This window comes from Rhineura floridana, chromosome 3 (assembly GCF_030035675.1).
Source record: "Rhineura floridana isolate rRhiFlo1 chromosome 3, rRhiFlo1.hap2, whole genome shotgun sequence".
Taxonomy (NCBI): Eukaryota; Metazoa; Chordata; class Lepidosauria; order Squamata; family Rhineuridae; genus Rhineura; species Rhineura floridana.
In genome coordinates, this window is record NC_084482.1 from 22,746,622 (window position 1) to 23,034,979 (window position 288,358).

Here is a 288,358-nt window from a genome sequence, read left to right on the forward strand (position 1 = left end):
TTAATTTTTTTAATTAAAATTGTATTTTTGCTTTGTTCTTTGATTTTAAACATTTAAGACTAGCTGTATTTAGGTTTTTGCTGTTTTGCGTTTGACTATGAAGCTCCAACCCCTTTGTAATCTTAGGCACGCACACATATACCCAGTTGCAAAATTTCTGGCTATGAGCGTGCATACATGCCTAAAACATACTTTGTATGCTCAATGTTGGGTGCTGCATTTCCCTTCTTCAACAAAGATAGGCACTGAATTTCGAAACAGGGAAAGAAAGAAGGGAAGAAAAGAAGTATGATGAATGCATTAGCAGAATAAATGGCCATGGTGTTCTAAGCAAAAAGATCTGGGAGCCCTATTCACATCTTGGTGTGTGTGTGTATATATATATATATATATACCTCAGAAGGTTCGTCATAGCAGCTGTAGCACACTGCCTAGCACATTTATTCAGTGACTGCCAGAAATAGGGCTGTCAGACCTGAAATATCACTGAATTTCATTAATCCTGAAAATGTATTACCATCCGTGCTCAGATATGGACTTCTAGGCTACGTTCATTGCTTTGAAAATACTGGAAACATACCATGTGGTCCCTCAAAGAGAGGCAGCAGGGAGGGGCTTAACATGCATGTGAAACAAGTCTGCAGTGGTCTCATCTGCTGAAGGAGAGGTTTGCATTGTCTTATTGTACCAGGGAGGGAGAGGATTAACGGACCGAGGGTCAGAAACACAGTGACTAGACTGAGGTGATTTTTCAAGGGCAGGAAGAGGTCACGTAGAGTTTGAGGCTTTTCAGGCACTATGAGCAGATGCTGAATATAAAAACAATGGGCTAAGGCCAATGAATTCAAGGTGCTAGACATTGAAAAGAATACCAGTATGACTCAGGATGGATCAAGTTGCTAAACAGGCTACTTAAAAACAGGTGGATTTTGAATAAATTTAAGATACAGGAAGCAAATAAAAAAAATTATTAAAAGCGGAGGGAAAACGGGAGATTTCACTGTTGATCTTTACTTCTGCTAAGAAAAGTAAGCTAACCATTATCTGCGTGTTTATAATATAATAAACCTGACACACAGTGCCTCCCTGAATTATTCAGTAGGAGCTGTGATCTCAATTACAGGGCATGTCCCAGAGGTACAAAGAGAGAAGAATATTTGGGACCATTCAAACTCTTTGATGCAGTATTTGAAAAGGTTGTGACAGATGGGGACTTGCAACACATGTAATCAACCCAGTTCTTAACAGAGGAGCAGAGCGGATGAACAAGTCCAGCATGCGGCTTGCTGTTCTAACCTGGCTGGTATCACTGCAGTCTGCGTGGCACTTCAGTATGAATGAAGATCTGGAAAGAGGGTGTAGAAAGAAAGGAGTGAGTAACTGTTGGAAGCGGGGCAAGAGCAACTCCTGTTTTGTTCTTTTGTTTGTGCTCCAGAAGGGAGATAGAGCTAGGGTCCTCCAGATGGATAGGCTTGTTTACTTTTACCTGTGATGCTCTGACTGACTTCCTTCTGCTGCTAGACTGTGACGTCTTTAGGGAAGCTTACCTGCCCCTCCTCCTTCCGCCCTTTCCTCTCCTTCCTTCTCCAACTGTCCAGGAGAGAGGAGACATCCTTTGTCTCTGCTCTCTCTCCTAGCATGGGGCTAACTCCCGCACCTGGGCGTTATGCCTCCAACTTAGTTAGTTAGTTAGAACTAGGTATGCCTTTCTATCTACTATGTATTTCTATAAATAAAGTAGCTTTTCTTATTTTACTAAGTCTCAAGTCTCAGTGATCCTGATGCAGGGTAAAAGCCTGCTTTCTTAGGTAAACGCACACACACGCTGGCACACTCACATTTCAACATCTGCTGTTACTCTCTGCTTGCTGTTGTGCTGCTTTAAACGAAATTAAGCACACAATTACACACAGCCAGCAGTAACACCACTCCATATGCTCAACCTGTTTACTTGCCACAATACTGGACTGAACAAGAAAAATAAATATTCTGCCTTTTTCTTGTCTTGACACATCTCCTACATTCCTTTGCCAACTCAAGTCAGATGTATCTATATATTTCAAGAAAGACATATCCAGACTGGCATAGAGTGATCTGTTAGAGAATAACCTTACAGAGGAGTGGCACAATGATCTGCACTGCATTCTGTGATGTGTGATTACAGCCCCAGCTGCATTGCATACATGTGTATAGAGTAGGAATGGGGAACCTGTGGCCCTCCAGATGTTGGACTGCAGCTCTCATAACCCTGACCATTGGCCTGGCTGGCTGGCTGGGGCCGAAGGGAGTTGTAGTCCAACAACTGGAAAGGCACGTCCCCAATAACGGATGACTAGAGTACTGGATTAGGCCTTCTTGTTCATCACTGAAGCTCTCTGAGTGACCTTAGGCTGGGGGCGTCACCAACCCAGTGCCTACAGGCACCCACAAAGGCTGTCATTGGTGCCCCTGGCAGAGGCCCCAGGCTGAGCTTTCATTTTTTAAAAATAGTAAGTCTCTAGCCCTCCTGGAAAGAAAGGTACAAAGCAATATGTGCAGGTATACTTCTAAATGATTTCTGAGCCAGACTTGCTGCTCCTGACTGTCAGTGTTATTAGTCAATGAATGAAGTCAGAGCTGTGATTGGTAAGTGAGTTGTTTGAATGCTAGGCAGTAGGAATCCCTGGGGCCCTAAAAAGCTGCTCTTTGCTCCTCCCTTTTAGTGCACTTTTCCTGCTTCTGTCTTATTTTGTAATAGTCCTTGGAATCTCCAGTTTGCCCTTCCTTGTCACCTAGCAACCAGGATATATCTTTCCTGTGGTAGATTCATCTGAGATAAGGTACCTAGAAGTTGTTTTCTGCAAATGCTACTACATCGTGGATGTTAAAGAATCCCCTCTCCAAATGCAAAATGTTAAATTTTGCCAAGAGGCTTAGACATATCTCCTGCAGTGCAAGAGCTGATGTCCAGATGCTCATTAAGAATTCCGTGTATAACTAATTTACAGAGCAATGGCATTCGAGTCTACTTCAGCAGTAAGTCTCTGTGTTTAATGGGGCTCACTCCCAGGCAAGTGGGTACAGGATGGCAGCCTAGCCTTTGATTTAGGACTGGAACTGGGGAAAGCAGGGCTCTTGTGCCTTTAACAGCTGCATCTCCACAATCAGGACCAGCAGGACATAGCTGACTTCCAATGGAAAACATGAGGTTGGGCAGGGGCAGTGGAGGCCAGTCTACTGGGGCACAGTTCTTTCAAGGAGAATGCCAAGCATTTTTTAAGCCCCCTCATCTCAAAGCCACACACTCTTTCCTGTCCCACAGACATTTTATACTTCTGTGAACTTCCAGAGGTTTGAGGAAGCATTTCTGTCAATCTCCTGTTCTCTGGCTAATCAGGTGTCTGCACCACCCAGCCAGCTCAAATCCAAAAGTATAGCTGTGGCAAACATGTCCCTCCCATGTATCTCTAAGCAGAAAAAACACATGACTTGGCAAGGAATGCCTGTGCTCCAGACCCTGTTCTGAAGGCTTCCACTCCATCTGTTGTTATGAAGGCTATTCAGCAACCTAAATAAAGAACTTAGTAGGGTTGTCTTGAAGTCCACTCTGAGCATGCTCAGAGCTATTTCCTTGAAAGCCACATCCACACAACCTTAACTAGGTCCAAGGACTGTGTTTGCCTTCCCTGTTCATCTGTTTGCTTATCTTTATTTGCTGAAATTTTAATTCACTAAACTGCCTGTTCATATGAATGAGCACCCTTGGACACATTGTAAGTTCAATAAATGTACTTTGTACCTTTTTTTTTTTACTTACACCATTTTTATTTATTGGATGGAAAGGGGGGAATAAATTATTATTTTTAAAAATATGTTTTCTAACCCTGTAGCAGTCCACCCTCATTAAAAGCTGATGGAATAAATAGAATAATTAATTATGCTTGAGAGAGAAGGGGGGAATAGTTTCATTCAAAGGCAGGATGGGATGTGTATTTCTTTTTGGATCCTGTGAGACTGGCAACTTGTTGATGATGGAATCGGTGTTTGTAGCTCCATTTAACCTGAGATTATTTATTATGAAGGTGTGCTGATTGCTGTTGTCAGTTTGGTGTGGGAAGAGTGACTGCAGAACAATAATGTTGTGGTGATTGTGAGATGTGCTCTTTATGTATTTATTTATTTATTTATTCGATTTCTTAGTTGCTCATCTGGCTGGCTACCCAGCCACTCTGAGCGACGTACAAAGCAAAAAACATATAAAACATCAAAAACACAAAGGATGGTGACCAAACCATTGTGTTTAGAACAAACTGGAACATACATTAGGTATGAGAAAAGCCCACCAGAAATCTAATTCTTCAACTGCCTCAGGGCCGACCTGTGAATAATTTGAGTCTGCCTTTTAATTAAGTAAAACTCTGGGGAAAGAGAAAGAAGGAAGTATGGGCTTTGGGGGGCATAACTGCTGAGTCCTGGTTTAGGCCTCTGTTAAACTACAAGAATGGTTCTTTAAGAAAATAAAGTTAATTTGTTCACATCTTCCCTGCGTCGAGTGTGGTATTGGCTCCTGGTTAAAACCAGGCCTGAAGCTGCTCTAGGCTCAAACTGGATTCCCTTAACATTACGGTGATTAGTTTCTGTTGGTGCTATGTAGGGTTGCCAGGTCAGAAGCATCCCAAACCCTAAGATTGCAGGGGCAGGCCTAGTGATGTCATTAAGCATGATACATTAGGCATCAACCACAGTTACTTGGAGCATACAATTCAAACAAAAACATTTCTCTGATTGAAAACTAAGATAGAAAACTTAGCTAAAAGGTGGAGTCTGGGTAGGGAACATTTAATCTAGCCTACTTGCTTCTGGCAAGAACGGTTTAAGTGCCCTCAGGCCAGGCCTGTAATATTTGCAAGATTTTAAATAAACAGCAAATACTGCATAGAAGGAACAAACTTTATTTAACAGTGTGTTGCAGCAGAAGAGCTGTATTCTTTAACACAGACAGAGAGCTCTCAACTCCCTTTCCCTGCTGGTCCACCCCCAACTGATTCCCGCATACAACTATTATATATTTCTAATTCACTTGAGTTCCTATTCACATTACAAGGCCAGTCACCAGAAGGCCATTGTAGGAAGAAAGGAGCCTAGTGTTGTGGAGATGTTAGATGGGAGCACTCAGGAGTAAAGATGGATGCCCTGAAGGCTGCAATTCTAAATATACTTACTAAGGGACTAAGCCCCGTAGAACTCAATAGGACTTACTTCAGAGTAGATATGGTTTGGATTGTGCTTGACTAGGGATCCTCTGCAAAGATATCCATATCCAAGCAGGGTTGGAAACGCCCTGCTTGAAATGCCCTGCTCCTACCTTTTAACATGGCTGCCCCAAACTTATTTACAGATTTGACCCTTCACTTCAGAAAGAGGTCTGAGAAATGAGTAAGAGTATGAAAATGCTCTACTGTTTTCTGCCTAACCTGTGGGCTGCTATAAACTCACTTTGACAGCCAACACAATTCCAGTGAGTAATAATTGACAGAGAGAAAACTCACGTGGTTTGGTGTACCTTCACAGGCAGCAGCTTGGGAACGACAGTTGCAGCCACACTCCCCAGTGTGTGAATGCTTTTTTACCACTATTGGCCAAGAAACAAACCACCACAGCTGTGGTGTTGGAGGAGCCCAGAACAATAGTGCTGGGTGATTTCAATGTCCATGCGGAGGCTGCCTCTAGTGTTCCAGCTTGGGACTTCATGGCCTCCATGACGACCATGGGGCTGTCTCAAGTTGTCAATGGCCCAACACATAGGGCAGGGCACACCCTCAATTTGGTTTTTACTCCAGATGGAGGAAGGGGTGGCCTGGGGATAAGGGGGGGTGGTGGATGTCACCCCATTGTCATGGTCAGATCACTTCTTGGTGAAGTTTAGACTTATGGCTCTGATCCTTTCCTGCAGGGGTGATGGACAGATTAAGATGGTCCGCCCCCGGAGACTAATGGAATCCACAGGATTCCTGAATGCCCTGGTGGAGTTCCCAGTAGATAAAGCAGGTGACCTTATTGAAGCCCTTGTCACGCTGTGGAACAGCAAGGGGCATCGGGGTCTTGACATGGTTGCCCCGAGCACCCTCTCCGGCATTGTGAAGCCCAGTTTGCACCTTGGTACACCAGTGAGCTAACAGCAATGAAACAGGCTGGACGATGGCTAGAGCGCAAGTGGCGAAAGACGTGCTGTGAGGCTGATCGGGCACTAGTAAAACATCATAACCATGCCTACAGTGTGGCAGTGAGGGCAGCGAAGAAGACCCACTTCTCTGCATCACATCCTCAAGTAGCCGCCAGTGGAGCCTTTCCGTATTGTCAGGCGTCTGTTGACATCAACTCCAGGAAATGGAGTTTTAGACCCTTCGGAGGCCCACTGTGAATTGTCGGCAAGGCACTTTAAGAGTAAAGCTGTTCGCCTCCATGGCAGTCTTGATGCCCCATCCACATCTACTGTAGTCCCCAATGAGGTGTCCAATGCAACGTCTGCTGCAACTTCTTGGGAACAGTTTCAGTTGATGCGGCCTGATGATGTAGACAAGGTGCTTGCGATGATGCGGCCAGCAACGTGTCCTCTTGACCGTTGCCCTTCTAGGCTTATTAAAGCTTGCCGAGGGGGGTTGACCAAGTGGATCCAGGGTGTGGTCAATGCATCATTGTGGGAGGGAGTGGTTCCAGCTGCCTTGAAGGAGGCGGTGATCTGACCATTCCTGAAAAAGCCCATCCTGGACCCATTGGTTTGTGACAACTACCAACCGGTTGCAAAAACTCCCTTTTTAGGGAAGATGATTGAGAGGGTTGTGGCGCAGCAGTTGCAAGTACTCTTGGATGAAACAGATTATCTTGACCCATCCCAGTCTGTGTTCAGGCCTGGTTATGGTACTGAATTGGCCTTGGTCGCCCTGATGGACGATCTTTATCGGGAGAAGGACAGGGGGAGTTCAACCCTGTTATTATTACTTGATCTCTCAGTGGCTTTTGATACCATTGACCATGGTATCCTTCTAGGCCAGCTTGGTGAGTTGGGTATTGGAGGCACTGTTTTACAGTGGTTCCGATACTATCTCCAGGGTCACTCTCAGAGAAAAGTGTTGGGTAACTGTCTTTCGGCCCCCTGGCAGTTGTGCTGTGGGGTGCTGCAGGGTACCATCTTGTCCCCCATGTTTTTTAACATCTATATGAAGCCCTTGGAAGTGGTCATCAGGAGATTTGGGGTGAGGTGTCAGCAGTATGCTGATGATACTCAGCTCTATTTCTCTGTAACATCTGAATCAGGAGATGCCATGCAAGCCCTGGACCGCTGCCTGGACTCGGTGGTGTGCTGGATGAGGGCCAATAAACTGAGCCTGAATCCTAGCAAGACGGAGGCGCTGTGGGTTGGTGGTTCCCAAGTTCGGGGGTGCTCCTGGATCCATCTTTGTCGCTAGAGGCCCAGGTGACCTCAGTGGCTAGGAGTGCCTTTTACCAGCTTCAGCAGGTAAGATAGCTGCAGCTGTTTCTGGACCGGGATAGCCTGACCACTGTTGTCCATGCACTGGTAACCTCCAGGTTTGATTACTGTAATGCGCTCTATGTGGGGCTGCCCTTGAGGTTGGTCTGGAAGCTGCAGCTGGTGCAAAATGCAGCGGTGAGACTGGGCCAGGGTATCGCCAACATGTCACCCAGCTACTGAAAGAATTGCACTGGCTGCCATTTGCTATTGGGCCAAGTTCAAGGTTCTAGTTTTGGTGTACAAAGCCCTATATAGCTCGGGACCAGGATACCTGAAAGACCGTCTTACCCCTTATATGTCCAGCCGATCACTGCACTCTGCAGGTGAGGGCCTCCTGCAGATACCATCTTATCAGGAGGTCCGTTCTGCACAACAGGGGAAATTGACCTTTAGTGTGGTGGCACCTGCCCTGTGGAATTCCCTCCCCTTAAATATTAGAGAGGCATCATCTCTGTTATCTTTTCAGCGACTTTTGAAGACTTTCCTCTTTCAACAAGCCTTTTAAGTTGAGACCTATCCCAGTCTGCGTCTGTGCTTTTTAATATGTTTTTTTAAACAATGTGTTTTTAACCCTTTTAAAAAGATGTTTTAAAAGCTTTAAAAAATGTTTTTAAAGTTGTTTTGTTTTGATGTATTTTAGGGTCTGTTTTTATGACGTTTTGATGTGTTTTTAGTCTTCTGTTTGCCCCCCTGGGCTCCTGCTGGGAGGAAGAGCGGGATATAAATCAAATCATAAATAAATAAATAGATAGATAGATAAATAATGCAACCAACAAGGTGCATCATCAGCGGGTTTAAGGGGGTTGAGCTGAGTGCATGGAACCACTGTTGTTGCGTCTATGAATGTAAGGGAGTAAGGTCAGAGGTAAATGCAATGCAAATAGAAAAAGAAAAAGAAAAGACAGTGATGATTTCCTAAGTGCAATACTATACCAACCATGACAAGATTCCTGAGTAAGACAGAAAACTCAGCATCCCACAACCAATCAGGATGCCTAACCAAAAACCAAAACTAAAAAAATCCTGACAGCCTGTCAGCCAAGGTTACAGAATCCCAGTGCAGCACAACCTGACCCGGGGGCTGCAGTTAGTGCAGAATGCTGTGGTGTGATTGCTGACATGAGTGAAACCCTATCAGCACATAATACTTCTGCTCTGAAATCTGCACTGGTTGCTGATCTGCTACCAGGCCAAGTTCAAGGTGTACTTTCCATGTTACTGGTGCCACATAGTACTTGTTCTGCTGTTGTAAGAAATCAGTCCTTCAGTGTGGCAGCACCTACGCTTTGGAACTCCCTGCCTATTGACATTAGGCAGACACCTTCATTGTACTCTTTTCAGCACCTGCTAAAAACATTTTTGTTTAGGCAAGCCTACCCAGGCATGTAGAAGCTATTATCTGTTTTTAGTTGTTTTATTAGTTTGAATGTTTTTAAATACCTGTCTTTAACTTTTTTTTGCCAATAATTTTATTGTTTTAATTCCTAGCATAAACCCCTTTTCAGTTTTTTTTACAATAAAGCGGTATATAAATGTTGTAAATAAAATACGTAAATAAATGTTGGAGTCATTGTGGCCCTTGGGTCTCTTCCCACTTTTAGGAACAAAGGAATCTGCATTATACCAACTCAGGCCATTTGTTACCATCCAGCTCAGTACTGTTGACATGGACTAGCATTGGCTCTCCAGGATTCTAGGCAATAGTCTTTTCCAGAAGTTGAATTTTGGACCTTTGCATGCAAATGATATGCCCTACCACTAAGCTTCAACCTTTTCCCTGTTTTAAAAAAAGTATCTTTTAAAATTGTTATTTTCAATTCTTTTTTTAAAAAGATGTCTTGAAAGCTTTTTAAAAAAATATTTTTAAAGATGTTTTGTTTTAATGTATTAAAGTCTGTTTTTAGGACGTTTTAAAGTATTTTTAGTGCTATTGTTTGCTGCCCTGGGCTTCTACTGGGAGGAAGGGTGGGATATAAATCAAATAATAAAGTAAATAAATAAATTCACTAATGAATGCACATCACACCTAGGGCAGATCCACTCCATTCATTTAAAGCACATTCAACACACATTTGAAGCACACTAATCACACCACAAAATTATGAGAACTGTAGTTTGTTAAGGGTGGTGGGAACTATAACTGTGAGGGGGAAACTACACTTCCCAGTATTCTTTAGGGGAAGTCATGTATTTTAAATGTATTGTGTGGATCTACTTAATAAGTTGCCTGCTTGTAAATCATTTTAATTATATTTTTTAAATGGAAATGAGCTATAAAGTTTACTGGGTGACCATGAGCTACTCACCATCTCTCAGCATAATCTGCCCCTCAAGATGAAAACAACAGAGGGGAATCATGACCATCCCAAGGAAGAAGGGCATGCTTAAAATATAGAGGAAATAATAATGTACAACCATAGTGTGAAATCAGATACTTATCAGGACATGGTATGAAGAAATATTTAGATAAACATGACTGTCAAAGATGTTTATTACTTACACAGTCTGTAAAGATATTTATAGTGCAATCCTATGTTTGTTTACTCAGAAGCCCCAATGTATTCAATGGGGCTTACTCAAACAGGAAAGTGTGCACAGAAGTGCAACCTCAAGTGATAAGGAACTTCACTCACCCAATCCAAAATTCAGAATCGTGACACTTTAAGCTCTTTTGCAACTTATACTTGTTTTGATAGTTATTGGATTTTAAAGGAATTTATTTCTTGTGAGCTGCCTTGGTTTCCAGTTGGCAACCCTACCTCACAGGGTTGGTGGGAAGACTCCACATACACACACACACAGGAGATGTAAAAATACATAGACCCCATATAATAGTTTATTGTCAAAACCAATTGGTCATTGCAGAACATTTTTTTTAAATCAGCATTAGTTTCCTACATAATAAAGCAGTGATATCTATGAGAGCCAGTGTGGTGTAGTGGTTAAGGCAGCCTTTCCCAACCAGTGTGCCTCCAGATGTTGTTGGACCACAATTCCCATCTTTCCTGACCATTGGCAATGCTAGCTGAGGCTGATGGGAGTTGTGGTCCAACAACATCTGGAGGCACACTGGTTGGGAACAGCTGGGTTAAGGTGTTGGACTACGACCTGGGAGACCAGGGTTCGAATCCCCACACAGCCATGAAGCTCACTGGGTGACCTTGGGCCAGTCAATGCCTCTCAGCCTCAGAGGAAGGCAATGGTAAAACTACCTCTGAATACCGCTTACCATGAAAACCCTATTCATCGGGTCGCCCATAAGTCGGAATCTACTTGAAGGCAGTCCATTTCATTTTTTCACCTATGTAAGCCCTGCCTAATTGCTTTAAAAATAGGATTGGAAGGGGAGAGAAAGATTTACAACACAAACAGAATCCTTTGCTATGCTCATTCAAAAGACCCATTAATTTACAGCACAATCCTAACATGTCTACTCAAAAGTAAATCCTATTGAATTAAATGTGGTTTACTCCAGGTATATGGGATTAGCATTGCAGCTTTACTTCCAGAAAAGCAAGTACTGAATTAAAGTTTCATATTGAGAAGGTTTTCAAAACACTGACCTCTTCAACAGCTCAGGAAATTTAAACTTGTTTGACTCCTGAGACAAAGGAGAGAAAAAGAATTTTGCTACTGCTGAAAGCTATATACTTACTCAATTTATGAGATTTTCAGATAAGCAGAAAAAAACAATAGTTTTCTGGCCTTGCAATGGGGTCTAGCTGCTGCCTGGAGGTCAACAAATCCCTTGTCAATCACAAGCCTGACTTCACTAATGGCTACAAACCTGAAAGGGTGGGGTTAGAGTAGCCACCTATGAGCTCATTTAACAGAAGTTGCCAGGGGAGCTGACGTCCTGGTGTGTATCTTGTGAACCAGACCACCTGGAAACTTAATTTCTTTTTTAAATGAAAGCTGAGAGTCCAAAGATTAAGGTGACTCACCTGGAGAGGACCCCAAAAATCCAGAGTATCCAGGTGAAAACCGGAGACCTGGCAACCCTATGCTAGAGCCAGTTGCTTCTGGGTGGGTTTCTTGGCATTTAGTAAAACAATAGCTGTGATTCCATGTATCATGTGGCTGACTAGCAATGAAGAGTTTATATTTCAGGCTAAAGTAACTGTTGTGGACTGACGTTATTGAATACAAATAGAGATTCCACATTGAGAAGGCAGGTGCCAATTAGCCATGTCTAGGGATAGCCATCTAGCCAAGGCTTACAGCAAAAACAATAGTCCAGCAGCACTTTAAAAGTTAGCAAAAGTGTATTGCATACACTTTCATTGATTACCAAGAATCAGAGCTTGGAAAAGTTACTTTTTTAAACTACAACTCCCATCAGCCCCAGCCAGCATGGGCACTGGATTAGGCTGATGGGAGTTGTAGCTCAAAAAAGTAACTTTTCTGAGCTCTGCCAAGAATGGTACATCTGGTGAAGTGGACTCTAGCCCAAGACAGCTTATGCCAGAATAAATTTGTTAATCTTGAAGGTGCTAGTACTATTTTTTCTCATTTTTCTAAAATTACATTATGATCTAGTTTACAGGGTGATTATGAGAATAAAAGACTAAAAAACACTTTGGCCAACCTAAAATGCTATTACAAAAAGTAGGCTGGTGTGCAGAGCCTATATATAGTATAGGAGCATGGATTGCACCCTGCTTGCACACCCCACCCAGGCAAGCCTGTCCCAGTACACAGCTACACACTGGATTTACTGAGGACCTACATGCAAAGTCCAGTGTCCATAGACATGAATATCCTGATTGTGTCCAATATTATTTTTTCTTTGGTTTTTAAGTCTTTTTTCATTATTCCAAACCTGTCCCCTCTCACAGTTCAAAATTGGGGTCAGGCAGGATGGAGAGAGACTTTTTATTTTGATATGGTAAACCCTCTCTGAATACCGCTTACCATGAAAACCCTATTCATAGGGTTGCCATAAGTCAGGATCAACTTGAAGGCAGTCCATTTCCATTTCCATTCCTTATTGATCAGTATTTCATTTATATCTATTCCACCTTTCCTCCAAGGAGACTGAGGTGGGAGTTGTAGTTTAAGCATGCTGAGAGCTGTTAGGAGACCCTCCTCACAAAACTACAATTCCCAGCAACCTTAACAAACTACAGTCCCAGAATTCTTTGGTTGAAATCATGAGTGTTACAGTGGTATAAGAGTACTTTAAATGTATGGTGTGGATGTGATCTAAGGACTTGGGATAGCACTGCCTAATGGCTGGATGTGTAGCTTACATAGTCATTGCATAATCATGCCTTTGTAATAATGTTATTCCCAAGAGGAAGAAAGGAGCCACTCCTACACCAGGAGGAAGATATCCCCCAGAAAGGAGCTTGCACCCCTCAGATCTCCTATACATTTATCTGCTGGGCACTTGCCCCACTCATGCTGGTGAATCACCTATTCAGGAAACATCCAGATTAATTAAAAAACATTAAACACAACCAAAAGTCTTGTAGCACCTTAAAGACTTACTAAATTAATTATGGCATATGTTTCGTGGATCACAGTCCACATCATCAAATACATGGTGTATTCCTAAACTGGCAAATGTAAATACACATGGTTGGGGGTTGGTCTTTAAGGTGTCACAAGAGGTTCTACTTTAATAATAACATTGACATTATTTTTGTCAAATACCATGACTCATTCACAGTGATCAAATCAGTCAAATTCACAATTTGATTTGTGGTGTATTACCAAAAGGTGTTTCAAATAGTCCACCATGAGTTTTACAGGACATAGATGGGGAAGCCAACTTTTTGAATACTAGCTCTAATCCAAAAGTATGTACCGCTGCTTTTTCATATTGCCAATAAACTTGGCTGTTTATATTGTCTTTGGCAGATGGCATGGTCTGCCACTTGGATGGTCATATGGCATCTGTAACTCTTCATCCAGTGATCTGGCAAGTAATGGCAAGTTCCCCGACACACACATTGGGCACGTACACATTAGCAGCTTCAAACACAGCAAGGTCATTTCCCCCCCACACACACTGCATTTCAAGTTGCATTCCTACATTGCTGTACACATCAGAGAGGAGGTGGGGATGTCTTCACCTGGTGCACATTACCTGTTTGGTTTCCCCAGCCCTGCAACCCCTCCAACTCCTATTCCTGAAACAGTCATTTGTGCATGCACATTAATCTGTGCATGCTCAATGGGTAACTCAAATGTACACACCTGGCTTAACTGCAGAGTGAGTGTGGCTCAGGTTTTCCAGTCAGATTGAAGCTGGTTTGAGGAAAAATGCAACAGAAAGGAGTGTTTCTCTTGAACCTGCAGGATCAATACAGATTGTGGCTAAGTGTTGTGTGTATGTGGCTTCAAAAACTAGCAGTAGGAGTGCACTAGCTGCTGAACAAATGGTAATGTGTACACAACTATTGTCACAATTTTTAGCAATATCTGCATTTTAGTCACACAGATCTGTTCTGGCAACCAAGGCCAGCCCTAACATTAGGCAGAGTGAAGCAGTTGCCTCAGGTAGACACTTGGGGGCAGCAGCAGCAAGTGTCCCCCCCGCTGTTCTTCCTGAGCCCCCATCCATTCCCCCCATCCTGCTGAAGATCAGAGCTATGTATGCCATAGTCCCTGTTTTGTACCCCTGGTTTTGTAAACCAGTCTGCTGGTTTTAGGAGCACTTGGAAGATGCTGCCTTTCTGCCAGTGTCAAAGGAAGAGTCAACTGCCAGTCTGGTTGGCTCTGTTGTGCATGGGATGGGGGTGGGAGAGAAATCTTTGTCTCACGCATCAAAATGACTTGTGCTGATCCTGAAAGCAACTTCACACTTACCAACCTTTTCCTGGGTGACAGAAAGTAGCATTCTCGCACATCACCATTGTGAATTTAATTGCCAGGTTTGAGGACTTCTAATCTTCAAGACTTTCATGTAATACTCTTTTAAAATTGCGATTTAAAATTTTTAATTGGGTATTTTTAAAATATTGTAACAGAATTAAGTAAGAGAATGGGTTTGTTATTCAACATAAGCAGTGCAGCATGTTTAAACAAGTAAATCCCTCATTGTTACATGCTCTGATAGTATAGACTGTGTATTATGATTGGATTGTGAATTTCTTAACAGAAAAATATGCTTCTTTAAAGTGGATTGCTTGCCTCACACTGGATAAAGAGATCAGAGAGAAAGGAGAGAGGGAAAAAGCTGAAAAAGTCATGAAAGGGTACTACATGTGAAGGAAAGATTAACAAGTTCCGCTCCCATCATCCTTGACCATTGGGGCCATGCTAGCTGGGGCTGGTGGGAGTTGGGAGTCCCAACAACATCTGGAGGGTCATAGGTTCCCTACTCCTGATTTAAATGCATAAGCCACGTGGAACCTTCACACATGTCCTCCAAACGTGTTTTATTACTACTTCTCATGCAGTACTATTGTCAGCAGAAGACCAAATCTCAGTTAATATCCAGTCCTGCTGAACCACCAGTGCTTTCCCTGCTCCTCAGTAAAGTAGGAACCTCTCTGGTAAAAAAGGGAAGGTGTCTTTATAGGACTGTATTCAACATAACAAAAAGGCTAAGATTCCCTCACCACAAGGATTTCTCCTTGCGTGATGGAACTATCTTTCCCTCTCCTCCCCTGCACACCCCTAAATCTGTTCTGGTCTTTCCCCCAACCCTCCCAGACAGATTTGGGAAAGGTGCAGGACATGCACCGGGGTAGGAGGCGGGGAATCCTGTTTCACTGGCATGAAAAAAACCCATTTTCCCCCACAATCCATCTCCCCCACCCACTCCCCCACAAGTTCTGCTACACTCTTCCATCACACTGTACTGCAGCATCAAGAAATGAAACCCAAGATAAGGATATATAGATGAAGGGGAGGAGCTATGAAAAGGGACCTATTAATTTATTTATTTATTACATTTATATACAGCCCCGTAGCCAAAGCTCTCTGGGCAGTTTACAGCAATTAAAAACAATAAAAACAAATATACAAATTTTAAAAAACAAAAAACCATTTAAAAACACAATTTAAAAAAAATTAAAAACAATTTAAAAGCACATGCTAAAATGCCTGGGAGAAAAGGAAAGTCTTGACCTGGTGCCAAAAAGGTAACACTATTGGCGCCAGGTGCACCTCGTCATTCCATAATTTGGGGGTCACCACTGAAAAGGCTCTCTCCCTTGTTGCCAGACTCCCAGCTTCCCTCGGAGTAGGCACCCGGAGGAAGGCCTTAGATGTTGAGCGTAGTGTACAGGTAGGTTCATGTCGGGAGAGGTGGTCCATCAGGTATTGTGGTCCTAAGCTGTGTAAGGCTTTATAGGTTAAAGCCAGCACCTTGAATCGAGCTCGGAAACATACAGGCAGCCAATGCAAGCAGGCCAGAATCGGTTTTATGTGTTTAAACTGTCTGGTACCTGTTACCAGTCTGACTGCTGCATTTTGCACAAGCTGCAGTTTCCAAACTGTCTTCAAAGGCAGCCCCACGTAGAGCACATTACAGTAATCTACCCTGGAGGTTACCAGAGCATGGACAACTGAAGCCAGGTTATCCTTGTCCAGATAGGGGCGCAGCTGGGCCACCAACCGAAGTTGGTAGAAGGCACTCCGTGTTACCGAGGCTACCTGAGCCTCAAGTGACAGAGATGGTTCTAGGAGAACTCCCAAGCTATGAACCTGCTCCTTCAGGGGAAGTGCAACCCCATCCAGGACAAGTTGGACATCCACCATCCAGTCAGAAGAACCACCCACTAGCAGCATCTCAGTCTTGTCTGGATTGAGCCTCAGTTTATTAGCCCTCATCCAGTCCATCGTGGCAACCAGGCACCGGTTCAGCACATTGACAGCCTCACCTGAAGAAGATGAAGGAGAAATAGAGCTGTGTATCATCAGCATACTGATGGCAACACACTCCAAAGCTCCAGATGACCACACCAAACGGTTTCATGTAGATGTTGAACAGCATGGGGGACAGAACTGACCCCTGCGGAACCCCATACTGGAGAGTCCAGGGTGCCAAGCAATGTTCCCCAAGCACCACCTTCTGGAGGCGACCTGCCAAGTAGGAGCGGAACCACTGCCATGCAGTACCTCCCACTCCCAACTCAGCCAGTCTTCCCAGAAGGATACCATGGTCGATGGTATCAAAAGCCACTGAGAGATTAAGGAGAATCAACAGTGTCACACTCCCCTGTCTCTCTCCTGACGGAGGTCATCATACAGGGCGACCAAGGCTGTTTCTGTGCCAAAACCAGGCCTGAAACCTGACTGAAATGGATCCAGATAATCGGTCTCATCCAACAGTGTCTGGAGCTGGCCTGCCACCACTAGTTCAAGGACCTTGCCCAGGAATGGAACATTTGCTACCAGCCTATAGTTATTAAGGTTTTCTGGGTCCAGGGAGGGCCTCTTCAGGAGTGGTCCTACTACTGCCTCTTTCAGGCAGCCAGGGACCACCCCCTCTCGCAGAGAAGCATTAATCACTTCCCTGGCCCAGCCGGCTGTTCCATCCCTGCTAGCTTTTATTAGCCAAGAAGGGCAAGAATCCAGCACAGAAGTGGTTGCACGAACCTGTCCAAGCACCTTGTCAACATCCTCAGGCTGTACCAACTGAAACTCATCCAAGAAATCGGGACAAGGCTCTGCTCTGGATACCTCGTTTGATTCACCTGCTATAACACTGGAGTCTAAGTCCTGGCACATGCTAAAGATTTTATCCTGGAAGCGCCTAGCAAATTCATTACAGTGGGCCTTAGCTGTTTCTACCATGTCCCTGGGGCCAGAGTGTAATAGCCCCCGGACAATTCTGAAGAGCTCCGCTGGGCAGCAGATTGATGATCTGATAGTGGCAGCAAAATATTGTTGTTTTTGCTGCCCTCACTGCCCCTTAACACAGCTTACCATAGGCACTTATTAGTGTGTAACTGCATCCTCCAGGAGTTTGTCTACATCTGCACTCAAGCAGTGTCCTGTATTGTTTCATCGCTCTCAGCTCTGGGGCATACCATAGAGCCATGGGTTTCAACAGGAGCACCAGCCCTATCAGCCGGAAAACTCCCCAGAGCCTTTTGGAAACCACCCGGATCCATTAGTCTCTGGGGGCAGACCAGCTTAGTTGGTCCCCCACCCTTGCAGAGGGGAAAAGCCGCTGTAAGTCTAAACTTCAGCAAGCAGTGATCTGTCCATGACAGAGGGACTGATGTAAGGCCCCCCACATTCAGATCACCATCTCCATGTCCAGTTGCAAAAACCAGGTCTAGAGTATGACCTGCTACATGTGTTGGGCCAATGGCATGTTGGGACAGTCACATGGTTCTCATGGAGACCATGAAATCCTGAGCCGCCCCACATAAGGTGGCCTCGGCATGGATGTTGACATCCCCCAGAACCAACAGTCTGGGGGATCTCAACAGTACACCCGAGACCACCTCTGTCAGCTCAGCTAGGGAGTCTGTTGGGCAGCGAGGTGGGCGGTACACCAACAGAATCCCCAGTCTGTCCCACTGACCCAGCATAAGGTGCAAACACTCCAGACCAGTAGTCACATGAACAGGGTGCTTGCAGAGGGAGATGGAGCTCCTACAGACCACAGCAAACCCCCCTCCCTGACCCTCAGGTCTACCCTGATGCTGAACCAGGTACCCTGGCAGACATAGCTGGGATAGACTGACTCCCCCCTGCTCACCCACCCAGGTCTCAGTTATACATGCTAGATCGGCTGCCTCATCCACAATTAAATCATGAATGAGGGAGATCTTATTGTGCACCGATCTGGCATTTAGGAGCAGCATCCGGAGGTCTGAGAGCTGGCTGATAGGGCAACCAATGAACTGTTATAGGTGAAAATAACCATAACAGGTTATTCTGCGGGTGTGGGGAGTCATTAACTGCCTGGGCCGTGTTCCCCTTACCTGGCAAGCCCTCCTCACAATACCATATCTCCCTCTACCCATCACTACACTAATTGGGACCCCCCTCAAGTCTCCCCGCTTGGCTCTGAGTCCTCTCTCCCAGGCACATAACTCAAGACCTGCCAGTCCCACAAAAAGCCAGGAAATCTACAGAGCAGGAGCCACCTCAGCCAGCCAGCTTATGTATCCCCTCCAGGGAAGGGACAGGTGGAGGAAATCAGCAACAGCTGGCTGAGTGCCTGGGGGCCTGGTCCTGCAAGGTGTGGCAACCTGCAGCACAGAAGTCCAACAGGGAGAGGACGGTGTTGGTAGCCAAGCAGCAGCAGCAGCAGCAAGCAGGCAGGCAGGCAGGCAGGCAGGCAGACAGCAGCAGCAGCTTGCTCTCCCTCTTCCCTGGGCGATGGTAGTCCTCTTCTTCCTGCAGGCACCGGGTCTCCCAAGCCACCTCAGCCAGCTAGCTTATGTATCCCCTCCAGGGAAGGGGGATACATAAACGTGGCTCAGTTCTATGAGTTCTATGGAAGCGTGCTACAATATGCAGCCTGAAAGTGGGCAAAATCTGACTCTCACCCAAAACACCAGAATCACTAGGGGCAAGAGACAAATCCTATGGTGCCAACCTTATGGTGTCCCCCAATACTAAATCCCTTATATTTCTCCCATATGGCTATTCCATAAGAGAACATAAGAACAGCCTGCTGCGTCAGGCCAATGGCCTGTCTAGTGCAGCATCCTGTTCTCACACTGGCCAACCAGGTGACCATGGGAAACCCACATGTAGAATTTGGGTGCAAAGAGCACTCTCCCCTCCTGCAGTTTCCAGCAACTTGCATTCAGAAAGATACTTCTGCCTAAGGAGGCAGAGCATAGCCATAATAGCTAGTAGCCATGAATAGCCTTTTCCTCCATAAATTTGTCTAATCTTTTAAAGTCATCCAAGTTGGTGGCCATCACTGCCTCCTTTGGGGGCAAATTCCATAGCTTAACTGATTGCTGCGTTTAGAAGTACTTTCTTTTGTCTGTCCTGAATCTTCCAACATTCAGCTTCATTGGATCTCTGCAAGTTCTAGAGTTATGAGGGAGGGGAAAAAATTCTCTATTCACTTTCTCCATGCCATGCAGAATTATATACACTTCTATCATGTCTTACTCGCCTTTTCTCTAAACTAAAAAACCCCAAATGCTGCAAGCATTCCTCATAGGGAAGTCGATCCACCCCTTGATCATTTTGGTTGCCCTTTTCTGAACTTTTTCCAACTCTACAATATCCTTTTTGAGGTAAGGCAACCAGAACTGTACACACTATTCCAAATGTAGCTCACCTTAGATTTATGTAATGGCATTATGATATTGACAGTTTTATTTTCAATACCTTTCCTAATTATCCCTAGTGTGGAATTTGCTTTTTTCACAGCTGCCGCACACTGGGTCGACATCTTCATCAAGCTATCCACTACAACCCCAGGGTCTCATTCCTGGTCAGTCACCACCAGTTCAGACCCCATAAGCGTATATGTGGAATTTTGCTCCAATATGCATAATCACTTGTTCACATTCAACTGCGTTTGCCATTTTACTGCCCATTCACTCAGAGGTTCTTTTGGAACGCTTCACAATCCCTTTTTGTTTTAACAACCCTGAACAATTTACTATCATCAGCAAACTTGGCCACCTCACTGCTCACCCCTAAATGTAGATCAGTTATGAACAAGTTAAAAAACACAGGTCCCAATACCTATCCTTGGAGGACTCCACTTTCCACATCCCTCCATTGGGAGAACTATCCATTTACTGTGTTCCTCCTCTCTGCTTCCTGCTACTTAACCAATTCCTGATCAACAAGAGGACCTCCCCCCTTATTCTATGAGGAGTCTTTGGTGAGGTACCTTGTTGAAAACATTTGGAAAGTCCAAGTACACTATGTCAACCAGATCACCTCTATCTATATGCTTGTTGACATTCTCAAAGAACTGTAATAGGTCAGTGAGACAGAACTTACCCTTGCAGAAGCCATGCTGGTTTTGCTTCAGCAAGGCTTGCTTTTTTATTTGCTAGGGGTGGGAGGAGAATGCTGTACTTGGGAGCAAAAACTGCCCACTAATTATGATAGTTAATGGCTCAGTGTCCACAACAGGGACCCCATGGTGGTAGTGGGGAGTGCAACATGTCTCTGTGCACAGAGAAGCGTTGTGTATATACACACACACACACACATATATATATATATATATATATACACACACACACACACATTCCAGAGTTCCCTGCAGTATACAGGTTACTCCATATAAACACCACCCACCCTAACAATGGACAATTTGCTACTTTGTAGTAATATAGATGTATGTCTATATTACTTGCCACTTACAGCAGCTAGACTCATCTGTGTATCCAGGACCCTGCTCACATAACATCTGTTTCATGGACAGCTGATTCAGAGCCAATTGCTGGGAATGCTTTACAATCCTGTCCCTCCATACACACAGGTTGCCTCCTCTGAGAGTTTATTCACCAGCTGGGTAGCACTCCTGCATCCTAGAGTGGAACTCCGTGTTCCTAGAAATTCACAGAGGAGAGATCCATTTTTTGCAGCTCCCTCTCTGTTCATTGCAAGCAGAAGCATTGCCATGGATTTAGTGTGTTTCACAGCTGATACAACACAGTGGGGAGGAGAGCCTGCCTGGGAGTCCAGAGTCTGTGAGTCCAAATCCCCGCTTGTGTCTCCTGGGTGTAAAGGGCCAGCTAAAGATCACCCCCACAGTGAGTGGCTCAGGGTTTACGTGCCCTGCCACCTGTGCAGCTGTGGGCAAGCTGCATAGTCCCCAGGAGCCCAGTTGCTCCCCAGCTGGCAGTTGCGGACAAGGAAGGGGCTGGCTTGTGCAGCTGTGGCAAGCTGAGCAGGCTCTAGCCAGCTGGGGAGGACTAGCCTCAGAGGGAGGCAATGGTAAACCCTCTCTGAATACCGCTTACCATGAAAACCCTATTCATAGGGTAGCCATAAGTCGGGATCGACTTGAAGGCAGTCCCTTTCCATTTTTAGATATTGCCTACAAGTAGGGCCGTAACTCAGTGATAGAGAATCTGCCTTGCATGCAGAAGGTGCTGGTTCAATCCCCGACATCTCCAGGTAGGAGCCAGGAGAGACTCCTGTCTGAAATCCTGGAGAGCTCCTGCCAGTCAGTGTAGACAGTGCTGAGCTAGATGGACCAATGGTCTGAATCGGCATAAGGCGGCTTCCTTTGTTCGGTACTAAGTCACAGCATGACTATGAAGATGTTGACGTGTGTGCGTTGTTGCGTGAAACAGCATACATTACATTGGAGTTAAGTTGAGCAAGAAACTTCTTCAGAGCATTAGAGCATGTTAAGAGTCTTTATTAAGACATTATGGCCAAAGGCTTAAGAGTAAATACATGTAGAGTTTCTTCAGTCACCCCCCCTCTGGTACATCTCTCTCCAAAGGTAATCACAGAAGAGAACCTCTCAGTTCAGAGGCAATATACAGAAGACCAGCCTCACAGTTCAGAGGCAATATTCAGAAGACACAACTTACAGACTCTGTTAGAACTTTCCCAGTTGCTATCTCACGTTACCATGACAACCGCTGGCCTTGGATGTCTGCTCACTCTCAGGCCAGGAGATAACAGTTACTTCTCCAAACTTGCAGGCTTTATGGAAAACAACTAGAGACAGTAATGCCTATGGGTCACAGCCCAACAGAAGAGTGGTGCCTGATAGTTTACTTTCAGAGCAGTGTTAGTCCTTCCATCAGATTCTTGAGATAGCCCATTTAATTTAAAAAGAGGAACAGATTTAGAACCCCCTGAGTTGTGGAAATAAGCTTATAAAAATGCAGGCGGTGATACAGTGGTCAGGCAGAGAGACTTCATTCTTCAGAAATGCCGTTCCTCCCCATATAAGCTCCTTGTCTCAAATCCTCTGCTTGTACCTACTTGCCTTCCAGTTTCATGTGCAGTAATGTAGTGGCAAATTCAGAAATGTGGGGTCCCTTCATACTAATCACAGCCATGCCCCCTTCTGAGGTTATGCAACGTTTTATGATTATAAAATGCTCTACCCAGGCTTGAATACTGCTTTCTGCTCCTCTATCATTGTCACCATTTCACTGTTGTTTCTCATTGTCAGAGATATTGCTTGAATTACTGCATTAATTGTCTACATGTTTATCTCATAGGATGCTGGAGACACAGGGACCGTGCTGGGACCTGGCTCCTAAAAAAGTAAGGGGTCTAAGACCCCCTGAGACCCTGGACAATTACACCCCTGGTCATATGTTCCATTCTTCTTCCTCTTCCATTATTGTATCGGTTTGCAATTAAAGTAGGTTTTATAATCCCTTCACACAGGAAAGCAGGCGAATCAGTACTCAGCAGAACCTTTCTTGATGCCTTGCCTACTTGCTTCTTGCACAATTGTACAAATTCACAAAAACACAAGCAGAGCCCTGCTGGATCGTACTGAAGACCTGTCTAGTCCGGGACTGTTTCTCACAGTGGTCAGCCAGATGCCTCTCTGGGAAGTTAAGTAATTTTAGACTCTGGACATAATGGTGTTCCACGGGACCCCCTCTCTAGATAATAACGTGTATTGTTTCTTCACAATGTGGTAAGCAATCCCTGCTGTGCTTGGGGGGCCCCCTGTTCATTCTGCTGAGTGGAGCCCTGGACATCTGCCTCAAAGTTCTCCCCTGATGGCACCACTGATGGGAAACCCACAAGCAGGGCATGAACACAATAGCTGTCTCCCAGTCAAGATCCCCAGAAACTGGCATTCAGAGGCATGTTGCTTATGATACTGGAAGCAGTACAGTATACAGCCATGAAGATGAGAATGATTTATTACCCAGCCTTCACCCTAAGATTGCCACCCTGGGTTCCTGCTGGGAAGAAGGGCAGTATAAACAAACAAACAAATAAGATCCCTGAGTGGATCACAACAATTTAAAATGCAACATTAAAAACAAACAAATTACAACCACAAGAGGAGGGTAGGTCCTAAAAATATACTTCTCAAGTGTCAAAAGCAAGGGTAAAGAGGTGCGCCTTCCGCATACGACAAAAACTGTATAGTGACGGTGCCAGGCACATGACTAGTAGCCAGTGGTAGCCTTGTCCTCCATGAATCTATCTAATTTTCTTTAAGGCCTTCCCTAAGTTGGTGGCCATCACTACATCTTGTGGTAAAGGAGACCATTATGAAGTTACTGATCTAATTTACAGTTCTTGTAGGAATTATTGAATCAGTGTGTGTGGTGTGTTTTAACCCTATAAACACGATAAGGGGCAACCATCTGTTACACTACAGGGATTGGTGTGTCCCTTTTCCCTTGCAAAGTGTCCTGGAGAAGAGACATATGTATCATGCCACCATGTACACAATCATTGTGAAGACAGGCATCTCATTACTTCATATAATGGAAAAGGTAAAAATGGCTATTGTGAGTAAGGTGATTTTATGACCTCACCCTTAGAATGGGATCCGTTCAGTAGGGGGAAGGAGGCTGCTGGTCAGAAAGGATCCTAAGGATTTTTGTAGAATAATATCCCCAGGGGGAATAATGTTTTAATATGGCAGCAATTACTGGCAATGGGGAGATGTTAATCTCCAAGCCAGTTGTAAAAAGACCAGTATGTATTGCTCCAAGCCAGGAGTGAAGAAACTTTAAGAAGCATTTTCTGCTTCTTAAAATCAGGAGATCACATATACATCATCCATAGAACATGCTTAGTTGTCCTTGTCCACTTATGCATAATCCAGGACTTGTTTTGTAAGTGTGCAGTTTCTAATAGATCCTCCCCCCACCCTCTGAAGTAACTGAAATGTCTGTATATTTCACACGGCTCACTTTGTGACCGAATAGCGCAAGTCATTTGCATGGCCCATGCAGCTGTCCTGTGCAGCTGTGAGCTCTTTGTGATAGTGTGTGTGTCCGACACGCTTGCAAATCAATAAGGGGGCGGCAGTTCAATAAGTGAAAAGGAAGAAAGAGGGTGGGACTGGCAGTTTCTGTAGGATACTGATATTTTTTTTTAAAGTAGTTTTTAAAGTTCTGCAACATTGGTTTGCCATTGAGAAACCCTGCACACAGAGGAAGATTCTGGGGTGCATTTTAGGCTGCTCACTCAAGTTCACATTCTGATCTGTTGGGTCTCCTGACCTTTGTCCTGTACAAACTATGGGTGACTCCTACAGCAGATCTACACCACAAATTCATATGCGTCTCTTAAGAGCTCCTTCACTTTTTCCTTCCTGCATGCTTGGTGGGAAGTTGATCCAGATTTAGCACTATCAGGTTTAAGTTCCTTTGGATGAGATTGCAGTGGAGACTTATAGTGGGGTCTATCTGTAATATTTATTTACAATTGTATAAGCAGAGCATAAGTGGAGGCAAAGAAGCATTCTAGCAAGGCAGCACCCTCACATGATCAGATGGCAGAAAGAGGCACTGTACACAAGCTGCCTTCAATCAACACACATCTCTCTCTTCCCCCCCGCCCCCTCATGCTTTCCAAACTCCCAATTGCTGTCTTTCACACTCATAATCTGCAAACACTAAACCACCCAGGCCGTTGCTTATTAAACAAGACCTTAATGGGAATTTAAATTGCTAATTCAAGTAGGGTTGCCATATTCCAGTTCTATAAATCCAGGCAGACTAATTTGCATGTTATGCAAATTATTTGCTAATTATGCAAATTAAGTATATTAATGGTTGTGTTGTCCAGTTATTTTGCTTTTGTGCCTAGTCATTACCATCAAAAACTGGGGGGGATGTGAGGAATTAAAAAAACAACTTACATTTTCAGTCTTAAATGGCCAGACGCTAGTTTCCAACACTGTGGAATATTCATTTATTTATGTAAAGAGGATTTATATCCTCAGTGGGAGAGAACTAAACTGTTGGAGTAGAGGAGTGCACAGCTATGCCTATGACATATCATGTACAGTTCTTTGGGCGTGCTAGAATCAGCATATCAACAATTTTCAGTCCCTTTGTGTTTTTTCTATTATCTTTAAATTTTATATGTCATTTCAATAAAAATAATTTCCACAAGCTTTGAATTTGTTTGAATATAATGTTCTCTCTGATGAGGTGCGCCTGGCGCCGACGCTACTATCTTTTCGGCGCCAGGTGAAAACCTTTTTATACTCCCAGGCATTTTAAAGTGTATTTTAAACAGCATTTCCGTATTTTGGATGTTGTTTGGTTTGTTATTGTTTGTTTGTTTTTTTATTATTATTTATTGTATTTATTGTATTTATATATTGTGCTTGTTTTTATCTTTTTGTACACCGCCCAGAGAGCCTTCGGGCTTAGGGCGGTATATAAATTAAACTAAATTAAATAAATAAATAAATAAAGTCCACTTGATTTAATTTTTTCCTAATGAAATATTTCAGTTCAAATACTTCTGGCTATTGGGACAAACCTCCTCTAGGATGCACGCCTTAACATGGTGAGGGGGTTTGAGAGTATCAAAGAAGCTCAGAGCAAAGACCAAGAGGCTGGACTCCTAGCAGGGTCACCCAAGGCGGAATGGTCAAAGCTGAGACACCAGACTAAGATGCATCCACACTCAGAGGAAGGAAATGGTAAACCACCTCTGAATACCTCTTACCACGAAAACCCTATTAACAGAGTATCCAAAATGCAACACGAGATAGTGCTGGAAGATGAGACCCCAGGAACATGGAATGTGAGAAGCATGAACCAGGGAAAGTTAGAAATTGTCAAGAAAGAAATGGAATGTATCAATATTACAATACTTGGCATGAGTGAATAAAAATGGATGGGAATGGGACACTTTCAATCAGGCAACTACAAAATCTTTTATGCAGCAAATAATAAATTAAGAAGAAATGGCATTGCTCTAACAGTGAGAAGTGATGTAGCAAATGCAATTAGGAGCTATAACGCAAGGTCTGAGTGAGTGATATCAGTGAGACTCAACGGGAAACCTATCAACATAACCATCATCCAAGTCTATGCTCCAACAGCAAATACAGAAGAAGAGGAAACTGAGAGATTTTACACAGAAGTACAGGAAGAAATTGATTACACACCAAAACAGGATGCTTTGATAATCACAGGGGATTGGAATGCAACAGTAAGGAACAGAAAAGAACTAGAAATTGTGGGGAAACGGGGCTTAGGAGATAGAAATGAAACATGAGAGAGACTTACTGAATTTTGTGAAGCCAATGATTTGTTTCTTGCAAACACATTTTTGAGCAACCGAAAAGACGACTGTACACGTGGACATCACCAAATGGTCAATATAAGAATCAAATTGATTATATAATTGGAAGCAGAAGATGGAGAAGTTCCATACTGTCTGTGAAGACCAGGAGCAGACTGCGATACAGATTTTGAACTGGTAATATAAAAAATCAGAGTAAAGCTAAAGAAGAACAACAAAGCAATCGTAATGCCAAAATACCATTTAAATTCAAATGCAAAGATGAACACCATAGTCAGGATCATTCAGACCATGGTATTCCCGATCTCTATGTATGAATGTGAAAGTTGGACAGTGAAAAAAGCTGATAAGAGAAAAATCAACTCATTTGAAATCTGGTGGTGGAGGAGAGCTTTGCACATACCATGGACTGCGAAAAAGACAAATAATTGGGTTTTAGAACAAATTAAACCAGAACTATCACTAGAAGCTAAAATGATGAAACTGAGGTTATCATACTTTGGACACATCATGAGAAAACATGATTCACTAGAAAAGACAATAATGCTGGGAAAAACAGTAGAAAAAGAGGAAGGCCAAACAAGAGATGGATTGATTCCATAAAGGAAGCCACAGACCTGAACTTACAAGATTTGAACAGGGTAGTTCATGACAGATGCTATTGGAGGTCACTGATTCATAGCGTCACCATAAGTCATAATCAACTTGAAGGCACATAACAACAACAATTTAAATACCATCCCAGAAGAATTTAAAGATGAAATAAGGAACAGATTTGAGCAGTGGCATCACTAGCGGGAGTGCGGGGGGATGCGGACCTCTGGGGTGCGCCCCCCCAGGTGCATGGACGGGGGTGGCTGGTCTTGTGTGCCTGCGCGCCCCCACGCACTCCAGGCTGGCAGTGGAAGGCCAGTCCTGGCTTCACCACCAGCGAGTGGGCGCCTGCTTTCGGTCTCACCCGCCCGCCTCCGAGGAGGAGTTGGCTGCACTGACCTGGAGCGCTTCTCAGCTCCTTTGCCAGGCAATGGCGTGGGGCGGGGCAGCTCTGGGTGTCACCCCCCTCAGGGTGTCACCTGGGTGCAGTCCGCACCCACCGCACCCCGGTAGTGACGCCCCTGGATTTGAGTCTTTAAAACTAGCTGATAGAGTACCAGAAGAACCATGGAGTGATGTCAGAGACATTATCAGGGAAGAATGCAGAAAGACAATACCTCTAATAAAAAAGAAAGACCTCAATGGATAACTGACGAAACTCTTAAAATGGTTAAAGATTGCAGTAAAGCAAAAGCAAAAGCAGAGAGAAAAACAGAACCCTAAATGCAACAATAGAGCGAGTAGTACACAGGGACAAAGAGAACTACTGCAATAATTGTTGTACAGAAATAGAAGAGGATAATAAAGAAGATAGAATAAGAGTCCTATTTCAAAAGATTAGAGAAAGGAAAGGGAAATTCAAACCAAGAATAGGGATGTTAAATAATCAACAGGAGAACACACTGACTGACCGAGAGGAAATAAAAGGAAGAAGCAATACACTGAAGAATTATATAAAAGAGATGCAAGGCGGACAGATTCATTCACGGAGGAACCATATGAAGAACCAGAAATTTTAGAATGTGAGCTGCTCTTAGAATACTTGGAAGAAACAAATCACCAGGGATAGATGGCATACCAATAGGGTTGCTACAAGTTACTGAGACGGAATCTGTCCAAATTTTGACAAAAATTTGTCAGCAAATATGGAAAACTAAACAATGGCCCACAGACTGGAGATGTTCAATATACACCCCAATTCCAAAGAAAGGGGATCCCAGGGAATGCAGTAATTATTGAACTATTGCCTTAATATCCCATGCAAGTAAAGTAATGCTCAAGATTCTAAAACAAAGGCTCTTGCCATATATGGAGCAAGAAATGCCAGACGCCCAAGCTGGGTTTAGAAAGGGAAGAGGCACCAGAGATCATATTGCAAACATACGTTGGATAATGGAACGGACCAAGGAATTTCAGAAGAAAATCACCCTGTGTTTTATAGATTACAGCAAAGCCTTTGATTGTGCAGATCACGAAAAACTATGGAATGCATTAAAAGAAATGGGGGTGCCACAGCATCTGATTGTCCTGATGCGCAACCTATACCCTGGACAAGAAGCTACGGTAAGGACAGAATATGGAGAAACTGATTGGTTCCCAATTGGAAAGGGTGTGACAGGGGTGTATTTTATCACCCTGTTTTTTTAATCTATATGGAGAACATCATATGGAAAGTGGGATTGGACCAAGATTAAAGAGGTGTGAAAATTGGAGAAAAATCAATAATTTAAGATATGCAGATGTTACCATACTACTAGCAGAAACCAGTAATGATCTGAAAGAAATGCTGGTAAAAGTTAAAGAGGAAAGCACAAAAGCAGGACTACAGCTGAACGTCAAGAAGACTAAAGTAATGGACTTCCCAGGAGAATCCCTCCGCCTGTGCAGCCTCTGAGATGGGCTTCCGTCTTGGATGAAACTTTTTCAGTTTTAAATCCAGTCAGAAGGGTCTTTTTTGACTGGGGATAATTTCTTCTGGATAAGGAAGAAACGTGAGATTTCCCACACAGCTTTGTTGTGATTGTTGGAGACTGGAAATCGTCAGAATTGTCTGTGAAAGAAGGTCTTCCAGCAGCTCGGACGGAGCGAGGATTTCTAGCTAGCTCAGCTGAATAAGTGACCCATTTTTTTTTTCTTTAAAGAAAAACGGACTAACAGGCAAGCATTCTCCTGTCTACGCTTATTACTTTCTTATCTATACAGCTAAAGAGATTTGTCAAAGAACCAGCAATTAAGAAAACCTGGGTGAGTCAAAACTTTCCTTCTCTTTTACTCACGGAACTAAGGGGGAAGAAAATAAAAATAGCCTATCTTTTTTTTATTGCAAAAAGCTGACATGGAAAATAGCATTATAAAGATTACAACGGATGAGGGGTTTCTGATTGGAAGAGAAAAGAAAAATCTTTTTGATTTATAAGACTTTTGTGTAATATATGTCTGGGACTATTTTTTCTGATCTACTTTTTTTTTTTGACGAATCTGCTCATTCTTTCTGCTACTAGTTATTTGGACGCTGTGAACTAAAGCTGTTTTTGCACTTCTGGGCATATAAGAGATAAGGGCTGTCTAGAGTGTGACGCCAGTTGGTTTGAAAGATTAACTCCTTTGTAACTGGATAAAGAAATAAACTGCTCTTTGCTTGGGACATTGAAAATTGAAGGAGTTTTGTTCCTTTGGCTTTAAGAATGACAATTAAGAAGATCATGGATGTACAAGAAGGGACTTTATCTTTAGACATGTTTCAGAAAATAATGAATGGGATTAAGTCAATAAAACAAGAACTGAGAAATAATAGTCAAGCGTTGAGAATTGAATTTGACGAAATGAGACAGGAGCTGAAAGAAATTCAGGATTCTATGAGAAAGGAGAATAAAGATAGATCTGGAAAACCAAAAAAGGATGAAAGAGAAATTAAAGGCAAGGTTCAAACTATGGAGATTGGATTAAATATGGACATGGAAAAAGATTTGGATTTCCTGGCTGTGATGGATCCTGGAGACAAATATTACGGTTTGGAATTCAGCGCTGTCCCTGAAGGAATTGAAGAGATTGGAGATAAAGATATTATCGGTTCAAAAAAATTCCTGGACTGGAAGGATTTGATGGAACTTGAAATGGAGAAAGTTAACAGAATTAATCCCGGTTTTGTGTCAATGGAAAAATCTTCAAGAGATTTGCTAGTGTATCATGTAAAAAAGAGGAACAGAGATGTGGCTTTGCAACAATACTTCAGTGATACGTTCGGAATTGATGGCAAGAAAATATCTGTGATAAAGGAAATTCCTATCAGACTCTTATTATATGACTATGACAGCAAGATTATTGGGTGCGTAAAGATGGAAGATGGAAGATGGAACCAATACGGATAATGGAAGAAGAGCGATTTGAAATTACTGGACTTAGTAGACTTGATGAGTTGGATTAATTGACATGTTTATCTAGAAAAAAAATTGATGGACATATATCTCAAGGATTGGAAACTTCTCTTTGACTTTTTGTGGAAGAATAAAATGATATGATGTTAATGAGATTTGAAACCAATTAAGATAACCACTGGAGGAAGGTGATTTTATAATCTATTAAGAGACAGGCTTGTTATATATTATAGATTTATAGCTGAACTACGACAAATCGGAAGTCAATATTTTATATATATTTTTCTTTTTTTATTGTATTAGTTATTGATTTGTGTTTTTTCTTTTTGTATTGTTTTGGTTTTGAAAATTTGAATAAAAATTAATTGGAAAAAAAAGAAGAAGACTAAAGTAATGACAGTAATGTAACTTCAACGTTGATAATGAGGACATTGAACTTGCCAAGGTTTATCAATATCTTGGCACAGTTGTTAACCAAAATGGAGACATTAGTCAAGAAATCAGAAGAAAGCTAGGACTGGGGAGGGCAGCTATGAGAGAACTAGAAAAGGTCCTCAAATGCAAAGATGTATCACTGAACACCAAAGTCAGGATCATTCAGACCATGGTATTCCCGATCTCTATGTATGGATGTGAAAGTTGGGCAGTGAAAAAAGCGGATAAGAGAAAAATCAACTCATTTGAAATGTGGTGTTGGAGGAGAGTTTTGCACATACCATGGACTGCGAAAAAGACAGAGAGCTTCGGCTATGGGGTGGTCTATAAGTTTAATGAAATAAATAAATAAATAAATTGGGTGTTAGAACAAATTAAACCAGAACTATCACTAGAAGCTAAAATGATGAAACTGAGGTTATCATACTTTGGATACATAATGAGAAGACATGATTCACTAGAAAAGACAATAATGCTGGGAAAAACAGAAGGGAGTAGAAAAAGAGGAAGACCAAACAAGAGATAGATGGATTGATTCCATAAAGGAAGCCACAAACCTGAACTTACAAGATCTGGGTAGTTTTCAACAGATGCTACTGGAGGTCGCTGATTCATAGGGTCACCATAAGTCATAACTGACTTGAAGACACATAACACACATGTAGTGTATTGGGTCGGTGTTTTTATGACTGTGATTGTTTGAGTATGTCTTTAATCTACTATTCTGCCAGTGATTATTTAGGGCTGCCTGGAAAACACATGCATGCCCTCTGTGGGTTTTTCTTCCTGTCCTTTCTTCTTGTTCTAGAATATTCAGTAAAGAAAATGCTGGCAGAAGAAAACTCTGACTCCGGTTTTTTTTTTGGCTAAAGGGCAGCAGGAGGACTTAACATTGACAATGAGGATAAAAACATTAAAGCTCTAGGCCTAACTTCATCTCTGGGGAGAGAGAGAGAGAGAGAGAGAGAGAGAAAGAGACTTGGTCACAGTGAGTAAAGAAGAAGAAGAAAAACCAAGGCCACAACAGGATGGATGGCTGTATTGGAATGATTGATATCTTTGCTTGTGCAATAGATGACTGGACACTATACACAGAGAGGATTGAACAGTATTTTGAAGCAATTGAGATTGCTTCCGAAAAAAGAGTGCCTGTTTTACTGAGCTTTCTGGGAGGCAAAGCATACTGAGAAGTTTGACTGCTCCACAAAAACTGTGGCTATTCAGCTTTGCAGAATTAGTGAAAATAATGCAGAAGAATTTGGCACCAAAACCATTACTGATTGCAGAGTGTTTCAGATTCCATAAACAAAACCAGAAAGAGGGAGAGTCCATTGCAGCATATTAACTTTATTTATTTATTTATTTATTTATTATTTGATTTATATCCCTCCCTTCCAGCAGGAGCCCAGGGCGGCAAAACAAAAGCACTAAAAACACTTTAAAACATCATAAAAACAGACTTTAAAATACATTAAAACAAAACATCTTTAAAAACATTTTAAAAAAGCTTTCAAGGCATCTTTTTTAAAAAAGGTTAAAAGCATTTTTAAAAAAACAGCTTTAAAAACATCTTAAAAAGCAATTCCAACACAGACCCAGACTGGGATAACATCTCAACTTAAAAGGCTTGTTGAAAGAGGAAGGTCTTCAATAGGTGCTGAAAAGATAACAGATGGCGCCTGTCTAATATTAAAGGGGAGGGGATTCCACAGGGTAGGTGCTGCCACACTAAAGGTCCGTTTCCTATGCATATGCATCTGAATTTAAAAGATTGTCTGAGTATTGCCTATTTGGTGAGGGGCTAAATGATGCATTGAGAGACCGGCTGGTCTGTGGAATTCTGAAAGAAAGCATCCAGAAAAGACTCTTAACAGGGCAGATTTAACATTTAAGAGAGCAATTGAAATTGCTATATCAATGGAAACTGCTGCCAAAGATGCAATAGAGTTGCAGTCAGGAGTGAAAGTAAACGTGAACAAGCTTGCAATAACGTGTAAACAGAGGACAGCAAGTTCAAATGAACTGTGCTATCATTGTGGCAAGGGTTCACACACACCAGCTCAATGCAGATTTAGAAGTGAAATGTGCAGCAACTGCAATAAAATGGGACATATTCAGAGAGTCTATCACTCAGGTAAAAAGCAACCATTTGCTAATGACAGAGACAAAGATAATTGATCGAGCCACCACTTTAAAAAAGGTTAAGAAGTGCATGCTGTAGAGGAAAAACCTGATAAAGGAGGTGAAACAGGGCTAGCTAGCCTGGAAATCTACAAAATAAGGGATGGAATAAGACAAGCAACATGGCTTACACTAGAAGTGAATGGCAAAACAATATCAATGCAGCTGGACACTGGTTCGGCTGTATCAGTTATATCATAGCATGAATTTGAGCAACATTTCAGACATACTAAATTAAAGGCTTCAGAACTACAGTTGCAAACATATACTGGAGAAAAGATAATTCCCATTGGAATGACACCTGTAACCGAGATGTAATAACCAACAAAAGATATTGGACTTATATGTTCTGAAAACAGGTGGACCAGCACTCTGGGGTCATGATTGGCTCAGGAAACTGCAGCTGGATTGGAGTGTCATCAACAGTCTGCACACCACGCTCCCTATGTTGGAGTTGACTGAAAGTTAGCTGAAAAAGGTGTTGGATGCTGCTGCACCTGTGTTCCAAGCTGGCATCGGCACACTAAGGCACATCAAAGGTAAAATAGTGTTATAGGAGGATGCCACACCCAAATTTCACGAGGCCCGTCCAGTTCCATATGCCATACACCAAAAGATGGAAACTGAGCTGACTCGCATGGAAGCCGAGTGAATTCTTTCAAAAGTTGATTGGAGCCCATGGGCTACACCAATGGTTCCTGTAGCAAAGAAGACTGGCACTGTCAGAATTTGAGGTGATTTTAAAGTTACCATTAATCCAGTATTATGCACTGAGCAGTATCCATTGCCCAGAATTGAGGACATTTTAGCTAACCTAGTTGGGGGACAGTGTTTCAGCAACATAGACCTAGCAGAGGCTTATTTACCAATGGAAATGGAAGATGATTCTAAGATGTTTCTCACCATAAATACACACAAATGGCTATATCATTTTAACAGACTTGTTTTTGGAAAAGCATCAGCACCAGCGCTTTGGCATAGAGCCATGGATCAGGTGCTACAAGACTATCCAGGCACTCAGTGCTATTTAGATGACATCATTGTCAACAGAGAGAATGATGAGATGCATCTACAAAACCTCAAGACAGCTCTACAGAGATTGACACTACGAACTCAGAGCACGATGTGACAAATGTGAGTTTTTTAAACCTAGCATTACATATTGTGGTCACACTATTGATGCACACTTGTGTAGGCAAAATCCAAGCAGTTGCAAATGCTCCAAGGCCAAAAAATGTGTCCCAGCTACAATCCTTCTTAGGATTCTTTAATTATTATAACAGATACCTGCCAAACTTAGCTTCCATGCTACACCCCTTGAATACCTTGTTACAAGTGGGGAGAACATGGCAGTGGATGAAACAGTGTGAACAAGCTTTCAAGGAAGTGAATGGTGACATCAGATACTGTGCTCACACACTATAACCGACACCTACCATTGAAACTAGCTTGTGATGCTTCACCATATGGCATTGCTGCAGTTATATCACATGTCATGGAAGATGGCAGTGGACACCCAATAGCTTTTGCATCACGTTCACTCACAGCTTCAGAGATAAATTATGCACAGATAGACAGGGAAGCACTGAGTTTGGTTTGGGAGATGAAATGTTTCAATCAGTACCTATATATGAGAGAGTTTACCCTCATCACTTCAATCCATAAAAAGGGATTCCGCTGACAGCAGCTGCCCAAATACAGCAATGGGCATTGTTTCTGGGAGGACACCAATACAGAATAGAATTTAAGAGGACGCACAGTCATTCAAATGCAGATGGATTGTCTTGTTTACCTCTAGAGGATGAAAAATCTGAGAAATACGCATCAGATGGAGATTCTTTTGACATGTTTTCTTTCACGGAGATTGAGAGTCTTCCCATCACAACTGAGATGATACAAACAGAAACTAGGAGAGACCCTACACTGTCACAAGTCTACACAGCAACCCAAAATGGATGGAATGAGCAGCAGAAATCTCAGTTCATGGATTTCTGTCACCACTGTGAGGAACTTACACTTGACAGTGGTTGTATTCTGTGGGGTCTAAAGGTCATCATTCCATCCAAGCTAAGAGCTCAAGTGTTGGAGGAGTTACATGTTGGACATATAGGAGTAGTAAAGATGAAGGCATTAGCTCGTAGTTTTGTTTGGTGGCCAGGAATAGACCAACAAATCGCACAGCTTGCAATGAATTGTTTGGGTTGTCAGCATGTCCAAAAGATGCCAAAAATAGCCCCACTTCACCCATGGGAATGGCTTGCCTTGCCCTGGCAGAGAATTCACATAGACTTGAAGGACCATTTCTGGGCATAACCTTTTTAATTGTGGTGGATGCATGTTCCAAGTGGCTGGAGGCGTTTCCAATGACTTCAACAATGGCCATGCATAACATAGAGCAGCCTTTCCCAACCGGTGTGCCTCCAGATGTTGTTGGACAACAACTCCCATCAGCCTCAGCCATTGGCAATGCTGGCTGAGGCTGATGGGAGTTGTGGTCCAACAACATCTGGAGGCACACTGGTTGGGAAAGGCTGCCATAGAGGTATTGTGAGACCTCTTTGCAAGAACAGGTGTTCCTGAACATCTGGTGAGTGACAATGGTCCACAATTTGTAGCCGAACAGTTTCAGGCATTCCTGAAAAAGAATGATATTAGACACATAACATCAGCACATAACATCCAGCTACAAACGGATTGGCTGAAGGTTTTGTTCAAAGCTGTAAAAAATGCTTTGCGAGCAATGTCGGGGGGAAACATCACACTAAACCAAAAGCCTGCGAATTTTCTATTTGCATACCGCAATGCTGTACATGCAACAACAAAAAGCACCTGCAGTGTTGTTCTTGGGTTGTACTTTGCGTTCAAGGTTGGATCTTCTCAAGCCCAATTTGAGAAGAAGCGTTCAGGACAAACAACTGAAACAAGTTGAGGAATCTTCTCATAAAGAAGCATGACACTTCTCAATAGGACAACCTGTTCTAGCAAGGGACTACAGAGGAGAACAAAAATGGGTATCTGGGATAATCAAAGAAAGGACTGGACCACTCTCTTATACTGTAGAGATTGCTCCCAACAACATTTGGAGATGACACATTGACCAGTTGAGGAAATTGGGTACAGAACGAAGAGGTAGCACCAGACATGACTGGAGTTCCAACTGCAATTTCTGAGCCACCACCATCAACACTTGCCCTCGAAGAAGACACTCCACCAGTGATTGCTCCACAGTCACTAGTACCACCAGAAACATCAAACGTTTCTCCCTGTGATGACAGGCACTATCCCATTTGAATAACAAAGGCACCACAGCACCTAAATTTGTAGAGATGATATGGGTTAATATTCAGCGGGGAGGAGTGTAGTGTCTTAATCTATTGTTCTGCCAGTGATTATTTAGGGCTGCCTGAAAAACACATTCAGGCATGCCCTCTGTTGTTTTTTCTTCCTGCTTATTTCTTGTTCTAGAATGTTCTAGAATGGTCAGTAAAGAAAAAGCTAGCAGCAGAAAACTCTGACTCCTGTGTCTTTTTAGGCTAAAGGGCAGCAGTAGAACTTAACAACACACACATTGGGACATAAAATTAACCTGGGGTACTTTTTAAGGGTGCAATCCAATTGCTATTTACGCCAGGCTGAGAGGAGTTGGATATGACAGACCCCCGACTGAGCTGGCAGAAGCCCTTCATCCTGAGTCATCTTGGCTGACCCCAGAGAATCCTGAGAATTGTAGTTTGGTGAGGGTACTGAGAATTCTGCTTTCTTTGCTCCATACCACCACCAGCACCAAACTACACTTCCTGGGGTTCTTTGGGAAAGATATCAAACCAGTTTTAAGTTGGTGGTGTAGTAGATGTGCCATTATATTTGTGCACATTGCACATTTGCAGCTGTATATTTCAGAGGACGATTTGTCATGCTGGTCAAACCATATTTTTAAAAGTGTGTTCACCATTGCTGATGTTTTTAATGTAGAAACTGAAGGGTCCCTAGGTGAAGTTTGAAAGCCACTTACTCAGATGATGTTGTATGAAAATAGTAAAACAAATACACTCCATTTAAACAATCCAATGTGATTATGATGCTAGTCTACACTGCAATGGTAAGAATTTTTTTTTTAAATCATGCTATGAAAATAAATTATTCCACTAAGGTGTTGCCAAGTTTGAAATGGGCCTGGTTGAGAGGGTACTGGAATTCGTTTATTTATTTACAAATAGACAGGCTGAGCTGGTAGCAAGCGAGCAAACACACATGCAGTATTACTTAATTGCCCTAAAGCAGCATCTTCTCAGATCCTGAAATGATGCTTTCATCAGCCAGAAATCTCTTGGCAATCGTTCCCAGCCAGATTCAGCGTTCAAACAGTTTTCTGTTTCTCTGACAGTGCAGTCCTCTGCATTGTTTGTTCAGAAGTCTCACTGGGTTCAGTGGAGCTTCTCCCATTGTTTAGGATTGCAGTCTAAATTCAAAAGTGTTGTGTAAATTTGTAATATATATTAGCAGAGAACATCAATGGTCTGAAATGTGTGCGTGCATTTAGCTAAGAAAGCAGGCTTTTACCCAGCACTGAGATCACTGAGACTTAAGACTTAGTAAAATAAGAAAAGCTACTTTATTTATAGAAATACATAGTAGATAGGAAGGCATATCTACTTCTAACTAACTAAGTTGGAGATGCAACGCCCAGGCGTGGGGGTTGCCCTCACGGCTCAGAAGAGAGAGAGCAGAGACAAAGGTGTCTCCTCTCTCTCAGACAGTCAAAGAAGAGAAGAGAGGAAAGGGCGGAAGGAGGAGGAGCAGATAAGCTTCCCTAAGCATATCAGTCTAAGGACGGAAGGAAGTCTGTTAGAGCATCATAGGTAAAGGTAGTCAAGCCTAGCCATCTAGGGAACCCTAACTCTATCTCCCTTCTGGAACACAAACAAAAGAACAAAACAGGAGTTGCTCTTGCCCCACTTCCAACAAAAAGTGCATAAATCATTCCTTTCACCTCCCACTGCCAACTTGGCGGGTGGATGTTACACATTTAAAGAGCTTGGAATAGACATTGGATACTGAAGTCCACTAATCAGGGTCCAACATCCAGTGCTGAGCTAGAGCAGATGGTCTGCAACAGCATCCAGCCAAAACAGTAATCAACAGACACACCCTGGCTTTTGACACCTGAGATGTATATATTTAGCACCCACACATTTTTGTGATTTTTTTTGTGATTGTAAGTTGTTTTAAATTGTTTTTAGAGATATATTTAAAATTGTTGTAACCCGTCCTGGGATCTCATGCTGAGGTGCAGGTAATAAATTAAAATCATCATCTGAGATACACTGTTTTCTTATGGGTAGGCTGTCATTTTGTCCATTACAACTAAGGATGCTTCCAGATTTGTTGGGGGGGGGGACTATGTTGCAAATCGGTCATTCAGATCTGATTCTTCGAGAGGGTTAGCACATTAACTTCCGCACATTCCCATTTTTCTTCAGTCCCAGATATTAGTTGCTATTCCTCTCCTTGCCATCCAGTAGGTGGAGCTTGACAGAATGTATCTGGAAGTGGGGGTTGTCAATCCCCTCAGTCACTCCTCCCCACCCTCTGCTGTCTTTTTCTGTTCTGGTTATACATGCAGGTGTTTCTGTGCCTGTTTTCTCCCCCCAGGAAGAGTGCAAGAACCAGCCTTATCATGTTTAATAATGATCAAAATGGAGGCTCATGGGGTTTTGGGGGGTGATGATGGGGGGGGCAATATCTATTTCCATTTGTATTTGTAAAACTTATTTAATACTTAGGTTTTGTGTAAAATAAATATTTACCTGACTAAGGCTTGCACAACAGTGATAAAGAGGTTTTCTTATGCCAATGCCTCCACATGAAAAAAATAACCAGATTTCTGTGCCGTGATTCTAATCTCTGAGGTAATTCCCAAATGCGGTGTGTGGAGATCTTGAGAGAACAGCATCTCCTAAACAGGTTGTTGAAATTTAAAAGTGTGATTCAAGCCTCGTGCTCAGGTGAGGACCAAACAGGAGTAGAGGCCATTCACCAAAACATAACACAAATGTGACAAACTATCCACTTTAAAAAGAAGACATTTGGTAGTGAGCTTCCACACTATCAGTGACAGCAGGTGTGTAATGGGTTGCTTTTACTTGTTTTTTAAAATCATATATTCAATGTTTTAACAATATTAATATAAAAGAGAAGGGGGGCAATTCAGATTACCATTTGGCACATAGCGGCGGAGCAGGAAGTGCTTGGAAATTCTGTGTAGGCCAGGTCCCTGCCCAAAGCTAACCAGTTTATATAAGACCGTGTGTGTGTGTGTTATTTATTTATTTATTGTACTTATATACCGCCCCATAGCCGAAGCTCTCTGGGCAGTTTACAGTAACTAAAAACATTAAAACAAATATACAAATTTAAAAACACATCTTTTTAAAAACAATTTAAAACACAATTAAAAAATTTAAAACAATTTAAAACACATGCTAAAATGCCTGGGAGAAGAGGAAAGTCTTGACCTAGCGCCGAAAAGATAACAGTGTTGCTTTGGATGATGTATTTGGGTACCTCCCAGCCTATAATTCTGTGTTTGTAGAGATGGAGTTTGTAGTAAACAAATCTGCTGAACTGGTCAGACCTGTTCCTTTGTTAATGAATTTGTCAAGTACCCAATCTACAAGCCTAAAGACTTGGTCAAGAGGAGATGTGTTGCCATAGGAACAACTGGCTGATGATGGTCTTCCAAAGAGGGTAGCCCCACATACCCAATCCTGGGGTCAAGACGCAGCCTGCATATATTATTATGAGTCTGATGTGGGGCTGGGAGATGGAAAGACACAAAGAGGCTTGCTCTCTGTGCTGAATCCAAGGCTGTGGCTTTGGGGTGCCTCCCTGGAAGCCTAATGGGGAAGCAAGATCTGTTGGACTGTTAATGCTGTGAGCCCTTCCATAAAACCATATACAGTAGGGCCCCACTCATACGGCGGGTTACGTTCCGGACCCCCACTGTAAAGCGGAACTCATTGAGTAGAATGGTGCGCGATGCCTGAAAACCACCGTAAAAGCAGAACAAGCGCCGTATGAGTGGGGCTTTAGTCTAATTGCGTCTAATTGAGACCACTGTATTAGCGAATCGCTGTAAAGCGAAGCACCGTAAAGCAAGGCCCTGTTGTATGCTAAAGACAACCCAGTCTCTGCTGTCCTTCGTTCCAAGGAAACTGAACCCTGGGTAAGCACTGGAACCCCTCGAGTGTCTTACCGCTTGGAGATTGGGGTGTGCGCAACCAGGGGTGTGGTCGTCCAGGGTCTCGGGGGGGTCTTAGACCCCTTACATTTTTGGGAGCAGGGTCCCAGCAGGGTCCAGCATCCTACGAGCCAATCAGCATGAAAGGGGAGTGTGTTAGCCACTGAGAAGTGTATTTTAACATGCTTCCTTGTCCTTTCCTGCTGATTGCAGCCAATCAGAATGAAAGGAGGTGAGTCAGCCACTGAGAAGACTCTTTTCAGTAGCCAACACACTCATGCTGATTGGGATCCTAGGGACATTGTGGGAGAAGGCATTAACAAGGATCTCATTCTCAACCCAGCAGCAAAAAAAAGGGGGGTATGGGTGTAACTATCATGAATGGACCCTGAGCTTCTGAATTTGCTACTACAGTACTGCAGGCAACAATATATTTGCAACCAGATTACTCCAGCACATGGTGGCAGCTGCCCAGGACTAGCTATTGCTAGCAAGTGACAAATGTGTGTTAAGTTCGTCAAGTGATTTTCCGTTGGCTACCCCATGCCCCAGTGGGTGTGTGAGTTGCCTTAGTTATGAGTAGGCTACACTCCAAGGGCTACTTCACATATTCACATGATTGTACACCTAAAACGTTTTACATGTATCAACAGGAAGCTACGAATGCCTGTCCTGCCCTATTGAGCATGCCCAGATTTTCCTTTGCATAACACGGGAAACAGATTTGGTAGACTAATAAAGTCAGATTCCTAACAATATCCCTGCCTTGTGGATTATACAGCCACGAGAGTGGCTGTATACCATAGCCAGCGGGGATTTTTCACATTCCGCAATGTTAAATTGAAAATACCCCCCATGCCATTCTGAGGCTTCCTATAAGCTCATTTCAAAACAAAACCTTACAAAACTTATAGTCCTGAACTCAGAAACACTTGCTTAACAACGCTGTCAATTTTCATGGTGATACACAAAACAGTCAGAGAGAATCGAGAGTTCAAAGTGTAAAAAGAGAGAAAAAAACCACAGAGCCCTTTTGGACTTTTTTCTCTGAGAGTTCTCATAATCTGTTGAAATTCATTAAAAATCAGCCATGTTCACAGAGTACCTGTAATCCTAATACTGACGTTGCCCCATACTCTGACCTTCATCTACTGCAGTTTAAAAGTTGAAAAAATGCCTGGCTGATTTTTAATTAATTTAATAAATTTTGGCTGGGGCCCTATGATAACGCGGATCATGCTCAGTAAGGACCAACTGTCAGAATTCTAAAAGCCTTCCAGCTGCTGGGCTTGCCTAATCAGGGGGCTACCAGACTTTGATTTCACTTGAGACAGTTATGGCTTCCCTCAGAGAACCCTGGGAAGTGTAGTTTATGAATGGTGCTGAGAGGAGACTCCTGTTCCACTGAGAGAGCTCCACAGGCCAGACTGGTTTAACAGTCAGCCACTCTGATTGAAGTCTGTGAGGGGAACAGAGCGTCTCCTAGCAACTCCTAGCAGCTCAGAGGCACATGTTACCAAATTCTTCCAAGCTACACAGGAAGTGGATTGGACTGTGAAAGACCAACCCAAATGGTGTTTGCATTTTGACCAATTTGTAGGGCAATACAATATCTCAGAGAGGAGTTCAGGTCTCCTGCTCCCCTGGTGCATTTACTATAGCTGCCCAATTTCCCTGCTTTTTAAAGTTTGATAGAAATAGCTGTGGGCTATAGGTACATTCTGAAACCGCAAGGTTTTTTGCCTATGAGTGAATATAATTTATGGTCACATCCAAGACACAACCATTTAGGCTAGCATTTACCCTGAACTTGAACTTCCTGATTGTTTAAGTTCTTTTTAATCCTTTTGTTATGCTTTGTAAATGGTTTGTAACTATTGTAACTGTGACCTGAGCTGCGCCATTCATGTTGTAAAGCGTCACTCCCATGGACTGCGGTGGTGTACCATTTTCAGAGCAATTTCCGCCTTATTACTACCCCTGATTCTCTAGCTCTAATCCTGATTTAGTAGTTGGCTAACAAGACTAATGTAATGAGAGGGGAAAGGAGTGTTGCTGTGGAGGGTGGGGAGCCTGTTTAAAAATATTTTAAACCCCAAGAGAGTTAACTCTACTGCTGGAACACTCTCTTCTCAGTGGATTTTAGAAAAAGAAAAGAAATATTTTTTAGAATTCTTATTTTTTACATTTTTTACACTGCTTTGATGGCCTAGGCTGTGAAGCAGTTTATAAATCTGTAAAATAAACAAATAATAAATGCTATCCTCATATATTCTCTGGCACTATTACAGGAGCCAATAATGTCAGCCACAAAATCAACTGTTAATTCACTTACTCATCTTTCATCATCTCCCAGCAAAACTCTTCTGGATTCTACATTGGCCTATTTGTCCTCTCCCTATGCAAAACCATTAGTGGCCTCAAATCAGAAATGGCAATAGTCATAAACCAGTAGGAGATTTAAGTCTGCCAGGATGGTCTGCCACATATCTTAAGATGGCTATACCTGAACAAAGGCATTTCAAAGGAAAGCTCCAGCTTGAAACTGGTGAATTACAATTAATCAAGAAATTCCACTCTATTCATATGGGTATGAATACAGACAAGGGTTTCCTTTCTCAGTACAGATGTTAATTAACTCTCATTGCCACATTGATTGTTTTATCACCTATTACTGCTGTTGTAAAAAGAGTCACTGTGATTATTTTGCAGACAGCTGTAATTGAATCGTCACTACCCATACTGGCATTTCTATTCTTTGTGATCCTTTCCATTCTGCTTACAACTCTCCCCTCTCATCCCCACCCCCAATTCAACTGATTACATTACACTTCACAAGCATATAAGAGCCCTGCTGGATATGGCCAGTGGCCCATCTAGTCCACCATCCTGTTCCCACAGTGGCCAACCAGTTGCCCATGGGAAGCCTGCAAGCAGGACCTGAGCACAAGAGCAATCTCCTCCCCTGCAATTTCCAGCAACTGATGTTTAGAAGCATCTGCCTCCAATGGTAGAGGTAGAGCATAGTCATCATAGCTAGTAGCCATTAATAGCCTTGTCCTCCATGAATTTGACTAATCTTTTAAAGCCATTCAAGCTGGTGGCCATTACTCTGGAAGCAAGCTCCATAGCTTAACTATGTACTGTGTGGGAAAGTACTTTCTTTTATCTGCCCTGAATCTTCTAGCATTCACTTTCATTTGATGTCCACTTTGTTGTTGTTATGTGCCTCCAAGTCGACCACAACTAGTTCTAGTCTTATGAGAGAGGGAGAAAAACTTTCTGTCAACTCTCTCCATGTCATGCATAATTTTGTACTCTTCTGTCATGTCGCCTCTTAACTCGCCTTTTTAGTTTAAAAGCCTCAAATGCTACAACCTTTCCTCATAGGAGAGTCACTCCATCCTCTTGGTTGTCCTTTTTTTTATTAATTAACCTTTTAAAACTCTACAGTATCCTTTTGGAGGTGAGGCAACCAGAACTGTACACAGCATTCCAAAATGCATCTGATGAAGCACACTCTAGAACATGAAAGCTTATGCCATAATAAAATGTGTTCGTTTATTTTTAACTAGCCAATAGGAACCCTCAACAGCTGAATACTCACCTATGGGATCAGCATTCTTGAAGAGGGAAACAGGTTTGCCCTGGTTCAATTTCAAGTGCACCCAAAACCAGTTTGACCAGAGCAAACAGGAGACAAGAATTTTAAATATATGTATGTGTGTGCAGTAATAATAGTGCCATCAAAGAGCCCCTCACCATGAAAATGTTACAGCCACAAGCAAGTAGGAAACAGTTCTTAGGCTATAATTCAGTGGATGTTCCTACCTATAATAAGGACTGCTATCGTGCTGTGTCACGAGGGATTCATTTTGTTCATAACTAAAGATGCTACCTCAGTGGGCACTGATGGCTAGAAGCCCACTTGCTTGAATGAGCATTGATTATTTATTTATTTATTTATTTTTAAAACATATACCGCCCGACTAGCAATAGCTCTCTGGGCGGTGAACATAGATACAATAAAATACAATATAATACAAAAACATCAGTCTAAAATCAAATCTCACAATCTAAAAACAGCAAAGGCTAAAATCAAATTACAAACATTACAATCATTAACAAAAAATTAAAATGCCTCAGAGTAGAGAAAGGTTTTAACCTGGCGCCGAAAGGATGATAGTGTCGGTGCCAGGCGAACCTCCTCGGGGAGACTATTCCATAGTTCGGGGGCCACCACTGAGAAGGCCCTTGATCTTGTCACTGCCCACCGGGCCTCCCTATGAGTCGGGACCCAGAGGAGGGCCTTCGTAGCAGACCGTAGTGTACGAGCCGGTTCATAGCGGGAGAGGCATTCCGACAGATATTGAGGTCCCGCGCCATATAAGGCTTTATAGGTTAATACCAACACTTTGAATTTGGCCCGGAAGCGTATTGGAAGCCAGTGCAAGCGGGCCAAAACAGGTGTTATATGGTCAGACCGCTTCGTTCTTGTTAGCAGTCTGGCCGCCGCATTTTGCACCAGCTGTAGCTTCCGAACCGTCTTCAGAGGTAGCCCTACGTAGAGCGCATTACAGTAATCCAAACGTGAGGTTACCAGAGCATGTACTACTGATGTAAGATCCTCCTTACTCAGGTAGGGACGTAGCTGGGCTACCAATTGAAGTTGGTAGAACGCATTCCGTGCCACCGAGGCTACATGAGCCTCAAGTGACAGGGAAGAGTCTAGAACGACTCCCAGACTACGAACCTGTTCCTTTAGGGGGAGTGTAACCCCATCCAGGACAGGATATGTATCCACCATCTGATTGGAAAAACCATCCACCAACAGCATCTCAGTCTTATCAGGATTGAGTCTCAGTTTGTTAGTTCTCATCCAGTCCATTGTCGCGTCCAGGCAACGGTTCAGCACATTGACCGCCTCGCCTGAGGAAGATGAAAAGGAGAAGTAGAGCTGCGTGTCATCAGCGTACTGGTGACAACGCACTCCAAAACTCCTGATGACCGCACCCAACGGCTTCATATAGATGTTAAAAAGCATGGAAGACAAAACCGAACCCTGCGGGACCCCACATTGGAGTACCCACGGTGTCGAGCAATGTTCCCCAAGCACTATCTTCTGGAGACGGCCTGCCAAGTAGGAGCGGAACCACTGCCACGCAGTGCCTCCAACTCCCAACTCCGCAAGCCTCTCCAGAAGGATACCATGGTCGATGGTATCAAAAGCCGCTGAGAGATCAAGGAGAATCAACAGAGTTACACTCCCTCTGTCTCTCTCCCGACATAGATCATCAAACAGGGTGACCAAGTCCGTCTCAGTGCCGAAACCGGGCCTCAAACCCGATTGAAATGGATCTAGATAATCGGTTTCATCCAATAGCGCCTGGAGCTGGTCAGCAACCACTCGTTCCAAGATCTTGCCGAGATATGGAACATTTGCCACTGGTCTGTAGCTGCTGAAATCCTCTGGGTCCAGGGAAGGCTTTTTCAGGAGTGGTCTCACTGCTGCCTCCTTCAGACAGCCAGGGACCACTCCCTCTCGCAAGGAGGCATTTATCACTTCCCTGGCCCAGCCAACTGTTCCCTCCTTGCCAGTTTTTATTAGCCAAGAGGGGCAAGGATCTAGTACCGAAGTGGTTGCACGTACCTGTCCAAGCACCTTGTCCACGTCCTCGAACTGAACCGACTGAAACTCATCCAACAAAACATGATGGCTTTTGATGGTTCCTTATTACTAGCTAACACAACACAGCTGTTTAGGAGAGGGCTGAGCAAAACAGTTTAGTAACTTGGGGCAGAAGTCTTGAGTTTTTGCAGCAGCTGGCAAGAGAAAGCATAGAAGTGGGGCTTTAAGAGTACACTCTTTGCTTTTGGGGGACTGATGGTGCTTTAAAGACTAGCACTATCTGCCTGAATGCTTGCCTGCTTCTTTTGCTCAGTGTGTACATTTGTAATAATTGGAGAAACTCTTCTTCTCCGCCTCTATTGCATCCGCTGAATCTCGCCCGGCGGAATTGTTTCGAGTTGTCAAGGGTCTTTTAAATTCTGACCCTCATGAATATGTTGACCACTCTATAACCTGTTGTCATGAGTTTGCATGTTATTTTGCAAACACTCAGATTCGTTCTGACTTAGACGCCAAGATTAATACAGTCTCTATGGATGTAACTTCGGCTCCTGCTTGCTTAATTAGAATGGATTCTTTTCAGCTTGTTCAACCTGAGGATGTGGACAGAATCCTTGGAGAAGTACGTCCCACCACGTGCATGTTAGATCCTTGCCCTTCCTGGCTTATAAAAACTGCCAGAGAGGGACTGGTTAAGTGGGTCATGGAAGTGATTAATGCCTCTTTGGGACAGGGCAGCATACCGTCCTGTCTAAAGGAGGCAGTAATAAGACCTTTACTGAAAAAACCTTCCTTGGACCCCCTATTATTAGGTAATTACCGCCCAGTATCTAATATTCCTTTTCTTGGCAAGATAATAGAGCGGGTGGTGACTGCTCAGCTCCAGGGATTTTTGGATGAGACGGACTATCTAGATCCAGCTCAGTCTGGTTTCAGGCCAGGTTGTGGAACTGAGACGGCCTTGGTCGCCTTGGTGGATGACCTTCGCAGAGAGCTGGACAGGGGGAGTGTGTCCCTGTTGGTTTTACTGGATCTCTCAGCTGCTTTCGATACCATCGACCATGGTATCCTTCTGGGCCGCCTCGCTGGGATGGGACTTGGAGGCACGGTAATACGGTGGCTCCGGTCCTTCCTGGAGGAACGAACCCAGAAGGTGGTTATGGGGGACTCCTGTTCGGCCACCTGGCCATTGACCTATGGGGTCCCACAGGGTTCAGTTTTGTCCCCCATGTTATTTAATATCTACATGAAACCGCTGGGAGAGGTTATCCGGAGTTTTGGGGTTCGGTGCCACCAATATGCAGATGACACCCAACTCTATCTCTCCTTTCCACCTGATGAAACCAAGGAAGCCGTCCAGGTTCTCAACCGATGCCTGGTATCAGTGATGGACTGGATGGGAGCGAACAAGCTGAAATTAAATCCTGACAAGACAGAGGTGGTCCTCGTCAGTCGGAAGGCGGAGCAGGGAATAGGGATTCAACTTGTGCTGGATGGGGTTACACTCCCCCTGAAATCACAGGTTCGCAGTTTGGGAGTGCTCCTGGACTCGGCTCTGACTCTGGAGGCACAGGTCACCGCTGTGGCTAGGAGTGCTTTCACTCAATTAAGATTGGTGCGCCAACTGCGCCCGTTCCTTGACCAGTCAGACTTGACCACGGTGACACATGCCTTAGTTACATCCCGATTAGACTACTGTAACGCGCTCTATGTGGGGCTGCCCCTGAAGACTGCTCGGAAACTGAAATTGGTACAAAGAGCTGCAGCCAGGATGTTAACTGGGGCGGGATATAGAGAACATACAACCCCGCTGTTGTATCAGCTCCACTGGTTGCCCATTTGTTTCTGGGCACAATTCAAGGTGCTGGTTTTGACCTATAAAGCCTTATACGGCTTAGGTCCAGGCTATCTGTCAGAGCGCCACTCCCTCTATGAACCTGCTCGGACTTTAAGATCCTCCAGCGAGACTCTACTTATTACCCCTTCCTTCCTGCAAGTTCATCTTGCAGAGACACAGAATAGGGCTTTTTCGGTGGCCGCCCCTAGACTGTGGAACTCTCTCCCTATTGAGGTCCGGTTGGCTTCCTCATTATCAAATTTTCGTGCACAGGTGAAGACTGTTCTATTTAGATGGGCTTTTAACCAATGTAGTTAGTTTTAACCTATGTTTATTTAATTCCATTTTAAATTGCTTAAACTGAATATCATATTTATTAATTATTGCTGTTTTAATGTTTTAATGTAAGCCGCCCTGAGTTCCTCGGAAAAAGGGCGGGGTATAAATATTTTAAATAAATAAATAAATAAATATTACAAAAAGCACCAAAGATTTTCAGACCTCTTTGAGCAAAAAGGAACTGACTGTGTAGAAGGCTCCTGGGAGATCCAGCCACTTGCAGAAATGGCAAACGCCTCAGTCATTGTCCCCCAAAGTCTGATAGCCAAAATACACCTTTTTGCCTGGATAAATGTTCACTTTTACACCCTCAAAAAATTATTTTTAGATTGTGTAGGAATGACTCAACTTCAAAAGTGGTCCTCCCTTGTGTATATGAGTCACTGATCTGGACAGACCTTTTCATTGCAAGAAAGGAAGCACAGAGCAGTGACTCATGCAGGCATACTCTTCTGGGGGGGGATGCGCTTCCAAGAGCAGGTAATTCTGTTGCACCTCTGCACTGGGAGTAATTGAGTGATCCATTCATATGGCGATGGAGGCTGATCCATTAGGCATTGCCCCACCAACCTGCTGGCCTTCTTACTCCCATCCACTCCGGGGTGGCACTGCCCCTCAGTTTCTTCCTCAGTCTCAGTATTGCCCTTGCAGAACTGAGCAGGGAGGAGGATGGGGCACAGTTAGAATTAGTTGGCTCTGCCTATCATCATTCCCTCTGGCTCCACCTACTATTGGTCTCTCTTCCTTCTGCCCTACCAGCCCAAAGGGGCACTTATACAAAGGTGCAGCAGACTGACCTGCTCCCAGCAGAGCCTGGCTGGAAGCATTGTGAATCATGCAGAGTAGCAATGGGCACTGCGTTTTGTGGAGAGAGGTTCGTTGGGCTCATGGGATCCTTTCATTATTCATGATATTTCTTGCAACACACTAAAACCCATTTCCTCATAATCCCCCATGTGTTCAGTGAAAGCGTGAGGTGGGACCAATGCATGCTGGCCTCCCATCTTCACCCCCAAACACTGAACATTGAGTGACGTGGCCAGAAGCACACTGGCATTGGGAGGGCATGACCAGCAGGTGAGGTCCTGCTTCGCTCTCATGTGTTCACTGAACATGTGAAGAGGTTACAAGTGAACAGGCCTTAATTAGATCTCTCATGGCCCCCGGCACATCATTGAGGGGCTTGTTCACACCAGAATTTACTGTGTGTTTGCAGCTGTTTGCATTCCCATTTAATTTCAAGCAACACCAGTCTCAATGCTTTCCCCCTGTTAATTCAATAACTTGGGGGAAATCAGGCTGCAAGCCACTCGACTCAGGGCTGCAGATTTGTCTGGGTGTCTTTGGGTGGGTGGATCAATAATCACTTTCTGCTGTTCCTTTTTCCATGCCCATTGCCTGCTCCATGCTTACATTTATTTTCTGGTGCTACTCTTAACTATTTCTAGAGTGCTCCCAAACAGTTTTGTTTTTTTGTCTCTCAGATTTCCACAAAACCAGAAAACTGCACAATACAAATGTCTACACCGCATATATTGGGCTGCAATCTGAAAAGTGTGAGCTGAGATTTTAAAATTGCTTTAATTTCTTTTCCAGCATTGCCTGACTGTGCGCTTTTGTACACTTCTAGGGCGGGGAATTTTTTAAAATAATGGTGGGCAGGTGCAGCTATCTAATGCACTTACCCTGTCAGTACATAATTGGCATAATAGAATCAACAAATTAGAAGCTGGGGTCAAACACGACAGGGATCGCCTGCTAGTATGAAGGGGAAGGATCGAAGTCGCCTTTCATATACAAATCTAAACACATGCAGGTGTGGACTGGTCTGGTCTAATTTGGATAGGGAAAATGTAGATTAACAGCTAAATAATGCTCAAATGTGGACAAGCCCCCTAGTTGCTTGAAATGCACCCCCCATTTCCATTAACTTTCTTATATAAACCTTCTGTAGCAGAAATAAACTGTTATAACTATGATACTTTAACAGCTTCTTCATATACTTTCTGCCCCTCCCCAATACACACATAATTTGTTTGCTTTCTAAATGTGTGTTAGCTGGACAACAGTGGGGGTGGGCGAGTAGCCATTCTAGAGCAGGCAGTTCAGAATAATCAATGAAGCTGTTTCAAGCTTAAGGTACAATCTTAAGTGTAATGGTATTTTTCCACCCTAAACTGAGAAATGTGCTTCAGGCCTGCACACTTAGCAGTCTGCTGCGGCTTCATAACATCTGCCTATGGAGGAAAGTTATTGCTCAACACTCAGGAATGCATAGCCAATGTGACAGCAATAGGAAATAACCTCAGAGATTATAGTGGGGGCCACGAAGGGGCAGTGGATTCAAAACACAGACTGAATGTAAACAACATCTTTAGGCTGCAGGACTCCTTCCTTGAGAGATGTCAGAGCAGCCAGAGCTATGGTTATGAAAGAAACACATCAGGAAAATGCAGCAGCTATTCTGTTAATTTGTTTTTAAAAACATTAAGACTGAATACAAATGTACGGCAACACTGATTAATCAGGCAACACTTTAAGAAAAGTTAATTATTTCAAATATAAAAACAGTGGGCGGTAGGTATTCCTTCTTCTCTCACACGATGGGACAGAGTGGCTGCCTCTTGAGATGATGTCTGGCAGGCCCGGCTCTACCAATAGGCAGTGTGAGGTGGCTGCCTCCGGCATCTGATTTTTGGTGTGAAGAAAGGATTAGCAATTTTTTTATTAAATTCACTTATTATTATTGTGTTTTTACTGCCAGGCAGGGGTGCTGTAGTGGGATTTTCTGCCTCAGGTCACAAAATAACTTGAGCAGCCTTGTGTGTTTTCATTTGGTGGTCGTGGGGCACCATTTAGTACTCCACCTCAGGCAGTAAAATGAGTGGTATTCAGCTAACTCATCCTGTCAGTGCAAAGATTACCGCTAGCACAACACGACTCCCCCCCCCTTGCATGCCCTTTGCCCTTCCCAAGTCTGCTCTGGGGGGTTAAGAAAACCCCTAGAATAGGTTTAGAGGGCTTGCAGGGGGTGGGAAAAGTCCCATTGCACTAGTGGTAATCCTTGTGCTGACAGGCCCCTGACTTAGCCCTATGTTGAATACAGCCCGATGTCTTTGGCCAGCCCTGACACAGACACAACTTAAAACACAAAAGAAACATTATTTTTTTCAAAACTATTTTTTATTCATATGCAGATGTATCAATTGATTAAACCTCCTATGATTAATAAACTAAAATGTCTTTAATCATCAGACAGCACTAATAAATTCAGTGATTGCCCACCACTTCCACTTCCTTTTTCTGAACCATGAAAGATAAGCATTTACAAATAAGCTGCTAATGGGCAATGGCAAAATGTAGATACAGAAGAAAGGTATAGTAACGGGAGTGTGTGTTTCATATGTGCCACCTCATGCATTCAGGAATGTGCAAGGAGGGAGCAGAATCACACCCTCAAGGCAATAGGAGGGCAACCCTGGTTGTCCCTGGATTCCCTTGCATAGAAGAACCCCACAAGTATAGGTCTGCATGTGCATACAGCCTCTTCACAATTGGCCCCATTTGTTAGGGCTTAAGAGTCAATGGGAGGGCGATTGGTCAATCAGGCTTGATGAGGGAGAATGGAGTCAACTTTGGAATAAACAATTGGTGCCCACTTCCTCTCATCAAGTCCGTGAAACCAAGCTGAAGGTGGCGCATAGGTGGTATGCCACCCCTGTGCAAATTTCCAAAGTTACCCACGCAATGTCTCCCAAACATTGGAGGGGTTGTGAGGAATTAGGTACGTACCATCATATGTGGTGGTCATGCACTCCAGCGTAGATGTTCTGGACCCTAATATTTGATGAGATTCAACGAATTACAGGACAAAATATAGAAAAAATGCCACAGTTAGCCATATTAATTTTTTTTACAGATTTAAATAAAGATTTAAATTGTAAGCCATTAATAGGCCACCTTTTGATGGCAGCCCGGCTGCCAAACATTGGCGAGATTTAAAAGGGGCCACCCTGAAATACTGGAGCCAAAAAGTATGGCACATAGCTATTATGGAGAAATTGACCTCCGAATTACGGCAAGCTCAGGACCTCGCACAAGCAAATACCTTTGTAGATATCTGGTATCCATTCATAGTTTATGTTAACTAAGTTCAAGGGGATGTAGCCCCACCGATATATTATACCAATATATGGAATGCCTAAGATTAAACACAGCTATGCCTGGAGGGTGAGTGATAAGGGGGTAATTTTGGGGGGACAGTTTTAATGTTTCGTTGTTTGTTTAATGTAAGGTTTTATCAGGTTAGCCATATGATGTTAGAATATGGACCTGAGTTATTTATAGTCATTTATTGTTTTTTAATTACGACTGATTTACCATAATGGTTTTTGTTTTAAAATTCATATATAACAAAATATGTAAAGAATATTCTGGTTTGGTTTTGTTCGTAAAAAGTTTAAAGTTTCAATGAAAAGTATTAAAAAAACAACCAGTTGGCCCCATTTGAGGAAAAGGACAAAATGACTTTAGCCGTAGGAATTCACAAACTAAGTTGAGATGTGTGTTAATGAGCTGGGGGGGGGAGTCCAAAGAGTAGGCAGCGTAATTGCACTGGGTGATGAACGTGTCCAATCTGCCAGTTCCTCTGGGCGCTGTCAGTGTGCTTGCTCAGCATCTCCAAATCATGTATGGCAATCAATTGCATCACTCCTTTCCAAAACCTGAAGAGCTTTCGCAACAGCTAGTACATGAGTGGGACACTTCTCTGCCCCAGTCCTGTTTGAGCTCCCATTTGGAAAAGCACCCGCCTGTATTTGGGTTTACTGTCAATTGCTCAGACCCAGTTTCATTTACCACTCATTCAGGATGCTCCTGGGCAAGCTTTTTCACGCTCTTTGTTGATGGGCTATTAGAAAGAAATTGAGTTTCTGAGTTCATAGAGGCCTGAGAGGTACTGTATGCAGAAATTCACAGTGGCATCAAGGTATGCCCCCCACTTCCTTGTGGTATTCCATTTCAGTTTGATTTGTCTCTCGGTGTCCCTCATTTGCCCATGTTTGTTCCTGTGTAGCTCTTTTGTGCGTTTGCATACATGCATGCCAGCATCCACACAGGAATGTAAAAGGATAAGGGATGCAACAAGGGACAAATTGTATGCATTCACAAGTGACTTTGCTCCTAGGTCCACACTCCAGCTGGCAAGTGGCCAGCATGAAAGGGACACCTGGGAAAAGTAGTGACTCTTTAAATGTGGTACAGATTTTCCTGAGGCAAAGCCCCAACAGGGAGCTTAATTCAGGGACACTGGCTAGGACTAGGTACATGCTGCCCCAGCTAATCTTGGTATACCCTGGAATGTATCTAGGGGAGGGGGAGACTGGTATGGTCCTAGGAAATGACTGTAGCTCAGTAGCAGAGGATCTGCTTTACATGCAAAAGGTCCCAAATTCAGTCCCCAGCATCTCCAGATACTGTATGGCTGGGGCAAGACTCTTGCCCGAAACAATGAAGAGCTGTTGCCAATCACTGAAGATAATACTGAGCCAGATGGGCCAATGATCCAGCTTGGTAGAAGGCAGTTTGTTTGGTATACCCATAGACAGTATAATCAAATTCTTTCTGCCTAGAAGGTTAAATCAATGCATAGTTCTCACCTTCACTTGCCTGGCTGCTTCCTAGTTTCCTTTATGCTTTGTCACTAGGGCTGGAACACGTTGTCAGCTAGGGCTCCCCCTTGCTCCTAGAGGGGCCACCACTCAGTGACAGAGTGTACTGACCCAGGTTCAATCTCTGGCATCGCCAGTTATAACAGGGATGAGCAGCCTTTTTTCTATCAAGGGTCATGTTCCCTCAGAGGAAATCTGTCAAGGGTGTGGATATGTGCATGTTGACTACCGATGGGCCCAAAGCCCATGGCAGGCAGGACCAGTGCCAAAAAATTAGTGGGGGCACCCCATTTTCTCTCTCCATTTTTCTCCCTGTGCTATAAGCAGCTGGGAGAGGGAACAGATCGCTCCTGCCAGCAGTCTGAACCACTGGTTTGCAGAGGGCTTTTGGAGTTTGGCTGGAGGCTGCATAATATTAAGATTTGGGTCACAAGTTGCCCACCCCAGAGTTAAAAGGATCAGGCAGCAATTGATGTGAATATCAAAACATATGACCATATGATATTGTATTTCATGAGTTGTTTTTGTATATACTGGTTATATTGACTTTATAGCTCATTCAGCTCATTCAGCTATGACAGATGCGTACAAGTTATCCACATGTTTTTAATTTTTTATAAAGCATCCACATCCATATCATAGGCAGTTCTGAGTCAGATTTTGTGGTTCCCAATTCCTTGTTTTTCCAAATTTCAGTTTGTTGGGATATACTTTTTGGTTTGCCTTGGGTTGACTGAATACACATAGTTACCTTGACAGGCATTTGTGATCACACAGAGTCTGGAAATAGGAGAGCATATCTGGCCTAATACCACTTGGGGTGGCAACATTTTAGGGGCAGCAGAGATGCATCAGCATGGTGTGTGAGGTGTGTGTCCCTAGAGCCACATCGCACACCCCATGTTTCATGTGAACACCAAAGATTTTCTAACTGTACACATACAAATGCCATATGGAAATGAGGTAAGTTTATGTTTGGAAACATGTGTATCAAATGGTTGCAGTCGTCCAGAGTGCCAGAATTGACTGCAACTTCCTTTTGAGTACACACACCCAGTGGCATATCCAGATCTTCCACCACACAAGAGGATTGTGCACGTTTCATGTATATACTGTCAACATGTGTAGAGGGTTGAGTGGGATTGTATCCACTCATGTTTGCTCATCCCTGTTCCACTGCTACTGAGTGCATTCAGCATAACTTGCAAAAGAGCTTCCTCCATTTACAAACTGTGCATAAAATTCTGTCCATGCAATCAGGAATAGGGCCAACAGCAGGGTTTGCATGTACTGACCATTCTTGTACAAGTCAAGTTACCTGCGCTACTGGCTTCGTGTTGCCAGCCTGGATGATTCTTCCTTGGTTAAACAGTCCTGGTTGGAGCAACTACGAGCTGGCGGGTGGGCTCAAGAATGCCAGGGGATTCTCGATAAATATAATCTTCCCCATAGTAAATTCCTTGAATTAAGTAAGGTTGCACTACGAAATTGGATTTTCGACCAAGATGCCAATCAAGACCGCGCTACTATAGCGACGGCCCCATTTTCAATCTGGTTTCCACGTATAAAGCCTAACCACTTTCTCTCGGATTATCTGGGTGTTCTATCAAATGCTCCCATTAGGAGAGCGTACTCTGCCCTCAGATTTCAAACAATCCCCTCGGCCTACCTTGAAGGCCGATATTGCGGCATTCCAACTCCTCAACGTCTTTGCATCTATGGCTGTAAGGTTATGGAGGAGATTTTACACTACCTTCTCCACTGTCCATTATATGAAGACCCCAGGCGTAAATTTTTACTCCCTGTTCTAGTCCCCTTTGCATCTCGTCCAACAGATGAACTGGTACTTGAGCTTTTGGCTGATAATTCCAAAGCAGTAACACTAGCGGTTACTAACTTTGCTTTAGCGGCACAAAAATTGAGAGTGAAATTTACCAATGAAATATCCCAGTAGGGCTGTTCCCCTTAGTCTCTTCTAGATCCTCAGATTTTAATGAATTTTTAATGGTATATGTTCGCTTATGTTTGCTGTATTTATTTTGTTTGCACATGGCCTATGGCTAAGATTGCAATAAAATTTATTACTTACTTACAAGTCAGCAAGTGTGATCCTGCTCCCGTCTGTATGAACTGAGTGTGCACACATGAAATGTACAATTGGCTGTACAGACTTGAAAGGTATGTGGAATGGCCCTAGAAAGTTCCCCGTGAAGTGGCAGAAGATGCTGCAACAAGCCTTGTTTCATGAATTGTTGTGCATAATCTGAGATGTGCAGCTCAGAATCCTCTACCACATTGCAAGGGATCTTGAACAGGGGTGTAGTTGTCCAGGGACCCAGGGGAGCTTAGACCCCTTACGTTTTTGAAAGCAGGGTCCCTATGTCTCCAGCTTCCTTTCCAGCAGATTGAAGCCAATCAGAGTGAAAGGAGGCAAGTCAGCCACTCACTACCTAACACTCCCCTCTCATACTGATTGGCTCCTAGGGACATCTGTTGTTGTGGGAGAAGGCATGCGCAGAAAGGACTGAGGAGGGTTGAGATGATGATGGGGAGCAAGCAACGGAAACTCAGCTAAGGAAATTTCTTTGGTTATGGCATCTTAGTACATTTGCCCATGTATGTAAACAGAAAATAATAGACCTAGCTGAAAGGCAACACATGGAGATCTGCACTGACTGTTGCAGTGCATTATTAAAGGAAAGTATTCCAAAGTAAGAGACTAAAAGCTGATTGTATTATTGTAAAAGGTTGTATAATCTTAGGAGAGGTGTGTCGTGACTATCAAGAAAGGATCCTACACTTCCGAATTTGCCACCATGTTACTGTATTGAAGTGGATCTTGTTGGACATCCATGTGGGACTAGCAAACTGCTATGGTTGGCATATTCCATGTATGAGAACATTTTACATTGCTTCTGTATACTTCAACTATTAAGATGCCAGTCTCCCAGAGCTATTGATGCTCACCTAAGAATCATCATAAAGTGTACTCTTTCAGGCATCTGAATGAGATTTGCCCTTCCTTGTATCAAGCATATTCATATTTAGTTATGAACGACAGCATCCCATCAAAAGTGAATTGGCATGATGGAATGCCACTTTGTTCAACCACAGTCTTGTCAGAACATTTGAAAGCACTGACCTTGCCAGGTGTCTTTCCTTTTCCTTCCCTTTAAACCTATTCTTAGGATCATAACAGGTCATCAAGGTTTGCATATGAGGCAGAGCTGCTGGTCTAGACGTTGTTTACAACCAATCAGCTATAAAAAGGCAGTGTCCTTGGATAGATTACTTTGTTAGGGATATACAACAGAGGACTAACAATCATGAAAAGGCAAAGAATTAACAAAAACATGTCAAACCAAGCAATTACTGTATTTATCTAATTGTTTATTAAATGTTACAAATTCCAGATCCCTCCCAACACATTTAATTAATTTAGCTTTCATTTAGGACAGTGGTTCTCAAACTTTTTTGGTTTGCGGCGCACTGTAAAACATATAAAAATTTTCTGGCGCACTTCGTGTACAAAATTAAAAATATATTAATATATTTTAAACTATGAATAAAAATAACATAAACTATAGAAAACTATTACTTACCCTATACAAATGGGTTTCTTCTCATTTTAAAAATATACTTTCATAATATTTGAGGCACACCTAGCCACCTCTTAGGGCGCACCAGTGTGCCTGGGCACACCGTTTGAGAAACACTGATTTAGGAGAATACATAGGCTGATTAAAAACGTGTTGATGGAGAGAGCTTTTAATATATTTTGTTTTATATGTTTTGGTTTGGCTTTTGTGATTTTTTTTTAAAGCTCAAATAGTTTTACTATTGCACGTGTTAGCTGTCCAAAAATAGCATATTCAAGGTGAGTTCTAATACTAATATACAAAAATACAATAAAACCAGTGAAATATACACAACGGGTGATATTAAATTATAGTCCTACCCATTGAAGTTAATAGAGTAACTTAGGTTCATTAATTTTAATGAGTCTACTCAGAGTAGGACTTGGTTGAATATAAACCTGCGGTGTAAGTTCTAGTTGCAGGTTGCTACAACAGAAAAGGTACTATCCTAGGTCATCCCCACCTCACCACAGACAGGGCAGAGACCTGCAGAAGGGCATTTCAGGATCTTAATATATAGGCAGGTTCTCTCTTTTTTAAAACAAAATTTATATTCTGCTTAATTGTAAATAGAACTTCTAAGCCAGATGTGGGGAACCTTTGGCACTCCACTTTCGCCCTCCAGATGTTGCTGTACTACAGCTCCCATCATCCCTGGCCACTGGTCATGCTTACTGGGTCTAATGGGAGTTGCAGTTCCATCTGATAGGAGTTGTAGTTCCATTAGAGCTGGTATGGGACCAAAGGTTCCCCATATCTCCTCTAACCAGTTCATGAAGAAAGAGGCCGTCCTTCACCAGCACCTTGAATTGGGCCTGGAAATGGACCCGGAGTGACCGAAGCTGCTTCAAGTTTGGCAAGCTATATTCAGTTTACTCAGTCCCAATTGGTAACCTAACTGCTGTATTCTGTATTAACCAGACTTTCTAGACCATCTGCAAGGGCAGCACCATATACAATGCATTGCAATAATCTACATCAGTCGTTTTTGCATGCCCACCATCTTGGCAGCCAGTTATACCACTGAATAAATATGGTTTGTTTATATAAGACAGTTTTGTAATTATCTGATCCAGAAACACATACAAAATTCAAAATCCTTTGTACAATTACTTTTTTTTGTAGGGCTACATAGAGGATCCTAGACTAGATGGAGGAAAAGCTGGGAGAAAACAGGAGGGTGTTTACCTATTGGCAGAAGGGAAGTAGAGAAGTTTCTTCAGGGATCTCCTTGGGCAAGACATGAATGGCTCTGCTCCAGCTCTACTGTGCTACATTCTACATCTGCCAGTACTGAAAATGTGAACCAAATGAAACAGCAGAGTCAATCCATAGCAAACAGACCATCACACTATATTTAACACAATTCAAAAATATGAAATCAAAACATTATACATAGGAAGAATGTATGAAAAAGCTGCAAGCTTCCAGGAGTGCAATAACGGCATAAAGAGGCAAATGCAGTGGCACTCCAAGACCTGAATGAAATTGTGAGAAAATGGTCCAGTCAAATATCCTTCCTAATTCTAGCAGGTGGCTGGCTGACTGACAGGTTTAAAAGCAAATTCATCCTCGTGAAGACTATATTTTATATGCAGTAACTGAATGTCCACATTATATGGCCCCACGTAAGTTCATGATATAAACTTTTTAATACTAAAGAAAAGCCTTTTCATCAGATTTGAGTTTCTTTAAAGGCTCTGTCAGGCGTGTACACCTTTCTGTTTCTTTGGTCCACACTGTCACAAGAGTCACAAATAGCACAAAATAACAAATAGCAAAATGTTGGGTGGGGAAAGACAAATCCAGTTTCTTGAAATTTATTTATTTATTTATATATCTCGCCCTTCCTGCCAGTAGGAGCCCAGGACATCCTTAGTGTACAGAAGGAAGATGTACAAGCTGCTTGCTGAATAATGACCTGGCTGTATTGTAAACTACTCAAAGAAGGCAAGACAAGCAGTATATGGAAAAATAATAATAGATACTGAACAGATGAATAATATTTGGGATTTAGGTGGGGCTGTGTGTGTCCTGCAGTTGTAAGGTACACAGGTGGAACTTGGTACTGGGCTCAGAACTCAGCATCCTATAAATTCCCATCAAATTCTAGTTAAAACAGATGGGATCAGATTCTTAAGCATCAGATTTGTATGCAACCAGCCCCCTTGGATTTCTCCAGCTGTGTATATGTATCATAGTCACAGACAGACAGACACACCTGCAATCTGAGGCAGGCCTATCCTACCAATGTGGGAAAGATCTACCTACCTTCAAATGTTAAGTATCTATCTCAAGAGCAAAGAGCAGATTCTTTCTTAGTTAAAATTCATGCACAGCAGTTTGGTTGTTATAATTTCATGCATTTTCAGGCACAAATGTGACTCCTAAGGGGAACACCTGTAGCTTTCGAAATTAGAAGTATCCTGTGGGGTGTGTTTGACAATGGAGCCTTGTTTTTATGTCATTAACTCGACGCAATAGTGACTCACTAAAGAGTTGAAAAACAATGCTTCCCCAACCTGGTGCCTGCCAGATGTTGTTGGACTCCAACTTCCATCATCCCCAGTCAGAGTCAATGGGAGTTGTAGTTCAACAACATCTCATGGGCACCAGATTAGGGAAGGATGCCTTAGAAGGCTTAGAACAACATGGGATGTCTGTGGCATCAGCAAGTGAAGTACAGTGAGAAAGCTTCAGGATTGCATGGGAACATAGGAAGCTGCCTTATACTGAGTCAGACCATTGGTCCATCTAGCTCAGTATTGTCTACACTGACTGGCAGCAATTCTCCAGGGTTCCAGACTGGGTTCTCTCCCAGCCCTGCCTGGAGATGCTGAGGATTGAACCTGGGACCTTCTGCATGCAAGGCAGATATTCTACCACTGAGCTATGGCCCTTCCCCAAACGGTTGCTCCCTGAGGTCCTACACTGACCAACTGATGGGGAAACAGATGGCACACAGCCTGTACAAAAGCTGCACAGGTTGAGCTGGCAAGTTGTTGGGACTGCTATACTGGTGTCAGATGCTGTTAGGGTGAGGACCAGGCACCTCCAGTTCTGAGTGAGGCTGCCCCATGTGGTGAGCTGTCAGAACTGCATCTTGGAATATCTTGCAGTCATTCTCCCAGGGTCTGAAAAGGTCCTGCCTATCCAGGTTGGCCTTTGAGCCTTCCAAAAGAGAAAATGTAAATGTACTGCCTTCAAGTTGATTCCGACTTATGGCAACCCTATGAATAGGGTTTTCATGAGGCTGAGAGGCAGTGACTGGCCCAAGGTCACCCAGTGAGCTTCATGGCTATGTGGGGTTTCAAACCCTGGTCTCCCAGGTCGTAGTCCAGCACCTTAACCGCTACACCACACTGGCTCTCAAAAAGCTTCCTGTTTGGGCAGAGATCTTGTCTGAGTAAAAAAGCCTTCCTGGCTCATTTTCTGTCCTTGTCTGGCCACTAAAGCAGTATCTTCTGTCTGTACCTGGTGCACTTCAACTATCCACCCAGGAATCTAGCTCCAAAAATTACCAACAGGTGCCCTGGGTTGGACAACACTCCCTCCCATGGGTCAGGCAGCAGGCTGGTAAGGAAAATATTAGATGCAATATAAAAAGAACATTCACAGGGGTTGCCACAATGCTCTGCAAGCGTGGCTTCCTCCTAGCTTTGCAGTTAAATGATAGATGTTCATACCAGATTGTTGAATGATGATTTGCCCACAAGTCCTGTGAATGCCCTTCTCCCCAGTCCCCTCCATGATTCAGGTAGTCTTGGATGTGGCGTGGTGATCTCACAAGATGCGCCTGCCAGTCCGTACTTCCTCAGCCAGCTTTAAGCATGCTGGGGTGTTTTTAGATCCTGGTTCTAAATAGGAAAGTCACTTTTGTATTGAGGCATTTCCAAGTCAGCCATATTGCCGTAACCCCCCCCCCAAAAAAAAAGTTATAGCATCTGTCTTCACCCTACAGTTCTGTTTTCCTGGCAGTCCTAGTTGGGGCAGGAAACACGCAAAACGTATTAATGGAAGTCATGACTGGAAGATAGCCTGGATGTGTGGCCTGGGGCTGACGTGCAAGCAAGTCTTCTGTGCCTCCTTGAGACCAGCTGTGGTGAAAAGGCTACTGGAGAAAGAGGATTAATCATGGGGAATGCTGTCAGAATCAAAATAATTTATATACTGTATGTGGGGCATATGTAATAGTAGTGGACACAGTTAAATCCCAGTGGTGGAAAAAGGTGCATGTCCAATTTAAAGTGCTGGTTTTTACTCTTTAAAGCCTTAAACAATATGAACTTAAGCTATTTGAAGGCCCACTTGCATCCATATCAACCTGCCTGTTTGTTAAGACCGTCAACAGTGACCCTCATTTTCCCAGCATTTAGATAGCTGAGGTTGGTGGGCATAAGGAAAGGGGTTTCTCTGTGATGGCCCCTTGGCTCTGGAATTCTTTGCCAATGAATCTCCTGAAGGCTACCTATCTGTTTTAGGTGGTCTATACAGGAACAACTTTTTTGGGCTGGGATGTTAACTTTTGTTTTTAATTGCTGGTACTGCAGTAACTATGCATTATGAGTGGATTGTGTTTTACTGCTGATTTATTAATTCACGGGGGAGATTGTAGTAGTTTTATTGCTGATGTCTTAATTGTATTACATAAGCAGCCCTGAAAGAGTCATACTCAGAAGGGTGGCCTATAATTAATTAAAAATAAATTAAAAATTAGAAAGTGCTGCTTCCTCATTTTCTCCTTTCACCAAGCTGCAAGAATATAATGGTTTAACAAAATAATAACAACAAAATTGCAAAACCAGTTCTCAGTCTCTAGCAGTTAATATGGAGAGGAAGTGTGAGACAAAACAAATATTTTGCCTTGTCCTAAGGGCGGAATCTTTTCCAAATGGTGCTTGGGACAGAAACAGCAGCAACATCCTTCTTCTACTTCCCAGTGGTTATGACAGGACATTTGCCATTTGCTTCTTGAACAAAGGCAGAAGCCATACTCAGTCCCCATCATCAGATGTGCTAATGGCTAACTCACTGAATTCTATGATAATTCACATGCAGTCCATAAAGACCAGCTGCCCAGGCATTTGACATGGAAGCCAAAGTTTTGAATGGCTTGTGTGTGAGAATGAGAGTGAGAATGCTTGCCAACATTCTATTCAGCCCTAGTCATTTTCATTCACAAGAGAGAAAGGCTCCGGGTCAACCCAGGAGAGGCCCAGTGCAAAAGGCTATGCAGTTCTGCTAATACCTTGCGTATTGTTGCAGACTGTAAATGCATGTCTTATACATATAAAACAGGGATAGGGAAGCTGTAGCCCTGCAGCTATTGTTGGACTACAGCTTCCATCATCCCTAACCATTGGCTGTGTTGGCAGGGACTGATGGGAGCTGGAGTCTTAACAACATGGGGGGGGTCAAGTTCCCCATTCCTTATATATATAAAAAACAGTTGTTAAATCCAGAGGCAACTCTTGTATTGCTCCTGGATTCCTTTTTACAGAAATCAGGCAGTATTCTAAGGCTGCAGTCCCATGCTGTTGCTTGGGAGTAAATCCACTGAAAGTTGAACTTACTTCTGAGTAAACATGCTTAGAGATCGCACTACACATATGTAAGGAAGCTTTGCACTTCAGGGAAAAGCACATAAGTTGATCAAACATAAGTGAATGTTTATGTTTTGCAGATAATAGCTCATCTCTTCCTGATTGCCAGTGCTCCCAACCTGGTAGTCATGTAATCTAACACAATAGCTGTACTGTATTTTCCTTTGGTTCTGTGAATCCATCCTGCAGTTTAGTGGCTCATTAGCCTTTGTCTACTTCTCCAATGCAGAAGTGGGAACGATGTTAGCAAGCTTCTTTCTCTTTCTTTTCTAGGAAAAATTATAAAAGACAGCAGATCTGGGAAGCGATCATCCAGTTTTTGGAGTGCCAGAACAAGTTCAGCGCAGACAGTTGCCTTGCTTGTGGGAGTCAATCAGTTGATTTCTTGATTACTGGATGCTTAATGATTGGCAGCCAATTGTTCAAACCTACTTCGTTACAAAGCATTTTGTTTAGCAAAATGCAAGATACTACCAAAGTTGTATCTTTTAGGTTAGGTCTGTTCACACATGCAAGTAATTAAGTGAAGTAGGCATGTGTGAACCGTTCAGTCTTGGGCACCTTTCAGAATTCTTTCTGTGTTTCCCCATGTGCAAACCAAAGAACACTACTCACTTGCCAGAAACATCAGCACTGCCTAATAAACAGTAACATTGTGATGAGAAAAATGGGAGTGAGTAGCCAGGTTTTCTTCTTCAGATTGCTGCACTTTGAATGCAGCTCAGTCAGTCTCCTGAATGTATTGGAGATGTGCAAATCTGATCCTACAGGGGATGTGTAGAGTCCTCCTGCATCCCATGGGGTGTGGGGTGGGGAACTTGCATATCAAAGCAGCTGTTTTTAGGGAATGCAGAGATCTGTAGGGCTGACAGCTGTACTTCTTGGGAACAGCCGGGAACAGTTCTGCTGACAGAACTATTTTGAGTTGATTGCAGATCTTGTGTTCTGATGTGCTGAAACGTCCAACTTTTGTTTCCTTGCCTCATCCTCCAAGACATGTCAAACACTCTTCTTTCTAGCCATGAGCATCACTTGACATGAAATGGTGTACATCTGCCAGCTACTGTCAGGGAATAAATTTGCTCCCCCACTCCACCCTCCCACCCGAGGCAGGGACAGTTCAAAGTCTAGCCCAGCCTATGAAGATGGTGGGGTGGTGGGGTTCAGATGACTTCTCCCCTGTGTTCAAGAAACATGGAATGGGGACGGGCATAGAGTTGCACAGGCTAGTGAATAAATGAAGAATGCAATTATGGTGTCTGATATTAATCATTTCTTACCCTTGTCAAACAGCCAGGGCCCAGGGTACCCTAAAAAACTGTGGACGCTTCTATCCATATGAGTTTCCCCGTGCATTAAGACTTCCTGGTGTTGTTCCACTTTGGGAGCCTCCTTTATCTACACTAGGACCAAACACTAGGACCAAAGCCTTACCAATTGTGGCCCCTTACTTATGCTCTCCCTTACAAGGTCTATTGGGGCTAGCTCACTTTCAGCGTTCAGGCACAAACTTAAAAAAAAAATCCATCTAGTCTTCAGAGGGTAGATTTCTGCCACTGTACAGATTCTTCAGAAACTATGTTTTAGCATATTTATCCTGGGATCTGTTTTTTTGTTGTTGTTGTTGTTATTGTATTGTGTTTAGAGATGTCATTGTGAGAAGCTCCCTTTGTGGGCCTAACACATAAATCAATTAAAAACTACACTTCCTCTACCTTTCTCCCTCTCCACTACTTTTATTACCATATTTCAGACTGTAATAACTTCCACAGGGCAGGGAGTGGGTATGTATGCTACCTCTCTAAGGCACCATGCAATCTGTAATAATACAAAGTAAAACGACCTTCGCTGGCAAAGTCGACTGATGGGAGTTGGAGTCCAGCAACACCTGGGGACCCTCAGCTTCTCTTCCCCAATCTCCCCCTTTGAACCAATATCTTTTTTTTCTTTTTGCAAGAAATCCAATGTCTCTGGAGGTCGATGGTGCAGTCGTCATTTGGTTTGACTCAAACTGAAAAAAGGGAAAATAAAAACCCAAACAACGTCAAACATGCATTTTATTATTATTATTTTTATTATTATTAATAGTTTGCCCCCCTTTGGTTGAACTGTATTCCCCTCCCCACATCTCGAAAATTCAGTCTCATTAATAACAAAGTGGTTTTAAAAAGAAAAACCAGGACAGGCAGATTAAAAAAAAAATTATAGGGTTTAGACACATCAGAACCTAGGCTAGAACGAGAGCGTGGTGCATAACTGAAAGCCGCATCCAGCGCAGGCCTCTCGGATAAGGATCCATTCTCCTGAGAAAGCAAGTTGCATAACAATGATGCTGAACTGGAAGCCTATGCAAACAAGTCCTTTGGTGAACCGAGGGGGGGGGATAACGAGCAACAGCTGCTTCATCCTGCCTCCCCCACACCACCTACCTCCCACTCTCTGTCTCCACCAAAATCCTTATTTTGACGCAGATTCAAAACAAAAGATGGAGTCCAAGATGCTTCATGACATCTCCAAATAGACATACACTTTTTTTTTTTTTTGGATCCGCAAACTCTGGGGAAGGAAAAGGAGGCAGAAGGGAGGGGAGGGGCCGCAATTCTTTCTGAGTCCTGGCGCTTTCTCTCCAGGCTCCAGGGACAAAAAGAAAAAGATGCTGGCCTTAAATGACCCTTTGAATTTCATAATGGTGGCAAAAATAACGATTTTGCACAAAGCAAAGCCAAAGTGTACAAGGAACGAGATTCGAGTGAGATTGGCAGTTGTTCTCACCCCAGCGTTGTATGCTGAAAACACACACAGAGGAATGTTTTCTGCTGTTCTAAATGTGGCCTTTACCACAGGAATCAGTTGAACCACACTAACCCACAGGTCAAGTTGGCTGCGACTCCTCCAGAACAAAGAACTCCTCTGTTGAGGAGGAATTAAACTGCACTCTGGAGCAAATTCCACCGGAAAAGAAACTGCCCACACGGACAGGCTTCTCTGGAACAGCCAGCCCTCACAGCCTTAGGCACCCAGGTACCCATGCAAGAGCTGCCTACATTACAGTGCTGCTCCAGAGACCAAATGCTGGGTAGATTATTTCCCCTGTGACATACCTGAGGGCTATTGTGGCATGGTGGCTGAGATTCAGTTACAAACCAGGAAGCCCCTGGTGCTAATTTAACCTCAGCTATGAAGTTGCTCAGTGATCTCAGGCAAGCCCCTCCCCCCCCAGCTTCAACCTTCCATCTGCAATGTTGGGATAATAACAGTGGCATACTTTAAAGAGTTGTTGTAAGGACTGCTGAGTGAAACAATGTACATGAAGCATTTTGTATATACTTGAAAAGCACTATATAACTCCTAATGCTCACCCAGATTGTCATCACCCCAGAAAAATGCTGTGGTTCCTAGTAAAAACATTGCTTCCGACTTGAAGTCTGGTTGTTAACTGGGAACTCTTAGAGGTAAAACACATGATCAGCTAGTATTTCCTGGGCTGCACCATGTGGACTGCAGGTGAGGGAATCACGTTTGAATCCTACTCTATATCAAAAGAGTTCGACATGTACAAAGTAAATATGCCTGGAGAAAAGGTACCCTGGAACTCTTCCCCGTTACATGGTATTTTTGAATGTTCCAGGAGCATCTCAAAAAGGATATTATAGAGTTGGAAAAGGTTCAGAAGAGGGCAACCAGAATGATCAAGGGGATGGAGAGACTCCCGTATGAGGAAAGGTTGCACCATTTGGGGCTTTTTAGTTTAGAGAAAAGGCGGGTCAGAGGAGACATGATAGAAGTGTATCAAATTATGCATGGCATTGAGAAAGTGGACAGAGAAACGTTTTTCTCCCTCTCTCATAATACTAGAACTCATGGACATTCAAAGAAGCTGAATGTTGGAAGATTCAGGACAGACAAAAGGAAGGACTTCTTTACTCAGCGCATAGTTAAACTATGGAATTTGCTCCCACAAGATGCAGTAATGGCCACCAGCTTGGATGGCTTTAAAAGAAGATTAGACAAATTCATGGAGGACAGGGCTATCAATGACTACTAGCCATGATGGCTGTGCTCTGCCACCCTAGTCAGAGGCAGTATGCTTCTGAAAACCAGTTGCCGGAAGCCTCAGGAGGGGAGAGTGTTCTTGCACTCAGGTCCTGCTTGCGGGCTTCCCCCAGGCACCTGGTTGGCCACTGTGAGAACAGGATGCTGGACTAGATGGGCCACTGGCCTGATCCAGCAGGCTCTTCTTGTGTTCTTATGTTCTTAGCACAAGATCAGCAGAAGAAAGAGGGGCTTGTATATTTCAAATTGGCAAATTAGTTCACTTCCAGATGACCTGTTTAATGGAACATTCATCCTGATTTGTTTGCAGGGAAGTTAAACGCTATCAGCTATTTATTGAGCACCCATTTGGATTTGTTTGTAGGACAGTTAAGATGATGCTGCATCAAGCAAATGTTATCCTTCACTTTCCATTTTTCCATCACTTTCCTTATTGGAAAAAGGGGGGGTAGGGCGGAAGTGGGTTTGTTATACAAGAACTCCAAATCAACTTTAATTGTGCAACCAGAATTTGCTGATATGTGATTGAATCCCACCCAAATATAGCAACAGTCTGGAAGTGCCCTTCATTTTCTCAGTGGGCCACTTTGAGTGGGTGGTGGAAGATTCACAAGCATCCTCTCTCCCAAGTGGCCTGGCTTCCTGGCAAATCTGACCAGGATTCCCCCATTCTCCTTCACTCTCATCGAGGGAGGACACCAACAGGGCTCTGGTGCCTTTAAGAGCTGTGCAACATACAGAATGCAACAGGTACCACTTTCCTCAGCAGTGAGATGCAGTGATTGGGGAAAAGTGTCCTCTGTTCATTCACCTTTTCCCTGTCACATAGTTGTTACAAATACAGGACTGTGTGGTTGTGTACACAGCACACAACATTTTATTCTAGAATCAATGGAGACTGAATACTCCCCCCCCCTCCACACACAATCTAGATCTATGGCATATTTTCCCCCCTGAAAAGTGCTTCTTGAGAAAGCTCAGTGTAGATTGATTCTGTGTTACCCTGCAGTGTGTCCATTTCAAAATGGATGAAAACAGATGTAGGCTGTCCAGGAAATGGGGGGGGGTGTATCCACACCTGCCCAATGTCATTGTGGATGGGCATTTACCTTGATCGCAATCACCACTTCCTTCTTCATTCACCTGGAGCATATGCAGGGAGGAAAATGTGTGAATGACAGTGAAAAAAGCTGATAAGAGAAAAATCAACTCATTTGAAATGTGGTGTTGGAGGAGAGCTTTGCGCATACCATGGACTGCGAAAAAGACAAATAATTGGGTGTTAGAACAAATTAAACCAGAACTATCACTAGAAGCTAAAATGATGAAACTGAGGTTATCATACTTTGGACACATAATGAGAAGACATGATTCACTAGAAAAGACAATAATGCTGGGGAAAACAGAAGGGAGTAGAGAAAGAGGAAGACGAAACAAGAGATGGATTGATTCCATAAAGGAAGCCACAGACCTGAACTTACAAGATCTGAACAGGGTGGTTCATGACAGATGCTCTTGGAGGTCGCTGATTCATGGGGTCACCATAAGTCGTAGTCGACTTGAAGGCACATAACAACAACAACAAACTTAATCCAGGGGAGGGTTTTCAAATGTATATCAAATAACCACACCAACCCTTGTGGATAGCAGGATGTAGCATCAGTCTAGATCTAGATTGAAAGCAACATGTTGAGGATGAGCGCAGGGGTGTAGCCATCACAGGTCATGGGGGCTTATAGGAGGGGGCACCTTTGCAGCTGACAAAAACTTTGACTAGAAGGAGCCTCCCCCCTCCTTTCAGCTTGTCACAAATAAAAAATGAAATGCTATCCACTACACCCTTAATACAACTCAAAGAAGAGAGACACTCTGTGAAACGAACAGACAGAAATGAAAGTTCCTCACTCACGCACACACCACAGGGTTACGTTCTGGGACTCATTTTGCTCTGTGATATTGTGAAGACCAATAGCCAGCTCTGTTCAAAGAATATTAGGCAAATTTCTGGAAGTCAGGAGCATCTGTGGCTGTTAGTCAAGGTTTTATCAGGGGATGGAGCCTGATGGAGGGGATGCCAAAAATAGATGGAACAAGGAAGTCAGCGAACCATCATGTCTCTGCTTCCTGTTCACTTCCTTTCTGAGCATCTGGTACTGACCACCGATTAGGAAGGACACTTTTAGGTTTGACTGATTCCAGAAGTCTGACTTATTTTGAAGTTCCTATGTTTGAGGTTAATGCCCAAACTGCTGGATAACCTTTCTTCCTCATGGGCCTTGAAAACAGCGTAATTAAAGGCCATCCTGCCAAGAGATAACAGTTTCACAATCCTAAATCTCTCTCTTAGTAACTGATTAAACTGCCTGTTTAATCAGCACTAAAGCAATGCTGGCGGATCAGGTTGCCAGGTTGCAACCTGGAGATGGATGTTATTTTTCCAAATTCCCCCATGAAATGGGAAACTGAGTGGCCACATTTTCTGCCCTCTCCTCGGAGCCCTTCCATCTGCCTCCTCCTCTGCTTCTGCTGCTGTGTGGCCCACCTGGAATCCTGCTAGCAGGGGACAAACAAAAGGACAGAGGGGCAAGAAGAACAGACAGAGTCTGCGATAGTTGGGTCTCTTCCTGCCTTATCTGTCATTATAAAGCAGAGGTGGCTAACCTGTGGCTCTCCAGATGTAGCTGGACTCCCATCTCCCATCAGCCCCAGTCAGCATAGCTAATAGTCGAGGATGATGGGAGCTGTAGTCAAGCATCACCTGGAAGGCCAATCAAGTTAGCCACCTCTGCTTTAAAGGGGCAGAATGAATCTGTGGGTTGCAGCCCAGCAATCTTATTGGTAAGAGTAATACAATATGTCTCAGAAGCAGAGCTTGGAAAAGTTACTTTTTTGAACTACAACTCCCATCAGCCCCAGCCAGCATGTCCACTGGATTGGGCTGATGGGAGTTGTAGTTCAAAAAAGTAACTTTTCTAAGCTCTGCTCAGAAGTTGCCACCTCTTACCATAGTCAGGTACCTTTTAAATCTCCCCAATACAGCAGCAGATCAGGCAAGCATGCCCATCTGTTCACTCACACCCATTCACTCCTTTCCCTCTTGGTGGAAATTTATAACTTGCCCCTTGAGTTGTAACCTCTTCCCTTCTCCTCTCCCAATCAAGTTTCTTTAAATCTCCAAATACAGTGTTTGGGGGTAGGAAGAGAAGGCATCTGGGGCTCCTCATCTGACTTGGGCCCTTTGGGTCCTGATCCTTAACCCTACACCCAATGGATCACAAGGTAAGAGGAGTTAAATGGGTGTCTGCTTGCCCAGCTTCACTGCTGGGACTAAGCCTACTCTGCTGAATAGCCCCATGAATCATAAGCTACCATCACCTATTGCAGGGATGGGAAACATGTGGTCCTCCGGATGTTGTTGGACTCCAGCTCCCATCAGCCCCAGCCAACACAGCTAACGGCCAGAAATGATGGGAGGTGTAGTCCAACAATGTTTATTTATTCCACAGTATTTATATACCACTTGATTGTAATAAAACCTCTCAGCGTTTAAAAACAAAATGAAATCATCAATTAAAAGATAGTTAAAAACACTCAAAAGATTATTAAAGTCAATAAGCAAAAAGTTATTAAAATGCATGTCAGCATTCTACATGCCTGGATAAGCTTGCCTAAAGAAAATTGTTTTCAGCAGGTGCCAGGAAGAGCACAGAAAAGGCACCAGCTTCATGTCAATAGGCAGGGAGTTCCAAAGTATACGTCCCACTACACTAAGGGAACAAGTATTATGTGGCACCTGTAACAGTGCCAGTTCTGCAGATCAAAGTGCTTGAGTGGACATATATTGGGTAAGGCAACAGCTGGAGCGCCACAGGTTCACTGACGGGACAATTCTATTTGGGATACTGAGTTACAACTCTGTTAGCCAGGGTCCAGTCTCTGCCCACCCAGGTCCTCTAGAATTAAATCTTTATAGAACTTTGCCTGTGCAATTGGTGTAATGTCACAACCAGTTTTAGGTTATTGAGTGGGGCAAAATGAATGTTACCCACTCAAATGTATCATCATGTACTTTTGTTGCTTAGGAAGGAAAGGGTATAAACGTGAAACAAAGATTCAAAAATATCTAAACAGTTTTACAATTTAACCTGCTGCATCTCAGCACTTGATGAGACAAAGATGGGGAGACTAGAGCCCAGTCATTTTCTGGTGTGTGTGTGTCTGGGAACAGAGTCCAACAGAAAAGCTGTATAGTCTTCAAAACTGGGAGGAAAGAGGGGTATTCCCCTTCCTTTTCTGGCCCCTGGCCCAAAAGCAAACATACCAGACAGACCAGGATTTTTCTGAGCAATTGGTAACACTTATTGCAGCCTGGCGGTTTGTTCTTGTCCATTTAAGTGAGAGATGCAACAGCTATGGCTTCTCCTGTCAGTCTTCCCCTGACCCTTTATGTCTTTCCCCCACTGCTGTGCCACACATCTGGGGGCCTGCTTGCTACAGCAGCTGTGGGAGGACCAGGTTCCAGGAAAGGACCTGGATAAAAACCAGATGAGGGAAGCCACACTTGCTACATCTGCTCTGTAACTAGTAGTTGTAAAGAACAAAGTAAATCACGAGGTCATGACCTGAAAAAATCACTTTGGCTGAAGCATCATGGGGCTATTGTGTAAGGACTATGCAAGTTTTAACCCTCCTCTTGGGGCCAAACTAGATGGGGAGATGGCAGAGATCTGTCATCAACTCTCTTTAAAGCAGGAATGCCCCCCCCCAGGTGTTGTTTGACTCCAACTCCTATCATCCAGTATGGCACAATGGCCAGGGATGATAGGAGTTGTCGCACAACTCTTCGTAGAGCAGCACACTGGCTATTCCCACTTTAAAGAGATGAGAGATCCGATTTCGGCAAACGCCAGCTGAGGATGGGGATCCGGGATTGGGACTGCCACATTGGGGCAGAGAAAGTTTAACCCTTTTCCCCAGTATCATTTTTCCTGATAAATATTTCACTCTCCCACCCTAGCTGCCATTTTCCCTGTGAGCAAAAAGTTGCATGTTCAGCCTGTGTACACACAGGAGTGCCCTAATGGGTAAAAACACACACACAAACACATACACCCCAGCTTCAGGAAAGCAATCTTAATGAGAAATGATGCTGGGGGAAAGTGTCAACCTTGGTCCCAGCACTTTGGTCCCAATCTAAATCCTCCCCTCTGGCAGCCAGCATTTTAAGGTCACATCCACAGTGTAAATTTAATTTATACCACTTAAGCGGCATCTCTAGGTAGAGCTGGGGAAACATTTCTTGACACTAATAGTCAGTGTACAGAGTTAGGTCACATCCACACTACACATTTAAAGCACTCTTATACCACTTTAACAGTCATGGATTCCCCCAAATAATCATGGGAACTGTAGTCTGTTAAGGGTGCTGGGAACAGTAGTTCTGTAAGGGGTCGCTTAACATCTCTCAGCACCTTTAACACACGACCGTTTCTAGGATTCTTTGGGAGAAGCCATGACTGTTAGTGGCATAAGAGTACTTTAAATGCATGATGTGTAAATCTTAAAAGAGTTAGAACCATTTTACAGAGATCTCAGTCTTGATGACAATCTTGCCTAGTTGGATCCAGTCACAGAGATCTCTGTCATCTTGTCTAGTTAGGCCCTCAATCAACAAAACAGAACTCAAGTTAAGTAGCCATCTATTCCCCCGTTCATAAGAAGTGAGTTTATAAAATGACTTGCATAAAGCCACATAACGAGGTCAAACCTTGGAGTGAGGAATATTCAGGAGCACTTGCCAACCTCTTTCCTAGCCAATAGCCTACTGTGACTATCAAAGCGGAGCATAAACACCAGGGGGCTGTCAGTCCAGGGCCACTGCTCATTTCTTGCATTTTCTGGTTCATGCTGGCCTTGTCAGGGCAAAGACATTTTTTGGAATCTCATGTTTCCAGAAAAGGAAAGGGAAAGAAAGAAATGAAGCAGTTCCTAGAAAAAGTTTTGTTTTTTAGATCTTCCTTTTTGCAATAAGAAAAGTGATGGACTGGAAAATGTCTCAATTGTCCCATCAAATTGGGATCAAATGAGATGATGCAGCAGCATCTAACCAACCTGCAAACAAATCAGAATGAATGCTCAATAAATAGGCCGTCTTGAAGCACCCTAAATTACATTCTTATGAGCAGTGTTATGGTACATTGGTTCTGGCACCAATGCTAGAGCTGGGCAAGGAAAATTCCTAGTCCTCTTGATGTTGTTGGCCTCCAACTACCATGAGCCCCAGCCAGCACAGCCATTGATCAGGGACTATGGGAGCTGTAGTCCAGCAATGTTGGATGACAGAGGTATGTGTGCCACACACTGCCTGCCCTGCACTCCCTAAGATAGCCTGCTGCCCCATCACTGGGGGGGGGGGATCATCTGGTCAGATTTTTACATAGAATGGAGGATGCCATCTTGTCCTTCACCTCTGCTCACCTCTAGACTGTCAGTATTTTGTGGGACAGAATGCATACCAGGTTCTGCAAATAAAATGGATTAAAGTGCTTTGTTGCCGTAATGCAACAATTCATATATATGGCTAGGAAAGTGAGGTGGGGGTGGGGGGAGAGATGCACTGAAAAGTGTGGGATGAATGAATGATTACCAGGAAGACAGATAAACACCCTATAAGCAAATCAGGATTAATGCTCACTGTCATATAACTTCCCCATGAACAAATCAGACTAGACAATGAAGGCTGGATATAGGCTAACCTCCGCATAAGTTTTGTGCAAGCAAATAAGGATGAACGCTCAATTTGCAGGTCATCTGGAAGAGCTCTCAAGCACCAAAATGTCTTGGACCAGCTCTAGTGGAGGGCTTACTTGTGAGCAGCCCTAGGGTGGCAGGAGACAGTACTCCAAGGCAGCTGCCTTCAGGCTTGTAGCCTATTGCCTGATTAGTATAGCAGCAGTAAGGGCCGGTGGTGTAGTGATAGATTCTGATATGCTGGCACTCTTCAGGACAACTCTTATAGCCACACCCCTTCAAAATTTATACACCAAAAAAATGACCAATGCAATACCAACTCAGCATTTGTCTTGCCCATCCCTCCTGCTTGCTTAATATCCAGCGTGATGAAGAATTCTGTTAGACACAAAAGCTTGCTTGCTAGTTTGCGACATTTTGGTTGATCACAATAAAAGGACTTGGGAATTTTTCAAAAACCAAAGCGCCTGCTTAACCCTTAGCCATGCATGCTAATGTAACCTCCCTCTTCCTCTGCTTAGCTTCCTTGATGGCTCTCTCTTGAGAAAGATTATTTAATTGGCATGCATTTGGCAAATAGCACCCCAGGAGATGCCATCATTGCCCCAGCTGTGAAATAAGTGGCGACACTTTGTCCCTGCCCATCCCTGCCTGACTTCACCACTGGTAAGGACCCAGTTGCAGCTGCAATGTATGGCAAAAATCTTTCTTACAATTTGATGGGACAACGGAGACAACAGTTACGTGCATAGTGAAAAGATGCTGCTTAAGAAATGGCTGCTTATCTCTATACAGTTGTCTGTTCCAGATTGCACAATATGTTCTATGTACATGGGAACAGTCCCAGAGATTTTCAGTCCTGTCTAGCAGCATTGTCTATGGTAACAACAGAACTTTTCTCAATCAGTGTAGCCATAGCTCATTGGAAAATCCCCTGCTTTGCATGCAGAAGGTCCCTAGTTCAGTCCCTGGTGACTCCAGGAAGGGCTTGGAATGTCCCCTGCCTGAAACCCTGGACAGCTACTGCCAGTCAGTGTAGACAGTACTGAACTAGATGAACTAATGGTGTGAGGCAGTATAAGGCAGCTTGCTGTGTTCCTCTGGGAATCAAGATAGACTGTATATGTGACCTCCATATTACATTTCTAGACATGAATAGAGGGGTCAGAGTGGCTCTTAGAGATATGAAGGCTTTGAAAAAAATTTGGAAAAATGGGGAGAGAGGTGGGTTTTTCCTTCAAATTTCCCCCAAATTTTCCTGTTGTTTTTTTAACATTGGGGAAAAAACAAAAGGAAAAAATGGGTTTTTCACAGATTTTTCTGGGGTTTTTTCTAGGCCTTCACATCTCTAACGGCTCATGTATGCAAGAAAGCTGTGAAGGGCCAAATGTCTCTTTCCAAATACAGTTGCACCCAATAGGAGGCATGGCCAGTCCAAGCTCCCGACACACATACTTGTGTTTGCCAAAGTTACGTTTGTCACGCATGTAAAACATTTTATTCTGTTATAAATTAGGAATCGTTACAACCTTACACACTTCAGATTTTTTTTCATGTGTGTATGTAAAGTGTTTCATGGGCACACTTCAAAAACTTCACATGTTAAGCTGCTGCAATAATATAATCTAGAGACGCTCCCTTTTACAGCCTTGTGCTAGGGGAAACAGAGATAGCAACATGAGCCATTACTGGAATCTGAAAGCAGCTGAGCCAGCCATAGTGGCGGAAATTCTCTTTTTGTTAAAGTTATGCATTCTTATGAACTTATAGTGGTTCTTATCTAAACCCACAATTGCGACAAGGGAGGCTGTTGGGAAACAGGAAAAGGGGAATGCCTATAATAAGGATGGGGTGCCTTTTTGCCCTCAAGGGCCACATGCAGTGGTTACTGGGTGTATGAGGGACGCATGCCGCTGGGCATGACTGGAGCCAGCAGTGAGTGGCGCCAATCACACAATTGCTCATTCACACACACACACACATATTCTCTCTCTCTCTCTCTCTCTCTCTCTGTCTCACACACACCACACTCATCATTCACACATACAGATTAAGGATATATAATCTGGTTGATACAACAGGCAGACACAGTGAGGCATTTCTGAGAAAGGGAAACTGTTCCCTCCCTGTCTCTCCCTCTGTCCTCCTTAACAGCTGGATTCAGAGTCCCCAGACTCTGCTGTGTCAGTTATCACGATGAAAAGCCTGCTCATCAAGCTGACTTGGCAAAGGTGAGAGCAAAGCGGCCACTCCACGGGAGAAGCCTGATGAGAGTTTAGTGCTGCTTAATGCCCTGCTGAAGTGCCCCATAAACACAGTGCAGGATGAAACACAATCTGCCCGCGCACTGCTTCCCTATTTAGGAGAATACGCTGGTGTTTGCTGCTAAATTAACTCTTGACTCCTGGGGTATGATGTCACATGACCTTTATGGTATAAGGTTACCATTCATTCCAGAAATGTGTCCAATGGGAAGGCAGGCATCTGATCTCATTCCTGCCTACCTTTCCTTATTTATTTCTGTTTATGCTGATCTCTAAATAACAGCCAAGCTATAATTTCCCACATGACATTCTACTGTAAATCGGGGGGGGGGGGGAGAGAGAGAGACCCACACTGGTTCCCTTCCCCACTTCACTCCCTTTTGCTGCTTTGCTTGTGATGCACATGAATGCAGGTGCATATAAATGACTATAGGAGGATGTTCAGAACCTTGATGTGCATGGCCCTGTACAATGCATTACATATTCAAACTGTATTCTTTGGGTGATCCTGGGGCTTCTTGGATGCTTATCAAGGGTTCCTCAATTAGAAGATCAGACTTATTTATTCACTACATTCTTATATATCTTACCCTTCCTCCAGGGAGCACAGGATGGCATATGTGTTTTCCCCTCACAACAACTCTGTGAGGTAGGTTAGTCTGACAAGTAGTGACTCACCCACACAGTAAGTTTCATGTCAGGATAATGGTTTGAACCTGGGTTTCCCAGTCCAAGTCCAACATTCTAATCACCACATCACACTGGCTCATTAAAGATAGAAATGCTTCCCTCTAAGACAGCTTGTCTAGTCTACTTCTGCAGATTCTCACCTGCACTGAACTGGCACAGAAGTGGATTAAGTGTGTTCTTGAAGGGATGCTGAAGGTCTGTCCTGATCTATCCTGAAGGTCTGTCCCAGTCTGCATATTGCTTTTGGCATTGCCAGGTCCTCTTACAAAACTGAAAATCATCCCAAAATCCCCTGTAAATTGCAGGGGGAGGGGCAGGTTCCAAGGTGCATCCTCAGTCTGTGTGGCAACACATTTGCCTTCCTGCTGCCCCAGTGACATTCAGCATCCATTTGCACATGAGCAGCACTTTTGGATGCAATCACACATGCACACACAAAGCTGCTGTGGAGGGGATCCAGCACTTAAGGATGCACATGCAATGCACCATTTTTGCATGCACGCACTGTGCAGATACTACTGCCAAACAGATGGTCAGTGCTGTGAAATGGCAGTACCAACAGGGAATAACTTATCTGACAGTGGAAAGATTGATTCCAGTCACTCCTGCCTCCCACCCCTTTCATCGAGTGATCAGCATTGTCAAAAGCTGACAGAATCAGCTATCTGTTCAGTGAGGAAGATGCGTGTAACACAATTGATGCATATGTGGCCCTTTAGATGATCATCTGAGCCTTTGTACATATTTTCAAGTTGCCAGTTTCTCCCAGTCTTAGTTATAGCCTTTCAAGATGATTTAAACATGGTTTCTGAAAGGTAACTCACATGAAACCACTGGAATCCTGCCTTTCTTTTCTTTTCTGAAAAAGTAGTTTCCTAGTCCTCATGATTTCACTCTGAACTTGAAACTGAAATGTATTTAAAGATCAAAGCAGACAAGAAAATACATTTAAAACATAAAATTATATTACTCATAACTCACTTAAAGAACAACACACCCCAGTCTTATCATTTGAGGTTGATGCTTGACTTTTTACATGTAAATTTGGCACCTCAGTCGTAATATAGAAATGTCATAATTCCATCTGTCTAAAAACTACACACTTCATTACATCCTTTTCTGCTCTTCTCTCTCTCTCTCTCTCTCTCCCACCCCTTGTATTGGAAGTGTTTAATCCTTCTCTGGATGACTTTTAGCCCATCTGATGTACTCTGTTGGGTTCTTTGCTGCCTGTAGAGTACACAAAGTCCCTGTAATGAGTAGGTGCTGTGAAATAATAGAGCACAGTTGCTGAGGGAAAGTGGCTGATATGTTGAAACAGTTGTCCTTGAGCAGAGGATTACTGAAGTGCCTGTGTGCATAATATTGCTTAAGGGTGCTCAAGCCTTCTAAAAGATACTTTGAATTATAGGGGGTCCAGTGATTTCCAGATGACCCATATGCCCTGCCTGTGAGTTGCCCAGAAGGATCTGGCTGGCGTTCTATTGGAACCAGAATGCTGGGCTGGAAGGATTTTCAAGTCACATCCGCAGTCCACACCATACGTTTAAAGAGCATTTAAAGCACAGGGCTTCCCCCAAAGAATCCTGGAAACCGTAACATGTTAAGGATGCTGGGAAATGTAGTTCTGTGAGGAGAAACTACAGTTCCCATGATTCTTTGGGGAAAGCCCTGTGCTTTAAATGTATGGTGTATATATAACAAGAGTGTGACCCAGGACTGACCCTACCATTTGGCAGAGTGAGGTAGCTTCTTCAGGTGCAAGACGTTGGAGGGTAGAGAGGAGCAGTGAGATATTGGAGGGCAAAGCTGTATGTGCCACATAGCCTGCCCTGAGCCTCCTGAGCTAGCCTGCTGCCAGCAGGTATGGAAGAGGATGCTGTCCCGTCACCACTAGCATAGTGCAGTCAGCTTCAATACATGGAAAGAGGTGAGTGGAGGAGCGCACCATCTTGCCTTTCTCCTCAGGCAGAAAAACGTTTTGGGCTGGGCCTGTCTGACACTGAGACCCTTGCATTCATTATTCCTCGTTTCCCCAGAACGAGTCTTGTAGCACAAAAATAAGTTTTTGATTTGTTTGTTTGTTTTGCTGCAACAGACTAACACGGCTATTCTTCTTCCAGACAGTGAAAAAACAAAAAGCATGCTTGAATAACACATACTTTTTCACACTTCTGCTATAACGGAAGATGGGGAGGAAGAGATGCATTAGCAACCCTCTCATGTAGCATGCACACACAGAGACACAGAGGAAGCTGCCTTATACTGTGTCAGACCATTGGTACATCTAGCTCAGTATTGTCTACACTGACTGGCAGGGGCTCTCCAGGGTTTCAGACAAAGGTCTCTCCTAGCCCTACTGGGAAATGCTGGGGATTGAACCTAGGGTCTTCTGCATGTAAAGAGAATGCTCTACCACTGAGCCACGGCCCTTCTCCACGAGGGTGACACATGTATCCCCCCTTTGACATAATAGCAGAAGTGCATAAAAGCACAACCTATGATTGTTTCACATGTGAAGGTGCTTTGTTTGATTTTTTCTTTTTGCTTGATGCCTTTGGCTGAATGTGTGAAGTACTCAGATAAAAGGGAAAGTGTTTAGTAGTGCAAGTCCTCACTTGATGGTGAAGTCGGTGGAGGCTGGTCCATTAAGGCAAATGGGGCACTGCCCCACCAGACTCAGACTGCTCTCAGTTAGGCCCCATCTCCCTGCCTTCTTACTTACATCCAGTCCAGAAGGTAGCCCTGGCAATCAGCTTACTCTCCCTTAGTCTGCCCTTGTAGAATTCAACACTGAAGTAGATGGCGACAAAACTAAAAGTTAGTTGGCACTGCCTATAATTGGCTGTGGTTGTGCCTGTCATTGGCTCTAGCTCCATGTGCTGCTGGCCTCCTGCCTTACGCCCTGCTAGTTCCAATGGGAGTCAGCCACCACTGGGTGCAGTTACCAGATAATGAATGTGTATATGAACCAACCCTCCCTGGCACTTTCTGTTTCGGTTCTTGTAACGCTTGGCTAAAGCAGCTGTGGCTCTGAATCTCTCTTGTTCACACACACATACACACACACACATATATGTGCATTATTCTTTATTCCCTATAATGCAGGCATTGCTTATATATTTGCTGTATCTTTCATCAGATGAATTGTGAGAAGCTGATTTAGGCTGCTATTTCTGGAGGCTTAAAAAAAGGATTATTGCTGGAGCCCACCAACACTGAAGAGAGAGAGACTCATATACTCACAAGAATGAGCTACAGACATTTCTCCTACCAGTACTAGCAAGGAAATGCTTCTATGGAAGGGGGAAGGTTGAAAAATCTGTAGCAGAGGAACCTTCCAAACATCTCTTTCCCATCTTCAAGGAGCTAAAAGTGGGAGCTCAAGGTGGTGGCATGGTTCTCCAACCCTATTTTATTCTCACAACAATGCTGTGAGGTAGATTAAGCTAAAGGAGATGCTGACCAGCCCACGGTCACCCAATGAGCTTTGTAACTAAATGGGGATTTGAGCCTAGGTTGCCCCACTTCCAGTGTGTCTCCACAGGGCCGGTTCCAGGCATGCAGGGGCCCTTGGGCATCAGCTTGCCCTGGCCCCCCAGTGTGTGTGTGTGTGTGCGCACGTCCGTGGCCCCCCACAGCCCCCATGGCCCCCCTACCAGTCTAGTCTTTACCATTGCCCTTAATGAAGATGGTGGGCTCAGTTTCCCTAAGGGGAATGAAGCCTCTGCCACCATCTTTGTTGATGGTACACATGCGTGCTATGTGTGCACATCTCTGCCATCAACTAAGATGGCGGCAGCGGCTTCAGTACCTTAGGGAAGCTGCAGCCGACATCTTCTTTAAGGGTAATGCTAAAAAGCCAGCTGACAGGTAAGTGGGGGACATGGAGGGGGTGCGGATCGTGGAAGGGTAGTGGAGGGCCCCTCAGGGGCTCCTGTAGCTCCGGGGCCCTTGGGCCAGTGCCCAACCTGGCCACCCTTTAGAACCAGCCCTGTGTCTCCACCTCTCTTCTCTGAAAATGGGGGCACACAATGGTAGTCAAACCCTACCCCTTTTTACTGTAAAAGCTGGTCGGATCAGCTCGAGTAGTTTGTATTTTTAATTCGCTTCTGACAGATTTTGCAGCTGATTGGCAGATCAACCCATTGCCCCACCAGTTGTGGCTAATGGAAACATTTTGTTGTAGGCTCCGGCAGAGACAGTGATTGGCCTAATGCTTTGCTATGGATGGTCCTGAAAGGCCTGAAGTGAGCAGTTCAGAAGCCAGAAAAACCATTCTCACTGCTCCTAAAGCGACTAGCGTGCCCACAGCCTAATAAATAACTGCACTCTCCTACCATATTCCAGGCCATTGAGAGCAGTACTCCCTACAGAGTATAGACAAACTAGATTTAGATCAGAGCTGCAAAACAGATCAAGGGGCCCAAGGTTTGAGGCAAGACTTGGCCTGTACTAATTGGAGATGAACAAGGAGTGGGAAGAGATAAAAGATTTCTGCTTCCATACTATCCTCTGGGGATGCTAGGACTGCACTAACCAGGTTGCATCATCTGCCCTAACTTCTCACAATCATAGCGGAAAGGTTTTCTAAGGTTTCACTTTGTATTAAGTATCAATCAGTTCAAGCATTAGAGCACCTGAGCTGGCCTGTGTTGCAGTGCAACTTGTGTTCCCTCTGCATCCCCAGGGCATCCTGGTTTATTAGGCCCTTGGAATTCAGGAGCATTTGTCAAAGTTTTGCAAGAGCCAAGTGAGAGCAGAGAATGCAATAGTGAGAAAAGAGCATCAGGCAGTATATCTCAAATGGGGTGGGCAGACATACACACACACCCCCTCCCAGGAGGATATGGGGCACAGGCCCCATTTGCACTATAAATTTAAAGCACTATCATACACTTTAAACAGTCAGGCTTCCCCCAAAGAATCCTGGGAACTGTAATTTGTAAAGGGTGCTGAGAGTTGTTAGGAGACCCCTATTCACCTTCACAGAGTGATAGAGCTGCAATTGCCAGAGTTCTCTGGAAAAAGGTATTGATGGTTAAGTAATTCTGAGACTTGCAGCTGTGTGAGGGGAACAACTCTTAGCACCCTTAACCGCTACAGTTCCCAGGATTCTTTGGGGAAAGCCATGGCTGTTGAAAGTGGTATGCTACTGCTTTAAATATATAGTGCAGATGGGACCACAATAGAGGAGGCTCATGGATACCATCATGAGAACAAATCATTATGAATGAACAATAAAAAGGATGTTTGGAAGGGCCATAACTGTTCCAAAGACATCCTAACCTCGAAAGAAATATTCCATCTATCAGCACAGCTGGCAGCCTTAATAGGATATTAACTTCTTGATCCCCACCACCACATACCCTAAATATTTGTCTCTTACTGCTGCTTCACCTCAGGGACACAAGTAAAGTTTCCTTCTTCGAGAGGTACTGATTAAGTCTCCCTGGCCCACCCAAGCTGGTCTGTGGAAGTAGTGCTCTGATGCTTGCCCAGGAGAGCTTGCTGTAATTCACACATTAGAAGTAGGTGTGACATCAAAGGGTCGCTGCCGATCCCAATTAGTTAAGTGTACAGTATGATAGCCGTTGGGCATGGATGCGCCTGGATTCTGGAACTAAGTTTACACATTTAAGTGTTGTTTTGTTAATTCCAAAGCAACAGCTAATTGACCCTTGCACTGTATTCCCACATCATTATTTTGGTATGTGAAGCCCTGTGTTGAGACGATTTTATAATGTGTGAAATGAATAATCGTCTTCCCAACATTCCACCCCACTCTCCCAATGTTTCATAACTCTCTAGTATAACTAAGAGATGAACAGGGACAGCTCAAGACATTTGGCTGCCTGAGTCGAAGACAAATGGCACATACTCCACATATAGAAGCTGGACAGACTGGCAGTTAAATCCTACTTCAACACTGGTGGCAGCAGGACAGGGTCCTCCCTGGCACATGAGAGAGCAGCAGGCTGGCTTAGAGAATGTAGGCCAGGCAACAGGACAAACAAAGCTCTGTCCTACAGCATCTCACCACTGTTTTGCATCCCTCAGCATCTGCCGACTAAAACAGCTGCCTCACTATGCCCAAGGGTAGGGCGGGCCCTGGAGACAGAATCCAATAAGTGGTCTGCAGTCCGGGACACAGTCAAGAGGGGACAAAATGCACCTCTGACTCCAGCCACTTGGACAACACTAGAGCAGGGGTGGGAAACTGTGGCCCTCCAGATGTTGCTACTACAACTCTCATTAGCTCTGGCAAGCATGGACAATGACCAGAGATTATGGGAGTTGTAGTTTAGCAACATCTGGAGGGCCAAAGGTTCCTCACACCTGCACTAAAGTCAGGGAAAGCCCTCACCCAGAGAGTTTTCTTAAGTGCATGTTTTTCCTTACAATAAAGTGCTACACTTGCCCACAACCCTTGACCGTCACCTTGACCCGTAATGGTGCTGAAGTTCATATGGGTTCTAAGCTTAAGGCCTGCATGCACCATTGTCCATTGCCACTGACAAGCATGGGAACTGTATTTTCCATGCTTCCTGGCATCCATGGGTATTGCTGCAAGTATTGATCCTAGATACATCTTCTCATGCTTGCCTGTGCCAATGATGCTGCTGTGCATACTCATGGAAGCAACCAGATCTTAATTCTGAGGCCTAGAGTCGACCAGAGGCCGAAAGTCTGCCTTGGTTCCTAAGCAACCCCTTTGCCAAGTTAAGTTTGGTGAAGGGGGGCACAGCAGGGAAGGCTGGGTTGGTGGCAGGTATATGACAGAGTTTGATTCACACTAGGCCCAAGCTTAATTGAAAAATGGAAAGGGACTGCCTTCAAATTGATCCCGACTTATGGCGACCCTATGAATAGGGTGTTCATGGTAAGCAGTATTCAGAGGGGGTTTAACATTGCCTCCCTCTGAGGCTAGTCCTCCCCAGCTGGCTAGGGCCTGCTCAGCTGCACAAGCCAGCCCCTTCCTTGTCAGCAACTGCCAGCTGGGGGGCAACTGGGCTCCTTGGGACTATGCAGCTTGCCCACGGCTGCACAGGTGGCAGGGCACGTAACCCCTGAGCCACTCACTGTGGGAGTGATCTTTAGCTGGCCCTTTACGCCAAGGAGACACGAGTGGGGATTTGAACTCACAGACTATGGACTCTCAGCCAGACTCTCCTCCCCACTGTGCTATACCAGCTTGCAAGCTTAATTAGGGCCTGGTTAAAATTGAACCCAGTTAATTCATATGAGCTATGCTAATTCTGAATTGGGTGGAGGTGATCTTGCCTGTCTCTGTCCTGCCACAGTAGGTGACCTGGACTCCCTGACAGAGGATACAATGGGCATTTTGCTAGTTGATAATGCTAAAATGCTTACGGGACTTGTGGAGAGTCATTTATCACACAAGTTTTCCTTATGTTAACTCCCAAGGAGCTGAGCCTGTTCATCAGAAGCTCCCTTAGTTCCACCAACAAGAAAAAGTTATGGAAAGGGGAAAGATCCTGCTTCTTTTTAAAAAGAGCATGTCAAAAAGAAGAGATAAGGAGAAAGAAAGCTGCACCATAACAGACATGTTTACAAGACACAGTGCATCATCATCATCATCATCATCATCATCATCATCATCATCATTATTATTCATAGTAGGCTTAAATAAGTGTTTAAATGGCAGTAGCAATATCTCCTCCCATGTCTCAACTGAACAGAAGGGGAGATTATGCTTTTCCAAGCCAGATGCAACATGTCCCACCGTACAGCTGCAGCCTATGGCAAATGACTAACCCCATGGGGACCATGATTGTATTTGAGCTTAAACGATATGTTCTCAGCACTGTTCAAGATTATACGACTCACAAAAGGGTAATTAATTCAACCTAATTTATCATCTGCAATTACAAGTTCATTATTTACCCTTCATTTCTCAATTGCCATTTACAATCCAGTGTTTATTATGCATTGTTTGCATTAGAACTTTCTCCAGTCAGTCTAATTGGCGTATAATGATGAATATTCCTGGTTTGCATTAAGACATTTGAACAACCCAATAAAACTAATAAGAGAAATGAAATTTTAAACAATTATTTTGGCTTTCCCCAAATTCTTTATTTTACAATTTGTAAAATGGAAGTATTTTCATTGTTTGAAAAAAGTCAACTCTTTTCAAACAATTAAAAAATATCTATCACAGAAAAGAACTCTTGGGCTGCAATTCTATACTCACTTATCTAGGAATAAATCCCACTGAATTGCACTCTGAGGAGACATACAGGAGACTGCTGTTAGTCCATGTTAATTGTTTGCCAACAACAGGATTTGGCTTAGGAAATATGTCTGGACGGGACCTCCGCCAGAGACGGCCTACGCTGCAGAGAGCTCTATTAAGTGTGCCTGAGGGGTTGGGTGTGCCAATCAGAACGTTTGACTTAATTTTTATAAACATACAAAAATACAAAAGAGATAGAAAAAGCAATATACCAATGTTAAAAATATATAAATATGTGAAACCCAGATTGGACATAAAACCTGGGGTTGGGAACCATTTGATTTAAACAAACCCCACACACCAGGAACATTGGCTCCCTCCTCATCCATGTCACATCAACAATGGCTTTTGAAATTCCCCTAAGGATGTGTATGGGCATAAATAACTTAAGTGCTAAGCCCTTTGGGAAAGAAGAGCCACCACATTTTGTACAGCCATGCAGGCTTTTCTCTATAATAAACTGATTCTTCTCTTACCATTTCTTCTTGTTTTCTGCAGAATCCAGCCATGCACAGCTCTGAGTGATGTCACACCAAGGTCACTTCCCCCTTCTTTCCCATAATAGTTTCCCTATATTTTTAAAAAATAAAAATGAGCCAAAGCAACGTTCAAGTGAAAATATGTAGGGTTATTATTATTATTATTATTATTATTTATTGCTTGCTTGCTTGTTTGTTTGTTTGTTTGTTTATTTTGCATCCCACCCTTCCTCCCAGCAGGAGCCCAGGGTGGCAAACAAGGCACTAAAAACACTTTAAAACGTCATAAAAACAAATCTTAAAATACATTAAGACAAAACAGCATTAAAAACATTTTTAAAACTTTTTAAAAGGGTTAAAAACATTATTAAAAAACATATTAAGCAATTCTGACACAGACACAGACTGGGATAGCTGTCCACTTAAAAGGCTTGTTGAAAAAGAAAAGTCTTCAAAAGGCGCCGAAAAGATAGCAGAGATGGCACCTGCCTAGGGTCGTGTCCAACACTGTACAAGCGGAGCTTCAATTGCACAACAGAACTTCTGTGTCCTCTTCTCCCCCTGTGTGACCTCCAAATCTGTTCCGGAGGGTTCCTCAAGCTGAGCTGATTTTGAGGGTGCACCGGGAAGGGGGTTGGAGTGGAAGAGGAAGTTCCATTGCATGCACAGAAGTCTGTTGCCTCAGTGGCTCTGCAGTGTTGGATACAATTAAGTGTTTTATAAATTTCATTTTTGTACACTTCAGGGTGGAATTCAAAGCTAGTCTTACTCAGAGTAGACCCATTGAAGTTAATAGAGGTGACTAACTTGGGGTCATGAATTTCAATGTGAGAGAGACTTTACTGAATACAACTCTTCCATTCCACCTTTCTTCAGTTTTATAATATTGTTTGTATCATTAAACACTTTTTATTGAAGGCTTTTGGCTGAAATATAAATATATTTATGTAAAGTATACTGTAAATAAAACAACATGGGAAGTTGCCTTATACTGAGTCAAACCATCTGTCTATCTAGTTCAGTATTGTCTACACTGACAGGCAGCACCTCTCCAGGGTTTCAGGCAGGGGTCTCTCCCAGCCCTACCTGGAGATGCCATTGGGTACTGAACCTGGGACCTTCTGCACACCAGGCAGGTGCTCTACCACTGAGCTACATGAGAAGGGGCTATAGATATATCCTCATGCTGCATACTCCATCATCTGACTTATGGGGTTGTTGTCAGACTCAGGAATCTATATAATGGAGTGAGTTTGCTGTGATTGGGTAAGGAAAGAAGCTGTCTTCACTTAATCCAATGAAGGAGCTCAATGCAATTAAAGGGGTAGGGAAGCTGCTAGCCTGACCCCTGGGGTTATGTGGCTCCCCAGCCCCCCCCCGATGTCCAGGCATTGCAAGTGAAAGTCTATATGTTAAGAGTCTTCCATGGATCTGGAATCAATATAGGGGTTTCAGTAGCAGGCGGCACAGCGCCATCCAACCTCAGGTGCGGGGCCAACAGTGTGACCCTGCTACCCCTTAAATTTTACAGAGTATCTTCACACAATTAAATGTATGGTGTGCATGTGGCCTTAGACAAGTTAAACAGACTTACTTTAAATTAGACCTAAAATTGTACTGTTCATCAATCAATTAAAAAGTAGAGGATCCGTCGAGTAAATATTCCTTAATCAGTTATCAGCCCCTACAGACAAATATTTGTTCTTTGAACCCAGTGAAGATTTATTAGGTAAAATGATACAATTATTTAATTTATTATTACATTTCTGTAACAACAAATAGATATGTGGCATTTCACAATATATGATTTACAAGCTGACTTTTAAGGTTGTTTATTTCAGAACACTCAGGCTTCACAAATCAATACTGTAGAGCTGTTTAGACATTTAACAATAGCTGCGTGTTGAGGATTGTGCTTCTATGTGTGTGTATTACCTACCCCTCAAATCACTCATAATTGTGAGTTTGAGTAGAAAACGGGCCTGATTCCCTCAGGCATAGTGATGATGAGTTCCTGTTAGTGATCAAAGTTCAACTGACCCCCTCTATTATCTTGCTAAAATATTTTATTTTTCTGCCATTTCTTACTCCCCACAACCTGAGCAAATGAAATGCGGTTTTCAGATTTCTCCTATTCATGAGGGAGTGGATGTTTGTTGTGGTGAAAGGCTTTTCAGCTGTCAAAAGTGACAGGTCTCCTGATGAAGCCAGTTCTAAATCCAGAGTCTTCTTCACATCTTGAACTTTCTCTCCTTATTCCTTCAGATGCCACTGGAGACCAGAGCTCCTGAGGCTGAAGATATCACTACTTGTCATTCATCTCCTTCTAGCAGTCTCTGCATTCCACTAGCAACAAAAACAAGCCAATCCTCCCAGTTCCTTTGGCTACATTCCCCAAGGCTTCCTGCAAGAATCCTGGGAGAGAACTCCAAATGATTAATGAGTGTGCCATTACCTAAAGGCATTTTGCAGGTCCCAGTCACCTCTGAGCTCACCTGCCCTTGTGCCATAAAGAAGCCGGCAGAGTAATAATGGTAAGGTAAGAGTCTACAGCTGCTGGAGGATTAGTGGGTGGGATGGGCTCCTGAGGCGGCTCAATTTTATAGCCTATGTGCTTGGAAAAGACAATATGTCAGTTGAACATAATGCCATGGGTAGGTCTGTATATTCCCTTTACTGTATGTGCTCCAAAGTTCTGCACCATATTTTGCAGCAGAATTTCAAGCAATTTTATACAGATCTGCTGATTCTGATTCTGCTAATTGGAAGGACAAAGAACTGTACATGGCATTGAAGCCACTAGGAATACTGCTCAGCCCCACCACCACTGTTGCTGCCACCTTTGACTCCTGAAATTTCATCAGGCATTGCATTCAGAGACTCCAGCTCCCATCAGCTCCAGCCAGCAAGGATAGTGGTCAGGGATGATGGAAACTGGAGTGCAGCAACCTCTGGAGGCACAGGTTCCCCATCCCTGATGTATCTGAAACACTTAGGCTGCGTACACACCATACATTTAAAGCAGATTACTTCCTCCTGGGAACTGTAGTTTGTAAAGGGTGCTGGGAACTGTAGTTGTGTGAGGGGCCTCCTAACAATTCTCAGCCACCTTAATAAACTACATGTGCTTTAAATATATCATTCATCATTTCATCATTGGTGATCACTCATGGCCGAGTAAGATTGTCTTCCAAGATAAGGTCTTTAACAGTGGGTCCATAAGTGACTGTGGAGGCCAATTCTGGATCTACACAGCCTCCCACAGTGAGGACATAGGTTTCCAGGTGGAAGATGGTCGCGATGAGGATTTGTTTGACATGCCTTCCGCTTAGCTCGTTTGTCCCGTTCACCCTGTATTCATGCTTCTTCAAAGTCCACAGCACCTTTGATAATAACCGACCTCCATTTGGGACGTTCATGGGCCAAGACTTCCCAGTTGTCAATGTTCATGTTACATTTTTTTAGATTCGCTTTGAGAACATCTTTAAACCTCTTTTGCTGTCCACCAATATTCCGTTTTCCATCCTTAAGTTGGGAGTAAAGTAGCTGCTTTGGAAGACGGTGATCAGGCATTCAAACAACACGGCTGGTCCAGCAATGTTGATGTTGAAAGATAATTGTTTCAACACTGGTAGTCTTTGCTTCTTCCAAAACGCTAGCATTAGTCCATCTGTCTTCCCAAGTAATTTGCAGAATTTTCCGGAGGCAGCGTTGGTGGAATCTTTCAAGAAGTTGGGAGTGGCGTTTATAAATGGTCCATGTTTCACAGGCATACAGTAAGGTCGGTAGTACAATGGCTTTGTAAATAAGGATTTTGGTCTCCCTGCGAATATCCCGATCCTTGAACGCTCTACTCTTCATTCGGAAGAATGCGGCACTCGCAGAGCTCAGACGATGTTGAATTTCAGCATCGATGTCAGCTTTTACAGAGAGATGGCTGCCGAGATAGGGGAAGTGATCAACGTTCTCCAATGTCACACCATTATGCTGGATTGATGGTGCTACAGAGGGACTAGTTCGCACCTGTTGATGAAGCACTTCGGGTTTTTTAATATTGAGAGCCCAAGCTTTCCATATGCTTCTGTGAATATATTTAGGATAGTTTGAAGATCTTTCTCTGAATGTGCAGAGTACATTATCATCGGGATATTTAAGTTCTACGACAGAGGTTGACATTACCTTACTTTTTGCTTTCAGCCTACTGAGATTAAAAAGCTTTCCATCTGTTCGATATATGATTTCCACACCAGTAGGAAGTTTCCTCTCAATAAGGTGTAGAATCATAGCAATGAAGATAGCAAATAAGGTAAGAGCAATGACGCATCCCTGTTTTACGCCTGATCCAACTCTGAATGGATCGCTCTGAAAGCCATTGTTGTCCAAAATTGTTGCTGTCATGTTGTCATGAAGAAGTCACAAAATATTCACAAATTTATCAGGGCATCCAATTTTCAGAAGGATGGTCCAGAGAGCGGTTTGATTCACAGTGTCAAAGGCCTTAGTCAGATCAATAAATGCCATATATAAAGGTCGATTCTGCTCCCAACATTTTTCTTGAAGCTGTCGTGCAGTGAAAATCACGTCCACTGTCCCCCTGGAAGGGTGGAAACCATTTTGAGATTCGGGGAGGACATCCTCTGAGATTGGCAGGAGGCGATTTGTGAGGATCCTTGCAAGGATTTTACCTGTGGTAGCAAGAAGAGAGATACCTCGATAGTTCTCGCAATCTGTTCTATCACCCTTCTTAAAAAGGGTGATAATTATGGTGTCCCTAAAGGCTTCCAGGATCTCCTCCCTCATCCAGATTTTTTCGATGAGCTTATGAAGTTGTTGTGTAAGTTCGGGCCCACCTTCTTTAAAGACTTCAGCAGGAATCCCATCAGGTCCACTAGCTTTATTGTTCTTCATTTGATTGAAGGCTTTACTGACTTCATCCAAATTAAGGGATACTGCAAGCTCATCTCTAATTTGTTGTTGTGGGATTTGCAAGAAGACCTCATCAGCCACAATAGAGTTATGATTAAGGAGGTCGTGGTAATGCTCTTTCCAGCACAGTGCAATGAACTCTTTATCCTTAAGAAGTTTGCTACCATCCATTGAACATAAGGGATTTGTACTGTAATTTGTTGGTCCATAGATGGCCTTTGTGGCATTAAAAAAGCCCCGTGCATCATGAGCATCTACAAAGTGCTGGATTTCTTGAGCTTTCTTTATCCACCAGGCGTTCTTAAGTTCTCTAGTTCTCCTTTGGACCCCAGCCTTTGCACTGGCATAGATTTTTTTTTCTTAGCAGCACAGTTAATGTCTTTCTGCCATATCTGGAAGGCTTTCCTTTTCTTGTCAATGATATGTTCAATCTCACTATCATTCTCATCAAACCAATCCTGATGTTTCTTAGTTTGGTATCCAATAGTTTATTCACATGCTGCAATCATGGATGTCTTCAGTTTAATCCAGTGTTCCTTGACATTTTCAGTGAGTTCCGTCGGTAGATGTTTCTTGAGAGTTGTTTAAAAGCAGGTTTGCTTAATAGGATCTTGAAGGCATGGATGTTCATTTTTCTTCCTTGGAGCCTATGTTGAGGAACAATATTAATGGCCATAGTGGATCAAATTAATCGGTGATCTGTCCAGCAGTCATCAGCACTTGTCATGGCCCTAGTGAGGAGTACATCATGATGATCTCTGGCACGGACAATGACATAATCCAGGAGATGCCAGTGTTTTGACTGAGGGTGCTTCCATTATGTTTTAAATTTATTTTTCTGACGAAAGAGTGTGTTTGTAATAACAAGATTATGCTCTGCACATTTAGTCAGAAGTAGAATGCCATTCTGGTTGCTATTGCCAACTCCTTCTTTCCCAATGGTTTCTGGCCATAAATCGAAATCACACCCAACTCTTGCATTGAAATCACCCAGGAGGATAATTTTATCCTCCTTAGGTATCTCTGATAAGATGGTGTCCAGCTGGTTATAAACAATTTCCTTGATGTCTTCATCAGCATCTAATGTTGGTGCATAAGCACTTAGAATAGTTGCCTGCTGGTTTTTGGCAAGTTTTAACTGGTGAGTTGAGAGTTGTTCATTAATGCCAAAAGGAACTTCTGACAAGAGCCTCACAAGATTATTTTTAATAGCAAAGCCTACTCCATGTATTTGTCGTTCTTGTTCAGGCAGTCCTTTCCAGAAGAAGGTATAAACCTCCTTTTTTTCCGTTCAGTTGTCCTTCTCCTGCTCTTCGAGTTTCTTGGAGTGCTGCTATGTCAATGTTAAAACGTCTCAACTCTCTCGCAATGATGGCAGTCCTGCGTTCAGGACGTTCACTATCTGTATTGTCCAGCAATGTCCATATATTCCACGTTCCAAAATTCAATTGTCTTCTGCAACCGCTAAATGGTGACCCCACTGGATGCGGTAATCGAGTCAGGGAGAGAGATGAGGCAGACTATGTTTAGGGCACCTTTTCTAGCCCCCTCCCCATACAGGGTGAGCAGAGTGGATCCTGAATAGGACTGCTCAGTCGTGGAGATAGCTGCCGAACTACTCAAGTGCCTCGGTCCTTGAGCCAGGACGACTGAGTCTGTATCCACTGCCTATGTGCCAGTCCACGATTAGGGGCTTCCGGGTTTCACAGTCCTGCCCCCGTCGCCATTCGCTGATTGCCATGGGACTTTTGGTTTGGTTTGGTTTGCTTGGAAGATGCCTGTGCGTGAATTTGTTTTATGTGGGGAGATCAGCGCACAACGATCAACAGACAATCTTGACAGAAAATATATGGTACATATACAGCACAAGTATGTGCAATCTAGATTCACATTCCTGATGATGATGATAATGATGTTGTCTTCCTCCTTTGTGGTAATACTATGAATACATCATCCTTTTTTTCTTTTCTTAATTCACTCACTAAACTTGATGGAAAGAAAGGGTTTCTGTAAAAGGAATACGCACACTACGTTCAAAATTCTGGCCACAGAGCCACATGGTGGATTTTGATGGATCCTAGTGGATCCCCACAAGTAGCAATGAATCCAAGTAGGGTGATGGTGAAGTGAGAGGATGCTAATGCAATGAGACCATGTTATATACATGTGTGTTTTTCAACTGCATGTTACCAGGGAGAAGCAGATTGGTGGCATCCACATATCTCCCTGTAACTTGTAGTTTGGGCCTCCTGGTTCTAAAGTTCACAGCTCATTAGTCACAGCTCATTATTGGCCTCAGGGATTGCTGCTGATTGATGGGAGACATTTCGACCCCCTGCCCCAAGGGAGGAGAAGCATTACAGCCTCCACCCGGCTGCTTGAAGGAAAGAAGGACGGATGGATGGAAAATCTCTCTTTCCCCTCAAAAGAGAGTCCCAACATAAGGAGTGCATTCCTGTGTTGTCCAGCAATTACTCTTTGCTTGTGCTTTCTACATTGAACTGCTTGAGACCCTGGGCATTCAGGGTGAAAAAGTGGAGGCCTTCTGCATATGATCCTCCGTGGCGCAGAATGGTAAGCGGTGGTAACGCAGCCAAAAGCTCTGCTCACAGCCGGAGTTCGATTCCAACAGAAGGAGGAAAGTCGAATCTCCGGTAAAAGGGGTCAAGGTCCACTCAGCCTTCCATCCATCCGTGGTCGATAAAATGTGTACCCGGCATATGCTGGGGGGTAAAGAAAGGCCGGGGAGGGAACTGGCAATCCCACCCCATATATACGGTCTGCCTAGTAAACATCGCAAGATGTCACCCTAAGAGTCGGAAACAACTCGCACTACAAGTGCAGGGACACCTTTACCTTTACTCTGCATATGAGGAAAAATGGAACAAAGGCTGTATGAGAGGATGATGACGTGAGGATGATACACAATGCTGTCACAGAGCCCAGGTTTTGGAGGGCCCGTGGGCAAGTTGCCCTACTAATGGGCTTCCTCCTCCTCTCCTAGGCACTGCAGCCTGCTCACTTGTCCTCTCCCTCTGGGCCCAGGTCACACCCATACCATACATTTAAAGCACTCTTATACCACTGTAACAGTTATGGCTTTCCCTCAAAGAATCCTGGGAATGGTCATTTGTTAAGGGTGCTGGGAATTGTAGCTCTGTGAAGGGCCTCCTAAGCAGCCTTAATAAGCTACAAATCCTAGGGGGGGGGGAGTGAGCAATGGTATGAGTGATATAAACATATGGTGTGGATGTGACCCCAGACCACACAACAAGGGAATGGAGGATACTGCTTCATCTCCTTGCTATTGTCTTTGCTTGGAGAGGGCAGATAATGCCAAGGAGGAAGGACCAGGAAAGTCAAGAGGGTTGGTATTGGCCCATTTCAGGGTATGGGTTTGGGCCTACCCTTGTCATTGGTGCATGCAGTGCCTATTATTTGAGAAGCAGAGTCTGGCTATTTGGATGCCTTAAATGGGTCCTGCTTATCCTCCATCTGGGATCCAGCTTTTCCTCCAACTCATGCCAGTCCCCTCATATTATTTATACCCATTTTTCAACTGGGGTGAGGATTAGGCTCTGAAATATAAACTTGCCAAAGGCCACCTAGTGAGTTCAGGGCAGAGACAAAGCTTGTACTGGAGATTTTCTGGTGTATTACAACTTAAGACCGGACGTGACAGATACGTTGGGTATGTTACTGAAGGCAGCAGCAATCCCAGTGTCTTTTCCTCATCTATCTCCAATAACATCTAAAACTAAAAATGGTATGGAACATAAGAACATCAAAAAATCCATGCTGGATCAGACAAAATAACTATTTATTCCAGCATTTTGCTCTCACAGCGGCCACCCGGATGCCTATAGGAAGCCCACAAGTAGGACATGAGCACGAAAGCACCCTCCTGCACATTGTCCCTGGCATTCAGAGGCATGCTGCCTCCTATGCTGTCGGTAATACTGGAGAGGCGACATGATGCCAGTGTGTTGCAAGCTTCCGTTTCCTGCACAAGCAGCAGCTAGTTGCATGGAGTTACATGGCAATACGATGGTGTCACACACAAGCAAAAATAGTACTGGTTGTTATGGGAGCAAGAAGACATGGGGCTTCTGCTTTTGGCAGCAAACACACGGCCTCCATAATGTCTACATAAGAACATAAGCGCCTAAGAAGTTCCTTGCTGGACCAAACCTAAGGCCCACCATAGTCCAGCATCCTATTCTCACAGTCACCATTCAGATGCCCATGGGAAACTCTGGAGCAGGACATAAGCACAACATCGTGGCCACTTTGGGTCTCTGTCTTTGAGCTACCACACTACAGAATCTCTCCATTGTGATACATAGGTTTATACATTCTTTTGTATTTGCTTAAGAAGGTTACAGATGAATTGGAACAGGTTTAGAGGAGGACAATTGTCAGAAGGAATGGAAAGGTTGAAGAACTGGGTACATTTAGCCTGAATGAGAGAAGACTTGGGTGGGGAATACTAGCATTCTTCAAATGCCTGAAAGGCTATTACAGAGAAGACAGCAAAGACTTGGGCTGCATACACATCATACATTTAAAGCACATGGCTTCCCCCAAAGAATCCTGGGAACTGTTGTTTATCCCTCACTGAGCTACCATTTCCAGCACCCTTAACAAATTACAGTTCCCAGGATTCCTAGGGAGAAGCCATGTACTTTAAATGTATGGCATGGCATTGGTCTCTGTAGTGCTGCCCCAGAGGGCAGGACTAGATCTATAATTAGGTGGGACTTTAAGAGGAACTTCTGAAACCAATTAGGGGTGAGGAGTAAGCTTTTCAAGGCAGCCATCTTTTTGGGGAGCTCTAGCTCTGTATTTCCTGTACTAAGTAGAGAGTTGGACTACAAGACAAGCTCCAACTCTATGATTCTGTGGGCCACAGCTCAGTGGTGAGCACATGCTTTACATGCTGAATGTCCCAAGTTCAATCCTGGCATCTCTACTGAAAAGTTCAGGTAGCAGCTAGCAGGTGATGGGCAAGATGTTTGCTCTAGTGCTTGGAAAACCAATTAAGAAGACCAGTGCTGGGCTGTTTGGCCCCAGTAATCTTGGCCTTTCAGGTTATTTGTTGTCTGTAAATGTCAAATTCTTTCACTTCTCTCATGGCTGGGGCAAGATATTTCACTACAAATCAGAGGCTTTAATTCTCACTCTTGCCATAAGCTCACTAAATCAAGGTTGGGCAGAAAATTGATTGGGATTTACTTACTGGTAGTTCTGGGTGATTTGCAGGATTTGCAGGTATTGTTTCCACAGTTCAAGAGGTGGATTGAAGTAATGTGCACACAGCAGAACTTGCTCTTGTCAGTCTTCTGGCAGACTGCCCTCTTCTTTATTTTCTAAAATCCATGCTGTGGTAACTTCCCAGCTGGATTAATGTAATGCATTATATGTGGGGCTGCCCTTAAACGCACACCAGAAACTTCAGTTAGTACAAAACTTGGCTGCCAGAATGTTGAAAGGTGCAGGCAGAGTTGCTCATGTTGGACCTGTTTTTCAAATCACCCCATTAGCTTCCTTGTTGAGAGGGGAATTTGAACTCAGGTCTCCTGAGTCCTATCTACACAACTCTGGCTCTCAAATAAATAGTCGGGAGAATGGGAACATGGGGGAGTGTTCCCTCTACCAGTCTGAGGGCTCCAGCAAATACAGTACTTAACTGTGCTACCCTGTGGAGCTTGACCTTAACCCCCCATCCTGAGCCTGGACTCAATGCACAGAAAAGGAAATGTTGCACTCTTAAATGGCTTAACTAACACACCTCTTCAAATTAAGCCACTTTTGTTTGTTTGGTCTGGTTAAGTAGTGAGAATCTCTCTGTGTGTGTGGTGTGTGTGTGTGTGTGTGTATGTGTGTGTGTGAGAGAGAGAGAGAGAGACAGAGAGAGAGAACTCCCTTAGCTGTGCCACTAAACAACTGTAATACTGTAATATTTGTCTTTTTTGACCCTGCAACATTACCCAGGAGTTGGAGAACTGTAAGCTCCAAGATATAGATATAAATATCTACAAAAACAGTTTTTTCTCTAGGAGATAGGTGAATAGAATCAGATGTCCTCTACAATTGGTTTCACTTTTGTTTTAAGTGCTTATTTAGTCATTACTAACATCCTGCCCATCATTAGATGTGTGAGTGCATGGGGAGGGCAGGCTTGCATTTGCAAGGGTCTAATGTGTGTACTCACAAAAACATTGCATGCTCACATGATGCATGCACATACACACACACCAATTATGGTTGTCATTGGTGGCCAAGCTAGCTAATGTCAGGGCTGGAGGGAAAGATTTTCCTTCGCCACTTACAGCACTTTTCCTTGGTGCAGCACATTACTTCTTCCCCGTAGGAGTGAACAGCAGCCACTCACTTTTATGCAAGAAAGTGTACTCAAGAGATACCACAGGAATGGAGACTAAACTTGCTTCCTGTACCTGCTGACCCCACCCCCTGGCTCCTTCATCTACACAGGCCCATTTCTGATTCTGTTTCTTGGTCACATTAGATTGTGATGGAATGTTGGGAGAGAAGGATGGAATTTTTGGAACTGGCTTTTATATGTATAGTTCTGTAAAGCTATATCTTTGAGAACATACCAGTCAGGAAGCTAGACAAGAACTTTATTGTCTCTCTCCCAAAAAGAACAGAACAGACACAGGAAATGTCTAAATTAATCAAGATACAACTAAATCCAGTGCCACCAAGTGAGCACATGCAACAAACAATCAATATAAGGATTATACTTTCAACATCTCAGAGAGTGATGTTGTTTAAAGGGATTTTGTTTAAAGGGAAATGATTTTAAAAAATCAGTAGTGTTGAAACATTTGGCTATTCTGGTGTTTAGTCACTCATCTCTGTATCTCAAAGGGTTTCCCAGAGTGAGTGATAATCTGAGTAGTAACATTGCTGCCAGTCTTACAAGAGGGCTTTAGTAGAAGAACTTGGGTGTTTGGGCATTACTTGGGAATTGGTGGTCGCAACTTCTCAGAAACAGGAAGATGTTGTTGGTTTCTGTCAAATGTTCCACAGGATATGACCTCTATATTTATTTATTTTTCTTTATTCAGTAGCTCTGCCTTTCGCAACCTGATGGCTATGCTAGCTAGAATTGATGCAAACTGTAGTTCAAAGCACCTGGAGGGCACCAGGTTGGGGAAAGCTACAATAGTTGGATTGTCTTTTCTCCATCTCCGGGCTCTAAATATGGGTAGTTCTTGCACTGAATCACACTGGTGACAGAATCATTCACAACCTCTTTTATCTTGGTAGTCTGAAGAGGCAACTGTTTCTAGGCTAGACCACTTTGGAGGGAGATTTTTTTTTTCTTGATTTGGAATGGATATCTTCCCATTTTGCTGGTCCAGATCCAGTAGCTTCCTGTGGTGTTAACCTGTACCTTAGAAAAGCAATATGTGGGTTATGCTGTCACAAGATTTCCTTTCTAGTCTGTACCGTTCTCTCTGCCTCCCTATTTGTTTGAGGTGGCAACATTCTAAAAAGTGAATAAAATGGCATGGTTATAGAGGGGACCAATTCTCTTTTCTTCTCTACTTGTGATGTCACAGGCTCTGTCCAATTAGTGCCTGTGATTAGGAACAAAGGAAGCTGCCTTATAAGGTGCCAGACCATTGGTCTTTCTAGCTCAGTACTGTCTTCACCGACTGGCAGCAGTTCTCCAGGGTTTTGGGCAGACAATATTCACAACCCTACCTGGGGATGGTGTGGAGTGAAACTGGGACCTTCTGCATGCAAAGAGATGCTCTCTCCCTCAACTACAGCTGATTCTCATGCAAGTATGATGTTTCCACACAACACACACTATCAAAAATAGGAGCACTAGGCTGGGGCAGGAACAGATTTTTCCAGTGACAAACCATTGCAAATTCCAGCACTGGGAAAATCTCATTGTCCCTGCAAGAGAATCAGTGCCTTAAGAAATATCCTCCACAACATATGAATCACAACAGTGTTGTGATTGTTGATCTAAACAAGGTGTAAGGTGGGGCTCAGGCTGTGCTATAGGTACTGATGTTGCTCCAGCAACCATCAAATTGAGACTGACCCCTATATGGTAGTAGCAGCAGCTGCACCTTACCCACACTGGAAGATAGTTAAAGGGCCCCAGCCCACTGTACTTCAACAAAGCAAGGGAGATTTTGGTCTCATTGACGCCTCTGCATCACAGTCCTCCGAGTCCAGGGACAGCAACGCTACCTCCTCAGGCCAGAGAGGCATCGGCACTGAAGGCTCATCTGGTGGAAGCACTTCTGGGGCTGGCCTTGTGGGCCCTTCCCATTCTGCTTGTGTCCTTGCCCTCATCCCTCAAAGAAGAGGACTCCTGACTCCAGGATCATGACAAATAATGCATTAATAGTGTTAATAGAGATCAGGTTGCTCCCCATGTTATGTTAAGACCTATGTGTTCCAGCAACAACTGTTTTGAACATAACAGCAGTGGCATCATATGTACACTGTAATGCTGACTGTAACATTGTATCGTTGTATATAGTATTTTGCATCTAATTTTGTTTTAATGGTGCATTTTTATTGTTAGCCACCCTGGGCTCTCATGAGAGGAAAGGCAAAACAGGATGATGATGGTGATTACAATTCAGTGGAATGACATGATGAAACATACAAATATATTTACAGGGTGCTAGATCTTGTCAGTACAAGTGTAGCAGAAGTGTACCACTAGGTCTATTTCTCTGTGATCTTGGGGGATGAAAGAGTGGATAATGAGAAGACATGATTCACTAGAAAAGACAATAATGCTGGGAAAATCAGAAGGGAGTAGAAGAGGAAGGCCAAACAAGAGATGGACTGATTCCATAAAGGAACCCACAGACCAGAACTTACAAGAACTGAAGAGGGTGGTTCATGACAGATGCTCTTGCAGGTCACAGATTCATAGGGTCGCCATAAGTCAAAATCAACTTGAAGGCACATAACAAGAAGAAATGACTTTTCAAGAGTCCACAGAAAAGAGCATCTGAGCAGCTATCAGGAACGATGTGCAGTTCCGCTCTACTTCAGTTTCTGCTTTGGTATCTAAACCAATTTTTCACTTATCATACAAGATTTTACAATTCATTATCCCACCAAACGTTCTGTGAAACTTTCCCAATCCCATAAAAGAAGCAAAGAGGGGTTACAGGAAGAACTGTTGATGTAAACTTCACAGTTCATGCTAAAGTTCAGTGGGGAGAAAGTGAACATTTAGAAGGAAGGAGGATGCCAAGTCTTCAATGAAATCAGAAGTGCATTTGCAAGTTCCTTGTTTTTCTCTAGATGAATGAACCTGGAACATAATCCCTATTTTTTTGTATCTGCAGATGCGGCTTAGAATCACCTCTTTGTGTGAAAATAAGCACTGTTTTGTGAAAACAAAGCAGTGGTTGCAAAGTATGTCTAAGGGGTTCGGTTCCTATTGTGCCCCTTTTCACGTCAATGAAGAAAATATATACACATATACACACGTTAGCTGCTAGCCAGCTAAAACCCTTCTATGGACCCCTGGGGAGAAAAAACTATGTCAGTTGTTGCTCTCTGGACAAAAGTGCAAGGGTAAACCGTACTCTTTTGCAACTGGATAAAGTGGGACAGAAGGATCTAGGCAGAAAGAGGAGTGGGAGTACTTCAGGGGTCAAGGAGGCAGAGGAGAGGGGGAGGGGGAGGAGGTACAGAAATGATCCCTTTGGCTCCATACTGTGCTTCATTCTTCTCCAGATGGCTGGGACAAGCCCATCTGTGTCCCTAGGGGTCAGGCAAGCCAGTTCCTTCGCTCTAGCTATGTAACTGTTATTGACAAAAGGGTCAAAGGGCATAGGGAAATAGGAGCTGTTGCCAAACTGGAAAAGCCCATTGTGTAATTTAGCCTAGTGGCAGATCTCAAACAATAGCAGCACCAGATGCACTAGCTAGAGAAAGGTGCAAAAATGACAGGTAAAGATGATAATCTACTTTCATACCCTCCCCCCAACAAAAGATTGAGTTTCATTTCAGAACAAATGGGAGGTGCTTTTTAAAAAAGCAATATTGTCATAATTGATCTTTAAAAAACCCAACCTAATAATGAATTCATAGAACTACATAGCATTATAATCTTTGGTACCTCAGTTTCAATATTTTTATTTTTTCACCCTCTTTATTTTCTGCTTCTAACAACACACTTCCTTCACAGAAACATTTAACAGATTTGATTGGCAATACAAGCCTAAGTATGTATGCTTAGAAGTAAATCTCACTGACTTCAATGTAATTTCCTCCCAGTAAGTGTGTATAGGAGCTCATCCTTAAGGTTATTTCCTTTCCTATTTTTTTCATAGTTGTACCCTGGGATTCTGGCCCTTAGCAACAGTAGTTTGTTAAGGATTATGGGAATTGTAGTTCTCTGAACAATGAACTACAGTTCCCAGGATTCTTTTCTGGGGGTATGTGCTTTAAATATATGGTGTGTACACAGCCTCAGACCTCATTATGGGCCTCTTTTGATGTAAAGATCCCAGCTTATGAAACCCACGTGTCTCCCTTTGCTTCTTCCCTTAATATACTAGCTTTGGTGCACTGATGGATTGACTTGGTATTCCTATGTCTATAACAACATTCAAACAATGGTTTAAGATGAGTAAACTGCCATGTAAACCATAGTTCCCTAGTTCAGATGTAGAGATTTTTGAAATATTAAGTGGTATATACAAGCTTTAAAATAAACAAAAAATAAATCATGATCTGGATCTATAGTTTAAACTGACTAGGTTCAGCACATAAAATCCAGCACACACAAAGAGAGGAGATTGTGGGGGGGGGGGTATGGGCCTGGCACTCATTTCCACTTTGCTGAATTACTATTTAGCAAGTCAGGAAAAGCTACCATGTGTGAACAGGCCATAGACGGCTGCTACATTCTCCTTATCCCAGGTCCTGTTGTTTCCAGGATCCAGTAGGACATCCTTATTTACTCTATGGGTTGGGAGAACTCATGACTAGAGGAGCACATGTCTTCTATGTGGGTTCAATCCCTGGCATCTCCAGATTAATAAGATTATTAGGTAGCCAAAGTGGCCAAGATCCTGGAGTCACTGCAAAAATAGGCAAATAGCTGCTCTGTTATAAGGCATTTTCCTATGTTCCCTATCCAGTACCAACAAGGCCTCCCACCAATATTGTTCCCATATCATCTGGGACCCACCTCCCAAGCCAAAAGAGTTATGAGCCCTGAGAAAATATTTATCTGGCAATTTCTCACCCACTGCCATTCCCTGAAACAGAGAAATATGCAAGATGCACCCAGTGGAAGAGCCAGTCTTGCCGCAGTTTAAGACCTGATTAGCACAGAATGTTCCAAGGCTGGTGCTTCTGGAAGAAGCAGATGGAAGGCAAGCATTGGCTGAGTAGGTGGTGTTTGTGGAAGGGTCTTCAGTTATAACTGGCATGATGGGCCTAAGGTAAATCAGTGAGAGAGACTTCAGCTATGAAGGTCCATGAAGCAGCTGGTGGATGTTGTCCATTCTAGGAAAGGTTGCTAGGTTTGCAACCCAGAGGTAGCCATTTTACTCTTAGCAATGCAAAAGTGGCAGGAGAGGTTGTAGCAGTGGCTGTTCCTCAGACCCTGTTCCTTACTCTTCTTTCCTGTCTGCTGATGCAAGCAGAACTTCCCTCCATAGCTCATGGGGGAGGCAGATCAGATATGGGACTCAGGAAAGAGTGGAAGTTGTAATAGAGATAACATTCTGCATTGCAAACAACATAGTGGCAGATCTGAAATAACTGGAATGATCAGACAGCAAACTGAGTCATAATCTTTGCAAAGACACTCCTTTGTATACCTGTGTAACAGGGCCTGCAAGAATGTACAGGAGTAATTTTTGGAAAACATTAGCATTTCAATTGGTGGATGCAATTCAGTTTTGCAGCACAATCCTTTACATGTCTGCTCAGAAGTAAATTCCACTGATGTCTCAATATGTCTTATTCCTAGGTAAGGGTGTATAGAATTAGGAATAAGGGTGTATAGAATTGCAGCCACAACTGAATTTCTTGGTACAAATATCAATTTGGGTATTTGCTGGGAACCCATGTTTTAATATCCAAGTCATAAGGTTTCATCTCACTGGTGACTAAATGCTAAAATCCATGCTGGCTGTTGGTGGTTGTGGTGGTGATTTTTGCAATTATGTAAACAGGTGTCAGAGGAAGGAGGAGATTAGTCTGATTGACTGCTGGATTCCAAACATGCATATACAGGGGACCTTGCTATGCTTTTCCCCAGTGGGTTTCCAAGGGGAAAGGAGGCTTGGTTTCTTGCTTCCCCATCTTTTGCAGTTTTCCCAGTGATGTATTTTCCATTTGGTCTGGGGAAAGAATTTCAGAGAAGCCTGAAGCAGAGACAGATGGCTACAAATTTACATACATAGGTGATGATGTCATGTTGGCAATGCAGAAAGAAGCACCAGGGAAATATTTAGAATTGGAATTGAAAGACTGTAAGAACTAGACTCCATTGAAAATAACGAGATCTGTAACTAGAGCTGGATCTAGGTTCTTACCTGAGGGCATCCATTGGAAGTCGCAGGCCTTGCTTGGAAATAAATGTACTTCCTCTGGGCCCCTCCAAACAAAATCCTTTCCTAGGAAAGTTCTGCTTGTTATGCCAGGTCTAAATTGATCTTAGTAAGGGATTTTCATTTGGACTGAGGAGGGAGCTTAATGGTACAGAAAGACTTCCCATTTATTTAATAGTCTCCTATTTACTTACCGGACGGAGCCACTTTTCCCTATTCATTTTATAGAAGATTAGTTTTTCAACTTTTATTATTGTTATTTAAACTTTGGGTAGGGTCACGATCATTCAGCTTTCAGAACTACTTGGAGGGCAGTCATCAAAGGCGACGTTTGCTTGTTTGCTTATTTCTTTTTAAAAACCCATCACTTACTGACGACAGGAAAGAATTTGGTTACCTTTCATTGGTTTTACGACCGATTAATATATGCATTGATTTCCTATCTCCCTAGAGCTCCGTAGGCTTCTTGCTCTAATGTTTATTTTGTTTTATTTGGGGTTGGGGGCGGCCCGAGGTTATGAACGGCAGGCTCCTCTCTGTCTTGGCCAGCGATGCCGCCTAGCCGGGAGAAGGCAGCCGCCCTTGCGAGTAAGCCAGCCCCTAGAAAAGGCGTGGCTGCTCCTGCCCTTCTCTTCCCTTCGGCAGCTGGAATGTTGGTTAGGTAAACACCGCATAGTAGAGTTTTTAACCACGCCCATCCCCCTCGCGCCGGGCCAATCAGAACGCCGGAGCGGTTTCAAGGCTCCTCTCTGTGTGAAGAGCCCCTGGACTGGCAACAAAATAACAAAAGCATCGAACGTTGCAACTGTGACGGGGCTCCCCCCACCTCTGCCTCTCTCTCTGTGTTGCCCGCTGCACTCTCGAGCGCCCATTTTACCCGATTCCGGGGAACTGTCAGGCGGGAGCAGGGTGCAGAAGGGATCCGAGGCCGGTGGTTTATCTGGAGGAAGGAGGAGGCGGGGGGACTGGAAACCGCCTGTGTCCCATTTCCTCTCGTGTGTGAGTGAGTGAGTGTGGTGTCTTCCCCCCCCTCCCTCGCTCCAGCTCTGGATTCTCCATGTTGGACCCGATCTGAGGAGCATCTACGTTGCTGCCTTTGCATGCAGCTTACTCTAGGCCGGGCTTTGCAACTGAAGGAGGGAGTGGACGACGTCTTTCTCCATTGCACTCTCTTTCCCCCACCCCGTTCCTCCTCCTCCCTGGACATTTCCCTCCCCCCTTCCTCCTCCTCCTCCCAACCAAAGGATCTCCAGGGTCTGTGGGATTGTTAGATGGAAAGCCGGTCCATCATCACCCAAGTGCAGAGGGACGAAGCCTTGGTGCTTTCAAAACAAGGTAAGGGGACAGTAGAAGTTGGAAACTTTGTTGATTTTTTTCTTTTCTTTCTGAAGTAAGACAAAAACAGCCGGCGAGTATGTGTGTGCGCGCGCGCGCTTGTGTATTTGCTCGCGCGCGTGCTTCCCCGTCTTACTCTCGATCTGTGCAGACAAGAAGAGAAGGGGATCCCTTGAACCCCGGCACTGAGGATGAGGAAAAAGAGAAGGGGAAGTGTGCATGCGCTTAAAACACTCCCCACCACCACCTCGCCCCAATTCCTGGGGTAGCTTCGCTTCTTGTTCAACGCTATCCGGGTTCTTCGCTCACTGTCATCTTCCCATTTTTTTATATATCTATATATATCTATATATATATATATCTATATATATAGGCAGTAACGTCGTTTTTTCGAAATTAGATATCTTTAGATTAGATATTAGATAAATTAGATATCTTTTTCTCCCCCAGCCCGCCCTTCCTCTCTAAGTCTTAAAAAAAATTGGATGGGTGTGTATTTTTCTTCTGGCGCTGAGTCGCCCCCTGCCCGTCTCACCCAACTCCCTTTCCCCCGGCCTGCTCTCGAGATGCTGGGATTTGGGGAATTTTTCATAAGCATCTCAGTTATGTGGTAAGAAAGGAGGCCGTCCAGCGTTGGTTTTTCAGGCGACCTCCTCCAGCTCCCCTCCCCCTCCCGTCACTGCCAGTCGTTTTTGCGCGCCTGCGTGAAGACACCAACGCACGCACCGATTCCCTCATTTTGCTCCTGAAGCGATCAGGACGTGCAGCGTGTCTTATTTCTCTCTCTCCTCCTGAAGTCCGAAATGTTAAATGTCACGTCTATACAGAATTCTTGACGACCTGTCGGACATTATTATCGTAACTACTTTTTGGATTTGTTAGTCGCTTGTTACCCGCCCTTTTAGTCTGAAATGAAAGCAAATACTTAACCAACCAACCCTCCTCTCCTCCCCCCCCCACTTTAAAAAAAAATCCTGGCGATGTCGATGATGGACGCAGTTCTGCTGACGGATATTCCGCGCACTTTTTCCCAACCAGGCTTCGAGTTGCCGTGTTTAGCATAAGGGCGTTTGAGGTTGGCAGTTGTGGGTTTTTCTGTGTCAAGGAAATTGGGCTGCTGTTTGCAGTTTTTCCCCAGAGTAGTTTAACTCCACCTTTTGATCAAGTTCGCCTTGGTATTTTCCTCAGTGGTGAAGAAAATCTTCTTGTTTTAATGATGGCTTGTTTGGTGTATGTGTGTGTTTTAAAACCACTTTCCTCCTTGGAGGTACTTCCCAAGACTTGACTGGAATCGCTGGGCATTTTTCCTTTGCCACCAACCTCCCTCTTCTCTCCCCCCCCTTTATTTGTCCCTGTGTTTATTCAGCTGATGTTTGCTCTCCAGTCTTTCCTTCTTCGCTATTGGCCAGGAACTTCCCCTCCCCTTTATGTTCTTGACAGAGAGGGTCTCTAGAATCCAGATGCAAAGGCTAAGTAAGCATCACAGGGTGCAGTGGGAGGGAGTGCTGTAGGCAACATCTTTGTTGGGTAACCCTGATTGCCCTGTTGATGGTGGGCAGCCCAGATCTTACACATAGTTACTTGGAAGCAAATCCCATTGAGTTAAATGGGACTTATTCCCAAGGCAGTGTGTATATAGGATTAACAGTCTTACTGCTGGACTGAGTCAGTTCCCCTGCCTCTTCATAGTCTTAGGCTGCAGGTTTGTTTGTAGCTAAATAGGAAAGAGTTGTCCTGAATGCTCTCAGAAAGTGGGTATGTCTGCTTTCAAAATAATAATAATGGTGTCTCCAATGAACAGCTGCTGTGAGACCAGATTCTCCCCCCCCCTTTGAGTCTTGATAATGCAGGGATACAGACATGCACACACATGATTTTCTGCAAGAGACTGTGGAATGCCATTGCCATGATATTTGGTCATTTACTGCTTTTTTTAAAAAAAATTGTGCTGGTCATTGGTGTGTGTGTGAAAACCCTGTAAAGTGCCAGGCACATAGATGCATAGATGCCACTATATTTTCAATACTAATAAAGAAAAGTGCTCTCTTATTATGCCCCTGGTAGCAACAGAGATTTGGTAGATCAAAATTTCAGCAACCTGGAATGTTGCAGAGGTTGCTGCATGCCTGTTTTGTAATGTATTGTAGAGTTAATGAGGGGCATCCATGAAGTTTGGTGGAGTGTGCTGATAAGGAATGAAGGGATCGGGCATGTTTGGTAAGCTTTATGTCCTCCTCTCAACCACTTCAGAGTTTAGCATTCAGCTTGTGAATTATTCTACTCACCACCTGTTTGGAGAAGCGAAAGTGGCTGGTTTTGAGGATTGAAGCTGCTATAATCCTGTGGCTGTATATTTGGGAGCAAATCCCACTAAACTCAGTACGTCTTGAGTAAACATCTCTAGGGTGTGTAAGAGAGGTGACAGCAGCCGTTGTTTTGAAAAGCTTTCCCCCCCCTCCCTTGCAGCGTGTCTTTGCTGTTTGTATTATCCAGCTTTAATTGATGCTCAGCGTGGTTTGCCTGAAAAGCAACATATAAATATCCCAAATAAAAATATGTATGTATGTGTGATATAGTGCATAATGTTGAACTGTCAAGTAAAGAAAAATGTTGAGAAAAATCTAAGTTTTTGGTTCTCTCTTTCTCTGTCTACCTTTCCCTTTTGCGCTTACTTGTTGGTGCCTGGAAAGGGTTCACTTGCGCTTCCACCATATAGTATGGCCCCCTTTCCTAAGCTTTCTGACTTGTCCCTTTTCAGGAAAATGGAGGCTGTGGTGGCAGCCGCCCAGCGGAAGACTAACTTGGATACGGACTCCTCTTGCGGACAAACAAGAGGCAAAACAAGCAAGGGCCCAGCCGGGTCTGTGCATTAGGCGCACAAGTGAGCCAGCTGGTGAAAAGATTCCTAGTGACTCCCACTTTCGCACTGTGCCAAAGGTTACTGTTGTAAAATTAATAACCCAAACTAGAGGCATTTAGTGGCCCTGGTTTCTGTTCTTTTTATAGTCAAGGCATTTAAATGGAGGCTATGGATTATGAGGTGCCCAGGGTTCTGTGTGTGTGTGTAGTCTTTGTGGGTGGCACAACAGAGAGAATGTAACTTTTACTGGCTTGATCAGCAAACAGACAAGGATTTCGAGTGGTTCACTGTAATCTCCTGCCTCTGGAATGTGCCCCTGTTTGGTTTTGGCTCATCACCAACACTGTTCAGAAAAACCAGGAGCTGCTCTTCTCAGTGCTGCCTTGGATTTAATGGCTACAGAAAGGCCCAACAGAAAGCTGAGTTTGGTATTCCTAGAGCAGGGGAATAATTCAGAAAAAATCACTTTCTAAGAGGTGGCAGTATCTAGTAGCTATCCTGAATGACCTGGGGGTGGGGGATGATAAAGGAAGGGTAATGTTGACAGTTCTCAGCTATTTTAAAAAGGATGTCCAGGGAGATAAGAGGGGGAAGGAATTCATAGATCATTGTTCTGCAGTCCCTGCAGCTCAATTGAGGAACTCCCTTCCCTTGGAGGTCTAGCAAAGGTCAGCCCAGAATGCTTTCTTGGCTCGACTTAGTTTAAAATGGCTGGGTTAGAGATCAAACAGGTTTAACTTCTATATTACATTCAGAAATTGGGTAAGCTGGTTCCCTCCTGAAATTCCTTTTTAGAAACGGATTATGTTGTAAACTGCCTTGAATTTTAGGAAGAGGCAGGGTGGAAGGAGGGGCAGAATTAAAATACATACATGATTTTGAGTGTGAGAAGCACATGGGTGCAAAAAGCAGATACAGCATAGGCAGTATGAAAGACCTTCCCCCTGTATCCTTAAGAGTTCAGCAATGGCAGTCAGGTTTATTAATACGCAGGCCAGTGGTCCATGGAGTTTCAAAAAGGGGAGGGCAGAACATACAACATGTATGTAATAAAATACCTAGACCAGGGATGGGGAGCCTGCACCCCCACACACACACACACATGTTGCTGGACTGCATTTCCCATCATCCCTGATCATTGGCCATACTGGCTGTGGCTGGTGGGAGTTGGGGAAGGTTGCCTGAGAGTGGGGGGTGATATTGAACTGAGCGTCCTCAGCAAGATCTATTCTAGCTCTTCTGTTTGTCAAGGCAAACCTGACTCTTCCTTTCCTCTGCTGAGCCTACACTATGGAGCAGTACCCTGATCTCTCATTCTCTCCCCTTATCAAACCCAGACACTGGAGATGAAGCTCTCCAAATCACAAATTTCTAATGATCGCTGTTATTGGAGCAAAGCAAGCTTTATAGCTTGTGTTTCTGGCTTCGTATGGCGGAATGAATTCCCATTGGCTAAAGTGGATCTTTCTTTGCCTCCCCATATCCTTGATAAAATATAGGTAACACAATCTTGTAGTATTTATTTTTTAATGAGCAGGGTCTGCTGTTGGGGCCTTTGCAGTTTGTTACTGGCTCTTTGGACAGGCCTTTAGGATTTCCGGGGAGGGCTAACTTTTTTGGGATACTTATTATCTATTGATTGCCCTAACTGATCTCATGCTGCTGTGATTAATGACTTCATTGTATTTTATCTGCATTGTATTGTATTTTACTGAATTTTAGTTTGTACGTCGCCTAGAGTGGCTTCGGCCAGATAGGCGACACAAAAATCAAATTTTATTATTATTATTATTATTACTGAGCATAGGATCTGAGTGTGAGATTCCCCACCACCTCCAGTATTTTGTCCTTTCTGTTGTACTGTTTAGGGAAAAAAATAAGTTTAATCTGGTGGTTCTCAAGCTCTAGGGTACAAGGCATGGGGGTGGGGAGGAGCAGAGTATGAAGTTGCAGCAAGGCAGATGATCCTGCAGCAGATGGTGCCAAAGAGGTTTTCCTCCCAAGAGCAGAGGATTAGCTTTGCAGCCACCCACACTGTGATGCTTTCCTGAACCTGGTGCCCTCTGTATCGTGTTGAACTCCCTAATTCCATCAGCATCAGCCAGCATGACCAATGGTCAGGGATGGTAAGAGTTGTAGTTCAACAAACAAGCAGATGGCATCAGGTTGGGGAAGTGTGTTATGTTAACCATGGGAGTTGTGGAGGGGCAGGGAACATAAAGGTCAGGGGGAGCTCTGCTCACAGCATCTCTTACCTCTCCCCCTAGTTAGCTGGTTTTAAGTGAGAGTTTCAAGATGCCTTGTTTTAGTACTTTTGCAATACTGGGGTTGGATTAGTGTCCCATTCTAAAGATCCATAACAAATACTGCAGAACAGTTTAAACATGTAGATAGGATTCTGTGTGCTCACCTGTTAAAGAGATGGATGCTGTTGGGCTGCAAGGGGTGTGTCTGTCTGGCCCAAAAAGGTAGAGTAAGCTTGATTTCGGTGGGGTGGGGGAGGCATTCAACAAGTTTAAAAAACACTGGTTTAATTCATATAGCAATGTTTGGATGAAATTCTATTTAAGACATGCCATATAGCTTGTAAAAAAAAGCACAGATGTTTGGATTTATACGAGTATAAACAAGGATTTTAACCTTGAACATAGATGCACTTCTTGCAACTTCTCTCAAAATCCAAGGGAGTGTGCTCTTGCATAACTGAATGCAAGAGTCCAGCTGCGTTTATTTTTGAGGAAGAAACAAAATCCTCCTCCATAGTTTCCTACATTGTGTGATAGATTGAGGCTGCTGATCTGAATATAGTTACAGATCTCATGAAGTTTAAGCATAAAGGCAGGTTAAGGGATAAGGTTGAATATCTATATTATACAGCCACAAGAGTGGCTGTATACTATAGTCAGCATGGATTTTTTGCATTCCGCAATGTTAAATTGAAAATACCCCCCATGCCATTCTGATGCTTCCCATAAGCTCATTTCAAAACAAAACCTTGCCAGACTTATAGTCCTGAACTCTGAAACTCTTGCTTAACAACCCTTTAAATTTTCATGGTGATACACAAAACAGTCAGAGAGAATCGGGAGTTCAAAGTGTAAAAAGAGAGAAAAGAACCAGACCCCTTTTGGACTTTTTTTCTGTCAGAGTTCTCATAATCTGTTGAAATTAATTACAGTACAAATCAGCCATGTTCACAGAGTACCTGTAATCCTCTTACTGACCTTGCCCCATACTCTGACCATCTTCTACACTTTAAAAGTTAAAAAAAATGCCTGGCTGATTTTTTAATTAATTTAAGAAATTTTGCCTTGAACTCAATGATAATGTCGGGCATGCTCAGTAAGGATCAACTGTCAGTGTTCTAAAAGCCAGACTCACAGCTGCCTGGCTTGCCTAATCAGGGGGCCACGGCCACACCAGACTTTGATTTCACTTGAGACAGTCATGGCTTCCCTCAGAGAATCCTGGGAAGTGTAGTTTGTGAAGGGTGCTGAGAGGAGACTTCTATTCCCCGACAGAGCTCCAGTGGCCAGACTGGTTTAACAGTCAGCTGCTCTGACTGAATTGTGAGGGGAACAGGGCATCTCCCAGCAACTCTTAGCACCCTTCACTAACTACACTTCCTGGGATTTTTTGGGAGAAGCTATGACTGTCCAAAGTGAAATAAAGGCCTGGTGTGGATGTGGCCAGGGACAGCTTTGGTTTAAATTCGGTTGGGAGGCTACATGTCCCTGCTGTTGAATAACAAGGTGTGGGAAACCCTGAAAAAGAATGATAGTGTTCACAATGTTTTCCTTTTGGAAAGGAAAGGGGCTTCCCCTCTGCCCTGTGCCCACCCACCCAATCTCCTCCCCTCTCCCTTCCCCTCTCTGTCCTCTTCCTTCCCCCCTCCCCTCCCCCAGGTCAGTTTTACCTATCCTAAGCATGATTGCACAGGAGTAAATCCCACTGAAGTGAAAAAGCATGCAAATGATCAAACCTGCCCTCCTCCCTCCCTCCTATCCCCTCCTTCCCCCTCCTCCTCCTTCCCCTCCCCTGCGCCCTCGCCCTCCTCCCCCATGGTCAGTTTTACCTATCCTAGGACTATGACCTGAGAAACCAGGGTTCAAATCCCCACACAGCCCTGAATCTCACTGGGTGACCTTGGGCCAGTCACTGCCTCTCAGCCTCAGAGGAAGGCAATGGTAAAACCACCTCTGAATACCACTTACCATGAAAACCCTATTCATAGAATCACCATAAATCGGAATCTACTTGAAGGCAGTCCATTTCATTTTCAAGCATGATTGCACAGGAGTAAATTCCATTGAACTGAATAAGCATGCAAATGGTCAAACCTGCCCTTCTCCTCCCTCCCATGACTTCTCTTTTGCCCCTTCCCTCCCCCTTCCTTCACCGCTCCCCTTTCAATCCCCTCCTTCCCCTTCTTCCTTCCCTCTCCTCTCCCCCTCCTCCCCTATGGTCAGTTTTACCTATCCTAGCCATGATTGCACAGGAGTAGATCCCATTGAACTCAATAAGCATGCAAATGATCAGACCTGCGTTTTCCCCTCTCCCTTCCTCCTCTCCTCTTCCTCTCCTCCCCTCTTCCTTCTTCCTCCTCCCCTGCCCACTCCAGGCTTCTCTCCCCATGGTCAGTTTTATCTCTCTCAAGCATGATTGCAGGGGAGTAAATCCCACTGAACTCAATAAACATGCTAATGATCAAACCTGCTGTCTGCTCCCATCCCCCTTCTCCCCTCTGCCCTTCCTCCCCTCCCTCTTCTTCCTCCCCCCATCCCCATCTCCTGTGGTCAGTTTTACCTATCCTAAGCATGATTTCAGGGGAGTTAATCCCACTGAACTCATTAAGCATGCAAATACTCAATCCATTCTCAGCAAACTTGCACAGGATCCCATTTCTTATCTCCCAGATTAAAAAGCAGAGAAATTCACTAGTAGGCAAAAAACCTTGCGGTTTAAGAATGTACCTATAGCCAACAGACATTTCTAGCAAACTTTAAAAAGCAGAGAAATTGGGCAGCTATAGTGAATGCACCAGGGGAGCAGGAGACCTGACCTCCTCTGTGAGATATTGTACTGCCCTACAAATTTGTCAAAATGCAAACACAATTTGGGTTTTTCATTCACAATCGAATCCACTTGCTGTGTAGCTTGGAAGAATTTGGTAACATGTGCCTCTGAGCATATGGTGAGTGGTGGCAACACCTGCAATCAGCCCAAATAACAGAAAGAAGACCGTGCTGTGCTGATCTTGTTTTAGCAGGGAGGAAGCAACTATATTAAAACAATTGATATCGTTCAGATAATCACTTTAAGTTTGATTTACTTTGCAATATTAGTGAAGTTTCCTATAGTAAATCATTCTAATAAACTAATCATTCAAATAAACTAATAATAATAATAATATGTGAAGTACAGCAACACTTTGCAACGCTAAAAAAAAAGCTCCAAAAACAATTGTGGAATAATGGCACTGACTGTTCTGCAGAATAGTTTCCAGTGGACATGAGGAGTGTCTCAGTTTGCACAAGATAAAACAGTGGGAGGTGAAATATATTCTAGCAAAATTCTAGGTGTGCTCTATGTTTTTAATTGACCATGCCCACCTTTCCTTATGTGGAGTAGTTTAAGCACCGCAGGCTGAAAACATGCATCTTGGGCAGGCCAAGTTTCTTTTTTCCAAGAGCTAGAGTCATTGCTTAAGTAGCAACACATTGTAATCTGCTTGGGTGGGAATGTCAAGAAAGACCTTCCCTAAAATCTGCCTACGGTCCTTAGAGAGAGGGAGCCCAGGGATTGGGCTCATGGGAGTTGTAGTTCAAAAAAGTAACATTTCCAAGCTCTGGATTCACGTGGTGGTGATGAAATGCCTTGTGCTACCATTTTACTACAGTAAATTTGTTATTACTAGTTAACATACATTTGCCATTTATGAAGGAGTCGAAGTCGGAGTCGGACAGTAGAAAAATAGAGGAGTCAGAGTTGAAGGTCTGGCGTACCGACTCCACAGCCCTGGGTGCCAGGTTCTTGTAAATTTATTTTATTTATTTCATTTCTAGACCGCCCATAGCTAATAAATCATCCCAGTGCCTTTGTACTCTTTGGCTAAAGCACTTGGAGGCAGGAATAGGGTTCATTTCTTACTGAGCAACTCGGTAAACACTTTCTGCACGCTTTTTTCTTGCATTCCCATGAGTAAAGAGGCTAGAACAGGTGTGGGGAAGCCTAGGCCCCCGTATATGGCCCTCAGAACTTTCCCCAGGTTGCACCCTGAGTGGTTTTGCCTGGCTGGAATGTGGAAGGGAATTTATTTATTTTGAAATATATACCTACTTTTCACCATCTAGGTCTTACATCAGCTTACAACGATAAAAATAACCAATATATAAAAATTTAAAGCATAAACCAAACCTCAAAAATTTAAAACCGTAGACATTTAAAATCTCAACAAAGCAAAACAAGAACATTAGGAAATATAAAACATCAGAGAAGCATTCATGGTGCAAACTCATCTCATGAATGCAAGTAAAACTGTTTGAAGCAAGGTGTCTGTTTTAACCAGGGGTGGTGCCTGTCTAACTTCTCGTGGGAGGGAGTTCCACAGCGCTGGACGCACAACACTGAAGGCATGACTCCTCATTGACATGAGTCATGCTTCTGGCCCATAGGAACCACTAATTGTGCTCTCCCAAACGGTCTCTGTGAATGGCTTGGAAATGTGGCCCTTGCCTGAAAAAACTTCCCCATCCTTGGGCTTGAGGATTTATTTCAAACGAATGCACCACAAATGCCCCTGAAGAGGTCAACCTGTCACATGTGACACCCCATCCCCACCACAGTGGTTGCAGCTCTAATTTAGAATTACACTTGTGTTGTGTGTTACACAGTAGTGAGCGTGCCCTGCACCTAGGATGTCTTCTCTAGCATTAAACTCCGAATACCAAGAAGGCCACACCATATCTCGTATTCATTTAAGCTTTATGTAGAATTGTCACATACTGTATGTCTTGCAGTTTATGGCCATTTGGGATACCTGTGGGTGTATATCTATATGCTGTGGAACACTCTTCCGGCAAAGATTCAGCAGGCACCCTTGGTTTTGATTTTCAGGCGTCTCTTCAAAACTTTTTAGATAGACAGGCTGATGTGACTGTCTAAGTTTTGATCAGCCAGTATGATAATTTTGTCTTTTTTAAAAATGGTGTTTTATATTTTATTGTATATATTGCTGTACACTGCTTTGTTCTATTGTGTGAATTGGTAGTATACTTTTTATAAATATAACATACACACCTGCTAAATGAGGGTAGTGCTTCATGCACTGAATGAGGAGGACTCTAGTCCATCATGAAAGCTTATGCCATACTCTGTTAGCCTTTAAGGTGCCACTAGATTTATTTATTTATTTATTTCTCTAACAGACTGACGCAGCGAACCCTTGGGAAGTTATTACTGTAGGTCAGTGCTCTGTAGAAGCTTGGATGTCACTATTTGCATTTTAAAGGTTTCCACTAATTCATCTGCAGAGTCAAGTTTCGCTATAATAGATTTTTCTAGAAAAGAATGAAAATTCTGATCTTCCAGTAGGGCTTCTGCCTTATGCTGCTATAGTGTGTGTGTGTGTATGTGTGTGTGTGTTCCTTAATGTGCAAGCAGATCTGTATTCTCGTAATTTAATGCAACATTAGTGGACAAATGGGAACCATGGTCTGAAGCTTGCAAAATAGGTGCACAATAGTTTGATTCCCTAAAAATATCTTGCTGTGCCTAAGCATTTGAAAAATGTGTGCATCTTTGATGGGTGGGCTTCTACACATTTGCTGCTGGCTTGTTTGCTCCCCCCCCCCAGCTCTGCTTATGGTGACGTAAGTAGTCATTTCTGTGCCTATAGCAAATTCCCAGTGTGCACAGAAATCCAATAGTACATTCAGAATGGTGGTGAGCTTTTAAAGCTAGTCTTGCTAAAATTCTACATTCTCACTGCTCAGAAGCTGTTGCACCAAGGCATAAAAAAGCCCTCCTGCTGTCTAGTCTTGCATGTCCATGATACTAAAAGTATTCACTAGCCTAATGTGCTGTGTTGTGTTAGGGTGCAGGTGCAAGGCAAATGAGACGCTGCGAGGGTGCCACTCTGGCTATCCCCACTAAGCCTCTGAATGATCCAACTTCTGGTTTTTCATTCACTATCCTGAAAATGTGCCTAATTATTTTATACTGAAAGGAAACCCATTATGAAGTTAGCATTATTTTAATGGCTACTAATATACTGCATAAGAACAGAAGAGGTTCAAAGCAAAGGCCCATCTAGTCCAGCACCCTGTTCTTATAGCAGCCAACCAGATGCTTATGGGAAGTCCACAAGCGCAATAGCACTCTCCTCACTTGTGATTCCCAAGCATGAACATTTGATTTGGCACGGTAAAAGAATAGCATATATTTCATTTAAAGAATCCGTACATTCAAGGCTAAGATAGTTTAAGAATGCAATCATACTAAAAATATACTACAGAAATATCCCCATATCCATCCCTTACAACTAAAAGCATGTCTAACGTTAAAAAAAAAAAAGTCTTGCATGGCTTCTGAAATATGCCCAGGTTCTGACTTTGGCAGACCTCCAAGTTCTCTTCCTAGGAAACTAGCAATGGGTGTTAGGCTGAGATGACTGAAGGAAAAAGATTGATGGCTTGCCAGAGATTGGGGGAGGCTGCATATGGTCCAAGGAGAACCAGTTGGACCTTTAAAAAGATTAGCAGGATCCACCTGACAACCTTGCTGGTTTTCAGCCAGCGAAACAAAGCCAATCATTTTCTGCCACCTCAACAGAGTGATGCCCTGTTTAGAGCTTTGGCACTGGGACTGGAATAAAATCACCCAGTGAAGCATTAAGAAAACGGTAACAATCCCTTGAAAGGCTGCTTGTTAACGCTGCAGCTGTCTGTTGCTTAATAAAGCACAGCCGGGTGGTTGTGAAAAGATTATGGAGAATTTCCCTTTTCCATTATTACGAAATATGGAGGTTATAAAGAATTTGCTTCCCTAAAGCGTGTAGAAAAAAACTTGGAGCTGCCTTAGTAGCTTAGAGTGACCATAATTAGCCACTTTTGGCTGTTTTTAAGACAATAAATATATGGGCAATAAATTTTTTTTAAAGGAAGTGAGGTGTTGGATGCATTTCTGAATGCTGCCTGTCTTGGTTAGTTCTGTCTCTGTTTTCTGCCTTTGCTGTGATGTTGGAAAGATTCAGATGTCCTGATTCAGACGATTATATCTTGGCTTACAAACAAGCCTGTGGCCTGTGCACACGGCCCTTTGGCTTCCTCCATTTGCAGCATGCCTGAATGCAGCACAGAAACCTGTAATTAACCATCGCTTCATGTTTCGGGATGCTAGCCTGTTCCAAAGCGGTAACCATGGTTTCCCAGTTCAGATGAAACAGGAAACTAGAGATAATTAGAGGCATCCTGGGTTAAGTACAGCTCACACAGAGGGGCTACTCACAGGGGCAGAAGACTCATTCGTATCTCATTATTAAGCTGATATTTGATTGTCCAAACACAGCCATTCTGTAATATACTTACCATTATAATCACAGGCAAGGCTGCTATTCCTTTGAATGAATGGGCAACTGAAGGGCTCTGCCTCCGAAGTCAGTTAATTCTTCTTGAGGCAGTGGAACATGCATGCATGGATCTGGCAACCACTCCCATCAGCCCCAGCCAGCGTGCCCAGTGCTCAGGAATGATGGGAGCTGTAGTCCATCGACATCTGGAGGGCCACAGGTTCTCAATTTCTGCTTAGTTCTCCTAATAGGGATGCTGATTTGGGGAGGGGAATATAGGGTGAGTGTTGGGGAAATGTGGAATTCCTGCAACAGAACTGCTTCCTTGACTTTGTATCCCATGCAACACATGATGATTTTACAGGGGTTAAGAATACGTTACAAAGTTTAGATCTCTGAGGTCTGGTGACCAAGCTTATGCCAGTATGGACTAATGTAGTGTTATGTGAAATACTGTTATGCAGCCTGAGGCCCTCTGGGTTGGTGCACCCAGTGATCAGGAAGAATACAAAGAAGACCTATTCTTGCAACATTCACGTGCACAAACAGAAGTTAGGGCCAGGGTCACACATACATGTTCATCTGTTGATGGCAGCAGCAGCATCAAATTATGGCTTGTACATGTGAAATGAATAGGCCAGGAGTAGCCTGATGCCCTTCAGATGTTGTTGGGCTCCAGCTCCCATGAACCCCAGTCAGCATGGCCAGTGTTCAAGGATCCTGGGAGTTGTAGTCCAACAACATCTGGAGGGCACCCACATTGGCTATCCCTTCAATAAGTCATCACAGATGCACAGTTTTCATTTCCCATTGCACTGGCCAAACCCAGACCTGATGAGCTTCAGTAGCAGGGCTGTGGAGTCGGAGTCGGAAGCAATTTTGGGTGGTCAGAGTTGGTAGAAATGTACCGACTCCGGCTTCAAAATAAATTTTGATTGACAAATTTTTAAAAATATAAATTCAAAATGTCAAAGAAGCTTCCCATGAAGTCAGCTGTAGTTGAGCATTTCACCATAACTCAAGATGGAAAACATTTTGTGTGTCAGTGTATGACACAGGACCCAGATGAAGACAAATGCTGTGATGCCAAGATCAGTGCATATTCAGGCAGCGATAAAAATGCTCCTATGAGAGCTTCCAATTTAAAAAGACATTTACAGCCCTTTTCCAGGGCTGTGGAATCGGAAGCAATTTTGGGTGGAGTCGGAGATGGAGTGGGAGTCAGACAGTAGAAAAATAGAGGATTCAGAGTCGGAGTGGAAGGTTTGGTGTACCGACTCCACAGCCCTGTTCAGTAGGGTGGTGACTCAGTGTGCCATACCCTGGGACATGCACAGACTTTAATTCACTGCCTGCAGAATGCTTTACAGAAGAGAGTTGTGTTGCAGCTGCATGTACAACTGGAGTTACATAATCTGTTTTAAGGGATCTGGCGTTATTTATTTATTTATTTATTTATACATACCTCGCCTTCCGGACCAAGGCCCTCAAGGCCGCTTACAAAAAACACAAATATAAAAATACAATATAAAATACATCAATAAAATAATACAATTTACAAAAGTTGAATAACTGCCCTTAGGCTAACAATGTAAGATGCACGACACATAAGGGAAAAGGGACAGGGAAGAACAAGGAGAAAAGCATGCTCAGGCACCTGTTCTTAAATTACAGTTCTTATCATGACCATCTGGAATGGAAGTAAGTAGCCTGATAATATGGTGGCTACTGGGGAGGGCAAGGACAGCTAGTCGCTCAGCAGAGGCAATGAAACAGCTCACGGATGGATCAGCTTTGGCATGGAAACAAACACATCTTTGCTGCTGAAGCCACTAGACATCCTGGCGAGCACATTGCACGGTGCCCCCCATCCCTGTGCTCTGCCCCTCTCGTTCGCCTCTCGCTTGGGTTCCTTATGGAGACGCTGGATATGCTCGGGGTCAGTGGGGGGCCGGCCGGCTCGACTCCGGGTACATGTCCTGGAAGAGTGGTTCTGTGCCCAGGGGTCCCTCGCTGATGGCCCAGCTTTGTGAGACCTGGGAGTAGGCCCTCTGCTGAATGAGACTGAAATGGAAATGGACTGCCTTCAAGTTGATTCTGACTTATAGCGACCCTATGAGTAGGGTTTTCATGGTAAGCGGTATTCAGAGGTGGTTTGCCATGCCAGGCTGAGAGGCAGTGACTGGCCCAAGGTCACCCAGTGAGCTTCATGGTTGCGTGGGGATTCGAACCCTAGTCTCCCAGGTCATAGTCCAGCACCTTAACCTATACTGCTCTTAATTCACTTTGTCATCTCCTGGGACTGTTTTCACCAGTGTGGGTGTGATATTTCACACATCTGCTAGATGACATGTGAATGGATCCATGTTCAAATAGTAACATTCTTGCAAAGTCTCCCAATTGCAGTTCATTTTGATTGGCACTTCCTCCTTCCAGCTGAATGCAGCCATTTGGGATCACCAAGGCTCACCCTCTTAGTGACACAGCAGTAGTGATCCTTCCTGCTTTTCTCCGTTACATTCCTGGCCCCCACATGTGGTGACTTTCAAATATGATGGGAGATGTGGGGCACATGACCTTATAACCTTTTCCCCCTTATCTGGGTTCTCGCCCCGTAGTATCTTTTCTTGTGTGTATTAAAGGTTCAAAAATGCTCTGTGTGCCTGTGTGCTGTATTTAAGTTTGGAACTGCAGATATAAATATGTGTGTGTGTCTTTTACATCTGAGAGAAGTACGGAGGTTTTGCATTCCTGGTGTTTTTAGGTTTAAAAGGTTCTCTCTCTCTCTCTCTCTTTCTCTCTCTGTGGGGGGGTGGGGGTGGGGGTGGTTGGCTACTGTGAGAATAGGATGCTGGATTAATGGGCCTTTGACCTGATCCAGCAGCCTCTTCCTGTGATGATTATAAGATACACTGTTTATATACAAAGTAAACCTGTTGTGGAATCACCTTATCAAATACAAACAGAGGTTCCTTGTTATTGAGGCAGGTGCACTCTGTGCATGCTCATGGCATTTATTTCTGAGGCTTATGGTTCCTAACATCATGTCTCTTCTGCTCTGCACATTTTTCTTCTCAGTAAGCCAATTGGAAAGAACCTCCTTGTCTTTAAGCCTTTAAAAAACAAGCACACCAGACGATCTGGAGACTTAACATAATAATCTGCCTATCTGTCATTGGCATTGAGTACATTACTCTGGTATCCTTTCAACCAAAGGGGTAGGCAACTAGCCATCACAGGTACTAGCCATGGCTTACAGAAACAAAAATGCGAACAATGAAAAATACAATAAAATGTCCAACAGTATTGTTTTTTAAAAGGCTAGATTTTGACTACAGTTTCCTGAAATATGTAATAAGAGAAAAAATGAAATGAAATAATTTGTAAAAAAAAAAAACCCACCAAATTCTGACCATGTTTGACATCCACTAGATTTCCCAATGGCCACTGGCCAGGAAAATTTGCCACCAGATGCACCCCTAAAACACTAGATCTAGAGGGAAAAATCACTAAATTGGGAATAGTGGTTAAAAGAGAGGGTTCCTTTTCAGCAGGAATGGGAAATCTATGGCCCTCCCAGGTGTTGCTGGTATTTAGCTCCCTTTGTCCCTGGCAACTGGCCATGTTGGCTGCGACTGATCAGAACTGGAGTCCAACAACATCTAGAAGACTGCAGTTTCCCCACTCTTGCTTTACAGGTGTAGGCCATTATGCTAAATACAGTGACTGCGATTTAGACCCTGTTGAGCCCAGCAGTGCGTAAGTGTACATAACCGCATAGGACTGTGTCCGAAGCCCTTTGTGACACGTTGGTCTGGATTGTCTGGACTGATTTGGGGCGTGGTGTCCTGCATTCTGTCCCAGAGCCAGTAATTGTATGACACTTGTGGGACCTGGGGGTGCATTGAGGGAGGAGAAGAAATCATCAGTCAGTGCAGAAGAATAAAAGCTTAAAACACAATGCTTCTATAATGCATTGAAAGTCATGGTATGCAATCTATTAAATAACTGTTAATAAATTGCCAGGTGCTTGTAAATCTCGGCTCAGTCTGACCATGAAGCTCACTGGGGGAACTTGGGTCAATCACTATCTGTCACCTTGCCCCTAGGGGTGGGGAACCTTCAGCCTCTAGGCCAATCATGCCCCCTGTCTAATTTGGCCCCTGAGGCCACTCATCCACCAGCTGATGTCACTACTGAGGGTATGTATTTGAAGACACATTCCCAGCATGGGCAGATCAGAAATACATTTAGGTCCGGGGCTTCGAAGGAATGTATCCCCTGACATCACTATGACCCTCCCACCTGTCAGCTTTGGCTCGCCATGGGTTCCTCACCTCTGCCCTAACCTCTAGTTTGGAGGACAAAATCGTGGTGCAAATGGTGGTGAAAAGAACCCCCCAGTTTCTTCTTGTCTTCTTGGAGATGTTATTGGGATAGGAATATAATAAATCTTAAATCATCATAGTGCCTTTGCACTGTTTGACAAGAACACCCAGAACAGGTTTACCTTGCTAGGCAATTAAGTTGAATAGGGCCTGCCTGCCTGTTTTCCCTCCTGTCTGGTAAAGAGTCTGGAAAATTTGGCTGAAACTAACTACAAATGTAGACTTAATTATTCTTTCCTTTGATATGCTCTTTTTAAAAAAAACAAACTAAAAATCAAAATCCAAAAGCTGCCTGGGGCAGGAGGTATGTCAGTTGTAGGAAGGATGTAGGGAAAGAGGTTGATTAATCCTTTCTTAGATTTTCAGCTCAAAAACACAAGCTCCTCCCCACCACCACCAGTAGGGCTAAAGATACAGGATTCCCAATACCTTTCTCAACCCCCACTACGACCACCAATCCCTGCAGGTGAAAATTCAGCTGGAGGGGGGATTATTTTTATTTTATTTTGTTCTTAGCTGGGAAACTGCAGCAGGGGAAAGAGACCCACCATGATGGTGGTGCTCGATCCATTTGTTCCAACCCAGATTTGTCCCAATCCCATATAAAGCGGGACACGTGGGGGACATTTTTAAGAGTTAAATGGAAGTAAGGGGAAGGGGAACTTCCACTGCCCATGTTCCAGTCAAGCAGATATATGAATATATAATTAAGCCAGAGCTTGGAAAAGTTACTTTTTTGAACTACAACTCCCATCAGCCCAATCCAGTGGCCAATGCTGGCTGGGGCTGATGGGAGTTGTAGTTCAAAAAAGTAACTTTTACAAGCTCTGAATTAAGCAATACATAGGCTGCAAAGGAAAGCCTTAAAAATAAAACTATATACCTATAATAAAGCCAAGTAATTTCAGTCCCTGACTTTGGCTTTGTAGTTTCACTTTAATTACCATTAAAGTTATTTAGAGCCATATAGGGTTATTTAATGTTGGTTCACAGCTTTCTTGACATTTTGCTTCAGCAGGCAGTGGTTGCTGATGGCTCCATGTCAGCGTGGCACCTTGGACAACTGCTTGAAAGTTCGGACCCAAACCCAGAGCTGATTCTACTGCCCCACTGACATAGAGCCACCAGCTGCCACTGTCTGAATGGTGGTTGTGTTTGTATGTGTGCGTGTTTGTGTGTTGTGTGTTTTTTGCTGCTACTCTTTTACTGGGCCTGTTCTATGAATTTTTGTATAGTTTCATTGTAATATATTGGGGGGGGTTCTTCTGATATTATGCTTTATGTTTTTAAAGTTTTGTAAGTCAGTTAGAGACTTTTATGTAGGAAGTATTTCATCAAAGTATTTCCATTTGGCCATGTCATAAAATATCAAGGTGGTGTACAAAGCTGAAACATAAAACACCATTTAAAAATACAAACACAGATAATGATTAATTAAGATGACTGGATCATCAAAAATAAAAATTAAACAGCTGCAAAGGCCTTTTGGCATAAAAAGTTCTGCAAGATGTGCCTGGAAGTCAAAAGCGAGGGTGCTTGGCAAGACAAATCTCTGCTCGAAAAGTGTTCCACAGCATGAGACTGGCGACACTAAATGTCTAATTTCTAGTTGAGGCCGATCAGACCTCTGTAACATAGTGAATAACAGCACTCCTCCAGATGATCTCACTGACTGAGCTGTGATATAAGGGCTCAGGTAGTCCTAAATAATAAATAATAGGTTTGGGTTTACTAGATGCTGACTTTGAATTTATCTGTGTGTGCGCGCGTGTGGTGCATGGAGACAGTGAATGGACCTGGCCATAACTCAGTGGTAGAGGATTAGTTTTGCAGGTAAAGAATACCAGGTCCAGTCTCTTGGCTTCACTGATTAAATGATCAATGGAAAGAACCTTAAGAAAGGTTTCTAAAGACCTGGAAGCCGATTTTAAGAATAATAGGCCAAGTATTTATTTAAAACTATAATGCTTTTCTTTTGGAAATATCCAAAGTAGCTTATAGTAACATATAATTGAGTTAACAGAATAAGAATGCACAAATAAAATCTATGTAAGCAGCCTCCACAATTAGGAAATAATTAGGAATGAAATAAAAGCAATGGATGCACAAACCACTTATTTTAAACCCTAAGAGAATTTAAAAGGCCTTAACGTTCTCTGAGGGGTATTCCAATATTAGTGCCTTCACAAAACTGACTTGTGTGAGGAAGCATTCAGTAAGCAGGGACACATCCTCTGAAAAGGCTCTACTCAGTTGCCACAGATCTAGTGGGTAGGCTGGGAATTCCTAAAGTTTTCAGAGTGGCACTCTGAGAGAACTAAATAGGGGAATGCAATTAAAGGCTCCTGTGAGCCCCAAACACCTATCCACGCTAGGTGGATTGTTGTACGGGTGAGCGATTCTGGTATATCCCTCTGTGTTGAGGGTGATTCAACTTTACTGTACAACAGAATTGCCTGCCCTACAAGAGGTTTCCTGTTGTGTCCCTGCATGAGTCACTGTGCTGAGTCAGTACTGAGGCAGGCTTTGAAAATCAACTCATCCAGAACATAGCAGTAGGGTTACTCTGAGGGCAGCCAATTTATTTATTATTTATTTATTTGTTACATTTATATACCGCCCCATAGCTGAAGCTCTCTGGGACGTTTACAACAATTAAAAACATTAAAAACAAATATACAAATTTAAAAACACATTTTTAAAAAAACAATTTAAAATTGTTTTTACTCATTTACCCTGTGAACCTTCTCAGGCATAAGAAGGTGTCCAGTAATAGTTTGGGGTTGGGCAGCAGAGGGGAACAGTGTCTGCTATCAGAAGTTTGGGGAACACTGAGCTTGGACATTGGTCTCCATGCCTGCATAAAGGAACTGCTTATGAACTTGAGTAACTTCTCTTTTTGATATCTGTCAGGCACCTCTGCTAACCTTAGGGAGAGCGATGCTAGCAGCCTTACTCTTGGGATGCAGTTTAGGAGCAATTATTCCTTGTTAAGGGCACTGTTGCCTGGCGTCACCATGTATTTTCCTTTGCTCTTGTTAAAAATAGGCTCCAAAGGAAACAATCAGTTTGGACACAGTTTGAATGGCCAAGAAGGAAACGTATGGAATGTTTGCAGCTGCTATTTCTTTCTTTCATATTTTTTTTCTCTGAGGAAGGCTGGGACAATATCTAATGACATCATCCAACAGGATTTTTGCTTTTTTCAAAAGGTAGCATTCCTTTGGCTGGGATGGTAGATTCAATTTTAGCACTTTCCCCCCCCTAATACAGCAAAATGCTATAATGCAGTTATGGCATAGTTAGTAACAATTCTCTATAATACAAAGCACACATTCTGTAAGGTCTTTGGAGAAAATTCTGTAGTTCATGCTGAGTTTTTGCCCATCTCTTTGTTTCCTTAGGGAGATGATTTTTATAATTATGAAAGTTAAAGAGGAAAGCACAAAAGCAGGACTACAGCTGAACGTCAAAAAGACTAAAGTAATGACAACAGAAGATTTATGTAACTTTACAGTTGACAATGAGGCCATAGGACTTGTCAAGGAATATCAATACCTTGGCACAGTCATTAACCAAAATGGAGACAATAGTGAAGAAATCAGAAGAAGGCTAGGACTGGGGGGGGGCTGCTATGAGAGAACTAGAAAAGGTCCTCAAATGCAAAGATGTATCACTGAACACTAAAGTCAGGATCATTCAGACCATGGTATTCCCGATCTCTATGTATGGATGTGAAAGTTGGACAGTGAAAAAAGCAGACAAGAGAAAAATCAACTCATTTGAAATGTGGTGTTGGAGGAGAGCTTTGTGGATACCATGGACTGCGAAAAAGACAAATAATTGGGTTTTAAAACAAATTAAACCAGAACTATCACTAGAAGCTAAAATGATGAAACTGATGTTATCATACTTTGGACACATCATGAGAAGACATGATTCATTAGAAAATAAAATAATGCTGGGGAAAACAGAAGGGAGTAGAAAAGGAGGAAGACCAAACAAGAGATGGATTGATTCCATAAAGGAAGCCAGAGCTGAACTTACAAGATCTGAACAGGGTGGTTCATGACAAATGCTACTGGAGGTCGCTGATTCACAGGGTCACCATAAGTCATAGTCAACTTGGAGGCACATAACAACAACAATGGAAAGCAGTAAGCTTCAGCTTAAACTTGGATTTGGAGGCAGAACTCTTGTGTATTCTGCAATTTCACTGTGTGGAGGCTGGTATTCAGTGTTAAATTCAGAATCTTTGAATGCATTTCAAAAGCAAACCAAACAAGCTGGTAGTCACTAAGATTGTAAAGATAGGATTGAAAACAGTTGGGTGATGTCTGGCGAAACTTCAGCAGCCACTGTAGGAGCTTAATAGTATTTCAAGATTCATGCCGCCTTGCTCTGGCAGGCAACAAAAAAAACCTAGGAGGCTTAACCTCCTGGCCAGGTTAATATATTCAGCTTGTGGCCTGTGTTTAACTTAGTGGGTCACAACTTGTTCAGGCCTGATCGGTCTAGTGTTTTCACACTTAGAGCTGCATGCAGGCTCAGTAATGCATATTGGCATGCTGAAATCCTTACTCGGATACTGGATCTTTCAGGTACAGTGTACCCAACACATGCCTGGATGTTGCACTGAAAACGTATACTGACTTTCATTCCCCTAGGTATACGATCCATCAGTCCACTGCTTCCCCTGACATGCTTCAGACACTTCAGGGGGAACATTCCTGTAAACGTGCTGTCATTTAATGTGTCACAGAAGCATGGTAATAAATAAAGAACTGCAAATTAACGATGCCTGAACTTGCTGATCCTGGAATAGGAAAGCAGCCCTTCAAAACAGTGAAAGTTCAAAAGGATGCAGAGCCCCCCCCCTTTTAAAGAATAGCTATAGCTTAGCTCACAATGCGCACATAAAGTCTTACCTATTCAGTTGAGGGTAAAGTAGCTGTTGTGCCTCTTGATGTATTGGCTGCTGGCATGTACCCTATTGATATTTTGCTACTATAGTTCAAGATCTGAAAGGCCTCCTGTTTTTAAAATGTGTGGTTTTGGGGAACGGCATTTAATTTTATTCCACCTATACTAGTGATCCAATGATGTAAATTCTACCCATTTCTGCCTGCTCAAGAACTTCAGAGCCATCCAGAGGTCTCACGGTGGAGTTTGCCATTAATATTCACAATGTCACTAAAAACTGGAATATCTAGCCATGATGCACTGCTTCCCCACTGGCACACTGTGACCCAGGTGAAACATTACAGCAGCTGTGGACAAAGTATTTCCCCATGTAAGTGTTTCAGGTAGCTTGCATCTCATTTTCTTGGAAGACCTTTTTTTTCCTGAGAAAATATGAGATGTTTCTTTTCCTCAGCAGCTGTGGACAAAGTATTTCCCCATGTAAGTGTTTCAGGTAGCTTGCATCTCATTTTCTTGGAAGACCTTTTTTTTCCTGAGAAAATATGAGATGTTTCTTTTCCTCAGCCTCTTACAAAAAGGAAGCCACTTTGGAGAATTTTTGTTGAATTTTCTCCATTTTTTGACAGTCACCATTCCCCCTCCCTCCACAATACCCCAGTGACCAACACTAGGTCTGGGAAGTTGTAGAGAATGCAAAATGGGGGCCAGGCTGCCAACATAGTTACTGCTGCCACCACTTGCGATAGCACCACCAAAAAAACCCACCCAAAAACAACCAACCTTAGGGGGAGGGGAAGAAGCTGTGCTACTTCCACTGTTAAGGTTTGTCTATAACTTTGTTATCAGGGGTGTAGTTGTCCAGGGACTCCGGGGGGTCTTAGACCCCTTACTTTTTTGGGAGCAGGGTCCCAACATGTCCCTGTATGTTGCAGTATGTCTCCACCATCCTATGAGCCAATCATCATGAAAGGGGAGTGTGGTAGCCACTGGGAAGTATCTTCTCACATGCGTCCTTGTCCTTTCCTGCTGATTAGAGCAAATCAGAGTGAAAGGAAGTGAGTCAGCCACTGAGAAGACTCTTCTTAGTAGCTAACACTCTTCCCTTTCATGCTGATTGCCTCCTAGGTATGTCTGTTGTTGTGGGGAAAGAATTACAAGGATCTAATTTTCAACCCAGCAGCAAAAAAAGAGGGGTGATGGGAGGGTGTGTGGCAGCAGCAAAAAAAGGGGGGTGATGGGAGGGTGTGTGGCTGTAACTATTATTAAGGGCCCCTGCACTTCTGAATTGCCACTACACTACTGTTTGTTATAAAGCCTCACTCTTGCTATCTCATACCCGCTGTCCCTGAGAGAAGGTGCATGCACACCCTTAATTGTTATGCTTGATGGTTGTATGAGAGTCAGCCAGAGCTCTTCTGAAAAATGGTATACGTTGATAGAGATGGTGGGAGAGTTGGGAGGGAGGCTGCCAGTGGGGACAGAATTTCGCCTTCTGCAACTCATGGCCCAGTTTAGCAAATCTGTTTACGTGGATGTGTGAGGAGGAATGGAGATGAAGGTTCATAAATATGGGCTTGATTTACTAGCCAGCTATTATCCATAGCATGCAGAGTGGGTTTGAGAGGAGAGGCGGGTAGTCTTCTCTCATTTGCACTAGCGCAGGGGTTCCCACTGGTTTGTGGATCCACAAGCTTCATTCAGGTGGTCCACGGCATGTTCACACTGAATAGACATTCTTTTTAATCGTATTGTTATGGCACTTTTAATCTCTTATGTTGTATTTTATTGTATTGCAGTTTGAATTCTGTGGAATGCAAACTGCAATACATTAAAATACCATAGAAGAAATGAGAGGAGCAATAAAAATGAAGTTAAAAATCATACAGCATCTAGCATTACAACTGCCACAACTAATTAAGTGGTCCACCAAGATCCTGAGCAGTTTTCAAGTGATCTGTGGGAAAAGAGGTGTGGGAACCACCACACTAGTGCACGGAGAAGGTAAGGGGCAACAACTTCGTTGCTGTTCTTGGGTGTATATATGAGTAGATAGTAGTTCTTGGGCTCAGCATATTTTCCCAAACATTTTGAAAAGGGAATACCATCCATAAAGTGCTTACATTTCATTGGATATGAATATACTTCCAGAGGAAAGGAAATCGGAGTGTGCAGGAATTCAACTTGATAAACAGGAATGCAATCACAACGGGCTGTATGCTGCCAATGAAAATCAGAGATGGTGGTGGACACAAGTTAATGCCAACAATAGCATAGTATTTGGATGTATGCACAATGGAACTCGTCCCTCACCAAGAGTTGGCATGTAATGGTCCCACCAGGTGCTAGGCTGTAAAGCAAACAAAAGACAATTGCATTACATGGTTGTGCTGGGCACACACTCCAAGCTGGGACTAATGCTTGCAGGATTCTAACCAGGGAGGTGCATATGATGGAAGTGCAGCATCGTGTACAAAATGTGATACTTGGGAAGAACGCAGCATCCTCAAAAATGCAGCTTTCCAACATCAAACAAGTTTCTACCCTTCAGGGCTGTAAAGGGCTATGCGGTACCCTGCATAGCTCTTTGATCCTTCCATGACTGACAGAAGCAGAAAACAAGCGTGCATATATATATTGTGGAATGTGGCTACAGTGGAGGAAATATTCAAGCACATGAGGTTCTAAGCAGACAATGGGCTGGCGGGGTTCCAAGAGCAGAGGTTCCAATCCCTCAGCTCTGTACAGCTGGCAGTTCTGTAGGTACAGCAATACTGTATTAATCAGAACACCTGGGATAGTAAAAGTGTAATATAAGGTTGTGGAAGATGTGGGGTTTGTGGTGGGTTTTTGGTTTTGTTTTGGTAAGGGAGTGTCTATACCTGCAGGAAGTGGCCTAGTTGGATTGCTTGCCTTTTGTTCTGCTTGCATTTCTCTGAAGAGAGCCTGCTGGCTGCTTCTGGTGAAGGTTGATGTGCGAGAGGGTGGCACAGGCAGCCTGTCCATCGTTTGAGGAGGAAGTTAAGCTCAATTATTATTGTTTTGTATCCTTCAACTCCGTCTTTCTACAAAGCAAGTGACTGGATCGTCCCACTTTTCAGACTTCTTTAAGAAACAAAGTATCTTAGACTGAAAGTGCAACAAGTATCAGCTTTGTGGGTGGTATGAAAGTATTTTATTTATTTATTTATTTATTTATTTATTATTTATTAAATTTATATACCGCCCGACTTGCAATAGCTCTCTGGGCGGTGAACATAAAATAGCATAAAAATACAATGAATAACAAAATAATACTAAAATACAATCATCAATCCAATACAATAAACATTTTAAAAAGTAAATCAGTGTAACTTAAAATGCTTCAGAGAATAGGAAGGTTTTGACCTGGCGCCGGAAGGAGAGCAGAGTCGGCGCCAGGCGTACTTCCTCGGGGAGACTGTTCCATAGTTCGGGGGCCACCACTGAGAAGGCCCTAGATCTTGTCCATCACCCTCCGGGCCTCCCTGTGAGTTGGAACCCGGAGGAGGGCCTTCGTAGCAGAACGTAGTGCACGGGCCGGTTCATATCGGAAGAGGCGTTCCGCAAGGTATCGTGGTCCCGCACCGTATAAGGCTTTATAGGTTAATACCAACACTTTGAATCTAGCCCGGAAACATATTGGCAACCAGTGCAAGCTGGCCAGAACAGGTGTTATATGCTCGGACCGCTTGGTCCTTGTCAGCAATCTGGCCACCGCATTTTGCACTAGTTGTAGCTTCCGAACTGTCTTCAAAGGTAGCCCTACGTAAAGCGCATTACAGTAATCCAATTTTACCAGTTGGGGGGATATTTCATGTCCCATTTTTCTGAGGGATGCATGCCCTCCTTTTCAGAGAGAATAATATTATATATATATAAAAATCAGAGCATCTTGTGCTATGATTGCACCAAATTTTAGCTTTCCAAGCCATTTGGAAGTATTTATTTATTGTTACATTCATATCCCACTTTTCCTCCGAAGTGCTTCCATCCTCCCACTTTATCCTCTTAACAACCTTTTGAGGGAGGTTAGACTGACAGAAGGTGTGACTAGCACAAGGTCACCCAGTGAGCTTCATTTATTTATTTATTTCATATATAAACCGCCCATAGCTAGTAGCTCTCTAGGCAGTGTACAAAACAGAATTAAAATACAATATTACAATAAAATCAGTAACAAATAGCAGCAAGTTAAACTAAAAACGTTAAACATGAAACATTGAACATTAAAATGCCTGGGAGTATAGCCAGGTCTTAACCTGGCGCCTAAAAGAAAGTACTGTAGGCGTCAGGCGTATCTCCTCAGGTAGGCTGTTCCACAGTTCGGGGGCCACCACAGAAAAGGCCCTAGATCTAATAACAATCCTCCGGGCATCTTGATAAGTTGGTACCCGGAGGAGGGCCTTAGATACTGAACGAAGTGAACGGGTAGGTTCATAGCGGGAGAGGCGTTCCACAAGGTATTGTGATCCCACACCGTGTAAGGCTTTATAGGTCAAAACCAGCACCTTGAATCTGGCTCGGAAACAAATAGGTAGCCAGTGCAAACGGGCCAGGACAGGTGTTATATGCGCGGACCGATGGGTCCTCGTCAACAACCTGGCTGCCGCGTTTTGCACTAGCTGAAGTTTCAGAACAGTCTTCAAGGGCAGCCCTACGTAGAGCGCATTACAGTAATCCAATCTAGAAGTTACCAGAGCGTGAACAACTGAGGCGAGATCGTCATTGTCCAGATAGGGGCGTAATGGGCTACTAGGCGAAGATGGTAAAACGCATTCCGTGCCACCGAGGCCACTTGAGCCTCAAGCGACAAGGAAGGGTCAAAAAGGACCCCCAAACTACGAACCTGTTCCTTCAAGGGGAGTGTAACCCCATCTAGAACAGGATTAATATCCACCATCTGGGCAGGTAAAGAGCTCACCAACAGTGCCTCAGTCTTGTCTGGATTGAGTTTCAGTTTATTAGCTCTCATCCAGTCCATTATCGCGGTCAGGCAACGGTTCAGCACATCAACAGCCTCACCTGAAGAAGGTGAAAAGGAGAAGTAGAGCTGCGTGTCATCAGCGTACTGATGGCAATGCACTCCAAAACTCCTGATGACCACACCCAGAGGCTGCGTGTAGATGTTAAAGAGCATGGGGGACAGAACCGACCCCTGAGGGACTCCACAATGGAGAGTCCAGGGTGTCGACCAATGTTCCCCAAGCACTACCTTCTGGCAACGATCCGCTAAGTAGGAGCAGAGCCACTGCCAAGCAGTGCCCCCAACTCCCAACTCCGCAAGCCTCCCCAGAAGGATACCATGGTCGATGGTACCAAACGCCGCTGAGAGATCAAGGAGAATCAACAGAGTCACACTCCCCCTGTCCCTCTCCCGACAGAGGTCATCATATAGGGTGACCAAGGCTGTTTCAGTGCCAAAACCAGACCTAAAACCGGATTGAAACGGATCCAGATAATCGGTTTCATCCAAGGCCAGCGACCACCCGCTCCAAGACGTTGCCCAAAAAAGGGACATTCGCCACCGGTCTATAGTTGTTCAAAACATCTGGGTTCATGACTGAGTGGAGATTCAAACCTGAGTACTTCCCAGTCCTAGGCTGTGAAGCGTTTCCATTAGCCACACCTAGAGGGGCAATGGGTTGATCTGTCGATCAGTTGCGAAATCTGTCTGAAGCAAATTTTAAAAAATGCACTCAAGCTGATCCAACCAGGTTTTAAGTAAAAAGGGGCGGAGTTAGTCCAGAAATCTGAGCACTTCATTACACTGGCTATCTAGATAACAAATACCCTAACAACTTTGATATGGACTCATTCATTCGTAGGGGGTAATGCCCAACTGTGTGTGTGTTATATATAGAAATACAAACCAATTAGGACTGTCTACTCTGACTAGGCAGATGTTTTCCCAAACGTTACTACCAGAGTCCTTAAAAAAAAAAAAAGAGAGATCATGATTATATTTAGCAATTTATGCCACTGAGTTGTGGCCTCACCCTACTGAGGTCATGTCTGCACTTGAGCGAGGGCTGTGAAAACACCTCTGGTTTCCCTGGTCTGCACATGCTCACCCGACCCATGTGTCCTAGGTGACGAACATGTGAGAACTGATGCCAGCAGATTGTAAAAGTGATACCAGTTTCAAGATTAAAGTGATACCAATTTCCTTTCCAGCTAGGGTTGGGCCTGCATCCCTGCATTGGCACTGCAGGCAGCAGAGTGAGCAGCTGAGATATATAAATGGTTGCCATTAAAATCAGTGGTGGCCATGGAATGACCCAGCATTGACACACCGCTCGGAAACCACAACAATGATGGAAGATGGATCAAGCCAGTCTGCTATGTGAATCTCTGTCTGGAGCGTCTGTTCTAAACAGATCCAGGCTCTGTGTTCAAATAGCATTCATGGCTTTAACTGCTAGTGATTTTTGTTTGGCATGTTATTTTAATGCTGTCTTTCTTCATAGTGTTACATTGTTCCACATGTTTATTTTGCAAGCTGCCTTAAGAAGTTTTTTTTTTAACTCTTTTAAAGGTGGTATAAAAATAACTTTAAATAAACAAATTATCGGGCATCCTACTACAAAGGCTATTGCTGCTGCTCTCTACACAAAAATTCCATCTGGAATTTAGTCACATTCACACTGTAGATTTATTCCACAATTATTCTACTTTAAACCATCAGAACTTCCCCCAAAGAATACTGGGAAGTGTAGTTTGAAATAGTTAACTATTCAAAAATCCATGTTTTGTTAATGTTGTTATTAGTTGAAGAAGAAGATTAACCAGAAGAATAAACAAACTTATTAATACAATTTAAAAGCCTATTTCGTGGTGGTGATTCTGGCACAACATGACAAAAATATGATTAATTGTTGGAGCTGGTTCAGCTCCTGAATGACTTCACAAGTTCATTCTGCCTTAGTACTGCCTTATCATCCCAATTTTTTTTCATGAAAATTAATCTGAAAACAATTCAGAATTGCTTAGTGTGTACCTACCTTCTAATGAAACTTACAACTCTGAATATGTACTACGTTTATATTAAACAATAATGTTCTACTAAAAATGATGATTAAATGGAATCTTCCTCACTAGTGATTTACACTGTGATTTAAATCATTAACCCTGGTCTTGTATGTTCACTGCTTGAAGAAGTTATGCTCTGCATGTATGAATGAGCAATCACAGATCCTAGACTGACCTTTCATATCATCTGCTCAGACCCCATGCGTTTCACTGGCATCAACCTACACATTCAGCTGCAAGAAACGAAGCAATGTGCATGCGTGTGGGGTGAAACTGCCCTCTGACATGAAAGATTCCAACCTTCATAGTTGGGTTGAATACATTTGACAAATAAGCAGCTCTGCAAAGTGATGGGGGAATTCTGTATTCTGCATGTGTATCTCTCTCCCCCTCACTCATAGCCATCTGCCTATCCTGTTATCCATACCTTTCCTGTCACCTCTCTTCCCATTTTTCTTCTTTCAGATTCTATAACAACGAAAATATATGTTCAGAATAAAGTATGAAAAAGGAACAGTGTTGTACAAAATCCAGTTAGCACACTGTATATTTTTACTTAGCTTATTTTGAGCACAGAACCTGGATTTTATAGAACAGACCTGCCAAAGACATTCTGCCCCCTCCAGTGCCCCAGTTCACAAGTCATGGTAAACTATAGGTAATAGATCACAGTGAGCACACCTTTCTGGGGTGTTTGTCTCCTTCGTGGTAGTACATGGATGAAGCAAACCATGATTCCTTGCGTAGGGTGGCATCCAAACTAGGGCCCATGGTTTGATTCAGTACCAGTCAAACTACAATCAGTAAGCCAAGAACAAGCTTTGGCTGTAGATCCTGATTTGTCAGGTGTGAAAGAAACCACAATCTCTTGTTGGGATGTAATGCTTTGCAAGGCATTGTGGTTGCATTGGAGGAAACAAAGTGGCCAAGATTGGCACATTCACTGTAAACCATGGTTTTGGTAAACCATAAGCCGTGGTTTACTGTGACATGAGAGCAAAGTCTAGTTTTTTATTTGTCCCATGCTCTGAAAACTCAGTTGCCATGATGAAAATGTTGCTATATTTGGAACTTTCCTATCTCTTGCCCAGTATCTCGCTTAGTGCTTATGTGAACATGTGTGCACACTTGTGCGTGTGTTCTGCCAGCTGCTGAACTTCGTGAATGAGCCCTTTACCTTTGCTTTAGTGTTCACAGAAAGATCTGAAACACTCCAAATCACCCCCTTCCAGCAGTGAGAGAGGTCCTTTTATAGGTAGGAACCATTTTGCAATTAGTCCCTGAGTTGCCCCTGGCTTTGCTTTGATGATACCTGATGGCATTTGCATCAGGGAGGCAACTCAGCCTCCCATCCCTGAAGGCAGGGAAGATTGTGTGTATGAGTTTGCAAAATGTTCTGCTTTTCGCTCTCACATGCATAAACAGTAAGCTTGTGGTGAAGTCTTACTTGAACAGGAAAAAAAAAACCCTGCAGATAAACAATGCCCCGGCGCCTTGGCAGAAGGCAGATTCCTATAGGACTAAACTAAGACTGTGGCTTCCTATCTGTACAACCGGAGGGAAGTGAGCATGATGAAAATCTGGTTTGGGACTTGGGCTTCACATTTACATGTACATAACTGGATGCCCGGCAGCAATCAGGTCATGGGAGGCACGGCAGGAAGAGAGTGAAAGCTAAGGGTAGGGAACAGTCAAACAGACCAGGCAGGTTTTGCAGAAAACCAGTGCAGTTTGCCAAGGAGCTTCTGACCATAAGCTGTTGACCAGCTGGCCAGCAGCCTCTTCCAGATTCCTTGTACAGCCAGGGGGTAGCCAGTGTAGTGCCTTTCTGATGTTGTTGGACTACAACTCCCATCACCCCTGACTATTTGCAGGCAGGGGATGATAGACGTTGTAGTCCAGCAACATCTGGGTGGAAGCATGTTGGCCGCCCCAGTTTTTATAGGGTCTGCTAAGAAGATGGAGGCAAAGAAAGCAGGGAGGTGGCATCCGGTGAGCTTGCATTCATTCCAAGGTAGGGCAAGCTGGAGGAACGATTCCTCTCAACTGGCATTACCCTAGTTGCAAGCAGCTCGGCTATGGAATTAACGCCACTGAAAAGCATTGTGCCTGTATGGTGAAATGAAGTTATCTGCTGTATTAACCCATTCATAAGTGTAACTATTTTAAACCAAATCAGTGCATGCAGGCCCTCACTGGATGTTCTAGTCCACTAAGTGAAGAAATGCACTTGTGAACCTGCCCTTTGAACAGCAGTTCTGCAAGTGCTAGCCAGGATGGAGCAGCTGTGTCTTGGCCAGTCCTTTTAGACAAGTAAAGACGCTGCCTTTGTAACATGAACCCGTTATCCCAGCCAGTCCTGAGCCTGTTGGAAAGGCTAATCCACAGGAGGGTGATGTGGTGATCTTGGTGGCATCTCATGGATTATTTTCTTTGGATGGGAGTCACTTTGCATGCTACCATATCCCCACATGAATTACTGTTATTATGCATGTCACAGGGGGTGTGGTGGTGGAGAAAATTGAAGGGAAGCAACTTCATTGTAGTCTTCCAGCTAAAAAACAGTATTTGGAATCAACACACACACACACCCCAAATTATGAGATCCGCAACATCCAGATAGACTAAGTCCTCGTGGGTACAAGAATATTCACTGAACGGAAGGATGGAAAACATGCTGCAGGTTAGGGCAATATCTGTTTTCAAGAGCTGATGCAAGATGAGACCACACACATACTGGTCAGTCATCATTTGAAAACAATAAGAGTCTTAAAAAAGACAAGATGCCTGCCGTCACCAGCTTGGTCATCTTCCAAGTTCATTAAAATATGTTAATTACACGCAAGTAAAAACCCGAAGTCTGGCCCTTCATCCCCTTTACTGTCTTTTCAAGGCGGCTACCAGCACTGAACAGATTGCTCGCCCCAAAGCAACATTTAAACACAATTTATGACTGCTCCATCTCACAGTTGCAACTGCTGTCTTTTCTTAAGCCAGTTGCTAGCCATTCATGAATTGAGCTAGGCACCTCACCCCCACTCCACCCCCAGCTGCCTTACTGAGCGCCTTTATCCTGCTTGGCTTCCGAGCAATGCAAATTCAGAATTTCATGGACAGATTCTAGATGTGCTTTGAGCTGCTTCTGCTGTGAGCTGGCTTTTGTGAAGAAGCCTCCATCTCTGAAAATAGAAACGGACCACCGTGTAAGGCGCTCTGTGTCTGTGTGTCTGTCTGTGTACATACATGTATATGTCTGTAGTGTGTGTGTGTGTGTGCATGCACGTGACACACACAAAAATACATATATTAAAATATTTTTTTCCCTGGGAACTGTTCTCTGGCTGTTAAATGTTTCCTGCTTTCATATACTTGATTTTAGATCCCCTGTTTTGATTTCATTCCTAATTATGCCATCTTTTATTATTGATGTGTTGCGAGCTGCCCAAAGGGCTCTGTGGATTCATATGGCAGCGTAAATATCCCCCAAGCAAGCAATTTAGATAAAATAAATAACGCAATAAAATAGCATACTATTTGTGTTCTGTCTTTGGATCTAAAGCTGTCTCCCTCCCTGAGGTAACTCAGGATGTCAAAAAAAATTAAAAATGAAAGGTGATTTAGAGGTATGCAAAGCAACTCTATTGAGTCTAGTAAGAAGGCCCATTGAGCTCAATGGAACTTAACTACCAGGTAAGAGAGTATAGGGACCAGAGAGTGACAGCTAAAATCTAGAAGCAATAAAAAGACCAAAGCTTTTCTTTAAAAGAAATATTCTTACCTAAAAAATAAAAAAGCTATCAGGGAGGAAGCTTGGCAGATTTTCCTGGAGAGGAAATTTCCATGACGAAGGTGCCACCATGCTGCTGGAAAGACATTTAGTGGTTTTTCTAACCCCAGTGACCTAAGGCAGAGATGGGGGGGAACCTGCTGGGCAGCTACTCCCATTGGCCACACTGGCTGGGGCTGATGGGAGTCCAACAGCATCTGGAAGGTCAAAGGCTCCTCGTCCCTGACCCTGAATCCAAGCCTCCTTTGAAGGACAAAGTGAATTGGGCTTTACAAATGGGCAAAGACGCTCTCTTAACCCCAGAATTCACTCTGAGAGTAGTACAGTGCAGGACTCGTCCCTAGGAAAAATAGGTTCCTCCTTTATTTCTGCAGCCCCAGCCGCTAGAATCCCAACTTCTACTCTGCATACAGTTGCCCCATCCATGCAGACAGACAGTGGACCAGCTCTGGCACTAGAGGAATGTGTAGTGGGAGCACACCTTTGGTAGCCTTGCAAATACTTGCCCCTTCCCTCCCTCTTCTCTTCACCACCTGTATCCCTCCTATTCCCTATTTTCTCTGCTCCCCCCCACCTCCTACTGCTGTGAACTCTAATCTGTCTGGAAGCAGCAGAAGCAGTGCCTGACTCAAAGGCCTGGTTATTCAACCATGGTTTAGCATCATGTGAACCCTGCCCAGAAGCTTGACTATGGTTTGTTTATAGCCACCAAACCACGATCTGAAGGAATGGTTTGCTGTTGGTGTACAAATCTTGGTTTATTTTAACTATGGCTTGTCACTGTGTGTGAACCCAGAATTTTTAATTAACCATGGTTGGTTTGACCATCCCACTTCAGCCACTCGTCAAACCACAAAGACATGAGATAAGAGCAGTTGAAAAACAAAGCAAGCTTTGGAGAAACAAGTTGTGGTTTCTTTGATCATCTGTGGGACAACTTGTGGGTTTGTTAAACAAACCCTGGCTTAGTGTTACAGTAGGGCCCCGCTTTACGGCGCTTCGCTAATGCGGTGGTCTCAGTTAGACACAATTAGACTAAAGCCCCACTCATACGGCGCTTGTTCCACTTTTACGGCTGTTTTGGGGCATCGAGCACCATTCTATTCAATGAGTTCTGCTTTTCAGCGGGGGTCCGGAACGTAACCTGCCGTATGAGAGGGGCCCTGCTGTATATGCAAACCAGGCCAAAGGTTCCCAGTTCAGGCTGACTGGCGCTTCCTGTTGCCCGCTGGAACACAGCCATTTGGGTGGTGACCAATGCAAGAAGCTCTTCTTCCACAAAAAAACTTCTCTGTCTGTGGCACGTCCCTCCTATGAGGCCAGGCATCCAGGATAGTTTTGTGCAGCTCTTTCTGTAAGGGCTCAGGAAACATTACTGTTTGGTATTTACCCCAGGTTGAGTGGCAAATTGCCTCTCTGTTCTCTGGATCCCCTTGGACTGAGTTCTAGGTGTAGGGTTGTAAATCCGCTGAAGCATCTTTCAGGCCGAAGATTCTCAGAGTGCAGCATTATTACGAGGCATTTTTTAGGGGGTGTTTTTGGCGTGGGTGTTTTGACCCTGTTTCTTTTTGGGCTTGCTGAAATTATTTTTTGAAGCTTTTTAAACTTGGGGGTGATTTAAACTTCCCTTTCCTCCTCCCCTGCCCTTTTCCAAAAGTCAACGTTGCTCAGGGCCTTTCTAAGTGAACCTTCTTACGATGCAGTAAAAACACACTGTTCTCAGTTGAGATGGGGAAAATGCAGACACCTTTCCCTGGTTTGTGGATCTAAGCCGCCTCGGTGTGTGTGCTGAACGTGGAAGCAATGCAATGGCGTTGCAACAAACCCTGGAATTTGATTGCTGAGGGTGGGATGTAATTCTCCTCTTTCCCCCAAGCAAGTGTCCTTGTTGTGCTAAGGAGTGCTGTGTCAAATGTGTCTGCACAGATGTCTTGGGCACTTGTTGGCTGGCAGTCCTGAAATCCTGAACCCTGATGACTGAGAAAACTGGTGGCTGTGTATATAAGCGCAAAAATGGGTGGGCAGTACAAAATCTCAGAAGCAATGCAGCATTCCCAGCAGGAGAGTGGGGTTTATAGTTCAAAACAAACTAATCTTTGAAGACATGGAGAATTTGTATTCTTTTTTTGCGGTGGGGGGGAGCAAAACCTGGGTTGCCTTAATGCAGAATTTTTGTTTGTTTTTCTAAGCTCACGCAGATCCCAACTTTTGATCATTTTGAAGCAGCTTCAGGGAAGGGGAAGGGGTCTGGAGTTTGTGGAGCAGCAGCTCTGGTGGAAATGGGTGTTTAACTGTCCCCCGTGCAGTTTCCCCTATCTAAATTGCTTCCTGAAGCTGCTACTTAATCCTGCAAGGTTTGGGGGGTGAGTGGGGACGGGATCGTGCATATGCTTCTTCCTCTCCCCTGCCCTGAATCTAATAGCAGCTTCTGAGAAAGGGGGCAGTGGTTGATTTAGACTGAGAAAAAAGAATGGGATGGGGGGCAGCACATGGTTAAACCTTCCGCTTTCTTCATGCTGCTGATCAATGTATTTTTTTTTTAAGTGAGTGTTTGTTAGCGGCTTGGAAATAAAACTCAGGAAAAAGTGAGTAGATGGACCAGAGGCTCACGATAGCCCCTATTTATGACTTACTTGTGTGCAGAACATAATCCATGTTGGTAGTGGGGAGCAAGGCCACACTTTTAGGCCTACCCCTGCTTTTGAGTTCGGCCTACCCCTGCTTTTGAGTGGTCTTCCTGCAACAGTAGTGTGTTGAGCATGGTTGTTTGTGGATAAGTTCAAATGCACAAGCACCTCCCTGCAGGCAGTGGGCTCCACATGATCGGGACACTCAGGTTTTGCAGGTTGTGTGATTTGTTGCAGAAAGAAGACCTGGGGTAGGGTGAAAAGCACGGACCTGCTCCGCTGTCAGTGTGGATATGCACAAGTAATGTGTGAATGAGGGGAGTGCAATTTGGGGGTCTTGGTGATGGAAGCTAGCAAACCAGGGTTGTCCTCATGTATTTGATCTAGACGTTTGCTAGATGACAACAGCCATAGTCCCTGACCATTCACTGGCCGTGCTGTTTGGGGCTGATGGGAGTCAGAGTCCAACAATATCTGGAGGGCCCACAGGTTCCCCATTGCTGATCTAATATCAGTACCGACATTAACTGCAAGGGAGAAATGCATGCCATTCTCTTCTGACAGGATGGGGATATGGAGCTGTGTACTTCCTGAGTCAGTGGAGATGGAAACGTGGGAATGGTTAAGAAGGCTGGTCTCCCCGGCAACTTTCTGCTCCTTTTAGAGAGGTTTCTTATTCTCCCGTTGAGAACTAATGTTCTGCTGCCTCAGGTTGGTGCCACAGGAGTAGCAGGGAGGAGTCTCTCTGCCTTGAATACTTATCATGGAACAGCCAGTGAGAAAAACTACCGACCTTATATTTTCACTGAAAACACTATAGATGTAGAGGCAAAGTGTCTTCTGCAAGGTCTTTGTAAATGTCAAAGAAAGCACAGATAAAATGTCCTGCGTTAGACATAGCATTAAGCTTCCTGAGAATCTTTCTTTTCTTTTTAAAAAAGAGGCAAGTTTCTAGCTCTTATGGATAAATAGCCCTTATTCCTTGTTAAGTCTCAGATGTAGCTGGCCAATTAACATTATTTATTTACTTATTTTAAATTCCTTCATGAGATTGTGGCTGTGCATATCATCATTCCCCGACCTGGTGTCTGAGATGATGCTGGATTCCCAGCTCCCAACAATCCCAGCCAGCATGGCCAATGCTCAGGGATGATGGGAGGTGTAGTCCAGGAGCATCTCGAGAAGTACCCACGTAATGGATGTGCACTGTTCTCTTCCCCCCCGCTTGCAACCACCTGCTTTGTCCTCCAACAACCCTCTGAGGTGGGTTACATTTATTATATTTATTATTATTATTTATTAATTAAGCTTATAAACCGCCCGACTAGCAATAGCTCTCTGGGTGGTGAACAAAGTACAGTAAAATCATAATACAATACCACAGGACATAAAAACAATCAAAAATCAATTACAACAATTTGTATAAATTTAAGTTAAACTAAATTAAAATGCTTCGGTGAAAAGAAAGGTTTTCACTTGGCGCCGAAAAGAAAACAGCGTCGGTGCCAAGCGCACCTCCACGGGGAGACTGTTCCACAATTTGGGGGCCACCACCGAGAAGGCCCTAGATCTTGTCACCCTCCCCAAGCACTACCCTCTGGAGACAGTCCGCCAAGTGGGAGTGAAACCACTGCCAAGCAGTACCTCCGACTCCCAGCTCCGCGAGCCTCCCCAGAAGGATACCATGGTCGATGGTATCAAAAGCCGCTGAGAGATCAAGGAGAATCAACAGAGTCACACTCCCTCTGTCTCTCTCCCGACATAGGTCATCATACAGGGCGACCAAGGCTGTCTCAGTACCAAAACCGGGCCTGAAACCCGACTGAAATGGATCTAGATAATCGGTTTCATCCAATAACGCCTGGAGCTGGTCAGCAACCACTCGTTCCAGGATCTTGCCCAGGAATGGGACATTCGCCACTGGCCTATAGCTGTTAAAATTTTCTGGGTCCAAGGAGGGCTTTTTCAGAAGTGGTCTCACCACTGCCTCTTTTAGACAGCTAGGGACCACTCCCTCTCGTAAGGAGGCATTTATCACTTCCTTGGCCCAACCAGCTGTTCCGTTCCTGCTAGAGATGGCGATAAGGCTAAGGTCATCCAGTGAGCTGCATAGATGAGTGGGAATTTGAACCAGTGTCTCCCTGGCCCCAGTATGACACTCTGTAAGTGCTGCACCACACTAATTTCAGAGTGATCTGTATCATGCATAACTCTTTGCCTTGCCCTATGGCAGATTGAAGATGAACAACTGCAAAAATGGCCCACCTATGTCCTTGATCTATACAGATTTCGGTATTCGGATATTTTTTGCAGAGTACATATGCACCAGATCCCTGGTCGGGTATGGTTACAGACGCTGAGCGCCCTTGCTCGAGTAAGGTTCTGAGCAAATTTTTGCCAGTGATGAATGGCCTGTTGCCATGTGTGCCAAGTGTGGCTTCCCATTCTGCTCTGATTGTACAGTGATCCCAACAGCAGGCGCTGGGTTTCCTTCCTCCACCCACTTCCAAATACAGCAAGAGCCTGTCTCAAGCAGAGCGGTGGGGGGGGGGGTTCTGCGTGGGGCCAGCCTGTCTGGGCACCCTCACCTTCAGCTCTGAGCTTGGCTTGGAGGTTACTCATTGCTGCTAGCTGTGATATCTCCAGCAGATGTGTCTCAGCTGTTCCTGACAACTGGCAGAGAGATGCAGGGGTATGGAGTGGGGTAACTGAGCAGGAAACGGGTGAAGGGAGCAAAGGCATTCTTTCCATACTTCCAGCTCTAATTCGGCTCCAGCTGTTGTGAAACCAAGCCTTTCCTTTTAAACTCTAGGGAGAAGAATTACTGAAAGGAAGAAAAATTAAGATGAAATTGTGGCGAGGAAAAAGCTTCATTTTTTTCACAAATCTCAGTATACCTCTGCCTCCATTTCATTTTCAATTTGTATGCTGCCTTTCTACATTAGGAAGATGGGAATCTGCCTTGTACAGAATCAGACCATTGGGTCCATCCAGCTTAGTACCGGCTACACTGACCGGCAGCAGCTGTCCCGGATTTCATGCAGGAATCTCTCCAAGCCGTACCTGGAGATGCCATCAGAGCTTGAACCAGGGACCTTCTGCATACAAGGCATGTGCTCTACCGCTAAGGCCTAGGGTCCTCAGATGTTGTTGGATTACAACTCCCCTCATCCTTGACCATTGGCTAAGCTGGTTGGGGTTGATGGGAATTGTAGTCCAACAACATTTGAGGACCCTAGGTTGAAGAACAGTGAGCTACGGCTCTTCCCCAATTACTGTAGTCTAGGCAATTTACAACCCACAGAAATGTCAAAACATACCATTTAAATGATAACTAAAAACAATAAAATTCAAGAGTCCCATTTCCCACATAGTGTTACAAAATGATAACAAAATATCAGCAAACAGTAAAACAGAATTTAAACCATTACAGACAGCCAAGATAACATCAGCAAAAATGTGATAACACAAAATGCCAGAGACCATGGTTGTCTGAAGCCTTGTATGAATATAATAAGCTAACTAAAACTAAGGGAAGCTGTGGGGAGGATTTGGCCTGCGAGGTCGTTTCAGCGAAGCCATTCCCACCTGATGCGGCTCAGGTAAAGATGCAGTTCCCTGCAGGGCAAAGGAAAATAGGTCACCTCATGTCATTGTGATGTCGGGTGATTGACTGCCCACGTGTCAGCGTTGACCTGCAGGGGGTGAGGGTCCAGTCCAGTTTCTCACATCTCAACTAAATGATCAGGAATCAGAGCAAAGTTCATTTCCATTCTTGGCAAAAATCCCAACTAGCCAATAGTGGTCCTGTTGCTTTCTTAAGTTCTTTAACGCCAGTGGTATTTTTTTGAAGAAAGCAAGTTTCTAGTGCTCATGATTCTACAGGTTGGCTTTTCCAGTTCTTCTTTACCATGCTCTGGACTTTTGTTTCTACAGCCAACCCCCCAACCCCCAATCAGAATCCAGAATCTCATCTCTCATCTCTCCTGCTTCTCCCCCTCCCCTGGGGGGCTTCTTCTCCCTCAGTGCAAGGATCTTTGGATTCTTGACAGAGCAAACGAAAGGTTTATCATTAACAAAACTCAGAGCTGGAGGGGCAGCATTTCCCCTTAAATGGCCAGGATGAGGTCCAGTTGCTGCTGCTGCTGCTGTATATGTATATTGTCTGTGTGCCTGAATATTGCACAATGACCTTGTGAAGCTGGGGCATGGACCTATGCATAAGGTGTTCTGGTTCTGAGTAAGTGTAGTGCTGGGGTGCATATGAGCGGGTGTAAGAGAGCAAGACGATTCTGGGGGAGATTTCTTTTTTTTAATCTCAATAGTAAGGAGCCTTGCACACAATTATGGTGCACCAGTTTGACATCTCCAGTTAACTCATTTGAGGTCTACTGCAACCTTTCTGGGACTGTGAATATCTGTTACAAGTCAGGGGTCACAGTATTGGGCCAGTTTGGATCATAGACTTAAGGAAAGGCGATATGAGGTAAGCACGTGGATCCTTGACCTTCACTCCTAGACTCTTCACTTTCCCCCCTCCCTGCCCCTGTTGGTGTTGGCCGATGCACAGATGGGTCTTGTTACTTGCCTCCAAACGACCATTCCGTGTTTTGCAAAATAAGTATGATCAGGTCCTGTTGCTTTCTCAAAAAACATTGAGAATCCCGCCTTTAATTTTCTGAAAAGACAGGAAGTTTCCAGTGCTCATGGTGGTAGAGAATTGTGCTATTGTTTAACATCGCTTTCACCAACGTGGTGCCCTCCAGGTATTTTGGACTACACTTCCCATCAGCCCCAGCCTACATGGCCAGAGCTCAAGGATGATGGGAGCTACAGTCTAAAGCATCTGGTGGGCACCATGCTGGGGAAGGACTGAGCATTCCTCTAGCTGTTCAGAGTGCTCAAAGCTCTTCACGCATTGCAGATTAAGAGGGATTACGGCAAAGATAATGTGGCTTGCCTAAAGCCACCAATTTAAGGTTGGGTTTACTCATGCAGCCAAATTAGGTGGGAATAAAGTAATGCTGAGGTGACAGAAAAGACTGCACCATGTCAGGCGGCAAGTAGGAAACATCGCTTTTGATTGTGTTCCCACCTTAAGCAACAACAGCCTTCCCCCATAGGAAACAAGCAAACCAGAGAAAAAAGTTCAAACTCACTCTTTTGCCTGGCGTGCTTCTCCTCTCGCCCTCCCCCACATTTGCAGGGAGTTATTCAACATGCTAGAGCATTCAAACTGTGATAATATCTGTCAGGGGTTGCCAACCTTTTTGGACCCATGGACATATTCGCAAACTGGAGAAACTGTTGTGGGCATACACACACAAGCCTAGTCTATCGGCTCCCTCAAGTTTACACAGATTATTTGTTCTGACGAAACATGTCTGCATGTGGGCGCACACTGCAAGTCTCATTGGATTGAGGGAACAGATATAACCAAGGTTGGCCTGTGGAAATGCAGATGCTGCAGGGTGCAGCATGCAGCTGTTGGGGCCTGGGGCACATCTTGCTGCATTGCAATCCCTTGTTTTTTAATGGTTCATAAATCTCAGTTCTTGAGCAGCAGATAATTGGGGGGGAAATCCAAGTTCTACAGATCTACCCAGGGAGCTGGGGTGGAGGGTGAATGGGAAGTTTGGCCACGATTCATTTTTAAAAGATTGCAAACTAACCCCATTGGAGAAATCTAACTCTGGTGGCTGACTTCCGGATATCTGATGCAGAATTTTAGAACCCTTTTGAAAGGATTCCTTTCCATCGTGCTGCTAGCAAAGGCAAACAAGAAAGAGACCCATAGCAACAACACAGAGGAATGTGACTGGTGAAGCCAATGTTGTTGCATTCCCTTTCCGTACTCCATTTCAGGAGGGACTGAGTCTCCAAGCTTGACTAAGACGTTAGAAGAGAATGCAAATCTGTGTCCATTTTAAGCTGCTATATAGTTTCTCCCCAAATATATTTCAAAACTTGTTGAGAATCTGCTATATTTTCACCTACTCGGCTTTACCTATTGCAGTTCTCAATCATTCCTCAAACAAGTAGAGGGGGCCGGGTACAGTGTATTGGCTAGGAGGATCCCTGGCTTAAATCTAATTTCATAGAACAGTAAAATCAGAAGGGACCTATAAGGCCATCAAATCCAACCCCCTGCTCAATGTAGGAATCCAGCTTCAAGCATACCCGACAGGTGGCTGTCCAGCTGCCTTTTGAGTGCTGGGGAGCCCACCACTGCATTTAATTGGTTCCACTATAGTACAACTCTAAAAGTTAGGAAGTTTTTGTTCAGCTGAAATCTGGCTTTCTGCAACTTGAGCCCATTATTCCGTGTCCTGCACTCTGGAAAGATCGAGAAGAGATCCTGGCCCTCCTCTGTGTGGCAACTTTTGAAGTACTTGAAGTGTGCTTGCCATGAAATTGCTAAGTGGCATTTGGCAAGCTGATTTTTTTCTTCTGCAACCTTCAGCTTTGTACCTGCAATCTGAGGGCACTCATATAGGCCCATTTTACAAAGCAGTTGTAAAGGTTCCTTACAGAATGAGTGTAAAACACTTTTAAAAAAAGCTGTGTAAGTGCCATATACTATCATTCACTTGTCTTTGTGTTGGGTAGGAAGGTGGATGCCTTCTTTTCTCAGAATAGGTGATAGCAGATATAAGCATATTTCTGGCATGGTTAACTTTGCAAGAGAGCCAGTGTGATGTAGTGGTTAGAGTGTTGGACTACGACCTGGGAGACCAGGGTTTGAATCCCCACACAGTCATGAAACTCACTGGGTGACCTTGGGCCAGTCACTGCCTGTCAGCCTCAGAAGGAGGCAATGGTAAACCCCCTCTGAATACCACTTACCATGAAAACCTTATTCATAGGGTCGCCGTAAGTCGGAATTGACTTGAAGGCAGTCCGTTTCCATTTTAACTTTGCAAACCACTTTGTTTGTAACTTACAGTTAAGTTTGTAACTTATTTGTGAAATAAATAAACTGTCTTGTTTCTGGGCCCCATATTTAGCACCAGAAAGGCCATTAGGCTTATGACAAGGCTTCTCATGAATTAATCTAATTAATTTCTGTAATGTGGAGAGGACCCATCATGGTAGGACACACACAAAAGTTACTAGCCTGCAAAATGTTCCCTGCTTCGCAACCAGCATGGAAGTGCAGAGCTAGTAAAAAACTGCCTTCTGTCAAGTGGACTAGTTGAGAAGGGACAGAGGGAGCCATTACCTCCGCTCGCCTGCTTGGTTTCCAAGCTGGTTACCCACAATTCGCATGGAAGCCGAATGGACTGGCAGAGCAGGGCCAGACTGCAGGAGTAGCCAGTGTGGTGGGGCTCTGCTGCGCCACTGCCCTCCCAAAAGAGACATTGCTGCTGCTGATCTGCAAGGGCAGGGAGGTGAAGAGATCAGGGCTGTGAGGGCACATCGGCAGAGCCAGTCGGGCGCTTCTGCACCCACAGGGTCATGATCTTTCTGCCATCCTGCATCATCCTGGCAACACCGCAGCACCCCATTGTGCTGGCCACTCCTGGGAGAGAGACAACCTTCCCTTGTCCATCAGCCCCACTCACTCATGGAATTCCCTCTCTCTTTTTTAAAAAAGGAAGAAATTAAAAGTGGGGTAGAACAGTGATAAGATGACCCCTCACGGCACCCATGCACATACCCTCTTGACCTCCTCCTAGAGGATGAGGAATTTTGTGTTTTGGGGCCATTTTACTGTGGAGGCCGGGCCTGGCAACCAAGAGGTCTTCTGTATCTTTAAAAGTTGTGCAGGGGGGAAGGGAGAATTCCACCTTGTGGTTTTTCCCATTACAGTGTTCCAAGAACACCTGCACTTGGCTGACTTTCTCTTCTCCTAAAGATACAGGATCAGTCTCAGGCCCTGAGCCTGGCAACCCTAATTGACAATACAGAGAGCTACTCTCTCTCTTCCCCCCCTCTTCTCTTTGCATTTCTCATCTCTAGCCATCCTTGGTCCATCCTTGAGGGCAACAGCATACCCACGGGAGAAGTTCCAGCCTGTCACTTCACTTGCATTCCCAGTCCTCTGTCTGAGTTTGCCACCATCTCTTGGCTTGTTCCCTGATTTGTGTAATGTTGTACCCCTTTGACTGTTGTCATTCCAGAGTTTCCCTTTAGAGCTAGGGGTCTCCATTTCCAGAAGGGCAGCCATATCGGTCTGTAAGAGTCTTGTGGCACGTTAAAAGATTTAACAATTTTATTATGGCACAAGCTAATCTGAGGCCTTCCAAAGGTTTGGACTACAACTCCCATCATCCCTGGGTGGATGGGAGCTGGGAGTGTCTGATGGGTGCCGTGTTGATCTCCCCTGGCATAAGCTGTCATCAGATGCATGAAGTGCAACCCTGACTTGGCAGGCATAGATTGATATTGTGGGGTGAGGAGAAATGTAGAGTTCAGAGAGAAATGAAATGCAAAAAGAAGAGACAGCCTTCTTGTTTGTGAGCAGTGCCCTGGAATAAACTTTTTTGAGGGGTGGGAGGGCTTCCAAACCACATTTACCTGCCTGCCAAGGACTTCCTGCATGATTGTTGAGGATCCTCTGTTTGCTGCAGAGGATTCTGGGAGGGAGGGATTCTGTCCTAAGAGGATTCTGTCCTCAGAGGAAGTACAGTACACGGTTAAAGCAGGCTGCTGCCCCAGGCCAGTTTGGGTTTCACCTTCACCCCAGGATGACCTCATTATAGAACACACTTGACAGCCCCCTGCACAATGTGTGTGTCAGGAGATGTTTGGTCACACAATATTTATTTTATTTATTCAAAGTGGCGGGCAGGGAAGCTTGCCCACTATTACTAATATTTTCATTTAGGACCCCCAATAAGCTCTCGAGGAATGCAGACTTCCCTGTAAAACGGTTGTTCTTAACAAAAAAAATCAAAAGGGGAGTGCTCTTGTGAAATGCTGTGGACAGATGGCAAAATTCCTTTTGAGTAAATGCTGCAAAACTGTAGCATGTGCTAAGCCCTGTTGGGAAGGTTAGGGAACCTCTGTTTTTTGGGTGGGCTTCATATTGGCCCCTTGAAATTCTCCAGCTTCCTCCCCATTAAGCCCTTGCAGTTTCCTGCCTCCTGTTTCTTGTTTATCCTATCTGGGTATTCTGGCTGCAGTGAAATTAAATAGGTTGCAGCGGCTGCAGCCCAAATGCATGTCAAATCTGTGCACCCCCTTTCTTGGCACCCCTCACCCCAATCTTCCTCACTTACACTTAGAAGGGGTGTGTGTGTGTGTATATATAAGGTACTTCTTGGGTCCTTCTGACCTTTCCTTGTAATGATGGTAGTAGCAGCACAGCAATGGCACTAGTATAATTTGTGGGTCTGCAGTGCCATCTGCTGTTGACTCCTCAGCATTGTGGCACATGGACACAGAATTTTCCCCAATCGCTTGTTATCTGAACAGGCTGCTGGTTTCACACTAACAAAAGGAGGTGCTTTCCACACACGGTGCATGGTTAACTTATGGAATGCATTGCAATAATAAAGCAAAAAAAGGATTAGACACATTTCACAGATGATGGATCTGTTGATGGAGGGAGGGTAGAGTGTGTTATTATCCCAGGGCTATTCTATGCACTTATGTGCAGAGTACGATACAGAACCTGAAAAAGATGATTTTCTGGATACCAAAGCTTTCATTAAAAATAAATAAACAACATGGTTGCAGAAGTTGTGTTTCTTTTTTAAGTGCAAGCCGAGGTTGCTTGAAGTTTCAGAAACTAAAGCAGGCCTTGAGTAAAGTTGCCTGTTGCAAAGATATAATTGGACGTCTACACTTGCATGATCATACACGACTCCAGATTGTTCCCAACCTGGGGCTTCCACAACCCTAATTGTAGGAGTCAGGGCTTGTTCCTTGAAGTAAACAGAGAGGGGACATGCAAAAGCAGCTCAGGCTGGGGCACCAGGCCAGAATAGTTAGATTTATAGCACCAGGTAGAGTTCTCATGGCCACTTTATGTCACCTGATCCCTGCCGAGTGGGTAGGTGCAGTGCCATCATCTGTCCATCCCATCTGTAGTGGTGGCCCGAAATCTCAACAGTTAACAGGCTGGCAGCTCTCCTCTTCTAGCCAAGTACCCTGGTAGGTTGAAGAGGAAGGTCCCTGCTTCCTGTTCTTAGAGCAGCACATGCTTTGAGTCAACTGGTGCCTCACAAAAACACAGGCTGTATACAGTTTTTTTTACTGATTGTTAGTAATGGTTTGCTTTTGTCAATGTCAAGGCTGCCTTGGTTTTTAAAGAAATCTTATTAAACAGCTTTTAACTTGGTGATGAAGTGCTTTTCCAATACCCTATTTTAATTTTTGTTTTTGTTTTTGTACCTTGCCTCTCTACCAAATCTAGATCTTGAGCAGAGCGGTCTAAAAGAGGATAGAGGAAGGAGCAACCATTTACTCTTCCCAGAGCTTGGAAAAGTTACTTTTTTGAACTACAACTCCCATCAGCCTGATCCAGTGGCCATGCTGGCTGGGGCTGATGGGAGTTGTAGTTTAAAAAAAGTAACTTTTCCAAGCTCTGCTCTTTCCCCCCTTCCGGTCTGGTTTGTATGTGAAATGTATACAGTAGGGCCCTGCTTCTCAGTGCCCCGCTTTTTGGCGTTCCGCTAATATGGCGCCAGCAGGGCAATCAGCTGGAGGGGAGGCTGGAGCTCCCCAGGCTCCTGCTGATCTTGCCGGAGGAGGGGAAGATTAGCTGTAGAGAGCTACAACTGTTCTCCTCCTCCGGCGAGATCAGACTCTCACGCTCGAGCTGCCAGAGGAGGGGGAGATCAGCTGTAGATCTCCTCCTCCAGTGCGATCAGCCAGTTAGGTTCCAGACCCCCGAGCTATAGCTGATCTGCTTTTCAGTGGGGGTCTGGAACCTAACCTGCCATATGAGTGGGTCCCTACTGTACTGTAGCTCTGTTATGGAGGAATGGGAAGGCCTTGGATGCTTCTGATTCAAGGCTTTCCCTGGTCTGCCCCTTGCAGTGCCCTGTTTTAGTCTCTACTGCTGTTGGAGCTCTAATATCAGTAAAGTAAGGGTCATGGAGGTTTCTGCTGTGGCTGGGAAGGGGCCATTCGAGGTTGAGCGTTTCTCTGTACCCTTGGAGGAGGCAATCCAAAACCTCCTATGGCCCCTGGGACGCTCTCCCAGAACGCAGAGGATGGCAGCCTGAGGCAGCCAACAAAACATAATAATAAAATTGTGTATTACAATAAAATGAGAAACTAATAATAAAGATCCAGCAGCCACTGACAACAAAAACAAGCAACATAATTACAAAAAAAACCCAAATTGGGCAAAGACCGAATGATTTAATTTGGCACTGTTGAATGTAGCTGAAGGGGGGATTCCAAAGTTTGGGGATGCCATAGCAGGAAGTGTTCCCAGCAGCCACCCAGCTCATCTCTTAAGGCGGGAACAGCTGGAGCAAGGTCCTTGGCAATGGAATTTAAGATGATTTGCCTTTAAACAAGCAATTGCTGCTTTTATATATAAATCCTTGACTAGTGAAACCTTTTGTCAATGGTCTCTCAGGATGGATGCACCAGTCAGGGCAAGCAGAGAGGTGAAACTGACAAGGCCTTTGAAACCAGTTCCCTTGAGGCTTGATATGTGTCTCACATTTGGAGCCATCTGTGTTAATATTCTCTCTTCCTCCTCCCTCCTCACCTCCCATTTTAGCAATTTCTCTTGCTATCCTGCAGTAAACATTCTCTGCAACCTTTGGCCCTGTGACACTTAGTATTGCTTATTGCCAGGTGTCATACTGAACCTGGTCTCCTTAGTATAATTCGCAGCCTGATAGTAAAATAGGTGTTAATGGGAGTTCATGCCCCTGTTCTCTGATGGCTACCCTAATCAGAATAAATTATGTGAATTAGCCATCATTGACCAATAAACTATGCAAAATAAGAGCAAGCACGTTAGCTGCATCTACAACACACACACACACACTATCCAGAATTTGACTCTTTATCTTGGCACTGGATTTTAATATTTTTTTAGCATGGAGAACATACATCTCTGGGTTGCACTGATGCAACAGTAGCCTTTTGTAGGCACCAACAGGGAAAGACAAAGATGGTTCAGCTGGGGCCACTTCATTCAGAGCAAGCAGAACAAAAGATAACAAGGCCCCATAAAATATGATAAGTTGCTCTGGAGGGAGATTCCCCCAGGAAAGCAAAAAAGATGGGGGGGGAGAGCCCCATAGGTTGGTAGCGCAACACATAGGTTGCATGTACTAGAAGCAATCTTTGGGATCTTTGCTTAAAATGATCACTAGCTATGGGGTTTTGGAAGTGGCAGGGTCAGATGGACACATTTTCACAAATATGTAGTTAAACTATGGAATTAAGATGTAGTGAAGGCCTCCAACTTAAATGGCTTTAGAAGAGGATTAGACAAATTCATGGAAGAAAGGACTATCAACAACTACTTAGCCTCAATGGCTGTGTTTTACCTCCTCTGAATACCAGTTGCTGGGAATCACAAGTGGGGAGGACACTTCTTGCACTCCGGTCTTGCTAGTGGGGCATGTGGTTGTCCACTGTGAGAACAGAATGCTGGATTAGATGGGCTCTTGGCCTGATCCAGCAGGGTGCTTCTTATATTCTTATGATGGCTATGCCCAAAGGCTGGCAGATGATATTCTCCAGCTCAGGGTTCCCGAGGGCAGTTGCTAGAACAATTCTAGAGGCTTCATGTTGCCTGCCAATTGCTTGGGGGCAATCCTGAGCATCCTGTTTTGTACCGCGGCCAGACTGTAATGAAGTGTTCTGTGAGAATGGGTTCTGGGAGAATTACAGCAATGAACTAGGGCAGCAGCCATTTTGAGTTCAGCCATTGTAGCAAGAGTAGCAGAGTGTTAAATAAAGGCTATTGGTTTTGTTCTGCAGCTCCTCTTTCGGAGCTGCAATTGTTTTATTGCAGTAGCAAATGTCGCCCTCACAGCTCTGGAGCGGTGACTTGGATAGGTTCCATTTGTAAGCCATGAGATTCCCAGTTCAGTCCCCCAGCATGCTGACAGGGAAAGACGCTGACTAGCAGCCCTCCACTGTTTCAGGCAGAGTAAATGGTATTTCTAGGCCCAATGTACTGACTTGGTATAAGGCAGCTCCTTATAAAACTCTGGGATTGCCAACCCGATCGTACTTTTAAAATCAGGGTTTTTAGTGTAGTCAGGGGTTAACACTGGGAGCGGGTTATGAATGGATAGGGTGGGACTTGATGGGTTTTGGCAAGTTGAAAGGCAAACACTGGTGAGATCATGGTGAGAGGACCAGGAGGGGGGAAATATAACCTCCCTGGCTCAAAATGTCTTTGCCAGCTTAGAACACATTTATTCACTCAGGCATTTATAGGATGCTAGTTGTTAATTTATTCTGAAGGATGAAGCTGCTCTGTAGTTTTAAGACTGCTGTTATCTGTTGTTTTCCCTGCTGGTATTTATAAACTGGACTGGAATTTTGTGGTTTTTTAAAAATGTTGAGTAGTGCGACATTGCGTGTACCCTGATTGTGATGAAGGATTGATCAGAAATAGTTTAAGTAAAAATGAAATAAAATATCTGTTTTATTCAACAAAATACCTAATACCAAACCGGAGGCAAAAATACCACATGGGTAAGTAAAATACCCAACGGCTTAGCAGCTGTACTTAGGAACATAGAATTTGAATTGTACTTCCATAGGGTCATAGGAAGCTGCCTTATAATGGAATCAGACCGTTGGTCCATCTAGCTCAGTACTGTCTATGCTGACTGGCTGCAGCTCTCCAAGGGCTCAGGCAGGAAGGCTCTCTCAGTTGTACTTGATACCAAGGATTGAACGTGGGACCTTTTGTATGCAAGACAGGTGCTCTGCCACTGAGCTATGGCCCTTTCCCTAACTAATTCTTGTTCACTGACAGTTGGAACTCAAGCAGCTCTGGTTTGGAGAACTTGCATGCTGCTCCCAGGGTCAATCAAAATATGCCCCAGCAGGGATCACTGAAGAAGCTTGCCTCCTCCATAGACAACCATCTGAGGAAAGCCTGACTGAGTCCACTGAGAATCCCTACCTTAACCAAACCTGCCAGAGACCTAGCTCACAATCCCATACTCAGGCTGAAAATTTGCCCGCTCTTATGATTTGGTCCAGTGCTAGTGTCATGAGATCTTACTAAATTCTTGTTGCCATTGCCTTTTCAGTCTTGGTGTCCAAATCCTCCCCAAAGAAGCCTCGTGGCCGGAACATCTTCAAGGCTCTCTTCTGTTGCCTTCGTGCACAGAATGTCGGGCAGTCAGGCTGTGGTGGAGAGCATGGCCCACAGAAGGAGGAGACCAGCACCATTGCCAAGGTAAGCAAAGGCTGATGCAGTGATCACTGAGTACACCCAGAGACTTTAACAGGCAGAACTAGTGGAATCAGAGCTGCTTTTCTGCAGCTCCGTTCTCTGTTCTGGCTATCCAGATTTAGGGTGTGCCCCACAGGATATAAACCCTGTCCTAGTTCTCCAGCCACCAAAATCCTGAAATTATCTCTATCTGTATGCCTGTATGTGTGTAAATTATTCTCTTACTTGTGCCCTTTCCTGTCCCCCCCACCTACCTCTTTAACATGAAGCAAGCACTCTGCTGACTGACCAGAGTTGACAATAAACCTTTGTTAGTCTCTGTTTACATCTAGCTGGCTCTCTCACAATCAATTAAAAATTGCTTTCAGCAGGGAGAAGTTGCTTTGGATTGGAAGTAACTGCTTCTACGGCCGCTTGACACACTACAGCACTACCATGTAGGAATTGCTTCAAAACCCATGTGTAGTACATTAACCCATGATGATTGTGCATATAGGTATTTCACTGCTTGCTAATGAGCTGGGAAGCTATGGCAAATCATGGTGTGAAGGCATATGGTGAAATGTAGGCATGTACGATCTGTAAGTGGGCTTCAGCCTATTTTTTATCCAGTTGTGTAAGTAGTGGGGGGGACTCTTGTACATAGTGTTGGTCCATCCCTCCTTTCAACATATACGTCTGGCCACATTGCTTCCCATCTGTGGACATGACCCTCCCCCTTTTAAAAAAATAAATATAAAGACTATAATAAAGAAAAGTACTTCTGATCATGGACAGAGCATTGTTCCCCTCATCACTGAATTTCTACAGCCTGTCTCCACACACTTAGAATTAAGGAGCAAGACTTCCTTCTAGGGCAAATAGCAGGGCTTCCACTCAGAGCTCAGTCAGGGGAACCTCTCTTTTTAAGACTCCAGCACTGTCTCCATCTCCCACAACAGTATTCTAAACCATAGCTTGTTGGGACTCCAACTCCCATCATCCTTGACCATTGGCATTGCTGACTGGGCTTGATGGGAGTTGGAGTCTCCCAACAGTATTCTAAACCGTAGCTTTTGAAGTACATAGTACCACCTGCACCAACCTGCACCTTATGCAGCCACTCTGTACCTGGCCATACTCGTTTGCTCCCACCTCTGTTCCTGTGCTGAAGACTCTCCTGGGTAGGAAATGCAGTAATGCGTGAAGCAGCCTTTAAAGTTCTGCTCTTTAACACTTAGTGGTAAATCCAGAGGCTGGCTGAGATCCCTGATGGTAGTGTTTTCACTGTCTCATTTTTTTCATGATACCTACATCTCTACTCTCCTCTCTTTTCCCCCCCTTTTAGTCTGATCTGTTGCAGTGTCTTCAATACCAATTTTACCAGGTACGTTTTAGTTCAAAAGCGAGGGAGATCTGTTGTCTCCTCTTCAGCCAGGACTGTGTTTACCTTGTGTGTAAGCATGTGTAAAGTTAAGTTCCAATTCTGCCATCAGAATAAATGCAAGCAAATTTGCTCATTATTTGGTCACTTTGCATATCTTTTCCAGCTAGCTATGGAAAATGAACAAGAGATTCAAAACCCCACATTCTGGTTGCTGGAAGTTCTGCCCTTCATACTCTGACCCTTGTCTGTGGTTTCTGAGACTTTAGAGCAGGCACTGTTGCCTGGGGGCCACTGGGGCTGGTACGGTGGATGGCAGGGAGACTTAACAGTAGGTGGAGCTATAGCCAATGATGGGTAAAGCCCCACCCCCTGATTGGCTATAATAAGTAAGGGCAGTCTGACTTTGGTAGGGCAGTGTCCCATTTGCCCTCATGGACCAAGCTCCACTGAGAACAGACATTGTTGGACTCCCAACTACCTCCTGCCCCAGTCAGATGGGCAATGTTCAGAGATGGTGGGAGCTGTAGACCAGCAACATCTGAAGGACCACAGACTCCCCCACCCCCTGCTGTTAGTAGCCTTTGTCCATGTTCACTCTGATCCACATTAGTTTTGTCCATGTTCGATCCACATTAGTTGTGATAAAGTCCTGTTGAAACCAATGGAACAAGTTTTGTCACAACTAATTCACATCCCACTGCTTTTGATCTTCCAGTGTTGTTAGTGAGACTTAATCACAGCTAACTTAATCTCAGTGGTGCCAGTCCAGATAATTTCTGCAGTAACAAGGGCTAGAAATGTTGTTAGGTGAAAGAAGGAAAGAGAAAGAGACCTGACATTCTCAGTATGCCAAATTGTGCACTAGATACCAAATTCCATGCTTGCATGGCATAATGATGGGCACACAGCGTGTGCACAGTCCTGCCTACATAGATGTATGTGCATGTGTGTGCCCGTGTGTATTTGTGTTTGTAAGTGTGAGCATAAGAGAAAACAAACCTTCACTTGCTAAGCAAATTTCTCCTCCTGCCCTGCTGAAATGAGATTCTCCTTTGCTCTGCTGTGTAGAGTGAGTGAGTGAGAGAGGGAGATCAGTCGCTAGCCTCATTCATACAGCAGGTGATTTGGTAAAATTGTTCCTGGGCTGCTTCACTTCCAAGTGCGGGTGAATGATCACATGGTTGAATGTTTTGCCATGTGTGGGGGTGGGGATTTCTTCACATTCAAAACTAGCATATCTGGGAGAAGGCTAGCCTGCAACCCTTCTGGATGTCTGCTTTTCACTTGCAATTGGAAATGACACAATCCAGGAACAGCTCATCTGCTACACAGAGGCGAGCTAAGTTGGGCTACTGCAGGCTCAATGGCAGTGCCATTTCCCACAAACAAACAGTTTTGGGAGTTGCAGTACCTGCTCCTGAATACGAACTCCTGCCGCCTCCTCACTGTGACGTTTTTCTCAGGGCGGGTGCCTGCCAAACATCAGCCATGTGGAGACTGCTGTAAATAGTTTCCTCTGGTGGATGCCTCTACATGGAAAGATCTTCACACATGGCAATCTGCCATACAGACTAGACCATTTTCCTCATGGCATCAATAACGTCCCAAGGGCAATTTAAAAAAAATGCAGCAGGGTAGAGAATATCTGCCTGGTGCGCTTTTGCAAGTGAAAATCAACCCTAGCCTCCTGGTAGTAATTTTTATTTATTTGTTTGTTTTTAGAATTTGTAACATATCTTTCTGTCCTTCAGAGTGGTTTTCCTGTGACTATAGACCCGATGCCTGCATTTCCAAGATGCTAAAGTCCTTACGTTAGTGGGGTTGTTTTTAAATCACTCTTCCCTATCAGAAAAGGCTGTTCAGAAGAAAAGATTGTCCTGCAGTGTTAATGTACAGCAGGGAGAGGAAACATGTGGCCCTCTAGAGGTTGGTGGGACTCCAACTCCCATAACCCTTGACCATTGGCCATGCTGGCTGGGCCTGATGGAAGTTGGAGTCCCACAACATCTGGAGGGCTACAGGTTCATGACCACTGAAAAATGCTTCCCGGTCAGAAATTGAGGCGATGAAGCCACAGCATGAGGACTTTGCTACCTCAGTGAGAACAAAAGAGGAGACTGTGTTGAGGTTTTTGTTAAATTGCGCAATGAAAGTGCAAACTTTCCAGACAACAAGAACGCACACACACCACTTTTTAATATGTAGACTCAGTGCTGGATTTAGGAACAAACCAAGTAAGCCATGGTTTAGGGCCTCACATTAGGAGGGGCCTCTACAAACGTTGGAGATAATGAAGAAGATTTATTATCACTGAAATAACTTTGGCTTAAATAACCATTCATATAAAATCCACCACCACAATTCTGAACCCTGACCTCCCCATCCCAATCCACGCTCAGTCCCATCAGCTTCCCTTCCATGGCTGCTGGGCTATTTGCATCATCCACAGGTTATCCAACCTCCACTCATACCTCGAGAGGAGCTAGCCTACCAACACATTCTAAAGTTCCGTTCCACACCAGGCATCATTTCCGCTAATCCCCTCCTCGCCACTCTCCCACCACTTTTTTTCTCTTTATATTTTATGGTATGGGGCCTCTGAATTTTGACATGGCTTAAGGCCTCAGCATGTCTTAATCTGGCCCTGTGTGGGCTAATGGGCCTTAAACTGGATGTAGCTACTCTGGAAAGAAATATTTGGATCACTGTTCAAAGATTGTTAAATTTGTCAGCTGGTTGCGCTTCCACGTGGATATTTATTGTAGGATTGGTTCTCTTTATGCATGTAATGTTTTTACATAACCCACATAACATCATTGGCATCAGAATGCCAGTCCATACACCTCCGCCCCCAATTTAATACAGATTTACCCTTTGTAGGGAAAATTCAGTAAGTTTAAAAAAACAAAACTGTTGCCAACGACCCATTTGCAATATATCTGTGACCTGTTTGTAAATTAAGTCTTCATCTGGAAGCACCTTCAGTGTGCCAGTTCATTGATTAGGAATGGGAACTATCATAATGTTGTTTTGTGAATCTGAGGTGCATCTTTATTTATAAAGACATATGGTGCCGTTTGACCTACATTTTAAAAAGGTCACATAATGGTCTGAAGAGAATATAGAAAGCAGAAGGTAAACATACTAGGATAATTGTGCAAATACTATTTCTAAATATGGTGCAAGCATGGGGGAAAATACAGGTTATCTTTTTCTAATTAAACTGCTAGTTTTTGATATCATAAAGCTGATAGACTGTTTAGAAAAAGTCTTGAGAATTTCCTGCCACCAGGATCTTGTAGTGGCTACTAGCCCAAGTGACTTTTAATAACAACCTTCTTCACTTGGGATCACAGCTGATCAGTTCCATTAGAGCAGCCTTTCCCAACCAGTGTGCCTCCAGATGTTGTTGGACCACAACTCCCATCTTTCCTGACCATTGGCAATGCTGACTGAGGCTGATGGGAGTTGTGGTCCAACAACATCTGGAGGCACACTGGGTGGGAAAGGCTGTGTTAGAGCATAAGCCGCTTGTGTCTTTAATTGTTGCATAGAAAGTGAAATATTCTGAAATCCCCTCGGTTAAAGAGGCACAAAAGCCTAATTCTCTATTACATCTGGTCAGCCTAAAAGGGGTGCGCAACACACACACACACACACACACACAAATAACACTTCCCTTCTCTTGACTTGGAAAGGGGAATATAAGAGTAAGATATCTGGGATCTATGCTTTAAAGCCCTGGAATCATTGCAGTCTTAAAATATCATCTCTATATAGTTGTAGCTCTGCTCGGTAAACAGTCGTGCTTTAGGTTGGAATCCTGCATTCAGCAGGGGGCTGGACTTAGTGGCCTTATAGGACCCTTCCAACACTACTATTCTATGACTCTGTGATTATTGGTAATAAAAATGGGTATTTCACAGTCACTTTAATAAAAAAAACCCTACATTGTGGCTAATTGGGGTCTGACACCAACTTTGGATTAATAAAAGGTAGCTTTCCCTGTGAAAGGTGAACAACTGTTGTGCAACTTTTAAAGGTACAGGAAGCCTCTCAAGATCCAGCTCAGTGAGCCCCACTGCAAAGGGAAAGATTTACGAGGACCAGAGCCTTAGTTTATTTTCAAGTTTTTTTGTACAGTTTCTAATCCTAGTCATTATGCCTATGGCATCCTTTGCACACAAGATGGGATACGTTGCTAAAACTAAGCAGTTTCAAAGGACTTATATCATGTTTCGCCAGTATTTGAAGCTTATTAAATACACCTCTAACAAGGTGGTTCGCAGTGCCAATGGTGGCTAAATTTGCCTCTCTTTTTCTAGATTCCTGGGGCATGTCTTCTCCCTGAGGTGACTCAGCAAGACCAGGGCCGAATCTGTGTGGTGATTGATCTGGACGAGACCTTAGTGCACAGCTCTTTCAAGGTGAAGTTCTAGAGAGGCTCCTTCCTTTCTGGGATGGTGGATGGTGGAGGCAAAAAGCACACTAACAGTGAGAGCACAGAGGGCCATGACAGGAAAGGCAATGCTGTGCTTCAAAGGAATGGCCTAGTGGCCCCTCCAGATGTTATTACAACGCCCACAGTCCCTAACCATTGGCCGTGCTAGTTGCAGATGGAGTCCAACAACCCAGGCCTTTGAAACAAAAGAACTGAGAATCTTTGCTCTGGCCTTTGAAAACTGAACAATTCAATTCTGGTTTCTTCCCTGTAGGGTGTAGTATGAATTATTGATTTTGGGGTTATGGATAGAATTTTTTCCCTCCACCCAGACCTTCTGGGGAAGGGTGGGTAAAAATACAATAAATCGTAATAACACAACATCTGGAGAGCTGCAGCTTCCCTATCTTTGGTCTAGTGCAGCCTTTTCCAACCTTTGGGTTCCCAGATGTTGCTGCACCACAGCTCCCATCAGCTCCAGCAAGCATGGCTAATAGTCGGGATTTATAGGAACTGTAGTCTGGGGATCCAAAGGTTGGGAAAGGCTGGTCTAGTGCCATGGAACAAACTTTCCATTACAACAATTCTAGGCTGTGTGACAGGTCCTCACTGTTGTTGGAAATGGAGCCTTAAATGGTGTCAGATGCTGGATCAGAACTTTTGAGATGATAAGAGCAGGCCACCTTCCCAGGGACCCTCCCTGCCTCCCCCTTTATCTCAGCAAGGATAGAAGGCAAGGATGGGGAAAACCTGTGGCCATCCAGATGTTGCTGGACAGCAACTCTCACCACCCCTGAACATTGGGGATCTGATTGGGGCTGATGGGAGGTGTCGTTCAGCAACGTCTGGAGGGCCACAGGTTCTCCATGTCTGATATAAAGACTGCAGGAAAGGACTGGCTTGATGTATGTCGACTTTCTGATTATGAAGGGGTAAGAGCTTTCTGGGGAATAACTATGTTGAAGGGTAGGATTGGAGCTTTGAGAGTTAAAGAGAAGGGCCTCAACTACATTGTTTCCCCAGTTAGAAGTTTTCTAAACTCAGAGGATTGTATTCAATGCTGTCCGTGCATGAACAGAGTGAACTTCTGCGCATGCAACAGAACTTCACCTCCCTCTATGCTGCAGCAGCCTCCCCACCGCCCATCCCAGCACCCTCAAAATCTGTTCCAGATGGCTGGGGAATTCTCTGGTGCAGATTGGGGGGGATGGCTGCAAGGGGAAAGAGAGCAAAGTTAAATCCTGTTGCAGGAGGGGAAATCCACTGACACAGTGCTGGAGCCAGCATTTAGATTCCGGTGTATTGGTTTAGTTGGAGAATGACTATTAGAAGCTGGGGTGCTTTGAAAAATCTCTCATTATTTGAATAAACTACCTCAGCATTGATAACCAGCTACTACATACCAGACACACGATGCTATTTTTCCTGGGAATAGAGAGGGAGGCCAGTTTGTTTGTGGCTGTTTCTGTTTCTGTTCTCACATCTGATTTCTGTACTTGGGAGATGGCTTTGAGCCCTTCACAGCCCCATCTCTGGAGGAAGAAATTGTGTGTATAAATGGATTTTTGTCATTGAATCTGATCAGCAAATTCTGATAGCTATAAGAGGGCTGAATGTGAAATGGGAGTAGGAATGACTAAATGATTACTTCCCTGACCCATCAGTGGCTAAGGGCCACATTTCACATTGATAGGAGTGGGCAACTCTCCAAGGGCCAACTGTCAGTGGTGGGCAGGGCCAAAGGGGGTGGGAGGAGCAATGGACGTGACTCTTACCTTCTGTATAGTAGACGACATGCCAGGCACACAAACAAAAGTCAAGCATCCTTACATCGTCCCTCAGACAAACAAGACACATGATCACAGTTCAGGGACACATTACAGCCACAAAAAAGCACTTGAGGAGGGCACAGAGCAGGACCAGTAAGTGGTGTGGTCTGGGGAGAGGCCTGAGGGCTGGATTAAAGGGCTTGGGGGACTGCATTTGGCACATGGGCCTGATGTTCCCCATTACTGGCTTAAGTGGACATGACTGCCATTTTAAAAGTGTGTGGTCCTGCACTAGTACCAGAAGCAAAACCCAACAAATCACAGCAATGTCATTTTTTAAAACAACAACACAGATTTGGGAAGCAAGTTTTGTAATTAGCGTGCAGAGAGTGGGGTGGCAAATGGACAGAGTGAGGGAGAATTGTAGAGAGCTGGCTTCCGAAATTAACATGCACTTTTAAAAACCTTTCTCAGCCAATCAACAATGCTGACTTCATAGTGCCTGTTGAAATAGAGGGGACAACCCATCAGGTAAGCCAGCTGCTTTCACTGGGGGAGGGTTTTTCCCCCCTCCGCACAACAGCTTTGGGGTCTTATTGGCATCTGTTCTATACTGGGGTGTATGTATCAAATCTTGTGAGCCAAGAAGAAGACCCTCTTCCACTCAGGTGCTGTCAAGAAGAAGAGGAAGACTGTTCTATGAAGGCTTTGGCCTGGTTCAAGTAATCCAGGATAGGCTGTTACCAGGCAGCACGGCCTATTCTTGATTACTTGTTTCAGGAGGCAGCCACTTGTGACGTAGGTGTCAGAAGGAGTGGCGTGGATCGACTGCATGGCACCAGGAGCTCTTGGGAGAAAGAAGTGCGACCAGCTGAAAGATGGTGGGGATTCCCTGAGAACTGTTGATGTGCTTTGTAGCATTTATGTTTCTTTCTGTGTTTTGTTCACTACAATGCCTATGGCAGCTCACATTTACTTAAAATGCATTCAGATTAGTTGAACCATGCTGAAGGGCCATCGACAAGGGGAGGCATTCTTTTACTTGGTCAAGGTTAAAACAAAATGACAGGCATGGTGGAATGTCATGTGAAAAAGCAGAGCAATAGGAGTGGGGTTGTGTTCCACACTTAATGATAAAGTGTTCATGATGAAGGGGATAAAACATGCAAGCTAGTTCTCAGAGTGGGCACCTACTGGGAATGGGAAATTGAAGACTGACTGCAGTACCTGTTATACCGGCATTTTGTGCAACGGTCTTTCACACAGGTCTTCACCTACCGGTTTGAGGCCTGTTCTTTCGGTGCTTGGGGGGTTTTTGAAGGAGGCGCGATCGCGATCAGCTGAGAGGCGCAGCAGTGCAGCCTCAGAGGCTCTGGTTAAGCAGCAGCAGCATAGGCTGCTCTCCAGGAGCAGCTGGGATCGGCTGGAAGGCGCGGCGGTGGCAGTTGGTAAGGGCGGGAATGCACTGCATGCTGGGATGGCTGTCACGTGAGCAGCGGCAGTAGCGCAAAACTCCCGCAATCTTCCAGGTTCCCAGCCTGCTATCGGAATTTTTCAGGTATCATTTATTGCAGAATTTAGCGCTAACCTTCCACTACATTCCACCAGAATTCCGGAGCTACCCATTATGTCGTGTGAAAGCTCAAATTTTATGCGCAAATTAACAGGAAATAAATCGTCAGAATAACGGAATAAAGTGCAGTGTGAAAGCACCCACAGTCCAACAAGACCAAGGTTCAAGGAGGCCTGGTGACTTATCTCTCCTTTGCCCCTTTTTAAGAGTCTTCTTCTTAGATCATATACATCAGATTATGAAGTAATTCTTTGTGATCCCTATAGTGCAGGTGTGGGGAAACTTCAGCCCTAATTAGGCCTGGTATGGGTCTCATTTTGGCCTGCAAGGCCCTTTTCCCCAAACCACACCCACCTGCTCCTCACCTGATTTCATATATGTGTTGTCAGTTGTGGAGCAGGTAAGGGCATGGCTACAAAGGAACAATCAGAGGCTGAAAGTGAGCTCCTGATTGTCCCTTTGCTCATGGAACTTGCTGACAGCGAGGCCTCCTGGGATTGTCTGCACTGAGAAGTTCCCCATTGGGAACTCCCTAGTGCAGCCAAGGGGATTTGCTGTCAGTGCCAGTCATCAGTTTAGCACTGTCAGCATACCCTCCTTTGTCCATTTACAGTTACAGTTTGAATTCAAACCACACCTGCAAAGGGACTTCAAAGGGGTGTGCTGAAAGTTGGCCCATGGGGCAAGCTCCGGTTCCCCACAAAGTTGGCCTGCCGGATTCAGTTCCCCATCTCTGCTGTAGCACCAAGTCTGCTCAGCGAATAGAGTAGTATTTTCCCAAGTTTACATATTTCTGTCTGTATTAGAATGTATTTATTATATTGATACCCTGCGTTTCCTCAGAGTGGGGATGGGTGAGGGAAGAAGGTGGCTGTTGGTAGGGGAAAAGGTTGTGGGAGAAAAGCAGTGGGCGGGGGAAGGGTTAAGCATCCTCTTCCCATCCACCCCACTTCTTCCCTACAAATGTTCTCTGTAGTTGCTGAACTAAAATCATGTTTCACTCCAGCCGTCAAGTAGGTTATAGGTATAAGTAAGTAATCTCTCTGTGCCAGTTCCTCACCTCTGCCTGCTAACCTCTAGGTGTATGTGCTGAAGAGGCCCTTTGTAGATGAATTCCTGAGGCGGATGGGAGAGCTGTTTGAGTGTGTGCTCTTCACTGCCAGCCTGGCTAAGGTGAGAGGGATGAGGAGGGCCTACCCTGAACTTGGGTTTGGAGAGTTGTCTGATGCTTTCAGTTAGCTGAAGCAAAGATAAAAAAAAAAGGGAGGGTCATGTCACTTCTAACCCCTAAGATGAACAGGGTTGATATATTTTAGTTTTGCTTGGTGGCGGCTTTGACCTGGGTTAAAGGTGAGGTATTGCTGGATCTTCCTGCAGCAACACTCCAGGGTTTCAGGCAGGAATCTTTTCCAGCCCTAAATGGACACACTGGGAATTGAACCTGGGACCTTTTGTACACAAAGCAGATGCTCTAACATTGAGCTATGGCCCTTCCGCACTAACTATTGCTACTTGATTAAATTATGCAAAGTGGCATGTTTACAGAGTTATTTTTTGCTCCTCCTAGCCATGGAAAAGGGTGAGGAACCATGCAGAGTTCTAAGTCCCCACCACCAAGTAACCTCTGGAAGTTCTGCTCAGACCCTTGCTGGCTTCTCAGATTGTATTGGGCATCATTGACAAGTTTTCAACTTGATCTCCAAATCCGTGAAGACTTGCAATTTAAAAAAAACAAAATCCATGCCCAATTACACATTTGCATGATGTGGTCAAAGAGGGATGGAATTCACAGGGCCCTGCGTGGTCTCCTGATTCCTACTGTGGATTCATTGCTTCTATATGCTGATTCCTAGCCTAACGCACTCCCATTATCACTCTGTGCAGTATGCTGATCCAGTAACTGACCTGCTAGACAAGTGTGGAGTCTTCAGAGCCCGCCTCTTCCGAGAATCATGTGTGTTCCACCAGGGCTGCTATGTTAAGGACCTCAGCCGGCTGGGTCGTGATCTACGCAAAACCCTGATCTTGGACAATTCTCCTGCCTCCTACATCTTCCATCCAGAGAATGCGGTGAGCGTTCCTTTGGGGGTCTCCCATAAGTGGTTGTTGGTATGAGAATGGAGATGAAGTAGTATTTGGGCTTATCTTTTCACTTACCCTGACAGGAAAGTGGCAAAGGCTGTAACTCATAGGTAGGACGTCAGCCTTTGATAGGTTGATTGGTTAGAAGCCTGCTATAGTTAAAAAGAAAAAAAATGCCCACAGGAGGTGGCAGAAGCCCTCTTAAAAGAGGCATTTCCCTTTTGTTTCTCACCCTTGTCTTTGAAGGTGGTGCTCACTGGGATACTTGGTGTGCATCATCATGCAGCACATGACGAGTCACTTCAGAAAGAGACTCTTCCTCCCACGTGGCAGAGAAGTGGGAGTGCTTCTTCCAAGATGGCACTTGCTGGGAGTGTGTAACAATGCAGAGCCAGGTGTCTGCATCTTCCTTGCTTTGTTGTCATTGCAAGGGTTGACTCTGGTGGAATCCAAGCCCCACACAGGTGTCCTGCTCAATATCTCCTCCGCCACTCTCCCGAGCTAGATCCCTACTTCCTGATGTGCTAGTTTACCACAATGCCAGAGTGGTAAATGTGATGTTTGATTCAAACATGTGCTGACACCCCTCCTTCATTCTGAAGTGGTATAGTCCCAGGAAGACAAATAATTGTAATAGCGAGTGTTTTGTTAATACAGTAGGGCCCTGCTTTTCAGCATTCCGCTAATACGGCGGCACCAGCAGGGCGATCAGCTGTAGCACGGAGAGCTCCAGGTGCCACGCTCTAGCCAACAGCGATCAGCTGGAGTGCGCGAGCTCCCCGCGCTACAGCTAATCGCTGTCAGCTGGAGCACAGCAGCTGTAGCTCCGCGCGCTACAGCTGATCACGCACCACAGCTGTTTGCTGTCAGTTGAAGCGTGGTGGCTGGAATACAGTAGGGCCCCACTTTCTGGTGGTTTTCACTTTTCAGCAGGGGCCTGGAACGTAACTTGCCATATGAGTGTGGCCCTACTGTATAGCATGGCTAGTTTTGTCTCCAACTATAACATTTTGTGTGATCTGTTTAAAAATTAAGTCTTTGGATATTTACCTGAATGCATACCTTTTCCCAGCTCTGTCTCTTAAAAACTTGAGTTTCTTTCTATATGTCTGATGTTAGGGCAAATCTATATCTTTGTATTATCTCTGAATACAGCTAAGAGTCAAGTAAATTACTACAACATTTCAATTCTGCTCCCAAGTTCCTAGCTCTTTCTCATTAAAAAAAAAAAAAAAAGTCCCTATTTTGGGTCTCCGTGCAAAGCAATGCTGCTGGCTGACTTCTTTGTCCTTTTGATTTCCCCCTTAGGTGCCAGTCCAGTCTTGGTTTGATGACGTGGCGGACACTGAACTGCTGAACCTGATCCCTATCTTTGAGGAGCTGAGTGAAGCAGAGGATGTTTATACCAGCCTTGGCCAGCTGAGGGCACCCTAAGGTCTTCATAGCGCTATGCCTACAGAGGAACTTTTTCACTCAGTGCCTTTGGTATTGGCCAGGAGGGAAGGGGAACTCTGCAATTGTCCCCCACAACCCTACCACAAGGCAGATGCAAGCACTTTGGAGGCAATAAGCTGCATGGCCAGTCATGGAGTAGTGCCAGAGCAGTTTCCTTACCAGGGTATGGCTGGATGCCAGAGCCTCTGGCCTTTCCACCCAAAGCAGGGACATCCAAGATGGACACCCCAACGCCTATAGCACTCATATCTATGCACTGCGAGGACACAGGGAGCATCAAGAGGATGCACTGTTTTCCCAGAGCTCTCCTGCCTCCCTCCCATTTGCTGCAGGATGGTTAGTTCTGGGTGTGGTTTGTGCAGTGTAGACTGCCTACTCCCCCTCACTTTCCTCTTTGCAACTGAAAGCAATGCCAAATTATGTGGCTGACTTTCTTTAAAAGAGCATAAATGCCTCCCCACTCTCTTTTGGATGCTTCTGCGAGTGTTGTTTTCCCAGGTCCTGAGACATAGCCATCGGGCCTAGCATTTTTGCCGTCTGATCATCTCCCAGGCATGGCATAGAGATGGCTGTCCTTGGCTCTCAAATACTTATGTCCTAACCAGGGGTCTTTGGGTGGGATCCTGACCTTCAGCTGCTCCGGCCACTGGATCTCTTGGAGAAGAGGCTTTCCTTGCCTTTGATCGCTGGTTAGTGGGGGGAGGGGGAAACCCCTTTCTTTAGCTCTTTTTTGTTGTTCTCGTCCCTTCCAGCGTTTCCCCTTCAGAGCTGTAGTGAAACCCACAATTTCAGGGGTCTTGGTCCCTCGTTATCCTGTTGGCTTTTGGGAAGCCTTTCACGTGTTTTTTTATACCATGTGATTTGGGTTCAGCCTGGAGGTGAAAGGCGAAGGCCCAAAGGGAGACAAACCCTTGCAGAAACCCTCTAGTATTTCAAAACAAAAGAAAACATTGGCATAAGCATAGAAAAGGCTCATTCCCAAAACCCAAACTCCTTATTGGTTTAGGACCTACACTGTGGAGATTCCCATGCACCTGCACTCTGGCCAGTGGCGGCTGGTGGCTCCATGTCAGTGGGGCAGTGGAATCCACTCAGGGTTTTGGTCCAAACTTTCAAGGAGGTGAAGCACGTTCAGACTAAAACCTGGAGCGGATTCCACTGCCTCACTCGCATGGAGCCACCAGCCGCCACTTACTGTGGCCTAGTGCTGCTTTTGGGGGACGACGGCCAGGCAACAGCTTTACCTTAAACTTGCCTCAGCACCGTCAGCTCTTCTACCCTCTTTCAGTGAGAATTGCTAGGTTGAAGGATAGAAGGATGTTGCCTTTTTTGCCTGCAGATGGCTTACCTCCCTCTGAGGGTGCCCGGGCATACCCTGCCTTTCCCACTCAGGTCTCGTTCTAGCCGCTGTCATAACTTGAAAAACCCGGCCCCTTGGGTGGCCTCAGGGAATCATGAACTAGTGTATGAGAAGCTGGCCTGGGGTGTGGTGTGGTGGACACACAGCATTTTCACGCATGTGTCCACGGCCTGCTCCATGTTGATTGCCTTGTTGCGTTCACTGGGAGAGCAAGAGGGAAACTTCGCTACTGCCTTCACATGTCTGTGCCCTGCAGCAAGTGACCATGTCTGTTTCCTGTCAGGCTTTCTTGGGTAAAGAGCCCCCAATTAGGTGTCTGGGCCTTCCCATGCCTTCAGCATTTTCAGGGTGGCATCAGCTCTGAGAAACTAAATGTAGACAGGGGCTTTGTTAATGTTTCTATTACCTGAAGCTGCCACGCCTACCCTTTCTGCCTTTTCCCTTCCTGCCGATGTGGTACACTGCCCTTCTTAGTCATGTCTAACACACTGTGAACAAGGGCTCTTCAAGTGCCATTGGTGGCAACCAAATACATAAAGTTAAGCCAGCTTGCTTCTCTCCCATAAGCAATACAGTGCAAGTGAATCCATGTTTTGCCATTATGGGTAGGGTTGGACCATTCAGGGCTCTTTTTGTTTATTTCTGGTGCTGCCTCGTTGGCTTGGAAGCAGGAGGGTGGGTTATAGGTCATCTTTTCACCTGGGTGGGAAGATCAAACGTGGGGATAGGGAACCTGTGGCCATCCAGATGTTGCTAGGCTACAGTCCCCATCAATCATTCCTGACCATTGGCCACACTGGCTGGGGAGTCTGGGGTCCAGCAACATTTGGAGGGCTTCATTCCTGCTCAAAAGGACCAAAGCTTCAAGCCTTGCTATTGGCTGAGTGAGCAGGCACCTTTGCACCTGGCCAAAGAGCTACTTGACATTTTCATCACCTTTTATTTTAAGTGTGCTGACTGGCTACTCGTTGACCTGTGCACTTGGGTGTGGGTGTGGATGTGGATGTGTGTGGGCTCGGCCTCCAATGGTGCTTGAGAGGAGTTCGCTGCTACTTCTCGTTCCCTCCCCCTGCTGGCCTCACATCCAGTATGAGGTGTTACCCTCTTTTTGCCTCAGCTGCTGATGGCCCAATATCCCCATCTGTGTGTTTGTGTGTGTGTGTGTGTGTGTGTGTGCACGCATGGGGAGGAAGACACAGGTCTCCAACTTTCTTGAGGGAAGAGTTTCTTCTCGTAGTTTTATCAGCTGCTTTTTCCTCCAGGACACACAACACTGAGAGAACTTTAAACGCTGCGAAGTTAATGAGTGTTGGAAAGAACAAAAACCCTTTGTTTCTTTTATCCTGGTTGAGCCCATGCTCACAGTTTTGTCTTTGTCTTTTGTCAGCTGAGGAGAACTCGCCTCCATTCCCCTCCCCCCTCCTCCTGCACTCTGCCAGCAGCTGTCCTGGCCCTTTCTTCAATGTGAAACTGGCTCCTGCTTCCTTCACTCAGCTAAGCTTCAAAACACCTCCACCTGATGGGAAAATGGTACACTAGGAATGACACTCCAGTTTTCTACACTCCGCCTAGCCTGGCAAAATATGTACTCTTACTCCAGAATGGCTTGTTTCTCCTCAGTCCTAAACATCAGACTAAGATTACATTGAGGCAAACCGGTGGAAATTTTTGTCAGTCACGGTGTGGTGGAAGCTCCCAAAGTCGTAACAAGTGGTGAACACGTGTTTGCTGAAAGTAATGTGGAACTGGAGTCTGTCGCACAATAGATCCCATCAGGAAAAAAAACCTTGGCTGTGTGAATTCCCTCGGGGAGGGGACGAATCTGCCACCCTTCCCCCCTAATGCACATTCCCACTCTGAGAGTCCAGCTTGTTTATCTTGTTTCATAGCCATAATGATAACCTGGGTCCAATTGCCAATGTTGGGATTGTGCCTTGATCAAACCCAGCTGGTGATGAGGGTAAAGCACCAGCCAAGAGGCAGCCCTAACACTTAACCAGGGGGTGTTCCTTTTAGGGGTCCCCCACATTCTCCCATCCACTAAAGCCACCAATACACACACACACACACTGTCACTCATTGACCTTTGCATTCCCCCCCCCCATTTCATGCAAGGAGCAATAGTTGGTGGCTTTTGAGTAACAGAGTCCAGGGCTTTCCCCTTCTCTCCCCACCTCCTAGAAGTGTAAAAACATCCGTTGCCTTAGTCACCTGTCCTCACTTGCTGGGTTGTTTTGTTTTTCTTTTGTTTTAATGTTCTTTTAATTGGAAAAAAATATCCCAAAACTTGAAGCCGGCACTGCTGCCGTTCCGATCTCTTTCTATTTTTGGAATCTTTGTATTAACTGCAATTAAAGAAATAATAAAAAGAGAGAGAGCAAGTTTATGTCCTATCTTTTTCTTAAGTCTCTGAGTAAAATGGGCTCTGGAGGCAGAAGAACATAATAACCTTTTGAAACTGAGCAGGTTATTTTGTGAAGTAAAAGTTTCTTCCCTTGCTGTAGAAAGAAGCAAGCACCACAAATACTGCATGTTCACGCATGGCGACTGCATGACAAGTTGATGACTTGCATCGGTAAATAAGTTACCACAAAGAGAGCTTTGAACATCACCCAGGAGCACCTCGATGCAATTCTTGTCATCGGACTCAGTTTGCACATTCACTGCCAGTTACAATGTGGTGAGAAATCAAGTGATGCAGGTGTATTTCAGCTCTTGAAGGTACCATCTGGGGGAAAAACATGTGCAATTACATTTCACTGAAGTCAAAGGGATTTGAGCCAATGGTTAAAAGTTCTTGAGTGCTATTGATTTCTTTTCAGTAGAATATAGGTGCACTTCTGGTTCTCATCCAAGTGTTTTCAAATCATGGATACAGACTATCCTGGGGCAAGTGGGAGACGCAGACGGCATTTTGTTTTTTAGAATTTGGAGATGGGATAGGTGATGTGAGATGGATCTATCAGCAATGATCATGAACTGTGAAGGCTTGTCCTCGCCCAGATTCATCCCTCCATGTTGCAGTTACCAAATGATGTGCAAACTGGTTCTGTAAGGCACCTGCAGGAATTGGTTGTCTGGGTATCAACACAAGGGTGTCTGTTACAGAATTGTTGGGATGTGTGTGCTAGAAAGGGGAAGGCGCAGGCAATATAGCCACCCTTAACCTTGGGAGCAAGATGGGACATGTGCAACCCCAATCACTCCCTCCGTCAGCTTCCTGGGTGTTCTAACAAGAATGCTGAGCCAGTGGGCTCTCTTGGCTTCCTTGAGGCCCCAGCAAATGCCTGACCTCACCACTCTCTGGAGTCAGCCTTGCATGGGGAAGCTTGTTTGATGCCTGAAAGACGTAAAACACTTGAAATCCTATGCACCGTTTAAATATTTGCTGGAGACCTTGGAAGTCTCATGACCATCTCTGGCTGGCTGGCAACTCTTTTCTCTGAAGGGCGCAAAGCCATTGAAGCTTCCTTTCCTCCTTAGTTCCGAGCAAGCCACTCTAATGTGGTTAGCTCCACATCCCCTGCTGGCCCCCATTTCTTTGAATTATTGATGCAGCGATGCACTTTAGAAAAATCAATTGGAAATGGGGTGTGGCGGACATCGATGGGGATGCGGGGGGGAGGGAGAAAACAGACTTGGGAGTCTGTCCTTTCAACAGAAACAAATGAGATGTTTTCCCTATACTAATCCAGGCTGTTTGGGCTACGCCAGCACTGATTGGCCCAGGCAGCTCATATGTAGGCAAGATGCAAATGCAGGCAAATCCTAGTGAAGGAGTCTGGATCCTTCTTCTGGACCAATTGTACTTCTTGGAGCTGGAGCAGGCCATTTGCTCTTGCCTTACCGCTTGTGCCCCTCAGCCCTAAGCCTGGAGTGCAGGAGTCAGCAGCTAACCCAGGTGAGTGCTGCTTTATTTATGGGTGGTCAAAGCAAGAGGAGGGAGGAGAGGGAGGCCCCTCCAGGCAGGACTTGAAATAAGGGGCGGATGTCAAGATGACCTGATGGATCTAGTTTTTCTGGAGGAGCCATGGAAGAAAAATCAAATTCTGCTAGCGAGAAGGGAACAAGAAGGGAAGGTCCCTGAAACATAGTTGCTGAACTTTTCAGCACATTTCTGTACATGTCTACTCAGAAGCAAGCCCCACTGAGTTCAACAAGACTTAAGTCCCAGATCAGTGTGTACAGGATTTCAGCCCTTAATTTGTGAACATTCTTTGGGCTCTTAAGTAAATGGCTGAGTTTAAGAGAATTTTATTGCTATCTTGGCCTTCCTCCAAGGAGCTTAGGGTGGTACAGAAAGAGTGCCCATTTTATCCTCAGAAGAGCCCTGTGAGGGAGGTTGGGCACAGAGCAATTGGCTTGCTCAAAGCAACCCACTGAGCTTTCTGACTGAAAGATTTTAAAACATGTACTTTTACCTACCAGGTCTCCCAGACAGGTGTGGATGAGCTGGGAATGATAAACAAAAGGCACTCTGTATGTGCCTGGAAGCCCTCTCTCTCTGCTTCCACCTACTGGGAGGAAGGGCAGGATAGAAATCTAATAAATAAATAAATAAAATGTATTCCAGGGCTGAAGCCTGACAATGAAGTCATGTTCCCCAGGCAGAGCTTGCCCTCCTGTTTGGTGTCCTTGTCTGGGTACCTGGTATGAGTCAGTGCCTCTGGGCATCCATTAGGTGACATCATAGGCAAACTAATCTAACTTAAGTCAATTAGTAGCTCTCAGAAATGCATTGGTGGTGATGCATTTCGGAATAAAGTGTATGGGGCTGAATGTACCCAGTTGAGGGCTGGCTGGGCTGCGGTTGAAAAAGCATTACATTTTTTTAAAATGCCAAGGAAACTCATATTCTGCATTTGCTTGATATTTATTCTGATTACAGTATTGACGTTTTGCAGATAGCAGAATATTTAAGCAAGGGTGTTAGAAAACAAGGAATGAAGAGCTGGCTTGGAAGCAGTGAAGAGTTAGGAGCTACAGCACTGGACACTGAAGCCCCCTGACATGAGTGTCCTCTGGAATTTTTCTAGGTGGTGGTGAGGAGAAGGAAAAAACTGAAAGGAGGGAGCAGGCTAGTTTCTCACCAAAAATAAAGAAGAAATGTGTCTGTACATTTTGCCTTATATCTCAGGTTCTACAAACGACAGAAACCTGCTCTGATTTTAAAATGAAAGCTAGGGATCTGGAGATTTTAGTTCACCTGTTGTTGGAGCAACTGCCCTCCTTGCCTCCCCTGATGGATGTCCATGCCCCCTGATCTCCAGATGCCACACCTAGGGCTCCATTTGGCTTCTTAACATTTTTAAGAAACTTTTCTCTGGAATGACAACAAAAAACTTGCTTTGAAAAAGAAAGCTGAGACTCTAAAGAAGCCCAGATTAGTGTCTGTCTGTCTGTATATCTATTTTTATTATATGCTGTGTTCTTCCTTTCTGAAAGGCCCAAATAGCTCCCTGCCCCTTTATCATAGTTGGTAATAGCATTTCTAGAGCTTTAGAAAGCTCATGGCTTCCTCCACAAAGAATCCTGGATGTTTGTGGCTTGTTGCAATGCTAGGGCTGAAAATTCTCTGCTGGCAGGGTCAGCATCGGGATAGGCACTGTTGGGCAGGTGCTAAGGCCCATGACCTCACTTTTCAGCTTCCTGTCCTTGTCCCTCCTCCTTGCTGTTGCTGCTTGTTCATCTGTTCTCTCTGAACATGCAAGCAATGAGGAGGAGGGGATGGAGCAGCACTTTTAACTTCCCTCCTCCTCTCCTCCTAGGAGATTGTGTGGACTGGGTCTGGAGGGAGAGGGCATGCAAATAGGCAGTGGTGCCTTGGAGAGAGAGATGGGGCCCCATTGAGGGCACCTTGCTCATAAGACCCTCCCCCTAGCCCAGGGGGAACGGGCTAATGGGCATCCTTCCCTCCTTCAAACCTCAGCTCCCAGGGATCCCCAAAGAACGGGCAGGATTATTATCTGTGATTATGTCCATACATTCTATGCCACGTAAAAGCATTCCATATCCCTTCTATTCCTCTTTGATACGCATCTACAGATGTAAACTGAAGAATGACTAGCTAGCATATGCAGAAAGTAGGTCTGCTTCAGAGACATGTAGGTAGCTTAAGGCAGTAGTGCACCTAGGATTTCTCCTCTGTGCTTAAATTCAACCTCCGAGAGCAGCAGATGAAATGTGTATGTGTGGGGGTGAGGCAGTGGCAAAACAGGTCCCATGCCAGCAAGGGTATGCTGTGTCCCACTGGAGCTGATCGCTTGTTTTACAGTCAGGGCACCCGACCAGGAATTTGCATAGTTACAGATGCTCATTTTATTATTTTATTATTTTTACTTTAAAATATATATTGCCCTTTTCTATAACAAAATGGTGTGTTTTCCCCACCCCCAAGCAGAAGCAAGTCCCATTTTAGTCCTGTAGTCATGAGGGAGCTATAGTTTAAATGAGTTTAAAATGCTCAAGTGCACATGCTCAGAGTATCTTTTTTTTTTAAAGTTAGGGATGATAATGTTTGTTGCTCTAATATATCAGGAATGTAGAAGCAGTTGTAAAGCATGGAATGGCAAGGGGGAAGAAGAGGAATGTTCGTTGGGTCCCTCACAACTGAAGCAATACACATGGTCATCTAAAGTGGGGGGGAGCTTTAAGACAGGAATGGCCCAGGGGTCAAATGAGCCTTCCAGGATTCTCTGTCTGGCCTTTGGGACTCCCCACCACCAGGCCACACCCCTTGCTAGCCCTACGTTGCACTCTCCTTGATTTTTTTTTGCCTGGCTGGAATGGGTCCTTGAACTCTGATTATGCCTCATGCTTGCCTGATGGAGGACAAAGAAAGGTGTGTGTAAAGCTAGCCTACTGTGTAAAAGTAAAATTTACAATCATTACTCCACCTGCTTTTGCCTCTGGCCCCACCCACCATTGGCACATGGCCCTCAGAAGCTTGCCGAGAAGGGAATATGGCCCTCAGGCTGAAAATGGTTCCCCACCCCTTCTGTAAAACCATTAAGTCCAATGTCTAAAATTACCAAACTGGAGCATTAGGATGTGTTGTAATAGATTAATATCAATGCTGTTTATTAAAAATTGCTGTTGACAGAGGAATATTTTTAACAAATTAGAGGCATTTGAACCCAGAACATGATTCTTATTTGCATTATAAGATCTGAGTAAGAGTGTACACTCCCATCCACATTACAATGCAGGAAGGTATGTGCATCCTCCAGCCAGGCCCCGGCACCAGTGGAGCCAGGTTGGACGCTGGCCGATGGCCCCTGCAGAAGAGAGGGGCCCTGCTGCATGTGCCCTGTGACCCGATGCTGGCACAGATCGCACATTGGGAGCCACCAAGGCAACACCCCACCATTGCAGTGGTGTGGGCTGGCCGCACCTCTTCCTTTGTAGCTGCATCAGTGTGCTGTATGTGCATGCTTACCATCACCCAAGAAGATGGTGACGGGCATTGGCAGAGGCTGATGCGGCCAGGCCTATTTAAGCCCCAGTAGCAGCGGTAGTGCTGTTGCATTGCCGCTGCAGCCTTCGAGACCATGCTGCAGTGTGGTGCCTAAGGGCCCACTGCAGTCTGGTGCGGCCCTGCCTACACCACAATTGTCTTGGATTGCATGTGCATTATTGCACTGTCCGTATCTGGATGGGGTCATTATGTGACTATTGCCATATCCTATGGACAGAGTCTATAACCTTGCTGCACCATTAGAAAATATGGGATCCTATGACTCATATCACTGAGGTGCTATCATCTCTGTAGTCACAACCTGTGTGTGATGGTCACTTGAACATTGTAGTATCAATTGGTGATAGTATGGCAGGAAAAGGTGGCAATGTAGAAGGCTATAGAGTGGCTCAGTATTGGACAAATCTAACCAGGAAATGGGGTTGGAAGCTTAACCGGATCAGTGCTGCCCTGGAAAAAAATACTTAGGATGCATACAGACTATACATTCAAAGCACATGGCTTCCCCCCAAAATCCTGGGAACTGTGGTTTCCTCCTCACAGAACCACAATTCCCAGCACCTTTACCAAACTATAGTTTCCAGGATTCTTTGGGGGAAGCCATGTGCTTTAAATTATGGTGTGTATGCAGTTCTAGGCTCCAGTCTAGCTCTGTGGGTGGTAATCACAGCTAATGGCTACTTGAGTGGATACTTATATCCCCATCCATATCAGCAGATGAATCCATAATATTTGATGGGGCCCAGAATGAATATCCCAATACAGATGTAACAGCTGTGCATGTAGCTCTCTCTTTCTGGATTGCAACATTAAAGTGAGAGAGTTAATTCTGACATGAGATTATATTTCTGTATTGAGTGCACTGGGATGATTGCACCAGAACATTTTTTTTAAAAAGTTGTTATGTAAGAATGAAAATCCCACAAAGATTCTGCAGGAATTATCCACAAACGGGAAGCAAGGAGATTCCAGTGTCCTACTTGAGTATCTTTTCTGCAAAATCCACATGGATGATTTCACATTCTCGTGTAACATTTTTCATGTGTGTTCCCCTATAGGAATCATTCCAGAGCTCGTCCAGGGAGGGAAAGGTTTTCAGAGGAGATATCCCAAATTCTATGTTGGTCCCCTCTAGTTTTTACAAAGTGAAGGCAAATTTTCTCAGTTTTCAGAAGGGGTGGGAGGCTCGGACCACAGGTCTCGAGGTCTGTACCCCTTCCCTTGCCAAAAGGAGGAAAGAGCTGGGCAATTCTTTCCAAAGCAGAGTCCAAGCAGCTGCCTCCTTCTCTGGAACTGAGCAGGCTCGGTTCTGCACGTTGCTGGTTAATCAATCCCAGCCTTTGGGATGCCTCCAAGGCTTGAACGAGAGTCTACTGGACTGGACTACTCCCCTCATTAAATCCTACCATCTGGCTTCAATGACTGAGCAATTGGGGGGTTATACAGAGGGGGAGGGTATAGGGATGCTGTTATGGGTTAGGCTGCTCTGAGCCTACCCGCCCTTGCGGCTCCCAGAATGCTTGACTCATCTTTGTAAGTGTGTGCCTCTCCCTGTTGCATTAAGGAGAAACTGCCAGGGAGTAGCTACTGCTTCACAGGGATTGGTAAGTACCTGCATGCCATCCTCCCATGCTCTGTGTGTTGTGTCTTGAGCCCCAGTTGTAAAAATAAGCAAAGAGGCTCTGTCTAACACCTGGGCAGTGAGGCTTACATGTGCCCCATGGAGGACAGGGTGCATCCTGGGGCTTTATTAAAAAGAATTGGGGAAGGTGCATGCATGCCTGTCTGGAAGATCCTGGCTTTCATCTGAAGCTCCACTCCTCAGCTGTCATTTAGCTGGGTTGGCTGTGATTGCACAGGGACGAGGGAAAGGAAGGGACATGCTCAGCAGTGCTGTATTATTGCTTCGCATCCTGTGTCAGGGATTGGGAACCTTCTGTCCTCCAAATGTTTTATTGGACTCCAACTCCCATCATCCTCCCTTCCCCACCACCACAACCAATGGGTAGGGAAGATGGGAACTGTAGTCCAACAACATCGGGAGGGCCACAGGTTCCCTACCCTTGTTCTAGGGCAAACCCTAGACATTAAAAGCCATCCCTGGGGCCAATCCTGGCTATAGCACAAAGCAGGGAAAGAGAAAATCAGTTCATACATTAGACAGTCTTAAAATGAGGTATGGTGCACAATGGTGTTGACACCATTCCAAGGGCACAGAAGTGCCAGTGCTCTAGCAACCATGCTTGCCTCTATTTTGAGAAGCCATGCCAACTGGCAGTCTCCCTCCATACCCGAAAGAGAAGGCTAAAGTCAGAAGGGATGCTCAGTGGCAGAGCTTTGCATGCAGAAAGTCCCACTTTCAGCTCCTGACATCTCCAGGTAGGACCGGGAATGTCCACTGTCTGAAACCCTGGAGCAGCCTTTCCCAACCAGTGTGCCTCCAGATGTTGCTGGACTACAGTTCCCATCTTTCCTGACCATTGGCAATGCTGGCTGAGGCTGATGGGAGTTGTGGTCCAACAACATCTGGAGGCACACTGGTTGGGAAAGGCTGCCCTGGAGAGTCACTGCTAGTCAGTGTAGATAGTACTGAGCCAAATGGATCAACGATCTAACTTGGTATGGTTGAAGCAGCTTCCTGTGTTCCTAACAATGGCCACTATGGAAAAGGAGGCAGCAGTGAGTTCAACATTTGTTCCTGCTGCTATTGCAGTTCCAAGAGCTAGGTATTAAAAAAACCCCTAATGAAATATTATAGTAAAACATATGCACCCCCAGGTGAAGATTTGTAATGCAACTCTGGCAATGTGGTTTTGTTTGTAGTCTGCATGTAAAACAAAATGGCTACTGCTTACATAACTTCCAAGGCCCTGGTTTTCTAACTATGGATCCCCCCAGGGGAATGTGAGACACAAGGGAAGGCAATGCTCTAGGGAGGGAGAGGTTCCTGCAGCAAGGAGTCCCAGAGGGAAATGACTGAAAAGTCATTACTCTTCCCAAAGCAGGTGTGTTTTGATTTCAATAAAAATGGTTACTGAAAAAGCCATGTAGGCCCAGCCACTGAGTTGTTTTTCAACAGCAAAGGTTTGCAGTAACCCTTTTCATTCCGGCCATTGAAAATAGCTCTTACACTCATAACTCTTGGGAGTGATGTTGTATCAACTCTTGTGGAAAACATGCATAGAGTGAACATGCCTGCACCATCTTGGATGTGCCCATTAGAAGAGAATAGAGCTGGTGAGATTCATTCCCAAGACTGGCATATTTACTTATTTATTATATTTATATTCTGCCTTCCCTGCAAAGAGCTCAAGCCAGCATACATGGTGACCCCATCCCATCCCCTCATTTTATCCTCATCTTGTGAAATAAGTCAGTCTGAGAAAGTGTGATTGGCCCAAGATTGCCCAGTGAGCTTTGTGGCTAAGTGTGGATTTGAACCTGGGTTTTCCTCAAACTTAGTCCAAGATTCTAAGCGTTACATTATGCTGGCTTCAAAATTTATTACTCATGAATTGCATCCCAAATTCTCCCCTTGGTAATCTGTTGAACCTTTGGTCTTATTTGGCAGGTGTCATTGAATATTCCAAAAACTGGAAGCCATCATGGCTCTGACCAGTGCCTTCACGACTGTTACCAACACCCCTGGACTGATCGTCTGGAGAATTGAGGTGAGGTAATTAAATTTTCTCTATGCTAAGCTGAAAGTTTCTCTCGTCTCCCAAGCTACATAAGGACCTGACTGGATTTATTTATTTATTTATTATTTTATTTATTAGATTTATATCCCACCCTTCCTCCCAGTAGGAGCACAGGGTGGCAAACAAAAGCACCAAAACACTCTAAAACATTATAAAAACAGACTTTATATTACAACAAAACATCCTTAAAAATATTAAAACAAAACATCTTTAAAAACATATATTTTAAAAAAATATTAAAAACATTTTTTAAAAGCTTTAAAAACATATTAAAAAGCAATTCCAACACAGATGCAGACTGAATGATCAACACATTTTTACTTTGCCATTTTGAGTACAGTCTACCATCTAGTCTACCATCACTCTTATTAGCTAGGTAAGAACATAAGAAGAACCTGCTTGATCAGGCCAGTGGCCACCTAGTATCCTATTCACACAGTGGCCAACTGGAGGCCTGTGGGAAGGCCGTAAGCAGGACCTGAGAGCAAGAGCACTCTCCCCTCCTGTGGCTACCGGCAGCTGGTTTTCAGAAGCATTCTGCCACCTACTGGTGAAGCAGAGCAGAGCCATTGGGGATGGGTGAGAGTGTCAATTCAGTTCACATTTCAAGCAGAATTTATCAAATTCTCACTTTCCAAATCAGTGTGAGAACCAAAACTCAGCCATCCTTACAAATTTGCTTCTATTAGAATTTTGTGATGCCGTTTGCCAACTAAATGATATTGCATATATTAGGGGAAAGTGTGCTTAAAAATGAATATATGAGTAAAAATAACGTACAAATGCAGGATATGATGGGAAAGGGCTTACAAAAATGTGTACCTTTGTCAAAACTGCCTACAAATATGTCTTTATTAGGAGAAATTTGCACAAAAATGCTGGAGAATTTTCATCAGGGTTTTTTTAAAAAAAATTGCAACTTGCTGCAGAAATGGGGAGAACTGAATTTAAGATTGGAAAAATGAGAAACTGAGGGAAGTGAAATTGACAAGATTGTTCTATCCCTAATAGCCATCATGGCTAGCCACTGATAGCTTTATCCTCCATGTATTTGTCTAATCCTCTTTTAAAGCTATCCAGGTTGGTGGCTATCACTGCCTCTTGTTGGAGCGAATTCCATAGTTTAACTATGCACTGTGGGAAGAAGTACTTCCTTTTGTCTGTCCTGAATCTTCCAACGTTCAGCTTCATTAGATGTCCATGAGTTCTAGTGTTATGAGGGAGAAAAATGTTTCTCTATCCACTTTCTCCATGCCATGCATAATTTTATACACTTCTATCATATCACCTCTTATTTACATTTTCTCTAAACCAAAAAGCCCCAAATGCTGCAACCTTTCCTCATAGGTGAGTCACTCCATCTCTTTGATCATTTTGGTCGCCCTTTTTGAAACTTTTTCAGCTCTACAGTATCCTTTTTGAGGTGAGGTGACCAGAACTGTACACAGTGTTCCAAATGCAGCCACACCACAGATTTATATTCACTAACAGGCAAAAAACCTTGTGGTTTAAGAATGTACCTATAGTCAACAGACATTTCTATCAAACTTTAAAAAGCAGGGAAACTGGGCAGCTATAGTGAATGCACCAAGGGAGCAGGAGACCTGACCTCCTCTCTGGGATATTGTACCGCCCTACAAATTTGCAAAAATGTCTTAGGTCTGAGATATTTGAGGGAGCCTTTTGTGGATGGAGGAGGGAGAGGTCGAGTTGAGGGAGAGGGAGTAGTTCAATTAATTATTTAGCCCTAAGCACTTACTCATTTAAGTCTGAAATGTCAAAGAGTTTTACATTCGTTTTGAATTGGAAATGTAGATTGGAAGTATTTAATTAGGAAAAAACATGATTCTAAAATTGTCAGGGCCATGAAAGGTGTCCCCCCCCTCTACGTTTGAAACTAGCATTTAACCAACATTTTATTTTAAAAAATTGAACTGAACTGTAGATTGGAAGTGTTTTAATTCAGAATGACCAACGTTTGTATCCAAATGCTGCTGTTCAGCTCACACAGCAGACCTCAGCTTGTGCAACAGAACTTCCTCCACTTCTTCCCTACAGCCCCCTGTGCAACCTCAAAACCTGCCCCAGAGGGTTGGGGAGAGGAGAAGAGGAAATCCTGTTGTGCGAGTAGAACTTTGTTTACGCAGTGTTGGATGTAACCCCATGTTGCTAAAGTAGCAGTGATCAGAACGATCTATGTTGTTGTTGTAAATTTAACATTATACTTTCACAGTGCAATTTTTAAGCAGCATTTCACTAATACTTTATTTTTTTAAAAAAATAGATAAAAAAAGTGTTTTAGTATTATTAGTTGGGGGGGATTATAAAATGATACCCATCTCAAAAGTTAAACTGAATGTGTGGTAGGTTCACCTTTAAAACAACACTACTCATGTCAAAAACACCCCTCTCTAAAATGTTGGAAGAATAACACTAAGTGGAGATTGTACCACTCGTCCATCCCTCTAAAAAAAAAAAAGGCCAGAATTTTCTACGGTAAAAAAAGAGAAAGAAGGTCAGGGAAAACATAGGAGGATTACAAACAGATGTGGGCTCTGTGTGGACCTCCTGTAAAATGCAAGTGAGCAAGGCATGGCAATTCCACACTAGTGTGGAAGCAGCCCAAGTCACATTGAATTAATTGACACTCATTTATTTATTTATTTGTATTATTTGATTTATATTCTGCCCTTCCTCCCAGCAGGAGCCCAGGGTGGCAAACAAAAGTACTAAAAAAACTTTAAAACACCATAAAAACAGACTTTAAAATACATTAAAACAAAACAACTTTAAAAAAAAAATTTTTTAAAGCTTTGAAGACATCTCTAAAGATGTCTTTATGATTAAATCTTTATGATTAAACTTGCATAAGGGTTGTGCTGTAAGATCATATTCACACATCTATTTTAGCATCTTGTGAGACTTTTTGATGTGTTTAATATTTTTTGTTTAATGGTATTGGAATATGCACACCAATCATGCAATTGCACTGACACTGAGCACATCCAAACTGGCAGTGTGTTGTAGGCTTAATGCTACTCACATAGTTTGTACAACAGCTGCATGATGTCACCCTCCTCAAAATGCCATCCTGTATTATTTCTGCCCCATTTAATCTGCATTTACTGTTTCTGCAAAAAATCTGGTAAATTTTTTTTAAACAACCTGTTAAAATGGTAAATCCGGATTAACTGGGCAATAAAAATAAGGGATAGCATTTTGATGACATCATGTATATGCTGCAAAAAACATTGCAGCACAGAGTTCACGATAAACTACTGGTGTGGAAGTGCAATCGCATGATTGGTGTGCCAAATATCCCAAGTATTTCTGTCTGCATCACCAGCACATGCCTGAGGGACTGGACATTGTAACTGCTGCCACTAAGTTTACTTTGTGGACCGTTTCATGCATTGTGTTTCTCCTTCCCAGAAAATGGATCTGGTGTTGGTGCCACTGAACGCTCATGGAAGCTTCTATGAAGGTGATTGCTATGTTCTCCTCTCGGTAAGTGCTGCAAAGGCTGAAGTGCAAGAGGTCCCTGCTTACTGATGTTCTAGCAGCTTTATAAAGTTGAAAAGGTGCTTTGAAAAAAGAAATCCATAAAATATGTCAGCATAAACATTTGATTAGGTTATTCTAACTTGAAGCAATGTGTCAAATATCAGGGGTGGGGAACCTGATGCTCTTTACGTGTTGTTGGACTACAACTCCCATCAGCCCCAGCCAGCATGGCCAATGGTCAGGGATGACAGGAGTTGTAGTTCCACAATTATCTGGAGGGCCACAGGTTCCCCACATCGTCATCGTCATCATAATTCAGCCCAAGATTCCCAGGACGGTACATAACACTATTATAATACACAAATCAATACAAAAGCCTCAAAAGTCAAGAATGTGTAAAACAGTTATCAAAAAAGCAAAGCATAAAACATCAGAGGCCTGAAATATTAGTGTGTCTTTCTTGCGGATACTGTTAGAGGCACTGAAGAGGTGAAGCACGCTTGGTCATTTCTGTATGGCAGTTTATTGTGGACTTGGTGCTGCCCATGCATGCAAGTTTTGTGAAACATCTACATGATATTGTCCTCATCAGAACACTGTCCCATATTATTTTCCCCATTTAATCTGGATTTACTGTTTCTGCAGAAAATCCAATCAGGAGAAATCCCCATGAAAATGGCTACTCACCGTGATGGCTACGCTCTCCCTCCAGGGTTGCACGTGGTGTGCTTCTGAATACCAGTTGCTGGAAACTGCAGGAGAGGAGAGTGCTCTTGTGCTCAGTTCCTGCTTGCAGGTTCCTCAGAGGCATCTGGTGGACACTGTGAGATCAGGATGCTGGACTAGAAAGGCCACTGGCCTGATCCAGCAGGGCTCTTCCTATGTAAATCTGGATTAAAGAGGGTGGGGATGTAGTGGGCTCTGTTAAAAAGCTGCGTGCATGAGCCTCAATCAAGTGCCATGTGGAAGTGCCCATTATATCATAGTTATAAGGCAGATAAATTGAGTTTTGATCGCCCTGACCAGCTCCAGTTGAGCTGCAAGACTACTTTGAGAAGGGCAAGAGGGTTCAAATTCCACCAAAGAGCCTGCTGCCAAGTCCCACACCCCTCTCTTGCCTCTGGGGGAGACAGCTGGGAAGTCCAAATGGCACCCCTCAGAGACTTGGCTTTGTTCTGGCTGACCACTGTAAGAACAAGATGCTGGACTAGATGGGCCACTGGCCAGATCCAGCAGGCTCTGCTTATGTCCTTATGTTCAGGGGCTGCCAGTTGCTGACCCCTAGTTTAGAATGAAGGTAAACTGGCCACACAATCTACCAGAAAAGCCTTGCCCACTTTGGCTGCTTCCAGTTGCTTCAGACCTTAAAAAAGACATCTGTATCCATCCACTGCAAGAACCCCAAGCACGCAAAAGCAACGTTTGCATTTGTAGTCCAAAAGCCCAAACCCAACTCATGTTGGCAGAGGCAAGTGCTTTATACCCAGTCAGACTCTGTGTCCACCACCCAGCCCAGTATTGTCTACTTCAGGGATAGGGAATCTGTGGCCCTTGTGAAATTATTGGGCTACAGCTCCCATCACCCCTAACCATCGGCTGTGCTGCCTAGGGCTGATGGGAACTGGAGTCCAACAACTTCTGGAAGGCCACAGCTTCCCCATCCCTGTTCTGCTTTGGCTAGCATGGTCTTCAGCAAAAGCCTTTTCCATCACCTACTACTATACAACATAGTCTTTTGCTGGAGGTGCCCCGGACATAGCTTGACACCTTCTGCATGCAAACCTTGTGCTCTCTCACTGAACCCCCCTCCTACATGGGCAAAACATGCAAAGCTTTTCCTGTTGCCCATATTGGGGGGGGGGACAGGCTCATAATGTGTGCGTGGGACTAGAAATGGAATGGCTAATGGTGGTGCTCTATAGGCTCACAGTGACATCTGCTGGAGACAGTGATTAATACAATTACACTCCACATAACTTTGTCCGCACAGGGTCATGGAAGGCAGGATCCTGGTCCTTCTTAACCAGGCGATCACTGTCTTCTGCAGGGGAGGGCCTCCTGCAAATACCATCTCATCAGGAGGTCTGTTCCACTACTTCCACACAACATAGGAAGTTGACCTTTAGTGTTATGGCGCTTACACTTTTGAATACACTCTTCTTAACTATTAGACAGGTGCCGCCTCCATTGTCTTTTTGGCGCCTGCTGACAACCTTCCTCTTTCAACAAGTAGAGACCTTTTCCCAGTTTTCCTCTGTATTGGAGCTGTATTTTTTTAATGTTTTTAGTTTTTTAAAATATGTTTTTAGTGGTTTAAAAGATGTTTTTAAAAATGTTTTACAGATGTTTTGTTTTGAGATTTTTTAGTGTCTTATCATTTGTTGTTTGCCACCCTGGGCTCCTTATGGGAGGAAGGGCCGCATATAGATTTAATAAGTAAATAGATAAAAAAACAAACCCCTCATAAAGGCTTGCTTCACCTATGCATATCCTTTCTTTCCCCCAATTACTTTTGTAGACCCGTAAATCAGGCAGCACCCTGTCCTATGACATCCACTACTGGATTGGGAAAAGTTCCTCACAAGATGAGCAGGGCTGTGCTGCTATCTATACCACCCAGCTAGATGACTACCTTGGTGGGATTCCCGTGCAGCATCGTGAAGTGCAGAGTTACGAGTCCGAGCTGTTCAAGGGCTACTTCAAACAAGGTGTCATGTGAGTAGGAGGTCATCACGGGAACAACTGACACATCTCAGCATGCAGCCCTTTTCCCGATGGGGCAATCTGTGCATGATGGCCAATCCAAGACATTTTGCTGCCTGAGGTGGAGCAGTAAATGGCACTCCCGACGCCTCCAGGTAGGGATGGCTGAATCTATCCATTTCAGCTTCTCTTAGTTTCCCAGTCTTGAACTCAGTTCATCACATTTCTGCATTCATTTGCATTTTTTTTTAAAAAGTGTCTCAGGAAAGTTAACATTTTAGTGCACATTTCTCCTTACACATTTTTGTATGCAATTTTGCCTAATATTCATATTTTTGCAAGCGGTTTCCCCTACTATATATTATTTATATCTGCAATTTTCACAAATAAATCAATTTGATTGCACACTTCCCCCTAACTTAGTGCATTTTTGAATAATTTGTTTTAATTGAACTGCACTACAAAATTCAGAGAAGTGCAATTTTAGAACTACATTAACTGCATTTCAGTTAATATTCTGTTTCAGAAAGTATGAACTGAAATTTCTTCCCCAACCCTACTTGCAAGTCAGAGCAATACTACCCAAGGCTGGTCAAGTTGTTTTGGCACTTCAGGCAGAAAATCCCACAAACTCCTCTTCCTGGCACCAAAAACATAATAATAAACCAAACAAGTAAAAATTTGCTGCTCTTTCAGGATAACCCAAATCGCTAATATCGGGGACGCTATTTCAGATTCTGGTGGTGGGAATTCTTGAAAAGCTTTTAACTTTAAATGCCAACTGTTTGGGTCTATCAAGAATACACTGCAACAAAGCAGTACATATTAAGATTTTTTTTGTGGTTACTTTTTAATACATCATAATGCAAGATTATCAGCACAAGTCTTTCTATCCTTCTTATAGACGTATGCCTTTTGACATGTGTAGGCTTACTACTTAATGGTGTAAAACTGTGTTTTTAAAATGGCAGGAAGTCATTGGGAGTTCCTCAGTGAGAAGATCAGTAATGGCAGACAGGTCCCTGGCCCATCACTGCTAACCTTCCCGTGGACTTAATAGCTTCAGTTTCTGGACATGTTTTAGAGGATGTCCTCAGTTCATGCAGGGCAACAGCGAGGAGGACCCACTCACCTCTGTGCCCCATCATGTGAACTGATGCTAGAACATATCCCAGAATTCTCTGGGAGTTTTAACAGACAGGTCAATCTGGAAATAGTTCCTTCAATGGAGAAAGTATGAAAACTGCTGTTTCTGAACAATCCTTATTCTATGTGTCAAGCTGTGTGTTGAGTCTGCCAAAAATAAAAGTGTACCCCAAGGAATGACCATGCAGTCTGAAGCCTGGGAGAGAGTGGCACAAGCCTTCAGGCTTCCCTTAATAGGGCACTTGGGAGTAAGAGCCTTCTCTTTTGTCCTCTTGCCAAATCATTCCTCAAGTTGGAGAAAGTGGCCACCTCTCACACGCAAAGCTTTAAAAACAAAGATGCTTTATATTTGCAGCCAATCATATCTACAAATGATATTGTTAAATTTGCATTTCTGAATAAAGTGAACCCAGAAAGTAGATAAGGAAGATAGCTGTTTCCTATTAGGTAACAAACATAAACATCACCATGTTGTTTGTTTAGGCCAGCCTTTCCCAACCAGTGTGCCTCCAGATGTTGTTGGACCACAACTCCCATCAGCCTCAGCCAGCATTGCCAATGGTCAGGAAAGATGGGAATTGTGGTCCAACAACATCTGGAGGCACACTGGTTGGGAAAGGCTGGTTTAGGCAAATGCACCTATAAATCATCTTAGCATTCTGTCTTCTGGTGGTGGTCAGCCACATGCCACAGGGATGTTCATAAGTAAGGAGTGGTGTTGGTGATCTCCACCTCCTGATGATAGTTGTTCCCAGAATCTGGTTATATCTGATTCTAAGGAGCCTCCTAATGGGAATGTTGGCCCGCCAGTGACTATTCTATGTGGAAGAGGTGATCTGAAAGACTCTTTTGCTTTTGACAAGTTGCAGAAGTGTGTTGGATGCAGAGCCCATTCTAACAACCATCTCTGTCATGGCTGATTTCAGCTACAGATGGCCATGTACTAAACTGGTTGTTTGAAAGCTGATTTTTTTTTACTGCTTTATAGAGAGCTTTACAGGAGGACTTCACAAAGCAGCTTACATAAAATTATCAAAATGATAATAAGCATCAGTTAAAGCTGAAGAGTCCATACGTGCTTCTTCTCTGCTCCTCTTGGGGCAAGATGGTTCTTCAGAAGCTCTTCTGGTAGCATTTGGCCACCATCATCACTAGGAGCTAGATGGTTTAAAGTCCACCATATGATAGGCTGCTTCAGGAAAACTAGTGCCATATTGATCACATGACTGCTAAACTTACAAGTAGTCACTGCAGGGTGACTGTGATTCTTATATTCTCCCACTTGCCCTGTCCACCAGGGACAGTATCTTTTTCTTAGTGATGCACTCAGGACAGGACTTTGAGACAGAAGTTCAGGGCTCTATTCAGCAGACTGAGCAGGAGGACCTGGGTTATCACATTTTGGATGGCTTTAAAAGAGGATTAGACAAATTAATGGATGATCAGGCAACTGAAGGCTACTAGCTATGATGGCTGTGCTCTGTCTTCATGGTTAGAGGAAGTATGCTTCAGAATGTCACTTGCTGGAAATCGCAGGAGGGAAGAGTGCTCTTGAACACAGGTCCTGCTTGTGGGCTTCCCATGGGCATCCAGTTGGCTTCTGTGAGAACAGAATGCTGGATTACATGGGCCTCTGGCCTGATCCAGCAGGCTGATCTTACGTTCTTATGTTAAGTGAAGTAATACACATTACCCCATATAGACAGCACCACCTCCCTGCAAAACTATTACGTTCAGACTCTAAGATTACCTAATTGCATCACTGCAGTCCTCTTGTGCCTATCACTCATAAATTGCTCTCTGTATTTTGGCCCTATATTTATTATTTATTTATATATATTTAACAAAATGCTGCTTGGTTGTAATAACACCTCAAAGCGGTTTACAAAAAAAATCAATAAAGTTAAAAACAAGTATTTAAAAACATTCAAAACTTAATTAAAATCAACAATAAGCTAAAAGTAGATTAAAACTCACATAACTAACTTCTGTATGTCTGGTTAGGTTAGGCTTGCCTAAACAAAAATGTTTTAAGCAGGCACCAGAAAGAGTACAATGAAGGTGCCTGCCTGATGTTAATAGGCAGGGAGTTCCAGTGTGTAGGTGGTGCCACACTAAAAGTTTAATTTCTTACAACTGTGGAACAAGTATAATGTGGTGGCATCTGTAACAGTACTAGTTCCACAGGTCAAGGTGGTTGAGCGGGCATATATGGGGTAAGGTGATCCCACAAGTAAACTGGTCCCAAGGCATTAAGGGCTTTATATACTAACAGTAACACCTTGAACTTGGCCCTGGAGCAAATAGGCAACCAGGGCAGATCTCTGAGCAGAGGTGTAATATGTAATAATCTCACTCTTGTCAACAGCTGCGCTGCAGCATTCTGTACTAAATGCAGTGTTCAGATCAAGTGCAAGGGAAACCCCACATAGAGAGCACTGCAGTAATCTAATTTTGAAGGCACTAAGGCCTGAACTACTTTGGTCAAGCTGTTGTACCAGTTGCAGCTGATAAAAGGTACTTCTAGCCACAGAGGCTACCTGTGCCTCCAATGACAAAGCGAGATCCAGAAGCACCCCCAGACTGCATACCTGCTCCTTTGGGGGGTGCAACCCCATCCAGGGCAGGCAACTGACCAATTCCTCAGAGACGGAAACCACTTACCCACAGTGCCTCCATTTTGCCAGGATTCTTGCCAGCTTATTTTCCCTCATCCATCTCCTGTGCTGTTCTCATGCCCTTCTTTCCCCCCCTTAACCCAAACAGCTACAAGAAAGGGGGTGTCGCATCTGGGCTGAACCACGTGGAGACCAATTTCTACAGTGTCAAGCGGCTATTACATGTCAAGGGCAAGAGGAGTGTCACGGCTACAGAGGTGAGTTTGAATCCAGCTATGTCCTGGGCCCTGAGTCTGAAGGTGTCTTGTCTTCTGCTTTGCTCTGCTCTAACACACTGCTTCTCTCTTTTCTGCCTACGTTTGCTCTCATTACTTCAACACCTGCAGGTGGAGATGAGTTGGGACAGCTTTAATGTCGGCGATGTGTTCCTGCTGGATCTCGGCAAAGTCATCATACAATGGAATGGGCCAGAGAGCAACAAGCAAGAGCGCATGAAGGTGTGGGCTCTATCACAGATCAAAAGAATGGGCTCTCTCGGGTTCCTATACTTATTTGTTTATTTATTTATTATTTGATTTATATCCCAGTCTTTCTCCCAGCAGGAGCCCAGGGCAGCCTTCCTTGCGGTTATGCGGGAGCCAGTGGAGACTGGTGGTTCCAATGTCCATGGGGCAGGGAATCCACTCCAGGTTTTAGTCTGAACTTCCAAGGAGCTGACCAAGGTGTTTTGAGCACCTTGGTCAGCTCCTTGAAAGCTTGGACTAAAATCCGGAGCAGATTCACTGCTCTACTGACACTGAAGCCACCAGTCTCCACTAGTGGATGCTCTGGGACTGGCATTCCCAGTGTAATTTGTAGAGTTCCTAATATAACTTTTGAACAGGTCTAAACTTTTCATCCTGTGCCACACCCCGGTTCATATTCCCCACCACCATCAAGCTGCCATTACTCATAAAGGAAAAACCTCCAGGCTTGCATTTTTAATTCTTAAGAGTTTCTTCACTGAAGGGAGAGAAGACTTGTAGCATTTGTTTGTTGCCAACTCAGCTTGAATATTAATAGTAATTATGTGCTTCTACTACTAGATGATTATAATATAACTCCATTCTACTGCATGTGTAGGTTAGATCCTATAAAGTCTACAGTGTAGAGAAGGCCAAGCCTCAGAGGGTTTCACACTTCTGAAACTAGTAGACATAAATGCATATTCTAGCACATGGGCAGTGTAGAGGGGCCATAGCTCAGAGCACATGCTTTGCATTCAGAAGGTCCCAGGTTCAATCCCTGGCCTCTTCAGGTAGGGCTGGGAAACGACTCCCTAGATGAAACCCTGGAGAGCCATAGCCAACCCATGCAGAATTTACTGAGCTCAATGGACCAAAAGTTCTGACTTGGTAACAGGCGGTTTCCTGTGTTCCTCATGTCTTCCTTAGGCTATGCTTCTTGCCAAAGATATCCGTGACCGAGAGCGTGGGGGCCGGGCTGAGATCGGGGTGGTGGAGGGTGATGAGGAAGAAGCCAGTCCAGACTTGATGAAGGTGCTGGAGAGTGAGCTTGGGGAGAGGTCTCAGGACATCAAACCTGCCATTCCTGATGCAGTGGTGAATCAGCAACAGAAGAGCAACGTCTCGCTCTATCGGTGTGTTGATCAGACTTTCCTTCTGTGCACAAGACTTTTCGTTGTAGTTGTCACTGATGCAGCAATGCCATGGATAGGATGGTGCAGTATTAGTGTTTGTAGAATGGGACAGGAGGAAAAAAGTAAGGTGGCCCCTTTTGCTTTCAAAAATGCTGCATGCCCGGCTGGCAGAGCTAGGAGAAGGGGAAGTTTGAAAGCTGGCACATCAGGCACAGAGGAAGGGGCGGGGAATAGAGGGGCAGCACCCAAAAAAACCCATCAAAGGAAGCAAAGCCACAAAATGTTACTGAAAGACCAGTCTTTATTATTTATTGGTCTCAGTGGAAACCAGTGTGTTTTGGTTGATAACGACCTTCCACAGGGACAGAAGATTAAGTTTCTACTATCAAGGCTATATCTCCCAGGAAGACTGATCTTTAAGCACCACTTTGAGGCTTTGCCTGTGTTTTGTGTCAAGCACAGAGCCTGGCAGGATCTGATGGATCAAGGACAGAGCTAGGATGGAATACGGTACATTAGTAGGGGTGGACTCAGAGAGGAACAAGCAGGTTATGGGTGGAACTAATGTGCAATGTGGTGGGGCCTTGGTGGAACCCGGCAGGTCATAGACAAAGCTAGGGTCACATACTCAGATAAGACCCATTGAATTAGTAGACTTAAATTAGACATGACTAATTTAAGTCACTTGATTTCAATGGGCCCTCTCTGTGGATGCCTTAGTTGGATCAAACCACTAGTGTGGAACGTGAGTAGGTTAGGGGTGGAGCCAGGATAGAACCAACCAGGTCTTGGGCAGAACCAGAGTAGACTCTGGTGATTCATGGGTAGAGCTTGGTAGAATCTAGTTGGGCAAAGTATGGCCAGTCCATGGATGGCTTCAATAACAGGACAAAAGGTTTGTTGGGCCACCTCCAAAGGTGATATAAGATTTTCTTTCATTGATGACAGTTACTTGATAGGATGTAGTTTTATTGGTCCGATCAATAAAATAATGGACAATTGGGAGCCCTAATCCAAACATTGTCCTTCCTCAACCTGGTGTCCTCCAAATGTTAGCCAGCATGGCCAATGGCCAAGGATGATTGGAGTCCAAAACACGTGGAGGGCAGTCAACCGGAAAGGCTGGTCTAGTCCAATTTTCTTCTGTAAGGCAGTACTATACATTAACAGGCCCTCCAGAGATCAGCCCACACAATCCAGACAAGTACCACCTACCCCAGCTGTAGCAGTTGAGGGGCTGGCAGATAAAAGCAGGACTCCTGCGGGGGCGGGTCTGCCGCCAGCAGGGTTGCCCCCAAAGGGGGCGACATCAAAGAGGGGGCAACACAGGGATCCACTTTGGGGAAAGGGCTTGTTCTGCTGCCCAGAAGAGGGGAGGAGGGTGCAGAACCACAGAGGAGTGGGGGCCTGGTCAATAAGTAATGATTTTAAATTAATTGTTGGTGGGGGAAAGGTTTTGTGGGGTTTTTTGTCGGGTTTTGGGGTTGTTGTTTGGTGGTTTTAAGGGTGGGTGGTCTGCCTGAGTTGTGGAAGCCAGTGTCAGCGGCATGTGTCAATCGGAGGGGAGTGATGGGGGGAGGGGGGAGGCCAATATATAATGAGGCTGGGAGGCAGATGCTGGTGGAGTGCTAGGGGCAGGCCACGTCAGGTAAGAGGAACTAAGGAGAGATGCATAATATCTGTCCCCTGTTCCGGGCCTGTCCAGAGCCGAAAGATAGCTGGGGGATGCTTGACTCCATACTCTGGCCTTCGATTGCTGCTGCGCAATGCCAGGTCTGTTGCCCAAAAACATCTCTCATCCATGATATGATATTGGATGACGGCATGGACCTGGCATGTATTATGGAAACCTGGCTGGATGAGGCCGCTGCTCCTATCCTCGCAGCCATGTGTCCAGCTGGGTTCTTGTATGCACAGCAGCCGAGGGTCGGTAGTCGGGGAGGGGGAGTGGTGGTTATTTACTGAAGGTCCCTGGTTCTCACCAGGCCTCCTCTCTGTGAGACTAAGGTTGTTGACTGCATGTACTGGAAGTTGGGCCCAAAGGGTAGTCTAGGGATTCTGCTCTTGTACCATCCACCCCACTGCACGACAGACTCCCTGGCCGAGGTGCTGGAGGTGGTCTCGGATGTGCGTGCACAGTCCCCAAACTTGTTAGTATTGGGAGACTTTAATGTACATTCTGAGGCCGTCCTCACAGGGGCGCCTCGGGACTTCATGGAAACCATGGCTTCCTGGGAGCTGCAGCTTATTCCAACGGGGCCCACCCATGTAGCTGGTCATGCACTCGACCTTGTGTTTGTCTCGGGAGAGGAGAGGAGTGATCTGAAATTGGGGGTACATCCATCACCCCCTTGTCATGGTCAGATCACTACTTGGTGAGGGTGGACTTCTTGGTGCCACAAACCCTCCGTGGGGGTGGAGGACCCATTAGGATGGTCCGCCCCAGACGTCTGATGGATCCAGATGGATTCCTGAATGCGCTTGGGGATTCTTTGGAGCAGGCACACGGGCACTCGGTTGAGACCCTGGTGGAGGGGTGGAATGCTGCAATCGCCGGGGCATTAGACCAAGTGGCTATGAAATGCCCTCTCCCCCTGAATAGAGCTCAGACGGCACCATGGTATACTCCATGGTTGCGAACTCTGAGGTGGGAGGTGAGACGGCTAGAGCACCGGTGGCGGAAATCTCGCTCTGATGACGATTGGACACGGGTTAGTACGGCTGTGGCAGCCTACCATGTGGCGATGAGGGCAGCAAAAAAGGATTTTTATGCTGCCTCTATTGCGTCCACAGAGTGCTGTCCCAGGAGGCTGTTCCAAGTGGTCCGGAGGCTGGTGGGTCCAGTTGCCCCGGAACCAATGGAACATGCTAAGGCCTCCTGTGATGAGTTTGCAAAGCACTTTATGGAGAAAATTGATCGTATTAAGAGTGCTATTCCGTGCGCTGTGGACACAGTGAGCTAGCCAGAGGCAGCCAGTGGTGCTCCAGTGGTGTGGGATCGGTTCCAGCTTCTTCCCTCTGATGAAGTGGACAAGGTGCTTTCATCCTTAAAGCCAACCACTTGCTTACTCGACCCTTGCCCGTTGTGGCTCATTATGAGCTGCAAGGACAGACTGGGCAAGGGGATCAAGGCGGTGGTAAATACATCCCTGGAAGAGGGAGTAATGCCATCAGCTCTCAAGGAGGCAGTAATAAAACCAATTCTAAAGAAGCCTTCCTTGGATCCCCAAGATCTGAACAACTCTCGCCCAGTCTCATATCTGCCATTCCTGGGCAAGGCGGTTGAGTGGGTGGCAGCGAAGCAGTTGCAAGTGCATTTGGAGGAAGCGGATTATCTGGATCCATTTCAATCAGGCTTCAGGCCTGGACATGGGACTGAAACGGACTTGGTCGCCTTGGTGGATGATATGAGGAGGGCGTTGGATAGGGGTGAATGCACCTTCCTCGTCCTCCTGGATCTCTCAGCGGCTTTTAATACCGTTGACCACGGTATCCTTCTGGACTGCCTGAAGAGGTTAGGCATAGGGGGCACTGTATTGCAGTGGTTCCATTCCTTCCTCTCTGGTAGGTACCAGAGAGTGGCATTGGGGGATGAGGTTTCAGATCCTTGGCCTCTCACTTGTGGGGTGCCACAGGGCTCCATCCTCTTCCCGATGCTGTTTAACAACTATATAAAGCCGCTGGGGGCAATCATCAGAAGATTTGGGCTGCAGTGTCACCAGTATGCTGATGACATGCAGCTCTATCTCTCATTCAAATCTTCACCGAGGTTGGCTGTAGAAACCCTATCCAAGTGCCTGGAGTCAGTGAGTGGCTGGATGGGAAGGAATAAGCTGAAGCTGAACCCTGACAAAACCAAGGTACTGTTTGTGGGAGACAAGGGAAGGTTGGGGGATGTTGACCTGGTGCTCAATGGGGTATAATTGCCCCTGAAAGACAGGTCTGCAGCCTGGGGGTCATTCTTGACTCCCAGCTGTCTATGGAGGCTCAGGTCTCGGCTGTGAGCCGGGCGGCGCTGTATCAACTCCATCTGATATGGAGGCTGCGCCCCTATCTTCCCAACCATCTGCTCCCATCTGTGGTACATGCCCTGGTCTCCTCTTGCCTAGACTACTGTAATGCGCTCTACGTGGGGTTACCCTTGAAAACGGTCCGGAAGCTGCAACTGGTACAGAATGCGGCGGCTCGCCTGATTAAAGGCAGCCGCTGGCGAGATCACATCACTCCAGTGCTGAAGGAGTTGCACTGGTTACTGGTTGTTTTCCGGGCCCAATTCAAGGTGTTGGTTCTGACCTTTAAAACCCTATACGGTTTCGGCCCAGTCTATCTGAAGGAGCACCTCCAACATCATCAGGGATGCCGCACAACAAGATCAGCCTCAAAAGGCCTTCTCTCTATCCCAACAGTTAAAACAGCTAGACTGGTGAGAACTAGGGAGAGGGCTTTTTCAATTGTGCCCCCACTTTGTGGAATTCCCTCCTAAATGATCTCCACCGTGCCCCCTCTATGATGAGCTTCCGCCAGGCCTTGAAGACCTGGCTCTTCAGGCAGGCTTTTGGGGTGGGTTAGGTTTTATTATTGTTGTTGAGATTTTTAATGTTTTAATGTATTGTATGATTTTATTTTGTAAGTCGCCCAGAGTGGCTGGACAGCCAGCCAGATGGGTGACTAATAAATTTAATAAATAAATAAATAGTGTATCATGTTTAAAATGGTGGCAACACAGCAAATAGCTTTTAGATGGCTCCTCCTGGGTGCTGGTGAGTCTTTGGGTAGATTCACACAAGCATGTACATCATTCAACAACTTGATCGCTCCATGATTCATAGCTGAATGTGTGAACTGCCTCCAATGAAAAGCATTGTGATGTGAGATGCTATGAAAGCTTGGGGTGGGCGTGGTATTTGATGTGTGATGGCTGTTTCACACATACATGTCATCACTTGTTATTACAGCCATTAAGCAATGAATGTGAATTCACTTAACGATGGGCAGGGACTTGAGAGAGAAAGAGGGCATATCCATATGGGAGCGTTACTTTGTACTAGATGTTTTTACCTCCATGTTCTATTTGCACCACCCAAACCAGCTGCAAACCAGAGGTGTAGTCATCCGGAGACTTGGGGGGCCTTAGACTGATTGATTGAGTTTATTTATATGCCATCTTTCCACAGCAAGCTGTGCCCAAAGTGGCTTACAAGAAAGAGAAATCAGTTTACAAAACAATAAATTCAAGTAGGACAAAACCCAACAATGTAAAAACATAAAATAAATTCTATATTATTTTATAGACCCTATATTATTTTATAGACCCTTTATTTTTTTGGGAGCAGTGTCTTAGCAGGGTCCCTCTGTCTCCAGCATCCTATGAGCTAATCAGCATGAAAGGGGAGCATATTAGCCACACAGAAGAGTCTTCTAACTTGCTTTCTTGTCCCTTTCTGCTGCTTGGAGCTAATCAAAGAGAAAGGAGGTGAGTCAGCCACTAAGACTTTTCTCAGTAGCTAACACTCTCCCCTTTCATGCTGACTGGCTCTTAGGGATGTTTGTTGTTGTGGACGAAGGCCTTAACAAGGATCTCATTCTCAACTCAGCAGGAGAAAAAAAAGGATGGGAGGGGGCTTGCTGTTACTATCATGAAGGGACCTGCACTTCTGAATTTGCCACTACACTACTGCTGCAAACATGGTGTTTTCTATTCACGCTGAGGGGAAGGATCAATCACACATTTTCCTAATGACCACATCCTCTAATTTAACATTTCCATTCCCTCCGGTTGCTTGGCAACCAAGCATGTTCAGTTTGTTCAACCAGCTGCGGTAGGTGCCATTTAAAAAAAAAATCCTGCAAGTGTGATTATGTATATTTTCACTGGTGCGATACAGCTGAAATACAAATTTTTGTTTGAGCAGTGTTATGGTTTTGCACACAAGTTGGGGGGAAAGAAAAATAACAGCATCATTGCAGCAACATAAAAAAGGCCAGCTGAATGGTGGAGAGGAACCGGAAAGTGCTTGCCTACAGGAAATGAAATGAAAGAAGGGAGGAGGAGGGAGTGGGCATGGAGAGAGGAACGATTGATAGACCCACCTAAAAGCATTGGAGCAAAGCGTCTGCAAGCACTAGCGATACATAGTGAAGATTTTTTTCTTCCCTTTTCATATTATCAGCGGATTGAGTTTTACTGAGATTTACAGGGGGGAAACTGCAGGATAGCTTCTATTTTCTGGTAACGTCATGTGAACCATGCAAACTAAAAGGAGATGTGAGTAGCACCAAACACATAGTAAACCACCATAGCCCTGAGTAAAAATTTCTAGATAAAATTCAGGGGACTCCACCAATTTGTCAGTCTCAGAAATGAAAAAACAAACCAAAGTCTCTCTCTCATCTCCCCACCCCCACCCCCATTTCCCTCTCTTCTAGTGTCTCGGACTCTGGAGGGAAAATGCAGGTCACAGAAGAAGGCAAACGACCCATCATACAGGATATGCTTAGCCATGATGTAAGCCCCAGATACATCTTCTTTAAGGGCCTCCTTCATGCTGCTTAAAAAACACAACAAAACAACCCAGTAGCTGCATGCTATCCACAAGCCATTTACACTGAGATCATCTTAATTCATGCTATGGAAATTAGCACCCTTCATAAACTACACTTCCCAGAATTCTTTGGGGGAAGCCATGATTGTTAAAGTGATATCATAGTGCTTTCAATGTATAGTGCAGATGTATTAGCTGCTGACCATTGCCATGAGCATAAGATTACCCCTCCCATCAATTGTTTTATCTCATCTCAAGTCTCTTCCTCCAGCTCAGGTTTTGCCTCCCTCTTGTCAGTATAGGCATGTGATGGGTAGGGAATTGAGGATTTATAGTTCCCATGGAACCAAATGCTGGGGTGCCAATTGGGATTATGGGAGGTTGCTCCTAGAATGCTCATAACAATCTTCTTTGTGCCTTAGGATTGCTACATTCTGGATCACAGTGGGATGAAAATCTACGTATGGAAGGGGAAAGGGGCCACTAAGGCAGAGAAGCAAACAGCCATGTCTAAGGCCTTGGTATGGCATGAGAGTTCAGCTGAGCCGCGCCTTTCCCCAATTCCCTCTTTTGAATTTGTCTTTTAAAGGGAGTTTTAATGTGATCTATTCTATTTTTTAATAATTTCATCTGTTCCACTGTACTAGGAACCATCTCTGTTTTCTAGTATTTGTCCCTGGTAAGTCACTGTCCCTATTTTGGAGAAAATGTGGAAGATGCCTTTAAAAATGCCTTGTTAGGGTGTGCACATGAGTATTAGGGTGCACTAACATCCATTCCATTCCATCTCTCCCCCTCCTGCCACCACTAATTGCTTACCATAGTTGTGAAATGGCCAGGAAAAACATGGGATGCTGACTGTAGCTGTTGTTGCTTCTTTGGGGCTTGTTGGCAGAAACGGAAGGGGGCAAGGCCAGGATTATTTTCCCCCCTCAGTATTGTTTAAATAGCTGTATAGCCAAGCCTAGGCCAACACATTTTGCTGCTTAGTGGGCAAGCCTAGTGCCCACCCCTGCCCCCATTCCACGTACAGAAGCCAATGGGATGGGCACTTAAATATTACTTCAACAGTGGTGATGATGGGACAGTGTCCTCTACTGCACCTGAGGGCAGCAGGCTCGTTTAGAGGGTGTAGGATAGACTGTGTGGCACATCACAGCACTCTCCTCTGACATTTATTTCCCACCTTTCCTCTAAGGAACTCAAGGTGGCATATGAGTTTCCCCTGCTCCCCATTTCATCCTCACATCAAACCGGTGAGATGGATTAGGCTGAGAGACTGTGACTTGCCAAAGGTCACCCTCTGAGCTTTTTGAACCTTGGTCTCTAGGAGCAGCAACCTACCTAGGCTGCACAGGAAACCTATAGCAGAGGCAGGAAGGGTGCTGGAGCACAACCTGCTTTACTTGCTTGTTCCCTACAGGAATTCGTTAATATGAAAGGCTACCCTTGCAGCACCAACTTGGAGACTGTGCATGACGGGGCAGAGTCAGCTATGTTCAAGCAGCTGTTTCAGAAATGGACAGTCCAGGACCAGACAATGGGGCTAGGAAAAACCTACAATGTTGGCAAAATTGGTAAGGAAGATCCTATTCCTGGATATGATGATGCACACCTCAAGAGAAACTCACTGTTAAGACCCTGCCTTGTCAATCTAAAAAGAATGATCCACACTCCTGGACTGAGGGTTTCCTACTGTTGCGTGCTGCCCTGTGACTTGACCACAAGCAAGGCTTTGCATATTCTGCAATTCTGTAGATGGTTGTTGTTGTTGATGATGATAATAACAATAACAATAATAATAATAAAACTTTCAGATACAATTCCTGACCATTTATAATCACACAATAAAAACAACTAAAATAGGTTGTACACAGTACAAAAACCAACTAAAGATAGGTTTACAAACCCCAAAGGCAGAGACCTAAAACTGTATTTTTCATCCAGCTGGAAAAGCTTGCTGAAACAAAAGCATCTTCTGTGGTTTCCAGAAACTACAAATAGTGGGCACCTGTCATATATCAACAAGGTTGCTGTTCCACAAAACAGGCAGCTGCACTGAAAGTCCTGCTCTGAGTTGCTGTGGAGCAGGCATCTCATATTTCAGGAACTTCAAAGAGAAGCTCACCTGCAGAACGCTGTGACGTACTGGGTATATAAGGAGTAAGATGGGGCTGGTCCTAGGATAAATAACACCCTAGATGAGGACCGCCTTCTGTGCCCCCCCCCAGGGTCACGCTAAAGCTCAAAAAGCCCCATTCTGAGCAATGACAGTGCACAATGCAATACAGCAGAACTATTACAGGTTTTACTTTAAATATTTTTTGTTTTGCAGCAGTTCCTAAGCGTTCTTTATTTTAGAATACCCATTATTTTTGTCTTTAAAAATAATAACAGTTATAAATAAAAAAGTATGCAGCTGACCTCTTACAGCTTATGGCTTTAGTTTAGTATTATTTATACAGAGTTTACTGAAGTGCTCAATAACGTTGCCTCAAAATGAAGCTGTGTTTCTCTGGGGGTTTTTACCTAGCACAAATGACATCAAAGCTAAAACTGGGGGGGGGGATACTTTAAAGCTAATTGAAGGAAGATCCTTTTTTTACTTAATACCCAAACAACCTGTAAAACCTTGAAAAATAGGTCACAGACCCTTTTTTTTGCCACCCTAGCTCACTGCAGAGAACACATTAAAAAAAAACAGCCACTGACCTCAGCTTGGCACTCTGGGCAACTGCCCAGCTCGCCCACTACTAAGGCTGGCCCTGCTCTTAAGTAACTTAATCCTGAGCTGTAGGTTCACTTACAATAGGTTCATTCTATCAGATCAGAATTTCTGGCACAGCATTCAGAATCCTGAGAAACTCAGCTTTCTTCTTTTTAAGGAAGTTATTAGTCCTCTTGGCTGCACAGCAAAAATTGTCATCCCTTTATACTTAGCAACTCCCCCTTATTAATTTTTTTAAAAGCCTTGTTTTTTAAATTTTGCATAATTATAGAATTTTGCTTTCCCAACTGCAGAACTGTATTTTATTACTTGCACACACACTTCCCTAAGTAGTGAGAACTTCTGAGCCAAGCTACCAGGCTTAGGTTGCAATAGTATACATACTTATCTTGGAGTAAACACCACTGAAGTCAATGGGTCTTACTTCTGAGTAGAAGATAGGATTGCACTGTTAGTTTTGTTTGGATAAGAGAACACTGGAGACTTAACAGTGTCCTTGTAATTGACAAATATGTGAGAGAGCATATTGGAAGCAAATAGGGACTCCTATAGCAGACAACGCAGCCACTAATCCTGCATCAGATCTGCAGAGAAAGCCACTCCATCCCAAGAATAGAGCAAACTCACAGCGCATTCTCTCTCTCAAAACAGCAAATTGCTTCACAGTATTTCATTAACTCCCATTAATGCAACATTGACCAGTCCCCCTAGGTGATTAGTGAGCTATCAGAAGAACAAGGATAGTTAGCATCCATAACACTTCTTAATCTGTGGGTTCCTAAACTTCATGTTGCCTTCAAATATTTAAACCAATGATGGGGAACCTCTGCCCCTCAAGATATAGTTGGACTACAACTACCACTATCCTTGCCTATTGGTCATGCTGATTGGGGCTGATGCGAGTTGGAGTCCAATCCACAGTGGTTGGTAGCATGGCAAAGGCAAGGCGGCATTGAGTACTTGACTTCCAGACACTAAGCATTGCTGCCGCCCTCTGGGAGGACTGAGATATGAGGAGTGAGGTGTGGAGCAGGTGTGGCAGCAAGGACATCAGACTGGCTCTGCCACTGCACCTGCACTGCCCCCTGCCTCCTCATATCTCATCCCTCTCCCTTTCAGTAAGTGGTAGCTATGCTCAGTGTCCAGAAGCTGTCCCATTAATTGCTACTGAGTCCAATAACATCTGGAAGGCCTTGGTGTTTAAACCTGCTGTGTGACTTTCTTGCCTCATCCTATCACCATGCCATGCAGTACATTCTCTCCTCACCTGGCTCAGGACAATTCTGATCTACATTCTGTCATTCTAAGTTGTCATGGTGTCTGTAGCATCTTTATGTTTTGGCCAAGAAACTATAATTTCCTCCCAGTCTTTTTGTGACCCTTGCATCTGCCTTCAGGCCAAAGATTGATGCACCCCACTTTGTAAAACCTTGATCTAACATATGTCAGCTGCTCCATTCCTTTGACACCTGTTTCCTTTCCAGCTAAGGTCAGCCAGGAGAAATTTGATGCCACCCTCTTGCACGCCCAGCCAGAGTTGGCAGCCCAGGAAAGGATGGTAGATAACGGGGAAGGGAAAGTCGAGGTAAGAGCTACACACCCCAATCCCAGGATGGAAGCTGGATCTCCTGTTGGCTTTCTAGTGAGTGCAGGTCCTCATGTTTGCATATGATATCCTTGTGTGAATAGTATTCTTTTGTAATGTTTCTACCATATTGCTTGTACACTTTTACCCCATGTTTCTACAAAATATATTATTTTAAAATAATTGACATTTCGTAGCAGTTTTGCAGGCAGAGGTATGTAGAGTAGAAAAGTTCACATTATTGTCTTAAGTGGCACCATATATTTTACATACAGAATTTGAGTGTGTGGCTCTTAGGAGCTGACATTTCTTGGGATTTATTTTGCACAGAATTCACAGGAGCTTACGCATTTGAAGTGTGAAATGTATCCTTGCTTGAAGGGATCTCTATATGCAGAACTAGATGAAATGAGGGAAACACAAGGATCCCAAGTCTGTGCTTACATTGTAATGCCAGTTCAAAGACTGGGGGCCTTTTCAAGGGATAATTGGTGGGGAGGAGGAATGATTATCCTTTTCCCCACCTGCTGATTCTCCCTTGTAAATGCCCCCAACAGGTATTTTTTAATATCGCCCCCACACACCATATTAGGCTGTGAAACTAGGAGTGAGCTTGGCTGAGAGAAAAAAACAGCCCTGGAGATGTTCTCAAGGGGGAATCAGTGGATGCCAGAGGAACCTGCAGGCACCAGAGAGATTATGTGCTCCTTTCACCTGCTCATCTACCAGTCCAGCTCTGCAAATACTCCCTTGTCCTCATTTCTTGTTATGTGCCTTCAAGTCAACTACGACTTATGGCGACCCTATGAATCAGCGACCTCCAAGAGCATCTGTCATGAACCACCCTGTTCAGATCTTGTAAGTTCAGGTCTGTGGCTTCCTTGATGAAATCAATCCACCTCTTGTTTGGCCTTCCTCTTTTTCTACTCCCTTCCGTTTTTCCCAGCATTATTGTCTTTTCTAATGAGTTATGTCTTCTCATGATGTGTCCAAAGTATGATAACCTCAGTTTCATCATTTCAGCTTCTAGTGATAGTTCTGGTTTAATTTGTTCTAGCACCCAATTATTTGCCTTTTTCGCGGTCCATGGTATGTGAAAAGGTCTCCTCCAACACCACATTTCAAATTATTTTTCTCTTATCCACTTTTTTCACTGTCCACCTTTCACATCCATACATAGAGATCAGGAATACCATGATCTGAATTATCCTGACTTTAGTGTTCAGTGATACATCTTTGCATCTGAGGACCTTTTCTAGTTCTGTCATAGTTGCCCTCCCCAGTCCTAGCCTTCTTCTGATTTCTTGACTATTGTCTCCATTTTGGTTAATGACTGTGCCGAGGTATTGATAATCCTTGACAAATTCAACCTAATTTCTTAATCTCAGCAAATATGGGATACTTGATGAATTCAAATTCTGTGAATTCTGAGGCAAAACATACCAGTTCCGCATCTCCTGGATTAACTGTGCAAATCAGAACATAATTATCTTTCAGATTTTACACTTCTCTGAATTTTGAGATGCAGTTTTTAGCTCAAAAAATCCCACCAAACTGTGTGTGTGGTTCAGATGAAATACATGTAGAAATGCCCATACTGAGATAAAATATGTATTTAAATATGTCATTTTTGATCAAATACGTATTGAAATAGGAGTTTTCATGGAGATTTTTTTTTTAATTAGCAGATTAAGGCAGAAATGGAATGGCAATGAACACATGCATGGGCCAGAAAGAGACTGAGTCATCCATCCCTAGGTTAGGACTATGCATTTGCTGAGATAACATCTAGTTCCATCTTCTGTTTTGTTGTCTCTAGGTGTGGAGGGTTGAGAACCTGGAGCTGGTGCCAGTGGATCATCGATGGTATGGATTCTTCTATGGTGGAGATTGCTACTTAATCCTGTACACTTATGAGCTGAACCGGAAGCCCCATTACATTTTATACATCTGGCAGGTAAGTGAAGAGTGGGGATGGGGTAGAAATTTGGTTCAATTCACATTTAAAGGGGAATCTATCAAACTCGCACTTTCCAAAATAATATGAGAATTGAACACAGCCTTCCTACAAAATTCACACTTATCTGACTTTTGCGATGCAGTTTTCTAACCAACCAAGGTTACAAAAATGCATATATTAGGAGAAACCATGCATGAAAATAATTTTATTTATTTATATCCCGCCCTTGCTGCCAGTAATATTAGTAATTTTACACAAAAACGCATTCTATTGGGCGGGAAACTTCTTGCAAAAAATGTGAACACTAGTCAAAACTGCATACAAAAATGTGTTTATTGGGAAATTTGTACCAAAATGCTGATGAATTTTCATAAGGTTTTAAAAAACCCACACAAACTGCAGCAGAAGCCTGCAAATGAATTTAACTGAACTAAACAGAACTGAATTTAAGATTGGAAAATATGAACAGAAATTGACAGATCCTTCCATCTCTAGTGAAGAGTCTCACATATGGAAGACTCAGTTTCTGTTGACTTCCTACAGGGACTTTGCTCAATAGTCTTGTGTGCTGCTACCAAATGTTCCTCTTAATTGTCCATGGTTTGCATGTAATGATGGCCATAAACCATGGTTAGCTGATGCACAAATTGTATGCTGGTGTAAATAAGCAATCCTTGCTCTGCTGCTCCCTAGAGCAGGGAAACAAAACATGGAGCAGTTGGTTTAATGTTAATGAGTAAACCAGTACTTTCTTGGTTTGTTCCTCTCCAAACAAATGATAATTGGAAGCCAAGGCTTGCTCTTCGCTTCCTGCTTGTAGTATGATTGGGAGAAACAAACTGTGCTGGATCAAGCTTAATACTAAGGCAGCAGTTCCATGGTGTGCTTCCTCATTCTAGGAAGGAAATTGGTGGAATTGGTGAAAATCAACTCCTTCCTTGTTCCACCACTAGAAGCTTCCACTGGATCAAGTGCCTTCTTGTCATCAGAGGAACACCATTGGATACAACTCTGTTAGCTCTGAATCTAACCTTTCCTCCATATAGCTTAGGACGACATCTGTGGGTTTTACTTGCATTATCCCCATGACAACCCTGTTAGGTAGATTAGACTGAGAGATATTGACTGGCTCAGAGTCACCCAGTGACCTTCAAGGGTGCATGAAGGTTTGTATTTGGGAGGTCTCAAGTCCAACACAGTTGAGAGACTACACTGGAGGCCCTCACCCCATGAAGTTATAACATGCAGCTAAATTCACCATCCAGAGCAGCAGGCTAGATCTCTTGGTGCTTTCTCTGTGCCTCAGGGACGTCATGCCACGGTGGATGAACTGGCAGCTTCCGCCTACCATGCAGTGGAGCTGGATCAGCAGTTCAATGGGGAGCCTGTGCAGGTCCGAGTGAACATGGGCAAGGAACCGCACCACTTCTTGGCCATCTTCAAAGGCAAGCTTGTCATCTTTGAGGTATGGAGGAGGATTAAGTAGCAGATGGGTTGATTAGTGTGCTATAGTCAGAGCTTGGAAAAGTTACTTTTTAAAGCTACAACTCCCATCAGCCCCAGCCAGCATGGCCACTGGATTGGGCTGATGGGAGTTGTAGTTCAACAAAGTAACTTTTCCAAGCTTTGGCTATAGTTCAGGGAAGTGGAGAACAGCTGGAGGGTCACAAGTTCCCCATCCTTGCTGTAGCTGCTCAGGGTTATTGCAAGTCACAGCCAGATTCTCTCTGAACATGAACAAATCACACTCATTGCCTATCTTGTATATTCTGAGGGGGCAAAAAGTGAGTAGCAGAGACAACCAGAAACCGGATCCCCTGAAATCTCAGCTGAACATGCTATCCTTGGATCTTGTTCTTGTCACTTTCAGAATCCAGGTTAGGAAGGACATGAAGTGACATCACAGTTCATTCCATGGTAGACCTTCCTTTCTTTGGATAAATAAGGATGGATGTTAGAGACAATGAAAGCTTGCCTTTGTCACCCAGATCATCCCTGCTGTACATAGCAGAAGGAGTGGGGGAGTGAAAGGTATTCCAGGAACCCACTTTACAATACAAAATTAGGCACCAAATTTGGCTGCTTGTGTTTTTCAAGGTTTCTCTGTCTAAAACAAAAATGGAATTCTAGCAACTTCTGAAAGATGAAAAACTAAAGGAAACCATGGATCTGGCTTTCAGTAGCAAGGGAACACGGATTCCTATTATCTCTTCTCACAGTTTTTAGAGTCCTGCCTCTCTTGTTCCTTACTCTTTCAGCTTGCCAAAATAGTCCAAATTCTAATATCACAGTAAGTTTGGGCAACCAATATATTTTTTACTCTGTTCTGGGTGATATTTTTAAAAGTGTGTACGCACATGAATAAGGGTAAGCTAACCATCTTTTGCAGTTGGCACCTTTTGGGGTAGCTGCTCTCTTGTAAGCGCAACATGATCCGGAAGTTCATTTAACAAGTACCCAGGGCTGAGCTTTTAGTGTGGTAGCTTTGGGATACACTCCCCCTGGAAATTAAAATAGCACCAACAATATGTTCTTGTAGGTACCTCCTTAAAAAAAAAAATTCAGCCAGGCATTTTCAGGGTTGCACAACTGAACATTGTTCCTGTTGGTTTTACAGATGGATTTAATATATTCTTATTGTTTTAACTTTCTATTTCCTATGCTGTTTTTATTTGTACACCGCCATGAGATTTTCCAGTAGTAGGCAGCTTATACATTCCTTAAATAAATATTTTTGACAAAACAAAAAAGGATTCTTGGGATTCTGAGAGACTGTACAGCTGACTGGAGCTCATGTGCATCTTTTTAGTTCTTCCACATAGGTTTCCCCAAGCCCCCTTTCAAACCCCCACTCCTTTGCATTAAAGCAACATTAATGTATTTTCCTGGTGGGAGGAAGTTTTTTTTATGAGTGTTAAGAGTTTCTGAAAACTCTAAGTAAAACAAAGAAGCGCTTAAAAAAAGGAAAGTATATTTTGAAAAAAAAGAACAAGAGGAAATTCAGGCATATAAGAAAAAGTATAAAATAATGTTCTGATTATTGTATTGCCCACTAAAAGATGATTTTTAAAAAACACTTTACAATCAGAAAGATTCTATAGTTACTCAACCATGGGTTAGAAAGATATTTAATTTCCTTCACAAACTGGGAATTAGGACCAAATATGTCACCAGCTGGTATCTGTAGAAGCAATGACGCATCCCATTGATACGGATGAAATATGTTCATCCAGGCAAATGCTAGACTTACTGGGGATGTGGCAAATGATAAAACACTTCTTTGAGGTTTCCCTCTTGATAATTAATTTTATCAATAGGGCATAAAGGGTAGTGAAGCACAGCTGAAATAAGATTATTCCAGTTAGTCTGTCTCCATTTTTCCACACCTGTTTTATAGGGTGGAATACAATGGGAAAGAGGAAGTGTTTCAATAGGTGTCCATCAGCTATTAATCTCGGGGGGGGGGGAGAAATTCTGTCTTTGCCATAAATGTTTAAGTTCTAGCTGGGAGCTTGCTCCTGAACATGCATATCCCACGGTTGAGAAGAGAGAGTCTCCATACCTTTTCCTCTCCAGCTTCTTTCCCACTGAATGAACATTTTGTGAAATTTCATCTACATAGTCACTAGCCAGCGGCACTATCAGGAAAGCACTTTGGAGCCCCACTCAGCAGAATGACCAGGAGGGCTCTCAAAGGCAGCAGGGCTGGCTTACCACATAGTGAAGTAATAAACATTGCCATCTAAAGAGCAGCAGGGGTCCAGCATTTTCAGATTACCCAGCTGCATTGCACCACTGTACACAGCATCAGCTAAACATTTTCTCCCCAGTTGCATTGTTAGGTGTGCAGTGACGTTGGTTTGTTGTTCTGCCCTTGCTCTTTAGGGTGGGACATCGAGGAAAGGCAGCCATGAAGTGGAACCACCGGTGAGGCTCTTCCAGATCCGTGGAACAGACAGCTCCAACACTAAGGCGGTAGAAGTGCCAGCTTTTGCTGCCTTTCTCAATTCCAATGACGTCTTCTTGCTAAAGACCCAGACAGACCATTACTTGTGGTATGGCAAGGTGAGGGTAGGAAACATGGCTGGGCGCAAGGATGAGGGCAAAGTCACGCTGGGGGAATCTACATGTGTTATTGGGAGGCAAACTCAAGCAAACTGTGGTTAATCTTAATTATGGTTTGTTGAAACCAGTCACGCCAAGAGAGAGGGAAGCATGTGATTCCAAAGCTTGCTGCAGCTCGCTCTTGTAATGGTAAACCAGGGTTTAGGGTTATGTAAAAACACAGCCTGTGCATCCTTTTAAAATATGAAGCAGGGGAGAGGTGCTCAAAAACCGACTTTTAGCTCTAAGTGCAGAAATGCCTAAGGCCTATACTGCTCAGATTCGTCAGGGGGGAAATGTTTGATTTGTCAAGACATGACTGCAGGTGTCACCTAACACCAAAATCTTCTTGAGAGCTGAAACCCAATTTGGTAGCAACCCTTAGATGTGTGTGGCAGCAACCTGTGATTCTCTCTCCGTTTTACCACTGTGGTTTTTATGCTAGGGTTCTAGTGGTGATGAGCGGGAAATGGCCAAGCAGCTAGCCGCAACCATCTGTGATGGGCTTCAGGAGACTGTAGCGGAAGGGCAAGAGCCAACCGAGTTTTGGGAGCTACTTGGAGGCAAAGCTCTGTACGCAAGTGAGAAAAGGTGCCTGCATCCTATTCCTAAACTCTAGTGCCTGTGTATCTGGGCACTTACAGACAGGGGGCTTAAATATTTGGTATTCAGCTATCACAAATGGGTTGGGGTTTTGGGGGTGTAGTGGTTAAGGTGTTGGACTACAACCTGGGAGATCAGGGTTCGAATCCCCACATATCCATGAAGCTCACTGGGTGACCTTGGGACAGTCATTGCCTCACAGCTTCATGAAAACCCTATTCATAGGGTCGCCATAAGTTGGAATCAACTTGAAGGCAGTACAGTACAGTACAGTACAGTAGGGGGGCTTAAATATTTGGTGTTCAGATATCACAAATGGGTTGGGTTTTTTTGTAAACGTATCATTTTTTTCTCGGGAAGTCTAAATCCAGATTAAATGGGGAGGGGAGGAGAGGAGAATGATATCTTGTGAATGCTGTAAAATACTTGCATGCATGAAAAGCATTGATCACATGATAAACACCTACTTGGAAGCACCCTCTGCCCCCAACAGAAAGGGATGGAATTGTCTCTTTAGGTTGGCTCATCTGATACCTACTTCCAACAGCTTTTCAACATGCCAAATCTTTTATTATTATTATTATTTTCCTAGGCTTTTAATAATTAGGTTGTGATTTTTACTGCTGCTAGTTTTTAACTGCTGTGTTAAATGCTTTTGTGTCTTAATGTTTTATGCATTGGTTGTTGAGGTCACCTTGGGAATATTTTATATTGAAGGGCAACATAGAAATGAATAAAATAATAAAAAAAGAGATGAATGACAGGGGCAGCAGATGGGCCCCATCTACACAACCTTGTTAGCACTTTGGAAATGAGACCTCAAAGGACTTTCTCAAACAACCACTGTCTTACAGGCTGCAGCAGGAGATCCCGGATCATCCTCCCCGGCTCTTTGAATGCTCCAACAAAACTGGACGCTTTGTAGTCATCGAGATAACAGACTTTACCCAGGATGATCTCAGTGAAAGTGACGTGATGCTGCTGGATACCTGGGACCAGGTGTGGCTGAGGCAGGAGAGTTGGAAACGCTCTCCTGAATTTCTAAGCTTCTCGTCCACGAGTTGTGGCGTGATTTACATCTCTGGTTATTTCCTGCTTTTCTTTCATTCCCTTTGAATGTTAAGGAGTTCAAGACAGGCTCTTGAATGTCTAATTACCTTGGAGGGGCTGGGTGGAACGAAGCATTGGAGGCTTGTGGTATCATTTAAAATACCCTTTAGAAAGATTTGTGGCCTGAGTAGAAAAGGCTCAGCAGAAGGCAAAGGTGGTAAGAATAATTTTAAAACAGAAGAACGATAAGCTCAAAAATCTCCTCAGAGTATACCGGCTACTTCTCCCAGTACTGTGTTAAGCTTTTAGGACTAGCAAAAGTAGTTCTAGAAAAGTAAGAATAGTTTCATGAAGGATGCCTCCCAACAGTTATAAGCTATAGTAGCCAGGACTGGTACTTTTGCCTTGGGCCACAGAATCTGGAGGCAAATAACAGCCCCTGCAGCCCCTGACCATCACCGATTTGCATTGCTTCCCTCCTGCAGCATCTAGCTGCCCCTCTTAGGAGGAGTGCTGAGCTTGAAGGGACTTTTGGCCTGCCACAATGTGTGGATAATGTCATATGGTTTAGTCACTGAACCTACTTGTACCAGGGTGGCATCAAGAATTTTCTCTGTATTATTTTCCTGTTTAAGAGAAGTCATTAAATTCTTCTCTAGCTTCTTAACTGGCGTATCCTAAGCCTTCTGTGATGCCTTGGAATATCTTTACAGTCAAAGGTAGTTTTCACCTACACTCAGCGTAGCTTTCAAAAAATACAGAGGACCCCCACGTGCTTAGAGCAACAGGTGACCATGGCTCAAATCTAGACCTCTAGAAAGAAATGGAGATGGACTGCCTTCAAGTCGATCGGACTTATGGCGACCCTACGAATAGGTGTTTCATGGTAAGTGGTAAAATGGGTGAGGAGAATTCAGTCCCTGCACATTCCTTTTAACTTATTTACGTATGAACAGGGTTACATGTGAAGGAAACATGTCCTCCTCCCTGGTTACATTTACCTTTAGTCTGGTTTCAGGAAAGCTCCCTAGTTCTGACATCAGGGACTTGTGGCCTTCCAGATGTTGCCGGACTTCAACTCCCATCAGCCCCAGCCAGCATGGCTAGTATTTATTTATTTATTAATTACATTTATACCCCGCCTTTCTTTTCATGATCGAAACCCAAGGCAGCTTACATATGGTTCCCAGGCGGTCTCCCATCCAGGCACTGACCAGACCTGACCCTGCTTAGCTTCAGCAGGGAGTCGGCCTTATGTGCCTTCAGACCATAGCCTGGGACTATAGTGACGAATAAAAGCTGTAGTCCAGCATCATCTGCTCTAACCTTTTCCTTCCATGCCAGAATGATTCCCATTGCTCAAATGAGCAACTGAAAAGTGATTGCACTTCTCTTTCCAGATTTTCTTATGGATTGGCAAAGAAGCCAATGAGACAGAGAAGAAGAAGGCGCTGATGATGGCTCAAGAGTACCTACAGACTCACCCTAGCGGGAGGGACACTGACACCCCCATCCTGATAATCAAGCAAGGTTTTGAGCCACCCAACTTTACAGGCTGGTTCCTGGCTTGGGACCCATACCTGTGGAATGTAAGTGGAAGCCCTCCTGAAATCAAATCCCTTTGTTTTCTAAAGAACTGAGGGTGGTTATACCATGCGTCAAAATGACAGAGAACGGCATATCGCTATTTAAAATAAATAAAAATGTATATTATTTGCTGAAACAAGTATTTGCTGAAACAAATATTTGAAACCTGCCAATTCTGCCATTCAGGATATGAATGTGGAATTTCTCATTTAAATTTTGACTGTGGAATTTTACCATAACATTCAAAATTCAACTGCCTTAGACTACTTTTGGGGATCATTTTATTGTTTTGATTTTGGCAGGCATCAAATTTTATACACTGTCAGCTATCAAATACTGTTGACTATCAAATACCACTACATCCTAATCATTGCACTAGTGCATGCTAAGCATCATGAATAACATCACGAGTTCCTTTGAGGAAATGCAGGCTTTAAATGTGAATGATAAATGCATTAAGAATGCAATCCTAATCATACTTACTCAGAAGTAATCCCTACTGAATTCTGGTCTTCTGCAGAAGGGTCTTCTTAGTTCTCCATTTTTCCAAAACCTGGCCCTGACCCGATTGAAAACAGATCCCAGGGCAAAATGTTTGGGAGTATAATCCTGTTCCCAGCACCCTAACGCGTGATGGTGCATTAACCCTACAGATAAATGGCCTCTTTTTTTTGTACCTTTGCAGGAAGGGAAGACATATGAGCAGCTGAAGAAGGAACTGGGAGATGCCAATAACATTGTCAGAATCACAGCTGTAAGTTGAAGGTTTTGTTTCCCTAGTGAAAAACACGACTGATGGCTAAATAGTTGGCTAGAAGTCAAATCTAAGTACATAAGAACCAAGGAAACTGCCAGGTCACACCGTTGGTCCAATCTAGTCCAGTATTATCTATGCCATGGTAAGGAATCATCTTCAGCCCGAGAGACATATTCCTTCATGGGCAACCTTCCAGGGGTTGCATGCCAGTGGCAGGCAGAGGCAAAAGTGGGCAGCGCAACAGACACAACTCTTACTTTTGTCTGGTAGGCAGCGTTCCAGCTGTGTAAAAGTCAGAGGTTTCTACACACCCATCCTCCATCTAGGCATGCAAGAAGCATTATGAGGGTTCAATGACACATTCTAGCCAGGCAAAGGCCCTCAAGGAGGGCATGCAGCAGGGCTGGGGCGGGGTGGGACTGTCCTCCAACAGAGGTGGGCGAGAAATTAGATTCAGTTCGCATTTAAAGGCAAACCGACCAAAGTCACACTTTCCAAAAGAACACGCAAACCAAAACACAGCCATCTCTCCGTGCTTCTCAGAATTTCGCAATGCCTCTCTCTAGCCAGTAATGAGCACAAAAAATGCATGCACAGAAATGTAGTCAGTGAAAATAACACGCAAAAACGTGTTACCTTAGGGGAAGTTGCTTTACAAAAATTAGGCAAAACTGTATACACAATGTATGTACACTTGCACTAAAACACTGGCAAATCTTTGTGATAACTTACTTTTTTTAAAAATTGCAAACTGATGCGGAGAACTGAATTTAAGATTGGAGAAGTGAGAAAGTGAAATTGACCGATTTGCCCATTCCTAGCTGAGGGCCAGATGGACAGACCGTGAGGGCTGCATTTGACCTCCAAGCCTGAGGTTCCCTGAGATGCTGGCAGCAATGGCTCTCCAGAGTCTCGGGAAGAGAGTATTTCACATCTAGCTAAGAACTTCTTCACTTGATATGCCAAAAATGTGTATGTAGGGCTTTCTTCATGCAAAGCATGTGCTCAGCCGCCACCGAGTTATAGTCCTTCCACTATCTCTTAACCGTTGGGCATCCTGTCCTACAGCCAAAGAGGTTTGTGCAGTTGCAACCCTGGTTTGTGCTACTGCATCTCCAGTGGCATCCTGGCTGAGGCAAGGAAAGCCCATCACTGCTGCCTTTGTCAGCTGCAATAAGCCAGTATGCCCTGTCCTGCAGGTTTCTCAACTAGTGCGCTGTGTGGATAAGTTCATTAAATAACTGAAGGCTCCCCTGAGCTCAAAATGCTGCCTGCTGTGTGTGTCTGCATGTTTTACTGTTTCTTCCAAACAGCATCTGCTGGGGAGACATAATTTTGTCTCACGTCTGCATTGGTTACTTCTGGATCATTCAATTGTACTCAATGCAAACAGAAACAGCAGAGTTACTCATCCTCACTCACACACAGAACAGTGACTCACACAGAAACACAAGGACTTTTCTGAGGTAAAATAGTGCTTCCAGTTTTGCTCTATAATAAAAAGTGAGCCTTGGATATGAGAAGTCGGTATTTAGGAACCTGCCTTTTCTGCTCAGGGTCTGAATGGTGCATCCCGAGCCCCAAGGCCTGGGACCATGAATAGCAGCAACTGCCCAATATACCCTCTAGAAGTTCTGCTGTCCAGCCAGGATGAACTCCCTGAAGACGTGGATCCTGCTAAGAAAGAGGTGAGAAATGTATTTTCTTTCATTTATATCCCAACTTTGTTCCATCATGGAACCCAAGGTGGTGTTCAAGTGGGTTTGAGGCCATCACCCATCTACCAGCTGGCCAGACCCAAACTTGCTTAGCTTCAGCAAGGCAGGTAGTCTCATTTGCCTTCAGACCATGACCTGGGATGAATCTCCCAAGCATTTATTGCCCTACTTAGGCAATAAGGCTTAATTTAGCACCTTCAAAATATGGTCTAACAATTATACATGATGGTTTTGTGATCTCCAACAGTACAGGCATTCAAGAGGCAGCTGGACAGGCACCTGTTGCATATGGTTTAATTTAGATTCCAGCATTGAGCAGGGGATTTGATTTGATTGCCTTCTACGCTCCTTCCAACTCTACAATTCTATCATCTTTTTTCTGTTCTTGCTTTTGACTGTAATTGTATTGTTTTTGCCTTTTTGTGCTATAACCCACCCTGGGATAATTAATAGTTTAAAGGCAGGCTAGAATTTTAAATAAATATTGTTAGGCCTGTCAATTATTGCACCACACAAATATGTGGTTTGGAATTGGGGGGTAGAATTAATCATCTGAGGATTTCAGTTTTAAAAGCAAGTTCCTAGCCTTCTTGGCTGTAAAGGCAGGCTCCAAAGGATGCGGGTTATACTTGGTGAAATCACAGAAGGCTTGTAACACTCCCAGGCTCGTGTAGCTAAAGTAAGACCTACTGTCATAAGCAGCAGCAGCAGCTTCTCAAATGTACCACTTCAGACTGCTGATTGAATGTACCTCCATACTAAATAATATATCCCTTCACAAAGAAAACTAGCCCGTCAGGGAGGACCCATAGCCTTCTCCCTTCTGGGCTATTCTCTCATACCGTACTGTAACTCAGCCTGTAAACTAAGCCTAAGCATGTGCGACTGAAACAACTGCATATGGCTATCCTGTTTACCCCTGCTTCCACTTCCCTCTCCTTCCGGTTTCCTGTGTTTACTTTTAGATTGGAATCTTGTCAGGACAGGGACCTGTCCTCTTGTACTCAGCCTGTTTTGTGATATTTTGTGGTGGTGGTATAGTTTTTTTTATTAGTATTATGTTCTGAATTGATATTATATGGTTTTGTTCTTGCTATGGAAGCCGCTTTGAGGTCACCTGGTGATGAAAAGCGGCATACAGATATACTAAATAAATAATAAAATAATGGCCAATGTGCAAACATAGCACTGTCTCTAAATAAATAGTAACAAAATTCTATGTGCAGGAATTTATTTATAGAGGAGCATTCAGGCTAGTAAGTCCCCCCCCCATCTGCCATTGTACATTTAGAAGGTTTGCCACTCAGCTGATGTTTGTGAGGCCCAGAAAGGGAGGAAAACCATCCAAAGCAGTTAATTTCCAAGGATCCCCTTGGATTCTGTGGAACTTACAAACTTTACCTAGAGCGTGGGACCCCACTGTGCCCGCTTGCTGCTCAAGCCCCATCCTATACTCATCCAATTACTGTGGCTTTCCTTCCTTAACAGAACTTCCTGTCAGCACAAGACTTCCTGCAAGTCTTTGGGATCCCCAGGGACAAGTTTGCTGCTCTGCCCACTTGGAAGCAACTCCACATGAAGAAAGAAAGGGGGCTTTTCTGAAGAATAAGAATACAGCGTTTCTCAAGGTGGAGGAGATAACTTCTGCACTCGATGCCTATTGATTTGGGGCAGGCCCCATATCCACTAGCAGCTCCACCTAGGATGGGAGCTGTATATTCTCACTTTCAATCGTATATATATATCACATTTGTGCCTAATTGCGCTTTGAAGGTTGGTGTCGTATCTTTTACTCAAGGCTGCTGTGGTCCAGGAGGGTTTTTCGGAGGGAAATTCTCCACATTTGTAGGTCTACATTGGTGAGAAAACTAACTCAAATGAAGGAGACAAAACTGAAGACCAGAAGACACATTGCTGACTGCTGTCTACACTCTTGGCTAAAGGCTGCACTTGATGATACAAATAAGTAGCCATGCCATGGCTGTGAAAAATTCAAGCCACATAACGGCTGCTTGTTTGTGAGAATTGGGCCTCAGAGTATATACTGATATTACAAGCATTATAAGTGGCTTTACTGTTATCATTAATACCTTATTTCAGGGGTTCCCAAACTGTGGTCCGTGTACCACCAATAGTCTGTGAACTTCATTCAGGTGGTCCACGGCATGTCTGTAAAAATACAAAATCATACATCTAGCACGATGCATTACAATTGCTGCAACAGACAGAAAAATCATTAAATGGTCTGCCAAGACCCTCAGCAATTTTTAAGTGGTCTGTGGGGTGGAAAGGTTAAGAACATAAGAAGAGCCTGCTGGATCAGACCAGTGGCCCATCTAGTCCAGCATCCTGTTCTCACAGTGACTTATGCGCCCTCTGCTATCTCCTTTGGGTCATATTCTAGATATAAAAAGGGCAAGGGTCTTGTTTTCCCATTCTTTGTAAACAGTATGTACATGGGTGGCATTATATTATCATCCTCATCAAAATAAGAATAATCACAATAATCCTAATCCTTTGGTAGTCTTGCATGTTCTTCCAAGCAGAAACCAACATTTATCCCCAGGCCCCAGCCTGTGCTGTGGTTTTCAAAGCAGAGTGGTTAAGAACATAAGAAGAGCCTGCTGGATCAGGCCAGTGGCCCATCTAGTCCAGCATCCTGTTCTCACAGTGGCCAACCAGGTGCCTGGGGGAAGCCCGCAAGCAGGACCTGAGTGCAAGAACACTCTCCCCTCCTGAGGCTTCCGGCAACTGGTTTTCAGAAGCATACTGCCTCTGACTAGGGTGGCAGAGCACGGCCATCACGGCTAGTAGCCATTGATAGCCCTGTCCTCCATGAATTTGTCTAATCTTCTTTTAAAGCCATCCAAGCTGGTGGGCATTACTGCATCCTGTGGGAGCAAATTCCATAGTTTAACTATGCGCTGAGTAAAGAAGTACTTCCTTTTGTCTGTCCTGAATCTTCCAACATTCAGCTTCTTTGAATGTCCATGAGTTCTAGTATTATGAGAGAGGGAGAAGAACTTTTCTCTATCCACTTTCTCAATGCCATGCATAATTTTATACACTTCTATCATGTCTCCTCTGACCCGCCTTTTCTCTAAACTAAAAAGCCCCAAATGCTGCAACCTTTCCTCGTAAGGGAGTCGCTCCATCCCCTTGATCATTCTGGTTGCCCTCTTCTGAACCTTTTCCAACTCTATAATATAATATAATAATATAATAAGGTTTGGGAACCACTGCCTTATTTCACCCCACCTATGGCTACCCAAGGTGTGCTGGGAAGTAATGCTGTAAAGGAACAAATGATTGTTTAAAAGCTCTAGTGTTGAGGATCAGGGGGTGGGCATTCAGCGCTAGTCAGTGGTGGCTCCATGTCAGTGGGGCAGTGGAATCCATTCTGGGTTTTAGTCCAAACTTTCAAGGAGCAGCACCCAGCATTGGCACATGGCCCTCAGTCTGAAAAAGGTTTCCTTCCTCTGTTTTTAAAACATGTAAACAATCCATTCTAAGGGAATTGGGGGGCTGGGTAAGCAGAATCTTCCATGGTCAAAACGTAGTTTCAGTGTTTTGCTACCCCCCCATCCCCTTGATTTGCAGAAGTATAATTTATGGTATGTATGTAATGCAAACCTGTAAAAGGCACAGAATTTGGGGTACCTTAGTACTTAGCACCACACTTCATTGGGTGCTTTATGCCGCTTGCAAATCTGTACTGTATCCTATAAGCATCTGAGCAGACAGACCATAATTGATCACAGCAGATCTGTATAGTGTGGACTTGCTGCATAACAGAGGCTACCAGAACACACAGTAGGGAACAATATACGCAACTTACTCCCAAGGAAAGTGAAGGGAACACTACCTTAAACCTGAAATGTTAAGGATGACATAATAAACCGTACGAAGATGGGTATGTGCATGAAAGGAAGTGGACTGCCTGGCAACTCAAATGGGAAGCTGAGGACACCCTTGTTATATTTAGCAACCATACTCCAGCAGTCAACTTGGTTTCAACGAGTGCTGCAGAACACAGAGCCTTGCTCATCTACTTGCTCAGTATGTTCACACTGGAACCGCAGTAGCCACTTGTACCACTCATGACCAGCCATGCATAGCAGGCTACAGCAGGAGGAGCACGGAATGTTCTAAGCTGGACAGGGGAGGCTGCTTGCAGGCAGATCAGATGTCATTCTGGCTTGACCATCTCCTACCCCCCCCCTCTGCTATTAAAATGTGGGTGGTTAGGTAACACAGAGAAAGAAGCAGATGTCTCTAGAAATAATTGCCACAGACCTTTGTTTCCTAAATGGTGATAACTGTACCGTGCATCTCAGCATTTGACTTTTACTGCAGTTTAAAAAACATGCAGAGGTGCTGTTTCCGTAAGAAAAAACCCACCCAAGTTTTCTAGTCTTATAATTCAAACACTTAAAAGGAGACAGTGACTGCTCACTTCTCCAAATGAGGGAGAGGGGCTTCAGTGGCTTTCTAACAGCCACCAAAGAGTCTCAACACTCTTTAAGAGATGTCCAGTTACCACATCATAGACCTAGCCCCACCTTTTTTCTTGCCATTGCTATTTAGGCAAAATCCACCCCTCCTTCCACTTTACTGCACCATCTACTCTCATATTTTGCTGTAAGGAAACAAAAGCTAAACTCACCATGGATAGCATTAACTCAAATAAAAATGTACTACTTTTACTGAAATGCACTTCTGATTAACAGAGTTACAAATTCTATATTGGGTATTCTGCACCTGTGGTTAAATGTTTTAATAATATGTAATTTGCATGTGTGATCTTCTAACAGCAAGTTTTTAGAAATTTTGTTTTTACTTTCCATTTACAGTAAGCCAAGATCCTTAGCGATCATTTTAGAAAGACAATTCAAAGATGCATTTAACTTGACTCAGTAGAGACACAGTTCCCCTCCTCGCTACCACCATTACTCCAGCATGAGTTCAGCTAATTTTATTTGTTATATCCACATCTGTTTACCACACCTTAGCAAGTCATATATTACAGAGTCATTTCAGAGCTTTGCAACAAGATTCCATGTTTAGTATTTGACTTCTGTGGCCCACACTACACAGGTCATTACCAGTCAAGACTGTTAATGATGCCATGGCCCAAGTGAGAATAGGGAACAGTTAACTTCCCCCTGCCCCATCAGTAAAAAGCTATTGCCTACTCTGAGGTTGACAATTCTGTATCTTCTCCACATTCGAACCGCACAAAGTCCAGCACAGATACACCTGTGGGTTGAACATACTGTCCCAAGGAAATAGTGGGATCCAGGAGGAAGGGCTGCGCAAGCATCTTTGTTTCGCAGTCTCCGCCAGGTTCATCTTCCAGAGAGCCTATGGACAGGGGGGCCATGCCCACCACATGCTGGCCCAGTCTCCAGCCTAGTTCAGCAAAGTCTGACTTTTCAGATTGCTCAGAGGGGCTGCAGATCACCAAGGCCCCGTATTTGCCAAACAACATGTTAGAAAGCGCTGGATTTCCTTCTGGGAGTGCCCCGTGCACATAAGAACCAATGAAGAACTTCTCTGGCACCAACACCCACACTGCTCTTTTAAGAACCATGTTCTCCCCCAGCTTGCCTTTATTAAAAAAAATAGAAAGGGGGGGGGAAGAAGAGCATTGACTATTAGAAGTACAGAGGATGTTTTAAGGACAGAGGTACACATCATGCTAGTTGTGTGGCAAACAGCTCTGTTTCAAAAAGAAGATGGTGGCTTTGAGTTCCCTGCAGTAACCATTGTAAACTTGACAAGAGAATCCCCCTGCCACCCACTAATAAGAGATTGAGGATTCAGACAGAAAGCAGCTGCTAGCTCAGTGGCACAGCACCGGCTGTGCATGCAGAAGGTTGCAGAAGGTGCAATCCACAGCATTTCCAGGTAGGAGATCTTGGAGAGCCGCTGCCAGTCAGTACAGACAATACTGAGCTAAATGGACCACTGGTAGTCCCTGCTTTCCTGGTCATATTTATTTAATACTAATATTTCTATACCGCTTCAACTAGAACTATCAAAGCAATTTACAACAGTAACATATATATTAAAACAATTTTAAAACAGAGAAACCAAATCACAGATAATTGCTTTCTAGTGCTAGAACACTCACCAGTAGCCAGAGCCAGCTGGTCCATAAGCAAGGATCCATCACATCCCGTCCTGAGCTGAGAAAGCTCACTAGATGTTAAGAAACACTACAAAATAAATATGTTATATAGTATAGATCTACAGATTAACTATAGTAAGCACTTCTCTTTATATGCACAGCCAGATTTATAACTTTCACAGTTATTTAGAAAAGCTGACCAGGCAATAGCTAAAATGGGGCTGGGGAGAAGGGGGACAGGGAGGACGAAGAAGAGTGAGGCCTGATCTACAAATGCAGTAATAACTCCTTGTTTGCCACTTGAAAGGACATTCATCGTGGAGCCTCAAACCAAGCCTGCCTTCCCAATATGTGTTGATGTATGATACATGCGTTTGCAAACACAAATTTCTCCCCAAGTGTTATTTAGACTTTATTTTCATCTAAAAAAATGTGCGCACACATGAAAATCAGCTCTAGGTGAACATACAGGAACAGCAACTCGCAGCCCTCTTGCAGGGCAGCAGATGACAAGCCCCAAATGACCCCTTTCCCCAAAGTCTCCCCTAGAAGAACAATACCTCTAGGTGGAAAAACACCAACACCCTGGCACAGTTGCAAAGGGTGGGAAGGAACCGTTTCCTGAGGATGAACAGGCCGTTTCATTTTATTTATTTTTTAAAGGAAAGGAGCAGTAGCAGCAGGGCCACTAGCAATCAATTATAAAGCAATGTAGGACTGAGCCAAAACGACGTACAGTTTTGGCGGTGTTAAAAAAACACTTCTACTTTTCAGTGATTTTTCAACACCCTTGGCAAAACTGTATGCCCATAAACATTAACTAAGGTAGCTGAACTTGATATTAATGGGACCCAAGTACAACTAACTTACATTTGGATCCAACTATTTGCTCTCATTCTCAGCTGAATTAGCTTGTGTACGGCAATGTCACATTATTTGTTTATTTATATAGTCCATTCTGCAGGGTGAAGTGACCTACTTCCGAGGGTACTGGGTGGTGGATGGGGAGAGAGAGAAGAGAATGATAAAAGCAGGAACATTGGTCTGAATGGTACAGCAAGACCCTGAAAATGTTGGTCCTAATCTTTGCTGGAGGAGGAGAGGCAGCCAGGCTCCACTTCAAGCAGCAATGTGTCTTCAGCTGGCACTGCAAATCTGACTGGCTACATAACATGGTGACATCATCCCTTTCACTGTGCAATCTCTTAACTGCCTGGGATTATCCATATAACTAGCCCAGGAAGAAGCAGCGCAGCAGCTGCAACTAACAGAAAGTGGGCGGCAGACTGCAAAACCAGCAGCAATGGTAAACAGTTGCCGCAAAGGCCTGGTCTGAATGTCACATTAAACCATAGTTTAAAAAAAAAACCAGATTCTGATGTTAGGGTCAAAAATGTGTGATTTTGCTGGGGTAGAAATAACACTCGGGCCTGCTTTGGTCATCATGTTAAACCACAGATAAAAACAAACACTGGTTCAACACAAATGATCAGCATGCTGGTGCACATTGCTCAAAAGTTCCTGCTTTGCTCCTCAGGACAGCACACCCAGGGAGGAAACAAACCAGGGGTTGGCTTTGTGTTGCATGCGAAGCAGCCCATCTGGTTTGATCCTCTCCAAACAAACCATGAGAAGGAAGCCAGGAACAAACCTTAGCTTCTGCTCGTGGCTTGTTTGGAGAGATACAAACCACTAGTGGTGGTGCATATGCCACACCAAATCAGCCTCTAATTTATTTCCTCCCTGGTATGACAGCAGCAGGAGTGGGGGAGAAGCAAAGCAGCAGCTTTTGAGCAACTTTGCACCACCACACTGCTCACTCACATTAAACCAGTGTTTGTTTTTACCTATGGTTTAATGTGAAGTGCAAAGCAGGCCAAAGTATTTTTAATTTACCTACAAAACAGCAGGTTTTCAATCCAGACACTGAAATGCGGATATTTGGTGTACTGTTATAGCAAAGTGAAAGGCAAAGTTAGGTAGCTTCAGAGATTGGCTGCCACTGTCAGTTCCAAGACAGGAATACAGAAGGAAGACATTTCCTCATAGCCTAATTTCAGATGGAGATGGTGTTCCAAATACAGACACAAGGAGGTGCTGTATACCAACTACAAGCAAAAGGCAAAAACCAAATAGTGCCAACCCTGAGAGACAGCAATCTGTAGGGCTTTAAAAGACTTGCTACCATGATTTCTTTTTAAATGCATTGCACATTGGTCATACCTGCAAAACAGGTGCCCTACCAAATCCCTCTCCTAACTCCCAACATCTAACCACAAAAATGAGAAAGAAGCTGATTATGGGGTAGACTGGAGACTTTTCACCAGACTATCTGAAATTGTAACCACTGAGCAAATGGAGTTTGATCAAAACTGATAGCAGTAGGAGATAATAGTAGCAATATTTCCTTGGAAAAGGTTGCAAGAAAGCCTAGAATACAAAGCTTTATCTTATTATATTCTCTCTTTTTTTTGCTAGCCTTTGCCAACACATAAATTCAAGGACCTAGTCTCTCTTCCTCCTCCCCTCTCCCCAAGAGGATGTGCATGTTTATCATGTGGGATGTAAACAGATGCAAATCTGCATTTACAGGCCAAGAAGAAATTTACTCCAGCTCAGTTAGGTTAATTATCCTGTTCCCTCACTTCCTGCCTGAAGAAAACAGAGGATAGGTCAAGTTGTGTTTTGAGTTGTGCATCTACCTCTGACACAGGGCATCTTTTTTGTTGCATACAACAGCCGAGATGACGCAGAGCAACGCGAGTTAATGCTGAAAGAATCCTGATTTAGAGCAGGGTCAAAATCAGGGACATCCAATTACCTGAACCAAAGGCAGGGTAATCTTCTTCAGAGCCCAATTATTCAGGGGTCAGTTCACAGAAAGGGTGAGCATATACAAACAGAGAGCATGCCTTAGAGACTTTTGCACTTCCACAGAAGCCTCTAGGGAGTGTTCGTTGTGTATGGATCGAACGTCCAAGTCTGGCCAGAAGCAGTATACAAGTCTCCCTTGCTGCTTCAATCTGGCAGACACACTCTGTGCAGCAGTTACATGCTCCTGAGCCGGCTCTGCCCTCTCTGATGGCCCCAAAGCCAGATTTCTGTTCAAGATGAGGACAGGATTCAGATCCTGCCTGTCAGCTGCCCAGCCCTGCTGTAAAGATTACCTCGACACCCCTTCAGCTCCACAGTTCTGAGTCCTCCCAGCTCCGCCTTTGTTGCTCGTTAAGAACCATTCTGCAGACAGACATGCTGTGCACTTGATACACGACTTTGACATGTTCAAATATGAGTTATTAAAATGTGCCAGGAGTTTCAAGCTTATGAAGCCTTCTGAGTTACTCTTACCTTGGCATATGTGCTTAACTGGTTTCTGGTCCCCCGGTAATGTAGCATCGTTCCAATCGCTACCTGCTGAACCAGATGTTGAAACTTGACATTTCTGGCCACAAAGTCAGTCTCACAGTTCACCTGGCAAAGAAGCGTAACTTTGAATTATCCAGTCACTTGCTTCTATAGCGCTCAAGAGACGGGAATAAAGTTACAAGGGGCTACCAGAGGATAAGATTTTTTTCCCCAAAGACATTGTCGGGGGAGACAAGGCATCCAACTTTTTCACCCAGCCTTTCCCTCGGGGGTGAGCCAGTTATGCTGATGTATTAATCTGATCTATTGATTTGTGATGCATTGTTGTTTTTTTACTGTAATTTTATTGTTAATTTTATGCTGTTCGCTGCTATGATATTTTTTTTCGTGTTGGCGTTTTTTGCAAATAAATAACACTTTCCAGCAAGATGGCTACAGCCTTGGCCCTGTTCCACCCAGCACCCCTCCCCGCATGGGTCCATTTAGCATCAAAATGCAAGCATAATAAGACCATTGGATTTTGCCATCGGAGAATGAAAAGATCCCTTCAAGCCTCTCAAGCACCCATATCTGCTTCTGTTGATCCATTTAATAAAGCATCAGATTACTGATGAACACATGACCATTGCCATAGCATTCTTTAAGGCTAGCATTTCCAACACAGCCACTACTTACTTTCTCAAAATGGGTATGAAGCAAAAGGAAAAAAACCCAGCAACTTAAAACACTTCTGTAATGGGCGCAAATGGTACAGAAATAAATACTTCCCTGCTGTTCGAATGTGGGAGAGTATTACTGCAGGGGCTCCTATCTTTATTCCCCATTTAAGGCAGCTCGCTGCATTACTCTGGGAGACACAAAAGCAAGCACCTGTGTTTCCAGATCTGTGCCAGTCCAACCTGGAAAATCTAATGAATAAGCCTTTTCTCAGATCTACTGAGGAGCCATGATCACTCTTAGAAACAATGTGAAGCCATCAGGTCTTTAAAAACAGATGTGCATGTAACTATGTCTTCTATAGAGTCAAGTGGGAAATGCATCAAAGTGGTTCAAATATCTTGTAATATCAAGTTTTCTTGAAAGAGGAAAATGCTCACCTCTACCATCACTGCTGAGTTTCCTTCCTGCAGCAGCCCAATAAGCCCTTCTTGTGTCTTCCGCCCTCGCAGTTTGGAAGCTTTGCTCCATCCTTCCTTTTGGGCTTGTTCATGTAGCCAGACTTCGGCCTTGAAAGACAAATCCAAACCCAAAGACTGAATTGATTTGTTCTGTTGTCGTGCCTCAAACACCAAATAAAAGCAAATGTGCTCTCCCGCTGCTACACCATTGCAGAATACAATGGGGGCATGTTCAAATATGTCCCCTGTAAATGGAAAGCTGGAATTATCAGGGAAACTGCAGGCAGAAAGCTAGGTCATCAGGGAGAACACCAATTCATCAAATGGCCTAGTAAGCAGTGTAAGTATGTAACTTTGTGCATGTTGGAAAATATGTATAATAATAATTATTAGGCATGGAAGACTATACAGATAAAATTTATACATAGCAACAGAGACCCTAATCCAGGTATGGAGAACTTTTGGCCCTGCAGATGTTGCTGAACTATAACTTCCAACACTCCTGGCCATTGGCCATGCTTGCTGGGGCTGATGGGAGTTGTAGTTCAGCAACAACTGGAGGCTCAAAGGTTCCCCACACCTGCCCTAATCAAACACTTAAAATGAATATAAATATATAAATCTTTGGTCAATTGTCATCCGTGCATGTAAATATACACTTCAGATCAACTGAGAAGTTTGCTGATCTGATCTGCTGTAGATTCTGGAAAATACAGAATCCATGTCCACTTCCAATAGGAAGCTGAACTAATAACCTGTTTTGTATTCTCCTCTTGTGAAATTACTTATCTGGTGGCTATTTGCATACAATTCATGGAGGTTTCTGTCTATTCACAGTTAGGAGCGGGCTGTTTATTTGATACCAATTCGTACTGACCAAAATACATTTTGTAATGTGCTATTTATATAAATCACAATTTGTCTTGTTTTTCCGTTTCCTGGTTGAACTTTTGGTTTCCTTGTTTTCTTCACTGAGTTTTCCTTCACAATAACGGACACAGCATGGGAGTGTCTCCTGGTCTTCTGGGGATGGGGTGGAGTGGGAAGAGCAACTCACAAGTGTCCTTTGCCCAAACTGAATGCAGACACACATTCCCCAGGATAAAACATTCTTGCCTCTATCCTCACTTGCAGCCAGATCCTAGCCTCGTTTATTCAGAAATAAATCCCTCTGAGTTCAATGGGACTTACTCCCTTGTCAGTATGATCAGACTGCAGCCTTAAATTAAGATTTTTGTAAAAGTGCTTGAAACACCATTCTCTTTCCTAAAGTAGTTTAAACACTCAGACAAAATAAATAAATAAATATCAAACATTAAACTTGTGTTATGTGTCATCCAAACGTTTGTTCTTACCTCTTTGACATCATCAAATTTCTCTAAGGCTTTCTTACAGTTCACAAATGAGTAGCCAGTTTTCTTCCTGAGCTTCACCAGAGCTTCTTTTCCTGCTAGTACCGGAAAGCCAGCATGAAGAAAACGAGCCAGATACAAGCCAAATAACTTCAAGGGTAAAAGAAAGAAAAAGGAAGTGAAAGGGTGTGAGAGACTCCACTGCTGACAGCAAAATGGAAAGGAAGATTTACAAAGCAATCCCATGCACACTTAAATGGGAGCAAGTCCCATGGATCTCACTAGAAGCTTTCTCTGAAGAAACATGCACAGAATCACCATAAATTCTGACACAACTACCTCTTCGGATCAGTATCTGCTGGGGAAGCAGTATTCCCAAGGATCCACAATACATTTGCCAGCTCAGCACTGACAAGTACGTCTTTTGTTCTGGTGACCACAAAAAAATCAAGTGAACCTCTACTCTACTACTGTAGCAGGAAAAATGTGAGGACTCTATGATGGCAGGCTGACTGCAGAAGGACTGTAGAAATGCAAGAGTTTCCCCTAACCCTGCACTGAAAGAGCCAGGAAACCTTTCTGAGTGTCTGAGGTGGAAGCATCCAACCCTCTTCTCAGCTGTGGAAACTGGCAGGGGCTCACTGGCCACAGTTGTGTTGGGTCTTGAGCTCAGCCATAATGTTAAATGACCTCCCCTCCTGCTTGAAGGAGTGGGATATGGTCATAGTGAGAAGAAAGTTTGGCTGGCTAGCTACCAAGGTGAGCCAAGAACTATTGAGCTCTGATTATTTCTACTTTACTATATAAGTATTATTATTTGTCACTGTGCTATGAGGGAATAGAACTGGAAGGTGCCCCATGGAGCCAGCTAGTTCTATGAAGCAAAGCCAGTTATGTGTTTGCCTAAGCTATTTTTAAAGACTTTTCCACAGCAGAGATTTCTGAACTCCCAAAGAGACAACATGCTAGAAATGTTGGCAACATTTAAATAGCAACTGAAAATAAAAGGAGATCAAAATCCCAAGGGGAAATGAAATTAAAAGTTAATCCTAAGTGGCTATTGTAGGATTTCAAAAAAGAAACACGTAAGAACACAGCATAGTGCACAAGGGAAACATATGCCAGATGCTAGAAGCAAATGGCGTAAGAAACATCATCTGGCTCACCAGAGCTTCAACAGATTGTCAAGAGCGTAATGGGAAAGGAGGAAGCTTACCTGAAGGGAGAATGATGGCAAAGCCAACATGGCACTAGTTGGCAAGAGCAGATGCCCATACTTAGCTCTTTTATGAAACATGTATGGAGAGAGAGTACATCACTCCAATATAGCACTTCAGGTTTTATTTAGAGGCCCACCATAACCATTCTTTACCCCACTCATTTTCAATACACACTTTCTTTATTTGAAACAGAGAAGCTTATCTTGGTCTGCTACAATAGCAGTATGTGTTTTCATGTTTGTTCCAAACCTTCCTTATTGGAATACTGGTGTAACACACTGGAAAAAAGTATGGTATTTAGAATTCAAATCCCTACACAGCCATGGACTCAACAGTTAAACTGTATTTATGTATACAAGGAGCAGCAAAGTAAGAAGAGCTTGAGCCTTAGCGATGGGCTACACATCTGAATTAGTCACATTGTGACAGCATATGCACTTCATTGATCAACATGCCTGCATGCGGCAGTTTGACCAAGACTAATTGGAAAGAAAAGTGCCTTCCCCAAGACCCATCCACTGAGTTTCATTACAAAGAAAGAAGTTAGACCTAGATCTTGAATATAAAAACTAAACATGCCATCCACCATACCCCACTAGCCTTATAATAGGGCCCCAAAACAGAAACAAGAATATAAGTGATTGTCAAATGAACTCATCTAATGAAGAATCCCTGCATGGTGTAGATAATACCAAGTTGTGTTCTGTATTACACATTCAGTTCACGAAGGCTCCGGGCTAGGCTTTAGTGCGGCCATCCAGATGAACTGAGAATGTTTTCCAGAATTCTCCTAACATGGTGTAGGAGGAGAATACCAAGAATGGGCAAGCTATCTTTTAGGCAAGGCTTTTCTACCCCACCATTACAAGCATTGTTACAAAGGAAGAGCAGGCTAAGTTTTTCAGGGGCCCCAAACTTTCCAAAACAATGGATGAAAGCCACTAGCTTAGTCAGAGTATAGGATTTTGAAAGTTAGAGACATTTTATAAATATTATATAATAGCTGAACCACAGGCAGAAGCCAATAGGTGAAGCCTTTCCCATCAGGAAGTTGATAAAACCTGCCTGAAATCCTACTGTTTTAAAGGCACAAAGGCATCTGCCCATAGCAAAAAAATGTAGTGTCCTGTGTTATATCTAGCCAGGGACAGGCAGAAGATAGATGGGGATTACTAGTGGATCTCTAGCTCATCTGCACTACATAAATAACAATTAGGAGTCAAAAATCCTAGGTTAAGGATAGCAACTACTCTCCCCCCTCCCCAATTAAGCAGAAAAAATAGAGAGGAGGGAAAGGAAATTAGCGATAGATTTTTGCTTGAGAAGACAGCAGGTTCAGTTCTGATACTGAAAACTGATTCCCCGCCTCAGAGGTATCCTGTTCGTTAACCCTACGTGCATGTGTCCAGCCCCTTTCTTAACCACTGTTTTACGCTTCACTCCAGCTAGCACACTTCGGAGTTCTGGGGGGAGGCAAACTTGAACCCTGCCATCCACTGTACTATAGACGATAGTGATGGATCTAATTAGGGAGAAGCAAAGCAAGCTCCAGGTAGGGGGAACGAGCTGGCAGGAGAAGAATCCCATCGCTCACAGAGAGAAAGCCAAGGCGCTGTGATTTCGGGAAGCTCAAGCATCTACGCCCAACAAAAGGCCCGTCACCTTTGCCCTCACCTGCCCGGCTAGAGCGCCTCTTTCCCGAGAGATCAATGCCCTTCCCAGCACAGTCATCCGCAGCATCTTTGGGACACGTGCATTATACGTCACCAAATATGCGACAAGGGACTCCTGCAACCTTTGGCTGAAGCCCGGCTCGTGGAACAACGCGCCTTTCCCTGAAGCCGATTGGTTCTATTTTGCCGAGATGCTTCATTGGTCGCAGGAGTGGAGACAGGGGCGGGATTGAGGTTTCACCGTAGAGATTGAAAGGGTAGAGTAACGCTCAAGTCCCAGATTTCGGGTTGGTTTTAGATCTCTATTTTAAAAGGAATTAAAGCATAGGGCGCAAGTGCGCAAAGGAACTGTGCAAAACGGGGGGGGGGGAACCTTCCAGCGCAATCCCAACCGTGTCTACTCAGGAGTAAGTCCTGTTGAATTCAGCGAGGTTTACTTCCAGGTAAACATGGTTAGGATTGCAGGCTTATTCTTGGTGAAGCTTGAGGTATTTTCCAGTCGTGTAGTGGCAAATTCAGCAGTGCAGGGTCCCCTCATAATAGTCACAGCCAGGCTCCCTCCTCCTCTTTGCTGCTGGGTTGAGAATGAGAAACTTGTCAATACCTTCACCCGCCACTAACGCCCTTATTTTAGGAGCCAACAAGCCTGAAAGGGGAGAGAAGAGGCTGACTCTGATTGGCTCCAATCTGCAGGAAAGGACAAGGAAGCATGTTAGAAGACTTCTCTCAGTGGCTAACGCACTCCCTTTTCACACTGATTGGCTCGAAGGATGCTGGAGACATAGGAGTCCTGTGTGACGATCCCACCTTTGACTCCCCGTCAGGTTCCCACCTGCCTGTGGCTACAGCCTTTCACTAGGCACCACCAGGGACACCACCAGTCAGGACAGTCCTTTATATGGTTTCTCACTCCGCTCTAGCACAGATCTCACTAGATCCCACTGCTAGGCAGCACCACCAGTCACTTTCTGTAACCCAAACTCCGAGACTTTGCCTAAGTCTCTCTATAGCTTGTTACTTTGTGACTGTGTGCCTATGCTGTTCCCAACCCCCTTGTATCTTTATATTTAAAGCATACAACTCTGAGTTGCTCTAGATACTTGATTTGTTACAATCTCTCCCTTCACCGCTGCCACCATTAGATACAGTTTCTGTTCAGCCTTGGTAATTACCTTGCCCTCCCTTCTGGTCTGTATATTCCCCAGCCAAGGATCAGGCCTTTGGTAAACCAAATAAGTATTTATTAAATATCAGAAATAACAAGATTACTTAAGGAATGTTTCACAAGCGTATGGTTTCATCTATATTCTGCTAGGTACTTGACTTTTTGCTAATTGCCTCAGAACTCCGACTCACTCTCAACACCACCACCTCCAACCTCTCTCTCAACCTCTCAGTTCACCACCTCCCAGATTCAACTGTCATTCTTCCATTTATACTCCCAGCCATTCAAACACTCAGCCAATCATCCAACATTCTACTGCTTATGTACTCCCCCCTCCTCTTTCACTCCACGTACCATATGTCTTCTATATAAACAGCACTTACCATATTTACAATATAAGCAGGAACGTCACACCCTGCTCTTTAAAAAGTAAGCGGTCTAATGCCCCACCACCACGGAGGACCAGATCCCTGGTGATCACAACAGAAAGCAATCTGATATGTGCATATCTGCTCACCTAACTTCCAAGCAGCACACTTAAGGGCCATTTAACAGCCTCAGCTGTTGTACAAGAGGGACTACACTGCATTATTTATCCCTAATAACACTGGTTTTTAAAAAAATTATTCCATTTGTATCCCATCTTTCCCCCAAGGAGCTCAAGGTAGCATACAAACATGGTTGTCTCCCTAGACGATTTTATCCTCACAACAACCCTATGAGATAGGTTAGGCTATGAGACAGTGACTGGCCAAAGGTCACTCAGTGAGCTTCATGACCAAATGGGGATTTGTACCCTGGTCTCCCAGCTCCTTGTCTGATGCTCTAAGGATCGTGAAAAACCGCTCTTTCTTGTCCTGGGCAGCAGGGCAAGGCCACCATTTAGTGGATGAGCATCTGCATTGTATGCAGAAGGTCCCAAGTTCAATCCCTGGTATTTCCAAGTAAGGCTGGGAATGTCCCATCTGAAACCCTGGAGAGCTGCTGCCAGTCATTGTAGACAATACTGTTAGGTGTTCCAATGGTCTGACTAGGATAAAGCAGCTTCCTATGTTAATGGTGCACCCTCCTCCGCCCTTTGCAGTTTGGGAAGGATACTTACTATATTGCTGGGCTATAATAAACCATTTCCTCTCTGGCACAGGCTGCTTCCCCTGCCTTACAATACAGGGACAGTAACGATGGACTCTTTGTATACAGAAGACTTGCTTTTGAAAGACCACACACTTTTCTCTTTATTTCGAAGGGGGAGAGGAGAGAGATTGATGACACTCTGCCGTCCAGTCACAGCTATGAGAAAAACTTTAAAAGATTTCTCCCCGCATTCCATGAGTAGCTGTCACTTTCACCCTAAGGGTAAGGGGTGGGCAGAGAAAGCTAAAGTAACCAATAGGATTCATTTCCATACAAAAGGACTGTCAGTGTTTCACCTTGAGGCTTTCCCATCAATACCCTCCTTAATCCTTCTTCTCTTATGGCTGCAAACCTATGCACATTTGCCTGGGAGTAAATCCTACTGAACTCCATGGGGCTTACTTCTGAGGAGGCAAGTACAGGATTGTACTGCAAGTCTCTTTTTTCACAAAACCACAACACCCCTCCATTAGACATTTTGGTGGCTGTTCCCTTTAACAGCAGCTTTGCAGGCAGAAATGAAGCAGGTAAAGCTTTTTCCATGCCAGGACAACATTTCAATGCTAGTTCTTTGCTGTATCGTGTTTCTGCTTTGCTAGATCGCACATAAACCCCATCTAGCTCTCTGATCGAGAGTAGCTGCATTAGCTCTTGGCACATATTTTAGTTTGTATTCTTTTCCAGTCATTAAACATTATCTATCTTGCAGGCTTATCAATATTAGTACTACTAATAATGATACCAACTCGCTCATTTGCCCTACAAAGGAATCTATGCCCAAACTTTTGGTAGGGCTGCAGGGCAGACCTAGCTCATATCTAGCCATCCCTGACCCAGGAGGTCACATTCACACCAAAATTTAAAGCACTCTTATATCACTTTAATAATCATTTATTTATTTATTTATTTTATTAGTTACCCATCTGGCTGGCTGTCCAGCCACTCTGGGCGACATACAAAATAAAAACATACAAATACATTAAAACATTAAAAATCTCACAATATACCCACCCCAAAAGTCTGCCTGAAGAGCCATATCTTCAAGGCCCGGCGGAAGCTCATCATATAATATCCTATATAATATATATCATGGCTTCCCTCACAGAATGCAGGGAAATGTCATTTGTTAAGAGTGCTGGGACTTGCACCTCTGTGAGGCGTCTCCTAACAACTCTCAGGACCCTTAACAAACTACTGTTCCCAGGATTCTTTGGAGGAAACCATGATTGTTAAAGTGGTATAAGAGTGCTCTAAATATATGGTGCGTATGTTACTCAAGAGTGGCTCTGCAGTAAGGCACGGTTGCTCATGACAGTTAGTCAAGAGTGGGAATTGCTACAAAATAATCTGTAAAATATTAACATTATGTGGAAGAAATATTAAGCAAGCTTTTGAAGCCGTGATTATTGGAGATAGTTCATTCCACAACTACTGTTTCATATGTCTTTCTCCCTACTATTTCTGGACTTCAGCAGCATCACACCCAAGGCAACTGAGCAACGCTACAGTTCCCATATCTGGGGTTAAGAACACAGGCTAGGAAGCCTCTAGATCCAGTTCTCAGCTTAACTATGAACTTACTGGGTGGCCTGAGACACTCAGTGTCCCTAAACTCTTTCCTCCCCCCAGCCCACCGCAACACAAGATGAGGATCAACCTACTCTCTACTGGGTTGTTGCAAAGACTAATAACATACTACGAGGGGCTTTTGCCCCTGTGCACTTCACATGCCAACCCCAGCACCGAACCCCAGGAACACCAATCCCCCCAACCCTTACCAAACTCTCCAAGCCTCCCCTCTTTAGACCTTCTCCCATGCGGAGGAGGGAAGCAGAGGAGGAAGGCGGCTGGTTAAGGCCAGCTGCACAGAACAGCTGCCCTGCTCTGTCCTGACTGTTCCTCTGGGTTTGCCCAGCCACCTCCTCAGTCACTCGCCTGCTGCCAGCCATGGTCCCACATCACCACCACCCCTGCTGTCCCTGCTTGCCCATGCATGCTCTCTCCTCCCGCTGTGCCTAGCCCACCTGCTGCCGTGGATGGCTGTCGTCATGCATGATGGCAACCTAAGGAAAATATAGATATGGGAAGATACGCAGAGGTCTCTGAGAACTTAAAAATAACTACATTAACTGCTTAGTAATACAAGCAATTAAACAGCTGGTCATTGACAAAGTATAGGCACTGATAAGGAGAAAACCAAGTACCATGCAGGAACTTTCCCTCAGCTAATCATCTGTTTGAGATGCATAATTTTTATATTTTCATGGATGTTGGGATATCTTTACTTGCAATGCAGTTATGAGACTGGGGGGGGGGGAGATCAGACAGAGAAATTTACTTTAAACAGTTTCTGTAATTAATATATTGAATGAAATCTTGCCCAAAGCATTCACATGCATAGCTTTTTTATGTCAATATACATACTGAACTAAAGAAGGGTCCCTAAAGAAAAGGCTATCTATAAATAATTTAGATAAGAAAATTAAGAATGGAATGGTACATTATTGCAAAGTAGAAATACATAGTGCATAGTCATGTATAATTTAATGTTAAGCCCTCTTTTTAAATAATAGTATCCTAGCAGAAACATTATATCCATCTTTTTATGAAATCACAAAGTTTTTATGAAAACACGTATCTCAAAATGAGAAAAGGCATCATGGTATCTTTTAATGCACTGTGGTAATACTTCAGTTCACTTGCCCTGGTGTCACTCAACATATTTTTCTTTTTTGAGCAAGGACCAATATTAGAGGTTTAAAAAGTGTTTTCTACAAATTCCACTTAGCAAGAAAGTCAAAATGCCATATGCATTAGAGCTGGGAGCTCATCCTAGAACCCATGTTTCTCTTTGGTGCTACAGATGAACAGTTCTAAAATGCTTCCCCAGGAGGAAAAATGCAAGCAGTCCCTGCCAGCTAGACCACACCCTGGAAAATCTGCACTCCTGTGGACACAACATCAGATTTATATCTGCATTTACCCAGGACATTTTAAAGAATGGCCCTGTTTGCATGTCATGGCAAGCCCTAAACCATAAACAAGTAGCATTTGTGCATACCACCGAGTTGCTCCCATTTTCATTCCACCATCCCTGGAGCAACAAACTATGAGGCGCAGTTCCCAATTGGGATTTATTTGGGAGAATATATGTTGGTAAGGCTCATGGTTGATTGCTCCAGGGATGACAGAACAAAACAGGTCTCATTCCGCTGCATTCACTAGTATGTTGTTGTTCACACTAAGCTATGGTTTATGGATTTCCATTACATGTGAACATGATCAATGAAGCCTATTGAAGGCCCTGAGAATCATCGCAATGGGAGTGGCACTGCTTGACATGGCTAAGATGTATGGTAGAAATGCAGGTCATAAGAACATGAGCCCTGCTGTATCATCAAGTCTAGAATTCTGTTCTCACAGTGGCCAACCAGATGCCTTTGGGAAGCCCACAAGCAGGACATGAGGGCAACAGCCGTCCTCCAAAACAGTACCTTTTTCGGACGTGGCCTCTCTTAGAGAGACTGGAATTTGCTGTACTGCAACAGTCAAATGAAGAGAAGTTATAGGAAATATCACTAACTGATGGGTAAAGAACCCCAGATAACAGCTACCACGTACTGATGATTCACACCTCTAAGGCTTCTGGATTAATAAACCTCCATTTAAAAAATATATAGGTAAAGGCAGTTTTGCCACACTCTTTGGTAAACCAAGCAACTCACTGTCCAGTGTCACTTTTGCTGGTCACTTTGTAGATGTTAATATTCTCGACCTCATCCCTAAAGGCTAGTTTTGAGGTAAAGTACATAGGGAGCAGAGTCTCAAAGAACAAACTTGTACTATGTTCCTGACGCATTTTGGAAGACAGATAGATAGTAGACTGAGCACCACACAGATGCTGGAAAGTCCTGATCAACAAGGGGTAAGTGTCCTTGAGATAGACAATATCGGCACCCAGGATGAAGTCATATGTTGAGGGAAACCCCTTATGGTCCAGACCCCATGACAGAGCACAAACTCTGGTTCGAGCCATGCACTCCACAGGCAAGTTCCGGTGGACATTCTCCTCTATCTGCTTCAGGGCCATAGGAAGATCTGTGATGGTCACATCGCCTCCTGGAGGAAAGGAGAAAAGACTTTGAGTGATGGCCCGTTAGAAATAAATTCAGTTTATAGCATATGTGCTACCTACGAACAATCACATTTTTTTAGGCATTGTATTTTTGTTTAACTCTTTTATGCTCCGAGAACAGAATAATGGGACACAGCAGCTCTCCCTCCCCAATCCTGACCTTGATTTTCTTGAATAACATAGCAAAAATGCAAATAGCTAGCCATGTTTGTACGTGCTCCAAGCTTCATTTGAAGCTGATATGGAAGCTTCTATCCAATGCAGCACTAAGTTCACTGTCCCATCAGAGTAAGGATTTGTGCTTGTGCAATGGGACTCTTCCAGCGTGTGCCCACACCCTCCCCAGATCTGCTCCAGAGAGTTGGAGAACCTTCCAAACAGATTTAGGGGTGCACAGGGGGAGGAGAAAGTCCCACTGCATAAGTATAAGTCCTTGCACTGATGGGATAGTTACTTAGCACTACATTGGATACAAGCCTGAGTTCTTGCAGAGTTGGAGATTTCTTCACAGGTAGCAATGCAATGGATGCGTAAGTAATGGGGGAAGATGTGTGCACAAATAAAAGCCTTATTCAGAAGGTATTCTCATGAGTATGGACACCACAGGTGGTGGCTATGTGCCACAGCGCATTGTGTAAACAGCTGTGCAGACAAAGGCTCCCTGAAGACATTTGTGCTGTACGCACAGACACAGGAGGCGTGACTAGTTGGCCTGTGAGACTTTGGAGGTGTGGCTACTCAGCCCAACCCTACCTCATGTTCACACCTACTGGTTTTACATGGAACTTCTGTACAGGTGGGCCCCGCTTATACAGCAGGTTCTGTTCCGGACCCCAGCCGTAAAGCGGAAATCGCCGTAAAGCGGAACCCCATTGAGTATAATGGGGCGCATCGCGCAAAAATGCCACAAAATCAGCTTTTAAAAAAGGGAATGAAAGCCGCCGCATTAGCAGAACACCGGGAAGCAAAGCGCTGGTAGGCGGGGCCCTACTGTATAGGGCTACAGGCCTTCAGGAATGCAATGCTTTGTACTGGGTACCCCTTTTCATGGAAACAAACCTGAATAAATAGTTCAGACACCTAGACATCAGCATAATGTTTTAGGATTCATCAAACAGATTAATGATATTTTTACCAAAAAAAAGTTATTGTTATTTCTTACATTCTGCCCTTCCTCTTGAAGGAGCCCAGGCAGATTATCATTACACATAAAGCACAGAGCAATCGTCCAGTCAGGTTATCAGAGCATGGATCACTGCAACCAGGATATTCCAGTCCAGGAACAGCTGTAGCTGGCAAACTAAACCATAACTGGGCATAGACACTCCTCACTACTGAGGTCACTTTAGCCTCAAGTGACAGCATGAAATCAAAGAATACCCCCAGACTTCAGATCTGTCCCTTCAGGTAGGGTGCAACCTCATCCAAATCAGGCCACACAATTCCTGGACTCAGGAACCACCCATCCACAATGCCTCCACCTTATCAGGATTCACCTTACGTTTATTGACCCTCATCCAGCCCACCACTGCCTCCAGACACCATCCAGGACTCACAGCCTCTCCCAATTCAGATGGAACAGTGAGACAGACCTGGGTCTCATCCACGTACTGGTGATACTACATTCCAAAAATCCCAGATGACACCTCCCAGTTATTTCATATGGAAGTTTAAATAGCATGGGAAACATGATAGCACTACGAAGCCAAGCAGAAGTCCCCTAACACTACTCTTTGGTAGTGCCTCTAAAAGGGAGTAGATGCCATAGTTTATGGTACAGAAAACAGCTGGGAGGCTGAGGAAAATCAACAGGACAGCACTTCCTTCTATCCCTTGATAAAGGGTATCCATCAGGGTAACGAAGGCTGTTTCAGAACTGTAGCCAGGCCAGAAGCCAGACCAAAATGAGTCTAGGTATTCCACTTCATCCAGGACTGTCTGCAGCAGGCCAGCCACTACCCTCTCATGCACCTTACTCAAAAAGGGATATTCACGACTGGGGGTCGATGTGTAAAACATCAGGGCTCAAGAAAGGTCATACTGCTGATTTCTTCAAACTGGCAAACATCACCCTGTGCCATAGTGGGGCATTTACCACTCCTTGAATCCAATCAGCCACTCCCTGTTAGATCTCACAAACCACGATGGGTAAGGATTGAGAGGTAGGTTGTCCGCCTAACCCCCGTAAGTGTCCTGTCTGTATTCTCAGGCTACAATAACTGAAACTGATTCCATAAATCATGACAAGATAGTGCTCTAAGCATCTTCACAGGGGTTGGCTGAAAAGGTGGCATCCAGTTCAGCACAGATACAAGTGACTTTGCCCTCAAAATGTTTTACAGCACACCTCTAAGTGATCAGTTGTTCCCAGCTCTTTGCTGGGCAGGCAAAGATAGATATGGCCTGCACACCATACATCACAGCAGATGACTGAACATCTGTACACTGCAGGAGCATGGACCTGATTATTATTTTTGCACAGGTCTGTATTTCAGAGTCTGTGCAACAGCCAGTGTTGCTGGGCTGCTGAATTTAATAATGATCATGATCATGAAATAGAAAAACCCAAGACTAAATGCTGGTTAATGCTTCCAAGTACCTCCAGCATTAGAGATTTTCACAACTTATGCTTCCCATTCCTTTGGCACAAGCGATTCCACATACCAAGGAGGGCAGCAAGGATGCCCACCACGCCTGTCCCAGCACCCAGCTCTATAACCTTCTTGCCCCAGAAGTTCAGCTTCTGTGCCTCAAAATATTCACAAAGTGTTAGAGCCTTAAAAATAGAGGAGAGCGAGAATTAGGTATTAGAATAAATTAAAGTTCCAAATGATACATTCAGTATGCCAGCAAACATGCACAGGTTATGCAGTCCTTCACATTTCACAGTGGGGTGATTTTATAATGGCCTACAATGTGTGGAGGGGGGAAGGGGAGAAGGCTAATTGTTCCCATGAAGCATTTGACATCTGCTTAGGGCTGCCAGGTTCAATCCCTGAGACTGATCCTGTAATCTTTAGGAGAAAAGAAAGTCAGCCAAGTGCAAGTGTTCTTGCAATCCTGTAATGGGAAAAATAACCAGGTGGAATTCTCCCTTCCCCCTGCACAACTTTTAAAGATACAGAAGACCTCTTGGAGGCTGGGCCTGGCAACCGAGAGATCTTTTGTATCTTTAAAAGTTGTGCAGAGGGAAGGGAGAATTCTACCTTGTGGTTTTTCCCATTACAGTGTTGCAAGAACACCTGCACTTGGCTGACTTTCTCTTCCCCCAAAGATACAGGATCAGTCTCAGGGATTGAACCTGGCAACCCTACATCTGCTGCTCTCTGTAATCTGTTTTAATATGTTGTTCACCACTTTGGGGGCCTTTTGGCCAAAAAGTGGTATATAAATAAAATACACTATAAACTAAACTCTCACAATAGGGGCAAAACTGCTGTAGTCAGGTAACAGCCTGCATAGACACCTTTTCTAAAGTGCCAGCCCCTTTGAGAAGAACTAAGCAAGGCTTCCCCACTGTTTACTGAAACACTAGCTTCCATAGCGACCTTCAGCACAGACTACCTCCCCCACTTCACATCTTTTAAGCACCTTTCAAAACAGGCATATCGGGATAGGCTTGGGCAAGATGCATTAAAAGGTTCATGTAAAACATCGAGCTGAACATCTGGATAAAAGATATGAAATAAACTCAAAGATAATCTCTTAGAAAATTTGAAGATCTAACATTGAGATTTCCACTCACTTTAGGAAGGCTTCCGCACAGTACACACATGCAAAGATCTACCTGAACCAATCCTACACGCAATGACCTAGAAGCAAACCTCATTGAATTCAATGAAGCTTACTTCCAAGTAAACACGCTTAGGGTTGCTGTTAAGCGCCTGATGATCTGAAGCCAGGCGTGTTCTACCTTCTCTTCGGATTCCCGCCTTGCCTCAACTCTCCTCCAAACCTCAGGCCAGGACCCAATTCCACCCAGACTCACCGCCTCCCAAACCGGGGCAGCTACACCCAATCGGGCCCCGTAATACTGGGCAATGCTCAGTTCGCGGCCGCAGAACCGGTAACGGGTCTCTACCGGAAAAGCGTCAGCAAACAGCCCGAGCTCTTGGGGGAACACCGACTCCAGTCCCACTTCCACGTCGTCTGCACTCGTGGGCACCGCCATCTTGCGGAAAAGCCACCTTTTCAAGGGGCGGGATGGAGCTAGCAGAGAGGATTCCCTTTCCTAATTCGATTGCAGAGCGGAGCTAGCGCCTCTAAAGGCCATTGTGGATAGTTAGGCAGCCGCTGGGCAAGCGAGGAAGCTTAGTCCTACTCACTATATAACTCTCCACGTGGGTAGATTTGTTGGTGCGGCTGCCTTGATGATTCCGAACAGGGAGCTTTATACGGAGACCACATCCTTTTACTGCAGATTGCTCGGTCTCGAATAACTAGCACTACTTAGGCTGCAGTCTTAGCTGTACTTACCTTTAAATCCAGTAGGATTTACTTCTGCGTCGACTTGCTTAGGCTTGTGCTCTTAGTTATGTAATTATAACCGCTGGTAAGAATTATACTCCCAACTCTCCACACCATCCGTAAGAGTAATCGAAAGAGTTAAAAAATAATAATCCCCACACTAACTCCCATTGAAACAGATTCGTCAGGACCGGGGCCAGCGCCAGGTTTCTTGGGGCCCGTAGGCACAGGATATCAGAGGGCCCTTTGGCTGCATCCTTTTCTTCTGAAACCACACTCCTCCATCTTGGCTCCTTCCTTTTAAACTAAACCAAAGTTTGACCGTCGGGACAATCACTTATTGTCAAAGAAAAACAACACAAACTTTAGTAAGGCTCCATCAGATGCCTTTTTAATTGTTTTGTCAACTGTAGAACTTGGAGATATAAATTTAATTTGCAATCCTATGCACGCTTACTCGCTGCTCTGGGCTCTTTTGGGAGGAAGGGTGCAATATAAACGGAATAAATAAAATAAACAGGTTCATAGGGACTTCTGTACGAGAAGACATTTACGTAGGATTGCACTGTCAGATTCAGGGATACAGAATGTGAGCCCTATGACTAATGTTTGATTCTATGCATACGTACCTGTGCTTACATTCCATTTGACTCAATGAGACTTACTTCTGAGCAGACACATACATAGGATTATGCTGAGTTTAGTTCCATTGCTTCCTGTGGAATTTACAGTACATAGTTTACTTTTAAAGCACAATGAAAGCATCATACACAGAGTTACAGTTGCTGGCACTAGAGTTGCCAGGTTCCTGGCCTGGGACTGATCCTGTATCTTTAGGAGAAGAGAAAGTCAGCCAAGTGCAGGTGTTCTTGGAACACTGTAATGAGAAAAACCACAAGGTGGAATTCTCCCACCCCGCTCCATAACTATTAAAGATACAGAAGACCTCTTGGAGGCCGGGCCTGGCAACCAAGAGGTCTTCTGTATTTTTAAAAGTTGTGCAGGGGGAAGGGAGAATTCCACCTTGTGGTTTTTCTCATTACAGTGTTGCAAGAACACCTGCACTTGGCTGACTTTCTCTTCTCCTAAAGATACAGGATCAGTCTCAGGCCCTGAACCTGGCAACCCTAATAAATTTTGATACTTACAAATTATACAAGTACTTATAAAAATGACAGATGAAAAGCATCATCTTAGCAATTGAATCTGGGGCAAATCTACTTAAATGTAAGCTTCAATCAGATAGGAACACATGATGCTGCCTTTCACTGAATCAGTCCATTGGTCCATTTGGCTCGGTATTGTTGACACTGACTGGCAGCAGTTCTCCAGTTTTGGAAAGGGATCTTATCAGCCCACCTGAAGATACCAGGAATTAAACAGAGACCTTTCCATGCAAAAGCACATCCTCTACCACTAAGCTACAGCTCTTCCCCAAAAAGCAGCTTGAGTTCAATGGGGTTTATTCTCAGGTAATTGTGTAAGTATTGCAGCATACAAGAGGCCTCCTCCATGTTCCCTCCCCACAGGAAGGAATGCCTCTCTCTTTTAACATGGTGCTTTTATGCACATATAATCTCAAAACTAAGAAAATACATTTTCCCTTCAAAATTATTGTTTTCCCTCATGTGCCAATTTATGCTACTTTAATAGAGTCACACATCACCCTACTTAACTCATAGTACTAGGCAAGCTGTATTCAAGCTCTGGCTGTTCTACCCACACAAACAGACACACATCATTAGCATCCCTCCCATCATTACCTTTTTGGCTATGGACCTGCCTGAGGTTCCCTGCAACTTGCAGCCCCTCTCCCCTCTATCGTCATTGCATACATTTGACTAGTAAAATAATAACATGGCTGCTTGCTGATTTATGACCCGTTTTGCTAAAGCATCTGAAGGCCACTCACTGCTCCCTGAAGCATTTCTACTTACTGCACAAGACTAGGGCTTTTAGCGCACAGAAAGGAAGTTAGTTATTCCCACATTCATTGAGGGAGCCAAAAGTCACCTGCTTACTACTGTCTGCTGAGCTTTGTGGATTGAGGCCATCCCTTGACGCACAATACAGTTAAATGTTAGCTTGGTATGAGTTCCAAACAAAGAAGGCATCACTTGTTTGGGTGATCTAGTTAGAGCAGTAAACCGAAGCCAGCCTAGAGTTAAAGATTAAAAGGCCCATCAAATTCCTGTTTTGTCTTGGGGTGTTTTTTTCTTTAATTTCTCAGTGGTTTCATTGTATTTGAATCAGCAACCTCCAATAGCATTTGTTATAAACCACCCTGTTCAGACCTTGTAAGTTCAGGTCTGTGGCTTTCTTTATGGTATCCATCCATCTCTTATTTGGTCTTCCTCTTTTTCTACTTCCTTCTGTTTTTCCCAGCATTATTGTCATTTCTAGTGAATCATGTCTTCTCATTATGTGTCCAAAGCATGATAACCTCAGTTTCATCATTTTAGCTTCTAGTGATAATTCTGGTTTAATTTATTCTAACATCCAATTATTTGTCTTTTTTGAGGTCCATGGTACTTGCAAAGCTCTCCACAAAGGAAATGGAATCAACTAATTATGTAATGAGAGGGCAATTCATCAGTGTTTCATCTCTTATGCTGGGAGTGGAATTAACTATGCAATTAAATTACAGGCCGGTCAGTCTGACTTTAATACCGGGAAAGATATTAAAACAGATAATAAAAGAGTCCATTGGCAACTATCTATTTTTTTTTTTTTCAATAATTTTTATTCAAATTTTCATAAAACATACAAGACGAAATCATAAAACATTCAAAGACAAAAAACAAAATCAAAAATAGTTAAACAAAAAAAAAATAAAAATAAAAATAAAAATAAAAATAAAAAATAAAGAGTAAAATATTGACTTCCCATTTGTCAAAGATCAGATCAGTTATAAGTCTATAATATATAACAATCCTGTCTCTTAAGTCATATTATAAAATCACTTTCCTCCAATAGTTATCTTACTTAATCATCAAATCTCATACACATTACTTTATTCTTTCCACAAAAAGTCAAAGAGAGGTTTCAATTCTTTAAGAAATATATCTATCAATTTTTTTTTCCAGATAAGCATATCGATTAATCCATCTCATTACTAATTATGATAATCTTATTGTCATAACCATAGTCAAAATAAACATTTCAATTAATCCATCACATCAGAATCTGTTAGGTTCAGTAATTTCAGTAGCCATTGTTCTATTATCCCTATTAGTTCCATTTTCCATCTTCCATCTTCAGTAGTCTTGTTAAGTCCAGTAATTTCAGTATCCAATCTTCCATTATCAGTATTCCATAATAATCTTGCTGTCAAAGCCATAGTCATATAGTAAGAGTCTGATGGGAATTACCTCTATCCCAAATATTTTCTTGCCATCCATTCTAAATAGGTTGCTGAAATACTGCTGTAAAATCATATCTCTGTTCTTTTTTTCAAAATACACTGGGTCATCTCTTGAAAGTTTTTCCATTGTCACATGGCTGCAGTTAATTCCATAGATTTTCTCTATATTGGGCTCCATCACGTCATTCCAGTCCAGAAGATTATCCATGCCATTGATAACTTTATCTCTAGAATCTTCATTAATTTCTTCAGAGATAACATTGAGTTCCAAACAATAGATTTTATTTCTAAAGTCCATAGACTCCAAATCTTTTTCCTGTTCCACGTTTGTTCCAATCTCCGGGGTCTCCTCTCTCACAGGGACCCCTATTCCAGTCTCCAGGGTCTCCTCTCTCACAGGGACCCCTGTTCCAGTCTCCAGGGTCTCCTCTCTCACAAGGACCCCTATGTCTTTAATCTCCTGTGTCTCCAAACAATAGATTTTATTTCTAAAGTCCATAGACTCCAAATCTTTTTCCTGTTCCACGTTTGTTCCAATCTCCGGGGTCTCCTCTCTCACAGGGACCCCTTCCAGGGTCACCTCTCTCACAGGGACCCCTATATCTTTAATCTCCTGCGTCATTTTACTCAATTCAATTTTCAACTCCTTACAACCCTGTCGCAGGTTTTGTTTCGTTATCTCAATCTCGTCCATTATTTTCTGAAACATAGTTATTTCCAGATTCTCAGCCACTTTCTTAATTGCCATTTTAAAAGAAAAATATAGGAAAACCACTTCTTATTTCAGCAACAATTGGGTTAATACTCCAAACTTGGTGACATCACAGTATAAACAGAGCAGACAGCCTTATCTCTCCATAGTTAAGTAAACAAAATGCAGTTCCCAGGATCGAAACAATTAATGGCAGTCGTCAGAAAACAGATTCGTCAAAATAAAATAGACCAAAAAGAGAGTAGTCTCAGACAATATAATATTCTTCAAAATAAAAATCTGGAATAGAAATCCCTCTTCTGTGTATATCTTTAGAATGCAAATCCAGGACAGCTTTTTGCAACAAAAACAGAGATAAGCTATTAATTAGTGCGTAGCAGAGAGAAGTTATGGCTCCCCAGTGAGATGTCAAAAACCGATCAATCTGGCAAATCTCTTTTAAACAGCAACAATTTAAGTCAAGTAAAAGAAAAATATAGAAAGAAGGGTGCTTGCCTGTTAGTGCGTTCTCTCTTAGAAGATAAGGTGAACGTTCGCTTTATCAGATAGAGCTTGCTGTTGAAAATCCGTCCCACCTTCGTCGGCTGGACCTCGTCCCATAAATTAATGAGATCTGGTCGCCCCAACAAAAATAGGCTTTGAGGTTAATCTCTTCGTTTCTCCCTACCCGGGAGAAGTTTAATCAGTCAAAAAAAAAGAAAAAACTGACTGATATATCTGAATAAGCTTCTTTTGAGGCAGGAGCCCGTCTCAAAAGCAGGCACAGGCTAAGTCACCCTTCCCGGAAGTCCATTGGCAACTATCTAGATGACAATGCTGTGATTAGTAGGAGCCAGCATGGGTTTGTCAAGAAAAAATCCTGTCAAACTAATCTCATCTCTTTTTTTGATTGGGTCACTAGCTTAGTAGATGATGGAAATGCTGTAGATGTCATCTATCTAGATTTCAGCAAAGCGTTTGACAAACTCCCCCACAACCTTTTGATTAGCAAACTGGTCAAATGCGGACTAGATGGAAATACTGTCAGGTGGATTCACAACTGGTTGGAAAACCGTACTCAAAGAGTGGTTGTCGGTGGCTCTGCTTCGGACTGGAAGGAGGTTTTGAGTGGAGTGCCACAGGGTTCTGTCCTGGGGCCGATACTCTTCAACATTTTTATCAATGACTTAGATGATGGGGTGGAGGGAAGCCTTATGAAGTTTGCGGATGATACAAAACTGGGAGGGATAGCTAACACAATGGAAGACAGGAATAAAATCCAAAGGAACCTGGATAGACTAGAAAATTGGGCTGAAATTAATAAAATGAAATTCAATAAAGACAAATGCAGGATTCTGCATTTAGGCCACAAAAACAAAATGCATGGGTACAGGATGGGAAATACCCGGCTTAGCAGTAGTGCATGTGAGAAGGACATTGGAATTGTAGTGGATCGCAAGTTGAACATGACCCAGCAGTGTGATGCTGCGGCAAAAAAGGCAAACGCAGTTTTGGGCTGCATAAATAGAGCTATAGTTTCCAGGTCGAGGGAAGTAATAGTCCCACTATATTCTGCATTAGTCAGGCCTCATCTGGAATACTGCGTTCAGTTCTGGGCACCTTATTTTAAGAAAGATATAGACAAGTTAGAGCGGGTTCAGAAGAGGGCAACGAGGATGATAGCTGGTATGGAGAACAAGTCTTATGAGGAAAGGTTGAAGGAACTTGGCATGTTCAGTCTGGTGAAGAGAAGGCTGAGGGGTGACATAATTGCACTCTTTAAGTACCTGAAGGGCTGTCACATAGAGGAGGGTACAGATTTGTTCTCTGCTGCTCCAGAGGGTAGGACTAGGTCTAATGGTTTTAAGTTGCAGGAGCGTAGATTCAGATTGGACATTACAAGAAACTTCTTGACAGTAAGGGCAGTTCGGCAATGGAACCGACTGCCGAGGGAGGTGGTGGGATCCCCTTTGCTGGATGTCTTCAAGCAGAGGCTGGACAGCTATCTGCGGGAGATGCTCTAGCTGTGGATTTCCTACTGTCAGCAGGGGGTTGGACTCGATGGCCTATAAGGCCCCTTCCAACTCTATGATTCTATGAAAGGCAGAAGCTGAAGGGAGGAAGCTTCTAATTGAAGATGCAGCAAAGTTGAAGGGAACTTATTATTGAACAAATTTTCTAGAAGGAACTTGGCCATCAGGATGGGCATTGCCAGATATTATAACATTATGTTATGTAAAACCACTGTTTTAATTCTGCTTCTAACTGTTTAGGAATCAAGATTTCAGCAGCGCTGAAGGACCCTAGTGCGGAAGCAAAACTGTGTCTGAATCTAATGAATCTCACACGGCTGTTGAGAAGCTAAACTATAGTTTCATTCACTCAACCAGTCAAAACAGTTCTTTTCATGTCAAATTTCAACAATGAATTTTGAGGTCAAATTTGTCAATATCTGAATAGTGAATTTTGAAAATTTGCTGAATGTCAAAATTTTGCAACATGTAATTTTAGCTCTGCAAATTCCTATGTGCCTATGTGCTTGGGTAAGGCTCAATAAATATTTAGGTCATTTCTTCATACAATACTTGTCATGGCCTTACTATATGATGCAGCTAACATGCAGATGGATTAGCAGCAAAGGGCAATTCAGCTGATATTTTCCCTCATTTGAGGAGGGAAAAAGGAGCACCAATATCCCAGTGTCTGTCAAAGCAAGGTCCTCTGTGTTTATTCATCCACATTCTTTCACGTGCAAGAGGCTGTCAGTTGTACTATTACTCATTAACTACTGTCCTTTCAGTTTCCTGTTGGAGTAGCCAAACCTTGCATTCATTTTTGTCAATGTGCGTCAAAGCCAGATCACTGCAGTGTTCTGAAGCAGGTCTTTGGCACAACCCTCTGAAGATGATTTCCCAAAGCTAATACTTTAGACTGTGGAGTTAACCGGAGCCTCTGAACAGGATAACTGAGATGGTGCTATTGAGCATTCAGTGGAACAGAGGTCTACAAATGGTTAGCATACAGTAGCTTTGCAAACATGGCAGATATAAATTCATTGGAATTTACCAAAAACAAAGTCTTTTATTTTAATTTCAAGATTTATATTTTATTTATTTATTATAGTTATATACCAACTAAAGAAGACCAACAAAGCAATCATAATGCCAAAATACAATTTAAATAACATCCCAGAAGCATATAAAGATCAAATAAGGAACAGGTTTGAGGCTTTAAACTTAGTTGACAGAGAACCAGAAGAACTATGGAATGAAGTCAGAGACGTTATCAGAGAAGAATGCAAAAAGACAATACCTCTAGTTAAAAAAAGAGAAAGATCTCAATGGATGACTGAAGAAACTCTTCAAATGGTTAAAGAGAGAAGGAAAGCAAAAGCAAAAGGAGATAGAAACACAGTCAGAACCCTAAATGCAACCATACAGCGACTAGTACGTAGGGACAAAAAGAACTATTACAATAGTTACTGTATAGAATAGAAGAGGACAACAAAAAGGGTATAACAAGAGCCCTGTTCCAAAAGATTAGAGAAATGAAAGGGAAATTTAAACCAAGAGTAGGGATGTTGAATAATCAACAGGGGAACACACTGACTGACCAAGATGAAATAAAAGATCAAAGATGGAAGCAATACACTGAAGAACTCTATAAAAGAGATGCAAGGATGACAGATTCATTCACGAAGGAACCATATGATGAAGAACCAGACATTTTAGAATGTGAGGTGAAAGCTGCTCTTAAAATACTTGGAAGAAACAAATCACCAGGAATAGATGGCATACCAATAGAGTTGCTACAAGCTACTGAGACTGAATCAGTCCAAATTTTGACTAAAATCTGTCACGAAATATGGAAAACTAAACAATGGCCCACAGACTGGAAGCGTTCCATATACATCCCAATTCCAAAGAAAGGGGATCCCAGAGAATGCAGTAATTATCGAACTATTGCCTTAATATCCCATGCAAGTCAGGTAATGCTCAAGATTCTACAACAAAGGCTCTTACCATATATGGGGCAAGAAATGCCAGACATCCAAGCTGGATTCAGAAAGGGAAGAGGCACCAGAGATCATATCGCAAACATACATTGGATAATGGAACGGAGCAAGGAATTTCAGAAGAAAATTACCCTGTGCTTTATAGATTACAGCAAAGCCTTTGACTGTGTAGATCATGAAAGACTATGGAATGCTTTAAAAGAAATGGGGGTGCCACAGCATCTGATTGTCCTGATGTGCAACCTATACTCTGCACAAGAGACTACTGTACGGACAGAATATGGAGAAACCGATTGGTTCCCCATCGGAAAGGGTGTGAGACAGGTGTATTTTATCACCCTATTTATTTAATCTATACGCAGAACATATCATACGGAAAGCAAGATTGGACCAAGAAGAAGGAGGTGTGAAAATTGGAGGGAGAAATATCAATAATTTAAGATATACAGACGATACCATACTACTAGCAGAAACCAGTAATGATTTGAAAAGAATGCTGATGAAAGTTAAACAGGAAAGCACAAAAGCAGGACTACAGCTGAACGTCAAAAAGACTAAAGTAATGACAACAGAAGATTTATGCAACTTTACAGTGGACAATGAGGACATTGAACTTGTTAAGGATGATCAATACCTTGGCACAATATTTAACCAAAATGGAGACAATAGTCAAGAAATCAGAAGAAGGCTAGGACTGGGGAGGGCAGCTGTGAGAGAAGTAGAAAAGGTCCTCAAATGTAAAGATGTATCACTGAACACTAAAGTCAGGATCATTCAGACCATGGTATTTCCGATCTCTATGTATGGATGTGAAAGTTGGACAGTGAAAAAAGCTGATAAGAGAAAAATGAACGCATTTGAAATGTGGTGTTGGAGGAGAGCTTTGCGGATACCATGGACTGCAAAAAAAGAAAAATAATTGGGTGTTAGAACAAATTAAACCAGAACTATCACTAGAAGCTAAAATGATGAAACTGAGGTTATTATACTTTGGACACATCATGAGAAGACCTGATTCACTAGAAAAGATAATAATGCTGGGAAAAACAGCAGGGAGTAGAAAAAGAGGAAGGCCAAACAAGAGATGGATTGATTCCATAAAGGAAGCCACAGACCTGAACTTACAAGATCTGAACAGGGTGGTTCATGACAGATGCTCTTGGAGATCACTGATTCATAGGGTCGCCATAAGTTGTAGTCGACTTGGAGGCACATAACAACATTTATATACCGCCCCATAGCCTAAGCTCTCTGGGCGGTTTACAGTACCTAAAAACATTAAAAATACATATACAAATTTAAAACATCTTTTAAAAACAATTTAAAACACAATTTAAACATTTAAAACAATTTAAAAACACATGTTAAAAGCCTGGGAGAAAAGGAAAGTCTTTTTTAATAATTTTTATTCAAATTTTTCAAAAGACAAACAAAACAAAGTCAAAAAACATAACAATACAACAAAAAAATAAAAATAAAATAGTTGACTTCCGATTTGTCGCAGATCAGCTATGAGTATATAATATACATCAAACCTGTCCCTTAATATATACATACAGGATCACTTTTCTCCATAGGCTATCTTAGTTAATCGTCAAATCCCAATATCATCATTTTATTTTGATCTTTCAACAAAAAGTCTAAGAGAGGCTTCCATTCCTTAAGAAATGTGTCTGTCGATTTTTCTCTAAGTAGACATGTCAATTTATCCATCTCTACTAAGTCCATTAATTTCAATAGCCATTCTTCCGTTGTTGGTGTTGATTCCATTTTCCACTTTTGTGCATATAATAATCTTGCTGCCGTAATCATATATAATATTATTCTTCCATATTGGAGAAAAGGAAAGTCTTGACCTGACGCCGAAAAGACAACAGTGATGGATGGTTCCAGGCGCACCTCGTCAGAAAAATCATTCCATAATTTGAATGTTTAAGCTTCCCACCCATCCAAGCCTATAGCCAGGGGAGGGGGAGAAATGGGGGCACTGTCCCCCTAGAGCTGTGCTTTCCCCCCATTTTTGGGGGAAATTGTCTTTTTTAATTTGTGACATGACAGATAATGACAACCTCCATTTAAAGAATGACAGCTTGTTTTAAGAACAGGAGCAATTTAAGAATAGGACCCTCTGAAAAATTCAGTGAATAAGGCAGGGTGAGAATACAACAAAAGCCCCCCTAAGCAGGGCTGGTTCTAAAGGGTGGCCAGGTGGGGCACTGGCCCGACAGCCCCTGGAGCTACAGGGGCCCCCTCAGCTGCCCCTCCGATCCCCTTCCGCGATCCACACCCCCCACACCCCCACACCTACCTGTCTGCTGTCTTTTACCATTGCCCTTAACGAAGATGGCGGCCGCAGTTTCCCTAAGGTACTGAAGCCCCTGCCACCATCTTAGTTGATGGTAGAGATGCACATGTGTAGCATGCACGCGTGCCATCAACAAAGATGGCGGCGGAGGCGTCATCCCCTTAGGGAAACCGCAGCCGCCATCTTCATTGAGGGCAATGGTAAAAGACAGCAGACAGGTAGGTGGGGGGCTGTGTGCATGCGTGTGTGTGTGCACACACACACACACTGGGGGCCAGGGCAAGCTGATGCCCAAGGGCCCCAGCATTCCTGGAGCCGGCCCTGCCCCTAAGTATGCTCACTCAAGACTTTTCCTGACTGAGAATGGCTTTTTTGTGATCGCAATCACCCTATAATTACTTGGGTTATCCTGAAGAAACAGTCTATATAGCAACATGACCCCTGAAGAGTTAAATATTAGAACTTTGTATTATGGGCTAGAGTTTGACTCCACTCCTTTGACTTTCCTTTGCTTGGATGCTTCCTCAATTTCATATCTCATCTCAAATGGTTCAAATAGTAAAACCTTGGTTCCACTTGCAAAAATGAGGGGGGTGCAGCCCTGTAGCCAGCCTTCTTTGTTAGGTGGGGCAGCCACATTTCTAGGTGGGGCATTGGGGGGGGAGAGGTTCATAGTGCCAGCCAACATCCCCCCCACACACACACACCAGTGAAGAGGATGTCGGGGCCAGGCCAGGGAAAGTGAAAGGCAGTGACTCCTATTCCATCCAGAGTATGTGTTAACTTACATGAATAAAGTTTAATTTGTTGAATTGTCTCACACTTTTCTGAGAGATCCCCAGGAATACCAGACTCAAAAGCTTGACTTTGCCTATAGGCACAATCTCCTTTCACCTGTGGTCTGTCCCTGTGGTCTGATTCTTCATGAACTGAACTACTCTGGTAAAGACAGTGAGCTCCTGATCTTGGCTTTCATGCTGCACTAGGTATCTCAATTTTAGATTCCACCTGAAAAGCAAACTTGGCCATACTACAAGTTTAGGGAAGGGCAGAGAGAAATACTATAGGATGTATTTGTTAATTGTTCCTTGAGAGTTGCTCCTTCTACTCTTGTTTCTGGCCTTTAGATTTTCTTTCCTGTTGGACAATCAAGGGAAAACTTTTTAACTGGCTGCTATATAAAGGATGAACTAAGCAATCGGAAAGTAATTGTGAAAAGGAATTCAATTTTTTTTACTGCTTGCTGTGTTGATTTTTTTCTGTCCAGAAACCCTGAAAAGGCCTCATGCCGAGCTGCACTCATTGGGAAAACCAGAAATTAGGTCTGAGTTACAGCGTAGGTGTCCAGCCATCCAGCTAGCTAACTGTAGTGTACACGGCAATATTTCTATTCCTCCAGGGCTGTTTTCATCCTTTGCCATCAAGTAATCAAGAAAAAGAAGAAAATAGCCACTATGGTTGAGAGTATAGTGAGTGCTTTAAAAGAGTAAAGAGGAGACATTTTTTCAGATCACTTTAAGTTATTTCTTTATATCACCCTTTAGCAATAAGCACCCAATCCTGCTCTACATGTTATAATAACTGCAGAATAAACAAACTCTTACTTCGTACTGCAGGCAAACAATCATGCTTCTTTATTGCTTGCTGGGTAGAAAGCACAACTGAAAATGAAAATTAAAAGCAGAACGATAAGGAGATTGCAGAGAAGCTAAATGAATTCTTTGCATCGGTCTTCACAGTGGAAGATATAGGGCAGATCCCTGAACCTGAACTAACATTTGCAGGAAGGGATTCTGAGGAACTGAGACAAATAGTGGTAACGAGAGAGGAAGTTCTAGGCTTAATGGGCAATATAAAAACTGACAAATCACCAGGCCCGGATGGCATCCACCCGAGAGTTCTCAAAGAACTCAAATGTGAAATTGCTGATCTGCTAACTAAAATATGTAACTTGTCCCTCGGGTCCTCCTCCATGCCTGAGGACTGTAAAGTGGCAAATGTAACGCCAATATTCAAAAAGGAATCCAGAGGGGATCCCGGAAATTACAGGCCAGTTAGCTTAACTTCTGTCCCTGGAAAACTGGTAGAAAGTATTATTAAAGCTAGATTAACTAAGCACATAGAAGAACAAGCCTTGCTGAAGCAGAGCCAGCATGGCTTCTGCAAGGGAAAGTCCTGTCTCAGTAACCTATTAGAATTCTTTGAGAGTGTCAACAAGCATATAGACAGAGGTGATCCAGTGGACATAGTGTACTTAGACTTTCAAAAAGCGTTTGACAAGGTACCTCACCAAAGACTTCTGAGGAAGCTTAGCAGTCATGGAATAAGAGGAGAGGTCCTCTTGTGGATAAGAAATTGGTTAAGAAGCAGAAAGCAGAGAGTAGGAATCAACGGACAGTTCTCCCAATGGAGGGCTGTAGAAAGTGGAGTCCCTCAAGGATCGGTATTGGGACCTGTACTTTTCAACTTGTTCATTAATGACCTAGAATTAGGAGTGAGCAGTGAAGTGGCCAAGTTTGCTGACGACACTAAATTGTTCAGGGTTGTTAAAACAAAAAGGGATTGCGAAGAGCTCCAAAAAGACCTCTCCAAACTGAGTGAATGGGCGGAAAAATGGCAAATGCAATTCAATATAAATAAGTGTAAAATTATGCATATTGGAGCAAAAAATCTGAATTTCACATATACGCTCATGGGGTCTGAACTGGCGGTGACCGACCAGGAGAGAGACCTCGGGGTTGTAGTGGACAGCATGATGAAAATGTCGACCCAGTGTGCGGCAGCTGTGAAAAAGGCAAATTCCATGCTAGCGATAATTAGGAAAGGTATTGAAAATAAAACAGCCGATATAATGCCATAGTATAAATCTATGGTGCAGCCGCATTTGGAATACTGTGTACAGTTCTGGTCGCCTCATCTCAAAAAGGATATTATAGAGTTGGAAAAGGTTCAGAAGAGGGCAACCAGAATGATCAAGGGGATGGAGCGACTCCCTTACGAGGAAAGGTTGCAGCATTTGGGGCTTTTTAGTTTAGAGAAAAGGCGGGTCAGAGGAGACATGATAGAAGTGTATAAAATTATGCATGGCATTGAGAAAGTGGATAGAGAAAAGTTCTTCTCCCTCTCTCATAATACTAGAACTCGTGGACATTCAAAGAAGCTGAATGTTGGAAGATTCAGGACAGACAAAAGGAAGGACTTCTTTACTCAGCGCATAGTTAAACTATGGAATTTGCTCCCACAGGATGCAGTAATGCCCACCAGCTTGGATGGCTTTAAAAGAAGATTAGACAAATTCATGGAGGACAGGGCTATCAATGGCTACTAGCCATGATGGCTGTGCTCTGCCACCCTAGTCAGAGGCAGCATGCTTCTGAAAACCAGTTGCCGGAAGCCTCAGGAGGGGAGAGTGTTCTTGCACTCGGGTCCTGCTTGCGGGCTTCCCCCAGGCACCTGGTTGGCCACTGTGAGAACAGGATGCTGGACTAGATGGGCCACTGGCCTGATCCAGCAGGCTCTTCTTATGTTCTTAACCACTCTGCTTTGAAAACCACAGCACAGGCTGGGGCCTGGGGATAAATGTTGGTTTCTGCTTGGAAGAACATGCAAGACTACCAAAGGATTAGGATTATTGTGATTATTCTTATTTTGATGAGGATGATAATATAATGCCACCCATGTACATACTGTTTACAAAGAATGGGAAAACAAGACCCTTGCCCTTTTTATATCTAGAATATGACCCAAAGGAGATAGCAGAGGGCGCATAAGTCAGAATTGACTTGAAGGCTGTCCATTGAGTTGAGAATGCAGTTGCACATGCTGTGGCATACAGATGGGTTGTGGTTGTTCATTTGTTAATTTATATACCACTTCATTGGCATATATCCACACTATACATTTAAAGCACTCATATACTACTTTAACAGTAATGAAAATGGAAATGGACTGTCTTCAAGTTGATCCCAACTTATGGCGACCCTATGAATAGGGTTTTCATGGTAAGCAGTATTCAGAGGTGGTTTACCATTGTCTTCCTCTGAGGCTGAGAGGCAGTGACTAGCCCAAGGTCACCCAGTGAGCTTCATGGCTTTGTGGGGATTTGAACCCTGGTCTCCCAGGTCATAGTCCAACACCTTAACCACTACACCACACTGGTTGTCTTAACAGTAATAGCTTCCCCCAAAGAACTCTGGAAACTATAGTTTGTTAAGGGTGCTGAGAGCTGTTAGGAGACTCCTCAAAAAGCTATAATTTTCAGTACCCTTAACAAACTACAGTTCCCAGGATTCACTGGGGGAATACATCTAAATTGCATATTTAATTTGGTATAAGAGGGTTTTTGAGAGCCAGTGTGGTGTAGTGGTTAAGATGTTGGACTATGACCTGGGAGACCAAGGTTCGAATCCCCACACAGCCATGAAACTCACTGGGTGACCTTGGGCCAGTCACTGCCTCTCAGCCTCAGAGGAAGGCAATGGTAAAAACCCCTCTGAATACCACTTCCCATGAAAACCCTATTCATAGGGTCGCCATAAGTCGGAATTGACTTGAAGGCAGTCCATTTCAAGAGTGCTTTAAATGTATGGCATGGAAGATGCGACCCAAGTGGTTTACTAGTAGAAAACCAATTCCAAAAAATAACACACATAATTAAAATATATAATAAAACAATTTCATCAAAACATTAAAACAAATATTCACAATTAAAATGTGCAAAAACAAGCCCATTAAAACAGCACAGCTATTAAAATAATTAGAACAGTTATGGGACCACTTAATTTCATACAGGCCGTTAGGTCTCTCTTCTGAGTAGGCATGTATAGGATTGCACTGTAAGATTTGTAAAATTCCATTCTGTGGTGCAGTTCACATTTTAAGTTCCTTGCAATATTGATCCTGAGAAATAAGTTGAAAAGATGAATAACAAGAACACGGAAGAACCTCTATGAACCTGTGCAAAGCAAGCCAAATTTTATTTGTTTTGCAAATAAAGATTATCATTATAATTCTCAGCCAATTTCTTGGTTTCTGAAGAAGCCCAATTTTACAGAACTGTGTATTGTGCAAGAGGTGGTTCCCACATGACTCTGTTTCAAGCCTCTGATGTAACAGCAGTTACTCCAAATACTACATGTTGTAGATCTTATGCAGCCTATTGTTCTGCTGACTTCTACATTAATTGATAAGAAGTTGATCTATGCTTCCCATCCTGAAGACTATATGAGTCACATAAATGGCAAAGCCCTGAGCAAAATATGGGTGTTATTACTATTTAGCTGTTACACAACTCGCCATTACTGGTAGAGCTCAGTCACCAACAACACAAAGAGGAAGGAGCCTTCTAAGAACAACCCAAGCTCCTTTTTTTACAAGGAAAAGCAAGCAGAAGCAGAAGTTTGACCACAAGACACAAAGCATGTACAGTACACAATGTAAGAGAATGAATGGGCACAAATTGCCCATTAAAGATGGGAACACACAGAAGCCACACTTCAGTCTTTTCGGACACTCCATTCAGAAGAGGCCCCATGATTAGACAAGGCCAGGTTGTCATTTTAGGCAGTGGATTTTGGGTGCCCTTAAAGCAGGGGTGAGGAACCTCAGCCCCGGGTGCCAAATGCGGCTCTCCAGCCCTCTCTATCTGGCCCTCAGGACTGTCCCCATTCCACACCCCTTACCAGGCCACACCTCCTGTTGGCCCTGCTTTACACCTCCTTTGAGAGTTTTCAAATAATCATAGAGTTGGAAGGAGCCTATAAGGCCATTGGGTCCAACCCCCTGCTCAATGCAGGAATCCAAATCAAAGCATTCCCAACAGGTGGCTGTCCAGCTGCCTCTTGAAGGCCTCCAGTGTTGGAGAACCCACCACCTCCCTAGGTAATTGGTTCCACTGTCGTACTGCTCTAACAGTTAGGAAGTGTTTCTAATGTTCCATTGAAATCTGTCTTCCTGTAACTTGAACTCATTAGTCCATGTCCTGCACTCTGGCCCTCCTCTATGTGACAACCTTTCATATACCTGAACAGTGTTATCGCATCTCCCCTCAGTCTCCTCTTCTTCTTTCAGTCTCTCCTCATTGGACTTTGTTTCCAGTCCCCTGATCATCCTTGCTGCCCTCCTCTGAACCTGTTCCAGTTTGTCTGCATCTTTCTTAAAGTGCAGTGTCCAGAACTGGACACAGTACTCAAGATGAGGCCTAACCAGTGCCGAATAAAGGGCACTTTTTTTGCCTGACTGGAATGTGTCTTTGATAATGCCTCTTGCTTCATTGGATGGAGGGGTGTGGGAGTGAGCATAGAAACCAGCCTACTATACAAAGATTCATTGCTCCATCCACTTTGCCTCTGGCCTTGCCCACCACTGGCATGTGGCCCCCAGAAGGGAATGTGACCCTTTGGCTAAAAAAAGTTTCCCACGGCAGAGGTTGAGGAATGAGACTAATCTTACTATTGGACACCCTCACTTTGGAAGCAGAGATGCTGGGGAGAATTCCCTTTCTGTTCATTTCAATACAAACAGAAACAGGTCGCTTCTAGCTACTCTGTTTATGGAGCAGACATCCTGATTTGTTTGCCTGACATTTACAGGGAGGTTATACAAAGTCCACTGTTGATTGAGCATTTGTTCTTATTTGTTTACAAGGAGGTTATATAATGTTGCATCAAGCAATTGTCATTCAACAGTTTCCAGTTCATTTTCTCATGGGTAGGTTTTGTGTAGTTGTTGTTTTTAATGTAGGTTTGTTGTGCAAGAGTACTAATGTAGGTTTGTTGTGCAAAATGCGGCGGCCAGATTGTTAACAAGGACCAAGCGGTCCGAGCACATGTTCTGGCTCGCCTGCACTGGCTACCAATATGCTTCCGGGCCAGATTCAAAGTGTGGGTATTAACCTATAAAGCCTTATACGGCGCGGGACCACGATACCTGTCGGAATGCCTCTCCCGATACGAACCGACCCGTACACTACGGTCTACTACGAAGGCCCTCCTCCGGGTTCCGACTCATAGGGAGGCCCGGAGGGTGGTGACAAGATCTAGGGCCTTCTCAGTGGTGGCCCCCGAACTGTGGAATAGTCTCCCCGAGGAGGTGCGCTTGGCGTCGACATTGTTATCCTTTCGGCGCCAAGTTAAAACCTTCCTCTTTTCCGAGGCATTTTAATTTAAGTTAACTTAATTTTTAAAATTTGTTGTAACTGATTTTAGATTGTTTTATTTTTATATGTTTTGTTGTATTATATTGTGTGATTTTATTGTATTTCTTGTGTTCACCGCCCAGAGAGCTATTGCTAGTCGGGCAGTATAAAAGTCTAATAAATAAATACATAAAATAAATAAATAAATCCACTTTAATTTTGCAGCCTAAATTTGCTGGTATGCAATCGCATCGTACCTGAAAGTCTGGAAGTGGCCCTAATCCACCACTCGCAGACTAATGCACAGATCAGAATGTACTTGTCTGTTGAATTTCACAGTTCTTCAAATTTTGTAATACATTTTTCAGCTCAAAACCATCCCAAAATGAGTTCAAAATATGTATGTTTGGATAAGTATATTTATCAGTGTGGACATTAAGATAAAATATGTATTTAAACAAGAATTTGCATGCAGATTTTAAAAAAGAAAATTTATTGATTAATGTGGAAATGGGACGGAATAGACTTGTAAATGAACACATGCAAAATTTATACCGGAAACAGACTGATTTCTCCATGCCTGCTTGAAAATTCTCCTACATAATGAAATTAATGGGAGCTGTACAGAGAGAAGTTCCTGTCTGATTGTCTTCCATATAAAGTTTCTGTTGAAGCATCATTCGGGTGTTTCATCTCAAACACCTAAATGTCTGGGATTCCCCCTGGCCCAAATTCTGACCGTTATAGAGCAGCTTCATAGTGGCACAGCAAAAGGCTTCCACTTCGATCAGACACCACCCAGAGAGAGTAAAACGCACTTAAGTCCAATATAAAATATAAATCAATGGGACCTTAGCACACAATTTATTTCAATGTGACTTTGATTTCTATAGGATTTGGAGGATTTAACACAGAAAGTACTTCCATATAGAATTAAGTATGAAGCCCACATTAAGAACCTGGTGAAATTGGCAGTAGAATCAGGACAAAGAAAATACTTCTTCACACAACAACACATAATTAATATATGGAATTTGCTGTCACAAGAAGCACTGATGGTCTGGCCACTAGTTTAGATAGGGGATTAGACAAAAAGGGATTAGGCAGATTAATGGGAAATAGGTCTATTGCTACTAGCCACAATGACTATATGGAAGGTTCAGGTTCAGAGGCTAGTATGCCTTTGAGTACCAGTTACTGGGAATCACAAGTGAGAACTGTTACACTCAAGTCCTGGTTGTGGGCTTCCCAGAAGCATCTGGACTGGCCACTGTGGAAAATAGGATGCTGGAGAAGACGGGCCTCTTCAGACTGTTATAACATAGCTGTTCTTATATTCTAAGATCATTACATTTGACCATCTGGAAATGCCTTTTATCTAGTATATGTTTTGGAAAGTTATTTGCCATGCATTTGAACACTTCTTAAGATATTATAACTAAATTTTGCACAATAGTTCTTGAAATGAAATATCAGGTTTTCATCTATGCTTGGATTCAATTGGACACCATTTTGAATCAAAATCGGAGAATGAACCTTTCAAAACTGCTTTGATTTTAACCACATTTTGCATGATGGTGCCTGAGATCAAGCAGCAGGTTTTCATCTATGCTTGGATACAACTGGGTGCCATTTTGAATCAAGATAGTAGACTGAACCTTTCAAAACTGCATTAATTTTTTGGTTTCTAAGAATTCCTAACCAATGCCGGGTTCAGTGCTGGCTGCTAATATTTGTTATATTTTCTTATTCAGATGTGACATTGACGTGCCTAATTTTCTCCAGATCGCTCTTTTTCCTGCCCTATCTCCTACTATTGTTGTTGTTGATATTTATTTATATACTGCTTTTCAGCTCAAAGCCCCTGAAAGCATATTAATAATCCGATAAATATATATTCAAAAATAAATCCCACTGAGTTCAGCAGAGCTTACTCAACTCCAGGTAAGTAGATATAGCAGCTGGGGTCAGCTGTCAATTAAAACAATGTAATACAGCAAAATCACAACGTAAGACGACAAATATAAAGATAGTCTTCCCAAGCTAAAGAATTAAGGGTGCCTTCACCAACCCTTAACAATGTTGCCTTTAACAACTTTGTAATGACAAGCAGGAATTCAGAAGGTGCATTTTTTATCCAGCATAGAGATATAATGATATGAAACATACCAGTGATATGTTGACTTTCTAGCTATCATGAAGCAGTTAAAGCCATAGGAACCCTGTTGCAAAGCTTAATTCCACCCACTAATTTTCATCAAGGGTTAGAAATATCACTCGCACTACTCACTTGATGAAAACTAAATTCTTAAAAGTTATTTCTGCCCTCATGTAATTATTTTCAAATGCATGCAACAGATATTCAGTAAGTTTGATCTACAGAAATTTATCTAACAATTCTTTGTATAAAGGTTACTGACAGCTATAAGATGATTGTATATTTTCAGGTACGTACCCTGACAACTTTTCACTATGTATCCTAATGTGAAGGTCTGTTTACTAGACAGGAAAACGTCTGGAGATGCTGTACTCAGTTTCCCATCATATTTAATACTCATAAGATACGCTGCAAAAGTCCTGTGTGATAATTATCTGTGAGTGTCTTAGGGAAGGGTCTTTCACACCCTTATCTGAAAACCTGGAGAACATTTCCAATCTAGAAGGACTGAGAAGGCTTAAGTCATCTTCCTAAGTTTCTTTTGGGGAGGGGACTATTGCAGGTTAAGGGCTACATTCCTTCATGAACAACTGACCAGGTTCTGCATTTCAGGGGTAGGTGGGACCAGAGGCAATGGATGTGTCACATGACTCTTACCTTTGTACAATAGGCTACATTCCAGTAACGCAAAAGTCAGAGATTTTTCCACCACCCTCATATATCTCCATCCTCCACCCAGACAAGGAAGAGGTATTATCACAGCTGAAGGACACATTCCAGCCAGGCCAAGGCAGTCAAGGAGGATGTCGGGCAGGGCAGGTGAGGGGGGTGAGGCCTAGGAGAGTCCCAAGGTCTGGACTCTGGACAGAGGTCTAGAGGATATTTGGTCCCTAGTCCTGCCCCCCCCATTATAATCATTCCTGTAAACTCAATGTGGGATTTTCCTTGTTTGCTTATGGTAATGATTTGACTGCACACAATTACTGTATGTTTAAAGGGCTGGAAAAAATATGACTTTCTATTAATAGTAACCACAAACTTTACTTCTTAATTCCACAATGTTTCTGCAAAATGATTCGAGGGCAGGATGTTTAGTCACAAATGGATTCTGGAACTGCAGCCAGCAACTGAACATCCTTTGGAGATCTTAGCATTTGAGGACCTTTTCTAGTTCTGTCATAGCGGCCCTCCCCAGTCCTAGCCTTCTTCTGATTTCTTGACTATTATCTCCATTTTGGTTAATGATTGTGCCAAGGTATTGATAGTCCTTAACAAGTTCAATGTCCTCATTGTCAACTTTAAAGTTACATAAATCTTCTGTTGTCATTACTTTAGTCTTCTTGATGTTCGGCTGTAGTCCAGCTTTTGTGCTTTCCTCTTCAACTTTCATCAGCATTCGCTTCAAATCATTACTGGTTTCTGCTAAGAGTATGATATCATCTGCATATCTTAAATTGATACTTCTCCCTCCAGTTTTCACACCTCCTTCATCTTTGTCCAATCCTGCTTTCTGTATATGTTCTGCATATAGATTAAACAAATAAGGTGATAAAATACATCCATCTCACAACCTTTCCGATTGGGAACCAATCAGTTTCTCCATATTCTGTCCTTACAGTAGCCTCTTGTCCAGAGTATAGGTTGCACATCAGGACAGTCAGATGCTGTGGCACCCCCATTTCTTTTAAAGCATTCCATAGTTTTTCATGATCTACACAATCAAACACTTTGCTGTCATCTATAAAGCAAAGGGTGATTTCTTTCTGAAATTCCTTGGTGTGTTCCATTATCCAATGTATGTTTGCAATATGATCTCTGGTACCTCTTCCCTTTCTAAATCCAGCTTGGACGTCTGGGATTTCTTGCTCCATATATGGTAAGAGCCTTTGTTGTAGAATCTTGAGCATTACTTTACTTGCATGGGAAGTTAAGGCAATAGTTCGATAATTATTGCATTTCCTGGGATCCCCTTTCTTTGGAATTGGGATGTATATGGAAGGCTTCCAGTCTGTGGGCCGTTGTTTAGTTTTCCATATTTCTTGACAGATTTTTGTCAAAATTTGGACAGATTCAGTCTCAGTAGCTTGTAGCAACTCTATTGGTATGCCATCTATTCCTGGTGATTTGTTTCTTCCAAGTATTTTAAGAGCAACTCTCACCTTACATTCTAAAATGTCTGGTTCTTCATCATATGGTTCCTCTGTGAATGAATCTGTCATCCTTGCATCTCTTTTATAGAGTTCTTCAGTGTGTTGCTTCCATCTTTGATCTTTATATTCTTCTGGGATGTTATTTAAATTGTATTTAAGCATTACGATTGCTTTGTTGTTCTTCTTTAGCTTTACTCCGATTTTCGATGTGACCAGTTCATTATCTGTACCACAGTCTGCTCCTGGTCTTGTTTTTGCAGAAAGTATGGAACTTCTCCATCTTCTGCTACCAATTATATAATCAATTTGATTCCTATATTGACCATTTGGTGATGTCCATATGTACAGTCGTCTTTTCGGTTGCTCAAAAAATGTATTTGCGAGAAACAAATTATTGGCTTCACAGAATTCAATAAGTTTTTCTCCTGCTTCATTTCTATCCCCTAAGCCCCATTTTCCCACAATTCCTAGTTCTTCTGTTCCTTACTTTTGCATTCCAGTCCCCCATGATTATCAGCACATCTTGTTTTGGTATGTGATCAATTTCTTCCTGTACTTCTGCGTAAAATCTCTCCAATTCCTCTTCTTCTGCATTTGCCATTGGAGCGTAGACTTGGATGACAGTTATGTTAGTTTCCCATTAAGTCTCATTGATATAACTTGCTCAGACATTGCATTATAGCTCTTAATTGTTTTTGCTACATCACTTCTCACTATTAAAACAGCCCCATTTCTTCTTAATGTCTCATTTCCTGCATAAAGTATTTTGTAGTTGCCTGATTGAAAATGTCCCAGTCCTGTCCATTTTAATTCATTCACACCAAGTATTGTAATGTTGATACGTTCCATTTCTTGCTTGACAGTTTCTAACTTTCCCTGGTTCATGCTTCTCACATTCCATGTTCCTATTGTGTGCGTTATACAACTCTGGACTCTCCTTTTGCATCCATGTGCATCAGCCTCTGGGCTTCCTTTCGGCTTTGACCCAGCTAACTCATTAGTCACAGAGCTACTCGTACTTGTCCTTTCTTCTTCCCCAGTAGTTCGGTGAGTGCCTTCTGACCTGGGGGTCTCATCTTCCAGCACTATCTCGTGTTGCATTTTGGATACTCTGTTTATAGGGTTTTCGTGGTGAGAGGTATTCAGAGGTGGTTTATCATTGCCTTCCTCTGAGTTTGGATGCCTCTTAGTCTGGTGTCTCAGCTTTGACCATTCCGCTTTGGGTGCCCCTGCTAGGAGTCTAGCCTCTTGGTCTAGACTCCTGACGGCATTGCTCTCAGCTTATTCAACACTCTCAAATCCCCTCACCATGTTAAGGTGTGCATTCTAATGAGGGGAAAAGATTTGTAACACACACACAAAAAGTAAAGGCTGCGTGAGAACCAGGGAGTGTTTGGGGATGAGCATTAAAACAGGCAGGTTGAACCAACAGATTTGAGAGATACAGAAAGCTATGCACTTGTCAAGCATTTGCATAGGAAAAAAAGGATAGAGCTATATGTTGCTTTGCATACTTCAGTTACCCCTTCGTTCAACAGCCCAGGAAGGAAGATTGGATAAACTGGTGTTGTGCACACCACACTTCTCAGAGCAGTGAGAAGTTCCAGGATCACGCACCTCTAACCTCCCTAATGCTGATAGATTGGGCAGAATGACCAACGTTCCTAAGAACCAGAAAAAGTGTGTCTGTGATTCTAATGAGGAGGAAGATCCCTCGCATATTTTGCTTTACTGCCCTATCTATCAGAGTCTCAGGTTGCACCTTCTGCAGAATTGGCTGGATACAGATGGGATGTTATCGGATGCTGATAAAATAGTCTTCTTAATGTCAGACAAAAATTTTCAAATAACTTCTAAGTTAGCTTTATTTGCACTAGCAGCTCAGAAATTGAGAATAAAATTTATTTTAGGATCAGTTTCTAAGTAAAATAAATAAATCATTACATGATTTTATGAAAAAGTGATCTTTATTAATACACATGCTTGCTGTACTTGAATAATTTTAAAGATGTTACTGTAGATAATATATGTTCTTCTTTTTCTTTCTTTTTAAACATTGTATACCTGTGTTGGCCTATGGCCCTGCAATAAAGGTTTGTTGTTGTTGTTGTTGTTACCTCTAACCATACCTTTGGAAGGTCACTGGAGGCTTATTGGTGTTTTGTAATATTTGCATGTATTGGTTAATATTTTCTGTTATTTGCATTTATTTTGTGCAGGTTGAACATCGATGGAGGCACAGCTTGAACATACCAACGACAGACAGACAAAATCCATTTTTCCCACATCAGGTCTCCAAGGAGACAGTAGCACCCCAAAACACTGTGTCACCCAGTTCAAGAACTCAGCTTCCTGTAGCCCCATTCAAGTATTACATGCATGAAGAGGCAATGTGAGAACAAAGGGAGCCATGGGGCATATCTTTAGCTCTGTAGAAGTGCAAACTTCTACACTGAGAAGCCTTTTCTATTCCTGTGGTAGGTTCCCCGACTGAATTAAGTACATAAGAAAAGGCTTGCTGCATCAGGCCAGTGGCCCATCTCCTCCAGCATCCTATTCTCATATTAGAAACCTGACCTTCGACTGATAGCTGTGCTCACAGAAATCTTATCGGAAACCCAAACCCTTGGGGAAGGGCCATAGCTCAGCGGCAGAGCATCTGCCTTGCATGCAGATGGTGCCAAGCACAATCCCCGGCACCTCCATAGGGCTGGGGGAGACTCGTGCTTGAAACCTTGCGGAGCTGCTGCCAGTCAGTGTAGACAACACTGAGCTCGATGGACCAAGGGTCTGGCAGCTTCCTACGTTTCCACAGCTCTCATTGCTCTATGGCCCACCCACCCAACTCTCATTTGGATCCACAACAACTGTCTGCTCTCAGCAGAGGGTCCAATACTAAATTCTGACTTGAAACAAAATTCCCAGCATCCTCACTCCTTCATGCTGAACTTTTTTTTCAGGGAGGGAGGAAGGAACCTGTCAGCAGTGATGGCTCGGAATATATCCCTTCTGGGAAGCAGCAGTTGACATCACCCAGATAACTGGGTTTTGTGATCTGTGGGGGAAGGGCTTCTTATTGGGGTCTGCTGGCTCTTCTGCAGCTCCTGGGCTGCTCAGAAGGGTACTGGTAGCAGCAGAGGCACAAGGAAGCACTGGGGCAGATGCTTCAAGCCCCTCCCTCCAGTCCTCCGGCGTTGCTATCACTGCACTCTACTGGCATAGTTCCTTTGCTTCTTGTCAGCCCTGTTGCAGCCTCTTGAAATAACCCCCATCCTCACATATGCCGTAATTCCTGTAAAGTCTGTAGATTTCTGGAAATGTGTTTCCAATCATCCAGAAAATACCTCCATATGTCTACAAACTGTTGCCAAGCAGTTTTTGTTTCCTTCCCAGCTATAAACAATTGTCACAGCTTTGCATATAAACATAAAGTGACAAATTACTTTGAAGATAATGTCTGTTTGTGGAACGCTAAATTTATATAGAGGTTTGTGTTCTCACCTTTGTTGTAAATAAGCACACAACCAGCCATACCTCTGTTCTGTTTTTTTAATATGAACTGTGTTCAAGATAAGAATTCTTTGGGATCCCAAGTACGTCTAGTAAGCCTGTGTCAGATGATGCAAGGTTCACTAAAGCAACACAGTTTATTCCAAAGGAAAAACTCTTAGAGGACATCATCCAGATAAGGATCAGTTCATCCACATATTTGCTTTTATTGTCTACCATTTGATTATGATGATGCATGGGCCAGCAAGTCCTTCAAGATTATCAGCCCTAAACCTTGCTTCTCAGAATCAGATAGTGACTGTTGGCAGCCAGTTATAGTGACACTGTGGCTACATAAAGCCAAACATGAGAAATGAGATCCAGAATCAGGAAGCAGAAAGAAAAAGTGTAAAGTAACTGGTGAGCCTTTTGGTTTTATCCCATGTGTGGTGATGTTCCAATGGGTTGTCCTTCTTCAATTTGTTCCTCACCCAAACATAGGTGAGCGGCCCCCAACACCAAATGGAATACACCGATTTCTACCGATTGCTGCATGCTGAAGACACATCTAGTTCCGAGGTGCTATTCTCTCCACACAGTAATTGGGGATTACCTCAGAGACCAATTACAGTACACCCATCGGGCTTTTTACATCTTATTTTTAATATGGAGGTTTTGCACAAGAGGGATGGGATATCCTGTCAAGCTCTGCAACTGGTATGGAGGGCAAGCAGCAGGACAGCAATGAATATCCATGAATGAAAAATAATAGAAATGTTTAGAAGCTTATGGGTCAAAAGCATGCACACAGAAAAACGGGATCTTTGCGATTCTTTTGCAGTTTAAGGCCCCTGTCTGGAAGAAGTACTCAGAATAAATGGTGAGAGGGAAGAGGTTGAGCCCTGAAGAGTGAGCTCCTACCATTTTTTACCATTTACAGACAGGTGGTGTCTTCAATACAAGTTGGAATCCCTTATAAAATTATGGCCACCAGCTTGGATGGCTTTAAAAGAAGATTAGACAAATTCATGGCGGACAGGGCTATCAATGGCTACTAGCCATGATGGCTGCGCTCTGCCACCCTAGTCAGAGGCAGTATGTTTCTGAAAACCAGTTGCCGGAAGCCTCAGGAGGGGAGGGTGTTCTTGCACTCAGGTCCTGCTTGCGGGCTTCCCCCAGGCACCTGGTTGGCCACTGTGAGAACAGGATGCTGGACTAGATGGGCCACTGGGCTGATCCAGCAGGCTCTTCTTATGTTCTTCTTATTATTTTTATTTAATATTTGACTCTCTTGACTTGAGCTCCCCCCATATTGAAAACACTTGACGGGGACCCTGGCTTTCTAATGAGAACAAAACATGTCATACTATGCCGCTGTGAAATATTTGTTGATATAGCTAACTGCTCTGCTAATTAGAAACAGACATTTAGCAACTGTATGTGTCATTATCAGTTTCATATCAAAAATTCCCCATATGGATGTTTCCAGGAAAGAAGAGCCGCAACTATCCCAATCCCACGTCAACCAAAAGGAAAAGCAGAAGGTAGTTCAGGGAAGGTGGTTTTACACACCACTTTGCTATGACATCCCTCTTTAGTTAGCTCTTCCCATCTCTTTTTCATTCATATCCTTCCTCTTGTCCTATCCACTATGGTGAGATCACTGTATACGTAGTATTCATATGTTTGACCAAGGTAGTCCCAAAGTTTCTCTTGTGTTTACCTTACCTTTGTTGCAACTTGTTTTGTTGCTCTTCCTGAGAAACTTCAAGGAGCATCCTATTGGTATGGCTAGAATTTTCTTGATGTCCTGGATGAGAGATGACTTGGGTAAGCACCCTCTCCCACTAGCATGAGCTCATTCCGATCTCTGGTTTCCCAGGAACCTGAGGGCGATAATGAAGCAGATGGGATGATGGATGAAATGCAGCTGGCGGAAAACACAGAGCAAGTGGAGTAATCAAGGCAGCAAAGAACCAAAAACTCTCCCCCACTGCATTCTTGTAGGCTGTGTACACACAACAGTTTAAAGTGGATTTGATACATCCTCATGTGTTCTTTATTTTATTTTTTTGCATAGCATTTATGCATTGCATACATACAGGTTTTCTGATATATCAGTCTTGCCCAAAACGGTGGATTAATTTGCCTCTTTGCAAGAGGAGGTGGTCCCAAATGCCTTGGAATAGGCAATTGTGAGACACCTGCTAAAAAGAACTTTGCAGAATATACCATTTCTTTTCAAGTATGTCATGGTGGCCATGCAGCTCCAGATACTCTTGGGTGACACTGATGATCTAGATGCATTTCAGTCTGGTTTCCTGGGTTTGACATCCATCTCTGAAGGAATGGCTTTGCAAGGAGAAAAACAGAATAGTACAAACCAGCTGGTTCTCCTGGGCCACCCAGTGGTCTTCAATAGTATTCTACTGGGATGGTTGCTTGAGGTGCGGACTGGGTGTCTGTGTTGAAGTGGTTCCTACTTGGATGGGAGTTTCCAAAAAGGCGTGCTGGAGGACTGTTGCTCTACCCCATTGCAGTTATGCTATGGTACTCCGCAGAGCTTCATTTTGTCCTCCAGTCTGTTTAGCATCTACATGAAGTTCTTCAGTGAGATCATCTGGGGATTTGGAATGCCGTGTCATCGATATGAGGATGACACCCAACTCTCGTTTTTCCTTTTCACCCAATTCAGGATGAAATGGGGGGGGGGTGCTCAACCAATGCCTGGAAATGGTAATGAGTTTCCAGGGGAGATCAACAAATTGAACTTCAATCTAAAGAAGACAGAAGTAGAGAAGAGCTTCTTCTGTGAGCTGAAGATCAACCTGTTCTGTTCTGAAGGGGACTGTAGTCTGCATAAAGTATCCGGTTTGCATGCTGGTGATGTTATGTCCAGCCTTGTCTTTGGAGACCCACATGGCTTCTGTGGTATAAAAATCCTTTCACAGCTATGGCTGGTGCACCAGTTGTGACCTCTTCTGGAAAATGATAGCCTGGCAACTGGCCACACGGTTTGAGTAACATCCCATTTAGATTACTATAATGCCTTTGAAGTCTGTTCAGAAACTGCAACTGGTCCAAACTATAGCAGCTAGGCCAGGTGAATGGAACATAACATACCAGTTTTCAAACAGCGCCACTAAGTCCAGTCTATTTTGAGGCACATGTCAAAGTGCTGGTATGACTTTTAAAATCCCAATTGGCCTGGGACCCAGGTACCTCAGAGGCTGCCTGCACCAACATGAGCTTGCCCATGCATTAAGATCTGTCCTGGAAGTCCTTCCCTGGGTCCTACTGCTGTTTGGTGTGAAGCACTGAAGAGCAGGATATTAAAGATCTAAATAAAGTAAGTAAACTCCAACTCACTTTGTTGAAACCCAACCAATTTCCTTTGTGTGGGCTTTTGCCCATCAAACTGCTTCTACTATGTTTGGCATTTCCTTGCAGCCTTATTCTGTGGCTCCCAGTGACATGATACAAGCCAGTATGACAAGCTACACCTGCTGAAATTCCCTCTTCTTGGTTTTGGTCAGGAAGCAGAGGGCTAACTTACAACACACCATCCATCATGCCATGCCATGCAGAAGGGTGGATAACCTGTCCTGTTCATATCAGTATAAAAGGTTTAACTCATTTGCTTGTTTTAATGAAATCCATTAACTTTCTTAAAGAACTATTTTTCCCAACCTGATACCTTCCAGATGTTTTGGACTACAGCTGCTGTCATCCCTGGTCATAACGCTGGGGCTGATTGGAATCGGGAGTCCAGCTACATCTGGAAGATGATAAACTCCTCATCCCTGAAGTGGGCCCTTGTGTGGTCGGTCCTTTAGATTAAAGACAGTGAGTGCTTCCATTTAAAGTATTGTTTTCTCAGTACCCAGATGCTTGCTATGTTTGCAGTACAGATCCATTAGTTTTCTTTCTGGCATATGCATTATAATACCATGGATAGTAAGTGAGGATCTCTGTTCAGTTACTCCTGGAACATGACTCCTCCAGGTTTCGTAGAATAGTTTAAAAGTGAAGAGCATGAATGGTGAGAAAAAACTGAGCTATGAAACAAGAAGTTCCTAATATTCAAATCTTGTCTCTGCCAGGAATTCACTAGTGGTCTTAGGCAAGCCCTCTCTCTCAGCCTTGGTCCCCCCATCTGCAATAGGGGAGATAATAATACTGACACCTTACAGGGTAGTTATGAGCATTACAATTAGACAAGGCATGTACAAAGTGCTTTGAACTCTTGAAAGGGCTGCACAAATATTAAGTATTATGATTAACTGAAGTTTTTTAATTACAATTTTTTTTGAACGATATAAATAAAGTAACATATCAAAATTAAAAAGGGAGAATTAAAACAGGGAAGAAGGAAATGGATTAAGGAGTTTTCACCATGTAAACTGGAAATACAAATATACTGGATTGTCAGCTACAATGCAAAAGTCTCCAAGAAAATCTGATGAAATGTTCTCACATTTCTCTTCTTTGCACTCTTGTTGATATATTGCCAGTTCAAATAGGGACAAGGAAGGCAAATCATTAATCCATTGCAATATGGAAGGAGCTGATTTCTCCTTCCGATGATGAAGCACCATGTCTTTGGCTGATGCTGGTAAACACATGACCCATGCGCTGGTGGTAAATTCCAAATAGTGGGAATGTAATTCAGTAAAACATGCAAATCTTTGAAATATAGTGAGGTTTCCAGGGCCAACATACAATGCCTTGCAAAAGTAATCAGACCCTGACCAGTGCTCTCATATTACTGAATTACAAATGGTACATTGTAATTTTGTTCTGTATGATATTTTATTTTGAAACACTGACACTCAAAATCAATTATTGTAAGGTGATATTGGTTTTATGTTGGGAAATGTTTATAAGAAACATAAAAAACTGAAACATGTTGCTTGCATAAGTATTCAACCCCTGTGCTGTGGAAGCTCCCAGTTTACACAGATGAAAGGAATTGCCCTATCGATGACACAGTTACCCTACCATTGGCCTCCACCTGTGAACCATTAAAGATGCTGTCACACTGTCAGGATAAAAACCCCACTGTTGAAGGATCATTGGTCAGGCCGTGGATCTGAAGGAAAATGAAGACCAAAGAGCATTCTGCAGAAATGAGAGATAATGTAATACAAATGCATAGATTAGGAAAAGGGTACAAAATAATATCCAAGTGTTTGGATATCCCAGTGAGCACAGTTGGATCAATAATCAGGAAGTGGAAGCTGCATCACTTCACCCAAGCCTGCCAAGAAAAGGCCATCTCTCAAAACTCAGTGCTTGAACAAGAAGGAGACTTGTGAGAGAAGCCACAGAGAGGCCAACAATCATGTTGAAGGAGCTACCGAGTTCAGTGGCTGGGAGTGGAGTAATGGTGCACCAGTCAACCATATCAAAAGCTCTGCATAACACTGACCTGTATGGGGGGGGTGGCAAGAAAGAAGCCATTACTCAAAAAGTACCATCTGCAAGCACATCTGGAGTTTGCCAGAAAGCATGAGAGTCCCCCAGCTGCAATGTGGGAAAAGGTTTTGTTGTCAGATGAGACCAAGATAGAGCTTTTTGGCCAAAACTCAAAAGTGCTATGTGTGGCGCAAACCAAACACTGCCGATCCCTGAGGACACACCATCCCTACGCTGAAGTATGGTGGTGGCGGCATCATGCTGTGGGGATGCTTCTCATCAGCAGGGACTGGGCATCTTGTTAAAACTGAAGGAAGAATGGATGGAACAAAATACAGGGAAATACTGCAAGAGAACCTGCTTCAGTCCACTAAAAAACTGAAGCTTGGGAGGAAATTCACTTTTCAGCAGGACAATGATCCCAGCACAAGGCCAAAGCAACATTGGAGTGGCTCAAGAACAAAAAAGTGAATGTCCTACAGTGGCCCAGTCAAAGTCCTGATCTCAATCCCATTGAGAATCTGTGGTGCTCTTTGAAAATTGTGGTCCACAAGCGATGTCCAACCAACCTAAACGACCTGGAGCGAATCTGCCAAGAAGAATGGGCCAAAATCCCTCTGACACTGTGTGCAAAGCTGGTACATACGTACCGCAAAAGACTTAAGCTGTTATTGCAGCGAAAGGTGGTTCTACCAAATATTAATGTGTGTGAGTTGAATACTTATGCAAGCAACATTTTTGTTTTTTATGTTTCTTACAAACATTTCCCAACATAAAACCAGTGTCACCTTACAATAATTTATTTTGAGTTTCAGTGTTTCAAAATAAAATATCATACAGAACGAAATTACAATGTACCATTTGTAATTCAGTAATATGAGAGCATTGGTCAGGGGTCTGATTGCTTTTGCAAGACACTGTAAATTATTACCAAAACATCACTCCAAAAGGTGCTGATAACTGGGCAGCTCCATATCATCTGGATAAGGGATACAATTTTTGCTAACACTGGTGGAGCCTCTCTGATGTCTAGTAAGTCTGGAACATTAGTTTTTGTTGGATGAGACCATAATGCATCCTCAGGTCAAGGGAGGGCCTTTTGGTCATATGGACCACTGCTTAGATTGAATGACCATTCCAACATCCTGTTTCCCTTGTTAATTAGTTAGTTAGCTATTATGAGTTGGTGGAGAGAGGGGTGGCAGGCTTAGCCAACCCTTTCTATCTCAGCCTCATGCATAAACATCACAAAAAGCATTACCGTACAGGTTGTTGCAAAGATTACTATGACAATACATTTGAATAATTTTCAGCATGCAAGAAAAGTGTTATATACATAATCAATATTATTATTACTCCTAGTAGTTTAAAAAACTTGTTTTCCTTAAATTGGGCAAGGTCACATAGGCAGCAGCATTATACTGGGTCAGACCTAGGGTAGAACAATCTTGTCAATTTCAGTTCTTTCAGTTTCTCATTTTTCCAATCTTAAATTCAGTTCTCCCCATTTCTGCAGCAATTTGCAATTTAAAAAAATCCTAATGAAAATTCTCCAGCATGTTAGTGCAAATTTCTCCTAACAAACACATTTCTGTAGGATGTTTTGACAAAGGTGCACACTTTTGTAAGCCCTTTTCCGTCATATAATGCATTTTTGCATACAATTTTCACTCATATATTCATTTTTAAGCGCACTTTCCTCTAATGTATGCATTTTTGTAAATATTGTTTAGTTGGCAAACTGCATCCCAGAATTCTAACAAATGCAAATTTCTAAGCATGGCTGTGTTTCGGTTCTCATACTGATTTGGAAAGTGCAGATTTGATAAATTCTGCTTAAAATGCGAACTGAATCAAAATTCTCACCCTTCCCTAGTCAGACCATTGGTCCACCTAACTCAGTATTGTCTACACTGACTGGCAGCGGCTCCCACGGTTTCAGGCACAGCTCTGTCCAGCCCTACCTGGAGGTGCTGTGTGGGGATTGAAGCTGAGACCTTCTGTATGCAAAAGAAATGCTCTTCCACTGAGCTACGGCCCTTCCCACAAAGTTCGAGAATGTTTCATTTAACGCATAGCACAGAGCCTACATTTTTTTAACGGGCCTGACTCGTATGTGTTTTAATAACTACAGAGTAGCTAGATATGTATTCATTAGATAGAAATTTTCCCACCATAGAAAGAAGCGATGGGAAAAACTTGCTAAATTTCGGCTTGTCTTGCAGCTACTAAAGACACCAAAGGTATGCCAGAAAAAAGAAAGATAGCAGCCTTAACGATATGAAAATAAATAAAAACAGGTGAATCCAAGATTTGAGCACTTTTAAGACACAGATGCCGCTGGCCCTTTAAGGCGGGTGCTTGACAAATTCCCCATCGGAGCGTACTTGCACGTCGAAATGACGTGTATTCTCTGCGACTCTTGCTAGATTCTCCACGTGGTTTCTGGAGCTGTGGGGTTTGTGAGTACTCCGATCATGGAGGGGGTTATGTCGGCAACGGCGCCGCCGCAGAAGCGCTTCTACCGGCAGCGTGCGCACTCCAACCCGCTGGCTGATCACACCCTGCGCTAGTGAGTGTGGGCGGGATTTGAACCCCTGCGATCACCCCGCTTTCGGTGTGATCCCATCTGCCAGTTCCGTGGCCCCTAATAGTTTTCCCAGGGACTCATAGACCCACACTTGCAGGGTGGGCAGTTTTCACCTCTTGTAGTTGCTGTTGGTGTCTTATCTGTATGAGTTCTTATCTTCACGGTCGTTGTTCCCCCACCCCGCTTTGCTGGGGGCAGCCCCATCCCATTAACAGTTATCCTGTTGACAGTCCAGTTAAATTCAGTGAGACTTCTGAGTAAGTCATAGTGTCGGGTTTCACACAACTTTCTTCCCTTTACTCTGTGGATCTGAAGCTGTCTTATAGTGAGTCAGACCCATTGGTCTGTTCAGCCCGGTGTTACCTGTTTTAATTGACAATAGCTTTCCAAGGTAATGGTGGCTTTTCCAGTTTGCAGCTTGAATCTCTTTTAACTGGGGATGATAGGGAGCCTGCGACTTTCTGCATGAAAAACATTGCTTGACTACTGACCTATGGCCTGCTCTCTAGCTATGCATTTTCTGAATCTCTCTATAGTCTCTAGACGAGCACTGGTGGGACATCTGGCCCTCCAGATGTTGTTGGATTACCATCAGCCCCAGCCAGCATGCCCAGTGGTTTGAGGTGATGAGAGTTGCAGTTCAGCAATATCTAGAGGTCCTCAAGTTCCCTATCACTGGTCTAGATGTGTAGTCATCGGAGGCAGAGGGTCTTGGAGCATCTCACTAAATGATAAACGGTGAGAAAAGGGCAATGCAATCCTATGTTTACTCAAAAGTAAGTCCCAATGAGTTAAACTGTAATAGTATGATCCTAACTCTGCTTATAAATAAGTGTCATTGACATTAGTGGTCTGAGTGGTGCAAAATACTAAGCTATTGTTTGTTAAACAAACAAACTACAACTTGTCCCACAGACGATCAAACAAATTATGGCTTTTTTTGCCTCATCTCTGCAGTCTGATGAGCAACTGGGATGGTGTGGTCAAACAAACCATGGCTAAGGAAGAGTGCAGGTTCATATATAACCCCAAACTATCATGAAAATATAGCTAAGGTTTGTACGCTAACATCAAACCATGGCTTCAGATTTTGGTTTGTTGGCAGCAAACAAACCATAGTTAAGTTGCTGGGCAGGATTTGCAAATGACCCTAAGCCATGATTTAATAAACTACAGTTTAATAAACCATGGTTTAGTGTTATGTGTGACCCAGACCAATGGGACTTACTTCCAAGGCCTTTGATACTGTGAATCGAACCGCTTTCTGGACCATCCTTCTGAAAACTGGATGCCCTGATAAATTTGTGAATATTTTGCGACTCCTTCATGACAACGACAGTTTTGGATAACAATGGCTTTCAGAGTGATCCATTCAGAGTCGGTTCAGGCATAAACCAGGGATGCATCTTTGCTCCTACCTTATTTGCTATCTTCATTGCTGTGATTCTACACCTTATTGAGAGGAAACTTCCTACTGGTGTGAAAATCATATATCGAACAGATGGAAAGCTTTTTAGTCTTAGTAGGCTGAAAGCAAAAAGTAAGGTAATGTCAACCTCTGACGTGGAACTTCAATATGCCAATGATAATGTGGTCTCCGCACATTCAGAGAAAGATCTTCAAACTATCCTAAATGTCTTTGCAGAAGCATATGGAAAGCTTGGGCTCTCACTTAATATTAAAAAACCAAAGTGCTTCATCAACAGGTCTAGTCCCTCTGTAGCACCATCAATCCAGCTTAATGGTGTGACGCTGGAGAACTTTGATCACTTCCCCTATCTCGGCAGCCATCTCTCTGTAAAACCTGACATCAGTGCTGAAATTCAACATCGTCTGAGCTCTCCCGAATGAAGTGTAGAGTGTTTGAGGATCGGGATATTCACAGGGAGACCAAAATGCTTATTTACAAAGCCATTGTACTATTGGCCTTACTGTATGCCTGTGAAACATGGAGCATTTGTAAACTCCACTCCCAGCTTCTTGAAAGATTCCACCAACACTGCCTCCGGAAAATTCTGTAAATTACTTGGGAAGACAGATGGACTAATGTTAGCGTTTTGGAAGAAGCAAAGACCACCAGAGTTGAAACAATGATCCTTCAACATCAACTTCGCTGGACTCGCCATGTTGTTCGAATGCCTGATCACCATCTTCCAAAGCAGCTACTTTACTCCCAACTTAAGGATGGAAAACGGAATATCGGTGGACAGCAAAAAAAGTTTAAAGATGTTCTTAAAGCGAATCTAAAAAAATGTAACATGAACATTGAGAACTGGGAAGTCTTGGCCCATGAACGTCCCAAATGGAGGTCGGCTATTATCAAAGGTGCTGTGGACTTCGAAGAAGCACGAATGTAGAGCGAATGGGACAAATGAGCCAAGCGGAAGGCACATCAAACAAATCCTCATCGCGACCATCTTCCACCTGGAAACCTATGTTCTCATTGTGGGAGGCTGTGTGGATCCAGAATTGGCCTCTACTGTCACGGACCCACCGTTAAAGACCTTATCTTGGAAGACAGTCTTACTCAGCCACAAATGATCACCAATGAATGACTTCCAAGTAAGCATGCTTAAAGCTGAAATCTCATGCACACTGGTTTGGGCATGTTGACTGTTCAATGAAATGGAACTCCTTTCAGTGTAAATGTGCATAGAATTGGGCAACATATATTGCAGCCCTGAAGCTTAGCTGCATGCTTACTTGAAGTTAAGCCTCATTGCATTTAATGGGGCTTGCTCACATGTTATAAGTGCCCCTTAATAGAACTGATGTGAAAAGTAATTTCCCCTGACAGTAATTTCCGTTGACATCAATGGAATTTGCTTCCAAATAATTGTGGTTAGATTTGGGCTGTATTGTCTTGTCTGGGACTTTTCCCCCTCTTTTTCTGTGTGCCAGATGGACAAATTACCATTTTATTTGCCTGCAACACAAGTCTTAGGAATGTCTCTAGAGATGTGAGTCATTAGAATATTTCTGGGTGTCAAAATTATATGACTTTTACCAGCCCTGACTCCTCTTTTAATTTATTAAGAAAACCATAATAGAAAACTGCAAATGTTGCTGCACAGTCTAAAACACTGTTGCCACTTGAAAAAACAGCTATTCCTTCTTCATCAAAGAATCGTAGGTGTATAACCTGGTAATTGTAGCACCTAGCAGAGACTTGGTGTACAGTCTCCATCTTTGAATTGAGTCTTACAACTGACCTTATGGCTACAACATTCAGCCTAATGTTTGTGTCCCCTCCCTCATTCCCCCCCCCCCGGTGCTTTGTGTAATATCTTGCTTGATGCAGAGTTCTGGAAAACTCTTAACATTGGCGTGTCTCTATTTTGAGACATGTTGGCTGGGCTTAATAAAGGCATTGCTCAACTTTGATTTTTTTCCTTACCTTTGGATTTTTTTATGGTCGATGTATAGTTATTGTTCTTTGCTATTGATCCATGAAGCTCTCTGGTTTCTTTCCTGATAGTCCTGCCAAGCCTGAAGAGATGGACTGGTCAAAGCTCTACCCAGCATTTTTTGCCCCTTTAGCCAAAGACAATCAACACGATGATCTGAAGGATGTGCAAGAGAGAGCCAAGCCTGAATCTCAAGTAGAGTTTGCTGATATTGGCTGCGGTTATGGGGGATTGCTGGGTAATTTTTTCCCAATGATAGTTAACTGGTGGTTAAGCCTTCTCTGTGGGATTTGTGTCCAGGGGAACAGGCTTGTTAAATATCATGAAAATTCCCTTTCAAATGTTTTCCTTCTCTCCCTTTTGGAACTAACTTCTGTGCACAGTTTCATGTGGTAACTTGGAATGACAGCTGAGGATATGGGTGGTATCTGTAGTTGTTGTCTCTGTGCACTGATCTGTATGTTCATCAAAGTTTAGGACTTGGGTTCCCAAACTGTGGTCTGCGAACTTAATTAAAGTGGTCCGCAGCATGTTTGCGGATTTGTGATTGAAGACGGAAGATGACACTACATCAGATTAAATAGTCATAGTGATTTTTCGTTGTGTTTTAATTGCCTCCTTTTTTCTTAGATTGCATTTTATTGTATTGCAATTTGAATTCTATGGAATACAATAGAATACAATGTTTAAGAAATAAAAGAAGGAATAAAAATACAATTAAAAATCATGCAGCATCTAGCACAGCACATTACAATTGCTACAACAGGTGGAAAAATCATTAATTGGTTTGCCAAGACCCTCAGCAATTTTCAAGTGGTCCATGGGGGGGGGGAGTTTAGGAACCACTGTTTTAGCATATTAAAAAAAAGGTGGCTACCCATTAACAACACTAATGACTATGGTATTCTTGTACGAAGAGATCTTCATTGTAGCAGGGACAGGTAGAGCATGAAAGGGTTGAGGCTTGAATTGTACAAATTCAAATTTCAAGTGAAGTCCTCCTTCTCTGGGACCTCTCTACCTTGCAACCTTAAACTAGATTCTAACCTGTTTAACTGTCATAGGGTTGTATGCAATGCCAGTCCTACTCAGAGTAGACCCATTGAAATTAGATTTTAGTCATGTTTATTAATTTCAATGGGTCTACTCTGTGTAGGGCTAGCATTGGCCACAACCCATAGTTCTCAAGCAAGAGGCCTGGTAGCTGTTGTGCTATATGTATTTATTTAATAAATACAGTTGCTGGCGCAGGGTGCTTTCAGCTTTGGATCTGTTGGATCCAAAGTCCACAGAACCAGATACTCAGTTCCTTGGAGTTGATGTACTGAAAAAGTAAGAATACGCCACCCTCCTGCTCTGGTTGGTGCAAGTTGGCAGGCCTTGGGATGTGGCTGTGGATCGTCTATTCCTCCCCAACAACCCTGGTCACCATTACTCTGTACAGCTGTCCAAAACTAGCACGAAAGATTTGAAACCAGGAAGGAACTAGGATTTGTGTCTAATGTTAGTCGTACTCGGACCCATTTAAAACACATGACTTTCCCCAAAGAATTCTGGGAGCTGTGGTTTTCCCCTCACAGAACTACAACTTTTCAGCTCCCTTAACAAATTACAATTCCGATGATTCTCTGGTGGAAGTCATGTGCTTCAAATGTGCATTGGATGTGTTTTAAATGTATGGTGTGGATCTGCCCTAAGATATAGTCCTAGCGGTTCTTAATAAGCAATTCAAAGCACTCTCATGAAACTGCAATTCCTAGTTATTCTTTTGAATTGCAATTCCTAGTTATACTTTTGAATTGCAGGTATATGTTTCAGAGAGAAACTGCATGTTAAGACAGTTGGTTGTAGTCAGAGCTTCTGTTCATGCTGGAGGAAGGAAGGCAAAAGGGAAGGATGCTGGTTGCATATTGCACATTTGTAATTGGAGTATATGAGCACGCCATGCAGTATCTAGTGCAGAATTCAGCAAACTGAGAATTGTCAGCTGTCATTTGAAAAAGCAAGTTTGTAGTCCTCATGGATATGAGGATAAGCATGAAAAGGTGTGAGCTGCAGCTCATGAAATCTCAGAAACCAGAGGTTCTAGTGGTCATGGGCAAATAGCTCTTTTTATCCTTCCTCATAAGTAAGCAGTAGAAACAGAACAAATTATGGAGATACAGACACATCTGCTTCATCTGGCAAACAGATCCTAGCTGTAGAATTTGGCTTTTCCCAATGGGAAATGTGTCATTGGATTTCTAGTATGCATGTACCCACTGGCATTAAGAATATGTCCATATTCTTAGAATGGAAGCTTGCTGACTCAAGAGTGATCCAAAGGCTATGGACTGATTTCCACTGAGGTGATTTCCACATGATGATGGCAGCTATCATGTGAATGATTAAAATAGCCACAATGTGCTGGTTATCCCGCATAATGAAATTTCCTTTTCTGAGGAAAAGCTTTTTCATGTGATAAATTTTCACTCCTTCATTGTCATGTGATTCCACTACTATTCTACAGGCTTGATGACACCAGTGTTAGTGGGAGGTAAACAACTTGTTAAATGTTTCTGATGCTGAAGTTGTACCACCTTGAGGAAACATCCCAGAGAATAAAAGCTTAACTCCTTGCACAACAGTCTGAATTGAAAATGAGTACCACTTAATTCAGGGAAATTACAGCTCAGTCCTGTGCATGGACGTAATGAGTTCAATGCAGTCTTATTTTGTAGCCCAGAAAGTTTGTCTAGCATTGAGCCTTCCTTCTCAGCCCTAAGTCAGCCTTTCCTATCCTTGTATCCTCCAGATGTTTTTGAACTACAACTCCCGTCAACCCCAGGCAGCACAGCCAATGGAAGATGTCGTCCAAAACAGCTGGAGGGCATCAGGTTGGGGGAGGCTGCCCTCATGAAGTTAATGCACATTTCCCTGGGAGGAAGCCCTGCAGAACACAGCTGGACTTAACTTCCAAGTCAGCCTGCATAAAATAGGATTATGCAATCCTATGCGCACTTCCTTGTGCATTAAGTCCTATTGAAATTGGTGGGATTTACTTCCAAGGAAGTATGCATAGGATTGAGCTGCAAGTCTAAACAGATGTTACTGCCTTTGCTCACATTCATTCCTTGTTCTTCTTGTCTTTCTGATTCCTCCTTCCTGCCCCCTCCCATTGTCCCCTCTGTGCCGAAATCTAAATTGTAAGCTACTTGGGACCAGGGACTATCCCTATCATCATCTTTATCACGTTTTGTAAAACACAATACCTAGTGATGGTGCTATGTATATGATAACAATAAAGGAAAACCCTGAGAATTTTGAGTGTTTGGTACATGGGGGAACAAAAAGTGGACCATGGCCAATTTTGAGTAGACCCCTCCCCCCAGATTTTGCAAAGAATGCTAAACTAGATGGACCCTGCTCTACTGCAGCAAGACATTCTTATGTTCTTAAGCAAGAGGGCATAGCTAGGATCATGCCTGGGTTAGTTATGCTATTATCTATTAAGAGATTCTCAAGTTATATGTCATTTGCTTTGTAAATTTCTTTTTTTTCCATTAATTTTTATTCAAATTTTCAAAGACAAAAAAACAAAACAAAAATAATTAAACAATAAAATAAAATGTGACTTCCAATTTGTCATAGATCAGTCATAAGTCTACAATATATAACAATCCTGTCTCTAAAATTATATTATAAAATCACTTTCCTCCAGTAGTTATCTTAATTAATCATCAAATCTCATAAACATTACTTTACTCTTTCCACAAAAAGTCAAAGAGAGGTTTCAATTCCTTGAGAGATACATCTTTCAGTTTTTCTCCAAATAAACATGTCGATTAATCCATCTCATTCAAATCTGTTAGGTCCAATAATTTCAATAGCCATTCTTCCATTATCAATATTTATTCCATCTTCCATCTTCAATAATCCTGTTAAGTCCAGTAATTTCAGTAGCCATTCTTCCATTATCAGTATCCCATAATAATCTTGTTGTCATAGCCATAGTCCAAATAAACATATCGATTAATCCATCTCATCAAATCTGTTAGGTCCAATAATTTCAATAGCCATTCTTCCATTATCAATATTAATTCCATCTTCCATCTTCAATAGTCCTGTTAAGTCCAGTAGTTTCAGTATCCATTCTTCCATTATCAGTATCCCATGATAATCTTGCTATCATAGCCATAGTCATATAGTAAGAGTCTAATGGGGATTTCCTTTATCAGAAATATTTCCTTGCCATCAATTCTGAATATGTTGCTGAAATATTGTTGTAAAGTCATATCTCTGTTCTTCTTTTTTACAAAATGCACTGGCTCATCTCTTGAGAATTTTTCCATTGTCACACATCTGTAGTTAATTCCATAATTTTTTTCTATGTCAAGCTCCATCACATCATTCCAGTCCAGAAAATTATCCAAGACATTGATAACTTTATCACTAATATCTTCATTAATTTCTTCAGAGACAACGTTGAATTCCAAACAGTAAACTTTATTTCTAATATCCATAAACTCCAGATCTTTTTCCAATTCCACATTTGCTTTGTAAATTTCATCAACTGTAGGAACTCTAGTAACATTTTGGTCAAATAAAGGAACTCTGGTAAAGAAATAATGAGTAAGCCATGCAAGTCAGCATTAGTCAGTATTAAGAGTCGTAGCCTGAAAGATGGAGATATGCATTGAAGAAAAAAAAAGGGGGCCTAATTTCAACTCAGATTTGCATAGTTTATACATTTTGGGGAATATTCTGTTTCTTGATGCAGCATCTTTAAAGCAGAACCAACAGGGCTTGTGCTTTTTAAAAATAGAATAAATCAGCAACATATAATGCACAGTTGTATATTTTTTGCATCTATCTGCCATCTGCACATAGGGAGGTGCAAGGTGTTCTACTGGGCACTGAAACCCCACCCCATGAGCAGGAGTGCAGTGACAAATTCAGAAGAGCAGGGTCCCTTCATGTTAGTCACAGCCATGCCACACCCTTTTTTTTGCTGCTAGGTTGAGAAAGCGTTCCTTGTTAATGCCTTCTCTCACAACAACAGATGTCCCTAGGAGCCAATAAGCATGAAATAAGAGAGTGTTAGCTACTGAGAAGAGTCTTCTCAGTGGCTGCCTCACATCCTTTCATTCTGTTTGGATCCAATCAGCAGGAAAGGACGAGGTAGCATGTTAGAAGACTCTTCTCAGTGGCTAACACACTCCCCTTTCATGCTGATTGGCTTGTAGGATGCTGGAGACATAGGGGCCCTGTTCCCAAAAAGGGGACTAAGACCCTTGAGACCCTGGAAGACTACACCCCTGCCCATGAGCTTTCCAATTCCATTCGGCCACCATCCTGCCTTCTGAGATGCCACCAAATATTTGCTCACATACTTTTAAGTGTTCTTAGTCACTCTAACCCAGGTGTTAGGAACATTCGGCCCTCAAGATGTTGCTAAGCTACAATTCCCATCATCCCTGGCCATTGGCCATGCTTGCTGGGGCTGATGGGAGTTGTAGGTCAGCAACATCTGGAGGGCTAAAGGGTCCCCATTCCTGCCCTAACCACTAGAAACTTGGTTTTTTAAAAAAAGTGTGTGTATTGGAGTGGGGGGGGGAGAGATGTGAGCTGCCCAGAGAACTCTTGTTACGGGCCAGGTATGTAAATGTAAGAAACAAATTTTGCAACTGCCGTGCTTGATTCATGGAGGAAAATGCTAGCAGTGGCTACTAGCCCTGATGGCTATGCTCTGCCTTCACAGGCAAGGCAGTATGGTTTCAAATACCAGTTGCTGGAAACCACAGGAGGGGAGACTTCTCACATGCTCAGGTCCTGCTTGTGGGCTTCCCATGGGCATTTGGTTGGCCACTGTGAGAATAAGATGCTGGACTGTGATGGGCCCCTGGCCTGACGCAGCAGGTGCTTCTTATGCTCTTATGCTGTATGTAATGTTGTAGGGAGCGAATGGGAACAGAGGAAGCTGCCTTATACCAAGTCAGACCAGTGGTCCATCTAGCTCAGTATTGTCTACACTGACTGGCAGCGGCTCTCCAGGGTTTCAGACCAGGGACCTTCCCAGACTTACCTGGAGACACCCAGGATTAAAGTGGGGATCATCTATATGCAAAGCAGATGCTCTGCCACTGAGCTGCAGGCCTTTCCTTTGCAGGCAGTGGCTCTGGGGCCAACCCATCTTTACTCTAGAAAGTTCTGTTTAATTCAATGGACTTCTAAGGAAGCGCTTCTGCCTCAAAGAGAGGAATGATGCAAATATAGCGTGAGAAGAGAAAGATACGTCTAGTGGAGGTATTGGAACTTGAAATGTGAGGTTAAAGGGAGGGGGAAAGAAATGACATCTTTGCCACATGCAGGCCTTGTGGCCACCTTACAGTTGCTTTATTGAACAAAATGTATATACCATTTCATCAGCAAAAACCTCTTGACCATTCTCTTTGGCAGTTGCACTGTCTCCCTTGTTCCCCAACACTTTAATGCTGGGTTTGGAAATCCGAGTGAAGGTCTCAGATTATGTGCGGGACAGGATCCAGTCCCTGAGAGCCTCTCATCCTGGGCAGTTCCAGAACATCGCCTGCATCCGCAGTAACGCCATGAAACACCTGCCCAACTTTTTCCGCAAGGGGCAGGTGAGTTTCTGAAGAATGTTGCTTGGCAGCTCTGCAGACGGCAAAACAATCTCTAACAATTCTGAAAAGTATTTGCATGCACACTTGTTAAAAGTTTTGCTTTTAATCAATGCGACAAGGAAGAAACCTCTTGCTACAACAAATAATATTAGAAGCATGCACCCTTTTCAGGACACCTGTGTCACCCCCACTCTGCACACTTGAGATCCTCGCTGTTTCCTCCAAGAGAGAAACTTCGTTCATTCTGATACAGCTTTTTCATGGATCTTTAGGGGTGACTCTCAAGGGTACATCCTTTCGTTTTTTAAAAAAATGCCCCAAGCAACGCATATTATAGGGATGGGGAATCTGCAGCCCTCCAGGTGATGCTGGATTTCACCTCTCATCAGCCCCAGCCACCATGGCCAGTGGTCAAGGATGATAGGAGTTGTAGTCAAACAACCAGTCTCCTGATCCCTGCTCTATTCTAACTGTTCCCCTGGGCTTCAGGCAGAGGTCCTTCCCAGCTTTGCTGAGATGTTTTTAGGTGATGGTGCATCCAGGGTTTGAATCAAGCTTTTAACATGCAAAACATGTGCTCTGCCACTGAGCCACAGCCTCATCCCTTTGACGACCCAGGAGTTACGAATGCTTCTTTAGCCCCGGTGATTTCATAGTCGAGCCAAATGCTGATAGGGGGTTGTGTTTAAATTGCAGATTGTTGACACACATTACTACTTCCATTCCCTTTATTTTCTTATTTATACAGCTGTGCAAAATGTTCTTCCTCTTCCCCGATCCTCATTTCAAGAAGACGAAGCACAAGTGGCGGATTATTAGCACCACTTTGCTGGCAGAATATGCCTATGTACTGCGTGAGCAGGTAAGTGAATGGATTGCTCCTCCTAGCTGTCCTCAACAGGAAGGCACTAAGTCTGTCTTGCCAGTGCTGCAAGAGCCACGCAGAGTAGTTACTAGCCTACAAAATATTCTTACTGCCCCCCCCACGTCTCCAGTTAAAAGCATCTAAAAACAATCACATAAATTTAAGATGCACTCAAATCATGCATCTGGAGAGGCTGACGAAAACAAAAAACTTTCCAGCAGGCATCTAAAAGAGCCAAGGATGGTGCCTGCCTATTGTTAAGTGTGAAATTATCTTCAGACTTTGGATTTATCTTGCCCAGTATTGTCATTTCTGACTGGCAGCAGCTCTTCAAGATCTCAGGTAGAAGTTGTTCCCAGTGCTGCTACGTATGGTGTTTTATCACAGGAATGGTTATGCTGTGGACCTAAGGTTATTGGACTCCAACTCCCATCATCCCTGACCATTGGGCATGCTGGCCGGGGCTGATGGCAGTTGGAGTCCCACAACATCAGCAAGCATAATGTAGGCTACTCCTGTCTTACACCAACTCTTCTTGAATAACGCACAGCTATGAAATGGGACATTGAACTTGTCAAGGATTATCAATACCTTGGCATAGTCATTAACCAAAATGGAGAAAATAGTCAAGAAATCAGAAGAAGGCTAGGACTGGGGAGGGCAGCTGTGAGAGAACTAGAAAACGTTCTCAAATGCAAAGATGTATCACTGAACACTAAAGTCAGGATCATTCAGAACATGGTATTCCTGATCTCTATGTATGGATTAGACAGTTGGACAGTGAAAAAAGCAGATAAGAGAAAAATGAACTCATTTGAAATGTGGTGTTGGAGGAGAGCTTTGCACAAACCATGGACTGCGAAAAAGACAAATAATTGGGTGCTTTGTTGTTATGTGCCTCCAAGTCGACTACGACTTATGGCAACCCTATGAATCAGTGACCTCCAAGAGCATGTGTCATGAACCACCCAGTTCAGATCTTGTAAGTTCAGGTCTGTGGCTTCCCTTATGGAATCAACCCATCTCTTGTTTGGCCTTCCTCTTTTCCCACTCCCTGCTGTTTTCCCCAGCAGTATTATCTTTTTAATGAATCATGTCTTCTCATTATGTGTCCAAAGTATGATAACCTCAGTTTCTAGTGATAGTTCTGGTTTAATTTGTTCTAACACCCAATTATTTGTCTTTTTTGCAGTCCACGGTATCTGCAAAGCTCTTCTCCAACACCACATTTCAAATGAGTTGATTTTTCTCTTATCAGCTTTTTTCACTGTCCAACAACATGAAATGGGAGAGGTCAGCAGTGGCATCTCCTCTTTGGTTCACTCAGTGGCCTGAGTGATGTTTTTCGGTCTCTGGGTCTCCTTGAAAGCTGATCAGGGTTTCCTTAACGAGATGGCTAGCAGCAATGCATGCCCCTAAAAGACAGCTTGACCACTGTTACTGATCTTGCCCAAGAACGTGCCGCTGCAAAGGAGTGTTCTGTGACATATCATCAGTCAAATGACATGGGATGACTGGGAGAGACCACAGCTGAGAGGTAGATCATGTGTTTTGCATATAGAAGATACCAAAATCAATATTTTTAACATCTTCAGTTATAAAGATGTGGTTGCAGATGATGGGGAGGGGGCAGGGAATCTCTGCCTGAAACCATGGTGAGTTCCTACCAGTCAGAGTAGACAATATTGAATCATAGAATAGTAGAGTTGGAAGGGGCCTACAAGGCCATCGAATCCAACCCCCTGCTCAATGCAGGCATCCAAATCAAAGCATTCCCGACAGATGGCTGTCCAGCTGCCTCTTGAATGCCTCCAGTGTCGGAGAGCCCACTACCTCTCTAGGTAATTGATTCCATTGTCGTATGGCTCTAACAGTTAGGAAGTTTTTCCTGATGTCCAGTCAAAATCTGGCTTTCTGCAACTTGAGCCCATTATTCCATGTCCTGTACTCTGGGACAATCGAGAAGAGATCCAGGCCCTCTTCTATGTGACAACCTTTCATGTACTTGAAGAGTGCTATCATATCTCCCCTCAGTCTTCTCTTCTCAAGGCTAAACATGCCCAGTTCTTTCAGTCTCTCCTCATAGGGCTTTGTTTCCAGTCCCCTGATAATCTTTGTTGCCCTCCTCTGAACCCATTCCAGTTTGTCTGCATCCTTCCTGAAGTGTGGAGACCAGAACTGGACACAGTGTTCAAGATGAGGCCTAACCAGTGCTGAATAGAGGGGAACTAAAGCTTCACGCGATTTGGAAACTATACTTCTGTTAATGCAGCCTAATATAGCATTCAATTTTTTGCAGCCACATCACACTGTTGGCTCATATTCAGCTTGTGATCAACGATAATTGCAAGATCCTTCTGACATGTCATACTGCTGAGCCAAGTATCCCCCATCTTATAACTGTGGATTTGGTTTCTTTTTCCTAAGTGTAGAACTTTGCATTTATCCCTGTTGAATTTCATTCTGTTGTTTTCAGCCCAATGCTCCAGCCTATCAAGGTCCCGTTGAATTTTGTTTCTGTCTTCCACGGTATTAGCTACGCCCCCCAATTTTGAATCATCTGCAAATTTGATAAGCTTGCTCTGTACCTCCTCATCCAAGCCATTAATAAAAATGTTGAAGAGCACTGGGCCCAGGACGGAGCCCTGTGGTACCCAACTTGTTACTTCCGCCCAGTTTGAGAAGGAACCATTGATAAGCACTCTTTGAGTACGATTCTGGAGCCAACTGTAGATCCATCTAATAGTTGTTCCATCCAGCCCACATTTAGCTAGCTTGCTAATCAGAATATCATGGGGCACTTTGTCAAAAGCTTTGCTGAAGTCGAGATATATTATGTCCACAGCATTCCCACAGTCTACAAGGGAGGTTACCTGATCAAAAAACGAGATAAGATTAGTCTGGCAGCATTTGTTCTTCATAAATCCATGTTGGCTCCTAGCAATCACTGCATTGCTTTCAAGGTACTTACAGATTGACTGCTTTATAATCTGCTCCAGAGTTTTTCCAGGGATTGATGTTAGGCAGACTGGTCTGTAGTTCCCCGGTTCCTCCTTTTTGCCTTTTTTGAAGATAGGGACAACATTAGCTCTCCTCCAGTCATCCGGCACTTCACCAGTCCTCCATGATTTCGCAAAGATAATAGAGAGCGGTTCTGAGAGTTCTTCAGCCAGTTCCTTCAATACTTTAGGATGCAGTTTATCGGGCCCTGCCTATTTGAACTCATTCAAAGTGATTAGGTATTCCGGACCTTGACCATTTGTCTATCAATCTCAAGTTCCAATCCTGACCCTTCTACTTCATGTTTCCCGGGAGGGTCATAGGCCCTTTTTTGGGAGAAGACTGAGCCAAAGTAGGAATTGACCACTTCTGATTGAGCTCGATGGACAAAGAGTCTGACCTGATACAAAGAAGCTTGCTAGGATTGGGCCAACACTCCATGCGTTCTAGAACCATTTCCCCAATTCCCCAGGTATTGGGTCCCTAGGAGTTGCAGGACTACAACTCCCATCAGCCCCAGCCAGCATGGCAAATGGTCAGGAATTATGGGAACTGTAGTCCAGCAACAGGTAGGGACCCATAGGTTGGGAAAGGCTGCTAGTCTAATAAAATAAGGCAGCAGATGCACGGGGGTTCTACAGCAGCTGAAGGTGAGGGATGGGTGCCATGAAGGTAAAGAGTTTGAAAGCTGCTAGTCCAGTGCTTTGGGCTGGGCTTGAAGGGGGCAGTGCAGGTTTGGGGTGGGATGGGGGTTGTCTTGTGCCCGTTCGAGCACAGAGATGCCAGTCTAGACATTCTTTTCTCCTCCTCGACATTCCGAGAGGCTGCACAGATGAAGGGATGAGTCTTCACTCCTGCTTAGATACCCTGCTGTGCCAATTCCTCTGACCCTGAGCGCTTCCTGAGGGTAGGTCTTCACCGAGGAAACGACGCCACTCTCAAATCACAGAAATAATTAATCTCTTACCAAAAATCCAGGTGCGTCATCGTACCTTACAGCCTAGGGAAAAACAAGACACACTTGATCACTTGGGAATTTCAGACCCAAGGACAAGGGAAGGGTGCTAATTCTAATTACTGCTGGAAAGCAAAGGATGATCTTTCCCCTACATCTAGCAGGAGGCTTGTGCTGGCAAAGGTCCTTGGAAGGCAGAGCGTTGCATCAGTGCCAATCCCTGGCTTCCTCCCAGCAGCTTCCTCCCAGGGCACTCTGGCTGACTCTGCTTTCACCTGCCACAGAAAAGGATAGAGAGCACCCCCTTTTTTTTCTTATGTCGTCACTTTTGGGGTTGGAAACAAAGAGATCTAATCTTTGTGATGAATCAGCATCAGGCCTCACCCAGAGCTGGCGTGAGTCACCCCCAACTCTGCCAGTATCTCCCCCAAGGCGATCACTGGGGAGGAAGAGACTGGCACGGAGCAGTGCCAGGACTCGTGACGCTTCCTGTGAGAGGTGATGGCGGCGGCGGTGGCAGCACTGGCGCCCTCCTTAATGATCACAAAGATTGCAATTGCTGAACCCTGGGCTGCAAGGAAGCGAGGGCCTTTAAAACACTCAAGAATTACTCCTGTTTGGAAATGGGCCTGAGATCCATCTTCATACAGGGAGCTTCCAGTGTTTGGGATGAACCTTTTCTGCTAGAAGCCCAAGCTTTTGTGTGTGCCTCACCGTTTTTTTGCCCCCCACCCCCGAAATGGCAACCTGGTATCTGACCCGTGGGGAGGGGACCCTTTGCATGTTCTGTGTTCTTCTCCTTGTAACCCTCTCCGTCCCTCTCCCCAGGGCCTGGTTTACACCATCACAGATGTGGAAGAGGTGCACAAGTGGATGGTAAAGCATTTCCAAGAACATCCACTTTTTGAG

General features: G+C 43.7%; 5 protein-coding genes across 10 annotated transcripts in view; 3 read left to right on the forward strand and 2 right to left on the reverse strand.

Annotated features, from left to right (window-relative positions):
* The first annotated feature begins 103,947 nt into the window (after positions 1 to 103,947).
* Positions 103,948 to 170,474, forward strand: CTDSP2 (CTD small phosphatase 2). 2 transcript variants are annotated; one of them, XM_061614981.1, is made up of 8 exons: positions 103,948 to 104,512; positions 153,908 to 154,056; positions 155,381 to 155,419; positions 159,745 to 159,846; positions 162,104 to 162,160; positions 164,283 to 164,375; positions 165,087 to 165,272; positions 166,593 to 170,474. In XM_061614981.1, exons 1-8 carry the CDS (start codon positions 104,449 to 104,451, stop codon positions 166,716 to 166,718), a joined length of 816 nt encoding a protein of 271 aa, XP_061470965.1. In that variant the 5' UTR covers positions 103,948 to 104,448; the 3' UTR covers positions 166,719 to 170,474. The 2 variants fall into 2 exon arrangements, with proteins under 2 accessions (XP_061470965.1, XP_061470966.1); XM_061614982.1 differs by lacking the exon at positions 155,381 to 155,419 and having other exon boundaries at positions 103,949 to 104,512.
* Positions 170,475 to 171,970: 1,496 nt separating this feature from the next.
* Positions 171,971 to 216,191, forward strand: AVIL (advillin). 3 transcript variants are annotated; one of them, XM_061614984.1, is made up of 20 exons: positions 171,971 to 172,000; positions 179,148 to 179,247; positions 182,710 to 182,784; positions 185,300 to 185,496; positions 189,397 to 189,505; positions 189,635 to 189,745; positions 190,682 to 190,887; positions 197,314 to 197,392; positions 197,852 to 197,950; positions 198,853 to 199,006; positions 201,642 to 201,742; positions 203,562 to 203,699; positions 205,009 to 205,167; positions 207,588 to 207,767; positions 208,252 to 208,397; positions 209,264 to 209,408; positions 210,860 to 211,048; positions 211,732 to 211,800; positions 213,360 to 213,491; positions 215,010 to 216,191. In XM_061614984.1, exons 2-20 carry the CDS (start codon positions 179,182 to 179,184, stop codon positions 215,121 to 215,123), a joined length of 2,469 nt encoding a protein of 822 aa, XP_061470968.1. In that variant the 5' UTR covers positions 171,971 to 172,000; positions 179,148 to 179,181; the 3' UTR covers positions 215,124 to 216,191. The 3 variants fall into 3 exon arrangements, with proteins under 3 accessions (XP_061470968.1, XP_061470967.1, XP_061470969.1); XM_061614983.1 differs by lacking the exon at positions 171,971 to 172,000 and adding an exon at positions 177,100 to 177,180; XM_061614985.1 differs by lacking the exon at positions 171,971 to 172,000 and having other exon boundaries at positions 179,175 to 179,252.
* A 2,290-nt stretch (positions 216,192 to 218,481) lies between these two features.
* On the reverse strand, positions 218,482 to 228,557 carry TSFM (Ts translation elongation factor, mitochondrial). Its single transcript, XM_061614987.1, has 6 exons — positions 228,385 to 228,557; positions 225,494 to 225,640; positions 224,118 to 224,246; positions 223,003 to 223,125; positions 219,658 to 219,742; positions 218,482 to 219,131 (listed from the first exon to the last, which is right to left on the reverse strand). Exons 1-6 carry the CDS (start codon positions 228,448 to 228,450, stop codon positions 218,713 to 218,715), a joined length of 969 nt encoding a protein of 322 aa, XP_061470971.1. The 5' UTR covers positions 228,451 to 228,557; the 3' UTR covers positions 218,482 to 218,712.
* Positions 228,558 to 229,602: 1,045 nt separating this feature from the next.
* Positions 229,603 to 239,072, reverse strand: EEF1AKMT3 (EEF1A lysine methyltransferase 3). Of its 2 annotated transcripts, none has more exons than XM_061614988.1 (3): positions 238,806 to 239,072; positions 237,482 to 237,593; positions 229,603 to 234,801 (listed from the first exon to the last, which is right to left on the reverse strand). In XM_061614988.1, the coding sequence occupies exons 1-3, from the start codon at positions 238,986 to 238,988 to the stop codon at positions 234,404 to 234,406; spliced, it is 693 nt and encodes a 230-aa protein (XP_061470972.1). In that variant the 5' UTR covers positions 238,989 to 239,072; the 3' UTR covers positions 229,603 to 234,403. The 2 variants fall into 2 exon arrangements, with proteins under 2 accessions (XP_061470972.1, XP_061470973.1); XM_061614989.1 differs by having other exon boundaries at positions 238,899 to 239,070.
* Positions 239,073 to 272,413: 33,341 nt separating this feature from the next.
* Positions 272,414 to 288,358, forward strand: part of METTL1 (methyltransferase 1, tRNA methylguanosine) — a 20,934-nt gene continuing 4,989 nt past the window's right edge. Inside the window, exons 1-6 of one of the 2 annotated variants that reach the window (XM_061614991.1) lie at positions 272,492 to 272,581; positions 273,136 to 273,337; positions 276,078 to 276,244; positions 282,445 to 282,629; positions 283,378 to 283,491; positions 288,278 to 288,358. The exon at positions 288,278 to 288,358 is cut by the window's right edge and continues 21 nt beyond it. In XM_061614991.1, coding sequence (XP_061470975.1) covers positions 276,097 to 276,244; positions 282,445 to 282,629; positions 283,378 to 283,491; positions 288,278 to 288,358 — 528 coding nt within the window. In that variant the 5' untranslated portion in view covers positions 272,492 to 272,581; positions 273,136 to 273,337; positions 276,078 to 276,096. Of the gene's footprint in view, positions 272,582 to 273,135; positions 273,338 to 276,077; positions 276,245 to 282,444; positions 282,630 to 283,377; positions 283,492 to 288,277 lie in introns of both variants that reach the window. The other variant, XM_061614990.1, reaches the window with a different exon arrangement.

Excerpts from the sequence above, each read along its gene's own strand:
- AVIL (XM_061614984.1), top strand. The coding sequence starts at position 179,182 with ATGGCTCTGACCAGTGCCTTCACGACTGTTACCAACACCCCTGGACTG. Across the intron at positions 189,746-190,681 it reads ACAAGCAAGAGCGCATGAAG|GCTATGCTTCTTGCCAAAGA; the intron begins GTGTGGGCTCTA and ends TGTCTTCCTTAG. Across the intron at positions 199,007-201,641 it reads CTACAATGTTGGCAAAATTG|CTAAGGTCAGCCAGGAGAAA; the intron begins GTAAGGAAGATC and ends TTTCCTTTCCAG.
- EEF1AKMT3 (XM_061614988.1), bottom strand. The coding sequence starts at position 238,988 with ATGGCGGTGCCCACGAGTGCAGACGACGTGGAAGTGGGACTGGAGTCG. Across the intron at positions 237,594-238,805 it reads CTGCCCCGGTTTGGGAGGCG|GCTCTAACACTTTGTGAATA; the intron begins GTGAGTCTGGGT and ends TCTATTTTTAAG. Across the intron at positions 234,802-237,481 it reads CATCCTTGCTGCCCTCCTTG|GAGGCGATGTGACCATCACA; the intron begins GTATGTGGAATC and ends CCTTTCCTCCAG.
- CTDSP2 (XM_061614981.1), top strand. The coding sequence starts at position 104,449 with ATGGAAAGCCGGTCCATCATCACCCAAGTGCAGAGGGACGAAGCCTTG. Across the intron at positions 104,513-153,907 it reads CTTGGTGCTTTCAAAACAAG|TCTTGGTGTCCAAATCCTCC; the intron begins GTAAGGGGACAG and ends TTGCCTTTTCAG. Across the intron at positions 155,420-159,744 it reads TTCAATACCAATTTTACCAG|ATTCCTGGGGCATGTCTTCT; the intron begins GTACGTTTTAGT and ends CTCTTTTTCTAG.
- TSFM (XM_061614987.1), bottom strand. The coding sequence starts at position 228,450 with ATGCTGCGGATGACTGTGCTGGGAAGGGCATTGATCTCTCGGGAAAGA. Across the intron at positions 225,641-228,384 it reads GAGGCGCTCTAGCCGGGCAG|TTATTTGGCTTGTATCTGGC; the intron begins GTGAGGGCAAAG and ends TTACCCTTGAAG. Across the intron at positions 219,743-223,002 it reads AGTTAAGCACATATGCCAAG|TGTTTCTTAACATCTAGTGA; the intron begins GTAAGAGTAACT and ends TTTATTTTGTAG.